The 217,726-nt window shown below is 40.4% G+C and overlaps 5 protein-coding genes, 1 long non-coding RNA gene and 3 pseudogenes across 25 annotated transcripts; 5 read left to right on the top strand and 4 right to left on the bottom strand.

Annotated features, from left to right (window-relative positions):
* Nucleotides 1–28,087: 28,087 nt before the first annotated feature.
* Nucleotides 28,088–47,204, bottom strand: PBLD (phenazine biosynthesis like protein domain containing). Of its 7 annotated transcripts, none has more exons than XM_072628799.1 (10): nt 46,586–47,204; nt 46,337–46,449; nt 39,824–39,923; nt 39,447–39,545; nt 37,700–37,809; nt 37,581–37,610; nt 37,154–37,242; nt 36,316–36,494; nt 31,290–31,352; nt 28,088–28,567 (listed from the first exon to the last, which is right to left on the bottom strand). In XM_072628799.1, the coding sequence occupies exons 2-10, from the start codon at nt 46,418–46,420 to the stop codon at nt 28,455–28,457; spliced, it is 867 nt and encodes a 288-aa protein (XP_072484900.1). In that variant the 5' UTR covers nt 46,421–46,449; nt 46,586–47,204; the 3' UTR covers nt 28,088–28,454. The 7 variants fall into 7 exon arrangements, with proteins under 7 accessions (XP_072484900.1, XP_072484898.1, XP_072484899.1 ...); XM_072628797.1 differs by having other exon boundaries at nt 46,551–46,798; XM_072628798.1 differs by having other exon boundaries at nt 46,556–46,794.
* Nucleotides 47,203–49,764, top strand: LOC140517485 (tRNA (uracil-5-)-methyltransferase homolog B pseudogene; annotated as a pseudogene).
* A 5,056-nt stretch (nt 49,765–54,820) lies between these two features.
* On the bottom strand, nt 54,821–128,425 carry RUFY2 (RUN and FYVE domain containing 2). 8 transcript variants are annotated; one of them, XM_072628791.1, is made up of 19 exons: nt 128,129–128,425; nt 120,859–121,032; nt 117,246–117,363; nt 98,105–98,206; nt 97,284–97,407; nt 96,856–96,917; nt 95,783–95,848; nt 93,493–93,562; nt 91,386–91,487; nt 89,707–89,823; nt 88,643–88,810; nt 87,605–87,702; nt 84,872–84,991; nt 75,927–76,056; nt 75,431–75,525; nt 72,331–72,379; nt 70,385–70,462; nt 70,163–70,284; nt 54,821–67,253 (listed from the first exon to the last, which is right to left on the bottom strand). In XM_072628791.1, the coding sequence occupies exons 1-19, from the start codon at nt 128,130–128,132 to the stop codon at nt 67,214–67,216; spliced, it is 1,839 nt and encodes a 612-aa protein (XP_072484892.1). In that variant the 5' UTR covers nt 128,133–128,425; the 3' UTR covers nt 54,821–67,213. The 8 variants fall into 8 exon arrangements, 5 of the variants coding, with proteins under 5 accessions (XP_072484892.1, XP_072484893.1, XP_072484890.1 ...); XM_072628792.1 differs by having other exon boundaries at nt 93,493–93,559; XM_072628789.1 differs by having other exon boundaries at nt 128,090–128,172.
* HNRNPH3 (heterogeneous nuclear ribonucleoprotein H3) lies at nt 60,932–66,080 on the top strand. Of its 2 annotated transcripts, none has more exons than XM_072628795.1 (9): nt 60,932–61,061; nt 61,595–61,733; nt 62,269–62,408; nt 62,928–63,014; nt 63,443–63,558; nt 64,316–64,451; nt 65,400–65,495; nt 65,576–65,668; nt 65,782–66,080. In XM_072628795.1, the coding sequence occupies exons 1-9, from the start codon at nt 60,947–60,949 to the stop codon at nt 65,856–65,858; spliced, it is 999 nt and encodes a 332-aa protein (XP_072484896.1). In that variant the 5' UTR covers nt 60,932–60,946; the 3' UTR covers nt 65,859–66,080. The 2 variants fall into 2 exon arrangements, with proteins under 2 accessions (XP_072484896.1, XP_072484895.1); XM_072628794.1 differs by having other exon boundaries at nt 62,269–62,453.
* LOC140517489 (uncharacterized) lies at nt 83,316–87,100 on the top strand. The gene is made up of 3 exons (XR_011971602.1): nt 83,316–83,394; nt 86,075–86,169; nt 86,698–87,100. It is a non-coding gene; the product is annotated as an uncharacterized lncRNA (long non-coding RNA).
* On the top strand, nt 98,400–112,272 carry LOC140529249 (poly(A)-specific ribonuclease PNLDC1-like; annotated as a pseudogene).
* A 477-nt stretch (nt 128,426–128,902) lies between the features above and the next one.
* Nucleotides 128,903–168,633, bottom strand: DNA2 (DNA replication helicase/nuclease 2). Of its 5 annotated transcripts, XM_072628785.1 has the most exons (23): nt 168,262–168,379; nt 167,269–167,516; nt 166,441–166,624; nt 165,129–165,308; nt 160,773–160,956; nt 159,891–160,036; nt 158,028–158,159; nt 156,775–156,994; nt 151,975–152,092; nt 151,006–151,171; nt 150,297–150,491; nt 143,082–143,312; nt 141,838–141,954; nt 141,646–141,755; nt 139,619–139,728; nt 138,753–138,977; nt 137,742–137,935; nt 137,548–137,637; nt 136,141–136,345; nt 133,738–133,827; nt 131,755–131,937; nt 131,326–131,472; nt 128,903–130,080 (listed from the first exon to the last, which is right to left on the bottom strand). In XM_072628785.1, the coding sequence occupies exons 4-23, from the start codon at nt 165,293–165,295 to the stop codon at nt 130,027–130,029; spliced, it is 3,084 nt and encodes a 1,027-aa protein (XP_072484886.1). In that variant the 5' UTR covers nt 165,296–165,308; nt 166,441–166,624; nt 167,269–167,516; nt 168,262–168,379; the 3' UTR covers nt 128,903–130,026. The 5 variants fall into 5 exon arrangements, with proteins under 5 accessions (XP_072484886.1, XP_072484888.1, XP_072484885.1 ...); XM_072628787.1 differs by lacking the exon at nt 166,441–166,624; XM_072628784.1 differs by lacking the exons at nt 166,441–166,624; nt 167,269–167,516 and having other exon boundaries at nt 168,262–168,427.
* LOC140529246 (clathrin light chain A pseudogene) lies at nt 161,069–161,765 on the top strand (annotated as a pseudogene).
* A 9,851-nt stretch (nt 168,634–178,484) lies between the features above and the next one.
* Nucleotides 178,485–207,506, bottom strand: SLC25A16 (solute carrier family 25 member 16). 2 transcript variants are annotated; one of them, XM_072628782.1, is made up of 9 exons: nt 207,217–207,506; nt 201,595–201,687; nt 197,590–197,723; nt 195,400–195,463; nt 186,541–186,662; nt 185,683–185,749; nt 183,926–184,088; nt 181,525–181,593; nt 178,485–180,269 (listed from the first exon to the last, which is right to left on the bottom strand). In XM_072628782.1, the coding sequence occupies exons 1-9, from the start codon at nt 207,338–207,340 to the stop codon at nt 180,113–180,115; spliced, it is 993 nt and encodes a 330-aa protein (XP_072484883.1). In that variant the 5' UTR covers nt 207,341–207,506; the 3' UTR covers nt 178,485–180,112. The 2 variants fall into 2 exon arrangements, with proteins under 2 accessions (XP_072484883.1, XP_072484884.1); XM_072628783.1 differs by lacking the exons at nt 195,400–195,463; nt 197,590–197,723.
* Nucleotides 207,507–217,726: the final 10,220 nt, after the last annotated feature.

Below are 217,726 nucleotides of genomic sequence, written 5' to 3'. Positions count from 1 at the left end.
TGCACTTTACTTATTTAAAGCTAGAGGGAGGATAAGAAGGAAAGGGGATGGATCCCCTTTTCTAGAGAGAGATCTTGTGTCTAGCTGAACTAGGCTGGGAGGCTTTGGAGGAAGGCAGATCTTCCCATGAGATTTTTGGGTTTGTTTTTTTGTTTTGTTTTGTTTTTTAGCCAGTCAGGGTTAAGTGACTTGCCCAGGGTCACACAGCTAGTAAGTGTCTAAAACTACATTTGAACTCAGATCCTCATAACTCCAGAACCAGAATTTCATCCACTGTACTACCTAGCTCCTCCAAGAAATGGATAGATCTATTGAGAGACAGGAATGCAAGCTGACTGAGTTTACATATTTTGAATACAAAGTATGGAAACAGGGCTGTAGACTTTCCATGACTGGAAAAGAATCTAAGCCCAAGATACTCCAAAAAAAAGAGGAGCTGGTACAACCAAGGAGTCCTCAATCAGGGAGGTGGGGCAACTAAGTTAGGGGTTGGTAGAGCCTTCAATCTTTCAGAGCACAGCAACCCTAGTGTGTGTGTGTATATATAGGAGTAACAACCCCTACCCACTGGTTTAGCCTATAAATGGTGATCTGGGGATGGGTAGGGGCAGCATCCACCAGACTAGAGGGAAATTTCCACTCATGTTCCCCTTCTCTTCCTTTATTGCCATGATTTATCTTCTGCAATGGAACCTTCTGGATCAAAGGCTAGGCTTCCCACCGAAGCTCATCAGCCCCTACACCATGAGTATTGCCCTCTTCACCTAGAATGTTACTAAGCTCATTACCTATCTCCCTGCCTTTGAGGCTCAATCCTTAACAAAGCAAAAATGAATTCAAAGACAATTTTCATTTTCTTCATGCTGCCAATCCAGGTCATCCCTAAGAGACAGGAGGTACTAGATTTTGCCCTCTTTTTCCTCTCCTTCTAAAGTTTCTTAAGTGCTCACTGAGCTAATTCTATGAGGTTAGTAGGGCTACCTCCTTGTTACATTGAGAGGGTGCCCCATTTATGGATAGAAGAACAACATGCTAGAGCAGGGGTGGGAAACCCTCAGTCTTGAGGCTACATATGGCCTTCTAGGTCCTCAACTGTAGCCCCTTTGAGTCCAAACTTCAAAGAACAAATCCCCTTAATAAAAGAATTTGTTCTGTAACACTTGGACTCAGTCAAAAGGCCACACTTGAGGACCTAGAAAGCCACATGTAGCCTCAAGGCTGAGGGTTCCACACTCCTACTTAGAGTGTGACAGAGTTGAGGATCTAGCAATCCAAATACCCAGCACTCCCCTTTCCCCATATCACCCTATCTCACTTCAACCATGAGAATTATGACATCATTAGTGATCCAATCCTGCCCCATATCTGGGCCCAGCCTAACTCAGGTAAATCCAGTAATCCAGGCTCAGGACTGCAGTAAAATGAAATATTCATGGACCATAAAAATAGAATGAAAATTGTTTATAAAAGATGAAAAGAATGCAATTTCTAAAAACAGACATTGTTCTCCTCAACCTCTGCATTCAGAAAGGCAGCCATGCTGGGTCAGAAAGACGTTGCATGGGGCCTCAGGAACACCAACTCCCCACAGACTGTGATCCTTTGGGCCAGTCACATCTTGAGGATGACCTCTTTAAACAATCACTCGGTCAATCAGTGAACATTATTAAGTTTTTGCTTTGTGCCATACACTGAACTAAATGCTGGAGATACAAAGAGTGACAAATGACAATCCCTCCCCTCAAGGAGTTGGAAAAGGAGCTGACCAGCATGGGGAGGAGAGGAAGAGTGAAGGTGGTGGTTGGTCCTGGACCGATGAACCCTTCCCTGGAGACAGTACGTGTCTAAGGCCAAAACTGAGGTCAACTGAGGAGTTTTAATTGATTTCAGAGCACCAGAGAATTGCATTTTCCCTAGATTCAAGAAGGTCTGGGTTCAAATCCTTCCTCTGACATTAGGTAGTGACTACTTTTCCTTTCTGAGTCACACTTTCCTCATCTGCAATATGGAGATGATAATACCTCTTGTACCCACCTCAAAGGCAAAGCATGGTAGACAAAGAATAGGGTCAGAATAAAACTCTGTTCAGTACATCCTGGTGTAGGATTCTCACCAGGAGTTGACTATAATCAACTCATGGGTCCAGCACAAAATCAAGGTGCACAGATGAGTTTGTATTTGATATTAGAAGCTAGACTAGAGAGGACAGTCAGTGCATTAGGTAGAACACTGGGTTTGGAGTCAGGAAGACCTGAATTCAAATCTGCCCTCAGATATTTACTAGCTGGACAAGTTATTTAACTGTTTACCTCAGTTTCCTTACCTGTAAAATGAGCTGGAGAAGAAAAAAACAAACTTCTCCAGTATCTTTGTCAAGAAAACCCCAAATGGGGGCAGGAAGAGTTGGGTGAGACTGAAAAACAACAATGAAAAGAAAGCAGAGACCTATTCTGAGTCGGTCAAATTGCTTGCCCTCTTATTTTAAAACTGGCCCCGGGATAGGTTAGTTAAACTGTGGTGCTGAGGTTAGACACCTCTTTTCTGGAGTAGGGGAAGACTTGAGGAAGAAGACTACTCCCACTCAACAGTTTTCCTTCCTGACTTTCCTTCCCTTCCCCCTTTCTGATCACAGTACTCTTTGCGGAGGAGAGATAAATTCTGGAAGCAGAAACAACTTATGCTGTCCCTGTTTCTCTGCTCAAACTGTAGTGTCTGCTATTTCCCGGAGAGCAGGTGGGTAACTTCTCTAAAAAGTGGCTCTCATTAAACGCCAGGTTTCTGGAGATCCCTGACTCAGCTCAGAGGCAAAGCCCAGAGGAGGACGAAGTCCCAGCCAGCCTGTGGCTATCGCCCTCTGCCTCAGGGAGGGCAGCTGTCTGTTTACTTTGTTCTTACTGCTTGGTAATTGGGATTTTTCCTCTCCTGCAGTTTCAGGGGCTCAGGCTAGCCACCACTGCCAAGAGGGCAGAGTCTGAGGCTCCCTCACACTTTGATAGCTCTCTCTCCACCCCCATATTCCTGAAGACTTGCTCTCCTTGCTGATGTGGGCCTCTGTTCTAATTCAAGTGACTCCAAAAGATTGATGCCAGCAGCAGACTCAGAGACCTGGATCCTGGAGCCATCTCTAGATGGAATCCCAAAGGGAATGTAGAACACCTTGTCTAGAACTGTTGACTCAGCTTTGGCTGGGACCTTATGACATCTCACTCGAATTCCGATGTTAAACACTTAGTTCTTTCAAGTTATTACCTTCTCAAAGGTTTTACTCATAGAGGCAGGCAGTTCGGTGGTGAGTCCAAGGTTATGGTGGGCAGTGTACATGGAGATCTAGAAGTATAGAACCAGAGGTATGGGGAGATTTGAGCTGTCAGGGTAGATAGAGAAACATTGCAATCTAATCCAACAAACATTGATTAAGTACCCACTGTTTCTATCTTCACAATGTGTCTTGAATGTGCCCTTCTCACTGACAGTGACACCGCTTGGGCACAGGCACTCCTCTCCTCCTACCTGGATTATCAGTTTCATGCTGGGGAGGCATCTCCCTGCCTCAGTTCTCTTCCCACACCAGGCCTTTTCTCAGTCCTTCAGCTGTCAAACTGATCAACCTAAAGCTCAGATCCCATCCCGCTGCCAGCCTATTTGATGGACTCTAGTGTCTCTCAATCTCCTCCAGCATCAAGTATAAGACCTCCTGCCCTTCATCATGTTCCTTCCTACCTTCCCAGCTGTCTTACATTTTACTCTCCCTCCAAAGATTTTACAATCCAATGACACTGGCCCCCTTGCTGCTCCTCCCTCAAGACATGGGCTCCTGACTCCACGCCTTCTCACTTGCTGTCCCCCATGACTGGAACGTTCTCTTTCCTCCTGGCTTCATTGGCATCAGCTGCAATCCCACCTTTGTCTGCCATCCCCCTTCTCTCTGAGCTTACTTCCCATTCACACTGTATATATTTTATATGTACATGATATTTACATGTTGTCGTCTCATTAGAAAGTGAAATCCTTAAGGGCAGGGATTGTTTTGGGTTTGTCTCTAGTGACAGGCATTCAGCATCTGCATAAGACCATCTCCAGACTTCTCATCTGGTCAATGACTGTGCCCTTCCTGGAATGCCCTGCCTCCTCCCTCAGCCTCCTGGACTCCTTCAAGACTGCTCAAATTTTACCTGCTTCCAGATGCCTTTCCCGCCCCAGACAGCCCTGCCCCACCCGCCTCCATTGCTGGTGAAGTGCACATCTCTGCCCATTGGAATGTGATCACCAGTGACCACCACAAGCATAGAAGCTCACTTTCTCTCTCTCTCTCTCTCTCTCTCTCTCTCTCTCTCTCTCTCTCTCTCTCTCTCTCTCAACATTGAATACAGTGCCTGACCTTGCATAGCAGGTACTTAAAAGTTTATTGACTGAATGACATACAGAAGAAAATAAATGATCACAGTTTTCAGGAGGGAAAGAGCACTGGTGACTTGGGTGGGGAGAGAAGAGTGTATCAAGGTGCGTCCTCTCTTGAAGGTGCTGCCTCAGCTATGCTTGGAAGGAATCTTGCAATTCTAGGAGGAGATGGGGAGAGTGAATTCCAGCCACAGACCCCAGTCCTGTGCAGAGGTGCAAGAATGTTGCTTATGGGAAAGAGCTATCAACCAGATTGACTAGGATGGGAAGGACACGAAGGGGAATGATAAGAAGTGAGACCAAAAAGGTAGGTGTGAGCTAGAGTGCTGAAGTCTTTTAAGCGTTAGGCTGAGGACTCGGTGTTTTTGAAGATTTTTGAATTGGAAGGTAGAGGCAGGGGTGGGGATGTGTGACGTGGTTAGACCTGGTTGGTTTGGAGGCTTGGTTTTATTTTTAGCAATATCAATAATATTCATCTGGAGCTAACACTAGACAAAGCTTCACTGGTGCCATGTGTTGGTTTGATGTGACTTTCTTGCTGAGGTTTCAGGGGCATCCTGTCCTGGTGAAAGGACACGGAGGATCAGGAAAGGACTCTCTTTCTGCTGACCCAGAATTCTACATAAGGCAATGATGGATGACTAGGGAGCTTGTGCTTTTGTTTTGCAAACAAATTAATCTGGTGTTTTTGTTTCTTTTACTTGTGTGTTTATTATGTCTAGATCTAGTATGAATGTAGAGTAAATGGGTATTGGGTGTGGGTTGGAAAGGTCCTTGAGGGGAACGAGCTGCTTTGTGAATCTATTCCGCACAACCTTGCCTTGGAGCACCTTGTTTTTAATAGGTTCTCAAGGAGTACTAGTGGGTTTACTAATTGAGTATGGTCTGGAGATCCTGGTCCATGATGTCTATGACTCCAAAGCAGTGGGAACAACATTTCCAAGCCAAAGGCACCAGCATCTTAGCCAGGAGAAGTCAGCTGAGATCAAAATGGGCACTGGGAGTTGGGACTGGGACAAAGGAGTAGCTGGTGCTGATGGCAGAGCTCAGGAGAGAAGGGACGCCTCAGCCACCTCCTCCAGCTGAGTCAGCACATTTGGTGTTGTGTTCTCCAGCTGCTAGATGCCTCAGTTTGATGGGAGAGGTTGGTCATTTAATCTTCCTTAGCAAATATGCTTTGCTGATTTTGCATGTCCATTCACCAGTGAGCTGGAGCCCTAGTATCATTGGCTTTGTACCTTGGCATTCTCTTGTAAAATGGGAAATTCATACAGAAAGGAGACCTGAAAACCACAGATTGATAAAATGCTCCTAGACCATTTAATGGAGTTAATGTCATCCTTACCCAGTTTGAATTCTCCAGACATTTAACAATAGTTATAGGATAGAATTTCTCTTTCAGAATATTTACATAAGGATGTAGCATGGTAACTAAGAATTCAGGCTCCCAGGAATTTCCTTGGAGGGGGAAGGAGAGATAGAGACCCTGAGGCTACTTCCAGGGAGACAGACATCCCCATCCATCCCAGATAGCCTGGGTGGGTGCAGAGACACAGAGACAAGACCCACTGCTACTATTGCTGTTCAAACTTCCCTGCACTGTCCTGATTGGTGAAAAGTCCCCTTTCCCCAACCATGCTTCACCCCAGAGGTCTTCCTGACATGACAGTGCACCCAAAACCTCCCTGCCCTTTCCACCTCTTCCTCTTGGCACAGTAATCAAGGCAGTAATGCCATTGCTTCTGGGAAAGGGAAGACATTCAACTGCTCTCTGGCTCCCTCACTTTTCTGCAGCTCCTTGGACCAAAACCTCCCACTTCCCTGGTTACTACTTTCCACTCCGCCATATATATCGTCTCTCCCTATTGGAATGTAAACTAATATAGGATAGAAACGATCTCTCTTGTGTGTCTCTCCTAGTGGGAAGGGATTATTTCATTCCTGACATTTGTATTTCCAGGTATGGGATGTTCAGGGATGACTAGTACCTCTAGTGTGAGGGCTGCCTAGTCAGTTTCAGGGCTGCTTGTCCACCTTTGGTGTTCACTTTCACTCAAATCTCACCTCTGGCTCCAAGAAGCTGTAGCATGCACATCAGCCACATCGCGGTAAACCTTCTCAGCAACCAGATTGAAAGCAGTTGACAGGCCTCAAACCCACTGGGGATTTAGGGGGATGTTTGCCCCAAGCATGTGAAGACTTCTCCTGGTAGAATAGATGGATGAGAACGATTTATTCCAATGGGCCATGAAAGAGGCTGAAGCAGATGATGTGAGCTCTCAGAACTTGGCTAGACTTTGAAGACTCCAAGGTCATCCATTGCATCCCAGGGCACCTTTGGTCATCCTGACTTTTGTCCTGCCACTGGATTTGGATGACCCTGGAAGAGAAAATGAGGCTGATGACTTAGTGTACCTCTGCCTCCTCTAAATCCAACTCATCCACAAATCAAGAGGTCACCCTGGGATGTCACTAGTTCTCTTCAAACCCAAAGGACAAACAACATCCTGGGGCAGTGTCCACAAGTGATTGATACTTAATAAATGTTTGTTGATTGACTGCTTCATCTCCCTAGGGATAAGCTCCATGCCTGGCACATTTTGTTCATTAAGAAATGGGTAATCTGTCCTGGTCAACTGTAGGCTATCATCATGACAAACTCCTGAGAGGAGGAACTGATTCATGATGGTGGCCATGGTTCAAGGAGGAATTGAAAGGGAGATAGGACAGTCATTGAGTGACATGGGAAGGATGAACATGAGCCCAGAAGCACACTTGCAAGGAGAAAGGATGCTCCTTTCCCCCTAGGCATAGAACTTTGTCTTCCAGAGTCAAAGAAGTGACTTGCCCAAGGTCACCTAGGTAGTAAGTGCCCAGCTGGGTATAGAACCCAAGGGCCCAGACTCCAAAGTCAGCAGCTTGATGGGCACCACATCTTCCATAAAGCCTATTGTAGTTGTCCCAGAGATCTGTTTCTCCTTCTCTAAAGTTGACCCCTTAGCCTGTATGAGGCACCTGTAAAAGTGTACTCTTCTCACTGACACTTTTCCTGTGAGTTGTATCTCCCCATTTAGACTGCCTGTAAACGTTAGAGTAGGGAACTGAGTTTGATGCTTCTCCTAGAGCCTCAGTGATTAATGTCCAAATTCAGCTCATGCAGTATAGTAGGAAGTATCTGAAGACCTAGATTTGAGTTTTGCCTCTGGTACTTACTACCTGTGAAACTTTGGGCAGATCTCTTTGCCTCCTTGGTCCCAGTTTCCTCACTTGCAAAACGAAAGGTTGGTTTCTGAGGTCCCTCTCAGTTCTTGGTCCATGATGCGAAGATACCTAAGGCATCTCACAGCTTCCAAGATGAGATCTCATGCAGCAAAGGATGCATTTCTGGGTAAGGGAAGGTCTGAGGCCTCAGAACATTGCTTTCAAAATCAGAAATGATCAGCAGGTGGAACTTAGTACCTGGAAACCACACTTGTCTAGCAAGTCTGGGGAATTGGACCCTAAAAAATAGGAAACTTGGGAGTCTGGGTGTAGTATGATTCATGCCAGGCTAGTGTCTCCTTGGATTTTAAGATGCTTCACTTTGTCCACAAAAGCAGCCTTACCTGCCCTCATGGATGGAGTCCTGCACTCAGAGTTGGGAAGACCTGAGCTTGAATACTGCCTTGGACACTTAATGGTGGGTTTATAGACAAATCTCTTAACCTTTGAGAGCCTCAGTTTCCCCATCTGTAAAATGAGGACAATAATACTTGTAGCACCTACCTTTCAGGGTTGGTGTTAGAGAATGACTGACTGAATGAAAAGACATGTATTAAACACCTACTATATTTAAGCACTAGGTTTACAAATAGACAAGTGAGACAGTCCCTGCTCTCCAGGAGCTCGTGTTTTAGCTAGAGAGCCAATACCCATAGGAGGATTCGGCTGCAAGGCAGATGGAAAGGGTCAGAGATCTTTGGGGTGCTATGGAAGGGCAAATATAAGATTCAGTGATCCTTAAGTTGTAACAATAATGCAAATGGAACAAATGAAGGTAGGGAAAATAAGCATTTATTAAGCACTTACAGTGAGCCAAGCATTTTACAAATATCATGTCCTTTGATGAACAGTGAGATGATGCATACGCAAGCCATTGCAAGTTTTGTGGAGGTATTTAAATGTGATGCACTTTAAGATAAGAGATTTAGCTGTCTGACCTACCCAATAAAACTGACATACTTCAGGAACCCTCAATTTCCTCAGCGTGGCCACTCTTCCCACCAAGAAATTGCAACCTGGCCACTACTAAGTAATTGGTCTTTGAGAGTAGCTGTGGCCAAAAAATGTCCACCTCTGCAGGAGTTGTGCCACCCTGCTGCCATGCTTCTCTGACTGTGACTGGGCTGATCTGGTAGAAAGAATACTGAGTTCAAATTTTGACTTTATCACTCAACCTCCATGAAACTCAGTTTTCTCATCTGTAAACTGGGGAGGGGCACTGGACCACCAGCTTCAGAGGCTTATGATTCCATGATCCTCAGAGGAGAGATGCACAATCTGAGACCACATTTAAAGCCATTACAATTTGGTAGAACCCACCTTGGACTCCCCTGGTAGAATCTTTTCATCCCCAGGGTGTTTTCCATATTAGGACAAAGTATTGGAGGAGGGCATCAGGAAGCTGCCCTTGGTCAGTCAATAAGCTTTGTTTAGTACTAGTCTGTCCCAGGCCCTGGATTAAATGCCAGGGAAATAAAGAAAGGCAAAGGGCAGACCCTTCCCTCAAGGGGGGCACAGTCTATCGAAGCTCACAGACAAATGACATACAGATAGTTTCAAACAAGATCTAGTTACTATAACGGAAACAATTTAAATTCCATTTCCTTTCTGGGTCTGTCTTCCCAGCATCCATCCTCTTGATCACCCAGAGCAAATCCTTGTTGACTTGGATTGCTGTTGGATGATCTAATTTTGGCCCAGTGTCCAACTTACAGAACTGAGCAGAAGAGGGAAGTGTGTAGAGGCAGCCATGGTACCAGTAGGCTTGTTGGTGTACTATAACTTGAGCACCCCTAGACTGCTGATAGCCAAATGAGATTTCCAGTCAATAGAGTCCAGCATCTAAGAGAGCCAGGAAAAGGCCTCTCACACATCCCTTGTATGTAGACGGTTCAATACAACTTATTGACAAATGAGAAACATCAAGGTCAGGGGAACAGTGCTGGGAGCAGGGTCCGAGCTTTGCTATGTCTCACCCATTATATTTCTGTGCACGGAAGCATAAAATCACACCCATGCCCTGCGGCGTCCCATTGATTTCCAATCAACCCAGCTTGCCAGATGCTGTTTGGCCTAAGTACAGCCTTGACCTCTACCAGGGATGACGCTGGTCTTCCCAGCCCTTTGTGGCAGGTTATTTTCCCAGCAGGGAAGTTCCACTCCCCCAACATTGGCTGTTATAACCTTGGCTGGAGGCTTGAAGGGTTTCCCATATGTCATGGGTGGAGAGGCCAACCAAGCCTGGCATTAACTCCAACCAAGCGTCTAGTACCAGCTAGGCCATGGCCTGCTCCCAGGAGATTACAAGTGGTCCCCACCCCCAACTAATTAAGGATGTGGCCTCCTGCTGATAAAAGGGAATCGGGAAGTGGGGGGAAAGGATGCCTGATTTAACTAGGGTGGGTAAGGAGTTTCTCAGAGATAGTCCCTAAACCACTGAGGCATTCCTTAAAGCCTTCTGATGGGCCCCGAGCACAGCCATGCCTGGGATGGGGGTGGGTGTTTGCTTTATTCCATCTCCTGGAGGGCTGAGAACCCAGTGATACAAACCTGTGTGTTTTACAGCTTCCCACAGGATTCCAGGGAACTGGATTTTGTTCATGATTCATGTTGTCCTGAGAGCTGGCCCAAGTAAGTGAGGAGATAGGTTTTAGTTCAGAAGGATATTAAGGACATCACGTTAGAAGTTATTTGGGTGTAGCAGAAAAAAAGCGTTGAATTCAGAGTCAGTGAACAATCCTGGTTCAGGTCCCTGCTCTGTCGATTACTTCTGGTGTAGTCCAGGGGAAGTATCTTCTCCTGAGCCTATAAAATGGGGTGAGGAAGGTACATAGTGCAGGGGTGTCAGATTCAAATGGTTTGGGGGCTGCTAATCCCTACAGGAGGATCCCGTATTGAATCAGTTCTAAGATTCAATATTAACTAGGTTTTATTTATTTTTAGTTATCTCATTAAATATTTCTCAGTGACACTTTAATCTGGTTTGGGCTGCACTGGAGAGGGTTGGGAGCATTTTTTGCCCACCTCTGGTGTGGGAAACAGAATGCCACACTCAGGTCAGGAAGATATGAGTTCAAATCATACCAATTGTAAGACCTTGGACAGCTAGCTCACTTAAACCTTTCTGTGCATTAGCTTCCTCGTCCATAAAATGGGTCATGTAAGCCCTAGTGAGACTTCAGTAACAGTGCTCCAATAATAATAGCAACTATCTTGTGGGATTTTATGTGAGATAATAAATGTAAAGTGCTATATAGATGTCAGAAATTATTATTATTTGGATTAATTATTACTATTACTGATTATTATTAATATACATAATTATAAATTAATTATATACCAATACTATTATTGTTGCTGCTGTTATTATTATAGCAACAAAGATCCCTTTCCCCTCTAAATCTACAGTTGTAGGATCCCATATTTTTCTCCTGAAGAAACGTGATCATGTTTATGGTCACACTCTGCTGCTCCTCAGGCTTGCTGGAGAGTGGAAGCTGCGGGTCCACAGCCCCAATTAATTGAGCAATAGTCTCCTTCTGGATTAAAGCCAAAAGCAGCTGCTAAAGTTAGCTGTGTTAGGTCAATGTCCATATGGCTCAGTTGCTTGGTCAAGTTCTATCTAATCCTGGAGGTGAAGAGGAAACATTTGAGCAAGTTCTTTAGATCGTGGAATCGAGAGCTGAAAGAAATCCTGGGGTCAATTGGTCCCATTCCCTCATTTTATGGAGAGGGAAACTAAGTCCCAGTGGGGTTGCTTGCTCAAGGTGCAACAGGCAGGAAGCAGATACACAATTAGAACCTGAGGTCACTCTCTTTCTGCCCTGCCTTCATACTCTGCCTCCACTTTTGCAGGGAATTACTATATCAGAGAGAGGACTTGGGAGGAAAAGGAGGAAAAGAGATGTAAACCACAGGACATTGAGCCAAATTAAAATGATACTAAGTCATTTCACAACTCCAGAACCAGCTCTTGACATCCTAATTAAGCTAAATGGTGATGCAAATATAGGCATTCAAGCCAGATCTTTAGAGCCCAGCTCCTGCAATGGGTGAGAGTTAGTGTCCTCAGTAATTAGAGTCCTGCCAAAAATCAATCGTGAGGACCCCCTCCCCCAACCCTGGGCACTCATTTGTGCCCAGCTGCTCTTTTGTCCTGTTAAACAACAGGAGGCCACCCATTTTCCCATCAGGGTAACAAGATGGGACACCTCGGATGCACTCAAGCAAAGGCTGAGGTAAAGCTGGGCGCTGGCCAAGATCCCAGCTCTCCCCTGTCCCACTTCTCACCAGCACTGCTCGCTTAGCCCAGGGATCCCATAGATGTCCTTCTATCCAGCCTGCATAAAACCACAGATTTAGAGCCAGAAGGGACCTCAGAGCCACCTAGCCCAACCGCTTCATTTAAAAAATGAGGAACTAAGGCTCAGGAGGTTAAATGACTTGCCCAAAGTCACATGGGGAATAAGTGTCAGAGGCAGGATTTGGACCCAGTCTCTCTGACTCCCTGGGCTGTGTTTATACCACACTGCTTCAAAAACTTTACAGACCTTATTTCATTTATTCCTACTACAAGCCTAAAACATACCATTGGTAAAGAAAAGATGATCATTCTCATCTTTTTTATCAGAATTGGGAGCTCTCAGTTACCAACAAAGGTCTTAGTTCCCCAAATACTGCCAGTGATTTGTCTGGCATCGCAGAACTAATACTTCTTCATACAAGTGGGAGGTTCGGTTCATTGAACAGATTTTCAGACTTTTTTAATGTAGCAATCAGTTTTGCTGATTTCTTTTTCTCTTTTTATTTTCTTTAAAAAATATCTCTGGTAGGGCAAAGAGGAAGGGTTACTAGGAGAAATGTTAGTGATGTAAAAAAAAAAGCAAGCATTATCAATAAAAATTCATTGAAAAAAAAAGCCTCTCTGTCTCAGTTTCTTCATCTTCGACAAATTTATATAGCACCTACTATGCGCCAGATACTGTGCTCAGGGCTTTATAATTATTATCTCATTTTGTCCTCACAACAACCCAGAGCAGAGGGTAGGTGTTATTACTATCCCTATTTTACAGATGACTAAACTGAGGCAATGGTTAAATCACTTGTCTAAGGTCACACAGTCAGTGTCTGGGGACATATTTGAACTCAGGTCCTCCTGACTTCAGACCTAACATTCTATCGACTATGGGACCAGCTACCTCTATACAAAAATTTGAATTTAGAAGCAATATTGAGAAGTGGAAAGAATGCCACCTTTGGAGAATTTTTATCCCAGGTTAGCTGCTTACCAGTTTTGTAACTTCAGGCAGGTTACCTAAGCTTTTGAGCCTCAGTTTCTGTATCCATAAAATGGAAAGAATAATTCCTGCAGTACTAATTGTTGCGAGAATCAAGTAAGAGAATATATGTGAAAAGCACTTTGAAAAGTATAAAATACAAATAGTGACCCAGAACCAAAATTCTGGTTTTATGTGGACCATGATCAATGTAGAGGACTCCTCGCTATTCATATTCTTTGACTGGTGTCCCCTGCCAGTGCCAAGAGTCTGGATCCTGCACAAGTCTCTATAATTTAATTGATTTCAGCAAAGGCTCATTAAGGTCCTACTATGTGTAAGACAAAAATGAGATATTCCCTGACCTCCCAGAGCTTTGACTCTGAGTTCAATGGGGGTGGGGAAAAACATATAAGTCATATAAGGTCACTTGAAGAAAGAGATCAGAGAAGATTGATTTGAGCAGCTGAGGAAAGATCTAGATTCTGCTACACAGAGATCAGGAGTGAGTGCATTCTAGGCATGGGGGACACAGCCAGTACAAAGGTGTAGAGATGGGAGAGGGAGTATCATGTGTGAGGAATTGAAAGAAAGCCAGTATGGCATAGATTATGTGGAGAGAAGTAATACATAATAGAGTTGGAAAAGTAGGACATGGTCAGGGTATGAAGGGCTTCAAATACCCCAAAAAGACATTATCTCTATCTCAAAGTTGAGAAGCCATTGAGTAGGAAAATGACATTGTCAGACCTGAGCATTAGAAAGGTGGAAGAGTCACCTTCCTAATGAATTGTAGGGAGGAGAGACTGGAGGCAGGGAGACCAGTGAGGCACTGTTTGTTGTGGTGCAGGGGAGGGGTGACGAGACTGTGGTCTAGAGTGGAAAGGAGATACAGAGAAGACATGACAAGATTTCTATTCTGAACTCCATTCCCATATCACCCACTACCTGCCAGACATTTCCAACTGGATGTCCCATCAGCATCTCGAATTCAAGATATCTAAAACAAAACAAATTATCTTTCACCTTACACCCCACCTCCTCTCTCTCTCTCTCTCTCTCTCTCTCTCTCTCTCTCTCTCTCTCTCTCTCTCTCTCTGTCTCTCTCTCTGTCTCTCTGTCTCTCTGTCTCTCTCTCTCTGTCCCTCTCTCTCTCTCTCTCTCTCTCTCTGTCTCTCTCTCTCTGTCTCTCTCTCTCTGTCTCTCTCTCTGTCTCTCTGTCTCTCTCTCTCTGTCCCTCTCTCTCTCTCTCTGTCTCTCTCTCTCTCTGTCTCTCTCTCTCTGTCTCTCTCTCTCTCTGTCTCTCTCTCTCTGTCTCTCTGTCTCTCTCTCTCTGTCTCTCTCTCTCTCTCTGTCTCTCTCTCTCTCTGTCTCTCTCTGTCTCTCTCTCTGTCTGTCTCTCTCTCTCTGTCCCTCTCTCTCTCTCTCTCTCTCTGTCTCTCTCTCTGTCTCTCTCTCTTTCTCTCTCTCTCTGTCTCTGTCTATCTCTGTCTCTGTGTGTGTCTCTTTCTCTTTCCCTCCCTCCATTTCTCTCCATATCTCTCTCCCTCTCCCTGTGTCTCTCTCTCTCTCTCTCTCTCTCTCTCTCTCTCTCTCTCTCTCTCTCTCTCTCTCCCAAGCAATCCCCTTTGCTTTCCCCCCCCAAACCTAGCCTAGTGCTTTACATATAACAGATGATTGCATATAACAGATCCAACTGTTCATGAATGGGATTACTCAGGGGCAGATCCTAGAATTCATAGCATCATAGTACTTAAAACTAGAAAGGACATTAGAAATTCTCTCTTCCAACATCCTCAGTATACATATGAAAAAACTGAGGCTCAAAGAGACTGTGACTTACCCTGGGTCCCAGTAGAGCTGGGTCCTCTGATGCTGCAACCAGTCAAAATGGCAACCACAATTCACAACCCTGTAGCTGGAGGTTTTCTTCTTTCAGGAATTGTGTTAGGGTTGGCTTTGGGCCAACAAGATCATGGCCCCTTTGTACAATACAATGTTGTTTTTTAGCTGATGTCTAGGGTGACAATAATTAATGAGCTTGTAAAAAATCTCCCCCGCTCCTGATGGCCCATGCGCAGTATTTACCAATTTTGTTTGAAAAGCCTGAAAGAACCAGCGTGTGTTAATTAATTGGTCTTCAGGTAGTAACTAATTCAAAGGTGTCTTGTGGTGTCCTGGGAAGCAGGCTACTTGGCTTTTCTGAGAATCAATCAGCCCAAGATTGATGAAGGGCTGGGAAGGTCAGATTTGCAAACACAGAACCATCTGCACCCTCTCCTGGGCTGTTACCTTCCGTAGAGCAATTTTAGAAAAACAGGTGTTCACTTTTAATCTAGTTCCCTTCTTTGATTTTCTGCTGAAATGCTTTTTTAGGGTGAGTTGGTGGTGTTCTTTTTTCTAGAAAGAGCTTCCCAGTTAGTTGGGGAAAATCTGATTCAGCCTCTCTTTACTTTCAAGATCCTGGCCGGAGGCCTTCCCTAGTCATGACCTTGTGGGCAGAGATGGCGGGCTTGTGTCTAAGAGTGGAAAGTATCTTTGGACCCCTCAATTCTCCCAGGAGAAGCTTAAAGTCCTATGTAGGACACTTACTATCTGTGGAACCTTGGGCAAGTCATTTAACTTCCTTAAGCCTCAGTCTCCTTGATGGGGAAGATCATGTCTCTGGAAGTCTCCCAATTTCTCAGTAGGTCCCTATTCTGTGAGAAAATTTTCTCTTGTTGCAGAACACATTCTCTTATCTGGACAGAGGCGTGCCTGGCCCAAGGATTTTTGTCCCTGGCTAGCTCATGGATTCTCCCTCCCGCCAGATCCCCAAGGTCCATGCCTCTGACAACTCCCTCAACATCTAGTATACTCCCTATACTTTCCCATCCATAGCTCCCAAAGACACATGGACCCCTAGATTACCTAATTAGCATCCCTGACATTCCTTTCCCATGCCCCTCTTCCACATAAACCCCAGCACCATCTTCAGTTTCTCGACGGTTCACTTTCACTAAGGTGCTACAATAAACTTTTTGCCAGTTGACTAAGAGAAAGTTTGAACATGTGCGTTCATTCCAGGCAACCCTACCTTGGCATTCTTGGGGTCCCAGCACTGCCAAACTGCGGATCAAAGAGCTTGCTCTAGGTAGGCCCCTTCCAGCCCCCTTGCATCATGGTCCTACATGGGAGTTCTGGGGAGATGGAATTGAAACCCAGTTCTTCTGTCTCTTTTCCCTTATCATTCTGATGATTCATCAATGTTTTCCTCTTTCTTTTGATGAAAAAAAATCTCTCATAAAGGTATAATTTACCTCTATACAGGTCCCCCAACAGCCTCCAGGGTCTCAAAGGAATGGTTCAATTCCCTTTAATACTATCAGAACACCTGGTCAGAATTGAGAAGAATGGATGCCAAGCTAGAAGGAACCTGAGAGATCAGGACCAGGGACTCTTTATCTTTTTTGCAGCATAGATGCCTTCTCACAATTGTTTCTAGATACAGAAAATAAAGTATGTAGGATTACAAAGAAAACCAATTATAAGTAATAAAAAACAGATGCAATTTTTTTTCCATCCAAGTCCATGAATCTTCAAAATCTATGATGGATGGTTTTTGGATCCCAGCTCCCCAAGTCTCAGCCCCCTTATGCCACAGATGAAACTGAAACCCTGCAAGAGGAAATGACTTACCCAAAGCCACACAGACAACATAAGTGAAAGAATCCACATTCAGACACAGGTCCTTTGGCTCCAATTTTGATCTTAACGTTTTTATTTTGTCTTCTGTCCAGCCCATTCTCTTTATACAATTTCTTTTTATATACATTGTTTTATTTGCTTATTTGTGCATATGTTGTGTTCCTCCCTACAGTTGAATGTAAACTCCTTGAAGGCTGCAACTGTTTCTCTTTCCGTCTTTTTATCTCCAGCACAGGGGTCATGGAAGGTGCTTAATGAATGCTTTTTGACCGACTCCCTGCCAGGCACACAGTGGGCCCTTCATAAGACATTGCTTTTGTTTTGTTTTTTTTCAGTTCCTAAGAAAACCCTTCCCCCTAAGCTCCACCCAAAGGCAGCAATTTTCGAAGCTCATCTACCTTACTCTCTGGAAGGAGGATGCATCCTCTGATTCACTTTCTCTTCATTAATTCAACTTTTCTTAATGAGTTACCTTTTCCCGAATTCTTGTGAAGGCATTTCTCTTCAGTGAATACCTAGACCCTTGGACAGGGTAGCTAGGTGGTGCAGTGGATAGAGCACCATTGCAGGAGTCAGGATGATCTGAGTTCAAATCTCACCTCAGACACTTGACACTCACTAGCTGTGTAACCTTGGGCAAGTCACTTAACCTCAACTGCCTCATCCTGGGTCATCTCCAGTCATCCTGATGAATATCTGGTCCCTGGATTCAGATGGCTCTGGAGAAGAAGTGAGGCTGGTGACCTGCACAGCCCTCCCTCACTCAAAACAAAATCAAGTGCAAGTCATGTCATTATTTCTCTGATGGCATGGTCTTCTTTGGCAACAAAGGACGAACACACTATGTGGACCTTTGGGCAGCAGAAGACACTGGATGACTTCTCAATCAGTCAACATGCCCTTATTAAATGCCTACTGTGTGCCAGGTACTTTGCTATAGCACTTAAAAGCTTATAGCGCTTATAAGCACTGAGGATACAAATAAAGGCACAAGACAGGCCCTACCCTCAGAGAGCTCATTGGCTAACTGGGAGACAATTTACAAACAACCAGGTACCAACCAGGTACAGACGGGATAAACTAGAGGTAATCAGTGCAAGGAAGGGACTCGATTAAGGGCCAGAGTCCTCAAAAGGCTTTAATTGTCAGCTTTAGTAAATGTCATCTTCAATTGCCCTTTTTTCTGGGCTTGATATAATGTTTCTTCTTATAGTGTAGAACTGACCTACCTGAGGTACATGCTTGTTATGTACAGTGAGGGGGCCTCGGGAGGGAGGGAGGTGTTCATCTGGGGCTCCTGATGACCCCCCCTCCAAAAATAATCCACGTAAGATGGGGCAGCTAAAGGGAGCCATAGTGCACAGACATGGAGTTAGAAAGACCCATCTTCCTATCTCAAGTCTGGCCTCAAATGCTTACCAGCAAGTCAGTTCAACCTCTTTGCCTCAATTTCCTCATCTCTAAAATGAGCTGGAGAAGGAAGTGGCCAGCCATGCCAAGAAAACCCCAAATGGGGTCATGAAGAGTCAAACCCGAATGAAAGGAAGCAACAATCCATGCATGCAGTTCCACAAACACAACGCTACATGTCCCACCTCTGTTTTAGGTTGGTTTTTGTTTTATTTTTTCTAGAAAGATCTTCCAGTGAGTTGGGGAGAAGGAGATAGAACCTCTGGTTACTTTGTCCTCTTTGCCTTGAATGTTCTACCTCTCACCTCTACCTAGTAGTTTCCCTGACATCCTTCAAGACTCTCACCTCCCTCTGGAGACCTTCCCTGTATTCCCCCCACCCCCAGCTGCTAATGTGGCTTTCACTTTACCTATGTATATCTTGTATCATTGACCTTGGGTCTTCCTCAAATCGTTGTAGGTTCCTTGGTGGGGGAGATGGGGAGGGGGGGGGCGCTGCGGGGTGGTGGTGGTGGAGTATTGCTTCGATTTTCACCTTACATAGCACATAGCAAATGCCTTATCAATGTTTTATTGACTTACTGACTGAAGAAGCAGTCAGCTTTTCGGACTTAGAATGACTTCATTTGCATAATGAAAAGTGCTGTTAAAATCAGACCCAGGGGTCTCAGTGACAGCCCCTTTCAGGTTTTTAGTGCCCTAATCTGTAGTTTGTAAAGAGTGTAAGACTGAGTCTCCCTGACTTCCCTTGTTGCAAATGAAAGAGTCAGGAAAGTCAGCTGAAGATTGGCTGAGATAGAGGCTGCTAGAAGAACCAAGTCAGTCATCCTGGATCCATCATCACTGGATAAAAGACTGCTAAGCGCTGGCTCTTCACTTCTCCCCTCCTGCCTCTGGGAGAGTGAAGCAAGGGATCATGGGATCATAGACGTTTGAGCTAGAAGTGACCTCTGACTTTACCAAATCTCCTTCTTCCCATTTTTCAGCTAAGAAAACTGAGGCCCAGAAAGGTAATGTGACTTGCCCAGAGTCATACTTACAGATAAAATCCAGGTCTTTCTAACTCCAAATTCAGCACTCTATCACTAAATCATAGTACTTCTCAAGTGCCCGGGGCGACTCCCGGGCCTTCGCCTTCTACTTACCTATCCCCGGTCTTCGGACGTCTCCGGTACCTCTCCCGGTTGGGGGAGGGCAATAAACAGGCAGAGCACCCGAAAGGAGTTGCAGTCAGCAAGCTTTATTGCGTTTCCTCTCCTCCAGCTCTCGTGGTCATCCCCTTTTATTATCCCCTGTCTCCTCCCCCCCTCCCCCCCTGTACCTCCCATGGGCGGGCGAGCTCCTCCCAAGTGCCTCCCCATGGGTGGAGCCAGCCTGTTACCAGGGCCATCCCAGTACCCCACAAGGGGGCAGGTTCGGACCCTCAGGGGTCTCACGGTCCTCACGGGGGACCCCTGTCCAGAGCTGTCCTTCAACACTCAAGAATCATCTCTCCCTCTGCCCCTTTGGCAATGATATCTTGCAGCAGGAACATATGGCTATAGAAGACATAAGGAGATTCTTAAACCTGAGAGGCAAATTCAGGGAAATTTCTTCCTGAATCTCAACCTTCTTTGAAAAGAGAAGATGGAAGAGAAAAAGCCTAACCATTGGAGCAGGAGTCTGTTGAATCTGTTGAAATGAAAAGTCTCTAGATTATGGCACCAGAGCTTGGGACTCTGCTCAAAAGATGGCAGCCCCTAGAGTCCTGCTTGTGCTAGCGCATAGGTTCTCATTTTTTCCCCAAAAGAATATAACAGTACCCTAGATCATGATCTCTACTGAGCCCAAATCTGGAAAGAGTTAAGACTACAGCTAAGAATCAGAGACATGTACCCAGGTTAGGAGCTGGACAAAAGGCTCAGTGGCCAATTACCCAAGAGAGGTGCCTTGGCCCCTGAATAACAGCCCATGGACATCACAAGAAGCTGGGATGAGTAGGGAGGGGGTCTGCAGGTTACTTGTGTGACTTTCCCTTTGTGTGTTAGCTCCTCCCAGTGACTCTGGGAAATGGCAGCCCAGGTTGACAAAGGGATGTTTTTTTATTCCTGTTCTCACTACACCATCTCAGTAAATGCCTTTGCTTCGAGCTTTTCTTTGTCCTCTGAACAACACTTAAAGGTAAACATATGGGGAAGGGGGAAGGGGGAAGGGGCTCATGAACCATGGTTTTAGGAGTGTTTCTTGAACTTGGAGTAGTGGTAAATGGGGTGGGGGTGGGGGATAAATACACTTCATTTTTCCTTCTTGTATTTCTTCCTCTTTAAAATGAGGAGACTGAACTAAGTGCTCTCCGAGGTCCTGGCCAGTTTTAACATTCCCTGATTTCATACCATGAACAACCAGTTTTCCTTAAAATCCCAAGTGGCACATTCCAGGTGTATTAGGCTCCATAGGATGTATTATTTCTCATTCTCAATTTCCTCTAATTTCCTTCTTCTCCATTTTTATTTCTTCCAGTTTGACTTCATTTGTTCATCACTTACTTTCTGAGTCTTGGAATTAATTCTTGAGATGAAAAGTTCAGGGGTCCTCTAGCCCACCCCTTAGCTCAGCCTCTACAGTAGAGCCAACAAGCCTTTACTTGCATTTACTTTACTTGAAGATCTCTAATGAATGGGAGGGAACATCCCACTGCCCCAGGTGAGCCATTCCATTTGTAGATGGGCCATGTTTCCTAAGATTGATCCTAAATTTCTCTTTTGTAAATAATTCTGGTTCATTTATCTTTCCTTTCACTGTTGTTCAGTCATTTTCTGTCAAGTCTGACTTTTCTTGATCCCATACTAAAGTTCCAAGAACAGTGAGGAACAGACAGACTAGGATAACTCGGCAGTGGCTCTGGGCTCAGGGATGGCATTTTGGGGCAGTGGGAACCCCTGGCCTTGGCATCAGGAAGACCCCGGTTTGAATCCCACCTCTAATAGTTACTCACAGTGTGACAGCCTCAGTGTCCTCATCTGTAATTAGGGTAATTTTATCCCTAAGTACCAAGTTCATTGGGTTTTTGTGAGGCTCAGAGAAGCCATGCCTGCAAGGAGCTTTGCAAAATTTCAAAAGCAATATAAATGAAATGTCAGCTATGATGATGAATCAGAAACCTTTTCCAGGTTTGGAGCCCACAAACCTGGGGTCATTGGCCTCACCCCATGCTGCCTTTGCCTAATTCATAGGCTGCTTTTATGGAGGACTGAGTCTCAAAGATATGGGTCTGATTCTCACCTTTGCTTTTTTTTTTTTTACTTGTGTGACCTTGAGAGTCACTCTTGACCTCTGGGCCTCCTTCCTGATCTGGAATATGAGGAGTTTGGGTGAATGACCTCTTTTAGCTTTTACTCTATGATCCTGTGGCCTAATCACAGTACTTGACACATAGTTGGTGCTTAATAAATGTTTATTGATTAATCAAATCTTGGATCTGTCAATAATGTCAGTTACTAATTGTGTGGCCTTGGATAAGTCACTTAACTTCTAGGCTTTGGTTTTACTCAAGGGATTAAAATATCTCAAAGGTTATTTAAAACTCTTACTTCTATAATCTAATCAGTCACCCAGTTAATAAGCATTTATTAAGCACCTATTATGTGCCACAAACTCTGCTAAGTCCTGGGGATATAAATAAAGGCAAAGGACAGTCCTTGCTCTCGAGCCTCCAGTCTAATGAGGGTCCCTCCAGGGAGGATGCAGTTTTCCCTATTGACCCTTGCTTTCTCTGGCTGGGCTCACAGTGCCATACTCCCCACAGCATAGCTGCTGCCATCAATAGATTAAGTTCTTGTCCTCCTGCCCAGTTTATATCATAGGAAAGGCCCATGGGCCAGCCAGAGACTTCAGGGAAAACAATCCCTTCATGAGTTTGGGTTCTGAGAATAACATGTAAAACAGCAGGAGTCAGCTCAATGCAAAGCTTTATTGCAAGCAATAGGGAAGAGGGGGAAGGGAAAAGGAAAAGGGGATCGGACATACAACTCAGGTATATGGACTAACATAGAGCATAGCTCACATAAAGTTAGCTCTGCACTGAGAAACACAGAAACGTGGGTTCATTCAGCAGAGAGAGAGTGCTCCAAAGTGCCCTTCTGAGAGTGGGGTTCTTGTTCTCCAATTTTGGGTAACCCCCTTGGAGCTGGCTGAATTGTATATCACGAGTCAGGGCAAAATATCATTTTGGGGGGTTTGTTATCATGGGGAAAAAACAAGCTGGAGGTGCACAAAATATTATTTGAGGGATACAACTGTACAAAACCTTTGGGGCAGCTAGGTGGTGCAGTGAATAGAGCATCTGCCCTGGAGTCAGGAGAACTTGAGTTCAAATTTGACCTCAGACATTTGACACTTACTAGCTATGTGACCTTGGGCAAGTCACTTAACCCCGATTGCCTTGCCTTCTCCCCTCCAAAAAAAAAGAAAAATGTTATTGTCAATATTTTTCCATGAGTATGTTCTACAAGCTTATAGCCTTACTTAAAGGGAGACTGTCATGGTGGCCTCTAGAGCATCAGGCTTAATCTTATAACAATGGTTTCCATATATAGATTCTATAAGGTACAACCTCCCTTAAGGGGAACCTGTCATGGTGGTCTCAAGACCATCAGATCTAATCTTAATAATGAGGAGACAACATGCATACAACTATGTACAGACAAGTTTTTTATAGGATTAATTGGAGATTAATTAATTAATTAGAGGCAGAGAGAAGGTGCTAGCCTTAAGGGGAACTGAGAAAAAAATTATTGGAGGGGAGATTTTAGCTGGGGCTTGAAGGAAGTCAGGAGGTGAAATCAAGAAAAGATAATGAGCTCAGTTATGGACATGTTGAGCTTAGGATGTTTATGAGACATCTGCTTCAAGATATCCAACTGGCAATTGGAGGTATGAGATTGGAGATCAAGAGAGAGGTTAGGATTGTTCAGTTAGACCTGAGAATAATCTTCATAGGGATAATGGTTGAATCCATGGAAACCGATGAGATCACCGAGTGAAGTACTATCAGGGGAGAAGACCCAGGATAGAGCTTTGGGGGGACCACTCAGATGAAGATCCTGCAAAGACAGACTGAGGAGCAAGAATCAGGAGATAGAACCAAAGAAAAGAAAGGTGATCGACAGCATCAAAGCCTGCAAAGAGATTTTTAAAAGGGGATTGAGGAAAGACCCTTAGATTTGGCAGCTAAGAGCTGGTAACTGGGGAGAGAAGAGAACAATCCAAGATCCATCATCCTCATTATGTAATATTTACCAAATGCCTACTCACAAGTTGATAGCAGTTAAGCTGTGGTCACAGACAAGGAATACAGTGCTTCTCATAGTGCTGGTTACTCCCTTTCTGAGCAGCTAATCTGATGTTAAGTGTGCCTAGCCAGGTTGACAGAAACAAGAGGGATCAGGGGCAGGATTTGAACACAGAGCTTTCCTCCTCTTCATGCAATGCGAGATGCCCTACTGTACAAGACTGCCTTTTATTGTCTCCTAAATCATGACTTCCCTTTTATCTTCATCCTGAGCGGGAGGGTGACTTTTTTTCAGTTATTTAGCTATTCATATATTTTATGGAATCATAGAAGTCATCCTCAGCTTTAGACCTGAAAGGTTCCTTAGAAATCATGTGGTCCAATCCCCTCATTTAATAGATGAGGAAATTGAAGCCAGAGGATAAGAAATGACTTGACCAAGGTTACACTGGCTATAGCAAAGCAGAATTTGTCACCAGACCCTTGAACTCCAAATTTAGTAGTCTTTCCACTGTACTACATGTCCTCCTTCCTTCAAGGTCATTTTCCTTATTTTACAGATATGGAAACTCCACACTGGAGAAATGAAATGATGTGCCTAAGGTCTCTCAGCAACTAAAGGGTAAAAACTAAGATACTATGGAGCAACGACAAGCCTAATATGTGCTGACCTTTAGTGCAGTGCCTGTGACAAAGTAGGTGCTTAATAAATGCTAGTTATCTCACGGTGTAGTGGAAAAAAGGCAACTGGAATCAACTCAATGGTAATCTCCCAGAGGGCAGGCAATGAGTTTTTTTAATGGCTCTGTACCTCCTCCACCATGTAGCACAGTGCCTGGTACACAGCCACTCTCCATTCATTTCTGTGATCCCATGAACTGAAGCCCTGGTCCTCAGTCTGCATTTGCTTGCATTCCATGGCATGATGCCCAATCCCCTGCCCCAACAGTCCCATTGCATGGATGCTTCATTTGTGATTCTTTTCCTCACATCTGTAACACTCTGAGGCAACCTTGTGGAGTAAATCTGGAGAACAGATTTAACTTTTAATTGAATTAATTAAATTTTTAATTTAGTTCTAATATTTGATTTCATTTCTGACCTCCCAAGAAAGCAGAAAATTGGGTAGCCAGGGTGTGGAGGAACCCATGCCACATGGGTTCCCGGGGAGCCCAATCCCTGCCTACTGTTCTGTGTAATCTAGGGATAAAGCCCAACTTGTAACGATGGAATATATCACCTATTCCCTGTGAGGAATTTGAATCTCCAAGCTGGCCACCTAATAGTTCATTAAAAATGAAAGTTTCTCATGGCTCTTCAGGAAATGAAGAGTCCTGTTTCTTGCAGGTCTCAGCAGCCTGACTTATTTTGCATAGGGCTGCATCCTTAATTAGTGGTCCTTCTGTAAGTGTCTGCAATTAACGCAGTGATGATTAATAAAATAACTCCTTTGAAGCTCCATTTAGCCAGCAGAAGTGCACAATCAGGTATAATTAGTTCATCATTAATAAATCATGCCTGATTAACTAATCCTTTGATTGCAAACACAGTTATGGGAACAGCCTCTCCACCTGAGCACGGCTCATTTTTCTAAGCTGAACAAAATCTGGAGGTTAACCGGACAAAAAAAAAAAAAGTTCTCCCCAAATTGCATTAAGTAGCAAATGGATTGGGATGGGCTGGGGCACTTAAAGATGATGCCCACTTACAAGTCACTGAGCTGTATGAGCACCTGTCACTTAGGAGGGAAGGAGACTCGCAATTAGATCTGAGTAGATTCTACCCCACTCCCCTTCAAAGACTCCGGGGGACTGTTTTTATGGTTCTTATAATTGTTTCCAAATTCTCTGTTTGAAGTTTAAGAAAGGGAAATAAAATGGTGGAACTGGAAAATGGATGGAGGAAGAAACTCTAGATGGAACGCAGACACAACTCAAGCATTCTCACTTCCACACCTTTGCTCAGGCTATTCCATCATCTGGAATGCCCTCCCTTACTCCTCTTCATCTATCTGAAGGCCACCCCTCAACACTCAACTCAGGGCCTCTCTTTTGCAAGGGTTTCCCTAAATGTCTCAGCTCACAGAGACCTCTGTGCACACCTAATTGTTGGTTCCATTTGTTTGCCATCTACGATGTCTGACCTTATCTGTGTGTCTGTCTCTTGTATCCTCAGTTACAATGTAAACTCTTCATGGGTCCGTGCAAGCCCAGAATCCTATACTCCTTTGTGTTCTTTGCTGTGCCTTATCCATAATTAACACATAACGGATGTATGGGATTGATTTTTTGAGCTGATGTCAGTGGAAAAGATGACAGATCTCACCTGTGGGCTCCAAGTTTTGGTCACAATTCCTAGAACAGGGTAAGTGACTAATAAATGCTTATTTGACTGATTGACAGTTCTACTTGTGACCTGTTGAATGACCTTGAGCGGCAAGAGGTGCAAATTAAAATTCAGGATGTATAATAAAAAAATCCTCTCCCTTCATCTGAAAACCAGGCTAGAGTCTTACCATCACACAATACCAGAGATATATCTCTAGGCAACTTGCTTAACCTTTATGGACCTCAGTTTCCTCATCTGTAAAATGAATCCATTACACTAGATGATCCTTCCAGTTTTAAATCTGTGATCTTACGATCCTTGACCTCAAAGTCATTCTTGACTCCTCCCCTCCTCCATGTATTCTGTCATCTTATCATTTCCAGCTCTACAAATTTTCTCACATCTGTTCCCTTATTTCAACTCATGTGGCCACCACCATCCTGGTTCAGGATCTTATTACCTCTTTTTTTGGAGGGGAGGTAAAAAAAATCAATAAGCATTTATTAAGCACCTTCTATGTGCCAAGAACAAGAAGTCTTTTTCTACTTTCTTTTTCTTGTTTTCTCTTTCTCTCTCTGCTTCTTATTTGATTTCTTTGCTTCCTGATTCCTGCTATTACCCTCCCACTCTCTTCCCACTGTAAAAAAACAAAGCCCTTATAATATACATGGTTAAGCATAATAAATTCCCACATTGTGTGTGAAAATGTACCTCTTCACCTCTTACCTGACTACTGCTTATCGGTCTCCCTCCTCAGGTCTCTCCCCTCTCTGATCCATCCTCCCCCTCGGAGCTGCCAAAGTGATTTTCCTAAAGCACAGATAATTACCATACTCATCAAACTCTGGCTTTCCATTGCCTCTACGATCAATGAAAGTCTTTGCTTTCATGTTTAATGTCCTTCAATTCCTGGTCCCATTCTATTTTCCAGTCTTATTATACATTACTCTGCTTCATGAGCTCCATGGTCCAGCCAGATGGGTCTTATTTTTCCTTATCTCTCATCTCTCTGAGTCTTTGCTCTGGCTGTCCCCATGTCTGGAATGCATTCCCTCCTCACCTCCACCTCTTAAAATGCCTTGTTTCCTTCAAAACTCTGCTCAAGCATTATTTCTACATAATGCCTTTTCTGATCCTCCCCCCAATTATCTTGTATTGATTTTGTGTGTGGGTGTCACACACTCACACACACACACACACACACACACACACACACACACACACACATATACCTTTCCTGGTGGAAAGTAAGCTCCTTAAACCTGGGAGTTTCATTTTCTGTTTGTATTCCTGGTACCTGGCACATAGTAGATACTTAATCCATGTTTGTTGATTGAGTGAAGTCACTTAACCTCTTGATGACTCAGTTTCCTCATCTGTAAAATGGAGATGCCAATGCCATTATCACTCTGACCCCTTCCCTCCTCGCCACTCCTGGGCTAGTGTAAAGATCAATTGAATTGAGAACATCCATAGAAAATGCTTCCTAAACTTTAAACTACTAAAGAATCAACTGCTGATCATGTTATCAGGTCAAAGCCAGACAGATCCAGAGGATCCATGAAGCCCCTTTCCCTCCATTGTCATCTCCCCTCCCCTCCCTTATCCTCTCCTCTCCTCTCCACTCTCCCCTGACAGGATGAGCCTCCCCCTCTCAGCTGACTTTTCTACCCCTGCTGCTGTTCTTGCTGCTGCTGTTGCATCAGTCCCATAGTCTCGACCCTGTGACTCAGGCATCCTAGAAGTGGAAGCTGCCCATTGCCTCTCTAGATCTCACAATGGCTTGTACCAGAGAGAAGAAGCCACCAGAGAAGACAGCCCTCTTTCAGGCACAGGTTTGCTAGGAAGCCGTGGGCTCATAACAGGCAGAGGAAGGTACATCCCTCCATCCACCCCACTGGAGCTCTGAGGTGTCCGAGCCAGGGGACTGCCTGTTTAGTAGATCCAGAGTTCCTACTCAGCACCCAATGAAAGGAATCATCCTAGCTGACAGCAAGGGGTCAGAGAATCTCCACCCCTGCTATGAAAGGGGACAAGGACTCCCTACCACACACCCCAAAGGACTGCTATACAATGAATTACATACCCTCCTATAGCATCCACACAAAATTATTCATAAAAAGCACAAATGTAACTGAAATCATAGATCTGAGCTGGAAGGGATGTCATGTAGTCAGAGGAGAAAATGGAGACCAAGAGAAGTCGTGACTTTCCCCGAGGTTATAAAGATACTAAATGGCTGAGTCAGGATTTGAACTCTGATCTTTTGATCCAAATTCAGTTCTCTTTGCGCTGAATCCCAGCACTTCTAAGCATCCTAGCACCACACCTGTTCTAAGCGTGTAAGGCCAGGACTTGCTGAGTTTTCTGACTTTGTCACCATGAGAAGGACTATCTAGGACAGGGCGTTGGATGCCGCTCATGTCCTCATGGATTGATGGCATAGGCTGCACATGGGTTGAGATTTTACTCAATCAATAACATTTATTAAATGTCTACTCGGTGCCAGGCACAGCACTAGGGATACAAAAAGAGGTAAAAGACACTTCCTGCCCTCAAGGAGTTTACAATGTAATCTGCCTTCAACATACCTTAACTGAGGTTCAGCCTTTACATTCATTTCAAGTCACCACATTGGCCATGGCAACCTTTTCTGGCACTCTCACACTTTCCACATGATTTTTAAATTTACACTAAAATATCTTTTATCTTACAATTTTCAAATGTGCTCATTGCATAACAGGATCATCAATTCTGTATATAATCTGTATTTAGCAACTACAGAAAAGTAATCAGAAGTCATGTAAATCTTGGCACGGTGACTTTCAAATGGTCAAATTCCCTTCCAAAACAAAGGCTGTTTGACCAGTGATGTCAACTCTTCCATCATCCCGCATCAAAATCGTCATTCCTCCCCCACGGCAGGAACACTGAAAAGCTACACAGAAAATAAAATAAGTCAGGGCATTACCCACTTTTTAATTCATTGGTCATTGCTAGGATGTCATACTTTAGCCCTTATGACCCTGCACCAAGGGTCATAACCTCTTTTGTGTTATGAATCCCTTTGGCAATCTGGTGAAGTCTATGGATCCCTCCTGAGAATGATATTTTAAAAATTCCTAACTGAAAGAAATGCTGTATTTCAGTTAGAGATTAATGAAAATAAAGGATTTTTTTCCTTCCAAGTTCATGGACTCCCTTGAAATCTATCCCTAGATCCTTCGACCAAGAAGCTCTATCCTACAAGGTCAATTTCAATCATGCATCTATCTGGAGTGTTCCCTCTCCCCAACGCTCTGCTCTCCTCTCACAAACAGAAGATGCTATACTTGTACCCCCCACTCCCTCCCATAATCCTCAACCCCAAAGCTTCTCACTGGGTACTTGGATAAGGATCATAAGACTTAGAGCTAGAAAGGACCTTGGAGATCATGTGGTTCAACCCCACCTTCTCTCCCATTTGACAGGTGAAGAAATTGAGATTGTAGAGGGGTTGTGACTTGCTTAAAGTCATAGGTTTCAACCTTAGTTCTTCTGGCTCAAAATCTCCCCCTTTCCCCACATTGTACCACACTGCCTCTCAGGGAGTATACTTATAAGCAGGGCCATAACAAGGGTACGGTGAACTGGGCTTATCCTGGGGAGCTAAAATTTAGAAGGGTCCCAATAATCCTTTCAGTCTTTCAGTAGAATAGAAGCAAAAATGTTTTAGCACCTAATTATCAAGAATAATTCAACTAGGAAGTTGCCCTTGGTAGTTTCCTCCCTCAATCCAGCTGATAACTAAATTGAAGGCATGTTGCAAGCCACTCACACTGAGCTTGCTTTATGTTTCTTGTTGCATGGGCAAAAAATGTCTGTTTTGCTTAGCTGTTCTCAGCAATACAACTATCCAAGACAACTCTGGAGAGCTTATGATGAAAGATGCTGTCCATCCCCGGAGAAAGAGCCGACGGTGTCTGACTATACGATGAAGCACACTTTTTTTTAAACTTTCTTCATTTTTCTTTAGGGATTTTTTGTCTATATTTTCTTTCACAACACAACTATTATGGACATTTTTTCATGACTACATATGTATAACCTATATCAAACTGTTGCCTTCTGAATGGGGGGGAGGGAAGAAGGGAGAGAATTTGAAATTGAAAATTTTTAAAATGAATGTTAAAAATTGTTTTTAAAACTGTAACTGGGGAAATTTTAAAAAAAAATACATTGTTTTAAAAATATCTGTTCTGATCACAGTCTAGAAGTCTGCAGAACAAAGAAAGGATGGTTTTGGACCCTCATTCCACCCAGGCCAAATTTCTATCTCCGTCATTCATATTTGGCTCTGCTGACCAGAAGAGATAAAAGGCAAAGATAATTAAAGCAAGGGTGGAGAGTTGGTTAACATTGGCCCTGGGTGCTTCATGTTCCTGCCTCAGTTGGAGCTGCCCTCCTCCCTTCTTAAAGAAACTGGAAACAGGACAGACCTCACTCATCTCAGCTGGACGGACTATTCTAGAAAATGATATTCATCCCGTCATCCCCAGAGCAGGGGCGCAGCTGAAGTCAGCATGACAGCTCATACAGGTTTTCTGACCTTTGGTGGCCGGATCCAGCTGGGAGAATGAGGCAGACTCAGCCTGCCAACCTGTGTGATTGTGGCTACTGGTTCTCTCCCTCCTGAACACTGTAGCTCAAGAAATGTGTTTGTTTAAATGCTACAATCCTCAACATCAATGAGGCTGTCCGCACCCCCCTCCCCCCCCCCCCCCCCCCCCCGCCCCGGCTCTAGGATGTCACTAACAAGGAATCATGGGCTCAAAGGGATGATGTGATTTGGTCAAAGTCACATGGGTGAGCATGTGACTAGAGCAGAGACTAGAATCCAGTTTCCAGGACTCTTGGTTCCAGAGTCTTTTTTATGAACCTGTGCTGTCTCTCAGGAGTAATTCTGAGCCTTCCAGGAAGATGCTTGGCCCTGGTTACAACATGGATTCTGTTTAATCCACTGAATAACCTTAAAACAAAAGCCTCTGTAATACAAGGTCTGTTATTTCATCCTCTACCCAAAACCACTCTAGACTCTTTACTATCTCATGTCTGTGATTCCTCCCCAGTTGCTCATGCCCTCCTCCCCCAAAAAAACTTATTATGTATTTATTTTGTTCAATAATAACACAGCTAATATTTATATAGCACTTACCACGTGCCAGACACTATAGTAATCACTTTACCATTTGCTAAGCACAATACAATTTACAATCCATTTGATCCTCACAACCACCCCAAGAGGCAGGTGTTATTATTATCCTCATTTTAAGTGACTTGCTCAGGGTCACACAACTAAGTAAGTGTCTGAAGCCACATTTGAACTCAGAGGTTCCTGATTCCAAGTCCCAGGCTATATATATTTACTGCCTTCTCTAGTAGAGAAGTTCCTTGAGGGCAGGAACGATCTCGTTTTGGCCTTGAGAACAGCAGATGACTCATAGAACTTACTAAAAGACTAATCATGATTGCTGACTGACCCATAGTGATAGGTAACTAAACATGGAATTAACTGTAAAACTGGAGAGAAATAGGTATCCTTTATGCTAGAATGTTAACATTGTAGACCTCCGGGTGAAGATAAAGTTAGAGAAATTACAAAAGAAGGAGACCTTTCTTACCCCGCATCTCCTTCTTCCCCAGCTGCTGGGACCAGTAGCTACTGAGAATGGCATGGGCAGATCCTTGACAGAAACAAAGACACATCACAATTCTGAAGAGAGCAGCTGGGTTCCACAGTAAATGTGTTAACGGTGAAAGCAATTCTCCCAGGATGAAACCTTAGATGATATCAAAGTGTATCCTCTCCCCACCCCCATCCCTATCCCAAAGTGAGCACAGATCAGGACGCAGTGGATGCTTAGGGTTGCTGAATAATCGTCGCTAAGATTTCTATTGAGTACTTTTCTATAGGCAAATGAGTTAATGAATGTGATCCAAGAAAATACAATGGTGCTGAATATACCAAGAGCTGTGAGATTCGAAAGGGCAGACAATATGGCCCCATTCACCAAAACTGGGACCCAAGAAATCTAAAGAATTCCCCATCTGGCCTCTGTTGGGTCAGACTTTAGGTCAGAGTTGTAATAAATGCCAAAGAGTCCTCAATCCTGCCTGTCTCCATGAAATAACCTCCTCATTGTTTCCCTGTCCCAGGTGTCTCGACCCATTCCAAACCATTCTGCCTCCATGCCAGGTGCCAAAGCCCAATTGCTAAAGCACAAGTTTTACCACATCACCCTTTTGCTCAAAAAGAGCTTCCTATTGCCTCTAGGCCTGGGATTTCATTGTTATTAGGGAACTCCCAAGTGAGGAAATTCCCTCTGCCCATGCAAGTTAGCACCCTCTCTACAATAAGAGAGTAGTCTAAAACACTGAACAGGGTAGGGCAGGGGTGGGACTTCAATAGCCTCTTCCTGACTTGGAGGCCAGGCCCCTATCCACTATGGCACACTACCTTCACAAAATCTAGGATGAAATACTTATTCTTTTGTTTGATTTTTAAAGCCTACCTTTCCAGGCCGATTGCACTTCATACACTTTATTCTCCATCAAAATTGGCCTATTTGCTACTTCCTGCAAATGACTTTCCATCTCCTGCTCTCAAATCTTTATACTTCTCTGCCTCTTAGAATCTCTAGGTCCCTTTAAAGCTCGGCTCCAAGGCCTTCTCCTACCTAAGGCCTGCTGGTGCTTTCCTCCCCCCAATCTCTTTGGTATATATTTTGTATTATGTATGAGGGCGAAGATTATTTCATTTTTGTCTGTATCCCCAGTACCTTGTACATAGGAGGCACTTAATAAATGCTTGTAGGCTGACTGATTGAACCAGGCTTTCTATACGCTGAAAATAAGCAGATAGTAGCCCCAGGTAAATGGGTAACTACTTCCAAAGCTTCTCTGGTTTCCTATAAAAGTGGAAAGTCTTCCTTTAGACAGAATGCCTCATGAAACTAGGCAGGCAGAGTTGAAATGAACTCATCTAGTCCAAATACCTCATTTTACAATGGAGGGACAGCTCAGCACAGGAAAAAGTGAAATGACTTGTCCAAGGTTACACAGATAGTAAGTGGGTAGAGTCAGGCCTAGAACCCAAGTTTTCTGACTCCTGGCTCAGGGCTCCTTTCTCTCTGGTACTGCTTCTTGGGAAGGGAGCAGATGGCCTTCAGTTTATATTACATTGTCTGTAATCACCGGATAAAATATTTTTCAGAGACCAACTGTTTATAGAGGACCTCAACTTTGCTGAATACCAGTTTGGCCCAAGGATGGGTGTTACAAGGCAGCAATACAAGTTATTTAACAAGACCTGTCAATTCTCCCTCCATAGTAACTGTCAAATCCATCTATCAGCTTGGCTCAAGTCCTCCTTACCTTTTGCCTGCACCATCACAACTAGTTTGTATTTGGTCTTCCTGCTTCCCATCTCTCCCTTTGCTAATCCATGACCTCTATAACTGCTAAAGTGATGTTCCTAAAACACAGCTCTGGCTGTATCTCTTTCCTGCTCAAGAAACTTCTGTGGTTCCCTATTACCTCTAGGGTAAAACATATACATGTCTGTTTGGCAGTTGAAGCCCATCACAGCCTATCTATAAACTACCTTTCCAACTTTACTATACGTCTTTCACATATGAACATTTTATTTGCTGAAAAGGGCTAAAAAAAGAATCTTTGTGTGAAAAAAGTAGCTTGAGTTGGTTTGAGGAACTGACAGAAAACTGCCCTTCAGATAAATGTGTTAAGATGCATGGTATAGACTGATCTCTAAATAAAATCACTGGCATCCAGGCCTGCAGTCTGGAGTCATGGGTTGTCATGGGCACATGAATTACCTTACTCATGTCCCTGCCTAATTCTGCTAAATGTGTGTCCACTAACCCCCCATGAATACTTTGTGCATTGGTGGGAGAGACTGACCAGATTTATGGGTAGCTGATTATGCTATTACCGTGATTCTGCCTCCTACTGAATAAATATTATCATTACGATTGCTGCTTTTATCTTAATGTTTAGTAGACGTTTCATATTTAAGAGGCGATGTGTTATTGTGATTTTGTGTAGCTAGAAATCCCACCAGCGGGGGCTCAGGAGTTGTAGTGGAGAGTAGTAAAAATGCATCTTCCCCACACAAGGGTCATCCCTAGGTCTTTGACAGTTGACTTGTAATCATGTGGCTGCCCCTCACGCTAGTGTCCAGTGAAACTGGCCATCTTGCTGCTCTTCCCATGGCCCTGCATCTCATCCTATCATGCCTTGCTTGTCTCACAGGCCTAGAAGACCCTCCTTTCTTCCTCTGCTTTTTACAAGCTCTACTTTCCTTTCAGGCTCAGCTTCGGGGTCCCCTTCTATGTGAGGCACTTGCTGATTCTCTCCCTTCCCAAAGTTCTGAGGGTTTTCCTACCCCTAATTATTGTGCATTTATTCTGCACATGTCTTGTATATGTGTTTATCTCTATATATTTGTGTGTATGTCTATAAATACATATATGTACATATGCATGTAGACACACATGTTGTCTCCCTCAGAAAATAACGTAGGTTCCTCAAGTGCAGGGACTATTCCATTTTTGGTCTCTGGATCTCTAGTACTTTGCACAGGGTCTGGCACATGGTAGGTGTTTAAAAATGCTTATTTACTGATACTTCCTCTGTGACCTTATGCAAGTTATAGAGCTGCTCTGGGCCTCAGTTTCCTCATCTGTAAAATGAAGGCATTGGAATGGAAGACACCTGAGAGACCTTCCAACTCTATCTGAGACCCTATGATCACTACATTGATGGATGAATTAAAAGAGCAGATTTTTAAGTATTAGGGTAAGCAGAGCCATTGCCAGCTAGAAAGGGCTGCTGTGGCAATCCCTTTCCCTTTGTGTGGGTCTGATGGCTGATGGCTCTCCAGCCAGCTCAGCAGCTGTGAGCCCCAGCAGAGCTGCCCTTCACCAGGGATGGCTCTGTTGTTACTCTGAGTATTTCCCTGAGTCCTTCAAATTACTTAATTGCTGAGCTCCACCTTATGGAGCAAATGCTGCCTTCGTGTGTTTTGTTCCTGGGGGAGTAGAAAGGTCCTGCTGCCCATCAGGCCTCTGCCACCTGCCACCGGCCTCCGACTCCCAGCCTGCTGTAAGCCAGGCCAGGGCCGGCCCCTCACTTGCCTCATAGCTTCACATGCATCTGCTCCTGGGCTCATTCTTCTAAAGTGGGAGGGGGATGTGGACAAGCAGCCCAGTATGATTGCCCCGCTTCCAGAGCAGTGAGAGGGGCTCCCAAGGCCCTTTGATTTCCAAAAGGTGAAGGAGGAGAAGTGACTTTAAGAATCAATTCTTCTAACCTGCTCACTTTACACAGGAGGAAACCAGGCTGGAGAGGGGGATCAATTCACTTCTATTCAATAAGTATTTATGAATGCTCACATTGTATTGGGAGCAGACAAGTAAATACAAAGCAAATACAATGTAGATACAGACTAATTTGGGGAGAGACAGTATTAATTGGGGAGAGGATCAGGAAAGGCCTGAGGAAGGCCAGGGCACTGGGCTGAGCGGTGGAGAATGCCAGGGAGGCTGAAGAGTGACTGGCAATGAGGCTATTGGAAGGGGGGACTGCATATCATGGATAGAACACATCAAGTCAGCCCATCTGACAGAAGCCGAGGACGCGAGGGAATAGCTGTAATTAGCCTGACAGAGTAATCTGAGCCCCAAACTGGGGGGTTCTGACCTGGAAGACAACAAGGAGGCATTAAAGTTTCTTGAGGGGAGATCTGTGCTTTAGGCACATCCATTTACAAGTAGGTGGAGGATGGATTACAGCAGGGAGTGGTCATCAGTCCAAGACTGGTGAGGGGCAGAACCCAGGGCCTGCTGTACAAGCAAGCAGAAGGGTCAAAGAGAGGGCTAGCCACCCCTGTTCTTTGTCCTGCCCTGACCCCGCCTGAGCTCTGATCCTTAAATTCTTCCTCTCTGCTCCAAGAAACGTACCCTGGGCAAGAAGTCTAGAACTGATTCATGCAGGGTGAAGAGGGACTTCAGTTCATCCAGTAAACATCTATCAAAGTGCCTACCGTGGGCAAGGTGAAGATGGACTTCAGGTCATTCCACAAATATCTATTAAAGTCCCTACTATGGGCAAGGTGAAGATGACCATCAGGTCATTCCACAAACATCTATTAAAGCCCCTATTATGGGCAAGGTAAAGATGGCCTTCAGGTCATTCCACAAACATCTATTAAAGCCCCTACTGTGGACAAGGTGAAGATGGCCTTCAGGTCATTCCACAAACATCTATCAAAGCACCTATATGGTGAGGGCAAAGTGAGCATAGACTTAGGAAAGGAATGGAGAGAAGATCTGGGGATGTCAGCATCTGAAAGTTTTCAGAAAGACGGTCCAATTTGAAGCCTTTTATCTGGTGCACAAGTGAATTACTTGGGGCCTGCTGGGCATGTGGACTGAGGGAAGGGCCTCGTGGTGCTCACTCAGTCCAAAATGTCCACTTAGTGACACTCTGGCCTTCCTCTTGGTCCCCAATATTTAGCACTGCCACGGAGAAGCTCAGAAAGTGTTTGGTCACCTTGACCTGTCAGGGGCCCATTAATGGGGGTGCTCTCACTGATGACTCCCCACCTCCAAGCACAAAATAACTCACCTGTGACTGGGTCTTCCGCTACACCAAGCCAGGGGCCAAAAAACCTGGAGTAGAAGTCATAGCCTTGGATCTTTCTGCTTCCCTCACCTTTCACAGTGAGCATGAACCCCATCACCTTCCCTGTGTTTTCAATCTCTGTCATATTCCTTGTATTCACTTCCAGGTTCTCTAGGAAGGCCCTTGTAGAAGGATGGAGGGGCATCAGCATATATTTCACATCCCTTGTCAATCCCCAAGACTATTAAACAGGCATAATTCTGTACAGGGGCCCATCTATAACCCCCTTGCTTGTTATACTCCCCATCAGAGAGAGGGAAAAGAGAAGGACTAAATGAAACCAAGTCTCTACTTAACAAAGAATCTCTAGTGGTCAAAGGGATGGTCAGTCTCACTGTGTGCACCACAAAGAGGCAAAGATAGAGGAAAAATCTCTGGAAACCAAGCAGTCCAAAATGTGCTTACGTTCTTAGAAATGCACTTGTGGCAATAAATCATGCCAACTTTTCACAAGTCATGGGTCACTTAGGCAAAGGACAATGCAAGGAAACGGTGACTGTGAGCAGCCCAGGGCATATGGCCAATAATGACTTAGATGAAGTGACATCAAATTCAAACACTACCCAAAAATGGGATACAATCCCAAAATACGGCACCAGTAACCAGAAAGCACTAAAAACAAAACAAAACAGAAACGCTGGAGGCATGCTTATAGCATGTTAGTTGTATCCATGGGGGAATTTACAAAGGAAGCCAGAAATCACCTAGGAGGAGAAGGCACAGAGGGCCTGAAATTAGCACCCAGGCAGGCAGACTCACGCAGGGAAGCCTCACAGTTTACCTTCCATAAGAGTCGTCAATCCGAACAAAGAGGTACTTGGTGTCTGGACAATAACGGACATCCTGAATCACTACGTTGCCTACTGCCGACTGGTGAAGAGAGGTGAGATAAAAGGCTTCTCAGGATGGAGTCACTGGTCACCTCATGGGCTGTAAAAGCCCCTAGGAGCCCCTGGGACCAGTAACACCAGTGGGACAAAGACCACCAAAACCCTTTTCTGCTGTCCTCTTGCTCACATGGCTAACCTGATTCGTACCTGAACTTGGTCCAGGGATCCAGGTTTTTAGACCTTTCCACAGTCTGGTGAAGTGTATGGACTTCATCTCAGAATTTGTACTGAGATTCTATCAATCCTTACCAAGCCTGCACTTAACCAGCAATAAGAAATACTCATCCCCCGAACTCACAGCTTGAGTTGAGAACCAACCTTGATTAAGTCCTGGACTTCCTTAACATCCTAGATTCAAAAACAAAAACAAAATCCATTTAAAACGTGCCAGCTACATGTAGCACACAAATGATAATAATAGCCAACTGACAGCCGACCTGGGGTAGGGTGGGACAAAGAGGCAGATCCATGATGATCCCATCTTCTGCTCGTCTGGCTTTGAATTCCCCAGTTAGAGTTAAAAAGGTTAAAGTTGGATTCACATTTTCTGCCAAAATAAAATAGTATTTTTAATTTAAAAAAATCAAAAGGTAAGAAAAAATTATTTTGTTCTTTTGTCATTAGAGACTGTCTTTTTAGTTTTTCTTAATCTTTGATCTGTAGTCAGGTATCTACCTAAGCAAGCTGGTGGCTTCATGGGGAGAGCTGGGCTTGGAGTCAGGAGACCTGATGTCAAAGCCTGCCTCAGTTTCTTCATCTGGGAAATAGGCATAAAAATAGCTCCTACCTCACAGGCTCGTTGTGAGGATCTAAAGAGCATAATTTAAAGAGTTCAGCACAGTGTGTAGCACCTAGCAGTTGCTATATAAAAGCTAGCTCTAACTCGTTCTGTTCACCATTGCACTCTCCTGTTTCTTCCCTACCTTTGCTCATATTTCCCCTTCTGTTTTCTCTCCTCCTCCTCCCAAGTTCCCCCTAATTCTTACTCAGCCTTCAAACCTCAGTTCTTTCATGAAGATTTCCCTCACTGACCAGCCAGGGGACACACCTCCCTTCTCCAAACTCCCATAGCCCTTGATCTGCCACTAGAAATACAGGACTTAGGTATGGAAGAGACCTTAGGGTTAGTTCAACTAGTCAAATCCCTTCATTTCACAGATAAGGAAACTGAGGCCCAGAAAGGTCTAGGGACATCATCATCATCCTTGGGGCAGCTAACATTTATATAGCTCCTAAGGTTTACAAAAAGTGTCTTAGAAATTTCATCTCAGTTGATTCTCCACAGTCCTACTGTTGTGCAATTTTAGTTCTGTCCAACTGTTCAAAACCCAATTTAAGGTTTTCTTGGCAAAGACACTGGAGTGGTTTGCCATTTTCATTTTACAGACGAGGAAATGGAGGCAAACAGGATTAAGTGACTTGCCCAGGATCACATAGCTAGTGACTTGAGGTTGGATTTGAACCCAGGAAGAGGAGTCTTCCTGACTCCAGGCCTGGCATTCTGTGCACTATGGTGCCACCTAGCTGCCCTAGAAACCCTGTGAGATAGGAGCTATTATCACCATTTTAAAGATGAGGAAACTGAAGCAGAAAGAGGTTAGGTGACTTGGCCCAGGATCACCTGGCCAATAATTGTCCAATTCAGGTCTTCCTGACTCCAAGTCCAGGATTGCCCTATGCAGACTTGGCCAGAGTCTCCTAGAAAGCTTTCTTAAATTTTCTCATCCCAAGGATCTGAGCATGTAACAGTTCTCTGAGTTAGTTGATGAGGGGAAGGAGTGGGCTGAAACCTCCTTTACTTTGACTCTACATACTTATCTCCCCACTAGAATGGAATGTCATTATGAGAAGGGATTATTTTGTCCTTTGTATTTGGGTCCCCTGAGCCCATTGGAGCCTGGGCCAAAGTAGGCAGTGAATAAATTCTTAATTGAGCCTCAGGTGGCTAGAAAGAAGTCCATGTGTTCTTGGGAGCACATAGTAGTGAGCTTCCCACCCTGGAGGACCTGACTAAATCTCAGTTGTAGGAATGAAGGAAGGATTAGTGTGATTTGTTGCTAGTCAAAGATCCTTAGGTGTTTTGAAGAGAGAGGGAGAGAAGGAGAGAGGGAGAGAGAGAGAGAGAGAGAGAGAGAGAGAGAGAGAGAGAGAGAGAGAGAGAGAGAGAACGAGAACAAACATTACTTATTTTGTAAAATAACACAGCTGAGGAAGCCAATGTAGCATGACCACAGAAAGGAACTTCAGCTGCAGGGGTGAACCACCTTAGCCCGAAGCGGGAACCTTTGTAGAAAAAGAAAGAGAAGGTGAGTGATTCTGTGAATTCCATTTGAAGTCTGTCCATTTCTTAGAGCTTAAGAGACTCACAGTACATATGAGACTGAGGAACACCTAGGGCATATGACAAACTGTCAGGATGATTCCCCAGCAGATGAGCTTAATAGAAATTCTTCCATTTTGACAATTCAATACCCACACAAAAAACCAAAAACCTCTTTCTCTTCCAGATCCTAGGTCCTCTCAAAAGTAAAGTCACTCCAAGGATGCAAAAATTTGCTCACTTTGGGTAAAGCTGTCTGTCGGGTGGAGTTTCTGAATAAAAGCTGTCTCAGAATGGTTCATTTCTCTTGCGATTTTTTGGCGTACTTTGTCATCCAATTCCTAAATTGAGAAGGAAGGTCCAGAAAATACCCATCAGGCTTCCTCAGTATTGGAGACAAAACACAACAATATCACACCTTAATAAGAAATGGTGAATCAGGGAAAATATATAGATAAAAATTCTTTAATCTGTTACCAGATGAAAGAGCAGGCTGTGATCTATACTGGGGTCAGGAGGGGGAGGATGGGGGAAAGAATACACCTTAAAAGAGTATAGACCCACCGAAAACTTGAAAGATTATATGGAAATTATTGCTAAGGAATTCAAGACACTTGTAGAAATTCTACAACATAAATGCACACTCACAGAAAATCTTTCCTAATCAATCAGTTAATTAACCAGGATTCATTATTTGCTATTTACGATGTGACAGGGTTGTGACAGTGGATGTCTCTTTCCCCTCACACCTTCGGACCAAGCATGCTGCTTGGGAATCCACCATGATTGGCCAACATCCCTCTCATCTTCAAATACTCCCTGGTCAGTAGCTCCTTCCCCAATGCCTACAGACATATTCAGGTCTACCCCATCCTTAAGAAACTTTCAGCCAACCCTGTCGAATGTTGTTTTCTACTCTCTTGCTCTATCTCTACTTTCTTACCACTCACTCTCTTTTCATGCTCACACAGTCTGTCTTCTAACACCTCTCCCCAGCTCCTGAAACTGTTCTCTCCAGAGTTATCGATGGATGGTTATTTAACTGTTCAATCTGATGACCTTTCGTCAGTCACCATCCCTTTGGATCTCTTAATAGAATCTGACATTACTGATCACAACTTTCCCTTGGTTCACCCCCCAGTCTTCCTGAACATTGCTTCAAAGTCTCCATGGCTGGTTCTTAATCCATGCCCTACATCTCAGGATTCGGTTGTGGGTATTTTTCTCTTCTTTCTCCATGCTCCAGCAGGATCCTGACTGTGGGCCCTGCGGGACCCTAACTTCCCAGACTGGACCCTTAACTCTTTGGGCATCTTTCTTAACTGAACTCCCTGGCTTGTTGTCTGCTGGGTGCAGTGTCTCCTAAGGCACTTTGGCTGGGGTCACTACCATCTTCTCCCTGTCTTTGCTGGTCTCTGGAAGAGGTGCCAAGGAAAAGGAGAACAACTTCCTTTCCCAAAGGTCACTGGGAGAGCTGAGAGCTGATCACTGCCCCCCTACCCCCCTGCCCTGGGCACAGCCGATCCTGCAGCCAATCATAGAAGAGTTCTGTGATGTGGTACCAGTTGTGTTCATCCACTGCCCAACACATAAAGTCAACTGAGGGATTCCTTTCCACTTTGCTGTCCAACAGAAGAAAAGCATCTCCTTCTTGCCTTGCCAAAATGTGTCAACATTTCAATTTAACAGCCCACAGAAGCTGTCCAGACCCTTTTTCCTTCTCTCTCTTCCCAACTGAGCCCCCTGTACTTGCTCAGGCCCACTCACCCTCTGAGATTCTTGTCTGGCTTTCTAATCATGGAGGACTTCTGAAAGCAGCTCACTGCCTACCAAGCTCTACTCTTTGTAGCCTGAGTGTCTAGCACAGTGCCCAGCGCACAGGAAGCACTTAATAACTGCTTGTTGACTCAATGGAAGAATGAATGTACCTGATGCCACATCCTTTTTGTTGGTATAAGGCCCTGATTCTTTGTTCCCATGTCTCCTAGCCTGGTTTCCTGATCTCTCTCAAAGTAAGTCGTCCTGGACTTGACCCTTTGTCTGCCTGGACCTTCCCTGCCCATTCTGCCTTGTCAAACTCTTGGTCTTTATCCCATTTGGGCAGTTCTTTCTGGGCATGAAAATAATCCTTAATGGCTTTCCAAACAGTGCCAGTTTGCCCCCCATCTGCACACAGACCTATTTGCAGACAGATCATACCAGTGGGGGCAGTGGTGTTAAACTCAAATAGAAACTGATCATCCCTGCAAGCAGCATATTGACTTAGAAAACCACAAATTAACACTATCTGTGTTGTACTGTATTTTTAAAAATTCTGTTAAACATTTCTCAATTACATTTTCATCTAGCTTGGGTTTTTTCCATTTTTTCCCCTACACCTTAGACCATTCTACCTTGTATAATGTACCTGTCAGTCTGAATCTGTCCCCTATTAGATTGAAAACTTTCCATGTGCTTGGAGGAGGCTTAGGGGGTAGGAGCTGTCGTTCCCAGTCCCATAGCGAAATCCTACATGCAAGTCAGCACTAGTATAGATGAAAGAAGGCTGGGCTCAAGAATCAGGAAATCGGAGTTTAAATTCTGCGTCTGACACTTAGTTGTGTGACCTTGAACATCCCAGAGCCTCAGTCTCCTCTTCTATAAAACACCAGAATATCAGATGAACTCCCCTGGTGTATTTATGGAAGGACATGGACAAAGGTAAGAGAGGAGGGTTAAATTACCCTTATCAATGAGATCCGTAATCCACTAGAGATTTCTTTCTCACACCCCAGGATTGTTGTGAGAATCAAATGGGATAATGCATGAAAAAAGTACTACGTAAAACTTCACTGATTTCTCTGTTTGTTTCAAGCCCTTTATCTTCCCTTCCCACCAGTTCTCACTAAATAAACAAACAAAAAATAAACAATAAACAAACCAAAGCCCTCCTAACCAATACACAGAGTACAGCCAAACACACTCCCACAATACCTCTCCAGCAGTGGGCAAGCAGTGGTGTGCTGGTCAATATTTAACTACAAAACTGAACCTCAAAGGACAGCCACACCTTTAAGGTGAATCTGCATTGTCGACATTTTGGCCATCTTAAATCTGAGTCAGGGGTGGGGAACCACATTTGGCCCTCTAGGTCCTCAAGTGCAGCCCTTTGACTGAATCCAAACTGTGGCCTTGAGGCTGCAGGTTCCCCATCTCTGGTCTGGGCAATCAACAAAAAAAGAGATCAAGCCCTGGCTTGTAACCCTTGCCTATTTCTCAGGTGTGAATGCTTATAATGAACATTGTCTACTGTTCCACTCTCCAGTGGGTAGGAGCTGACCCTGCTGGAGATGGGTGGTGGGCTGCATCGTCAGTCCTTCAGACTTGGGGTTTGTCGCTGCACTGACATGATCTCTATGATGTTGTCATTGTACAAATTGTTCCCTGAGTTCTGCTCACTTGGATCTGCATCAGTTCACACATCATTTCTTATGGCACAATAACATTCTTTTACTTCATATACCATAAGGCTTAGCCCTATTCCGCGGGCGATGGGGAGACAGCTCCTTGGTTTCTATCTTTTGGCTAGTATGAAAAGAGCTGCTATAAATATTTTGTACCCTTAGATCCTTTTCCTTTGATCTCATTGGGGCACAGTAATCTAATAGTGGTATAGCTGGGTCAGAGGTCATACAAGTTTTGGGGGGCTTTGTAAGACTTAAAGCTCTGACATTTTTTAATTAATTTTATTTATGTTCAGTGTTCCACAATCACTACCATATGAAGCTCTGACATTTATAACTATCAGTTCTCCAAGGTAAATAAAGAGATAAAGGGGGGGGAGGGACTCTAATTGTCAGGGGGAGAATTAAATTTTAAGAGCTGATGATGACTTAAGAAATTTGTATTAAGCACCTACTACGGGCCAGGTACTGGAGATAAAAAGAAAAAACAAATGATTCCTGTCCTTAAGGAGTGTATACTCCATTGGGGGGAAAGAATTACACATTTATGTATTAGCATAAAACACACACAAAGTAAAAAGATGTTGGATGGATAGGTGGGAATTATTCATTCAAAGCAACTATCTACAGTAATTACATCCAACATGTGAAAATCTCTGGTGCCAGGAAGGATTCAGGATGTGGGATCACAAGACCTGGGTTCAAATCCCAGTTCTTTACACTTATGACCTGTATGACTTGAGGAAATCACTTTCTTGCTACCTCACCTACCTCATCTATAACTCAACGACCTCTATGCTTCCTTCCATGTCTCTGATCTAATAAATGATTTTTCGAATGGAATCTTCCTCCATGGCAATGGATGGAAACTGTGACTGACAACCAAGTTGGACTTGGAGGGACAAAAGCAGGGGAACGTTCGTTTTCATAGGCTCCCATTTATTAATCACTCTGAATCCATCACCATGGGAGGGGTCAACCGCCCAGGCCCAAAGCGTATCACTCAAACACAGAGGAAGGTTTGAAAATGCTGCCATCTGGTGTTGGTTTGGAAATACAACCCTCCTAAAAGTAAGGGATGTAAGTGGTCCTGCCCCCTTAGAGATTAATGAAGTAAGAAGAGAGGTTGTTGGAAAAGGTTGTCAGGGTCTCAGACATTGTGACTTCACTAGTTAGCTCCTCTCCCCTTTCCTTTCCTCCCCTCCCTTCCCCTCCCCTCTCTTCTCCTCTCCTCTCCTTTCCTTTCCTTTCCTTTCCCAAAACCTTAAACCTATTGCACTCTGAAGCCCATAGATTGGACAACACTAGGCCCCTGCCCAAGCTCCATTTAAGGGCTGTTTTCTGGACCCTCCTGGCTTAAGAGTGATTATCAATAGTAACTGTTGCTGTTTCCCTCACAGTCTGATTTAGTTATTTTTTTTTAATTTTTTTTTCTTGCCTCATTAAAGGGACCATCCCCTGACTACTTCTTAAAAGGCCTATTCACTGAATGGGCACTACCTCACCTTAAGCGAGTATCGATTAGGCCTTGGCCTACAGGGGCCAAGGTCTCCCGTTGCCTCCTGGTCCATCTCCAGTCATTTTGATGAATATCTGATGGTCACTGGACCCAGATGGTTCCAGGGAAGAAGTGAGGCTGGTCACCTTGCACAGCCATCCCTCACTCAACCCAAAGTCAAGTACAAATCATGTCATTATTTCTCTGATGTCATAGTCTTCTTTGGTAGGGCAGGACAAACACAACAGGTAGTACTTAATTACAGATGGTGCTGCATGATTCTCTAATGGTTGTGTTAAATCTAGTCTCCCCAGTCAGATCATTAACTCCTTACACATCTTAGCCTTTGCTGGTCTGCCCCACAATGTGAAGTGTATAATAGGTATTCAGTAAATATTTGTTGGGGACAGCTGGGTGGTTCAGTGGATACAACACTGACCTAGAGTCAAGATAGAGTTGATTTCAAATCCAGCCTGAGACACTTACTAGCTGAGTGACCCTGAACAAGTCACTTAACCTCTGTTTGCTTTACTCCACTGGAGAAGGACATTACAAACTACTCTAGTATTTTTGCCAAGAAAATCCCATGGACAATAGGGTCCAAAGGATCATGAAGAGTTGGACATGACTGAACAACAATAACTACTATTTATTAATCAAGTCTTCAAGGTTTCACCACAATTTTAATGGCTAAAACTGTCATTTCTACTTCCTTCTTCCCTGTCCTATTAGCCTTACTCCAGAGCTTTAGTCATAATATTCTTTTAAATGTTCTGAAAACCTTCCTCCACTTCTGCTTCCAAAGGTCATTCTTTCATTCCACAAACATGTATTAAGTACCTACTTTGTGCTCAACAAAGCCCATACCTTACTGTTTTCAAAAAACTCACAACGTAATGAGAGTATATGTTTCAGCCTCAATAGGCTTTTTATAAAATGCTTAGCATAGTGTTGGTACTGGACATACAAAAATAAAAATCAAAGGGGAGAAAAAAATAGGTATACCAAAAGTCAAGGCAATAAATATTTTTTAGTGGGAGGATACTACAAATAACTGGAGGAATCAGAAAAGGCTTCTTTAGGAGAATTTTTTGAGCTGATCCTTGAAGGGAGCCCAGATTCCAAGAAGCAGGAGAAGGGACTGGGGTCTGGTAGGGGAGATGGCAGTTATGAAGCCACCATATGCCACCTATGGGAAACAGCAAACAGACTATTCTCACAGAATAGGTGGTCCAGTGACCCACCAAGCCACCACCCACCGAGACTAGATTCCAGAATTGTTGTATGGTCTTCCATCTGTGGGCTGGTCCGGAAACCGCTCTGGCCCCAGAGAACGACTGATAGTTTGTAACCCACCTTCCCACAGGATTTATGTATATACTCTCAGCCTTCACTTCTGCGAGGTAGAATTCGGATCGGGAGAATTCCCCATTTGCAAGTTTGTTTCTCATTATGAAACTAATTAACCTTGGACCTGACTACTGAACCAGTTTCGGGTCTGCTGTTTTGTCATTCTCAGGTTAGAGGCTGGCTCAGCAAAATCCTATTAGCATTAACTTGAAAGAATATTCCACTATATTTACATGCAACAATTTGATCAGCTTTTTCGTCTAGTTACCTATTACGGACATTTTCCTCGGATCTAGCCTAGCTCTGAGCATTCTTTATAAAACTGGATCAAAACAAGCATTCAGACACTAAAAATAATGAACAGGACAGGCACCCAGGAAGGTGTATTTTTCTAGGGAGGAGAGAAAGTGTTGGGAAAATTGTTCTATTAGAAAAAACAAAACAGAAAAACAAAACAACTTACATTTTCTAGGAGACAAACAGCGGCAGGGTTCCCCCGGAACGCTTCCCCTGTAAAAGCATCTACTACAAAAACAGGGAGCCGCATCTTCCTGCTTCTTTATAAAACTGTCAAACCTGCGGAGTGAGGAGGGTGTTTATAAAACCAAAATGTTAACGATTTACTGGTGGCACGAGAGGGACCTTGGCCCAGAGACTGAAGGACAGAGAACATTTACATAACTTAGCCGTCCAGAACAGTTTTCTTTTTCACCTCTAAGGCAGGCTGCCTGCGCTACACGACAGTTTTCTCCCAGACACCCACAGTCTCACGTCTGAACGGCCTTTAAGGGAGGGAGCAGACAATCCCAGGGGCAGCGGAGGCTTTGGGGGCGGGCACCGCCGCAGAGCCCGGGGCTGCGGGGGAGGGGTGAGAGGTCTCCCGGATCGCGGGTCAGGTTCGGCAGCGCGCAGCTCCACGTGGTTTCAGCCGAGGACGGGGGGCGTGGCTCCGACTTTCTCCGACGCGGCTCCTCGGTACATCCCCCGTTTCTTGCCTGCAGCTCTTGTCGCTATGGGAGGTTTGCTTCGCAGTACCGAACTGAGACCCAAGCGAGGAATTTCCATAGCAAATCGTAAACAACGAACGGAGGAATGAAGCATTGATTAACGTGCAAAGGGCTGCGCTCTCTGAGTGCAATATAATGAGCCAGTACAAACGTTTCGAGAGGCTTGCCTGATATGTCTCTGCGTGGACAACAGGCAGACTGGCTGGGACGAGTCTTCCTTTGCCTTTACTCGGGCCCGCTCCCTTTCGCCTTTTGCTTTGGGAGAAAGTGAAAGAGGCGGGGAACCCATGGCAACAAGGACTCCATGTGGGCAAGAGAGAAGACTACATTTCCCATGAAACCCTAGCGGAGATTGGAGAATTCCCAGAGGGCGCTGCTGTCGGAAGCTGGTCTCTGATTGGCGAATAGAACTAGAGAGAGGCTCTGATTGGTGGGGAGAGCGGCGGGGACCGGGCTTGCGGTGAGAGATGCAGCGTGGAGGAAGTGACTTCCCGGCACGCCGGCGCTCTTGAGCCAGTAGTGCCGGGGCCGCCGGCTCCGGTGCAGTCCTCGGCCGAGGGTGGCTTCCTGCCCGGGTCATGAGGTACCTCGGCCCCTGCCTGCCTCGGACTGCGCTGCTGTCGCGCGGCCGGCCGCTTCCCTGGAGCTCCCCGCGGGCCTGGCTGGGCGCCGCGTGCCCAGAGAAGGCGGCTGCTGCGCCGGCGGCGCCTGCGCCTGCGCCGGAGGACTGGGGTCCGGAGCCGGGCTCGTGGCCTGAGCGGCTCGCGGACCTGGTGACTCCGCTGTGGCGGCTGGACTACGAGCAGCAGCTTCGGGTGAAGGCGGAGACTCTGCGCGGCCTCCTGGAGCGCCTCGAGGCTCGCCTGCGTTCGCTTGGGAGCCCGGACGCCGAGGCCGGGAGCCTTTGCTCGCGTCTGCAGCCCTTCCGGCCGTCCCCGGTCATCGACGGCTACCGAAACAAGTGCAACTTCGCCATCCGCCAGGGCCCCGACGGCCGGCCCCGGACCGTGGGCTACGTGCTGGGCTCTCGGCGGGAGCAGCAGCTGGTGTGCGTGCAGCCCGGGCACCTGAAGCACATCCCCGACAAGCACCAACGCGTGGCCCGCTGCTACCAGGCCTTCCTGGAGCAGAGCCCGCTCGAGCCCTACCTGGAGCCACACGGCAGCGGACACTGGCACGAGCTCACGGTCCGGAGCACCGGCCGCGGCCACACCATGGCGATCATCGCCTTCCATCCGCAGCAGCTGCGGCCCGACCAGCTCCGGCCTCACCAGGAGCAGGTCAAGGAGTTTTTCACCCACGGCCCCGGGGCCGCTTGTGACTTGACCTCCCTTTACTTCCAGGAGAATGTCCAGGGCGGCCAGCAGCCGCCCCGCTACCAGCTCCTGGCTGGAGAGCCTCACATTTTCGAAGACCTCCCGGGCCTGAAATTCCGAATCTCTCCCGGTGCTTTTTTCCAGATTAATTCGGCTGCTGTCGAGGTTCTCTACAGGGTGGTGGGAGAGCTGAGCGGGGTGGACCCCAATACTCTTCTCCTTGACCTTAGCCAAGGAACTGGGGCCACCAGCCTCTCCCTGGCCCAGCGCACAGCTCAGGTCCTGAGCACGGGGTTGGTGGGGCAGGCGGTAGAGGATGCCAGATGGACCGCAGCATTTAATGGAATCACCAACTGGGAATTCCATGCTGACCAGGTCGAGAATATAGTGCCGCAGCTTTTAAAATCACAGGAGACTGGTCAGTCGCTTGTGGCCATGGTGGACCCTTCCCGGACTGGACTGAACAGCCAGGTGGTCCAGGCTATTCGGAATTGCAGAGCCATCAAGACGCTGATTTTTGTTTCCTGCTACCCCAGTGGGAAGGCCAAAAGAAACTTCCTTGAGTTGTGCTGTCCCCCAGACCCTAACAAGGATCTCCAGGGTGAGCCTTTTGTCTTGAGACAAGCAGTGCCAGTGGACATGTTCCCACACACTGTGCACTATGAGTTGGTGCTCCTCTTCACTAGGTGACTGACTGACCTCCGGAGCCCCCAATGTCGGGACTCTGCACGCTCTCTCCTTTAAGGACTGAGTATTAAATGGTGCCTGGTGTGCCAGACCCTGGACTGACCATTTCAGAAGCTAGGTATGGATCAGCTTCTGTTCCATCCATAGTTGAAGGGACTTCCTGGCTGAATTTCCAAGTCCTCCTAGCTTGCATAAATCAATGCACTGCTTTGTGCAAAGCAGGCCTTTCATATGTTGTGATGGTTGACTGAGAGAAAAGAAAGATTTGAAATGAGGGAGAAACCCACCACTGCAGTGGTGGGTTCTGGGAACCAGAGAGTAGTGGCAGCAAGAGTTTGGGCCTGTTGAGCAAACTGCTGTTAAATCTGGAGTCAAGTGGAGCCAGGGAAGGAGACAGCTTAACAGCTGTAGAGCTGTAGCCACTAGCAGAACCCTGCCCTGAGTTCAAGGTGCCTTCGCTGAAGTTTCCATTCCCCTATTCTTGGCTGTAGAAAAATAATAGCCTAAGCTTACCAGGTTGTTTTTGTTCAGTTGTTTCAAACTCTACCCCATTTGGGGTTTTCTTGGTAAAGATACTGGAGGGGTTTGCCATTTCCTTCTCCAGCTCATTTTACAGATGAGGAACTGAGGCAGACAGGTCACACAGCTAGTAAGGGTTTAAGCTGGATCTGAACTCGGGAAGAGGAGTCTTCATGACTTCAGGCCCAGCACCACTAGCTGCCCCTTACTAAATAGAACTGAGTTCAAGCCATGAAGATGTTCAGTACTTAAACTTCTCTGAGAGGGGAAAAGAAATGGCAGTACTTACAAAGAACATTGGTTGTGATTCAGTTCTGTTACTTTATTTTTATTCTTGCCCTTAATAAAAATTATATTGTTTCCATTGTTTTCTTATTCAGTAAGCATTGAGGATCTGCCATATGCTGAACACCACCCAATTTGGGGAATACAGAACAATTCAAAGGACTTTACATTCCATTGTGGCACAACCATGTGTACACATTGGGAAATGCAAGATGTATATGAGTAATTTCTGGGGGAAAGGACACTTAACAGTTAGAGGTGATGAAGACAGGGTTCATGGAGAAGGTGGTACTTGAGCCCAACTTTGAAAGGACCTTTAAGGGGGACAGCCTTTGCAGAGAGAACATGAGGAGGTCAGTTTGGATGGAATGTGTGAAGGAGAATCACCTATAATAATGTTGGAAAGGTTATCTAGAACCAGCTGGGAAGAGCTTGGAAGGCCAAATAAGTGTTTTATCCTAGAATGAATTTTTGGGAAAGCATTTTTTAAGCACATATGATGTGCCAAGCCATTGTGCTATTGATAATGGAGGCACAGGGAAACTTCTTGGTTGGTCAGACCCATAGTTTACGAATAGTCTTTTCACACATGGAAGATTGAAGTGGAAAGATATTTGAGGTAGGGTGACTAATGAAGTTATTGTTGTGTAAGCGAGAGGTAACAGGGATCTGAATGATTAGAGGGTAATGAAACAAGGTTATAGGTTTAGGTTTCTTATAGGAGAACTAAGTACTATATTAGAGTGAGTGAAGACCATTGATGTTGGAGGCTCATAAAAATTTCAAGGAAAAAATGTCAAAAATATCTACGTATATATAAGAATAGAAATGTTAAATACTATATTTCTATAGAAATATGCTATATATCACTATAGAAATGTTAAAAGAAAAAATTTTAACTTTTCATAATTTCCATGTTAACCATCCTCTGTCCATTTTAATAAGCTCCTTTTCAAGGTGTGGAAGGCACTGTTCTAAAAATCCTTCCTTAGGCACCTCAGCAATGGAGAGCTTAACCCTGAATATGGTCATTTTAAAAAGGTTTTCTGTGCAGCAAAAATAGCTAAATGCCACTCTCTCATTCATGCTTCAAAAATGCATAGGTTCTATTTTTACTTTGAAAGGAAACTTCCATAAAATTCAATTTTAAAATTATATTTGATGTGAAAATTTCAGTAAAATTCTAACTCCATAAATTTTCTATGCACCTTTTTTTCCTTAAAGGCATAATAACATTTTATTGTAATTTCTGCTGCTGAGTTAGAACTAAGGAAAGAAGCAGTTTTTACTTTTCCATAATCAAATAATATTTTAGTTCTGCACAACATATTGTCAAATTATGTTTTAACACAGGAAAAAAATTACTCAGCTGCTTTTTTTCTCCAATGTTTATCTCAATGTATGGTAATATTACTGAAATTTTATTCTAACATTTCTCCCTGCAAATTTAAAATTTTTTTCTGATCACTTAGTTGGAAATTTCATTCACTCTGAAAATGTCTGAACAGATGATTTTCCATCTATCACCTAGAGGTGATAAACAGCTACTGGAGTTGATTGAATGGGAAGTGGTGTGGTCAGAGCTGTGCTTTAAAAGGTTCAGTTTGACAGCTGAGTGATAGGTAGACTAGAATGAAGAGGGATTTGAGACAAAGAGACCAGTCATTCTGAACATAAACTCTTGATACAGTGCTAATTCTGTAATAATATTTAGCTTGGATTGAAAATTGCTCAGGTACATTCTGCAATGCTCAATGAAGCTTGTCATCACATGTATATACAATATTTAAATTATGCTTTTGAATCAAGTTATTCTGTTGATGAATACCATTGTCCATCCTTTTCAAAACATGGGTGGATTTTTCCTGTGATATGAAATCGACATGAAAAAAGTAAGTAATACCAACAGATGTCTACTGGAATTTATAGGATCGGAGAATGAGAGTTGGAATTTAGAGGTCATCTAATGCAACTAATTTCACAAATGAGAAAACAGGACTAGAAAAATTCAAGAATATCTTTATTCCACCTGACTAGATGGATTAGAATTTAATGGCCAGAACAATTGTGAAAAGAAGTGTTTTTTTAACAGTGTTGCACTATGACTTTATGAATAAGGAAACCAAATAATATTCCCTCGTAAGGCTTCATTTTGCTACTAGCATATTTGTGGTCCAAAAGATTCTTGAACTCATCACTATCCTGAAGGTGAAGTTTTAATGTCAATCAAAAGGACAGCTTGGAGCAGGTCACCACAAAGACAGATTTTTCACTCCCCGAATTCAAGACAAGGCCAAGGTACAGAAAGTTTGCCTTCAAGGTTCCCAGCTGCTACTTTTTCATTCTTTTTTCACTGAGGTGTGGCCCCTAATGTGTTTCTCCCCCCCCCCCCCCCCATCAGGACCTACCCTCAGCAATGAATATCTGTTAATAATCAAGGTCAATTCTGGAGTGCTTATTCATGATGAAACATTTCCTTCATCTTAGCAGGGAAACCATAGGTGCAGAATGGTGTATATACTCTACTAAATCTGTGCATCTGTGATTTCAATAAAACGTACTTAAGAAATGCAATAGAAAACATGACCATTGTGTGCACTGATGATGATACTGTATACCATAAGATTCTTTAGAGAAGTATCAGTCAGCCAGCATTAATTTATGCCAGGCACAGTGCTAAGCACTGAGGATACATATATGAGGAATGAAAAGTCCTACTTAAAGGATTCTAACTGGGCAAATATATACAAAATCAATATGAAGAGAACATAAATAAAGAGTAATTAAATATAAGGTAGTTAGGGAGGGAGGGTTCAGTGTACATTGGAGGTGGTACTCAAGTAGGGCTTGAAGGAAGAGGGGGAAGTCCATACTAAAGGGAGTGGCACCAAATTGATGAGAATGCAGAATCATGTGCATTAATTTGGGAAATAGGAAGAAACTGTATAAGACCAATAAGGAAAACCTCACAAGATAAACACTTCAGTATTAGATAATAAAGTCTAAAGGTATCAACTAGAAGGGGCCACATTTTATTGATACTAAGATTGCTCCCCATCCTTATATCAGTGTACCGTGTATAGTCAGTGCTTATAAATATTTGATGAGTGAGGGGGAAAGATTCTTTGCCCAGGATGTTTTCTCGAGATTAAAATGGAAGTCAGATGGCCCAGTAGATAGAGGCTGGCTTGGAGTCAGGTAGACCTGATTTCAAATTTGGCCTCAGACATTCCCTAGCTGTGGAATCCTGGTGAAGTCACTTAACCTCTGCCTCAGTTTCCTCAACTGTAAAATGGGGATAATAATACCTACTTCCCAGGGTTGTTGTGAGGATCAAATGAGATATTTGTAAAGCACTTAGTACATAGCAGGTGCTTCATAAATGCTTGTTCCCTCAACCCCTACGTAATTGGTATTCTTTGTAATGACATGTATTCTATTTTATGCATTTGAAATTATTATTTTTAGAAGTGTGGTCATAGGACACTAGATGGCCAAAGGGATCCAGGCTTAGTGAAGAACCAGAGAGCCCTTTACATCAAAGGAGTGTCAGTGGAACATGCCACCTATCCCTTTATTGTCTATCACAGTCATGAGCTACCTAGCCCAGCTGGTCCTACATCACTCTGATGACATCCTTTGCTCTGTTGCTGTAGCCACCCCCTAAGTGGTCAAATTGTATGGTGATCAGAAGGCATCACAACCCATGTAACTCAGCACAGGTGTGAACTACCAGAATTCAAAGGAGATTGAGCCTTCAGATGTTCACAATTTAGCCTGAGCCTGGGAAACAACTCCAAAAAGAAAAAGACAACAAAAAAATCCCACCTTGCTTGTGCTTAGAGTATCCTTTTCCTGTCCCCTTTGTCAGAGTTGGAGGGCAATTGTGCAAAATTCTGCAGGAATAAGCATGTAAAACACAAAACAGTCCCTACACTCCAACCACATGGGTAGGGTTAATGGGTAAGATAAGCAATTGTTCACTACCTCCAAGTTGTTAGAACACATCCCTCTCCCGCATCACCTATATCCCATCAATTTTGGAGTCATTTCAGTTCTACTTCCCTGTCTCCTAAATCTTTTTTCCAACTACAGTATGACTACATTGTTTCAGGACGCCACAGCAATCACCTACCAATTAGCCTCTGCTTCCAATCTCACCCCTCTCCAATCTATCCTCCTCAGCTGCCAAAATAGTTAGTCACAAATCTTTTCACATCACTCTCCTTATCAGAAACATTTGGTGGATTCCTACTGTGTCCTGTCCAGGGTAGTAACAGCTAACTTTTATATAGCGCTTACTATTGTATCAGGCACTATGCTAATCATCAGGCATACAAAAAGAGGTGAAAGACAGCCCTGGCTCTCAAGAAGGAATTTATAATCTAATGGAGATGACATGCAAGCAAATACATAGAAAAGTAAATAGGAAATAATCAACAGAGGGAAGGCACGAGCTAAAAGGAGTTGGAGAAGGTTTTCAGTAGAAGGTGGGATTTTAGTTGGGAATTAGAGGAAGTTAGCAATCACAGTGGAGGAGGGAGCGCATTCCAGGCCTGAGGAACAAGTCACAGATAATACCCTGAGTTATGAGATGGAATGTGTTGTGAAATAGCCAGGAGGCCAGTGTCCCTGGGTTGAACAGTACATGTTATGGAGTATACTGTAAGAAGCCTGGAAAGGAAGGAGGGAGCTAGGTTATGAAAAGCTTTGAATGCCAAAGAGAGCCTTTTGCATTTGTTCCTCGAAGTTCCATGAGTAGGGGATAGATTGGAGTAGGAAGAGACTTGAGGCAAACAGGACTCCACCCCCCACCATCAATTGCAATAGTCCAGGTGTGAGGCGTTGAGGGCTTGCGCTTCAGATTTTAGTATTTTTTTTCTTACTTTGGATCTAATCAACAAACATTTTAAATAAACAAAGAAAAAGGAGGATTGTATATGATTTCAGTGAATTCCTGTTTCATGCTGATTAAGTGTATGTTCAATTTTAACAAAGTTGCTGTTTGTGTGTCCCCTTCCCAACTTTATTCTATTTTAAATGTTTTATTGATGCCTCCCTTTTTTGTATATCCACCCCAAACTAACACAGCCTTTCCTCTTTAACAAAAAAATTAATTACACAAATTACTACTTTCCTATCTTGAAAATGGCACTCATGCTCATTTAATTGGATTCTGTATACAGTTTTAAAAAGCACTTGAGTTCTGCCAATGCTGGAATCATACAAATAGTATCTGTCCGTTTTCTCCCTCTTTATCCTCAAATTGCATTTCCCACACAAATACATGGGATTTTCTTCCTCCGGAGGTCCCTTTCTCTGCCAAGATCTCCTTCATGTCTTTCTTCCTTCCTCCTCCGGGTGGCAGTGTGGGTGACTCTCTTGGCCCTTTTCTCTCTTCTCCTTCAGGCCTCTGACAAGCTCCCCTCCAGGGCCCCTCGGGTCTCTACGCTAATACAAAGGTACCATAGAGACATTAGGAGAAGCAAAGAGAAAAGATCCCGTGAGGAGCCGGGAGGCCCCAGAGCTGCACCCACGTCTAAGGAAACCATTCCAGGGACAGAACTGGGAACAATCCCACAGACGGCAGCAACCTTTGACGTGCTCCTCTCGCCAGGCCACAGTGACACGATCCGACACGGAAAAGGAAACGTGGGATGGAGAGAGTCGTTAGGGAAAGGGTTTTAGGCTCCACTCTTCCGAGCCGAGCTTTTCCTCGTGAAAAGAAACCACGTCAAAACTCGGAGCGTGTACAAATACTATCTCCAGGCGAGCGGCAGTTCTCGCGGTACAGCTGAGAGAAAGGAGCAGGCGTTCCCACCTATTCCTTTCAACTGCCCGCGAAGGCCGCAGGGGCTCCCCGGCAGCGCCCCCCGACACCCGCCCCTGCAGCCTGCGGCGATCCTCCAGCGCCCTCGCCCGTCTGTGGCAGCTGCGCTTTTCCGTCAATTCCACCAATGGGTATTTTGGGGTGCAGGGCCACAAGGCGGGAATCCCCGCTGCCCCAGCCCGACGGGAGGGAACCCCGGGCCTTGGGGGCGCGATGCCACCTTCCACGTGGACACGGCCCCTCAAGAAGGTGGGGCTAGACGCCTCCCCTTCCCAGGTTCCTCAGAGGAGCAGAGAGCCCTGGAGCCCAAACCCCGACGGGAGGAAACTGGCCCCAGGTCCGCCTCGCCTTCCTCTCTCTGGGCCTCATTTTGCCTCTCAGTTACACGGGCCAATTTGTTTCCTGTTCCCTCCTCCAGCGATCCGAGCGGAGGCTGCTGGGCCCCTGCGGACCCCGTTCCCCACCCCCCCAAGCCAAGCCTCTGGAGAGGAGGGGAAACACCACAACAGCTTTCTCCCGCCCGCAAGGGCCTCCGCCAACGCTACACCCGGCCGAAGGACGGCCCCCGATCCCGGGAATGAGCGGTTTCGACCGGGGCGGGCGCGGGCTCGAGGCTGAGCGGGAGCGAGCGGCAGAAGCCACGCCCACCTGCTCCGCGCTCCCCGCCTCAACGGACCGCGCACGCGCACCACCCCCGCGCTGTCCCGGGCCTGCCTCGCGAGCCTGCGCCCGAAGTTCCCGCGAGAGTCGCGCGCACGCCTGAGGGGGGGTGGGGGGTTTCGTTGGTGCCGCTTCCCCAGCCCCCTACTCGTCTTCCTCCCCCCGCCGCTGCCGGTTCAGCTGCGCAGCTTCTCTCAGTCGCCGCCGGAGCCGCCGCCGGAAAACGGTTGAAGGAGCCGTTTGTGGAGGGCGCAGGCAGCGCGAGACGAGCGGCCGCCCCCGACCTCGCGCCTCCCGCCGCCGGAGCCCGCCAGCCCGGGTGTCTGAGGTACGACGGAGCTACCAGGCCGGGGGGGTGGGGGGGAGTGTGAGGGCCGGAGCGGGAGAAGGACGGACGGGGAGGAAGGGAGGGAGGCCCGGGGAAGGGTGGGCGGGACGGGCCTCGGAGCGGGACCCGCGGCTAACGGAGGCCCCGCCGCCGCCATCTTGAGCGCGTTGGCGCGCCTGGGCCCGGCTCGGCTCGGCCCGCCCCTCCGCTCTCCGCCGCCTCGGGCCTCGGGCCCCGCCCGGGCTGAGCGCTGTCCAGCGGACGGCGGGAGCGTGGGGACCTGCCCAGAGTTGGCGCCGGAACGGACCTGCTCTCCTCCGTGGTGCCCGGGCCCGGGCCCGGCCTGACCGCCTTGGCGCGGGACAAAGGAGGCGGCTTCCTTTGTAATCCCGGGCCCCCGCCCCCCGGCTCCGGGAGGCCGCGCCTTCCCCGGGGAGGGCCCTGCGCCCCACCACCCCACACTTAGAGCGACTTTGGGGGAAGAAGGGACGGGGGGCGCTTTGTTGGGACGGGAGCGGCCGGGTCATCCGAGGGTGGATTCCGAGGTTCGGAGCGCCGGTGCCCGAGGCGGCAGGAAGTAAGGTTTAGGGGCAGCAGACGCGGGGCGCGTCTTGGAACTCTGTAGGATGTTTGCGTGAAAAGCGTGACTTTTTAAGAGTTTTAGCTACACAGAAATTATGTTTGAAAATCGGCACCGCTCCTCCTCAGTCCAGCTCAGGAGGGAGCCAGCCTTCCCAATAGAATAGCATGCTGGAGCTCAACCCAGCCAGATGATTTCTGCTTTTTTATTGGGGAAAATAAGGATCAATATAGTTGAAAAAAGAAGGGCTTTTGAGAAAACAAAAGGTGCCATCCAGAAAGTTAATGTTTCAGAATTTTTCAGCTACAGTGCATGTGCCCTTCCTATTCACCTTATGAAAGGTTTTTAATGTTTGTGTTAAATTGTAATGAAAAATCTTTAAACAAGAACTGAATGGGAAAAGAAAGCAGTCCAAGATGGTGATTATGGCTTAATTTAATAATTTCCATACTTTATATGTCATTTTCCTTTGAAAAAAAGGATTATTTCTTCTCTATATCTCAATCCAGTGGTCATTTAATTGCTGTTTCTTTCCATTAGTTGTGGAAATTTCCTTGAGGAACTTGACGCATTACAGTCTCAGGACTGGTTATTTTAATGATAAAATAATATTTAACAATAATATAAGTATTAAAATAATAATAAAATTTTAACAATAAAAATGCATACCACTGGTGGAGTTGTGCAGAAGATCGAAATTAGCAGTCAGTACTATTCTACTGGACAGTTAAGCTGTGTTTAATACTACCTTATGTGGATAATCTTGTCAAATCTGTAAGTAAATTAACCCCAATAGCACGTGATAGGTGATGAAATAATCAGTTTCTATAAAGTTGTGGGTGTCTGGGACAATACTAGCGTGTTTGCCTTTAAAAAACAAACAAACATGATGTGACCCTTTCTTCCAAAAAAGCAACTATGCTTATTTTCAAAGTGTTTATGGCTTCTTGAATTTCTGACATTTGATGTACTCAGGTATTCCAGTGAGAAAATTACAGATAGTAATCTTAAATATAAAGTAGAAGTGTTCCTGCCAAGTCACATGAATGAAGAAGTTGTAGAAGACTTAGCTTTTCCAGTTTTATTTGTACAGAATCTTAATTTGCGATTAGAATCTCAGTCATAAAAACATTTTTTTTGCTATCCAAGGGAATCTACCATGAGATATTCAGGCAAAGACTATTATTTTGCCTGTTTTTGTTGTATTGTTTGTTTTCTGTTCCATACTTGATTCATAACTGGTCTTTATTGAAAAAAGCCCCAGATTTTTAAGATGTGTAAACTAGTTTGTGCTGAAAATTAGTAGTTTAGGTATTTTAGTGTACAGGTACTCTAGTTATCCTCTCTCTGTCTCCTCTGGCATTCTTTCCTTTCTGTCCGTCTATAATTGGGAGTAGCTGCATATCCAGGAGACTGGCACAGAGATCTTCTGTCATTTTTCTGGTCGGAGCTCAGGCATAGTTGTTCCTTTAATAATGGAGAGCTTTGGAACTTTTTGTACCTCATTTGCTTTTATTAAGCCATTTTCCCCATAAGTGGTGGCTTATGTGGGATTTTAAAAAATCCCTTAGTTTACTTTTGTATCCCTAGGAAAGTGGTGTGATTCTGTTTTCTTTGCTATTTTTTTTTTTTTGACCAGTCTCATGCTTTGTTGGAGTTCAGATGTTACTTAGTGACAGGACACCTTTCCTCCCCTCTCCTCCTTCCCAGGAAATGAAATCATCTAGACTGACTTTAGAGATAACTCTTGAGCCACATCTCTTTGGCCTTAACTTTTTACCTTTGTTTAGTTCTTCTGTTTTGCACTTATTTGCTTTATTCTGAGACACCAGCTTGAAGAAAAATTTAAACAAAAAGGAATGCGAAAGAACTCATGTGTCTTTATAACCAATTACTTGGCTCTGATTTGTGATCTTTGATTCTAGATAGTTTATAAGAAAAGCTTTAAAAATCAACATGGGGCATATAATGAGGGGAAAAAATGTTGGATTTTAGAGAAGGAATTGACTGTTTATTTCTGTATTCACTAGCACTTTTTTCCAAATGCTGCTGAGAATTGCTTTTTTCTTATTTGAGGGAGTTATTTTTATGGTGTTCAGGCACTACATTTGGAATCTGAGGGGATCTGGGTTCAAATTTACCTTTCCTAGTTATCATGTTGGTTACCTTGAGGAAGTCACTCTGAATTGAGGAGATTGAACTAGATCAGAGATGTTAAACAGTGGGACCTTCTACAATCACTCCCTAAGGTGGCCTGAACCAGATTAATTGTAATTGAAAAATATTGAACAAAATAAGTAAAAAATGCAATAAAACAAATTATTTTAATATGTATGTGGTTTTCTTTCTAAGACAGTTTGTTACTTGCAAGGATCTTTATGTATGGTTTAGTGGCCAGTTAGTATTTGAGTTTGACATCACTGAGCTAGATGATGATTTCAACTTTAATTTTCAACTTTAAATTGTATATTTCCCAACTATGAGGCCTGTGTTAGAGGTCCTTTTATAACATGCCTGTGAATTCTGTTTTCATCTGTTGTTAATGTCATTTGAATGATAGTATTAAGTATTGTGGCATTATCAATGTTTGATAGTGTAAGTATTCCTAAACACAGCAAGTGAGTAAGAAAAGTTTGTAATGTTTAGGTGTATAGGATTTCTGTGGCTGGATAATAAAATTAGTAATGTGTAAAGTTACTATAGCTAGGAGACTTTAGGTATCAACTATGAAAATTCCTAACCTAGCCTGCAATTGCTAAGCAAGTTGGGGTAGGGGTTTAAAAGCTGGGGTAAGGCCAAGTCTGCCATATAACAAAAGCAGAGCAGGGAGTGAAGGAAATTGCCTTCTATTTGGTTACTATGTACTGTCTCCATCAGCTTTTGAACTGGTTTCTTTGTAGAACATCGGGTCCTTTTTCTTAGGTGTTTTCAGAGACAGAAAATATTCATGTTTTTAATGTCCAAAAAACTGTCATTTGTAATCTTTTAAATTTTTTTATTGATATTAGAATTGCTTACAATAGTCTTAGGCAGAAATAACATCCTGTTTTTTGGAAGGGTCTGGGAAAGTGTGGAGGCAGTATTGTTTTTATCAGTGCCACTCCAGTTTTGATTTTCAGGTATTTGGGATTATTAAACCTTTTTCTGAATTTCATATTGTGGTCTTCAGTGGTGTAGACTGGCTTTTATTACTTTCAAGATTTGTTATTTATATATTTGGAAATGTGATTTCTACACCTGCAAATTTGGATAGTGTGGACAATGTGAAGAAAATAGGCTTTTAAAAATGAATTTACTTAATAGAATCCATCTAGCTATATAATAGTAATAGATTGGAGGAAGGCATAGGTAGAAAAGAAACTTAAAATACAAAGGTTGTTATTTCTTTTGTTCTGATCCATTGCTTTACTAAGCTGTTAATAATTAAGTGAAATGAATAAAAAAATTGAGAGGAGCAAAATTTGGTTTGTTGGGAAGACCATGGTCTTAATAATGGATAATAGAAGGCTGTGACTGAGGGCTTGTATGTTTTTTAAAAATTGACCATATTTCAATACTTGAGAATTTTATTTTCAGTTTTTCACTCCCATTTGTGAATTTTCCCTGGAGAGGGTGGGAATGGTAATAACTGATGGAGTCTAAAGGAGATTGAATACCCATTCTCCTTTTGTCCTGTTGCAGGTATGTTTTACTCTCAAGTTAGGGTGATGAACTTCCAATTATGACAGGACTTTACTGTTGGAATCTTAACTAATCAGTAGTAGTGATTGGGTGTACAGATAAGTTCTGGGATTTTTTAAAGTATATTTTGACTTTTATATCTTGTTTTCTCTTATAGTATTTAAATCAAACGGTTTTGAGATGGATTGGGTTATGAAACATAATGGTCCAAATGATGCAGCTAGTGATGGAACAGTGCGACTTCGTGGACTCCCATTTGGCTGCAGCAAAGAGGAAATAGTTCAGTTCTTTACAGGTACCTCTAGTATTAGTCTAAGTTTAGCAGTAATTGAATTTTTATATTTGTATTGCATTATCAGTTTTTAATTTATCCATTTCTGTGGGAAAATTCTAATTTTGAAACTATAATATTTTAATTTGTGTATTAAAAATATGAAGTATGCTCCAGTTAATATTTCAATACAGAATATATGGAATTTGTGAGACCTATTATCTAGCAAATTAGTTGAGGGTAATTTTGTGTGTTGAAATGAACCATGAGTTAGAGTATGGAGCATAATAAATTGATTAGTAGCCATAGCTTTTTTCATGTAATATAGGTGGGCTTAACTGTGTGTAATTTTTTTAAAGCACACTGGTAGAAAAAAACCATTATTAAACCCATAATATTTGAACGCTCTTCAGTTTATAATATTGGGTTATGGGGAAACTAAGTTTTTTTTTTTTGTTTGTTTTCTTTAGTCTTGTTTTAAGTATTTGATTCAGATGGGAATGTTTCAGCCTTTAACACTGTTCCCCTTGATGGGGTTATTTGTCCTTGGGTTAAAGGGTTGGAAATCGTGCCAAATGGGATAACATTGACGATGGACTACCAGGGGAGAAGCACAGGGGAGGCCTTCGTGCAGTTTGCTTCAAAGGAGATAGCAGAAAATGCTCTGGGGAAACACAAGGAAAGAATAGGGCACAGGTGGGGATGGAGAGCTTGGGATGGTGTTAAATTTTTATTTTTGGGGGTTGTGGGTCACTAATGCTTATATGGGGGGGACAATAACATTTTCTGGGTTAGTTTAAAGAATTTATAATTACCCTAAGTTTAACTTGGAAAATACAGATTTGGGTGGGGAATTAATGCATTAGTTTGCTAAATTAAAATCAGATTGTTTCCATTATACATAGGGTGTTCTGTGATAATACTATTATATCATCACCCAGTTTTCTTTAAAATACCTAATTTGTACTAAAGGAAACAAGTTTTATAATTTAAAATATTTACATTTTATGGTTTGTTTTCAAATACTAATTTTTTCATGTAAACTTTGTACACTTAATTATTTTGAGGCTTGTAGGTGAAAAAAACACATTTAAGTTGTGGTATATCTAGGCATTTTAAATTGGGTTATGCATCTAGTTATAGAAAGAACTGTAACTGAATTTTGCCCAATATCTCACCTACAAATACATTTATGCTGAAACCTGTATCTTAAATAATCTTTTTTGTGTAGGTATATTGAGATCTTCAAAAGTAGCAGAAGTGAAATCAAAGGATTTTATGACCCACCGAGAAGATTGCTGGGACAGCGACCTGGACCATATGATAGACCATTAGGAGGAAGAGGGGGTTATTATGGAGCTGGGCGTGGAAGTATGTATGACAGAATGCGGCGAGGAGGTGATGGATATGATGGTGGTATGTGTATCTAATGAACAAAAGGTTCTGTTGTCATTTTCTTAATGTTCCTGACATTTTGTCAAGAAATATAGAAATGGCAGTAACTTCAGTACCTACTAAGTTTGAAAATCCATTCATGAAAAGATGGATTCCCATGGCCAGCTGTGGGACTTGATACGAGTGTTGGCACCAGGATGATTAAAAATAAATAAAGAAGCTAAAAGGAAGATACATTTGCAGATTTTTGACACCTCCTGTTTGGGGCCAGGATGAAATTTAATTTACATGTCTGAATATAACCTGTTGGAGAATTTGAATTTCCACCTAGTGTTGAAACATCCGTATTTCGTGAGCACTAAGTGGGGATTGCAAACTTCTAATTACCAAGAGGTTACTTGGACAGTTACTACAAAGTAAGTTTTTGTAAACTATATTGTAAAATTTTATCATCCTTGGAAATATATTCATTTATATCTCTTTTAAATTGTACAGGTTATGGTGGTTTTGATGATTATGGTGGCTATAACAATTATGGCTACGGAAATGAAGGATTTGATGACAGAATGAGAGATGGCCGAGGTGAAAACAAATGTTAGGTGGTCCTTTTATTTTTAAATGGGTGCACATCAGTATCACTTTTAGTAAACACTGATAAATTATATTAAAGGGTGTATTGATTCATCCTTAAGTGGATAAAAGAAAGTATTTGTAGGAGTTCTTTGCTGGAGTCTATAAATTTGTTTTTTTAATTGGTAACCATTTCAGCATGATAGATTTCCTTTGTAATCTGTTATATTTTGTTTAAAATCATTCTGAGAAGGGGTAAAGGGGCCTTACAGGTTCAGTAGACTGCCAAAAATGATCCATGACAAAAATGGTTTAGAATCTGACTAGGGGAACCGAAAATTTTGAAAAGAAATGTGTCTGTGTGTATATGTGTAATTAAGGAGAACTAATTGCTTTACTTGTGTAATTGTTGCTGTTCATTTGAAAATTTGTCTTTCTAGGCATGGGAGGACACGGATATGGTGGTGCTGGTGATGCAAGTTCAGGTTTTCATGGTGGCCATTTTGTTCACATGAGAGGGTTGCCTTTTCGGGCAACTGAAAACGATATTGCTAATGTAAGTATTTATAGTGAAATATTTCTTTGCTATAGTTTTCTAAATTGAGGTTCTTTATGTCATTTTTTAGATTTTTACACCCAACTTAAAAATGTGATTATCAGTGAAGGGATTTTTACTTTTTTTTTTTTTGCTTTGTCTCTTCAAACACGTAAACATTTTGAGGGTTCATTTATGTGCTCACTAAACAAAATGTTACATGAGGCTACAAAAGGAAAAGTTTTGTTCCACAGACAAACAAGAAGTCCGTTTTTATACAAACTTTAGGAGCTTGCAGGACAATGAAGGAACAATCTAAGTGAAAATGGTGTTTTAATTCAGACTTAGATTTCCTAGACTGCTGTCAATTAATATAGTATGTGCAGGTCAGTCTAAGAGGCAAGAGGTTTCACAATGAAGAAGTAGTTGATGGCATATATGAAGAAAGCGATTTCTATATATAACTTATAAATTTCAAGAAAAGGATTATCTTCATTTTATTAATGAAGTTTGAAACAGTAAGAGAAATAAGGTAAAGAAAACTAGGTGTGAAAGTAGGAAAAGACAATACATACCGGTACTAATGGGGAAATTTCAAATGCAGATAGTTAAGCATGTCATTAAGTTCCAAGTTTTGTTATAATGTGGGTCATGTGCATGGATTTTTTTTCCCCTCTGGACTTGTATTAGAATTTATTGTTGCAACTTAAAAGTAAGATACTTATTTTAAGGTTATTGAAAGTACTTCATTATTTTCTAAAATTTGGTTTTGTTGTAGTTTTTCTCACCACTAAACCCAATTCGAGTTCATATTGACATCGGAGCAGATGGCAGAGCAACAGGAGAAGCAGATGTGGAATTTGTGACGCACGAAGATGCTTTAGCTGCCATGTCTAAAGATAAAAATAACATGCGTAAGTGTCGTCCAGTGTGCCTCTTTTAGCTTCGGTGGGGTGTCCTAGGTTTTCAGCATAGTACACTTAACCTAACGTTTCTTTACACGGATTACCAATTTTCAGTATGATTTCATATCAGTATGAGTTAGGGAAGCACACTAGAACTTGAAAAGCACCATGGTGGTAATGTACTGGCAATTCTTGAAAAGGCAGTTGGCAGAATACCAGAATTTTACTCCATACGTTTGGGTGAAACTTGGACTTTAAAGTTCAATTAAAAAAACAAAAAAACAGCATCCTTGGACTCCTGTAGAGTTCTGGGAATCTTGGTGTTTTAGTAATTATTGGATCCCCTCAATACAAGGTTATTGTCAGTCATCGAATTTCATAAATGTTTTAGAGAACAGGTTATATAGTTTATTAGTCTTGTTAATGTTAGTTGGTACTCTTCACTTTATTGATAGCTACATAGAGCTTCTTAAAATTCTTATCTTCAGCTTGAATATTTTGGTGATAACCTTTGAAAAGGGAACAAGGTATTTGGGAGTTTTCCTCTTAGAGATTTTACTTTGTTGATCAAAAAGCCTTGGACTGTTAACCCACTGTCAACTCCTTTTAAGTTAGTCGCTTAAGTTTTTCCAGTTTTCTGTTCTGACTCCAGGGTCAGAGATGACCATAATACACACCTTTCCAACCATCATTCTTTTTCTTTCTACTTTATGGCTTTTCAGGTGGTAAATTTAGGAATGGCTTCTGTGAGTGATATAAGTATCCATCTTTCCTGATGTTAACTTGGCCATTTTGGGGTAGATTTTTTAGACCTTGGGAAATGTTAGAACTGGAAAGGATATAACCATTCAGATGATATCTAGTCACACCTCCTTTTATAGGGAAGCAAATTAGGTTCATTTAAGTGGCTTGGATAATACTAAAACATTTATTTTCCTTCCTGCTTTTTATTAAAAGAACATAGATACATTGAACTGTTCCTGAATTCTGTTGCTGGAGGAGGTTCTGGAATAAGTGCTTCTGGAATGGGAGGCTATGGCAGAGATGGAATGGGTAAGTGTTGTTTTAAATTAAGTGAAATTTTAAATGTAGAAACTTGCTCTCAAATGCTTTACTAAATCATCTTTTTTCAGATAATCAAGGAGGTTATGGATCTGTTGGAAGAATGGGAATGGGTAGCAGTTACAGTGGAGGCTATGGTACACCTGATGGTTTGGGAGGTTATGGTAAGTCAGTCTTTGGTTGTTCTCACTGTTAAATTTTTTTGAACATACTATGTTAAACAACTAATTTTCATAGTCTAATGTCTCTGTACCTCCACTCCCATTTTCTTTTTAAGGTCGAGGAGGTGGAGGCAGTGGAGGATACTATGGGCAAGGAGGTATGAGTGGAGGTGGATGGCGTGGGATGTACTAAAGAGTTAACCCTTCTACAACACATCCTGGCAAACCACATCATCGGTCTACTAGACTTTCTTACAGATTTAATTTCTTTTGTATTTTAAGAACTTTATAATGACTGAAGGAATGTGTTTTCAAAATATTATTTGGTAAGCAACAGATTGTGATGGGAAAATCTGTTACTGTAGGTTTTATTTGTTGCATACTTTGACTTAAATAAATTTTTATATTCAAACCACTGATGTTGATACTTTTTATACTAGTTACTCCTAAGGATGTACTGCATACACAAGAATTTGGTTGATGTCTTATTTACTACTGGTTTTAATAAAAAAGGTGGTTGTAATGTACTCTTTTTTCAACATTTAGTTCCCCATAAATATACTGTCTTAAAATGATGAAACAGTACTTTTAAAAAAGGCTAATTAGTTTACTTTTGGTAACTTTTACCCTTGTTTTGCTTTGAAGATAGAAAATTCCAAATACTTAAATTTGAGGTGATATCAGAGAGCAAGAAGAGACAACTAGTTGCGAATTGATTTCTTTTCCCAGTATTGTCAGTCAAGCACAGCCATTTTCTAATATTCCTAATGTAATTGGTGGTGTTTGGACTTGTTAAGGAAAAAATGTGTTACAGATGAATTCTAATCTCCGGATTACCAGGAAAACAAAAAGCAATCTTATGTTTTAGTACAGATTTCATTTCCTGTCCCTTACGAGACAACTGAACTTATAATTAGTGCGTAATTAACGTTTAACTACCCAAGTCATATCCAATATATTTAGAAGAGTGAGTTAGAAAAGTGGTAGATCAAGAAGTTTGTGCTACATAATGGGTGAAAATCCCAAGTGAACCAATAACATTGTCACTGCACAGGCATTTTTCCTGGAGTGTCGCCTTCCTTTGTGTGACTTTTCCTGATTGTTTCCTGCCCTTGGCTGAAAGCAAACTTGCATTTAATTTTTCTGTGCAAAGTATTTATCAAAAGGAAACAAATGTTAAGATTATTTCATGTCCTGGTGTTAATGAAAACAAAACAGTTCTTGAGTTATGTTTTGGTTTTGCATCTGACATGTCTGAGATGTTAGACGCCTTTGTGAATACACTGTGTGGTAGAGAAAGGTGCTTTTTTACCTTTGTTCCCTTTAGTCAATGTGGATTTTTCCTCAAAATTTAATAACTTCTCAGATTTTACCCAATACTGTCGACTGTGAACTCAGTTATTGAATTTTGTCACCTGTTTTGCTAGTAATGTTATATTTATGTAATAAATGTCAACGTGGGAGATAATGATGTTGCAGTCTGTTCTACAAGGATGTTTGTGTCGCTTACTGACTGAATCATAAATATAGGTTACATTAGTACATACCTTAAGTCAAAAACTGAAGAGAAGCCACTGATGTATTAAACCTTAAATATAGAGATGAAGAACAGATAACAATAAAATTAAACTTTTTCTTCAATTTGTACAAAATTGGAACAATACCAAGTGTGTTATAGGGTAACTCATATGCCATTGGGTGGAGGGGGGAGTGATAACCCCCACCTTCTCAGTTACCAATAAGTTTCCCAACACCTAAATTATAATTAATTAGTTCTACCTCATCAAAGAAAAGATGTTTTACTGCCACAGATAAAAATCCCTGGGGGTCATTCTGGCGAAGAAAATTTTACATAATAAAGTAATGTCAGATTTTTTTGGACTGGAAAAGAAAAAAAATTTCTGTTTTTAAAAAAAATTTTTAAAAAAATTGTTTGTTAAGGATTATGATTTTTTTTCAAGGCCTGAACTGCTTGACTTTAAACAAACCCTAAAACTGCCGCTTAATCTATATTCTATTTGATCTTACAACTTTTTTTGGATATAAAAGGTTACAAAAGTTCCCCAATACCCAGTGACAGTAAAGGTTTCATTAGAGCAAACTATTTGTATTATTCTTTATTTACATTTACCCAAAAAAGTCACATTAAAAAACACTAAAGTTGGAACAATTGTAGATTCAAAGTCTTCATGGTCGTTAGTGTGACATTTGTGTTTGCCACAGCAATGATTTTATCTAGTGAGGGAAGACCAAGCAATTTGCCTAAAATACATAATCTTATATTTTGTTCATTTCACATCAAGGGAGACTTTTAAAGCACAATACAAATGTATGTAAAACCAAAACCTATAACTGGGTCAGAATGATACATGCAATAATGAAGAGCTAATAATTAGTTGCCTGACTTATGAACTATGTAAACTTGAATAGATGAATACTATAGCAGTTCTGCTGGAAGATACCAAAAATCCTGTCAAAGTCTGGCAAATTACAGCATGTCACAATGTGACAATCACAATAATTCAAGGTTCACTTGCTGAACCTGGAGCGACTTCCTGTGTAAGTAACATTTTGAGATGTTACTGACCTCAAAAGCACAAACAACTTCATTAAAAATGCCCTTTGAGACTAGACTAGATTGTGGGACTTTTTTCATGGTAATTGAGTAACTCCCCAGCTCCCATTTCAGGTCAAGAAAAGTAGAAACCCTTTGCTACTGCAGGACTTCTAAACTGAATTGGTCCTTTTGAGTTCACACTACTGATTTCTCAATAGCGTTCCCAATAATGTCAAAGTAAATTCATTGTGATCCATAATAAAGTCACAGCAAGTGGAAATATAAAGTGCTCTACAAACTTTAAAAAATACTAGGTCAGCTCTAATGAACTAAGCTACATAAAAGTAACAGTCCGGAATGTAAAAACTTCAAGAAAAAGATGGTTACATTAGAAAACTTTCCCATTTCTTACATAATTTTATTAAGATAATTTAAAACCGTCCTTAGAAATACTGATTCTCTCTTAACTGCAGCAATTTAAATGATTCTACTGTTTCTTTAATGCTTAAAGTACAAGTGGATTAGTGTATATACTCAATTTTCAATTTAAAGTATTTTGACATGAAATGGTTCAAGCATAAGTTTTGTGATAAACAGTTTGCTTAGTATTCAACGATTACAATAGTTGTATGGGTATTAAAAATACCTAAAGTGTTATTTAACATAATACTGCTAACATTTTTAGGGTTTACCTCAATACTTGTATAAATTAACCCCTGAACACCCCAACAGAGGAGAGGAGAAATGGTGCTCTAGAGAACCTTCTATGAGTTTTGGTTCTATGTCAAGCTAGGCTTGTTGTTTACAGAAGTGGCAACTGAGTTTTTACACCCATCAGTGGCAAAGTTAGTTGGAATTCAGATTCCCTTAACGTTATCCTCCTTTCATAATAACTTAAACAGATTGGAAACTTTCTTATGTTCATATAAAAAGGTAGTGGTGACTGGCAAATCAAAGAAAGTTGCACACTTGACACTTTTGGCTGGGGAAAGAATTGCCTCCAAGTCCTAGGAAGGGAGGGAGGGAGGGAATGAAAAAAAGTGAAACTGGGGGTTAACTTCCAACAAGTCTAGTGCAACAACTCCCTCCCCCTGGACAAAAAAGCTGTTGGCAGTAGCAGCTATTGTTAAAAGGTAGGCAGAAGAAGAAAACTTGAAACTAAGTATGTTTTGGAGGAATGAGAACTTGGCAAGTAAACATGATAAGTAATTGCCCTAATATGCTATTATAATCATAACTCACAATTGTTCACAACCAGTATGTATTGTGATGAAAAAAATATATACCAGTTCTTGGTATAATTGGTCTGTAAAATAGAAACACTTGTAAAATTGATTTTTTCTTATGCACAGTATTTTTCTGAGAACTATGAAGCTTATAAAGTGCATTTAAAAAGAATTGCAGGCACCATCAAAAAATAGCAATTCTTTTGAATCAATTAGAATATAACAAGCCCAGTATTTTGGAAAGGTCTGAGATAAGGCAAAAATCTTGTTACTGTGTATATCTATGTGGCCTTTAAAAGACCTCCATTTTCTTGATTATTAAATTTGTTACCCTATCAGCTCATTATGAATTACATTGTTATTTTCACTGTTACTTAAATTAACATTAAAAGAAATGTGCCTAGCTTGTTGAAAATTTGATGTTTGCAAGGATAATTAAAAGGAATTTACAAAGGCATTTTACTTAGAAATTAAGAGCACTGGAAAATAAAAAGTAAACTTTTAAATCTCCATCAGAATTTCTGTAGTGTTTGAGTTAATAGGGTACAACTTTTGGTCTGTGAGCATGTACATTATGAAGCATATCAAGGATGAGCCAGAAGTTACTGAAACTCTGGTGAAGACGGCTTAAAACAGGCTTATGTCCAGTATGCACACTCTGAACCACCCAGTCAGCATGGACTTTAAAGGTCTTAGGGCACATTCGATGAGCACCTCTGAATCAGCAAAGCATGACAGGAATCACAGACTCGAACAGGCTTCGGTGATGAAGGCAAAGGCAGTTCGTTGTCAGAGCAGGCATTACAAAAAATTTCCCCACAATTTCTACAATGGTGCTTTTAAAAAATAAGAAAAAAAAATTTTATAAATTCCAAATCAAGACTTGCTCCCTCTCCTCCCCATTTATCAGAATATAATTTTCCCCTCCTAGCTTACCTTTCTTTTAGAAAGTGAGAATTCTGTTTCACATAATTTACAGTGTGTGGCTTCTTCATCTTTCAGCCAAACCTGACCCTAGAAGGAAGAGAAGGGAGAGTCACCATCCTTCCAAACCCATTCATGTTGATTAGCAATCCTGCTCCTATGTACATGTAGACCTGAAGGTGGTAAGGGCAGGGACTACTGATCTTGCACCATTTTAGTGGGTGCTTAGATGCTGGATGAACTTGGGGGGAAAACAGCCCTCAAAACGTTATCTAAACCATAAAACAGGCAGGAGGCCTCAGATATTAACTTCACTGTTACATACTTTGAGGAAAGAACTCCGACATGGGTTTCTAGACTGTAAGGAAAAAAACTATTAAAGCGAAGGAATACATTCCCTCTTCCCTTTCTGTACTGATCCACACAACAAAACTAGCCCAGTGTAGTGAAATGAAGTCAACAAAGCATTTGTGAAGTGCCTTCGTGCCACACACTGTGCTAACCACTGAGGATACAAAGAAAGGACAAAACAGTCCCTGCCAGTCGAGTGGGCCAACAGTTTGGCACCATAAATGTTCAAGGACATAACAGGCAATGGGTGGAAATAAAGCACCAAGTGAATGACTAAAAACACTTGGGTTGGAAAGGTATCAGTAGTCCCTCTAGTCCAGCAAATTGGAGCAGGCCCTCCTGTCATGACCTCCATGACCCGCGCTCAGCTTCCATTCAGTGAAGGTGCCATACTACTTCCCTAGGCCCTTTCTGTTAGTTTTGTCTTCTACAGGGCAAGTCTGCTGTTTTGACTTACTTTAAATGCACTTTCTGTTCCAGTTAAATTGGCCCAATGGTCCCCAACTATCATACCTTTTCCAACTTCTATGCTTTTGCTTAGGCTGTCCCCTATGCCTGGAAGACTCTCTCCCTCACCAGTGCCTCTCGAAATCTCTATCTCCATCAAATCCTTTCCTGATTCCCCATGCTTTGAAATTGCTCTGTGTTGTTTATATATTATATATGTACTTATCTGTGTGCATGTAAAGTGTCAAGTTTTCTGAGTAAAGGAACTTTTATTTCTAAACTTGCATCTCCAGCATCTGGCTGTTGTTTCAGTTGTTTAGTTGTCTCAGTCATGTCTGATTTTTTGTGACCCCATCTGGTGTTTTCTTGGCAAAGATACTGGAGTAGTTTGCCACTTCCTTCTCCAGCTCATTTTACAGATGAAGAAACTGAGGCAAACAGGGTGAAGTGACTTGCCCAAGGTCACACAGCTAGCAAGTGTAAGAGGCCACACTGGAACTCAGGTCCTCCTGACTCCAAGGCTCCATCTACTATGCCACCTCTTTGCCCCTTTTCTTCTCTTAAAAACTGCTTTAAAAAAAACTGTCACTGCCACAATGGTTCCCTTCTTTCCCTCCCAGCTTTTCACCATAGATGTAAGTTCTGTGGGCTCAACTCCCTGAGTGGCTGATCCGCAGGATCATCATAATTTTAGGAAACAAGATCCTTCGAATTGATACTTTTTCATCCCAAGCACTGGTAGGTTCAAAATACTAAGTATTAACTTAAATGGGTGGAAGGCGTTGCTTTGTTTTAAATGTTTCACTGATTCGTTTTATTCTTTATACCATAATCATTTTTTAGTGTCCAACATCCACAGTAACCTTCCTTAATATGAGACAAAAAACCCCACTCAAGCGTAGCTGTCTTAACACTTAACATGTGACCATGACTGACCCAAGGGTATAGAATATTTCATACCTATAGCTCACACTCTAGAGAAAGAAAGGGAATGCAGCATTATTCATGTGGAACCAACACTGGTCGTGGCATAGAATCTGAACTGTTCTTTCTGAACTGTTGTTTTTTGATGAATATTTTTTTCTTTGTGTACCTGGGCTTCATATTTTATGCACACATTAATCTACATCAATATCTGGATGGAAGAGATTTCTACTGACCTGTAGTGCCTTGTTGGCTTCTTTTATGTCTTCTATTTTAAGTTTCGACCTAAAAGAGATTAGAAAGAGGACAGCATTGGTTTCAGATGCTTAATGATAAGATTCCCCTAGAAAGTGACTGGGCCTCTAGAGCATCTCCTTTTATAGAGGAAGAAAAGGAGGTACCAGGGGCTCACCCTTGTGGTCCTGATCAGAGGCAGGCCTGGGGACAAGGCCCTCCAGCCCCAAGGCTGGTCCTCTTAATAGTACTGGTAGTACCTACTTCATGAGGACACTGTAATAATCAAAGAGCATTTATGTACCACACTTTGTAAACTACAAAACGTTTCTCATTCACCCCTACTACGTCTCATCTTCTACAGCAGACCATCCCACAGCAGAGTTTCTAGTCTCCTTGCTGTTCCAGTCACCATCCTTCTTTACTTCTTCCAGGTTATCAGAATTTCAGAATTGGAAGAAGCCTCAGAGGTGATCTGTTCAACCTTTGGCAGTATAGTTTTCACCCTTTCTACAATATCACTGACAAGGTTTCTGGCTGCTGGCATTTCTTGCCTCTCCACCTCCTGCACGCAGACTAGAAGACATGGACATACACATCAGTGCTCCCTCCAACACTTTTCTATCTCCCAATTTCTCAAGTCACACATTTCCGATGATCTACATCCCACCACAGTGATACAAAGAGATGGTCACACTGGAGCTTACTTCCATGTTCACGAGCTCCAAAATTCCTTTATCTGATTCCACCTCTCTCTCTGCCTCATGACCCCCTGCCCATTCTTTATCCTCCTGATGACCTCAGTCCTTTCTTTCCCAACCATTACCCCTGCATGAGTGATGTTCTCTCCCCCAACCCCATCCTGATGTAAGCCCAACCCTAAGACATGTTCTTCTCTAGGACCCCCTGTCTCCTTATCCCAGAGATTTTCCTTCTCCTCACTTGTTGCTGAATGAAGATAGAGAATATCACAAAAGTATGCTGAATGGGGTCCGCTACAAGTTTGTTACATAATTTCAGCTGGGCCCCAACTATGGCCAGGCAGTCCTTCTGTACTTCCCTAACTAAATCCCTATCCCACTTACCACAGTGGCTTTTCCAAACCTCACCTCTCCCCCAGCCTCACCCAAAGTCATTCACAAAGATACACAGATGCCTTCTGCCACTATTTCCTACTTCACCCCTAATTCACATGACCAGGTGGACTTAGTCCTTGTTGGGCAAACCCTTCTAAAAGCACAAGTGGGTACACTGTCCCCGTCTTATCGTTCCTTATTCTCTCTTGGTTTCTCCTTATATAGTGGCTGCTTCCCTACTGCCTACAAACAGGCCCATGTCCCCCATCCTCAAAACTACCCTCATTGAATCCATGTACCTCCACTCCCTCTCATTCCTTCTCTCTCTTTGCTCTTGAGAAAGATGTCTACAGCAGGCATTTCTGCCACTTTTCACTCTCTTCCTAACTCTACATTCTGCTCTCCAGTTATCAATGATCTTGCAGCTGCCAAACTGAAAAGCCTTTTCTCCATCCTCACCCTTCTTGACCTCTCCACAACTTTGATTTGTATGTCTCACTCAGACAGCTTGCTGACCACCCTTATCTCCTTGGCATCACCTCCAAAGCTTTCAAGACACTGCTGTCTTGTGTTTCTCCTCCTGAAAGTTGGCCCCTCCTCCCCAGTCTCCTTTCCTGGCTCCAGGTCACACTTGCTTGCCATGAGTGTCCGTGGGGGCACTTGGTCCTGGGTCCTCTTCACTATCCTATTTCACTTGGTGATCTCATTAGCTCCCATGGCTTCAGTTAACATCTCTATGCCAGATAACTCTCAGATCTACTCATCAGTCACCTCCAACTGTTTTTTAAACATCCTAACTGGACTCCCTGTAGATGCTGTAAATTCACCACATCCAAACTAAACTTTCCACACAAACTCTTCTTTCCCTCTTCCTAACTTCCTGATTATTGCCAAAGGTACCACCATCCTTCTGAGTGTGAAGGTAGATGTCTGTCTCAACTTTTCACTCAGTCACCCCTCTCCATAGCCAATCAGTGATCAGACCCACTCCTTTTTGCCTTTATAATATCTTCCATATTATGTCCTCTTCTTTCCTCTGATAACACAACCACCCTGGTGGAGGTCCTCATCATTTCATGCCAAGGCCATTACAACAGCCTGCTGCTTAGTCTCCCTGCCTCCAATCTTTTCCCACTCCAATCAACTGTCCATTTAACTGTCAAATGGATCTTCTAAAACACAAGTTCTGACTATATCATTTCCCATACTCAATAAATTCCAATGGTTCCCTGTTACTTCCTGGATCAAATATAAGATCCTGTTTGCCAAAGCCCTTTCTCACCTGGCCTCTCCCCACCTTTCTAGTCTTCTTACACCTTACACTCCCTATATACTCAGCAATCGAGTGACACCCGCCTCCCTGCTGTCCCCTGGCCCTGGACAAACTCCCTCCTCACTCCGGCCTTCTGGCTTCTCTGGCTTCATTCACATTTCGGCTCAAGTTCCACCCTTGGAAAGAAGCCTTTCCCAATCTTCTTTCATTCTGGTGCCTTTCCTCTACTCCAATTTCTTCTGTCCAGAGCTCCTTTGTACAAAGCTGTTGGCAGGCTGCCTCCCCCAGTAGACTCTGAGCTCCCTGACAATAGGAACTCTGCTCTTTGCCTTTTTTTGTATTCCCAGTTCTTAGCACAGCACATGGCACATAGTAGGTGCTTATTAAATGGTAGTGACCAACTAGTCACTGAACCTTTTCTAGAAGCTCTCCAGAGAAGAAGAAAATGTCCCTAAAACATGGCACTCCAAACCAGACACAATCCTCAAGATGTGTTCTCTCTAAGGGGAAAACAGATTTGAAGGAGAATCCTGATGAAGTTATGTACCTGCCTAATTTACAGCTTTCCTCTAAAAACTAAAAACTCGATTCGTTCAACATAGTTTACCTTACCCTAGAATTCACTTTTAGGTGTTACATTATGTTTAAATAGTTGAGATACCTCTTCCCCCACAATCTGTTCTGCGTTGGTTCTGACCAGGTACATACTTTTAAAAGTTAACTATTTATAGAAAGTAAAAAAAGAAAAGTTACTCGCTAAGTTTGTTGCCAAGTTCTTGAAGGGCTTGTTCCTGGTCCTGATATATTTTTTTCAACTGTTGATTTTCATTCTGGAGACTCAGAAACTCCTTCAGAAACAATTTTTAAAAAGATGTCTTAAAATAAAGAAAACATTGCATTGTCTACATTCCATTATTCAGCAACACATTCTAAGTTTTTAAGTAAAAAAGGACTATCCCCAGGTGGTACAACCACTTTATAATGAGTATATTCTACCTACAGCTTTCTTTTCATTTCAGTAAAATATTTACACAAATAACATTTCATATGCCCAACTATAATGGGTCTATTCTATCTACTGCTTTCTGTTCATTTTAGCACAATATTTGTTCCACTAACACTTCATATGCCTAATACATTCTGTTACCATGGCTGGCTATGAAAATGACTGTTTCTAATTTTTCCTGAAAATATACCTCCTTCTAAACAGAACAGTTAAAATAAATTTTAACATTTTACCACGATTTACTTTTTTAAGACTAATGATTTGTTGCGTCTCATTTCTCAGATGAGACAGAGCATCGTTCTCCTTCTGAAGATCTTCTTGCAAAGTTTGTCTCCATTCCTTTTCAATCTTCAAATCTGTTTCTAACTGAGCCCTATAGTCACAAACAGAAATAAAAATCAAGGGTCAGGACAGTTAGTGACACTGATTTAGAACTTGTTTATACTGTTTTAAATTTAACCCACTTAAAAAGTAAATCTGTGCAGATGTTTATTTTCGTATAAATCCTTTTCTCTGTTCTTTGCTTATGTTTTTAAAATTCACAATTAAAATAATAATGATAATTAGCATTTTAAGGTTTGAAAAGCTCTTCCTAAATGGTCAGTGCCATTTCCTCCAGAAGTTATCTGTGTAGAGCATATTGTTTCTATAAGATATTTATGTGCAAAGAAAAAGCAAATATCGTGGTTTGTAGGACCACAAATTTAGAGTTGGAAGAAACAACCGAGGTGCCCTAGGAAAAGAAGGCCCTAAATGTCCCACACTCATTAAGGAGCAGAGGGAGGATTTGAAATCACGGCACCTGAGCAGGCCCATCTTTGAGCCTGGCCACATCTCTTCTAAGTCTCAGATGCCCTTGTGGAAGCTCTGGTTTTTATTGAGGCACCTACTGTATGAGGCAACTCCTGATTCTCTCAGTTGCTGAGAATCTCCCCCCTTGCAAAGTAATCTGAATTTAGTTTTTATATATTTATTTACTTATCTACTTTTCATGTTTCCCTCAGTAGAGCTTAAGCTCCTCCAGGGACCTTATTTTCTGTATCTCCCGTGCCAAACACAGGCTTGCACAAGTAGAACCCTACAGTTAACTCTCCAACGTTATGCCTCCTTCTTGCCTGGTTCCTGCTGCTCTCACCTTGAAAAACTCCATTCCTGGCTCACTCCCACTATCGACTGCATCCATTCCTACTCACCTGCAGCTGAACACTCAAGAAGAGGTCATAGAACCTTGGGGGCTACCCACTGTTAGCAAATCTCAACTAGACCTTGCCAACAAAGCAAGCTTTCGTTCCTCCCCAAGTGATTCCCAATCTGCCTCTTCTCTGTAGTTCTGAGCCTACTCTTGCTTCATGAAGGCTCCCCCAGCATCCCTCCCTCTATCACACTTTACTGAAAGATGAGCAACTATTTGTCATGCAATTGTTCTTCTCTCCTCAACATTCTCTGACATCCTTAGCTGCTCTCTCTGCTTATTCCAGCAGTTTCTAATGAAGAGGCAGCCCTTGTTGCCAGGACCAACCCTTGTACATGAACCCTTCACCCCTTCTTCTTCCTCCATCTCTCTCAACAGCTACTTTACAATCATCTCACCTACTTTAATCTTTTTCTATCTAGTGATTTCTTCTGCCTAAAAACATGCCTAGAGCTCTCCCCATGCTTAAAACTTTGGCCCTACCATCCCCATGAGCTATCATTCTTTTTCTCTCCCCTCCAGAACAGCCAAAAAAAGCTATATCACATATTGCCCCCACGTCCCTCCTTTTGATTCTCTGCCCTTGGTAATCTAGTTTCCAGCCTCGTTACTCAAATGAAACTGCTCTCTTCAACCTTACCAATAATCTCTTAATTGCCAAGTCTGATGGCTTTCATTAATTCTCCTCCTTCTTGACCTCAACATTTACTAAGTGTCTACTATGTGTGAAGCATTGCTGACAAGACTTCTCCTCTCTTGGTTTTCACAATACTGCTTTCTCCTGACATCCCCTCAGCTGTCTGAGCATTTGTTGCATCTCTTTTACTGGTTCCTCACTGATATTCCATCCCCTAAGTGTAGGTATACCTCAAAGCTTTTTCATTTGTTTTGTCTTCTCTCCCTATACTGTCTCAATGACCTCCTCAGCTCTTATGAGTAATTGTCACTTCTGGGCACAATTGACAGTCAGACCTCTACATCAAACCCTAGTTCCTTTCCTGAGTTCCAGTCACACATCATCAACTAAATTGCCTATGACATTTCAAACCATATCCCATAGGCAACTCAAACATGTCCAAACTCATTATCTCTACTCTGGCCCACCCCCACCCCCTGCAAAACCTACTCCCCTTCTCAACTGTCTTCTTTCTGTTGTGGGCTGCACCATCTTTCCAGTAGCCCAGGTGCACAACCTTGGCATTATCCCTAACTCTTTACTCTTCTACGCAGCCAGTCAGTGACCCAATCTTGTCAAATCTTTCACTACATATGTCCCTTTTCCTCCACTCTCATGGCCTCCTTATTTAAATTCTCATCACCTCTAACCCAGAGAGTGAGTCTCTTCCTTCCTTAGGTCTCTCCCTTCTACAAACCACTTCCCACACAGTTGCTCAAGTGATGTCCCTAAAGCAGATACCTAATCATATCATTTCCTACTGTATCTGGCTCCTTATGACCTTGAGAGTTAAATACAAGCATCCCTCTGGCTGCCCCTCACCCTTGGAGTACACTCTTTCATCACTTGGGCCTCTGAAATGCTCAGGTGCTGCTTCTACTTGGAGCCTTTTCTCATCTCCTTTGCCTCCCCTGCCCCTTCAGTACCTTTCCTCCCAAATCACCTCCTATTTATTTCGGGTATACTTCTGTATGTATGTGCTCTCTCCTCTATCAGAGTATAAGCTCCCTAAGGACAGGCAGTGTTTCATTTTTGTCTTTGTCTCTTCTCCTGGAATAGAGAGCTTAATAAACATTTGTTGGTAGATCGATTGTTAAATAAATGTTTGTTAAAACTCTGAGGTACCATCTCACATCTATCAGGTTGGCTAATATGACAAAAAAGGAAAATGATGGACGTTGGAGAGGATACAGGAAAACTGGGACTCTAATGCACTGTTGGTGGAGCTGTGAGCTGGAGAGCAATTTGGAACTATTCCCAAAAGGCTATAAAAAAAATGTGCATTTGAATTCAGCAATACCACTGCTAGGTCTATATCCCAAAAACAAAAAAAGGGAGGTACAGGGGAAGGACCTATTTGGACACAATCTAGGTATAAAGGCTGATACTATAAAACAAACTAGGGGAGCAAGGAATAGTTTCTTTGTCAGATTTATGGAGAATGGAGGAATTTATGACCAAATAAGAGACAGAGAATATTATGAAATGCAAAATGGATAACTTTGATTACATTAAATTGAAAAGTTTTGCACAAAGCCAATGGAAGCAAGATTAGGAGTGACACAGAAAACTGGGAAAGAATTTTTACAACTAGTGTGTCTGACAAAGGCCTCATTTCTAAAATACATAGAGAACTGAGTCAAATTTACAAGAATACATGCCACTCCCCAACTGATAAATGGTCAAAGGATATAAACAGGCAGTTTTCAGAGGAAGAAATTAAAATTATCTACAGTCATATGAAAAAATGCTCTAAATCACTATTAATTACAGAGATGCAAATCAAAACAACTCTGAGATACCACATCACACCTATCAGATTGGCTAACACGAAAAAAACAGGAAGATGATAAAAGCTGGAGAAGATGTGGGAGAGTTGGAACACTAATTCATTGTTGGTGGAGCTCTGAGCTGCTCCAACCATCTGGAGAACAATTTGGAACTATGCCCAAAGGGCTACAAAAATGTGCACACCCTTTGACCCAGCAATATTGCTTCTAAGACTGTATCCCAAGAAATCATAAAAATTGGAAAGGGTCCCACATGTACAAAAATATTTATAACAGCTCTTCTTATGGTGGCGAAAACTGGGAAATTGAGAGGATGCCCATCAATTGGGCAATGGCTGAACAAATTGTGGTACATGAATGTAATGGAATACTATTGTGCTATAAGAAATGATGAACAGGAAGACTTCAGAGAGGCCTGGAAGGACTTACGTGAACTGATGCTGAGTGAAGTGGGCAGAGTCAAGAGAACATTTACACACAGTAGCAGCCACAGTGTGTGAGGACTGTTTTTGGTACTTAGCCCTTCACAGCAATGCAAGGCCCTAAAACATTCCCAAAGGACTCATGATGCCAATTGCCATCCACATCCAGAGAAACAACTGGAGTTGGAATGCAGAATGAAGCAGACTATTTTCTCCTTTGTTATGTTTTGTTTTTCTCATGGTTTCTCCCATGTGTTTTAATTCTTCTTTGCAACATGACTAATGTGAAAATGGGTTTAATAGGAATGTATGTGTAGAACCCATATAAGATTGCATGCTGTCTCAGGGAGGGCAGGGGAGGGAGGGAGGGAGAGATAATTTGGAACTTAAGGAAGTGATTGTTGAAATGTGAAAACAAATTAATAAATTTTGGGGAAAAAAACCTAAATGTTTAAAGAAAACTGTTTCAACATATAATTGGGGGGAAAATAAAATAATTTCAAAAAAAAATAAATGCTTGTTAAAGGAATGACTATAAAAAGAATAACAGGTATCCCTCACATAACACCAATTAATTATTTTTTATTTTAATCACCACCAGGTTCCACCTTATCCTTTAAGTTACAGAAATTTGGAGGTACCATGTGACTGCCTACTAGTCTGCACAAATCAAAATGCCCAGCATCTTTATTATCTAACTGCAATCAAATTTAAAAAGCCATAAATCTGAAATATCTACAAAGGAGCCTAGCTATTAATTAAGTCCATCACCACAGTGCACACAGAACCAGCAAGCAGTACTTCTGCCCAACATTTTTACATAAAAGCTCACTTCAGAACACCCACAGAAGGTGAACCAATATAGCAGAGTAAGGACTGGATAGTCAGTCAAGCTGAATGTGCTCTCTCCTTGCATCCAAGGACATAGCAAACAAAGCAGATATGATGGGAAAAGGACAGTAAATCTGAGTGACAGAAAAAGTATAAAAAGAAAGAAAAAGTATTAGCTCAGAAAATTAGAAGAATAAAGGTAGATTGGCAATTGCCCATAACAATTATTGAAACTTTATACACTGCTACAATACCTCTACATGGTAAACAATACAGATCCAAGACTTAGCACGAGACAGAACCTCAGATGCCATCTGATCCATGCTTCACATTTTAAAGATAAAGAAACTGAGGCACAGAGTAACCAAGTGGGGTGCCATGACCAAAGAATATCTATCGAAGGCAGAATTTGACCCCAGGTCTTCCTGACTCCAGGGCTATTACTCTAGCATTTATGGAATTCTACAAGGTTTGTAGAGTGCTTTATAAACATTATCCAGTTTTACACAATAACTCTATGGAATGAGTATTCTAGATGAATCTCATAGACATTAAGAGACTTGTTCAGGATCTCACACCTAGTAACTGAGGCAAGAATCAAACTAAGGGAGAGTTTCCTAACTTCAAGCCCAATAGTCTCTTTACTATGCTGGGCTGTTTCCCACATTTCAAAAGCATGACAATTTTATCACTTGTTTAACATCCTGTGATTTAGAACTGGAAGGGATCTGAATGATCACTTAATCTGGGGGTTCTTAACCTGGGGTCCAAGACCCCCTGAATAGGTTTCAAGAGGCCCATGAAGTTGGAAGGGGAAAATATATTCATTTTCACCAATTTCAATGACTAATTTTAAAAGAAAACAACATGATTTTGAGAAGGGTTCACAGGTTTCACCAGTGACTGCTAAAGGGGTCTATGTTTCAATAAAGCTTAAGAACTCCAGATGTAATCCAATGTCCTTATTTTAGAGATGAGGAAACTAAAGCCCAGAAACGTTAACTGATTTGTAAGAAGTCACACAGACATGTAGTAGTAGAACCAGGATTCAAATTCAGATCTTCTGACTTCAAATCCAGTACCTTTTCGCTCTAGGACTCTCCCTCCTTACTGAGTAGCTACTATGCAAGGTTCTAAAACCAGTATAAACCCGAACAAGATAGACCTTAAATCAAGCAGCTTACAGCCTAGTAAGGGGATAAGTTAGTTACTCAGTAAAGTGCCTACTGTGTGCAGCACAATGTGCTCAGTATTGCAAGACAGACAAAATTTAAGGAAGATACTTCTGCCCCTGGGAAGATTCTGGTCTCATAAGACATATCCAATGCATGTAATACAAGGCAGGAAGTGCTAAGACAGGAGATATGCTTGTCACATGACTGAATTCAATTTATAAAGGTTAAGTAACTTGCCTACCTAATCTCAACTGAGTTCTTACTGAGGCACTTGCTTACCTGACTCCCAAAGGCATCCCCCACAGCATGTTTCAAATCACAACCCTTCCTCTGAGCAGGGACCTTGGCTCACATTTTACTGAAACATTGAGGCTATTGTCAAGCACTTCCTCTCTGTCCCATTTCTAGTGCTTGAATTTACTCAACATTCTCTCCCATTCTCTACTCGGTCCCAGCTGCAGAAGATAGGGTCCTTTTTGAAGATGGCACCTATCAATACCACATCCTCAAGGAGTTTTGCTTATCCCTCCTTTCCACGCCCCCGCTGCTTACAAACACACCCAAACTGCCCTGCCCTTTGGTAACCTTCCCTGGAGCCCACCACTTCAGCTGCTGTTTCCTCTCCTCCTCCTTTCACAACCTTCCACCTAAGAATGGCTCTGCTGCCTTTAATTCCTCCCATCCCATTCACAATCTGGCCTCTGACCACTGACTCCACCACTTGGTCTCTCCAAAATTGCCAATAATCTCTTCATTGCTAAATCTAGAGGGTTTTCTCCATTTTTACCCTTCTGGATGTCTCCATAGCATCTGAAACTTATGAGCAGCCCCTCCTGCTGAATTTCTGTGATGATGTTCTCTTCCTGGTTTTCCTCCTACCCATCTGGCTGCTCCAGCCCCTCCACCCTAGCCACATGTCCCATAATATGTGCCCTGGATATCCCAAGACTCTGTCCCAGGTCCTCTTCCCTTCTTTCTAGACAGATGATTCAAAAAGTTACATATTTGGCCCCAGTCTCTCTCCAAAATTGCATTCCCACACCCCCAAAGACTCCTGCCCACCTGTACCTCAAACACCTCATGTCCACAATGGGACTCCTCTCTTCCCTGCCTCCCAAACCCAACCTCTTCTCTAGTTTCTTCTGTCAAGGTCATCACCCTCCTGGTGTGCTTTCCTCTTCGCTTCCTGCCCCCATATCCAATCAATAATCAAGTGTTAGGGCCTCTGCCTGCCCATGTGGCCCCTCCCTGCTCCTAAGTGTCAATGGTTCCCCATTTCCCCTAAGAAAAACTACAAACTCCTCTGTTTGATACTTAAAGCTCTTTAAAATATGGTTCCTCACCTTCCTCTTCTTTTTAGCTTTAGGAATGCTTTTTGCTTTTGCATAACATTCATCTCAAAATATATCTCTCTCCTACTCATCAAGCTTTCCCTTTTAAGAAATTTTTGTTACAAGCTCAATAAAACCAACCAAAACATGATGTCACAAAGGACATCTTTATTATTCTATCCAATTCATAATAATAATAACAACAGCCCACATTTATATAGTGCCTCCTCTATGCCAGGCCCTGTGGTAAGCTACATTATCTATCCCATTTCATCCTAACAACAACTCTGGGAGGTAGGTGCTATTATTATCCCCATTTTACAAATGAGAAAACTGAGACAAAGTGCAGTTAAACACATTTCAGGGTCACGCAACTAATAAGTGTCTGAGGTCAGACTTGAAGGAGGGATTGACCCATCCTATCTTTTCAGACTGATTTGACATCACTCCCCCTAACATAGCTTACTTGAATTTTCTCATCCATGACCATTCTCTCTTTGGTCTCCATACTTTTTGCACAGGCCTTCTCTTCAGTCAGAATCCCTAGCTCCCCACGAGGCTCGGCTCAAGTTAGTATCTCCCACCCAAGGCATTTCCCATGACCTCCCTCAGTTGTCAGTGCCCTCTCCCACCCCCTGAAATAACTCTGCATTTATTTTGTCTATATTTGTGTTTATCTGAGCCTGTGTAGGGCACTGGGTACATGACTGGCAGAATGTAAGCTCCCTCAAGGCAGCAGCATTTTGTGTGGGTCTTTCTCGTCTTCACAGCTCCAGAAATGAGCAGGATGTTACTAAACAGTAAAAACATGCTCATTGAATTGAAGTCTGTTAAAAGGGAATACATTTGGGCACCATAGTAAATTACTGTTCCTGTTTTGAATATTAGTCCCAGTGTTTCTGCAAAGTTAGCACTTCATTTTTAAATAATATGTATTTCCATTCAATTTCAGTATATTCCCTAGTGGAATGAACCTAGATTTCATAAGGGTAGCCAATGCAACTCAGACAAGCTCTATTTGAATACTATACCATAGGGAAGAGGTAATCCTGGGAATCTGAAGATTCTAGGATTCTCAATGGAGAACAAGCTTTGGCAAATCCTCCAGGACAGAAACAGTCTGAGTATAGTTTTGGCAAAAGATTAATTCTTTTTTCCATAGACTAACCTACCTGACTATCATAAAGTGAATTTGTTGGCCTTGGCAATCCATGAAACAAAGAAAGGTACAAAAACAGCCCTCAATCTTGGGGGACTTCCTTCTCCGCTGGCATACGTATATGGCATTAAGTAACAACACCACCAATGTACTGACAGTAAAACAATTCCAAGAACATTAGCTCACAGACAGTCATATATGAAATAATGGCAGAATCAGGTGACACCTATGGCCACAATCAACAAGTGTGTTTTTTAAAAGACACTGGTAATACCAAACAATCCACAAAGGCACTGTACAGGACACTGGGGAAATAAGGACAAGAACAACTCAGTCCTTTCCTTATTACATTCTAATGGGAGAAATCCCACCACCACACAAAAGGGAACACAAGATGAAGTGATGATGGGGGACTTACCCCATCATCAAATGGGGACATCAGAACAAGCCTCGATTATAAGATAAAGATAAGGAAATACTGGTATATTCTTTCCGGCATGGGAATGTATTGAGACAAATGCACATAAGAACACCCACACCCACCCACCCACACACACACACACCCATACCTTTCTACATACTTCTTTGGACAAAAGGGAAGAGGATACTTACAGCTGTGTCTCCTTTCGGGATATCTGTTTCTGCAGGCTGTCAGACTGACTCAGACACTCTTGTTCAAATTTCTCATCCTCATTCTTGGCTTCCATTTGAGCCTTCTCTGCTTGCTGCAATCTGGTGTAATTCAAATCAACTTTGGGTAAAACTGAGGCTAGAACTAGGGTGTAAAAGGGTGAAGAAGACAAATAAAAGAAAAATGGGGAAATAGAAACATTTCTAAACAAAAACAAAGTCTGGGGGAAACTTACAAACTCAAATGAGAAAGAGCCACACAATGCCTAAAAATGGCTTCCATGATTTCCAATATGCCGTATAATACACCCAGGACACGGTCTTCAGATTTATTTTATTTCTTGTTTATGATTAACAATGCAAAGCAGTACAATTTTTATCACTTACATGGAGTTTAGTCTAGATTACAAAGTAAGTATGTGCATTACTGCCTTTTAAAAAACTGCCAAGTACAGCCCCTCCATTATTGGCACTAATTAAGCAAAGAAGTTGTGATGGGCTACATGTTGTATGAGAATACAGGAGCCTTTATGTTACTGTGTAATAAGGCCAAGAGCAGAGAACCATGCCCACCCCCAACAACAGCACATGCTTTAACATCCTCCCTGTCCTTACTAAATGACCATAGTGCTGTTGGGTTTGTGTTGGGTAAGAAAATTTCTCTGGTAGTTGGCACCATGGCTCCCTAGACCACACACTCCCACCACCAAATGAATTAAAAGTGACTAGCTAAAAACATTGTGTTTGTTATGCTTTCCTACTTTAGAGTCTTATCTTTTTCACAACCTGTGCTTATTTTTTTTTTGCTCTGTTCCCCCTCTGTTCTCCCTGCTATGAGAAATTTTTAAAAATTTGATTTTACAGGTTTGAAGCTGTTTATTCTTAAAATAACAGCTCTCCAAAATAATCCTGAAAAATGTGACTCTAACTGCAAGATGCAATAGCAATTGATGTTTCATGAGTCATATTCCAGCTGGTCAATTTCCTTTCACAATTGCAACTTGAGTCACAGAAATAGGTATTTCCCTTAGGCTTCTGTAGAAGTTGCTATTTCCCCAGGTGAATAAGGAAGGGAAACCACCATTGAATTTATGTCTTTGAAGGCTAAAACAAAATACAAATTCAGCAACTTGTAAACTCCCCATAGCTTTCCTATAAGGTTTAAGGGGATTTTTGTTTTGTCAGGCCCAGTAAGGCAAGACTTAATGTTGTGCTACTGTCCAAGAAGGCTTAAGAGAAGTGGCAAACAAGAAAGATACTCAAGCACAAAGATGGCCAAGGTAAAAAACTGATGTTTAAAATGCTGTAAAAATCAGGGTACAGCCACAAGGGAAAGAGAGTGCCAAAGGAAAAAGAAATCTGTGTCAGTGCAATATGGAAACAAAGGTTAACTTGATCTTAAACAATTTTATACTTTACATTAAAAAGTAGCTGGAAGATAAGAAGACTGTGTTTGATAACCCTGACCTGCAATGGCTCAATACTCAGAATTATTCCGAGTGCAGTGAAGTTGGGGGGGAATCCAAATCCACTTGCTCACTTGATGGCAGTGTATTACCACAACAAAGAAAGTCCAGGGGCCTCCTAATACCCTTTTGTAGTATTTTATCACATCGTTTTCTTTTATGTTTAACAAGCTGTACAAATGCGAAACCCTTTTAAAATTTTTAGATGCAACAGGCATGAGGCGGCTTCAGAAAGATATATCTTTGACCAGTTTGTACTGGGGTTGAGTGTCACTGCTGGCACACTTCACAAATGACATTGCAATAGTCCTAGTTTGAGTTAATAAATCTTTATCACTTCAGGATGGGATGGACAGAAATCAAAGGCAAGAGAGAAGTAATAAAAATGTCCAAAATGTAAAAATTGGGATAAAATAAACAAAAGAAAAGAGAAAAGAAAAAAAGAAGAAAGAAAAGAGGATGTCAATAAAAGAATATTCATGTCAATAAAGCTTTAAATAGTTATGTTTTTCATTGGTAGATTCAAAGAAAGCAATGGTAAGACATATGTTGACACCAATATGACAGAGTAATGGAGGGCTAATACATTTTCCAACAATAAAAATGAAAAATCTCTCCTAAAAATGATTAAATCTAAACAAACTTCTGCTACACTTGACCTAGATGGACACTGTTTTCACATCTTTAAGCTTCTTCTTCTCTAAGTGTTTGTATATCAGATGTTAAATATGTCAAATGGTTTTACATACTTGGATGCAAAACCTGGCATACCTGTAGGCCAAATATATCTCACAATCAACTCCCTAGCAGCTGAGAAATAATTAATGCCATTCTGCTGTGGCCAGTGTGAAAGGTGACAGATAACAGGCTACTGGAGCTTAAAGGTACTCAAGACGCTGTCTGATCCAAATCTCCCATTTCATAGATGAGGGAACAAGCAAGAAGAAACACGCCTTAAAGGCCCACTCTGAATGCCTGTTTCTAGACAGGTACATGAAAAGAGACAGTGGAAATGACAATCAAGATGCACTCAAGGCAAAGAGAGCTTATTTTACCCTTGGTTTTTTCCCCTACAAGGCAACTATCTCCAAACAACAAAAACCAATGGTAAAATCCTGCCAGTTTCTTCCAAACAGGTCATCAACCTCAAACTTTGCTAGAAAGGCAGCTTTGGTGGCAGGTGGGAGGGTGCAGTCAGGGGAAACGAGTGAAAGGGATGAATAAGAAGCAAATGCTGTGGATGCCCTACCTTTGCTCCAGTTGCTTCATGGCAGCAGTGATTTTATTGGTCTTATCCTCCAGTCGACCAATTATTTCATTCTTTTCTTTCATGCCTTCTTCTGAGCCCTAATTGAAAACATTAAAGCTGCAGTGATTTGTGGATCGCTAAATCCTAACATTTAACATACATGTTTTTTTACCAGACTATTCATTAATAGAGTAAATTAACTTGAATTTTTAGTAATATTACTCTCTATAACACAAAGCAGTATTATTAATCATTTAATATACTGATGGACCAAAAAAAGAAAAACAAAAACAACTCAAGTGGTATATTATTTTCCTTCAGGGTTGTCTCAAGGTAACAGTGTGCATCCTCTTAAAAGGCATCATTTTTGCCTCTGAGTTAGTTTTTCAATTGCACTGGCATGCAAGTCTTCTGGAGTACAGTGGCATTTAATGCAAAGGGTCAATAAAAGTTGCAGAGAATCATCTGTGACAGGTTGTAGTATCATAGGAACCAAAGAAACCACTCTACTGGTTTGGATTCAGATTTCATTTGTATGGTTTTAGTTTTAACCATTCTGGTCTTCCTTAATGCAGAGTAAGTAGAAGTCATTAATGCCTAAAAAAGGATTCCTTTATCATTGCCACATCGCTAAAAATCACATTTCTTTTTCATTGTAATAATGATAGCTAGTGTTTACATAGTGCATTTATACAGTACATTTGCAAAGTGCTTTATCTGTGTTGTTACAACCCTGTGCAATAGGTCCTATTATTATCATTCCCATTGTACAGGTGAGGAAATGGAAGCCAACAGAGGCCAGTACCTTGCCCCGAGTCACAGAACTGGGAAAGTTCTGAGGCTGGTGTTGAACTCAGGCCTTACTGAGCCCAGGCCCAGCACTCAGTGCTCTCTGTCGCCCTCTGGTGGCAGTTAGTTTGTGCAGTGGTCCATATGTGAAGGTGACTGCCTGCACATTGATGCCTCTGCCTGCTGGAGGACTCCCAATCCCCTAACCTCATACTGACTCTTCCTCAACTTGTGAGGATGTTTCTTTACCTGCAGCTTCTGATACATCTCTATGTTAATTGCTTTAACATCCTCCAGTTGTTGTCGAAGGCCTATAAGGGTATCTTGCTTCTCGTGGATGTCTTTCTCCAGTAACTTCATGGCAAGCTCGATTTCATGTTTCATGCTAACTTGCACCATAAGCTCATTCTCCACATCCTGAAATTTGAGCATGCACACAATTTACAGGGTCAACTCAGAGAATGATAGAGTGCAAAGGTGAATGGGGCTTTGGAAACTATCCCAGTTCAATGCCCTTATTTTACCACTGGGCAAATAGAGGCCCAAAGAGCTTCAGTGACTAGCCCAAGGTTACAGGGGTAATAGCAAGGAGGACAGATGGGATATGAACCAGGCCTTGGGCCTTCAAATCCATCACTCTTTGGATTATATCCTCTTGCCACAGATTTGCATTTTTCTTATGTACTCATCATGTTCTTTTCTTATATACTTATAATATATATTATTTACATATTTCCTACAACCTATCCCCATACTATGTAAGTTCAATGAGGGTAGGGCCATGTTTTATTTAATCTTTTTATCTTTTCTAAAACCTGCCCTACTACACACAGTAAGTGCTTATGAAGTTTTCTGTTGCAATTTTTTTTTAAGGCAAAGATGAATAGAAGACAGTTGTTTTTTAGTATTAAATCTTCAAACAAGGTTAATTTTCAATGAAAACAAATGAAGTCACATACAGGGAAAAGGACAGAACAAATCTTCATCCCAAAAGATGGATAATAATCATGGTGTTCCTGATAATAATAACTGACATTTCTGTGACTTCTTTAGGCTACAAAGTGCTTTATACATATCATTCATTTTATCCTGGGTCATACGTCCTTCCCTTTGGTAGAAATGTAGAACAGGCACACTGTCAGACACTCATTATCCACATTAATACTGGCTGATTGTTTTTGTTACAAGGCAGGGCTCTAGGAGAGGGGAAAATATCAGAAAATGATCACGCTGAAAAACGTATTAGTGTTCGAGGGGTGCTCAAGTCCTTCTCTATCCAATATCTCTCCTAATCTAATGTCAGTGGTGCTCACCTGACGTAACTGGGATTCTTCTCGGAGCTGTCTACGGGCTTCGTTGTACATCTCATCCAAGCCCTGACGAGACTGCTTGTATGTCTGAAGCTCAGTCTCCACATCTACTCTGGTAACCTAGGAAGATGATCAAAGTGTACAATTCCACATCCCTTACCATGAGAACGCAGAGAAATTCATTCTGATATAAGACAGGCCCAGAAATACAAGACAACAAATCCATGGCAATTTCACATACAAGATTTCAAACTATATTCCAGAACTGTGATTGTCAAAACAATTTGATCCTGGCTAAGAAATAGATAGATTCATCAGAGGAACAATATATGGGAAGCAAATAAGCATAGCAGCCTGATGTTTAATAAACCTAAAGATTCCTGCAATTTGGGGAACAATTTACTATTTGACAAAAACTATTGGGAAAAATGCAAAGTAGTCTGGATGAAACTAGGTATAGACCAACATCTCATATCATATTTAAGATAAGCTCCAAACGGGTACATGATATAGACATAAAGGGGTGACATAAAAAATTTAAAGGAGCATGGAAGAAATTACCTGTTTGATCTATGGACAGAAGTATGTATGATCAACCAAGAGACAGAGACAGAGAGAGAGAGACAGAGAGAGAGAGAGAGAGAGAGAGAGAGAGAGAGAAAGACAGAGAGACAGAGAGAAAGGTTCACAGGAGGTAAAATGGACAACTGTGATTACATGAAATTAAAGGTTTTGCACAAACAAAACCAATAAAGCTCAAGTTATAAGAAAAGCAGGAAATTGGGGGAGACGGAATCTTTGCAGTAAGTTTCTCTGATAAAGCTCTCATTTCTGAGTTAGATAGCAAACTGAGGCAAACTTATAAAAATAAGATTCATTCCTTAATTGCCAAATGGTCCAAGATATGCATAGGAAGTTTTGATTGTTTCTACATCATTGCTGTTGGTTAGACTAGGTTGAAAAAAAAGGAAAATGACAAAAGCTAGTGGGGATGTGGGAAAACAAGTACATTAATGCATTACAGGTGGGGCTGTGAAGTGGTCTAGCTATTTTAAAAGCAATTTGGAAATATGCCCCCAAGGCTATTAAAACATGCACACCCTTTGACCCAGTGATAAGTTTTCCAGGCCTATATTCTGGGTCAAAGAAAGAGGACAGGGACCCCACGAACAAAAATATTTACAGCAGCAGTTTTCCCAGTGGCAAAAAACTGGAATGAGAAGATGCTCATCAACTGGGGAAGGGCTGGACAATTTATGAATATGATGAATGCTACTGTGCTGTAGGAAATGATGAAGGGATGGTTTCAGAGAAACCTTAGAATTGATGCAGAATAAAGTGAGTAGAACCAGGAAAATAATTTACACAGTAGCAACAACATTGTACAGACAAACAACTCTGAAACTCTGATCAATGCAACGAAAATCCTTATTTCAGAGAACTCTTGATGAAACATGGTAAAATGTTCCAGATGAAGACGTGGTGGATTCAGAGTGCATTTTGATGTATGTTTTTTTGGACATGGAATGTTTTGGCAGGAATGTTTTGCCTGACTATCTGTATGTGTAACAGGCTTTGCTTTTCTTGTTTTCTCAATTGGGGAAAGGTGGATATTCGAGGGAGAGAACTCAAAGCTGAACATAAAATTGAATTTCAAAAAAAATAAAGTATTTTATACACACCTCTAAATGTTGTTGTGTTTTCATTAAAATCAGTTTATTTTCACTTCGTAACTGATGATTTTCTTCTTGGAGTTTAATAATGTTGTTCTTCGCTATTGCTAACTAAATACGAAAAGAAAGGGACAAGGAGAACATGGAACAGCTTTTTTATGAATAATTAGTCATTTAAAATCATTATTAAAATATTTTTAATTGTTTTACTTGTTCCCCCTGATTTATCCATGTGCTCTATGCATCTCTCCCTACCCCCAAAACACTTATGTTCAGAAAGATAAGCTAGGGAAAAATACAATTCTCAAATAAGGGTTTTATAGTTCTATATAGAAACTCATAGCATTAAAGATCATCTAGTCTAGTTCTCTTTTTACAGATAAGGCCACTGAGGCTCAGAAAGTCACTTGGGTAACAAGGTTTATAAGCCCCCAAATTTAGTTCTGGCAGGGACCCCAGACACCATCGAGTCCAACCACCACAATTCTACAGCTGAAGAAAGGGAGGCCCAGAGGGAGGATGTGACTTCCCAAAGTCATTCTGGCAGTAAATGGCCAAACCAGGATTCAAACTCTGGTCCTTTGCACACTGTCACTCCCAGTATGCCCCTCAAAGGCACCTGCCTCCCTTGTAGCCCTCTCTGCATTTGCCTCACTCTCCACCCTTGGAACTTTCTACCCTGGTGTTTGAAGAGGCATGAAGGAGCTGCTGCCACTGCCAATCTAATAAAAAGGTGTCTCCTACTCTTAAATTAAATTCAAACTAAAGGAGTGATCTTAAACAATTACTCTTTTCTTTTAGAGATCCTTATATACACATTTAGCTAACAGTATAGGATAAACAGCAAAATGTCTGATAAATACACAAAGGCTACTTTGATAAACATCAGGTCTTGAAAGTCATTTTGAATGTTTAGTCCTTTAGCAGGTTCGTTTTTAAACATTTTTATTAGTGAGATGACTCCTTATTCAAAAACTCAATACTCAAAATTTAAAGGGAGGAACAAGAGACACAGAACAAATATGAGGCCTGTCGATCCATTGATTTTTATGAGGCAGCTCCCACTGGTATCAGTGATGAATGGGAGTCTGTATGGCAAGTGTTTTTGTTTCCACACTATAGATAGGAGCTCAAAAAATTGAGTCTCTCCAATCAAGAGTTCTTTATTGAGTAATTAAATTTATGAAAATTTCATTGGAGGAAACATAAGCTGAAATTTCTCAAGAGGCCCAAGAGTCAGAAATATTAGGGATTATTATTAGTAGCAGTATTAGTATTATTACATTAAATAGTTCATTTTTCTCTGATGTTACTTCCTCAGGGATTTACCAATGAAAGTACAATTAGGATGAACACGAACACAATCAGTTAAATTATCTTGGGCTCACTAATCTAAGGCCTGAAAAATCTAGACCAACTCAAAAAAATTAGGTTCCATGTAAGAATAGATTTTAACTAGAAAACAAGTTCTATGGCACTAAGTATACTTCTTTCCATCTCTACTATTCCTATGACCTCAATAATTGTAGGTATAGGACCATTTTGTTGGCTAATGGGTTTTTCTTCAAACTACTGATAACGTTTCCTGAACAGGGAATGAATCGGAGACCTGGGTTCAATTCATTTTGCCTCTAATCAGCCTAGAACACCCACTAACACAAAATATCGCATGGGGTCATTCTGGTAACAATAGGGGGAAGTAACTGCATAATAATGCTTGTGAACAAAGTCTTTTGGCTACACTAAGATGGACAAATCTATTTTGTTAGGACAACATGATTATAAGCAAACAACAAGTTGTAGCTAAAGTGGCATTTAAGTACTAATTGCACATAAGCTAAAGGTTGGAGGTTTAATGCTTTATTTACAATGCCCCAAAGTTTCCTCCGGAGGACCTAATTCCCCAGAGCTGACCTACTAAAGCCCATCAGTCAAGCAGGTCTAACCAGGAACATGGTTACTTTTTTCCAAAGGATTAACAGTTATCTCTTTCATAGATATCACATATTGCAGCTTTTATTAGGGTTTACATAAAGTTTATACTTATAATCAGAAGGATCATATTATTCACCAGGCCTATGATATATTCAAGTTACGCGTTACTGGATGTCAATACCTCTTCAATCAGTCTAGTGTTTGACTTTTCTAATGAATCAACTCTTGAATGGAGGCTGCTGACTGTGCTGCTGAAAGTAATAAAGAAATAAATTATCATTTAAAATCATAACAAACTCAATGAAGTAAATCCACGTATTATGACAAACCCAATGCTGGTTGGCATGAGCCAACTTCCCAGCCCAGACTGTAGTTTGGGAGACGTTTTATTTACTTGGATCCTGATTTCATTTCTTGCTTCAGTGGGGGAGCAATAACTCTACAGCCAAAGCTTTTCTATACTTCACGTTACAATCCTGTTTAGGAGTTCTTATTGCTTCATGACTATCCCTCTTTTTAGGTGACATTATCTGATATCAATGTAAAGTTGTATTCTATAAATTCTGAATAGGGCAAATTTAGATATTATTAAATGCTATTAAAACACAAAAAAAGGTTTATATTTGAGTAAAAATGGTCGGACCATAGAAGATGGATCTGGAAGGAACCTAAGATATTATTTAATTCATCGGCCCCCTCTTTTTATTACTGAAGAAACTGAGTCAGATGACTTGCCCAAAGACATAGTAGCAGAACTATCAAAATACTCTGGCAAGAATTTGCATTTCTACTCTATAACTCTAAACAGGGGTTCCATGGAAGGTAATCTTAAATTCTATGCCTGCTGTGGTTCCTCTCTGTATCTTTTTAAACACTCAGAGAAGCCTTCCAAAGTAACCCTGGGATTGAGAAATATGGATGTAAAGTATGCTGAAATCTCTAAGCATCAGGAACCCAGCTGGTCTGTAGAAGGTGAGAGGTGGATTATGGGCCCAGAAAATGTTAACAGAACTCACTTGTACTTTTCTTAATCTGTACTTAAAAGCTTGAAACACTGTGGCTTTTATTTTCAATGTTTAGCTTCACACCTTTTTGCTGAGATTCCAACTTACCTCTAATGAAATGCTACATAGTTTCTGTTTACAGAAGGAGTTCATTTTAGAAGATAGAGCAAACCTTACTACTAAAAGAAGAAAAGCTTCAGGTCCTAGTCACCCCAAACTAAGGTCCCATCAATTCTTGTTCAACAGATCCTAGGTAAGAATTCACAACAGCATCTGGACTATAATACTGCCCTTTGACCAGAAGCAATGCTCTACTGAGTATTCAAGGGCCTACACAACTGGGCAGGACTCTTTCTGGCTTTCTCCCGTATCAATGCCACTGTTCTATGCCAGGACACAATGAAGTATTCTTTGTTCCTCAGACATGCTGCTTTCACTGCCTCCACCTCCCTAGCTTTGCTTGCACCGTTGCTTAGCCTCCAAAAATGCTCTTGAAAGGGGGAATCTTGTTATCATGTAAAGTCCAAATCAAATGCCACCTCTTCTAGGATGTCTTCCCTGATCTCTCTAGGGTCATTAAAGACCATTTCCTCCTGAACACAGACATGTTGTCATACATTTCTCAAAGGCATTGTCATGTAATATACTACAACTACCTATGTGCAGGTCACATTCTCCTCCTCCACGGTAAGCTCCAGGAGGCCACAAATTGTGCTCTCTTACCAGGGTGTCTACACTAATGTCTGCCACAGTGTTCTGCACAAAGCAGGTGCCTTAATATTTGTGGAATAAACCATGTACATAAATATAAAGGATATATTTGGAAACAGTTCTGCATGTTTATAATGTCAACAGTAAAAATGCATCTTATTACATCTGTCATCTGTTTCTTAAAATACTTAAAGAAGTAAAGAGCCCTTGTCAGACAGATTCTTCTCTGCCAACTCCATTTGAAGGAGAGCCACTGCTTCTCCTCCTGTCAAGTCATTATCTTAGGATTATGTCTGACAAGACTATTACCATGCAAATCTCAGAATCCCAGATCTGGTCTTCTCCAGCACAGCTCCCATCCACAAGTTGCTAGGAGTGAATAAAGGTTCTGAGGTAGAAGGTGATCCTAGGTGATGTCCCTCATTTGAGCATGAACTATATAGTTTTGAGATTTAGAGCCAGGGGAAAAATTACTTTCTGAATTACCAAAATTTTATCAATAATTCCCCAAGTTCCTCTGCTTGTCTCAGAATTTAAAGGAAAACATATAGAGTTCTTTTTTAAAAAAAACAAAACTCTGGTATTCCCTTCCTATTCTCTGCTGAAAACGAATCTGGTCCAGTAATTTCATTGTACTTTAAACCATATGACATTTCCTTTTACCGAGGAAGAGATGAAGGGAATAGGGCCAAGCTGACCTGAAAGAAATCTAGAGTAATATTTTAAAAATCTATTTAAGTATCCATAAATACTTACTTCAGTTGTCTATTTAATTCTTCAACATAATTCTTCTGATCCAAAATGGCAGCAATTTGAACATTCCTAAAACACAGAAGGAGTTACCTTAGTGCTCTTATGGAAGCGTGTGCACAGAGATACAGACTACGCCTTCCAGAAAGAACTATGCAAACATTTTTTGTAAATTCTGTGACAAGAACACAGCATTCTTCTATAAATATCAAAAGCCAACAATCCTGTAATCATATGATAATGAGCTGAACAGATAAATATTAAAATTATAAACATATGTGTGCATACACAAACATGTATAAATATATAATGTATTAAAATGAGTTGTAATATTGCTGGTTTGGGTGTTTCACTGAATGATGCTGATTACAATCCATCCATGCCTATCAAAATGCTGTGACTTCTGTCCATATCTGCCTATCAATTCACTTTAGGAGGTGCATCCAAAGTGTTTACGTTGCCTTTCTTGCATTCTCCTGACCAACAGAGCACTCAAGTTGTCCCACTGACAGTCCCCTAACTCTTGCTACAATGATACACTGCCCTAATCCATTTCATAACAATCAATTACCAACCATTTTACCAGTAATGCTTTTTACTACTGTGCTGAGTGCTAAAGGACAGTAATCTTAGTTAACAAATGGATTGCTGCACCAGCTATAAGGAAAAACACCACCACTGGTTGATGTGTAAGCAAATATACTCTTCAACATAAGCTTTTAAAATGTTCCATAGGACTGTACTGTCAAACTGAAGGTACTCCAGTAGAGTACTTCTGTGGATAATTTCTCTCTAATGCATCACTTTTCAGAGAGGTTTGGGTATACAAAAACACATTATTGGAAGAAATGAAAAGCAGGCCTTTCTTTAAACTGATCTTTCCCATTTGGCTTCATAAAATTTATTTTAAAAAGGGAAAATGAAAAATAGCAGGAAATCTATTAACACTAAACCCTCATTATTAATACATATGGCTGAATTAACACAGATTTACACAGAATTTATACTAATTTACACACGGATCTGTGATTTACCACAGAATAAACCAATAAATATGAAACCACTTACAAAGATCATACCTTTCTTTATTTCCAATATCCTCTTCATTCTTTAAATACACAGAAAAATCGATTACCCCAACCTGGAGTAAATGAATTTTTTTTACTTAAATAGGAAGAATGATAAAATCTTTAAAATAATAAGCAATTTTTATCAGAAAGCTTTACTAACATGCACTCAATTCTGTCCTTAAAAAACTTAAAATGACACAATAATGACTGACATTTATATGGTGCTTTAAAGTTCATAAATAACTCTGCACATGTCCTCATTGAAGCCCTACAAACACCTCTGTGGGGTAGATATCAACATCTTTATTTCTATAAACGAGGAAACTGAAGTACACAGACAGGATTTGAACCAGGTCTTCTTAACTCTAAAGTCATCACTATCAGCTGTTTCATTCTGCGTGCCCCTTACCCAGTTCTGAATATTCTTTTCCACTTACTTGTGAGTCCAAGTCTTCTCCCTTCACACACAGATTAGCATCGATCACATTCAGGCCTACCAGAAGCCCAACAATAACTGCTCCTTCTTCTTCCATCATGAGGGCATGATATTCATAGAATTCACTGTCAAATTCAATAAAAATCCAATCACAAATTCATTTCAAGCAATGAATTTTAAAATCTGTCCAACTCATGTTCAATATTAGACAAATCAGAAAAACACATTTTTAGACTCTGACACAAAATAAGTAACTTTTGAAAAAATTAAAAATTACTTTTCAAGTGAAAGACTTATGAAGGGCTGAAAATGGAAATTATCAAGGCAGCTCGTCAATGCAAGATGAAAATAAAAACTCTGCCCACTGCCTTTCCCAATAAGGCCAAATGTTTTATTCAATTATCAGATTTTTAACTAATCCTCAAACCATCCTTATGAAATGATACTTACTTATAAGTGTCATCCCAATTAAAAGAGAGGAAAATCAAGATTCGATGACTTGTCTGTGATCACACAATGACAGAGGCAATCAAAACCCCAAACCAAAGTCTAGTTTTCCTGATTTTCTCCTCAAAAGGAGAGGAACAAATGGAATTTTATCTAATACTCCTTCTAGCTTTTCTATTTGACTTTATATTCATGTTTAAAATTTTTTATTCAGAATGTAAAAGAAAGAACCTATGTTTAGCTGGGTATTACTAGAAAAGGAAAGAACTGTAGTATTAAAGTTAATATTCTAATATAAATGGTTACTTAGAAAAATAATTGATTCAAGAAAATAGAATTAGATTTAAAATATTACGAAAATTGATATTTACTAACCTTAGGAGATCTCTTTGAATTATCAAGCAGCGCAAATAATCAGCCATTTTCTTTTGCATGAGGGCCAATCGTAACCATGCTCTGGCACGACCCAGGGGTGTCCTAGGAAAGTCAAACAAACAGACAAAAAGGCAACTTCAGTAACCTAAAGTCATTAACCACAGAACTAATCTGTCAAGAGACACATTTATGGGGGAAAAAAACCAACAAACCCAGGCAATTAATTTATACTTTGGGGCCAGTTTCTACAGTGCATGAAATCCCTAAAATCCCTGGGAGTCATTTGTTTGCATCTATGAAGAGAATTTCTCAAGGACACCAAAAGGTGAGTGCTTTCAAGAATAGAGAATCTTCTTTCTGTTTAGCACAGAGCTGGGGTGATCTATAGGTGCTAAATGTTATGTATACTATTAGATGTGGTTTTCTTTGGCTTTACTACTTATTGATCTTGGGGCCCTGGGCAGATCACTTTTCCTTTGGGCCTCAGTCTCAGGCTCCATAAAATGAGGGTCAAGAACAATGTCATTTCTATGGTCTTTCCATATTTCAGTTTGTTGACCCTATTTTAAGAAAATTTGCCTAATTAGAATAATTTTGTCAGTAGATGAGACCCTCAAAAATAAAAATGTCATCATAAAAATGCACTTAGCCAACTGCCTGCCATGTAGTGTTTAATGAATGCTTATTCATTCAAACTGAAATTATTACTGACTGCAATAATTTTCCAGAGCAATGTAGATGTACTAAGAAAAATTCAGACCATATATGAATAGAAAACATGAAGAGGCTCAGTGTATGCCACACTGAATTAAATTCATTTTGAGAAATTCAATTTAATAAAATAGTGACTGCTATATATAAGGTACTATGCTAAGAACTGGAGGTAGCTTTACTTAAAAAGAAATATTCACAAATATTTCAACTAGATCTGTTGATTGTTAGAGCTGAAAGGAAGCTAAAAGACTTAAAAATACCTCAACTTTACAGAATAAGAAAATGAAGTCCCTTCATTTCCAAGATATAGAAGGAACTGATTAAAAAATATATAAGATTAAAAATCATTCCCCAAATAATAAATGATCAAAGGAGATGAATAAGATGTTTTCAGAGGAAGAAGTCACAGGAATAAATGCTCTAAAAATTTCTTAAAAATCAACAAACAAACCTAAAATAACCACGAAAGAAAACATACTAAAAATCTTAATGCAAATAGATGTATTGAAAACAAAAAGAAATCAAGGAAATGACAAATAAAACTAAAAGTTGGTTCTCTGAAAAGTCTGTTAAAATTGATAAATGCTAAGCTAAGCTGATAAAAAAAGGAATAAGGTAGAAAATATAATCATAAAATAGTTTTTAAAAAAACAAGGTGAGAAAAAGGTCCTTTGCACCGCGGACTGGGCTCCGGGACTAGGAGCTGACTACAGCCCTGCCGCGGCCACCGCACCAAGAGGAAAAGATCCGAGCAGGCTTCAGGGACAGGATCTCCAGCGGCCACGCGGGTCCCTCCACCCACAGGTGACAGGGGTTGGTGAGAGGGTCTCTTTGGCGGGTCAAGAGGGGAGTGGGGTGCCCCCATAACTCAGGCCCCCTCGGGAAGCAACAGCGGAGATGGGAGCAGACCACAGCTCCCCAAGCAGGCAGGAGCCTGGATCCATTGTTGAAGGTCTCTGCATAAACCCCCTGAGGGAACTGAGCCCGTGAGGCAGCCCTGCCCTGACCTGAGCACCTGAACTTAATCTCACACTGAATAGCAGCCCTGCCCCCGCCCAAAGCACTGAGGCTGGGAAGCAGCATTTAATTCTCAGACCCCAAGCGCAGGCTGGGAGGATCCGGAGGTGAGGTGGGTGTGAGGAGAATATTCAGAGCTCAAGTCACTGGCTGGGAAAATGCCCAGAAAAGGGAAAAAAACTAAGAATATTGAGGGTTACTTTCTTGGTGAGCAGGTTTCTCCTGCCCTCCCTTATGAGGAAGAGCGGTGCTCACCATCAGGGGAAGACACGGAAGTCAGTGCTTCTACATCCCAGCCCACTCAATGGGATCAGTTCTGGGAAAAGGTCTTAAAGAGCCCAAACAATTTTCAAAATCATGATAGAGAGGTGGAGGAAAAACTGGGAAGAGTAATAAAAGACTTGCAAGCAAAGTATGAACAACAAATCAACACCTTGCTAAAGGAGACCCAAAAAAATGCAGAAGAAAATAACATCCTGAAAAATAGGCTAACTCAATTGGCAAAGGAGGTTCAAGAAGCCAAGGAGAAGAATGCTTTCAAAAGAAGAATTAGCCAAATGGAAAAGGAGATTCAAAAGCTCACTGAAGAAAATAATTCTTTCAAAATTAGAATGGAACAGATGGAGGCTAATGACTTTATGAGAAACCAAGAAACCACAAAACAAAACCAAAAGAATGAAAAAATGGAAGATAATGTGAAATATCTCATTGGAAAAACAACTGACCTGGAGAATAGACCCAGGAGAGACAAGTTCAAAATTATGGGCCTACCTGAAAGCCAGGATCAAAAAAAGAGCCTAGACATCATCTTTCATGAAATTATCAAGGAAAACTGCCCTGAGATTCTAGAACCTCGAGGGCAAAATAAGTATTCAAAGAATCCACAGATCACCACCTGTAAGAGATCCAAAAAGAGAAACTCCTAGGAACATTGTGGCCAAATTCCAGAGTTCCCAGATCAAGGAGAAAATATTGCAAGCAGCTAGAAAGAAACAATTCAAGTATTGTGGAAATACAATCAGGATAACACAAGATCTAGCAGCTTCCACATTAAGGGATCGAAAGGCGTGGAAGAGGATATTCCAGAAGTCAAAGGAACTAGGACTAAAACCAAGAATCACCTACCCAGCAAAACTGAATATAATACTTCAGGGGAAAAATTGGTCTTTCAATGAAATAGAGGGCTTTCAAGCATTCTTGATGAAAAGACCAGAGCTGAAAAGAAAATTTGACTTTCAAACACAAGAATGAAGAGAAGCAAGAAAAAGTAAATAGCAAAGAGAAGTCATAAGGGACTTTACAAAAGTTGAACTGTTTACATTCCTACATGGAAAAACAATATTTGTAACTCTTGAAACTATTCAGCATCTGGGTACAGGGTGGGATAACACACACACACATGCACATGCACACGCACACACACATAGAGACAGAGTGCACAGAGGGAACTGAAGAGGAGGGGATCATATCTTAAAAAAAAAAATGAAATCAAGCAGTGAGAGAGAAATATATTGGGAGGAGAAAGGGAGAAATGGAATGGGGCAAATTATCGCTCATAAAAGAGGCAAGCAAAAGACTTTTTAGTGAAGGGAAAAAGAGGGGAGGTGAGAGAAAAACATGAAGTTTACTCTCATCACATTCCACTAAAGGAAGGAATAAAATGCACAGTCATTTTGGTATGAAAACCTATCTTACAATACAGGAAAGTGGGGGATGAGGGGATAAGCAGGGTGGGGGAGATGATGGAAGGGAGGGCATGGGGAGGAGGGAGCAATCTGAGGTCTACACTCATGGGGAGGGACAGGATCAAAAGAGAGAACAGAAGCAATGGGGGACAGGATAGGATGGAGGGAAATAAAATTAGTTCTTACACAACACTACTATTGTGGAAGTCATTTGCAAAACTACACAGATCTGGCCTATATTGAATTGCTTGCCTTCCAAAGGGAAGGGGTGGGGAGGGAGGGAGGGCAGATTGGCAGACAGGGGCAATTAGAACATTCAGTGTTTTGGGGTGGGGGGAGGGGACAAAAGGGGAGAAAATGTGGAACCCAAAATTTTGTGAAAATGAATGTTAAAAGTTAAATAAATTAATAAAAAAAAAAGAAATAAAAAAATAATAATAATAAAAAAAACAAAAAAAAACAAGGTGAAATCACAGCAAAACTAGAAGAGATAAAGAGAATAATCAGAAAATATTATGCTAATGAAACTAAGAACACAAAAGTAATTGGGGAATACCTTAAAAAATATGTAATACCCAAACACAGGATCAGAGAGAGATCTTAAATTACCCTAACTAGACCCGATAAATGCTATCAAACTATTAATGAAAGTTAGTATCCACACTTCACAATTATTCTCAAAAACTGAGAAAGAAAGCAGTCTATCAGCACCCTCTAAGGAGACAAATATAGGCCTAATACCTAAACCAGAGAAACATAAAAGCTAGACAGAAAACTATAGACCAATATCATCAATGAATAGTGGCTCAAAAATTTTACACAAAATCCTATCCAACAGATTTCAGTGATTTATCTAAGAAATCACTCATTATGAACAAGTGGAATTTATATCACAGATGCTAGCATGGTTGAACATTAGGAAAACAATCAATACAATTAATTACATTAAAAACCAAGACATCCAAGACCACACAATCACCTCAATATATGCAGAAAAAACCTTTGATAGGCTTAGAGGGGGGAGGAGCCAAGATGGCGGAGTGAAAGCAACGACTCACCTAAGCTCCTGGACAAACTCCTCTGGATATCTCTGAAAGGAGAATCTGAGCAGACTTTGGAGGTGTAGAATCCAGTGGGTGACAGACTTTGCCAGATTCGGAGCCCAGGTTAGACTGGAAGGTCCACGGGAAGGATCTGTTCCGCAGGGGTGAGCCCCCAGCGCACAGCCCAGGGCGGTCAGCGCAGCAGGGCGGAAGGGACCTGAGAAGCCCAAGAGTGGTGGGCGAAACCAGCGGAGCAGGAGACAAGCCAAACCGAGCCGGTGAGAGCCACTGAGCGCCAGATATCAGCGCAGCAGCCCTTGAAACCTTCAGCCTGAAGACTAAACTTCGGTAAGTCCCCTACTTGAACTTCCGGGAGCTAGGATGGCGGAGTGATCAGTAAATGCTCTCTCCTCCCCCCGATGACCGTGAAAGAACCATAAAATATTTCCCCAGAAAAATCCTGGATCAGCGGGAACAGCAGAAGGGGGCATATAGTCTCATAACACCAGAGGCTAGGAAAATAGCAAAGGGGGATTCTTCCTACTGTGGCGGAGGCGATCTGGAAGGACAGACGACCCAGGGCAGAGAAAATTCGCACTGAGACCCAGGCAAACCTCAGCGCCGGGAGACGAGCCCCAGGAGACGAGCCCCAGGAGGGGTGGGAACATGCATTAGCATCTAGGGGAGCCTCAGCCCTCCAGGGGAAAAGGGAAGACAATAGGGAAGCTGGGATCACCATCCCCTGGCCTTGCCTTTGCCTCAGGTCAGCTGAAGAGATCTCCTGTGACCAGACCACTCCTCCCACACACCTAATAAACTAACCTCAGGGTTGATCTGGGAAACAAAAAACAAAAACCTGCTTTTAGCTTCTTCACACATCAGCTCAACACAAAGTTCTGTACCTTCTGACTGAAAGAACGAGAAGCTACAACACTCAGTCAACATCATGAATCGGAAAAAGCAGACGAAAAGTGAAAAAACCATAGAATCTTTCTATGGGGATAAGGACCAAAACACGAACACCAAAGAGGTCAGAGCTGAGACTGTACTTCCATCTGAAACTTCAGAAGGGACTATGAATTTCTCGCAAGCACAACTAGCTTTCCTGGAACAGGTGAAGAAGGAAATAAAAGAAAAACTGGCCAATGATTTTAAAATTATAAAAAAAGAATTCACTGATGAGAACATCACTCTGAAAAGGAAAATTGAACAAATGGAAAAGGAAGTTCAAAAATTAACTGGAGAAAATAATTCCCTAAAAGGAAGAGTTAATCAAACGGAAAAGGAAACCCAAAACCTAATTGGGAAAATTGATCAAATGGAAAAGGAAACACAAAACCTAACTGGGAAAACTGGTCGAATGGAAAAAGAAGTACAAAAATTAAATGGAGAAAATAGCTCCTGAAAGGGAAAAATTGGTCAGATGGAAAAGGAGATGCAAAAGTTAACTGAAGAAAACAATACAATGAAGATTAGAATTGGGCAAGCAGAAACTAATGACTCAATGAGGCAACAAGAATCAGTCAAACAAAATCTAAAGAATGAAAAGATAGAAGAAAATGTAAAATATTTAATTGGAAAAACAACTGACCTGGAAAATAGATTCAGGAGAGAAAATTTAAGAATTATTGGCCTGCCAGAAACCCATGATGAAGAAAAGAGTCTGGACAATATCTTCCAGGAAATCATCAAGGAAAACTGCCCAGAAGTACTAGACTCAGAGGGCAAAATAGTCATCAAAAGAATCCACCGTTCTCCTCCCAAAAGGGATCCCAAACTCAAAACCCCAAGAAATATCGTTGCCAAATTCCAGAGCTATCAAGTGAAGGAGAAAATACTACAAGCAGCCAGAAAGAAACAATTCAAATATCAAGGACATACAGTCAGGATCACACAGGACCTTGCAGTGTCTACATTAAAAGATCGAAAGAATTGGAACCCAATATTCCGTAAGGCAAAGGACTTGGGACTTCAACCAAGGATCAACTACCCAGCAAAGTTCAGCATAACATTTCAGGCAAGGAGAAAGTCATTCAACGAAATAAGGGATTTCCAGAGCTTCCTGACCAAAACACCAGAACTCAATAGACAATTTGATCTTCACATGCAGGTCTCAAGAGAATCATAAAAAGGTAAACAGGGGGGAAAAAACAAAAACAAAAACTTGTTACTCAATTAGGGCAAACTGTTTACCTCCCTATAAGGAAAGATGATACCTGTTAATCTTGAGAACTATGCAGCTATTACGATAAAAGGGATATACATAGAGGGAATGGGTATAAAGTAAATGATGTCATGTCAAAAATATGATTTAAGTATGAGAAGGGATTGTAATAGGAGGTGTGAAAAGGAGGAAGCAGAAAATGGCAAATTACATCACAGGAAGAAGTACAAAACTATAGTAGAGGGAAGGAGGGGAGGGAGATGAGAATTGTTTGAGAGGTACTCTCATCTGATTTGTTTAAAGGAGGGAACAATAATCTTAAATAGATAATCCTAACTAGCTCTATAGGTAGTAGGAGGGGAAGGGGGAAGAAAGGGGAGGGAGGCTAAAAGGGAGGGAAGAAGCAATAAGAGTAAAGGGGAGTAAAAGGGAGGGGGGCTAAAAGAAGGAGGGGAAGGCTGCAGGAGGAGGGGGAGAAAAGTGAATACTATTGAGGAGGGGAAGGGAGACGGGAGAGCTAAAAGCACAAATGGTGGGAAAGAGGATGGAGGGAAATACACAGATTGTAATCATAACTGTGAATGTGAATGGAATGAACTCTCCCATAAAACAGAGACGGATAGCAGAATGGATTAAAAGCCATAATCCAACAATATGCTGCTTACAAGAAACACATTTGAAACGGGGGGATACACATAGGATAAAGGTCAAAGGATGGAGCAGAATATATTGTGCTTCAGCTCATGTAAGAAAGGCAGGAGTAGCAATCCTAATCTCAGACACAGCGAAAGCAGAAATAGATCTAATCAAAAGGGATAAGGATGGAAACTATATCCTGCTAAAAGGCACCATAGACAATGAAGCAATATCATTACTAAACATGTATGCTCCAAGCGGAATAGCATCCAGATTCTTAGAGGAGAGGTTGGGGGAGTTGAAGGAAGAAATTGACAGCAAAACTATACTGGTGGGGGACCTCAACCTCCCCCTCTCTGAACTCGATAAATCCAATCTCAAAATAAACAAGAAAGAGGTTAAGGAGGTAAATAAAACTCTGGATAAGGTAGATATGATAGATCTTTGGAGAAAATTAAATGGGAATAGAAAGGAATATACCTTTTTCTCAGCGGTACATGGAACATTTACAAAAATTGACCATGTACTAGGACATAAAAATCTCACAATCCAGTGCAGAAAGGTAGAGATAATCAATGCATCCTTCTCAGATCATAATGCATTAAAAATTACATGTAATAAAAGGCCATGGAAAGATAAACCAAAAATCAATTGGAAACTAAATAATCTAATTCTAAAGAAGGGTTGGGTTAAAGAAGAAATCATAGAAACAATCAACAATTTCATTCAAGAGAATGACAATAGTGAGACAACATACCAAATCTTATGGGATACTGCAAAAGCAGTTATTAGAGGAAGTTTTGTATCTTTGAATGCTTACATAAATAAAATAAAGAGGAGATCAATGACTTGGGCTTGCAGTTGAAAAAGCTAGAAAAAGAACAAATTGAAAATCCCCAAGTAAATACCAAATTAGAAGTACTGAAAACCAAAGGAGAGATTAATAAAACTGAAATTAAGAAAACTATTGAATTAATAAATAAAACCAATAGTTGGTTTTATGAAAAAACTAATAAAACTGATAAACCTTTGGTCAATCTGATTAAAAAAAAGAAAGAAGAAAATCAAATTACTAATATTAAAAATGAAAGGGGTGAACTCACCTCCAATGAGGAGGAAATTAAAACAATAATTAGAAACTACTTTGCCCAACTTTATGCCCACAAATTCGATAATCTAAACGAGATGGATGAATATTTTAAAAAATAGAAATTGCCCAGATTAACAGAAGAGGAAGCTGAATACTTAAACAACCCCATCTCAGAAAAAGAAATTGAACAAGCCACCAATGAACTCCCTAGGAAAAAATCTCCAGGGCCAGATGGATTCACAAGTGAATTCTATCAAACATTTAAAGAACAGTTAATTCCAATATTATATAGACTATTTCTGAAAATTGGGGAAGGAGTCCTCCCAAATTCTTTCTATGATACAAATATGGTTTTGATACCCAAACCAGGAAGAGACAAAACAGAGAAAGAAAATTATAGACCAATTTCCCTAATGAATATATATAGATGCAAAAATTTTAAATAAGATTTTAGCAAAACGAATACAACATCTTATCACGAGATTAATACATTATGATCAGGTAGGATTCATACCAGGATTACAGGGCTGGTTCAATATTAGGAAAACTATTAGCATTATCGATCACATCAACAACAAAGCTAACAAAAACCACATGATTATCTCAATAGATGCAGAAAAAGCTTTTGACAAAATACAACACCCATTCCTACTAAAAACACTGGAGAACATAGGAATAAAGGGAACTTTCCATAAAATAATAAGCAGTATCTATCTAAAACCTTCAGCAAGCATTATATGCAATGGGGATAAGCTAGATGCATTCCCAATAAGATCAGGGGTGAAACAAGGATGTCCATTATCACCACTATTATTCAATATGGTACTAGAAATGTTAGCTGTAGCAATTAGACAAGATAAAGATATTCAAGGAATAAGAATAGCCAAAGAAGAAACTAAGTTATCACTCTTTGCAGATGATATGATGATCTACTTAGAGAATCCCAGAGATTCAAGTAAAAAATTACTTGAAATAATAAACAACTTTGGCAAAGTTGCAGGTTACAAAATAAACCCACACAAATCTTCTGCATTCCTATATATTAGCAACAAAGTCCAACAGCAAGAGATAGAAAGAGAAATCCCATTTAAAGCTAGGGTAGACAGTATAAAATACTTAGGAGTTTACCTGCCAAAACAAACCCAGGGATTATATGAACACAATTACAAGACACTTTTTGCACAAATAAAGTCAGATTTAAGTAAGTGGAAAAACATTAGTTGCTCATGGGTAGGCCGTGCTAATATAATAAAAATGACAATTCTACCTAAATTAATTTACTTATTTAGTGCCATACCAATTAAACTATCAGACAATTATTTTCTAGAGCTGGATAAAATAATATCAAAATTCATTTGGAAAAACAAAAGGTCCAGAATATCAAAGGGACTAATGAAAAGAAATGCTTGGGAAGGTGGCCTAGCGCTACCAGACCTCAAACTGTACTATAAGGCAGCAATTATCAAAACCACTTGGTATTGGCTAAGAAACAGAGAGGTAGACAAGTGGAATAGACTTGGCACTCAAGACGCAGTAGGCAAGGAATATAGCAACCTTCTGTTTGATAAACCCCAGCTTCTGGGATAAGAACTCACTGTTTGACAAAAACTGCTGGGAAAACTGGATAACAGTGTGGTGGAAATTAGGCATAGACCCATACCTGACACCGTACACAAGAATAAAGTCCAAATGGGTACATGATTTAGGTATAAAGATTGATACCATGAATAAACTGGAGAAGCAAGGAATAGTGTATTTATCAGATTTATGGAGAAGGGAAGAATTTTTTACTAAAGAAGAGATAGAAAGCATTATGAAATGCAAAATGGATAACTTTGATTACATTAAACTGAGAAGTTTTTGCACAACCAAACCCAATGCAACCAAAATCCGGAGGGATGTAGTAAATTGGGAAAGAATTTTTACAGCTAAGCTCGGGGATAAAGGCCTCATTTCTAGAATATATAGAGAACTGACTCAAAAGTATAATCATACAAGTCATTCCCCAATTGATAAATGGTCAAAGGATATGAACAGGCAATTTTCAGAAGAAGAAATTAAAGATATCTATAATCATATGAAAAAAATGCTCTAAATCACTATTGATTAGAGAGATGCAAATCAAAACAACTCTGAGGTACCACATCACACCTATAAGATTGGCAAACATGACAGAACAAGAAAATGATAAATGCTGGAGAGGATGTGGGAGAGTTGGAACACTAATTCATTGTTGGTGGAGCTGCGAGAGCATCCAACCATTCTGGAGAGCAATTTGGAACTATGCCCAAAGGGCTACAAAAATGTGCATACCCTTTGACCCAGCAATATCGCTACTAGGACTGTATCCCCAAGAGATCATAAAAATGGGAAAGGGTCCCACATGTACAAAAATATTTATAGCAGCACTCTTTGTAGTTGCCAAAAACTGGAAGTCAAGGGGATGTCCATCAATTGGGGAATGGCTGAATAAATTATGGTATATGAATGTAATGGAGTACTATTGTTCCATAAGAAATGATGAACAAGAAGACTTCAGAGAGGCCTGGAAGGACTTATATGACCTGATGCTGAGTGAAAGGAGCAGAACCAGGAGAACTTTGTGCACAGCAACGACCACAGTGTGCGAGAGTTTTTTCTGGTAGACTTGAAATTTCGTAATAACGCAAGAACTTCTTAAGAAAAAAAAATCCCAAAGGTGGTTCTCAAGGCAAAATGCATTCCACACTCAGAGAAAGAAATATGGAAGTCATTCGCAAAATGTAGCAGATCATGTTTGTGTATGTGTATGTTTTTGTGTATCATGTTTTGATTTGTTATATGATTTCTTTCATTTATTTTAGTCTGACTACATAGCATGACTATAGTGAAAATATACTTAATAGGAAAGTATATGTAGAACCTATACAGAATTATATGCAGTCGTGGGGAGGGAGGGGGGTAGTGGGGGGTAGGTGTGGGGGGGATAAAATCTCAATTGTATGGCAGTGATTGTTAAACATTAAAAAATAAAAAAAAGGAAAAAGAAAAAAGAAAAAACCTTTGATAAAGGATGCTATTTTATACCAAGAAATCCTAGAAAGTATAGGCATGAAGGGCCCTTTTTTTAATATCATAAAAAGTATCTATCTAAAACCAAAAGCAAAGATCCTATGCAATGGGAATACACTAGAACTTTTCCTGAAAGATATGGAAGTGAAGCAAGGATGACCATTCTCTCCACTACTGCTTAACATAGTTCTGAAAATGTTAGCAATAGCAATAAGACAAGAAGAAGGAGTTTAAAGAATAAAGAAAGTAAAAGACAAGATAAAACTCTCCCTATTTGCTGATGATATGATAAGTTTACTTGGAAATCCCCAGAGAATTGGCAAAGCTACTAAATGAAACAAAAGCTTCAGCAAAGTTGCAGGCTACAAAACAAATCCTCAAAATCCAATTGCATTTCTATCTAATAATAATAAAACATGAGAAGCAATAGAAAAGGAAATCTCATTCCAAATAACCACAAAATGCATAAAATATCTGGAGATCATCCTTTCAAAGCACACAAAAGATCTGTATAGATTCAATTACAAAATGCTCCTTACAGAATGAAAGAACATATATATAGCAGTGCTCATGGCTAGGCTATGTCAATACAATAAAAATAACAACACTATCGAAATTAATTTAAACTTTTAACACTACACCAATTGAATTACGAAGAGGATATTTTACAAAGCTTGATAAAATAATAATAAAATTCATTTGGAAAAACAAAAGGGAAATGATTTTAAAAAGTAAGATTAAAGGGAAATAAGCACTTCTAGACCTCAAACTTTATCATAAAGCAACTGTCAACAAAACCATCTGATGTTAATTAAAATAAAGAGAGATAGAACAAGGCAACAGACTAGATAAGGGAGACTCAGAAACAATAGAACTCCATAACCTAATGTTTAATAAAGTAGAAAATGTTATAGATATCTCTTGCATCATCCCCTCCTCCTCCCTTTTCCCCCTTTTTTCTTCCCCCTTTGTCCTCTCTCCCTTCTCCTTGTTCTTTTCCTCTTCCTGCTCTTCCTCTTCCCCCCTCCTTCTAGCTTTCAATCTCCCCCTCCTCCTCTGAGCCCCACTCCTTGCTGCTTTCCCCTCCCCCTTTCCCGTTGCCCCACATGCCCCTCCAGTGTCCTGCAGGTGGAGCCGGTATACTTCTGGGGTGGGGGTGAGGGCCCCGAGGGTCTCTGGCCTGGCCTCATGGTTCGGCCAAGGAGGTGGGTGCCAATGCCTTTGAGCAGAAGCTGCCCATGCTGGAGGAGCTCACTCTGGGCTTTGACTTTCTGGGTTTGGACATAGAATTTACAGGCTTGAGGTTCACCTTTCCAAAAGGCTAGCAAACAAGTCTCTTTGACTCACCAGCAGAGTAGTATCCAAAGACCAAGCAAAGCACTCAGCAGTTTATAGCATGTCAAATTGGATTGTCAATGTTAAAAGTCAAACAAGTATAAAGCCCATTCAAATACCTTCTTCCTCTTCCCTATAATACTTGGGATTATGGATTCAGAATTCTCCTTCCAGGTCTCTAGTATTCTATTTTTGAATCAAAATGGTTTTGATTATAATAATTTCCTCAAAAATGGGATCCCATATATGAATGAGGAAAAGAAAATTAAGCAAGACCTTCTGACAGGGAATTGGAAAGTTCATAGTACATTGGACAAAGACCAAATGAAGGTGGTGATTGATGAGGTAACTTGGTGGTTGGAGACGGCATAAGAAGATTGGATGACTCTTCCTGATATAACTGGGTTCGAGGCTTCTGAGGTACAGCTGGTACTGAGGCAGGCTCTCCCCACAGCTGGGACCCACAGCCTGATGAAAGACAAAGGGGTGCTAGTACAGAAAGTGAGCAGGTGATATGCTGGTGTCTACAGAACTCTTCTCATGACCATGATGACTATAGAAAGGAGAAGATTCTCTTCTCAGCCTGGGGTTTTGCTGTCTTTTTCCAGATGCTGGTAAAAGCCAGGAAGCCTTTGATAGGACATAACATGATTATGGATCTTCTGCACCTTCATGAAAAGTTCTACAGACCTCTCCCAGAATCCTATGAGCAGTTTAAGCTGAACCTCCATGGCTTCTTTCCTGTACTCATAGATACCAAGAATATGACAAAAGAGATTTGGAAGGAACTAAGTTTCCTGAGAGCTTCAAATCTTTTGGAAGTTTATGAAGTAGTAAACAATGACCTGACTCCTAACAAGAATTCTTGTTCAGTGATCATCCATGCAAGTGAGTATATCAAATATGTTGAGACCAAATACCCTCATGAAGCAGCTTATGATGCTTTCCTTTGTAGATCAGTTCTCTAGAAGGTAGCACACTTACTACATAGATCAACTGGTGGCCTCACATTCCCTCAATATCTTGATGTGCTGGTTCCATATGTGAACCAGGTGAATCTTATCCAAGCATGTCTCTCTAAAATCAATTTCTCTGGCCCAGATTTCCCCAGCAGTTGGCCACCCACCCTTACCCTCAAAGTCAGAAGGTGGCCTGTGGTAGATGAAGAGCAGATCTATTATGAATTCAAAGACCTCTGCAAATTCGATGTTCGGCAATACACCCAAAACGAGTTTCTGCTTATGACCAACAAGTTCAAGGATGCCAGGATTATGTTGCAAAAATACAGGTACCACCCTGACCTTCAAGTGACCCTGTAGCAATACTGGAGGCATTCACCTAATATCAACTGCATAATACAAATCTGGGGTGTTGCTACTGCTTGGGCCTTTCTGGCTTTTATTCCTGGAGGATCTCCATCACATATACAGTGAAGTCTTCAGGAACCGTTGGCCCATCTCAGCTTTGCCCTTGGAATGCCATTCACCATGACTTATCTCTTAAGGGTACTTTAAAATGGGCTTGTGAAATCTTTCCTAGGTTTCTTTTCCTACCCCAAATCTCTTGAGCATGTCCTTCTCCAGAGTTCTGGTGCCACAAAATTGTGAGTTCAGTAGCACTGGCTTATAGGAGAAAATTCCTTTCCAGAAGAAAATGGGAAGAAAGTACTATTGGGACAAAAGCCCAAATCATTTCAATGACTATTTGTCAGAGAAAATATTTTAATCAGATTCCAGGGAGGCTGGTAAAAATATCTTGTGAGACAAGATACAAGTTGCATAGATAAAAGACTATGCTAACTTTTTTTTTTTTTTTAACACTTTTCAACATCATGAGAAGAGTAAATGACTGATGAATACAGGGTAATTTTGGTTCTGTTGAAGACTACTTTTCTAAGTAGATTTAATAAAGGAAAAGTTTAATTGCAATGAAAAAAATATGCTACATAGGACAGAGTGCTTATTTGGTAAAAACTGCTGGAAAAATTGAAAAGCAGTCTGGAAGAAATTAGTCCCAGATCAATACTTTAAAATACATTTCCCGATACATTTTAAATGGATACAAAACCTTAATACTGATATTAGTTATTAATATTAATGTTCATTTCAGTCTAAGTCCAGCACTCTACTGAGCTACCTACCTGCCCATTAACAATCATGCTATAAAAAATAACTAAAACTATGGGTAAGAGACGTATATATTCTTAACTAAATAAGAGATAGAGGCAATTACAAAAGATAAAATTATGCAGAAGAAGAAGGCAAGTGATTTCAAACAGGAAAAAAATCTTTGTATCCATTCTCTCTGATGAGGATTTGGTATCAAAGATATATAAACAATTAATAAATATATATAAGACTACTAACCATTCCCCAATACATAAATGGTCTAAAGGGATAAACAAACAGTTCTCAAAACACCTGCAGTGTATTCATAACCACATGAAAAAATACTTCAGATCACTAATGAAAAGAGAAATGCAAATCAAAACAACTCTGAGGTTTCACTTCACATGCTACAAATTGATAAAAATGACAAAAAATGTCAACAGTCTATGCTGGAAGGGTTATGGGAAATTAATCACACTAAAATATTGTTGATGGAGCTGTGAAATGGTACAACTATTTTGTAAAGCAATCTGGAATTGTGCAAATAAAATGACTAAAATGTCCATATCATTTGAACCAAAGATTTCTGAACTTATGCCCCAAGGAGGCCATTCATAAGAAAAAAGTACCCATATACTCCAAGATATTTGTAGCAGTGCTTTTTGGAATAGCTAAGAATTGGAAACAAAGATGCCCATCAATTGGGGAATAGCTAAACAAATTGTGATACATGAATGTAACAGAACACTACTGTGTTATAAGAAACATGTGTCTGATGAACAGAGAGAGAAGCATGAATACATTATATGAATTGATGCAAAATAAAGTAAGCAGAGTCAAGAAAATAATACACACAACAATTACAACAATGTAAATGGAAAAAACAACTACACACCAAAAAATCAAAAGTAAATACAGCAAAATAATAAAAACCAAGTGGGACTCAAAGAAAGAGACAGGGAAACCCCCAACCTACCTGTCTGGGGAGGTGAGAGAAGCCCACAACCACGCACTGCACACACTTCAGACTCTCTCAATTTATCAACTAGTTATGCTGACTTTTCTTCCCCCTCTCCAAACAAATTCTATTTGTTAAATGGGATGACTCTTGGGGAACAGAAAGGAAAGGGATACATGGGATACTATGGTGATGTAAGAAGCAGAAAATATCAATCAAATATTTTAAGAAATAAACGTTCTAAATCACTAATAATTAAAGAAATTAAAACTATTCCATGGTTCTACATCACACCAATCAATTTGGCTAAGTGGATAAGTCAAGGAAAATGACAAATGTTGGAAGAGCTGTGGCAAAAAATACGTTAATGCACTATTTGGTAACCAGAGCTGTGAACTAGTCTAAGCCAATTTTGAAAGCAATATTGAAATATATCCCAAAAGCTATTAAAACATGCATATGCTTTGACTCAGTAATAACTCTACTAGGCCTATACCACAAAGAGATCAGAGTAAGAGGACACCTATGAACAAAAATATTTATAGCAGGTCTTTTCATGGACTCAAAAGAATTGGAAACTGAAACTGAGGAATGCCATATGAATGTAAAGGAATACTATTATGTTGTAAGAAATGATAGAAGGGTCTAGTTTCAGAGAAATCTGGGAAGAGTTGCACAAATTGATGCAGAACGAAGTGAGCAAAACCAGGAGAGTTATTTATATAATAACAACAATATTGTAAAGGCAAGTAACTTTGAAAGACCTAGGAGTTGTGATCAACACAACGAACAATGCTAAAACACACTACTCACCACCAGACAGAGAAGTTGATAGTATTAGGGAATGTGACTAATGCAGGAATTTGGAGGAGTAGTAAGCATTTACATAAAGGACTTAAATATATCTTGGGGGGGGGGGGGGGGACAGACTCTAGATTTGTAATTTCCTAACAGTTATCAGCAATTAAGTCTGTAACTTATAAGCTTAGAGAGTTTTTTTCTTTTTTTAACTTTTATTTTTTCAATTAACAAGTATTTCTTTTCTCTCCCTCCTATTCCTCCCCCTTCCCTGTTAGAAGAAAAATAAGGAAAACATAACCCTTGCAACAAATATGCAAAGTCAAGCAAAACAGATTTCACATTTACACTGGCTGTATACAAAAATACTGGCTTGGGCTGCACCTTTTAGGAGGTGGGCCCCTACGGTTCACTTTCTGTCCTCTCGAACTGCATATGATCAGTCACTGCAAAGAGAGATCAGAGTTCTGAAGTCTTTTAAAGTTGTTTGTCTTTGTATTTATTGCAGAAAGTAGCCTGGAACCCTGTAAGATTCAGAATGTCCTAGCTATAGTATATCAGGCAGAGCCTAAACCTGAGTCTTCCTACCTAGAAAGTCTGCTGCCTCTCTGGTATTTCTCATAACTGCCCATTTAAAATTTCTTTTTACTTCATTCTCTCCTAAAGGTAATTAAAGAGTGCCCCTATAATTAACCATTCCAGAGGCACTCTTGTATAATGGATAGAGGACTAGGGCTCAGATCCAGGAAGGCCTGAGTTAGAGATCACTCCTGATAGAAATGGGCCCTGGGACTTGGAGTAAGCCACTGAACCTTGCAAAGCCTGAGGCAGGAACTTGTTTTGCTTGATTATATATGTTTATAACAGGTTTTTTTTGTGCATGTGTGTGTGTGTGTGCGTGCTTTTGTGTGGTGAGGTAACAGATGTAGGTAGAAAAGGTAAATTTTCATTGTTTGGAAAAAAAAAGGAAAATGAGGTCCAGGAATTTAGGTCCTTTCTCCAAATACATACAGTAAGTTTGGAGGCAAATGTCTCCTGAATGCCAGCCTAATGATCTTCCCACCCTGTTTACTGCCTCATTCTGCATTCTGAATCCATCACTTCTCTGGAGATGAGTAGCAAGTTTCATCTCATCTATTCACCTCTAAAGATTGTCATTTTGTTCTTCTAACAATCATAATATCCCATTTTTTCCTGGTTCTTCCTCCTTTGCTAATAAGTATACCAGATTCCAAAATAAAATCACCACCACCACCTGGGACATCACCTAAAACAATCTCAATTTACAAAAAATAAAATTTTGATAAGCTAAGTGGTACTATTTCCTCCATACAACATATGAAGTTAAATATTAAGATTATCAAAAGCAAAGAAAATTGATGATAAAAAAATATTAAGCATAAAAAAATAGATTTACATGTGATAAAATAATCTAGTAGAGGTTCCCCAATTTATTTGGCCTACTACCCCCTTTAAAAAAATTACTCAGCACTCCTCTGGAGTTAGGTTGAGTTAACCCTTATTTTTATTCAGTGCTCCCCAACTGTATTGGAGACTACTATTGCCCCCTCGGATCATTCCAGCTCCCCCCAGCAGGCAGGTATCACCCACTTTGGGAACCTATGAAAGGAGAGTACTTAAATTTTAATCATATTTCTTCAGAGCCTGAGAGTTTAGCATTAAATAGCACTTTATATCCGCAAAGTAATTTTCAATCATTTCCCATTATTCAGCATCTTGTTTTTAGAGACATGGTTCATTTACCTTTCTTGTGAAGGAGATGGGTCCCAGTTATGATAAATCCCAGAGAAAAAACATATTTAGACAAGTGATTATAGGGCATTAAAAAGTTGTTTAGGATTAGAACTCAAGTCATCTGAGCTTCAAGCCCTCTGTTTAATTCATTAAAGAATCACAACTAATATGATCACTGAAAAACTGATGAAAAATAACTTTTGTGACCTATGAAAATAAGCTTTTAAATTAACCACCACTCATTTAAAGCTATTTCCCTTTTGCGTTTCTGACAGTGATATAATCTAATAACTTATACCAAACCAACATCCTTGATAACATACAAGCATTAGTCAATCTAAGGCAAGCCAACATTTTTTACCACCTGTTACTATAGACTACTATATTCTGTAATTGTCATATTTCTTTACCTGTATTTTTTCTCGTACCTTCTCATTTAATCCTCCCAGCTATTACTCGAGTCTTTATTTTCCACCTACTAGAATATGTATCCTTACATCTTTCTCTAAAAGGAAACCACACATTAATAGGGCATGGTTGTATTTAGGGGAAAACTCCATTTGTTGGAGAAGCCATAAAATCTAAATAATCTCCTCTCTCCCACCAATGCTCCAGCAATTGAATGTATTCCTTCCTAACCCATCAAATCAATTCTAGAATCCCACCAGATGCTAATTATAAAATAGTATTTTCCCTCAAAGGGGGTTAAAGGTTACCCACACATATTTTTTCTTTAGTGTCTACTCCTGACCAATTATTTGGGTCTTTAAAAACAAAAAAGACTTACTTAAGGCCAGGCAAATCTCTGACACTAGCTGCTATCTCCTCCGCTTCTGGGTATAGCTTCTCCACCAGCTCCAAGGGCCCCCAGATTGTTTTGTTATAACTCAGAAAAGATTTTCTTACTAAAAAAGAGAAAACATAGTCTTTCAATTAATATTTTTTTAAGAAAATCAACATATAATGCTTTCCTTTCATAGAGTGACCTGGTTTTAGGAATAACTGGGGTAAAAGTGCTTCAGTGAACTACAAAGAAAATCAGTTAAAAGAACATGTAGGGCCTATCTGTAAGTTCTTCAAAGGAAAAGTCTGCCTCACTCTTGCACCAGTTTCTCCAGTACATACCACAGGACCTGGAAGATAGTAGGTTCTTAACAAAAGTTTATTGATTGCTAATACATGCCATACTGTACATAAGCCAAGTTTCTAAAATCAGATACATTTGTGAAAATAATATAATTTCCCTATTTTCCCAAGACACATGGACCTTTTTTAGACAATTAAGTTAAGAAATAACAAGGGGTTCCTCCTTTTCCTTTGATCTTGGCCCCAACAAGAAAGGGTTACTAGATAAAGCAGGTCAAGCTCTATAACCTTTATAAAATAAGTGAGAAACAAAACCAATTAACTTTTACATGTGAAGAGCTAGTGATGTTAGCCACCTCTAAGTGGTAAAGAAAAAATGAACTCTCTGAAATCCTTTCTTTATAGTGAGTTGGCCTCATGATGAGAATTTGCATAGCATAGATCTCTACGAACAATCTCCAAGGCCTTTAGGAATAGTCTATGCTGATAAAACTAATCAGTACAAAGTACTTTACATGGTGGAAACTTTATGTTGTTTCATCAGGCTGAAAGTGTAACTGACACCTGGTATGGGTTGGCTACTAAAATTGCAATGTTTTGTTTAAAAAGTTGAAATTTACAATGCAACACCCCACCCCACCCCAAAAAACAAGTGAGAGTTCAAAATTCGAGTATTCTGGAAATCATCTTGCAAAGTCTATGCATTTTCCAAGGTCTAGTGAACACATACATAACATTACTACTATTACGGGGAAAAAAATCACTAAAAATGTGTTTTTAACAGTAAATTAAAAGACTGAGAGTGGCTTTCTAATGTTATATAAACATAAAAATTAATGAGTTTATGACCCCATGTTGTGATGTCCAAACTCTGCCACCACAAGTTGCTCCTGGGATTTTGGATTTTTTGTTTGTTTGTTCTTTAACTACCTTACAAATCCTTCTGGGCTTTTATACTTGTTTTTCTTACCTTCATACTCAATAGTAAAAATTTCTCTACTTCCTGTTATTCTCATGCTTTTAATATAAACCAATAGCTGCTCTTTTTCTATTTAAGATATTCTCTCTAAACCCTACTTTTATCTATACATCCTCCACCTTAGTTTATAATTATATAAACTAGAAAAGATACATTATAAATCCAAGACTGCCAGTTAAGTGCAACACTGTATGAAATACAAATAATTCTTTGTAATAGGTCCACTGACATTTTCCTCCAATGTCTCACTGGGAAACAGAGGATGACTCTGAACAATTAAAGGCAGGGTCAGCTGAGTACAAACTCTGACAAAGCCAGCCAAGCTATAAGGGCTCTGCCAGGCAATGGTCTATAATATATCTGTCTGCTGAATGCCAGAGTAACTCAGTTAGCTCTCAAAGGGCCAGAGCTAGATGAATTTTTTAGCAACAGGAAGTCTCAAAGAAATCCTACCAAGTCACAGATGGCTACAATGGTGAGCTGGTGGAAAAACAACTATACTAACAAAACAGTGACTCGACTGCTGAATGCTAAATTGTATTAATAGAAAATGGAATCTATATGGCAACTCTGTAATAAAACCCAACTGAGGTATCTTAACGTTATGAGACGTGTAACTATTCTAGTTATGATCACAATGCTATCACGTGTCGGCAACAATCCAAAAGGAGTTCTCCACATCTGCTAACAGCAGTAGGTTATCTCTATCCTGACAAAGAGCATCCTTACGACCTTGCTCAATGGGGCCCACGATGACAAGAACTGATACTATATTTATAAGTTACAAAAGTTTTTTAAATATTACAATAAAATGTACAAGTAAGTAAAACATGTCTGTAAAGTTGTCATCTATTAGCATGAGGACAATAATCAATAAAGAATGAGATCAAATGAGAAAATGTATGTAAAACACTTTGTAAACCTTTAAGTTCTTTAAAAATCTCAGCTACTCATCAATACCTTTCACTAGCAAGGTGAGAGACTATGGTGTAGAATATTCCATGTGCTATCGGACATAGCCATCGTGTTGGCTCATCTTACTTAACTGTTTTTCTTTGTTGCGAGGTAGGGTTCAACAGGAGTAGCGGGCACACTTATGAGGAGATAGCTACAGAATCAATAAGAGCTAACCCTGATATAATACTTTAATTAAGGTCTGCAAAGTGCTTCACACACTAACTTGATCCTCACAACAACAATAAATGGGAATATTGTCACCGTTTTATATCTGAGGAAACTGAAACTGGCAGGAGTTAAGAAACAGTTGAATAATTAGTAATTGTCTTAGGCAGGATTCAAATGCAAGAATTCCTGACTCCATATGTATGATGCCTTATCCATTACACCTCCAAGCTGCTTGAAACAAAAGGCATTTATATATTTTTAAAGGATGACCAAAAAATTTCATCAGTAATAACAATGACAAACAAAACTTGCATTTTATAGAAAATAAATCAAAGATTTTGTTCTAACCTTAAAGTTGGTAAGGTCATACGTTACGAACTGGAAAGAATCTTACAGAGGATCTACTCTTAAGCCTCTTTTTACAAAGAAGGAAACTGAGGACCAAGACTACACAGGTAGTAAGTAGAGGAGCCAAGGTTCAAAATCAAGTCCCTCTGACTCCAGATCCAGTATTTGTCCTATGACACCACTCTACAGATTTTAACCAAAAAGGTCTTCTTTCCTAACATGTTAACAAAGCATTTTTATAGTCATAAAGTGTTCCTAAAACCAGACCTAACTGAAAACTCACTATTCTATAATTAACCTAAAGAAAATTATCTTGGTCTCAAAGAGCAATATATTCAATAATACCAATAATTTAACCAAAATTTAAAAATAAAATAATAATCACAATTCCAAAAAAGGGCTGATAAGACTGTCAGGTAAGAATTCTTTCAATAAGACGTAATGTTCTCTGATTAATTATTTGTGGGAAAGGTCAGAAAAATATATCTTTTGGATGAATTTTTGGAAAGTATATCTTTGAATATCTGTTGATAATCCAAATAAATTACTCAGGGGTTTGCTAAGAGATGGCTGGAAGAAATTAAGAATAAACATTCCAAATAAGAATGAGTGGATATGTCATCAACTTTAATAGATGACAAATAATGAAAAAAGGTACAGTCAATGAATTGATTGTTCTGTTGAACTTTAATTTCTTCTCCCATATTATTTCCAACTAAGGCAAGACATCAAATATATAACTGAGTGTGATTTGATTTTGAAACTTATCTGAGCCATATAAATAACTCACAAAATTATTTTGTTTTGTGAATAAAATTCACACAGCTGTCTGGGAAAAACCAGGTTAATGAGGCATATTCACCTTTCAGTCCATGCTTCAGGCAATGTTCCATGACCACAAAGAACTGCTGCAAAGGAGGGTAGTCCGAGTCCAAGGTGCGACCAAAGCTCAGAGCCGACTCGATCAGCCCTTTGATACTGAGTTTAGCCATGTTTAGCAAGTTGGCTCTCTCCACAGCCGTGGGGTCCTTTACAGCTAAAAATAAGAGGGAAACCAAGAATGCATTTCAATGAGTAATAGCAAAGTATCACACTGAAAAAATTTCATTTTCTTCAGTGGGAAAACTTGATTTTATCTGCAGAGGCTTACCTGTGGGGAATATCTATCAACTTCACTCAGACTACCTCAAGAAAAATGTGGAAAAAAGGTAAAAACGGCCACTCCCAACACAGGCCTGGCTGATACTACTCTCATCACAACCAGTTTATGTATGTATACAGATCTATGAAAATACACCCATGTCCATTCATAAAGTGTGAGTAAAAATGTTGATTAAATTTGTTATGACTAACAAAGATAAATGAAAGCACCACTACACATGGGCTGAGATCTGTACTAGCAGAGGGAATAACTACACTGACAGACCCACTGGAATAGTGAGGGGCTAGGGATGGCTACTTGATGGGTTTAGGGAGCTTTAGAGGGAGCAGCTTTTCCCCAAGTAAGCTCGTACTTTACGGAGCTGCCTTGAACCCTGTGTGATTTGGTGGCTTACTCCAAATCCCAGGGCCCATTTGTATCGGGAGTGGTTTCTAACACATGCTGTCCTGGATCTGAGCCCAGTTCTCTATCCATTATATAAGAGCGGTAAATTACGGGGGGTGGGGGGCGGGGAGGAAAGCAAGTTTCACTCTTTAGTTATTACCTTTAAGAGAGAATGAAGTAAAAACAGAAATGAGCAATTATAAGAAATACTACAGAGGCAACACAGTCAGGTCTTTCAGGGAGGAAGACTGGGGGGTTCAAGTTCTGCCGGATACTCTATAACTAGGACATTCTGAACCTCACAGGGCTCCAGGCCACTCTCTGCTGTAAAGACAAACAACTTTAAAATACTTCAGTACTCTGACTGATCCATGCAGTGACAATCAAATGCAATTCTAGAGGACAGAGAGCGAACCTCCTAAGAGGTGCAGCCCAAGGCATTATTTTTGGATACAGCCAATGCGGAAATCTGTTTTGCTTGACTCTGCACATTTGTTGCAAGGGACATGTTTTATTTTTTTTTTTTCCAACAGGGAAGGGGGAAGAATAGAAGGGAGAGAAAAGAAATACCTGTCAATTGAAAAAATAAAAGTTAAAAAAAGAAAAACTCTCTAAGGTTATAAGTTACAGACTTAATTGCTGATAGCTCTAGACTCTGGGCCCCTCCCCCAAGATATGTTTAAGTCCTTTATGTAAATACTCTCTACTCTTTCAAGCAACTTAGATGCCAGAATTCTAAGGACAACGGCTCACCATCAACACAGCAAAAAAAACAGTAACAACTTTAAGGTTATAATACATTTAACTCAAATCTAGATCTTTTGTATATGTAAAAAAATCCTCATTTATCATCAAAGTACCTTTGACAAAATTAGAATGTACAGACAAATTAAGGGGATATTTTTAAAAACCATATGATTTGGAGTGAGGAAGGGTTTTAAAAATCATCTAATTGGTCCACCTGATTTTACAGGGGAGGAAACTAATGTCCAGAGAATTGAAATGTCTAGCCCCAGTCAGGTAGGTTAATAAAAGGACCAGAATTCTAGCCAATATTTCCATTACATCGTGCAACATTTTAGCAGCTATGAAAAACCATGATTTTAACTTTTCCTTCCTTCATGATTTCCAAAGACTTATGTATTATAGCATCTTTTAATGCTATTGATACATTAAATATGCCTATTCCAAACGGTATTTTTTCTTAATTTGTTGTTGTCATTCAATTGTATCCAGTTCTTCACGAACCTGTGGACCACAGCACACCAATACTGTCCATGGGGTTTTCTAGGCAAAGATACTGGAGTGGTTTGACATTTCCTCTTCCAGTAGATTAGGCAAACAGAGGTTAAGTGACTTGCCCAGGGTCACATAGTTAGTAAATGTCTGACGCTGAATTTAAACTCAGGTCTTCCTGACTCTAGGCCCAGCACTCTATCCACTAAGCTATCTAGTTTCCTCCTTTTCCTTAACAAAGGAGTACAATTACCTGAAAATATGCATATAAGTACTAAATTTTATGATCTCTTTATTTTTCCACCCTACAAAATGCTTATAATAAGGTGGTTTTCCGTCTTACAGCTTCCATTCACTGTCCATACAGATCACACCATGTTTAATTTCTAAGAAGACAGGCATATTTAAATAAAATTTAATTTATAATAGTTTTCATTTTTGGTCTTTCTTCCCTCCCTTTTTCAGTCAAACTCCTGGAAACAGCTGTCTGCCCTTATTGCCTTCATTATCTCTTCTGTCTTCTCAATCCTTCCCAATGTGGGCTCTGCCAATCAGCAATCAATTTAAACTGCTCTCTCAAGTTACCTATAATTCTGGTCTTTTCTCAGTCCTCATCCTTCTCCATCTCTCTTTGACATGTGACAATGATGACCAATCTCTCCTCCTAGATCCTCCCCCTCTGGGTTTTCATGGCAATGCTCTCTTGCTTCTCTTACCTAAGAGCATTCTTTTCAGTCTCCTTTGCTAAACAATCATATGTATTGTGCTCCCTAACTGTGGGCATAAATTAAGGCTCTATCCTCAGTCCCTTTCACTTCTAAACTCTCTCATTGAACAATGAACATTTCAAACTAAATGTCCTGTGGATTGACCAAACTCAAAATATCTGAAAGTGAATTCTCCTTTGTCTCTCAACCTATACCTCTTCTGAAATTCCTTATTACTGCTGAGAATATCACCAGCCTCTAAGTCACTCTAGACAAACACTCAGTTGCCAAATCTTGTTATTTCTACTCACAACAATTCAGACCCCATTGCACCTTGCCTGAAGTAGTAGGAGAGCTTACTGACTTGGTCTCTTTGCCCCAACTCTCTCCCCACTCCAAACCATTTTCCATACTGTGGCCAAAATGATTTTCCTAAAGCACAGGCTTAACTATGTCACCCCTCTATTCAGAAAACTCCAGTGGTTCCTTCCTACTCCTATGATCTATAAATACAAACACCTCTGTGTAGCACTTAAGGCCTTTCACAGCTGGGTCTTCAAACCTAGCTCTCCAGTCTTCTTACATGTTACTCCTTTTGAAAAGTCCAAACTGGCCTTCTGTTTGTGATTACTGAATGTTATAGTTATATCAGTAGCACACCTAACAAGGAGTCATTTAGGCTAAGTGGTCCTAATGCCCATAAAAGCACAAAGGCAAAGACAGTTTGTACTCTTCTGCTGTTCTGACCCATGTTAAGTGCTAGGTGGATGAGACTAACAGGTTTTGATTGGATGAAACCCTTGATTTGCTTGCAGGGGTCTTGAGTCGTTCTTTCTGCTGCTTTAGAAAGCTATCTTGATTTATGGTCCCCATAAAGAAACTCCCCCAAAGTCTTACTCAAGCCTGGTATTAAGCAATGAGTGCCCCCTAGAAATTTTCTTCTGTGTTTGAATCTGACTAGGAATTCCCCCCTCCTAAATCTGACACTGATGACCTGTTCTCAACCATGCTCATTCTCAGGGTATATACCTCCTATACACCAACTGTGAGTGTATTCCCTCCCCAACACATCGGCCTTCTCTGTCTGTTTATACTGCCATACAGCATGTGTATATGTGCTTTTGTTTGCTTGCTTGCTTTGTTGCATAATAAACTCTTGTTTGTATCAGATTCCTGAGTACCAATTTCTTGAAATTCCTGTACCCAAGTCTTTGCTTTAACTGGAGCTAAGGAGAAATAAAGGACTATTCCTCATAAATGATATACTCTTGCCATATCTTTGCAATAATTGTGCCCTGTGCCTCCTTTCCTTCAAGGCTTAGGCACCACCTGCTACATGAAACCTTTCCTGCTCCCCATAGGTGCTAGTGCTTTCCCCCCAAATCGCAATATATCTAGCAAGTATATACCTGTAGATATTCACGTTGTCTCCAACATGCTACACTAGGAGAGACCTGAGAGCATGTTTTTTGTCTTGTATCCCTCTGCCTAGCATAGTGTATGGCACCCAACAAGCACTTCATACTGGCTGACTGGTTTCTTTTCGACTATATTTAATTTTCAACATTTTAAGATCTTCTTAAAAACTTGCAAGTCCTTGCCCAGAGTTCATGTCAATTTTCACAGCTATTACATAAAGGCTGGCAGTATATATTGCAAACTAAAGAGAAAACAGAGAAGCAAGGAAAAGTGAATGATTGTGTCAAAAAATAATTTAATTCACAGAATTGGTATTACTGCTTGGGTTGCCCAATTTTCAGACTGGCAGTCAAAAAAACAGGGTAATATTATTTTTTCCCATTAGACAGTTCAGGGTTCAAAAATGCCCACCATCCAGTACAGTGATCTCTGCTATCTTTCCTACTTTAGAAGGATGCTTCCAAACCTGCAGTAACTTTGGACACTGACAGCTAGAAATGATTAGCTATCAAACTGGTAAAACAAAAAAGGTATTCACCCATAACATTAATAAAATTGCACATAATAATAACTCATGCAATTTCTTAAAATTTCCTGGAGAACAAAAGTACACTAGTATATTCCCAACAATGACTTGCACAGAGGAAGTGGTAATAAAAGATATCCAAAAAAGTATGTTCAAGAAAAGGAAGTGGGTTGGGCACGATAACAAATAGACTGTCTACGTGCTCCAATTGATACCCAAAGAATGGTTAAAAAGTAGATTAAGCTGGTTGGAGAATTTATGGGAGGACAGAGGCAAGAACCACAGAAGATGGTATGAGTAGATTAAGATCAGCACCAGAGGAAGGATTACCCAGATCAATGATTAATGGCTACAATCTTGGAAATGTTTTTGCAGTAAGTGACTAGGCATTTAAGATAATTATATATTACAAAACACAGAACGTGACTGCTTTATTGTCCATCACACGACTCCCGTGGGGTAAGACAATCAGGACAAAGGAATGGTTTTTGTACAACCAGCTTAACCAGTGTTGAAAGATTTCTTTTCTCCTTTTTATGCTAGGATTTAAACTTGGCGGAGACCTCACACCCCTCTTAATTCTACACATGAGAAAATGGAGAAGCATTTCAAATCACAAGTAGAGCTATTATCCTACCCATAACAGTATCAGAAGAATTCATATATTCCAAGGTGCTGTTCCTCTGTAAAATGAAGGACTTGTACTAAAAGATGATCTCTTTAAAGTACTTTCCAGCTGTGACACGCTGGCATTCCATTACTATGAGTTTGTAACCTCAATTCTGCCACTGGACAGGATGATATTAGGGAAAGAGCCAGAGTTTTTGTCAGAAGGCCTAGATACCCAAACATCTTAAACACGAGTTCAAAAGAACTCACTATTTTCTCCCTCACAAACCTATCCTGCTTCTCCCATTCCTTATTTCTGTTGAGGGGGCTGCCACCTTCCTCTCAGTCACTGAAGTTTTCAGCTTCCATGTCATTCTGGATAACTCCTTGCTCTGACTTACCCCACATATCCGCTCAGTACCTAAATACTAGTGTTTCTAAATGCAGAATGAAGATACTGTTTTCTCCTTTGTTATGTTTTGCTTTTCTCATGGTTTCTCCCATTCATTTTAACTCTTCTATGCAACAAGACGAATATGAAAATGTGTTTAATAGGAATGTATGTGTAGAATCCACATAAGATTGCATGTCATCTTGGGGAGGGAGGAGGAATGGAGGGGGAGGAAAACAAATAAATTAATAAATTTGGTGGAAAAATAGACACAGAGAGAAATTAGCGGCCTTCTGAATAGCTTTCAAAAAAATACTATTGTTTCTACCACATCTTTCCAATGTATTCCTTTTGCTTCATTCACACAGTCATCACCTGGTTTAGGCTTCGTTGCCCCTCATCTGGATTATTTTCATAGTCTCCTGGTAGAAATCTTTACTCTAGATCTTTCCTCACTCCAACCCATCCTCAGCACAGCTCCTAAAGAGATTTTCCTCAAGATCAACTCTGATCATGCCATCCTCCAACCCCCAATAAACTCTTTTGCTGTTACCTCTAAAATCAAGTATAAATTCCTGTTACACATGTATATAGCCCTACTCACCCTGATCCCAATCTACCTTTCCCGTACTATATGTTACTCCTTTTCGTGTGTACTATAGTCCAGCTGAACTACCCTTCTTATTACCATTCCTCAAACCTAAGACTAGCTTCTGCCTTTATATTCTTTTTGCACTGGCTATCATCAAATATCTTAGAATCCTCTCCTTTCATCCATTGATCAGCCCAGGCCCCACTTTCTAGATGAAGCATTTCTTGCTTCCCCAGCTTCAAGTGCCTTCCTCTAAAATTATCCTGGACATATTTTATGTATATGTATGTATGTGTGTACACGTATGTACGTATATATCAATGTTCATTTGCAATCTCCCCAACCTCCCACAAGACTAAACTCCCGAAGGGGTGGGAATTGGCTTTTGTCTTTGTTATCTCAAGAGCTTCTGGCACACAGTAGGTACTTAATCAATGCTTAGACAATGCCTGGACCTCGGAGATCACCCAGTGCAGACCATCATTTCAGAGACAGGAACTGGAGGTCTACAGGTTAAGTAACCTGCCTGCGACCACCCATGGACAGCCAGGAATCCAACCCAATCTTTCCTGGCAGACGGTCTCCGACACCGCCCAGGGCAGGCTCACCCGCCCCCGCCCCAGCCCCGCCCCGGGCAGCTCCTGCTTACACACACGCGTGCACGTGTACATGCCAAGACACGTATGGCGGGGCATGCCCCGTACACAGCTCCCACGGGTCCGGGGGAGTCCCTTTGTTTCCACGGGCCCAGCCCTTAGGCCAATGCCCGTCCCACAGGGGGTGCCGGGGCTCCAGGCCGCCGTGCCCCGCAGCCAGACTGGGAGTGCCCGGTCCGGGCCCCCTGGCTCCCCGGGTGGGCCCTCTCTGGGCTTCGGTTTCCTCTTCTGTCCTAGGGGAGAGCGGGTCTTCAAGGTCTCCTGCAGCTCTCGGACGAGGACCCCGCCGACCCGTCATCTCACCCCGCCCGCCCCGAGACCCTGGGCCGCCCAAGCCCCGCTCCCTCTCCTCCTCTCCCCCACGGCGGCCCCCGCGTTGCCATGACGACCCAGCCCGGGGGCTCGGCTCACCCTTTTCAGACGCACCCCGCGACCCCGGCCCCTCCTTACCCATGGCGGCGGCGGCGGCGGCGGCGGCAGCAGCTCCACTTCGGGTTCTGGGAGCCGCTGGTCTCGCTTCCCGGCCCACAGCCACGGCCGCCGCCGCCACAGCGTCCCTGGGCGGGCGTGACGCAGGCGGGCCACAGCGCCACCCTGCGGCCGGAGGAGCGCAGCGAGCCGGGACCGGGGCACGGGGCTAGGACGCGGAGCGGAGGGAGGACGGCGAGGCGGCGGCCGGCTGAGGCTGGGAGTGACAGGAGCGACCGCGCCAAGGGAGGCGCCAAGAAAGAGAAGGAGGCGGTCCCCGAGCTAGGGGGCGGGGCGACGCCAGGACTCATCCCGCCATCCTTAGCACGAGACGAGGGGGCGGGGCGACGGAAGACGCCGAGGGAAAAACCTGGCTCCAATACTGGATGGGGGGACGGGGCAACAGAGACACGCTGTGGGCGGAGCCATGCCTGAGAGGGGCTGAAGAGGCGGGGCGAGGGAGCGGCCCGCAGGCCGAGCTGCGATTGGACCTGGGGCGTGACTGGCGTCTCAAGCTCCCGGCTTGGCCCCGCCCTCCGCTCCTTGGTGCCCCCCCCAGCCTCCCGCCTCCTACCTTCGGCCAAGCTCTGTGTGGGCTGGGAGACTCCTGGCTGCGGTGGAGAAGGACCTCGGGAGTGTGACGGCCTCCCTTCCTACGCTCCCTCCCTCCTCCCTCTGCTCCTTCTCTCCCTCCCACCCTCCTTTCCTTTCGTTATTAATAAATTCTAGAATCACAAATGCCGCATTAAGGCCAGAGAAGTGGAAAACAAGAATTTATTTGGCACATTCTAACAAAAACATGAAGTAGAGGCACCATTTTTACACACAAACGAATCTGTTAAAAATGCCTTCCAAGTAAATGTACATCGAAGACATTCAAATTTAAGTTAAACCATATGGATCAAATAAATAACAAAAAACCAAACGTGAAACAATTCCGATTTTCACTACATTTTTACATAAAGGACACAGTACCTAGTTTACCTAAATAAGGCAAGAAATATGTAAACATAAACAGAATAAAACATGTAGAGGGTTTTTATACTTGGTCCAAGCAATAAGTTTAACTTTGAAAATAAGAGTAAATCTAATATTCTGTTTCGTATTAAAATTCATTGGAAACAAACTTAAATCCTGTAAAGCAGCTAAGGTGTAAAAACCCAAAACAAGAGCAAAATGTCTGGGACTAGCACAATGAGACCACTCCCCTCCAAAAAACCAAATAACAAAAATCAGCACTCTGGAAAGACTGCCATCCTTTATGGAATGAAGGATTAGGATGGGAGATTTATAAAAAGAACCAAAAACATGGTTTTAACCACCACAGGAGTATCAAAATTATGGTAAGAATAAAACTAATTCCCAAAATAGTCTTTTAAAAAAAAACAAACCATTTTTTTCTCATAAATAACCAGGTATTAAATCTACAAGGCCAATGTAGGTCCTAAAATTCTTAACTTTTCAGAAATGCATCTATTTTCAAAGCTAAGGAGGGGGATGGAGGGTGGGGGAATAATCAATCCTCCTTTTCTAATACCTTATTTTTAAAAGTTCACTTAAACTACAAATTTGTAATACTTCCCAGTTCTAGGGCTCACAACAAGAATTCTTATACTAAAATCTTTTTTAAGTTTACAACAAAGTTATAAAGGGGAAAATCCTAGATAGGTATTTAGTGCCCTATAAGTCAAATTTCATTTAGTGTATTAATTAGTTTGGATGCTTATGGAGAGGTAGAAAGGCCAACACTTCACTTTAGAAAATCCACATAAAATGACTAATCATAGGCACTTGGGCATCTAAATGTTAAAATAAAGAGTGTAAAGAGGTACTCAAGTCTTAAAGAAGCAGCTGAGATGATGTTTTCACCTTTGAAGTCATCAGATGTTATACTGACAAATATTTTCAAGCGCTCCCAAAGGAAGATCGAAAATGTAAAGCTGTTAAAGAACATACAATTCATACCACATGTCCCCCCAGGCAGTGTGTGACTGGACATTTTTTATGACATTATACTTTAACGGTTTATTGTACAAATCCATGTGCAATACTACTGAAACAAGAGCTTTTGGAAAAGGTCATCTCCTGTCATAAAAACCACCACTTAGCCCTGCACCATCCTCTAGTATATAGAAAGCCAGGTCCCAGAATGAACAAAGCTGTGGTTTGTAGCATGAATAAGAAAGGAGGGGAGAGCAACCAGCTTAGGTAAGAAATAATGTCCTACATTTCTTACCTTATCAACCATTCCTTAGGGGCAGCTACGTGGTGCAATGCATGGGGCCTGGAATCAGAAAGTCCTGGGTTCAAACTCAGCCTCAGACATCTTTTACTAGCTGTGAAAAACTGAGCAAGTCACTTAAGGTTCTGTTTGCTTCAATCTCTTCATCTGTAAAATGGGGATAATAACACCTACCTCCCAGGGCTATTGTGAGAATCAAATCATGTCATATTTGCAAAGTGCTTAGCACAGGCCCTACCACAAAGTAAGTGCTACATGTTAGCTATCATTATTATTAATATTATTACTTATTCCTGGCCTCCTCCTTTCCTCCCCTATCTTTTGTATATTCACTTCTTTTAATGCACTAATCACAAAACAGGACAGCTGCAATGCCCAGGAGCTTGGGGATGTGAAAAGGTCATCAAACATAAGACCTACCTTTGAGGCTCAGTCCCAACCTTTCATCAGTCTAGTGTGCAACCTTGAGTAAATCCCAAGCCTTAAGTTCCTCACTAATAAAGATCATAAGCCTTGCACCATACTCTCCCAATTGCTATTAGAATCGGAGAAGTATACATCAAGGGCTTGGTAAATATATATATAAATGGGAGGCCTGATGCTCAGGAAGCAGGGTAGGGTAGTAAAAAGAGACCTGGCCTAGGAGGGAAACGGGTCTGTTGGGTCTGGGCTCTGATACTGCCTGGGGGACCATGGACAAATAAGCCCCCTCCATCTACCTGAACCTTAGCTCCTTTACCTGCTAAATGGGAAAACCACCTCTCCTAAGTATTCATGGAGTATCTGTGAGAAAGGCTTGGTTTTTTCTTCATTGGTAAAAACGGGCTATTGTAAGGAGGGAAATTTAGTTAAATAATACATTGTACCCATGTCAAGAAAATCATATCACTTCAAGTGAAGGCTCTTTTATGAGCAATCACACACAGAAAAAGGATATTTTGTTTTCTGACTTTAGGTAACAGAGCAGCTTCTCCACAGGAGGATAGAGGCTCAGGGACGGCACGCAGCCCAGCAACACCAGCTTGTGTTTGGCTCTTGTGATGGCAACATTAAGGCGCCTCCAATCCTTTAAAAGCTCGCCAAGCTGTAACAACAAAGAAGATTACAAATTTTGTCTTACGTTTTTGGAATTCAGTTAAATTTAGAGTTTAAAAAAGAGCAATTAATACATGAGCCACAACTGGACTATACTACAAACATGACAATTATATAGGGGAAAGGATGCCCTGCACATAATTTTCAAATATGGGTAGTGCCAAATAAAATAAAAACTTAAGAAATAATGTGCACAACTGATTTCCTAGTCATCAACATTAACAATTTAAGGCCTCTCAAAGACAAATTAGAACAAACAAAATTCACTCACAATTCCATCTTTATTACTTCTAACAAAAGATACTAGAATGATGCTTTTGTCTCTTCCTTGATATTTGTCCACAGTGTTAACTTCTACTGCACTGACAGAAGAATGAGTCAGCAGACTGGTGATGGTCTTTAGCTGCTGCCTATACGGAGCAATGACACCAATATCCGCCGGATTGCAACCTGCCTAAAGGAAAAGAACGTACCACAATCTGAAAATCACGACTTTTCCTCAGTCATTTGACTAAACCATTCACAAATTCCAAGACTTTCATGGCATCCTGCCCTAAAGGAATAAACAACCCTGTTTTTCTCAAGAAGTGAGCAGCACACTGACCTCCCATTTGTTCCAAAAGAAGACCACTATTTCCCATGAGACAATAGTCTTCACAAGCAGGCTGTTCTTCAATCCATGGCAAAATCATAAATTGGTTTTTTAAACATCTTTACTAAATACAACATTATAACTGTCTATTATTTCTGCATCAAAGGCTTCTAGATATATCCCTCCTAACCCTCCACTATGAGTGCTCCCTTACAAAGAAAAAACTGAAGCAAAACCAACCACAGTGACTTACACAGCAGATGGGACATTCTGTCCCCACAGTTTCTGCGCCCCCACACCCCTCCACTGGCAGATGCACTTCTCTAAGGAAAGGGGAAAGATATGTTTCATGCTCTCTTCTCCAAGACCACCACTGGTCATGACCATCACTCTAATTTGGGCTTCCTTTTAGCATTCTTTTTTAGATTGCTGTAGTCATCGTATCTCTGAAATATATTATTAAAAGAATGCTTTGTGGCCACTTAGAAAGAGAAGCAGTAGTCCTTCTAAGCCTGCATGGGTTCTCAACAATTTACACCACAGTAACTACATACCTTTTCTGAAAGAGTTATTAGCTTGACAATCAGGGGAACACTAAATTAATAACAGACTGAGATTTCAGCAAGACATGCATGGGATAAAATCTCTCCCTCTATCCCTGCGAGTAAGATGAAAAGACACAAGCTAAATGACAGTATGTAGTTAGGTGGATTCAGAGCTAATTAAACACCTGAATCCAAAGGGTGGAGATCAATGAACCAATATGATTCTAGAAGGACATCTCTAGTGAAGTGCACAGGACTGTATTCTTGGTCCTGTTCCATTCAACAATTTTAATCAACAACTTCAATGAAGGCAAAAATGGCATGCATACATCCCCACACTGGTACATATTACAGATAAAATATTAGTCCTCTTGCAAAGCCTCATTAAAAATGCACTTTATTTTTTTGAAATCAGGGCTACCTTAGGAAAATTCAAGGTCTATAGTAAGCAGAGTAAGGAGACTTTGGTTTGAATCCAAGATCTGCCTTAATTATTCTGATGACATCAGGCAAGTACTCCATCCTCTCTGGTTCACACTTTTTTCTGTTTATAAAATGAGGGGCTTTGATTAGAATAAAGGTTAACCTTTGTTATGTCCAAGATCCCTCTGGCAGTCCACTGAAACCTATGTACCCCTTTTCAGAATAATGTTTTTAAATGCATAAAATAAAATACAGAGGAAACTAATTATATTAAAATAGCTACTGAAATATTTTTAATATTGTATAATGGTATGATACCAACACTAACACATGATATCATATATTATATCTTAATGTTAATATAATAATATTCTGTAACATAAAACATCTAAAAATAAATATAAACTAAAAAGAATATTTTATTTTTAAAAAGTTCACTGACCTCAGAGTAAGGAAGCCCTGAAAAGGTGAGATCTAAAGTTTCTCCAAGATCCAAAATTTTATGAATCTGTGAAATTTCCAAGCAGTACTGACTACACCTGGCAGTAGCAATGTAACTTAACCTTATTTCTCAACTATAGATGACTATACTTAGTGCAAAATAGAAATATTTTAGGTAAATTGTGTTAAAGTAAAACAAAACCTGCTATAAGGATATTTTTAACATTAGCAAACAAAATACATTTCAAAATACCTTTATAAAAACCGAGGCCAGGAAAACTATGAACTTGGCTTCTGTTATGTTACTCACACCACCCTTTTCAGCCTGCTCTGGTGCTGGAACCTAATAAAGAAAAGCAAACAACCAAAAATATGTAAAAAAAAAAATAACCTCAAGAGGGAATTCAACAATGTACTATAAAATTACCTACAGAGAGGCCAAGGCATTGTGGGCTACTGCACAGCAATCATTCCCCACAGCTGCCCCACAATTCTTTGGCCATTCTGCCATGCTCATCAGGACAATTGTGTTTCCAAGGTACCCTGACAACCAGATATTGGTACTCCAGGCACTGAAAAGGAATATTCCTCAATGTGAATTGATAATTTGGCATTTGGTTTACAAACATGCCTCTTACCAATTTTATTAAGCTGAAAAAATTACTCAGAGTCTGGTATCCTCTCAGTGACTGTTAAGATAAATTGAAACAACTGGGAATAATTGGGAGAGAAAAGAGAAAACTCAGGGTGGACATAATAAGCTGTCTTTAGGTAATAATAATAATTATTATTATAATAACAATAGCTAACATTTAGATAGCACTTACCTTGTGCCAGGCACAGGTTAAACACTTCACAATTATTACCTCATGTAGTCCTCACAACAATCTTTGGATGTAAGTACTGTTATTATCCCCATTTTACAGACAAGGGAGCTGAGACTAACAGAGATTAAGTGACTTACCCAGGGTCACAAAGCTAGTATGTAAATGAAGCTAGATTTGAACTCAGGCCTTCCTGAGGTCAAGCCCAGTATTCTATCCACTATGGCACCTAGCTGCACATATTACCTATATATCTGATGGCCTTTGAAATGGAAGAGTAAGGAGATTTATTCTGCTTGGTCCCAGAAAGAAGAATCAGGAGTAATGGTGGGGAAGGTGCAGAGAAGATATCTATATATCTTAATAAATATATAGAAAAACTTGCTATCAGGGAATGACAAGCATTGTGGTGAACGGAAAGATCACTGGGTTTGAAGTCAAAAAAACTAGATTCAAATTCCACCTCTGCTATGTGCTACCTGTGAGACCTTAAGTCAGTCACTTTCCTCTCTGGGTCTCAGTTTCCATCTTTTTTTTTCCCCTCAAATTTATTAACCTATTTGTTTTCAGTTTTCAGTAATCACTTCCGTAAGCTCTTGCTTCATTCTCGGTTCCAATTCCATAGTTCTATCTCAGGATGTGGATATGCATCATGAGTCCTTTGGAAATGTTTTAGGTCCTTGCATTGCTGTGAAGGTTAAGTCTATCAAAATCAGTCCTCACACACTGTGGCTGTTACTGTGTACAATGTTCTCCTGGTTCTGCTCCTTTCACTCAGCACTGGTTCATATAAGGCTTTTCTGAATTTTCTGAAGTCGTCCTGTTTGTCATTTCTTAGAGCACAACAGTATTCCATTACATTCATACACCACAACTTGCTCAGCCATTCCCCAATTGATAGGCATCCCCTAGATTTCCAGTTCTTGTCTACCACAAAAAGGGCTGCTATAAATATTTTTATACATGTAGATCCTTTTCTCATTTTTATGATCTCTTTGGGATACAGCCCTAGAAGCAGTATTGCTGGGTCAAAGGGTATGCACATTTTTATAGCCCTTTGGGCATAATTCCAAATTGCTCTCTAGCAATTTCCATCTTTAAAATGAGGGGCTAGGACAAGATGACTTTTGAGATTCTTTCCAGCTCTAAATCTCTGCTTCTCTAATGAGAGCTTTCCAAGAGTGGAACAGGCTATTCTAAGTTGCAGCAGGTTCCTCCTCCCAAACTTGATGACCACTTGGCAGGTATATTGTGTAAGAAATTCTGATTCAAGGGTGGGTTGGACTATAGGGTTTCTGAAATCTTTTCCTTCCAGTTCTGATATTCTGTGGAATCAAAATCCTGAAAACTAAAGCTGAGAATCAAAAAATGAACCTTGACAAATCCACCACAAATTGTATGTTTCATGAGATCCTGCAAGTGAATTAGTTAGCCCTACTCATCAGAATTATAACAGATGATTTCTGAGTCAGGAAAAATTACTTTAAAGCTAAACAAACAGAAATAATGGTCATCTACGCTAACACCTGACCTTGTCCAAGATTAGTGTGGTCACCATTCCTACTATGTTACAATCTTTCTAAAGAGCATAATAGGTTACTCATTTCCACAGACATATATGAACTCTCTAAAAAGGCAACTTCAAAATTACCTTGAAAGAAATCAAAGAAGAAATGAATTCATAGAGGCAGGATTTCCAGCACATGATTAGGTTGAACAGATAGAGCAAAAATACTGACATTTCTCAAATGAATTTATAGAGATTTAAATAATATAACCTAACATATCTGGAGAGATGCAATTTATCAAAAAGATGACACTATGATATTCACCTTTTCTGTGTTAAGAAAACAGACAGGATTGTTTGGTTCAAACGCCCCTTTCAGCCAAGAAGTTTCAGAACAACTTCGGTGAGCCTGGAGGTCCAACATCACTTCTTTCAGGCGGGGTAGGCTAACTGTGGCATTGGCTACTTTATCTGATCCACACTCAAGTTTTCCTTCATACACTAACTTATTACTTAAGGACATAACTGCACTAAAAGGATTAGAAACAACATTATTAATTTTGGTAAATAAAACTTCATGGAAAAAATCAAGTATAATTAACACTGTTAGCATTCATTAATTCAGTAAACACATTGAAGACTTACTTTATCAAGAGCACAGTACAAGGAATAAGGGGAGATCCAAAGTTCAAATTAGATGCAGTCACTCTCCTCATGCAGTTTTAAAGTATAGGAGAAGGATAAGACAGCAGGGCCCCAAACTAGAATATGCAGTGTTGTGTTATAGGCAGATTAAAAAAGGGCAGACCTCAGTTCTGTGATGTTATTATCCACCCAGGGCACTAACTGAGGAGGTAGTACTTGAACTAGGATTTTAAAGAGGGCCAAAAATTCAACTGGTGAAAAGGAAAAGGCGAGGCCATTCCATATTCCAAGTCAAGTCATGAAAAAGGGAGAAAGCTGAGTAAAGAGTAAGCTAGGTTAGCTAGAACAGAGAAGACGTAAAGGCTAGGTGTGAACTCAAGTGAAACCAGAAAGCAAGAGACAGAGTGAGAAAATGATGCTGAGCAAGGCACAAGAGGTCAAGACGAGGATGTCTTCATAGGCTTAGTGTGAAGGAAAAAGTCGGAGAGGTAGAGATATAGGAAGTTATTGCTGGAGAGTTTAATCTCAAAATTACAGATTTGGGAGATAATGTAATTCTCAAAAATAGCCAAATCTGAGGTATGGCCATTATACAGGAGAGAAAGTGGTTGGGTTAAAGAAGGTAACATGAACATTAATGTCAAAAAGGACTGTGGCAGAAAACTGAGTAAAGAAAAAACAGCAACTAAAGCCCAAAAGTCTGTGAGGAAATGGATGAGCAACCTGGAAGGTAAGAACAAAGATGGGAAGACAGATGCTGCTACACAAAAGACTGAATGGACCACAGAAAAAGAAGAGTTATTCAGCTGTCCTGGTACAAGAATGGCCTATAAATGGCAGTGGAGAGCAAGACAGAAGCCCAGCTCTCCTCCTGACCCTGTGGTCAGGGGAAGTCAGAGGAGGAGCTTCTGGGGATAAAGAGATCTTGAAAATCTCTTGAGTATTAGTTTAAAGGTTCATGGACAGAGAGGAGTTTCTTGAGACTACAGCCAGGATCTAAAGGGCATAATGGAATGGGCTAAGATGGGAGAGCAGGGGTAAAGCAGAGCTCATTACAATAGGGATCATGATTCAGAGAGAGAAATACCTGTTCATCCTATACTGCACAGTCAACTGAACAACTGCATTTTGTTTCTGCTCCAGCCTCTTGAATAAGCTTTCACTCATACCAAGACCTCTATTATCAAATCAAATATATAAATTAGTGCACTGAATACTAAATTCCATGTTGGAAATTACACTTAGTGAAAATCCAGTTGTCCCTGGCCATACATTTCTTACCTTGCTTCACTATTCAGCACAAGAGGAGGAAGCTGTAGATGGTCTCCTACCAGTACAAACCGAGATGAAAAGAAGAGCGGGCCCAGACATGCTGGCTGGCTGATCTGGGAAGCTTCATCCACGATGCAAAAATCAAATCGTCTTCGGGAAAATATTGGGTGGTTTATTCCCATACATGTTGTTGCAACTATAGGCTAAAAATACACAAGAAAGGAATTATTTTAAAATACAGTCTAATGGTCATTTGTCTGCATTTGGCTCCAAAAACCCTAAATGCAAAGCAACAAGATTTTCTTTGTTATTTAATAACAAAAGTCCTGAGACAGCACTCTAAATGCCACTTAGCTTCTAACATAAACCTGAAAACATTATCAAGGAGGGACAAAATCAAATATTTTCTCTAGACAACACCAACACTGGTAAATAAAGCATTTGCTGAACCTCTGAGTTGGGAAAGGTTTGAAAAGCCTTCAAGTGCAACGTTCTCTTTCTACAGATGAATGAAGTGAGGCCTAAGAAGGTGAAGTCACCCACTCAAGCTAGGTAACACAGAGCCGAGACCAGGCCTGGGACCCGTGATTCTCTGGCTAGAGCTCTGTCACCACCCTGTCTCCCATATCGAAATCAGAAACCTCCACAGAATGTTAATCCAAATGGGGTTAAGAAATTACTAAATCTAAAAAGAGTAACATATCATAACTCAGTCATTTTAGTATTCAATCAGACTGTTAAGGGAATTGGTTGCAAGTGCCTAAATTATCTCTTAGTACAAAGAGGACATGCTACTTAAGAAAACAAACAAACAAACCTCTTCCCCAAATTTTATAAAATGTCAAGTAATGAATCCCTAGAAGATTTTTGAAAATCTCTTTTCTCTGTGGCAGCAGTGAGCACAAAAACAGAGGCAAGTAATACACGGTGTTGGGCGTGACTGTTATACACTCCAACTTGCTCCCTCATCACGATGCCACACAAGCAGATGAGACAACATCGCACCAACACTTGGCTTACTTGGCTGCTGTAGAGCTCTTCCAGAGCAGTTAAGGATTTAATAGCTCTTTCTCTGCAGATTTCTTCCTCTGTAAATTTCTGAATGCTGGGATGAACCTTCTGAGTTTGGCCCAAACGCAAAAATCCTACTTTAAATTTCATTAACTTCAAAAGAATGTTATCAACAGCTGAGTGAGTGTAACTGGTCAACAAAACACTGAAGCCACATGCATAGAGGATTCTTACCTAAGAATGAGATACAGGAAAAGTTTTTTTAAAAAGCTACTTTAAATTTCAGATAATTCTTAACACATATTCAATGCTACATACAGATATACTAGAAAACCTAAAATAAAACATCACAAAGAGGGAAGGAAAAGTTTTCCACTAGAAAGCCAGACCGTTGAACAAAAATGATACGATATTAACAAAACTGATAATATGCTCTTAAACTGTGTTAAAACTTTAATTTTCTATACTATTACTTTAAAAGTTTTTCCACACAAGTAAAATCTAAGAAAAACTTATAGTATCCAGCATCTAGCCCTCAGTACAATTCATCACTCGTATAGGGAAGAGGAACAAATAAAATATACTCAAACCACAATGAAATAAAAAATAAAACAAATTTATCATATGATGGCAATCATTTTCTCAATTCAGGATTATAATGATGCTATCTCAAAAGTGAGAGAATAAGCCATTTCATAAAGATATTTTTAATTCTTATTATGCTTCTCTGAGTGCATCCTTTGAATTGAAAAGATGCTGATAAAAAATATATATTATATGTAATACATATATGTGTGTATATATATACACACACAAAAAAAACATATGTATATTTGTACACACACACACACACACACACAAATATAGATCCTCACAAGGGCACATATTGTTGTAGTTTTCCCAGTCCCAGGCATTCCGACAATAAGTGTGTAGTCTTTTGAAAGAAGTACTTTTTTCATTGCTTGCCTCTGGGGTTTATTCAAACCTATATTTTAAAATATTTTAGAAGAAAGAAAAAGATGGATTTTAAACAATAAATGAAGTACTATTAGAACAATATTTTAGTTCTGATTTCTCACAAACTAGGATGTGGCTTCTTCTACCTAGAAGCAACCACAGACTCTTAAAGGCCATGCCACAGCAGCACAAGGGCTCACTGAGTCTCCCCTGCTGAAAGCCTTTCCAGGTACCTCCCACAACAGACTAAGGAGCAGCGAGTGAAAAACAGAGAGGCTTAGCACCACTAGGCCAGCCACAGGGCCATGAATCCTTTGGTCATAACCACTTAGGAAACAGACAAATCCAAGAGGGCCTGCAGTCCCCTGCCCCCTCTGCTTCTGTAGTGCTGGTGGCACAACAGCAGAAAAGGAGACAGAGGGTGCCAAGAATCACAGGGTTTAAGCACCAGGTCAGCTGCTGGTGACCTGACTGAGATCCCGCCTCAGTGATTGACAAGTAGCCATACTATGGGAGGAGGTGGAGTTGGGTCATGGCCCTCTCCTAACTGCAGTCAGACCACATTAAGAAGGGGCAGCTAAGTAAGAGGACCACTCACTGGTTTTCCTCAAGAATAGTCTACCTAGTGTGCCTTGATTAAAGGATGAGAGAAAAAAGGCAGGCTCTGGCCAATCAGCCACAGAAAGTGAAGATATAATACCCCACAGGCTAATTGTTTGACCACAGAGAGGCACTTGATTTGGAGGAGCAAAATACAGCCATCAAGGCTTTCCTCCTATGTGATCTTTTATGAGGATTCCTTGAGGGAGATTACAACAGGAATAACTTCATTCAATAATCATTTGATTAATAAAATCTGTGGAGGCATAAAGGTGCTAATCAAAGGTGTTCACCACGACCACAGGGGATTTCTAGAGCAAAATCTAAATCAAAGGGACTATGCCTAGAGGGGTCCCTCCAGGAACTTCTAACTTAGAAAGGTATCGGTTGATTGTATCAAGCCCAGAAACACTCTTGGAACCTCCCAAACAAGACTCATCATCACTCAGAAGGAAGGCCCTAACTACCCACAAAAGGAAAAACCAAGTGAATGAAGAATGCTGACACAGTCATCCAATAGGCACTATTCAGATGGGTGGGTAACCCTTAGAGGTGGTCCACAAGGACATTCATGTTGGAAAAATGCTGCAGATGAACAAAGAAATGAGCCTACATAAGGTGAGGAGGAAGAAAACAGGCTGGACAAAATTTGGGAAATGAGATAATGTTTTCAATTAACCCTAATTCCTCTTTGAAACAAAAACTCATCTCTATGTTGAATAGCTATGTACTACAGAATACTAGAATCTCTGAATAACCAAAGAAATCTATGCATGGAACAGGGAACTGGCTGATCATACAGCACCAAAGAAGGACAACTGGTGGACAAAGCACAAGCTTCAACAGTATTCACACAATAGCAATAGATGTAGAGGGATAGCTAAGTAGCCAAAATTTATATAGCACTTCTTAAGTGTCAGGCACTGTGCTGACCACTTTAAAGTTATTATCTCATTTGATCATCATAACAACCTTGTGAAAGAGGTACTACCATTACCCCCATTTTACAGGTGAGAAAACTGAAGCAAACAGAAGAAGTTAAGTGACTTGCCCAAGTCACACAGCTAATAAGTGCTGGAAGCTGAATCAGCATGCAGATCTTCCTGACTCCAAGCCTGGCGCTCTATCCACTGCACCACCTAGCTGCTTCTCTGTCCCCAAACCCTTCCGATAGATTTAAGGAAGGTCATGACTTGCAAAAGATGAGAAGGCATGAGTGTGACCTGCTCTACAGGTGGGAGCACTGTCAATCCCACTGAAGTAGGACCAGAGACCAGCTTGCAGTTTTAATACTAAGTAGAAAAACAGAAGCAAATAAAAAAATAACACCAATTACAGCTCCTACCTTTTAAAATGTTGGCAACTCTGTCCTTTGCTTCATGTGGAAGCACAGAACTCAGATACTGTACGAACTGTGGTTCACGGAAGTCAACAATTAAATCTCGAAGTTTTTCACTGGGGAGAAAAAAACGTTGTTTTACTACCACGGTGCCCTCAAAAAGCCTACTGAAATGCTGAGTTACTTCTTCCTACCAACCTCGTAGGGGTGTTCTCCATCAACTTAGAAAGGTTTCCTAGGGGAGTTTCAATGCCACCAATTCTTTCTTCATAATCTAATCTAAACAAAGTTGACTCAGGTAATTTTGACAAATTCCTGAAACAAAATAAAATGCACACATAGAAAAACACTTTTCATTTAGAAAATTCCAATTTAAGAAACATAGGAAGTAAACAACTAGTTAAAAAGATGAATTCTGAACATGGAATTTAGATTAATTAACCATTGTTTAAAATGCAGGAAAGATAGGTTCCTGGGGGCAGCTAACAAAGGGAGTAACAAAGGGTATTTGCTGGTAGTCTTAAAAATCGAATCAAAGGGCCTTCACCTGGAAAAGAAGAGAGGAAGAAAACTGCCCCTACATTTTCCTCAAGTTACATCCCATCCAGAATAGCTATAATGTAGGAACAACATTAATAGAAGCACTCAGAAGGTCACAGGAGACAAAATTCAAAAAAGCCCTCAATCCCAGTCTGAGGCCTCAGCCGTCCACTCAAAAGGCAGAACTGAGCAGGAAGAAACAAGAGTCTATCAAAACAACCTATCTATCACTGGAGGGGCAGTAGGCTGTAATGGATGGCACCTAGGTTCAAGGCTGGCAAAGCCTGCCAAGTCCAGGTAGGGTGACCCTAAAAAGGCCCTGTCAAGGTCCCCAGCCACTCTCTCCCCAGAGCAGCAGCTTTTCTGTGTCCAGAGAGGGAGGATGCTCACCAAGAGCTTCCAACATCGATGAAGCTACAGGAGCTAACTTTTTAATAAGTTGATTGCTAGAGCGGAAACGATGGGAACTTTGGGAGGATATGACAACTTCTTAGATTCTGTGATAGAATAGGAAGGGGAAACTGAGAACAGTTCATTATGCAGCCTTTATTTTGGAAAAGCAGATTTCAAAGGGTTCAGAGAAAGTATAGATAGAACACCCACTACTCAGTTAGGGTCACAATCTGGTCAGTGCAGGTACATCCCTCCATGCCTTCCTAACTTGTCTCTTCCTTATACAAGGGCTCCTGTACATCTTCCAATGAGGATCTAATCAAGGCAACAGAGGCCTTTCTTTTCTCTTTTTAATTATCTATTCAACTAATTATCTATTCAACTCCTCAATCTTGACATTCATGTTTAACCAAGAGAGTCTAGGTTGCAAAACAACTTTTTAAAACTTCTCTACTCCCATTACTTAAATATTTTTACTGATTTTTCAGAAACAGGAGAAATGGATTCACCTGTCTAGTAAACAGGTGACCGTGGTCATGCTGATCTCTTTCACATATCCACTACTTAAAGCAAGCAACCTTCTTTCTTCTCCACTTAGAATGACTCTGTCTCCCGTCATGAGATTTGTATTAGGTATAGCACCATGTTTATGTTGGAAAGTGTATAAATATCGTCCACTACGAATAGTCTGGACATCTTTGATCCTAATCAGATTTCCAATGCAGTCACCATGCTTCTCCCTATAACATGAAAAGACATACAAAGAAACCTCTTATTAATATCATCACATTTGTGTCTTCTCACCATTGCATCTTTTTTTTTTCCTCCTGGACCCATGAGACTTATGCTCAAGTACCAAATTCATCAAATTTCCATCGCATTTCCCACTATCTACACTCATGTTTCATAAGTATTTGTTAAACATCTACATTTTTTGTTATGAAACCAACCCCAGTGAGAGGGTCCAAGACACATATAACCTGAAGAGGTCTGTCTGGTGACAGCAAGAATCAAGCCCTCTCTTCTCTTTCCCCACAAGAAAGATCCAAGTGCAAAGTCCTGAAAATCTGAAAGCTAGAACCTTGAAAGAAAGATGCAGTGGGCCCAACATGTAGGAGATCCCAGGTCACTAGCACTCTGTTCTAAGACACCAAAAAGGGCCTTGAAGATCCAGTGTTCCTAAATTGGAGGCATGCTTCATCTAGGAACAACTGAGTTAACACAGGAAGCCAGTGGCTCAGACTAAGACCAAGAAGTGCTGACCACCCCAGACAAAAGCATAGCAGAGAATGGCTCTGTCGTAGAACAATTCAGGTACCAAAACTGGAGAGACGAGTCAAAGATAGTGACCAGTATAAAAAATTACTGTAGATCTGGAGATTTCTCAGAAGAAGAGAAAACTCAAGAGATTCAAAGAAAAAAAATGGTTTTTGCACAAGGACTACAAAAACGAAGCAGAAGATAAAAAAGAAAATAAAACCCTGGAAGAAAAAATTAGAAGAATAAATAACTCAGAAATCAAAAAAACCTTTCCCAAGTAATGTACCCACTGAAAACTAGAAGAGACCAGAAAGAAATTATGACTTTATAAGATAACAAGAAATATCACAACAAAATCAAAAGATCAAAAAAAAAAACCGAAGAAAAAGGTATTTGATATCAAAAAACTTTAGTTGTCATGAAGAGAACTTAATAATTACTGGATTTCCTGAAAAGTATATCTTTTTTTTTGCAAAGCACAGACACTGTATTTCAAAATATCATCGATGAAAAATGGTCAAATCTTTCAGAGTCAGAGGGCAAAATGAAGACAGAATCTACCTATAACATCCTGGAAAAAAACCTCACATCCCAAGGAATGTTACAGCCCAAATCCAGAGCTCACATAAAGGAAAAACACTGAAAGCAGCTAGAACAAAGCAGAGTAAGTGTCAAAGAATCACAGCCAGAATCACTAGAGACCTTGTGTCTTCTATTATAAAGGTAGAGATCTTAGAACACAATATTCCTAAAGGGAAAAGATACAGGCTGACAACCACGAATAATTTACTATGCAAAGCTGAGCATAAGTCTCCAGGAAAAAAACGGACCTTTCATAAAACAAAGGACTTGGAAGTATTTCAGCTGAAAAGACCTGAGCTGTGTAGCATTTTCCAAGGACAAGAACAACAGAGGCCCTGGGAGAAGATCAAATGGTTCTGTCCTGAGGGATGGAAGAGAAGAAAGAAAAGGAGGAAGACACAATGTCACAGAAAAGAGAAAAAGTAGGAAAAGTAGGTGGTGTGGGGAGGGTGGAGAGCTCCCTACTTGTCTTAACTGGGTTACTGAGAAAAAGAGTGTGTAAACCTGAAGGAAAGAATGGGGGAGAGGGCAGCAGGTGAACCTCCCTCTTCTCTGAACTAGACAAAGGAGTGTCAAACACGAACACACACACGCATGCACGCACACACACACGAATTCAATAGGGACAGGAAGAAGAATAATGATGGGGAATTGCAAGCAAAATAAACTTTCTGATCTAGAAGGGGAATTAAAAAGATAAAAAACCTAGCATCCCAAGGGGGGCCCAACAACTGAGGAATGGCTGAACAAATTATGTGCAAGGTAGCACAGTAAGAAACAAGGGAAGAGAAGATTTCAGAGAATTCTGGGCCTTACAAAAAGAGGCAGAGTAAGACGGGAGAACAATTTATACCAAGACAACATGGTAAAGAAACACAGCTTCAAATGTCTTAAGCCCTAGCATCAGTTCAATGACCAAACATGTCTTTGATGAAGCACATGCTCCACACTTCCGAACACAGACGTAGTGGACTTGAGCGTTTAGAGACAAGTGTTTTGGACACAAACATGGTGGATCTGTTTTGCTTGATCATGCTTCTTCATTACAAGGGTTTTTTTTTCTCTTGATTTTTTAAGGAGTGATGAGTGGGAGACCCAAAGAGAGCCATGAGAACAGAAGGAAGTTCAAAAGGAAACACAGACAAACAAGATAATTCTGAAAGCAACGTGCTGGGGCCAACGAGGGAATTTATTTTCCCTGACTACTTTCTCAAAATGGGAGAGAGGAGAAGTAGGAAGCAGAGAAGATGAAACTTTTTTGGAAAAGAAGTATTTTACAAAGTGACATGATGAATTTATCATACACTACCTAAAAAAAGCAAGGAAAGTAAGAAGAATGAAACAGAAATATGTGGCATCATATACAGTCCTCTATTCTGCTGCATGATATGGAAACAGACTTTTTGATGTTAAAGAAATATTAATTTTAAAAAATTTAAAAAAAGTCACCAACCCTAAAGAGTAACCACATTAGGCCATTTTACCTCCTTTTAGTTCTAGAAGAGAGACCTTAGAAATCTTTCAGCAAAAGCCTATGGACAAGAGTACCTATGAAAAGTACATTAAAATAAACAAATAAAACATTTATTTTATAAAATAATTATATTATATATTATATATAACAAAAATATAAAATTTATACATATTTTATACATATATAAATATATATTATTTAAAATTTTATTTTATAAAATAAATTAAAATATTTAATGCCTGAAAAGAGATCTTCTGGGCCCATGACAAAAGTGAGAAGGCAGTAGTTATCATCTGGTTTTCTCAAGAAGCTATACTGCCTCTGAAAGATTTAAGAATTATGAAAAATAACCAACTACTACTCCAGAGGCCCAATACCAAAGCACATTAATCACTCTCCTCCTGACAAAGCTGGCGCTCTCAAAGCTATGCTCACTTCCAGGACTGAGAATAAAATCTTCTGTCTGACAGTCAAAAGTCCTTCCCAACCTGCTCCCCTTTCACAATTCCAGTCTTCTCACCCCTGCCCTCCATGTCCTCTGATCTGATGTCACCAGCCTCTTTGCTACGCTGCATCTCCCCTCACACCAGAGCATCTTCCCCGGTCCTCTGCAATGCTCTTCTGCCTCATCTTCACCTCCAGGTTTCCCTAGCTTCCTGCAAGTCTTAGTTAAAGCCCCACCTTTATTTAGTTTAACATGTTTGACAGTCCCCAGTTTCCTCAGAAGGTACACCAACAGCATTTCAAGTCATTTATAAAGAGTGAGTCTTAGGGAAAAGGATAAACACCAAAATGCAACTTTAGAAAACAGGCCATCATAAACAACTGGCAAAGTTGCAGGTTACTAAATAAACCCAGATATATCATCTGCATTTCTATATATTACTAACAAAGCCCAACAGCAAAAGATAGAAAGAGAAATCCCATTTAAAGCTACCATAGATGCTATGAAATGTCTGGGAGTTCACCTGCCAAGACAAACCCAGGGACTATATGAACACAATTATAAAACACTTTTCACACAAAGTCAGATCTAAGTTAAGTGGAAAAACATCAGTTGCTCATGGGTAGGCCGAGCTAATATAATAAAAATAACAATTCTACTTAAATTAATATACCTATTTAGTGCCATACCAATCAAACTACCAGATAATTATTTTCTGCAGCTAGAAAAAATAATATCAAAATTCATCTGGAAGAAAAAAAGGTCCAGAATATCAAGGGAACTAATGAAAAGAAATGCTAGGGAAAGTGGTCTAGCCCTAACAGATCTCAAATTGTATTACAAAAAGCAGCAATCATCAAAACCACTTGGTACTGGCTAAGAAACAGATGGGTAGATCTGTAGAATAAGTTAGGTACTCAAGACACAGGAGTTAATGAATATACCAATCTACTGTTTGATAATCCCAAGGACCCCAGCTTCTGGGATAGGAACTCACTGTTTGACAAAAAATTGCTGGGAAAACTAGATAACAGTGTGGCGGAAATTGCGCATAGACCAATGCCTGACACTGTACATAAGAATAAAGTCCAAATGGGTACATGATCTAGCTATAAAGATTGATACTATAAACAAATTAGGGGAGCAAGGAAAAGTGCATTTATCAGATTTATGGAGAAGGGAAGAATTTTTGACCAAACAAGAGAGAAACAACATTATGAAGTGCAAAATGGCTCATTTTGATTACATTAAATTGAAAAGTTTTTGCACAACCAAATCCAATGCAACCAAGATTAGGAGGGAAGCAGAAAACTGGGAAAGAATTTTTGCAACTAGTACCTATGACAAAAAAATCTATAGAGATCTGAGTCAAATGTACAAGAATACAAGTCATTCCCCAATTGAAAAATGGTCAAAGGATATGAACAGGCAGTTTTCAGAGGAAGAAATTAAAGCTATCTAAAGTAATATGAAAAAATGCTCTAAATCACTATTGATTAGAGTGATGCAAATCAAAACAACTCTGAGATATCACATCACACTTATCAGATTGGCTAATATGACAAAACAGGAAGATGATAAATGTTGGAGAAGATGTGGGAGAGTTTGAACTAATTCATTGTTGGTGGAGCTGTGACCTGATCCAACCTGGATGAAATTTGGAGAGGAATTTGGAACTATGCCCAAAGGGCTACAAAAATGTGTATACCCTTTGACCCAGCAATACCCCTTCTAGGACTGTATTCCCAAGAAATCATAAAAATGGGAAAGGGTCCCACATGTACAAAAATATTTATAGCAACTCTCTTTGTGGTTGCCAGAAACTGGAAATCAAGGGGATGCCCATCAGCTGGGGAAAGACTGAATAAATTGTGCTATATGAATGTAATGGAATACTATTGTGCTATAAGAAATGATGAACAGGAGGACTTCAGAGAAGCCTGGAAAGACATATATGACCTGATGCTGAGTGAAAGGAGCAGAACCAGGAGAACGTTGTACACAGCAACAATCATAGTGTGCCAGGAATTGTTCTGGTAGACTTAGTACTTCATTGCAATGCTAAGACTTAAAAAATCCCAATGGTCTTTGGAAGCAAAATGCCTTTCACATCCAGAGAAAGAACTATGGAACTGGATCGCAGACAGAAGCAGACCATTTTCTTTTGTATTATGTGTTCTTTTGTTTTGTTTTATGGTTTCTCCCATTCATTTTAATTCTTCTATGCAACATATATTTAATAGGAATGTATGTGTAGAACCTATATAACATTGTATGCCATCTCAGGGAGGGACGGGGGAAGAAGGAGGGAATAAAAGGGAGGGAGAAGAAAAAAATCTAAGATATATGGAACTGATTGTTGAACACTGAAAACAAATAAAATAATTTAATTTAAAAAAGAAAAAAGAAAACAGGCCATCCAGTAAACAGGAAAGTGAGGTGACACCCGTGAACTAGGGGAAGGATGAACAAGTTGGGGCATATGATTGATGGAATACTACTGTGCTATGAGAAATGATGAGCAGAGTGGCTTCAGAAAAAACCTGGGAAGATGTATATGAACTGATACAAAGTGAGAGAAGCAGAAGCAGAATGTTGTACTCGGTAAAAACAGTATTGTAACAATCATCTGTGGAAGTCCTAGCTGTTCTGATCAATACAATTCAAGACAATTCCAAAAGATCCATGATGAAAAATGCTGTCTACCTCCAAAGACAGAACTGATGGATGAACTGAGTGCAGAGTGAAACACATTTTTTTTTAACTTTATTTTTCTTGGGATTTTTTTCGGTGTGTGTTTTCCTTTGTATCTTGGCTAATAGGGAAATATGTTTTACATGACTTCACACATATTGCTTGCCTTCTCAATAGGTGGGGGAGAGGCTAAATGGAGAGAATTTAAAACTCAGAATTTTCATAAATGAATGTCAGTTTTTTTACATGTAATTGGGAGATACTTTACAAAATAAATTTTGAAAATTTAAAAGAAAATAGGCCATCAAATATATCAAAAGAATCTTAGCAGTATTCCTTTTCATAGTAGTCAAAACTGGAAACAAAATGCATGCCTTTCAAAGAGGGAATGGCTGAGCAAATTGTGACATTGGAATATAATAGAATATTATTGTTCCATAGGAAATGAATAAGAAGTAGTCAGAGAAACTTAGGAAGACTTGTAAATGTATAAAATAAAATGCATAGGATTACAAAGGGAACCAACAGTATTGAGACACAGCAATGAAAATATTAAAAAATCAAGTTCACGGATTCTAATCAAGAGCCCTGCACTGGTCCCATTGCATTTCCTTGGTATCAGTGCAGTGGCTGGACTTGACCCTCTGTTTCCCCAAGCTCTCACTATAGAGTGTGCCTAAGCAGGCCACTGTTAGATATGTGCTACAACTTATTATGTTTACTATTGCCTTAATGAAAACCTTGATTATTCAAAAAAGTTTGGCCACATTAGAAAATGGCCACATTAGAAAAACTGAATGCTTGCAAAATATCTCCTATCCAGATGTGCTGCTGGGTGATCAGTTCACTGAGCCCATATTAGCATCTATTTCTAGTTTTGGGACTGCAGATTAACAATGAGCAACAGCCAGAGTTAAAAAGAAGCAATAGAAGGGATCTAGATTATATTTCATAAAATATGGCTATGATCCCAAGCTGCAGCTTGATCCAAGAGACCATCTTTCTATCACCAGTGTTCACCTGGCAATAATGTGTGTAATGCTAGTCTTCAAATGATCTGTAATTAATGCTTTATTTCAATTCTGAAAGGACTACCAAGAACCTTGGAGATTAACTACTAAACTCCCCCATTCTCCATACAAGGCTACACAGATATCATAAATAAATGGCAGAGCCAGAATTTAATCCAGGCTCTGAATTCAAATGCAGGGTTCCTTCCATTAGATGCCAGGGTCTACACAACCTAACAGAGCAAAACATTCTACTTACCTTTCCCAGAGTGACATTAACCATATATTTTTGTGGCTCCTCCTGTTATCCTTTGACTGGGACTCCAGGGTTAACATTAGATACCAAAGGCTGAAGTACTGAAGATGGGAATGCTTTAAGTGCTGTGTAGCCTTTTCGATTTTAGGCAGCATGGCGAGAGGAATGAAGCTCTTGTCCATTTGTTGTTCGACTGCTCTAAATCAAAATTCAGTGTCAAAAAGGTACTGGAAACAAGTCAGGTTATGACATTAACTATCTCTGAAGTAAACAGAGATCTAGGGTTAGTAGTATAAATCACTCTTCTCCTACTTTAGATATTATTCAGCATTTTAAGTAGACTCAGAGGACTTTTGAAATATAAAACACATAAGAAACTAATCCATATTGAATGGAAGTAGTCTGCAGTGATGGCAGGAGACCTCATATCTATGAGATCATAGATTTGAAACAAATGGGGAAGGAGGCAGCATTTTAATAACCATAATAAATCCATGAAGGTTAATTCCATCACCACTATTAAGCTGAACTCAATCTGCTACAAATTTGTGATAGTTCTCTGTATAGAGGAGGGCGGGATCTGTACTGACACATAGAAAGAGAGACAGTTAGATGCAGATATAGATAGACATAAAGGTAATATAAAAACAGATGTTATCAATATAATTTTTAAGAACTATAACCTAAATTTAAACAATTTGAAACTCATTACCTGCTATAAAGAGCACAGTTGTACATTTGGGAGCAATATTTACAGGCATAACTATCATTAATGATTGGTGGCAAGTGTGCCAGCTGTGTTTGCTCCTTTCCCGCTGTGGATTTTGTGACACCATGGGACAAGTAGAATGCCATCTGGTTTCTTAGCTTTAATAACTCTATTTTTTTAAAGAAAAAAATATTAAATTCAGTTTAATTTGATTTGACCATCACACAAACTTTGTGTCAACCAAGTATTATCTGTAAGCATAAATATTATTATAAAGCAGCCAAGTGGTGCAGTAAATAGAGTACTGAACCTGAAGTCAGAAAGACCTGAGTTCAAATTCAGCCTCCAACACTTAGCTGCATGTCCCCAGGCAAGTCGTTTAACCTGTTTGCCTCAATTTTCTCATTTGTAAAATGGGGATAATGATAGCACCTACCTCACAGGGTTGTTGTGAGGAACAAACGAGATATTTGTTAAGTGTTTAGCTTAGTGTCTGGCCCATAATAGGTGGTTAATAAATGCTTATTTCCTTCCTATCTACATTTTAGTGGCTACTATTTGAAAGCCAAAAAAAAAAATCACAGAATCATAGATTTAGAGCTTGAAGGGACCTCAGAGTCAAATCACCTCATTTTACAGATCAGGAAACTGAGGCCTGAGGACGTCAAATGACTTACTTAAGATCAAACAGTAAGGCATTCTCTAGGGTTGGTTTTGAACCCAGGCATTCCTTACTCAGGAACAGAACTCTAAAAGGTTAAGGTTAATGTTTTCTAAAATCTAAATACAAGATTAAAAAAAAAGTTTTGCCTGGCTTTTAACATTTTTAACCCCAAACGAGAGATGAGATTTTTCACTATGCCCTGCAACAGTCCTGAGATAGTTTTCCAAGTAGACTATGTCAACGAAGGCTGAGAAAGTTTTATAATGTTAACAGTGAAAAGAACAAGGATAAATCAGGGTGTCCCTTACCTCTCCTATCAAGACGGCTGGCAGACACAGGGTACATGGTACCAGTCCGAAGGTAGAGAAGCAATCCAGCTTCTGGATCAGCCCTTTTTTCCTGGCTTAGTAATGTATACAGAACAACCTACAAGTCATTTTAAAATTTCATAAAATAATAGAAACAAATACTGATGAGAGTAAATGGGACTTCCTCGTAGGAATGATCTTCTTCCTAGTCAAACATCAATATCTCTCTCAATTTTGCTTCTACCTTGAAGAAACATCTAAATTGCCAACCACTTAAAAGCCAATATATAGAATTCTCCTGGTTTTTACAGTTTTATAAAGAGTTTATGAAGCCAGAATTTGTCAGGGGCTTATTTTTCCTCAACAGACTAGTGTTATATGCATTTAAAGTTACATTATGGGATATTAGTCAGGATTAGCATGCAGAACAAATAGTCAGTCCCTAATTCAGGAACAGGTTCTACCATCAAAGTTCATTTGTAAACTTCTTATATGAAATCAGAAAAGCATTTTGCCACAGAAGCAAAATCTAAGTATTGCTTCCATGTGGTACAGAAGTTCCTAATTTGATTGATAATGCATTTGTAGTATCAAGTTAACAGAACCAGAGAACTTAAGCACAGTGGGTTTCTACTGGAAAGAGGCTTCAGAATTCCAAGCTGGGACTCACAGGAGATCCCTCTAACTGGGCTAAATCAGAATCGGAATTCCCACTCGTCTACTCTGGCCCCCTTCCCCCCCTTCCAGGAGATGAGGAGTGCCCCTGCTCAAGGCTTTTAGTAGAAGTGTTGACCACAGCAAGGGGGCCAGCACGGTGGGTGCTTTGGGTTCTTGTTAGCATAACCCCCAGGGTCATATCTTCCTCCTGGCCAGAAGCTTTTCAATGCATTTCCTTCCTGATTCAGGCCTTCAGTGTTAGTCAGCCCATCTGTTTCCTGTCCTGATGCTACAACCTGTTTCTTCTGACCAAGGTTTCTCCCCCTGGGTGCCTGAATGGAAGAATGCAATCTCACTTTTTACAGCTAGTAAACAAGCAGACAGGACAAGTTAATGGCTCTTGTGTCTCACCCTCATCTTCACTTTCTCTTTTTGACTCAAATTCCATGAAGAAAGTGAATCATTGAAATAACACACTCAGCCTACCCAGATCATTCCATCACAGGAGGTACTGCCAGGAGCAAAGACAAGTCTGGGATAGAGTTTCTGGTAGGAACAGTATGCAAATGGGGCAGGGTTTGGAGATGCCACCCCTGAGACTTGGACTAGACCAAGGGGACCCGATGATAGGTGGGGAAAAAGGGGAAGGAGAGACAGTAAGCAACTCCTTCCTCCCTCTACTTTCCTCTTGCCACAGGAGAAATCATCCTGTATCAGTCCTAAACAAGATTTGAACTGGGTCAAAGAGGTGGAAGATTCCAGCCCACCCCTCGGAGTTGTGATTTGCCCTTCGTTTTCAAAGAGAATCATAACATCAGGGAAATGATGACATGACTTGCAGTTGACTTTGAAATGAATAAGGGAGGGCTGTACAAGGTCATCAGCCTCATTTTCTCCTCCAGAGCCATCTGGGTCCAGTGGCCAGATATAAATCAGGACCACTGGAGATGTCCCAGAATGCAGGGCAAGACCCTTGGCCCTTTTAAACGAAGGTCTTTTCAGGTTCTCTTAAAGAAGCCTATTAACTAAATGGGCATTACCTCACTCAAAGTGAGAACCTGAAACGACCTTAGCTTAAAAGGTCTAGGGTCTCCCACTGCATCCTAGGCCAGTCCCCAGTCATCCTGACTGCTATCTGGCCACTGGAATCGGATGGCTCCAGAGAAAGTGAGGCTAGTGACCTTGCACAGCCCCCTCTCACTCGCTTCAAAGTCAGTTGCAAGTCATGTCATCATCTCCCTGATGTCAAGGTCCTCTTCAAGAATGAAGGACTGAATGGGGACCCAGCTGCTCGGTTCCAGTTGGGCAACTCGGCTTATTCTCTCCTGTCCCTTCCCCTTCCCTGAGCGTGTTCTGCCCAAAGAAAGGTACGTTTTGATGGCCAAAAGCTACTTAGTTAACTTGGGGTTTACTGACTAGGCCTCTTTCTCAAAGATCAAGCCTTAAAACCAATTCACTCTGGATCTCATGGATTGGACAACAAAAAGCACCTGCCCAAGCACCACCTGGTGGAAGACAACAGGAAAAAAGGGAAAAGGAAGAGTTGCTGAGGTTGCTGGCCATTTCTGAGTGACTGTAGAGAGATCAGCCTGGAGGATGGCACCAATGTCTATCAACATAGGCCTAATTCTACAGTGAGTGTGCTAACGCTTCTGCTAGGAATTATTTCTCAGAATACCAGGCATCAATCATTTCAATGGGCCAATTTAATATTCCTAATGACAGCTAAGTCATAGTAAATCAATTTTAGTTTGAGAAAGCTGTGAGGGACAAAATTAAGGAATTCAGAGCCACTTATTTTCTAAGTAGCTCCCTAACACAAACCAATGCTAAATAAAAACTCTCCTCAAAATGATCTTAATCTAATTTCATTAGTTGTAGAACCTCCATTTAAATATATAAATGCAAATGCATAAATATTATAGGTCAAATGGAAAACTATTAATTACCTTTCATTTAAAGCATGATGAAGATTGTTAATTTATAAAAGATCCATATTAAATGTAATATATAAATTACATTTGCAAACTGCTCTGTTGGCTGAATGCTAACAGTAGGTTTTGAAAAACAAATATAAAGTTATATTTTACTTAAAAATTGCTATCCCACCAGATTAAAAAGTTTCCTCTGTGCCCAGTGTAAATTCAATTCAGCTAAGAAACAAAAGATTTCTAAAATTGAGAGAGAAAGAGGATCCCAGAGATAAAGACTCTCCAAAGAAAATGTTAGTTCCAAGAGCCTTGCTATTTAAATCATTTCCAGGAATACTTAGGGTAATTTAGCTGCCAAGATAGTAAGGAATGGAAAAAATTAGTATTGGAAAAAATAATATTCACACAGAGTTTGGTGTCTGAGCTTGATAAATTAAATTCATCTGAACATGGCAGACTTAAGTTATTAAATAAATTAAATGTGAAACATTTGGTTGTGTTGATTACTGAATGCTTTAACACAACTTTGGAGTGATCCACATATAGATATAAACATGTATATATCCATAAATAACTACTTACGTCCCATTCCACCACAATTCCCCCACCAGCCTTCCCACCCAAACTGCCAGTCAGCCAACTCCCAATGGCTGACAGATGGGGATTGCTAAATATGAGTCTGGAGGGCTACTTAACTTAACCACCAATTATAATATTGTTTCTGTGTAGAAAATGGGTTGCAAGTTCCAATTAATCAATTTAGAAATGGACTTTTGGCATGAAATTCATTTGTAAATCAGGAACCACTTGCTAATTAAAATAAGGAAGTCCCAAAGTAAGGAGTTACCTATAGTACACCTATAATACACATTTTTATTTTCTGCACATTAAGTAAATAGAGTTCTCACTATGAACTTGTTCCAGAAAACGGAAACTTGGCCCCTGCAACAAAAGTACTGTCTTGTTATACGATACATGTCCTACTATTGCATATCATTCACCATCTTGCATAAAAGTTGAACTGAACAAAATGGAATAATTCACCTTGGGGCCACTGCAATTGAGCCAATTTTAGAATCCTAAGTATTTTTGCACAGCTCAGCAGGCCCAAGTGATTTCAACCTGTCTGCGAAAACCAAGTGGAAAGTTTGAAGGTCCCCATGACACTCCAAGCACACAGCTTCAAATCTTTATAACTTTATAAAGGATTAACTGCTTCTCTTCAAATCTGGCTTGGCTTGCTTCACTCCCGAGGACCACAACTGGATCATATTTCAAAGCTCTAACTTCAGTCCAAGTTACATAATTATCCAAGTACAAAACTAAAGTCTTTGGAGGAGGAAAATCGTTTCTCCCTTCTACAACCCTCAACATTTGTAAAGTCAGAAGCAGAAAAAATATAACCAGAAACTACTTTGGGCTTGAATCTAAAACTTAAAACTTTCATTTCAAAAAGGCTGTTATCCAGAACACTATTAGCAGCTGCAAAGAAAGTCTTAATAATGGAAAGTTCCTTTAGCTAAATTTCAACTATAAAACTCAGCCTGTACTAGAAACATGTTTTATGTAACATCTTTTTTAAAGTTTTAAAATATGAAAATGGAATGCCTTCCTCTCCATAATACAAATTTATATATAAGACATATAATCTTTTCATTACCAGTCTACAACAGATGGTAATATTATTATCATTAGGTTATAATTAAGGTTTCCTGATATATACAAGTGATAACATGGTTTTAACTTACTATTACTGTAATGATTTTGATTTTATTTCCTTCCCTCAAAACTAGTCAGAAGTATTTAGTTTTAACGTCTATGTTTCATGAGTGCTTAGGTTTTCATCTCATTCAAAAGTCTGGGAGCATCTCAAATCATAGGGACATTTAATATAGCAGTAATATACAGTTCTCTTACTTAATCCTAGATGAAAATCATTATAGGTCAGGAAAAAGAGGGAGGAAATTGAAAGGGTAAGTTTACAACTTTGCTACTACAATTATTTTTTCCAAAGAAAAATTTCTGGCCCAACAGTATACATTTCTAAGCTATATTTCCTTATAATGGATTGGCAGGAAACATTTCCCAAACTGAAAGCCACAATCTGAAATTAAAATAGTAAAGGGACATTATTGCATTTTAAAGATAGATGAATTAGAATGTGCTCTTGGATAGATTAACTATCTCCCATCTTAAGAATTTTCATCTGTACCTGGCTTCTGTGCTCTATAGAGTTAGATTCCTTGCCAGTTTTAAGCTCCAATGGCATTATTCCATACGTAGCTTTAGACCCACGATGTATTTTCACGTTGACTGTGACATCAATCTTTCCCTTCAGGCCAAATCTTGGAGACCAAATGTTCTCTTCAATATCTAGAGCTTTTGTTACTTGAATCCTACAAGATGATTCATCCTTTTCTCTGTCACATAATCTGGAAAAAAATGCATATTTCTTCTGAAGAAAATGAGAACAAAAGATGACTGTGCATGCAAAACAAACAGTAGGTGAAAAGTGCAAGTAGAGGACAGGATGTCAGTCTTCCTAAAAAGACTCAGCACAGTCTGGTGCAAAGACCACTGTCCTAGAAGTCAAGAGATGTGGGGTTATGTCCCCACCAGGTGACCTGGGTAAGTCACTAGAAGCAGGATGACCTGCAGTCAAATCCTGCATCAGAAGCTTACTTAACTGTGCGACCCTGAGCAAGTCAAGCAGGCACTCTCAGCCTCAGTTTCCACATACATAAAATCGATCTTGCCATGAGCAACGAACATTTCTCTCATTTTTAAGGTTTCTCTATTACTAAGGGGAAGCTAGGTGGCCCCATAGTGCACAGAGTGCTGGGCCTGGAGTCAGGAAGATTCATTTTCCTAGGTTCAAATCCAGCCTCAGACACTTACTAGCTGTGTGACCCTGAACAAGTCACTTAACCTTATTAGCCTCAGTTTCCTCATCTGTAAAAGAAGTTGGAGAAAGAAATGGCAACCCACTCTAGTATCTTTCCCAAGAAAACCCTAAATTGGGTCATAAAGAGTTGGATACAACTGAAACAACTGAAAAACAACAAATTTCTGTTACAGTCTTATAGCTATATTTAGCTAACTCCTATATGTCTTGATAGATGGACTAATATTTTTTACACCCTCTAGCTATTTTTGAATGAAAATTTTTAACCTCATCTTGCTGAGTTTTATTCCTAATAAAGGGAAATAGTCATTATTTATGAGGTTTTATTTCATATATTACAACTTTGAAGTTATTAACTGTTCCCAATTAATTTTTTAGTTGATTCTTTTGGGTTCTCTAGATAGACCATCATATCATCTGCATTTTATTTTCTCAGAAATTTTTAATTCTTTGAAAAGACTGACTACTCCACCTTCAAAAGATATGATTCAACATTGCTAAAACACTAGCGAATCCTAACCAAAGAGACAAAAAAGGTCAGATTAGAATGGCTTTCTTACGAAATGAGGGGTGTCTTGGGGACATCCACTGAAGTGGGCTTGTGCATGAAATCTTCAGCCCATTTAGAAAACGATGGAAGATAATCTTCTATTTCTTGTTTAAATTCATCTTGTTTCAGGTTCAAGTGATACCTTTAAAAATGAGCAAGGATATACTCAATGAAGGAAAAAAAATGACACGAACAAAGACCGTGGAGAAGCCAATAGAGGCAATGCAACCCCAAGTGTAAGATCACACAAACACCTCGATTCTTGGAGTAAGACCCCAGTGACATCTTACAGTGAAGAGGTTCGCTCCACAGAGCTCCTTCCATGGAAACCTAGAAGCAAATGTTCTGTACCATGATGACCATACCTGTACATAAGAACATCGCATGAGAAGGAGCCAGCAGGGGCTCAGGACTGTGTCCTGACCACAGAACATTTCCCCCAGTGCCTTCTATATTTTCTGGACTTCCAATCCATCTCCTTGTCATATATGACTTGTTTGCCTCTCGTCTCTGACTATAGCGAACAGTGTCTGCCTTTGACAATATAAAGACATTCACTTTCTCACACCAAAATCCAGATTCAATAAAAAATAAATAAAATGAGAATTCTAAGATGTTTTAAATACATAAAATACCTTTAAATTCACTGCCTATATAAAATGCTAAAGAGTCCTCTGCAGGGCCAGTGTATATAAGGACAAGAAAAACAGTCACAGTCCTGGTCCTTTGTGGCCTTGAGATGACCCCCCTCAAGCCTCCCTGGGCCTCATGTTCCTCATCTGTAAAATGGTGACTGGAACAGTTCATCTCCTGATGACCCAAGACCGTGAGAGGCCGAAATGAGAGGACCAAGTGTTTGTAACAATAAAGCACTTAACAAATGCCAATGACTATCTCAGCTCTGAATAAGAATCAGCGTTGACTATGGGTGATTAGCCAATCAGAGCCTTAATTGCTTCATCTATAAAATGGGGATAATGATGCTGACCTCACAGTGCCATCTTGTTGAGAGCCCTTTGCACATGTGTGCCAGCATGATGCCAGATGAATAAAAACAGTCACCTTTGTCCAGGCTGCCCTGGTCCTAAGGAGACAGTAGATGGCTGCAGAGTCATTATGCGTACTTGGAAAGTAAAGAGGACTGAGCATGTGCAGCTCCCTGGCTACCTTCACCAGATCAAGATCACTGACCTATCTGGGTCTCAGTTTCCTCCTCTGTAAAAAGAGGAGATTGAACTAGAAGACATCTATAACTTCTCTAGTTCTACAACTGATGAAAAGCTATCACCAATGTAACAACTGAATGAGCAAAGGCAGGAGTCTTGGAAAAGGAGCCAACCTGGACCCCAGGGGACCCCAGCATTTTGGCACCAAGTCACCTGGGTGTTCAAAGCTATTTTTCGAGGATGCTGTGCTCAAATTTACTGCACATTTCCAAATTTCCTGCCATCACTGGAACCTGCCTCGGGGCTCCTGAAAGCCTACAGCGCAGCCCTGCCTGTCTGTGTTTTGGGGCCTTGTATTCCCTAGCTGGAGACCATCACTCTTCACAGCTCTCTAGGCACTCGCCCCCACAAGCTCTGCCCTCTTCCCACTGCTGAACAAACCTCTGTCGAGGGCCTGCAGCCAAAGAACACCTAATGGGGCTCTCCTCTATGGGCACACCTTTGATGAGCCTACTCCAGCTGCTCTAGAACTTTATTTTATTTTCTGATGCTTTTCCCAGTATTTTAGACCAGTGGGATGTACAGGCATTTATTGGGGAGGGGCAAAAAGGAAGACAAAAAACCCAGCGTAACCCAAACATTTTGGAGATTCCAGGAAATCTGTTTCCATAATCACATTTTAGCCTAGTTCTGACTGTGTTACTTACATTTCCTTCAGATGTTTTATATCTTGAACAGCCTGTACAGCAAGTTCCTGGAGTTTCTCTTGGTCAAAGCTGTCAGTTATCGCTTTCTGAAATATTTCGTGTAGGACTGTGCCAACCAGCATTTGGTGGGAATTGGGGTCACAGCTCTATAAGAACATGGCAAATGTATTTCTGATGTGCTACAAGTTAAGACTTTATTTTTTTAATACATAGTTACTTAAGAAAAAGACATTTCTCTAATATTAAGCAGCCAAGAGAAGAGAATACGAAATATTTTGCTCTATCTACTTTTCCTTCATCTCTTAACTGTTCAATAAATTCTCATGGATCTAGAATGTCTAAAGTACTAATCTTCAAAAAAATTAATTTTACAGGAAAAGACATAATTAGGAATGTTTAATATTCCCAATGAAGGAATGTTTAATATATATATTCAAAAACATGAGAAAAGATAATTTTATAACTATCAATAGAAATCTTACTAAAAAACTAAGTTTTCCTTTCTCAGAAATGCTGGTTAAGCCCTATATTAGTTATCTATTCATTTTTCTCTACAGAATGATCAAACAGGAAATACATCCAACACTAATTTCCAAAACATGTTATTACTTTGCTGCTTATAAAACTGCTGTGCTTCTCTAAGAGAAGAAGGCTAAAAGAATCCTCTGGCCACAGGAAATAAACTTCAGGACACAGCAACAATTAGCATCAGGTCTTGTAAGTTTATTTAATTAAGAATCCTAAAGCAGATAGGGATTTGTAAGATGCCCTCAAACCAAAACCCATCATTAGAATGAATTTTTTTAAGGCCAGAATTCCTTTGTTCAGGATCACACATGATGAATTTGGCTCAGCCATAATAACATTTTCTAACATACTTACCCTGAAATTTTCACTCAGAACCGCTCTTCTCATACAACGAATGCTATTTGCTACACTTGTGCCAGAAATCAGCATGTCTGGGTAGAGAGTCAAATATCCAAAATCTTTATCTATTATCCAAGCATCTGCTTTGTATTCTCCTTCCAAATGAATGATGTCTCCTGGTTCTATTGAAAGGTCATCCCTGCAAATAAAGATACATGACATGGAGAGGCTTTGTTTAAAATGCACAAAAAAAGACTGCCTTCCCTCCCTCAAGTCCTGCTCCCTGCCCACCCGCTCCAGCCCTGTGCACCATGGCTGAGGTAGACCCATTTGGTGCGGCCGCCGCTCTGGCCTCTGCCCTGGGGGGTCCCATAGTGGGTAATGGGGTGGTGAGCAGGAGCAGCAGCGAAAAAGGTCCAGCCGCGGCCTTCCTAGCCCAGCAGGAGAGCAAGATCAAGAACGCCAAAGCCTTCAGCATCCTTGACAGCAGCAGTGTGCCCACCTTCCTGCAAGGAGAGCCTCCCAGGGGCCCGGATGCTATTGATGGAGTGATGAATGGAGAACACTACCAGGAGAGAAATGGTCCAACTGACAGCTATGCAGCTATTTCACAAGTGGATAGATTACAGTCAGAACCAGAGAGCATCCGTAAACAGACAGAACAAATGAAACGTCTGGAAGCCCTTGATGCGAATTCTCAGAAGCAGGAAGCAGAAGGGAAAGAAAAAGCAATGAAAGAGTTGGAAGAATGGTACGCGAGACAAGATGAACAGCTACAAAAAACAAAAGTAAGTAACAGGGCAGCTGAGAAGCTTTTGTGAATGATGTTGAAGAGACTTCTCCTGGTGCTGAGTGGGAACACGTGGCTCGACTGTGTGACTTTAACCCCAAGTCTACAAGCAGGCCAAGGATGCGTCCCACATGCACTTGGTCCTCACCTCCCTGAAGCACGCCCCCTGGTTCACTGAAGGGAAGCCCAATGGCAACGTTACAATCCCAACAGCTTAATCTTACTCAGCAAAGCTGTTCACAGTCATTGGATCGATTATGTTGGGTTCTTTTGGACCAAACCTCTCATCTTTAGAGTTGATTGGTGTTTGTGATTGCATGTTTTCTTCAACTGTTTTCTCCCTGGCATTCTGAGCAGGAGGAAAGTGGGACCCTCCAGGGCAGTAGCCTCTTGTGCATGTCCATTGTCATTTTCAACTGTACTGATAATAAAATTCTCTTTCAAATTAAAAAATAAAATAAAATGCACATAGAAAGAGGTACAATTAAAGCTTCACCTGTGGAACCCGGAATATTGCGCATTCAGAGGATTTAGAACAGGAAAAAAAATTTGCAGATCACTTAGTTTAAGCCTCTTATGTGATAAGAAAAGTAAAGCCCAAAGAAATTAAATGAATTATTTAAGGTCACTCAGGGAGGAGGAGAAAGAGAAAAAGAATCAGATTTGAACCCAAGTTCTCTGGATGTACAAATAGGCGGTGCAGTGGACAGAGTGCTGGGCCTAGAGTCAGAAAGACTTATCTTCCTGAGCTCAAACACTTACTAGCTAGGTGACTCTGGGCAAGTCAGTTAGCCCTGTCTCAGTTTCCTCATATGTAAAATGAGCTAGAGAAGGAAATGGCAAACCACTGCAGTGTCTTTGCCAAGAAAGGCTCAAATGGTGTCACAAAGAGTCAGACAGGACTGAATCAACTGAACATCATCTCCAGACCCAAAGCCAGGGTTCTGGTCACTGCATACAGTAACCTCTTTCTGAAGTTATTTCTGTAGAACCAGATACCAATCAATATCAAGTTTTTTATAAAAGTTTTACCTGCCTCCAACTTTAAAACAAGCACAAATATACTCATGGATTCCCTTCAAACAGAAAGAAGTTAACTGCTTAGGCCCCAGAAATTATTACAGAACTGGCCACCTTTACATAATATAATCTCAAAGGACCGAGAATTTCAGTCCTTATTATTTATTCTTCCATTCTTAAACGTTCCATCATTCCTGTGCCTTAGAAATGGCAAGCCTAATGTAACAAGAATGAAATATAAAGGCTTTTTTTTAGTTCCATCTTGAAACCTGGGCACAAATCCAAGATCAGTCTGCCCTATGGCCTTGTGTAGCAAGTATGAAAACAAGGGTTAAAGAATTTTAGGCAGACAAAATGAAAAGGAAAGCAGAACACTGGAGGGAAAAGGTTTTACTGCAAGTTTCTTTGATAAAGGCCTCATTTCTCTAACATACAGGAAACTGAGCCAAATTTATAAAAATAAGAGTCATTCCTCAATCAATAAATAATCAAAGGATATGAACAGGAAGTTTTCAGAAGAAATCAAAGCTATCAATGGTCATTGAAAAAAATGCCTAAATCACCACTTATCAGAGAAATGCAAATTCAAACAACTCTGAGGTACCACTTCACACCTATCAGATTGGCTAACATAATAGAAAAGAAAAAGGACAAATGCTGGAGGGGATGTGGAAAAATAGAGACACTAATTAATGCACTGTTTGTCAAGAAGTGAATTGGTCCAACCCTTCTGGATAACAATTTAGAACAAAAAGGAGGGGCTATAAAATTATGCATACCCACCCTTTGACCCAGCAATATCGCTACTAGGACTATATCCCCAAGAGATCATAAAAATGGGAAAGGGTCCCACATGTACAAAAATATTTATAGCAGCACTCTATGTAGTTGCCAAAAACTGGAAGTCAAGGGGATGTCCATCAATTGGGGAATGGCTGAATAAATTATGGTATATGAATGTAATGGAGTACTATTGTGCCATAAGAAATGATGAACAAGAAGACTTCAGAGAGGCCTGGAAGGACTTATATGACCTGATGCTGAGTGAAAGGAGCAGAACCAGGAGAACTTTATGCACAGCAACAACCACAGTGTGTGAGAGTTTTTTCTGGTAGACTTAGATTTTTGTAATAACACAAGAACTTCTTACCAAAAAAAAAAAAAAAATCCCAATGGAGGATCTCAAGGCAAAATGCCTGCCACACTCAGAGAGAGAAATATGGAAGTCACTCATATATTGTAGCAGATCATGTTTGTGTATGTGTATGTGTTTGTGTATCATGTTCTGATTTGTTATACGATTTCTTTCATTTATCTTAGTCTGACTACATAGCATGACTATAGTGAAAATATACTCAATAGGAAAGTATATGTAGAATCTATACAGAATTGTATGCAGTCGTGGGGAGGGAGGGGGGGAGTGGGGGGTAGGTGGGGGGGATAAAATCACAATTGTATGGCAGTGATTGTTAAACATTATAAAATAAAAAAATAAAAAAATAAAAAAAAAAAATTATGCATACCCTTTGATCCAGCAATACCACTACTAGGTCTGTATTCCAAAGGGATCAAAGAAAAGGGAAAAAAGACCTACTTGTACAAAAAATATTTAGAGAAGCTCTCTTTGCTGTGGCAAAGAGTTAGAAATTAAAGTATCTATCCATTAACTGGGGAATGACTAAACAGTTACGGTACATTATGGTGATGGAATACTCTAAGATAATCCTATAAGAAATGACGAATGGGACAGTTTTAGAAAAATCTGGGAAGAGTATATGAATTGATGCAAAGTGAAGCCGAAACAAAACACTGTACACAGTACGGACAATACTGTAAGGATGATCAATGACCAATACAATACCCAACAATACTCAAGGACCCATGATGACAAATGCTTTCCACCTCCAGAGAGAGCGTACACTGAAGCAGACTTTTCCATTTTTTCTTCTTTTGCATCACGGCCAATATGGAAATGTTTTCACATGTATAATCACATGCGACTTCACATGTATAATTGAAATAATATTGCTTGCCTTCTCAATAGGGAGGGGACAGAATTCAGAACTCAAAAATGTTTTTAGAAAAAGAATGTTAAAAAAATAGAATTTTTTTTAAAAAAGAATTTTGGCTAAATGTCATTTGACTCTTCTTAAAAATTAACTTAAATTTCAAGCTGCAATTGAACAGAATGAAGGTCTAGGTGGAAGAAGGAATAGTCATGACTACAACAATGTTCTTTTTCTTCACTCTACCTCTACCAGCTATGTGACTGTGGACTAACTAACCTCTCTGAGCCTCAGTTTCCTCATCTCTAAAATAAAGATAAAAATACTTGCACTAACATTTTGTTTAATCACCACAAAGTTTGAGTTATTCATTTTATTTCCTCAAATGGTTTTGGAAAGAGAGACCCGAAAAGCTGAGTACAAAATAAATGCAAAATAATACATGTTCAAAACCCTGCCCATTTCTAGTCAAAGATTAATTCCCAGTATTCTGCTAGACTTGAAGAAGATATCTCCAGAACGTCAGATCAATTAGCACATGTACATATCAATTACCACTCATTCCTAAGGATGCATAGCTCTCGATCTTCCAAGGACTGAGAAGCAGTTATAATCAGATGTTTCTCTGGGTTTCCTTCATTCTGTACAACAGTGACCCCCAACACCAGGTATCGATTATCTACTCCCCGTCTCAGGATTGTATCAGGAAAGGTAGTTGTCATTTTCTTCAGAAATCTTTAGAAAAAGAGACAATGGATTAGCACAACCAAGGAACAAGAGAACATCCTCCCTGTCTTTTTTCATCTACAAACCAAACCAACCCCTCCTAGAGATCCCTTTCCATATTTAACTCTTTTGAGAAGCTAATGCTAAAAATTTTCCTGTGGTAAAAATACATAAAAACCACAGAAGGGCAGACAAATGGACTTTGTCTAAAATAATTCTGAGTTCCCCCTTGCTGAAAAACTCAGGTTAGGAAAAGCACTTGGAAGAGACTCGGCTCTTGCAAAGGTCAGGATGTTGGTAGAATATCCATCTCTGCTGGCAGAGACAAGGGAGGAAGGATTCTTTCGAATGGAATCTTGCAGGAATAACAAGAGGAGTTTTAGCTTGGGTTTAGAGAGCAAGTGCTTTACAAGACATGATCCCATTTGATCTGGCATCTGCACCTGGAAGCTTTTTCCTCACATAAACCAACTCCAGGGAGAGGTCCCACGTGAGACCTTCATGAACAGATGCTAAGAAGAGGCTTCGGGACACAGAGCTGAAAAAGCTCTCAGACGTCACCTAGTTCAACCCGAAAAATATCTCAGATGCCACCCAGTCCAACCTTCTCATTCTCCAGATGAGGAAACCGATGCCCAGACAGCTGAGGTAACCTGACCAACTGTGCAGGGAGTGACTGTTAAAGACGCTTTCAAAAGATTCAAAAAGAGGTCCTGGGACTCCCAGACTTTCTCTCTTCCTATTATATCCTGCTGCTGCACCCTGGGCGCTCACCTTTCAGAGGGAACAGGGGAGGATTCCCTCTGGCCTTCAAACAAGAGAGAACGGGGAGCCAGGTTGGCATGTCACCTCATCACTCTGGGCTAGACTATACATTTCCAAAGTCCCCTGCAACTCTGAGAAGTCTACAAAATAAAGCCCACCTAAACCTCCAGAGGAAAAATTGGTGATGGCATCTCCCACTGGATGAACTTTGTATCGGCTGCCTTCGTAACACCCCAGTGCCTAGAACAGAACAGGCATGCTGCAGTCTGTTAATAAGTGCTTGACTGAAGCTGTGGTATGTGATTGTGACGGAATACTATTAAGCTATAAGAAATGACAATGCAGGGGGACTTCAGAAAAACCTGAAAAGACTTACATGAACTGATGCAAAATGAAGTGAAACAGAACCAGGAGAATGTTGTACACAGTAACAGCAATACTGCACACGGATGATCCGCTGTGAAGACTTAGCTCTTCTCAGCAATACAATGAACCAAGTCAATCCCAAAGGAGTCATGATGAAACACGCTATCTGCCTCCGGAGAAAGAACTGACGCTGTCTGGATACAGACAGAAACATGCGATCTTTCACTTTCTTTCTTTGAGTCTTCTTGTACAAAATGACCAATATGAAAATGTCTTATGATTGTACATGTATAACCTATATATTATTGTTCACTATCTCAGAAGGGGGAAGGGGAAGGGAAGGAGGGACGAATAGATTTTGGAACTCAAAACTTTAAAAAATGTTAAAAAAAGTTTTAACATGTACTTAGGAGGAAATTATTTGTGTGTGTGTGTAATTTTAAAAAACCACCAAAAAAAAAATTCTTGACTGATGGAGAGCTGGTAATAGCTCTCATTGGAGTATACACCCTTGCCCATAAACACACAGAAATGTAACCTCTTCTGCCAAGACCTAAGCTTTGGGAGGCATCATCTTCCAGAAGGCTTCTGGGGGGAGGAGCATAGGAACATCTAGGTCTGCTAGTATAGCTCTCACAGCACGCTGCTTGTTAGTTGGTAAAGAGAAAAAGAGATTTTATAAAAAATTGCTAAAGCTGAAGCAGCTACAGATATGTGCCTGCAGGCGCAGATACTAAATTACAGGACATGCCAAAAGACGTGCAGGAGGATGTCTGGCCCATGGAACACTGAAGGACGGGAAGGGCCACAGGAAGAAACGTCATTTTCATCAGCTCACCAGAACTAGATCCAGAAGCGGGGAGCTCCACTTGTCCAACCTCCTTATTTAAAGAGGCAAAGGCTGAGGCCCAGAATGGAGAAGGGACTTCGGGAAGGTCAGAGGCAAGTCAGGGAAAAACTACTGGATTTGAAGTCAGGAAACTTAATGAAAACGAGCTGCATCTAGAATCCGAGATGGTTCAAGTCTCTGCTGCCCCTTGGACTTCAGTTCAGTCCCTTAACTTCTGGAGGCCTCAGTTTCCTCAACTGTAGAATGAGGACAATATAGGACTGAACTCGGAGGGTTGGCAAGGATCCACTGTGACATGCTTGGCACGGAGCCCGGGGCACCACGGGCCCTCCAGAACGCCCCCCGCCTTTGCCCACCCATGGGTTGCCTGTATAACCAGCCCTCCGTTTTCCCTTAGTGACAGCGCCTGGTCTCCAGTCCACGAGCTTCTGGAGGGCGGGTATTTTCGCTCCTTTTTTTCACAGCACTTTGCACACTGCTTGGTACACAGAAGGTGCTTAATAAACGCTTGGCTTCATTAAAAACTGTATTCCGAGGGCTCCGTTCAAAGCCCCGACCTATCAGGGAGGAGCCTGGGACAAGGAAGCCCCGCCCCCCTCAGTCTGGGGTCGGCCTTCCAAGCCCCTCACACTCACCCCGCCCTCACCCCATAGGCCCACCTTTCCAGGCTCCTTCCACCCCGCTGTCAGGCTCCGGCCTGCCAGCCCTTCCCCCGACCGGAGACCCCCGGGAGCTGGGCCCCTCCCTCCGGAGCCGTCTCCCCCGGACCCGGGCGCCGAGCGGAGCGGCCCCCCCGCACTCGTGCACTCGTTCATTCATTCATTCATTCATTCATTCACTCGTTCGTTCGTCCGTCCGTCCGTTCTGGCAGCCCGCAGGAAGCCCGCTCCCAGCCGCGCCCCGGCTCCAGCCCGCGCCGCCCGCGCCCGCTCCCGCGTCCTCCATTCAAATCTCCCGCTCCCTCCCAGGCCCGCGGCTCACCGGTCGGCGGGCGGCGGCGCCCCCTCCGCGAGCGCCTTCCCCTTCGGCAGCTCCAGCTTGTCCAGCTCCAGCGCCAGCTCCATCGCTCGGCCTGCCCGGGACCCCCGGCTGAGTCCCTCCGGACCGGCGGCGCACGCGGAGCCTGGCGGGGCGGGCGGCGCGGCTGCGCATGCGCCCAGAGTCTCCTCCCCCCAGCTACGCGGGCTGAGCCCGGGTCCGAGCCCCCTGCTGGGAGGCGGGGGCGGTTCCAGCTGCCTTTTTAGTCGGCTTCTAAGGAACCTTCTCGGATGAACGAGCCGCTGCTTTCTCTCCCCCACCCCCTCAGGACAAAGAGGACAAACCACCCCCAACGGACGGTCGCAGGGGGTCCGGAGCTGGAGAGTGGCTCCCCGCCCCCGGCGAGCGCGTGTCCCTGCGCCTTTCGGGGTGCTGGCCGCTTGTCCTGGGCACCTGGTCAGCACCGCAGCCGTCCCAGCCACTGCCACTGCCATCGCCCCTGGAGGTTTCAGGGGCTCTGCCCTCACAGCACACCTGGGAGCTGTTGTCAGCTCATTTCACAGAGGGGTAAACTGAGGCAGAGGGGGGAGGAGACTGGGCCAGGGCCGCTCAGCTGGATGTGCCCGCGTGGTTCACTCCCAAAACCCGTCCTCCACTCGCGTGGAGGTGCGTGGGGATCCCACTTCCCCACCCCGGTCCGAGGTGTGCCGCCTGTCCGGATAGGAGCTTATCATGCCCCCCCCCCCCGCAGGGGGTAAGAACCCCGTCTTCACTGGCTGTTACTCAAACCGCACGACTTTGCCCGACCCCAATGGGGTTTTTTGGCAAAGACACCGAAGCGATTTGCCAGCTCATTTTACAGACAAGGAAACTGAGGCAAACAGGGTTAGGGGACTTGCCCAAGGTTGTATTTCACCAGCAGGGCAGCCGAGGGGTGCAGTGGATAGAGCCCCAGTGCAGGAGTCCGGAGCATCTGCGTTCAGATCTCACCTCAGATACTTAACTCACTAGCTGTGTGACCTTGGGCAAGTCACTTCCCCCCAACTGCCTCATCCGGATGAGGCTGGTGACCTGCACTGCCCTCCCTCACCCAAAACAGTCAAGTGCAAGTCATGGCATGGGCAAACACACAGGCCATGATTCCACCAGCACAATGTAAATTCAAGGTCAAAGACTGTTTCTTTTTTATCTCAGGGACTTCCATGGCCCTGACCATGGTCCATGCTTAATACTTCCTGAAAGAGTAAAAACATTTATTAAAAGGCTACCATGTACACAGGTATCATGGAATCCTAAGATTTAGAGCCAGAGGAGATCTGAGAAGCCTGACTTTCTCATTTTGCAGAGAAAGGAAGTAAGGCTCCAAGAGATCAAGTGAATTGTCCAAGACCACACACTCAGTAGGCGACAAAGCCCAAGTCCTCTGGACTCCAATTTAAGTGTTATTTTCCTTTATTTAGTTAGGATTTTTTTTAAATTTTTCCCAGATATATGTAAACACAATTTTTAACACTAGTTTTTAAAACTCTGAGTTCCAAATTCTCTCCCTTCCTCCCTCCCCACACCTCACTGAGAAGACAAACAATTCGATATAGGTTATATACATGCAAAACATTTCCATAATAGTCATGTTGTGAAAGCAAATGTAGATCAAAAAAAGCAAAAAAAAACTTCAGAAAAATAAAAGTAAAAAAAGTATGCTTCAATCTGTATTCAGACACCATCAGTTCTTTCTCTGGGAATGGACAGCATTTGAACGTAAGTTGTTTAGAGTTGTCTTAGATCACTGTATTGCTGAAAATAAGTCATTCATAGCTGATCATCTTACAATATTATTTTGTAAACAGTACATTTCACTTTATATAAGCTCATGTAAGTCACTCCAGGTTTTTCTGAAAGCATTCTGCGAATCAGTTCTTGTAGCACAATGGTATTCCATCACAATTACATAACCACAATTTGTTCAGGCATTCCTCAACTGATGGACATCCCCTCAATTTCCAATTCTTTACCCCAAGAAAATAGCTGTTTTTGTGCATATAGGTCCTTTTCCTGTTTGCTTCTTATTTCTTTTGGTACACAGATCTAGTAGTGGTTTTGCTAGGTCTAAAGGTATGCATGGTTTTATAGCCCTTTGAACATAGTTCCAAATTGCTCTACAGAATGGTTGAATCAGTTCACAACTCCAACAGTGCATTAATGTCTCATTTTCCCAGGGATCTCCTTCAATATTTGTCATTTTCCTTTTCTGTCCTATTAGTCAATCTAATAGGTACAAGGTAGTACCTCAGAATTGTTTTAATTTGCATTTCTCCTATCAGTAGTTGTCAGCATTTTTATATGACTATAGATAGCTTCGATTACTTCATCTGAAAACTTCATATCTTCTGATCATTTATCAATTGAGGAATGGCTTAAAGTGCTATTTTTGATACCAACAACATTTAACATGCAGTAAAAATAAACAGTTTAATGGTAATATATTCAAATGAAAGTATTTTCAAGCGGGGGTGGGGAGCTATGGTGAGCTTTGAGATTTCAAGCATGATGACCCTGTAATACATAAATGTGGCCTTATGGATAGAACATGCTTCAAAATTACCTCTAAACCTATCTCTGATATACATTTTGGGAAAAGGGTTCATTTCAGATAGTCTGTATGGTACCATTTCAGGTTTATCTCTTATATAGTGTGAGATGTTGGTCTATACCTAGCTGCTGCCAGATTGCTTTCCAGTTTTCCCAGGACCTTTTGATGAATAGCGAATTCTTATCCCAGTTGTAGCCAGATGGTGCAGTAGATAGAATTCAGGGCTTTGAGTTAGGAAGATTCCTCTTCAGGAGTTCAAATCTAGCCTCAGATACTTACTAGCTGTGTGACCTGGGCAAGTCACTTAACCCTATTTGCCTCAGTTTCCTCATCTGTAAAATAAGCTGGAGAAGGAAATGGCAAACCACTCCAGTATCTCTGCCAAGAAAACCCCAAATAGGGTCACAAAGAATCAGATACAACTGAACAACCCCAGAAGCTTCAGTCTTTGGTTTTATCAAACATTAGACCACTGTTCTCATTTGTTCCTGTATGTTGTGTACCTGATCTGTTTCATTGATCAACTTCTCTATTTCTGTTGCTAAACTTTAAAACAAAATAAGTCTTAATAGACATGTTGAAATTTAAGGATTGTTTACCACTGGATTAATTGGATGCTAGTTAATAGGTATAAAGAACCACTCTCTACTTTAAGCTCTTGTGTTTCAATATTAATGAATCCTAATGCTGAATTCAGTAGCTAATCCTAATATCTAACATTTATATAGCTGTCTAAAGTTTGTAAAGAGCTTTACACATATCTCATTTGATCCTCATGTCAGCTTTGTGAAATAGGTTATCTCCATTCTACAGATGAGGAAACCAAGGCTGAAAGATTAAAGTGACTTGCCCAGAACCGCACAGTTAGTGTGTCTGAGGAAGAATTCAAACTCAAGTCTTCCTGATTCAAAGGCCAGCATTCTGTCCATTATACCCTCTAGCAGCCTCTACTACAGGTTAATATACAAGGGAAATCCCCTTCCCTGGACAAATTGCTTAATTATAATCATCAGAGGAAGGATAGATCTGAGGAACCAATTTCATTAGGATTTGGGAAAATACAATTTCCTTGATACAATTTCCATCCGACATGCAGATGGCAGCCCAGTCAGCCATCCCCATCCTGTTCGACCCTTGTCCATGTTGTTCTGTCAATCTACCACAAGCAGGAATCTTCTTCTAGGTCTCTTGATGTTAACCAAAGATGCGTGCAGTCCTCATGTAGCAGGGCATATCATCTCTCCTTTTTTGCTCCATGACTGGTCAATTGTTTCTTGTCCCACTTCCCCAGGGACATTCTTTATATGTTAGCTCTTGTTATTCTAAATGTGTGATTCCCCTCCAATGACCAAATGAGTGGTCATTCTACTGAATCAATGGGATCCTATCAATCATAAGCAACTATAAGCAAAACCCAAATGGATTGATGCCCCAGAATGCAAAAACTCCTATCAGCAATAATTTAGATTATAATCTTGGGAGTACTATGATGTCTCCTGCTTCACTGTTCACTCCGATTCAGTTGTTTCACCATGTTATAAGTAATGGAAGTGATCTCTTTGCTTATCACTCAGACACTGATGATATCACTGCACATTTTTATTTTAACTAAATTTTAGGATCTCAGTTCCAAACCCCCAACTCTAATCCTCTTTTGAAATATGCCTGGAAAATGAATCGTACACAGCATGAGCTGGAAAGCTATTTCGCAGGCAGAGAAACCTGCCAAGGGATTCAACATTGCAGACCAGCATCCTGAGCATCCCAAGGGGTGTTAAGTGTTGCCATGGCATATCACCAACTTCCAATACAAAGTGAAAGCAGCAACTCTGGAAAAGGTTGCTGAGAAATGAATCTATTTTGAATTGAATTTTGTTAGTTACAGTTAATATTCATAGATTGGCCTCCTGCTGGCAAGAGGTTTGGCAAGATCTACCTGCCCAGAGGTTTTTACTTTGGGTTTCTGCAACAGTAGATAAGTGTTCAATTGGACATAAGCCACACAGTCATAAAAAGAAACAAACATTTCTTTGAAAATGACATTTAATAAATATCTGCCGTACAAAGTGAGGGGGATACAAAGACAGAACACAAGATCAGAAGGCAGGAGGATCTCCCATTCAAATCCAGCCTTTATAAGTCATTTAATTTTAGTTTAGCTCAGTTTCCTCAACTGTAAAATATAATATACATAAATGTAATAAATAATAAATATTATATATAATAAAATATGTGTGTAAACATAACCTATAACACCAGCATCTACATCACAGGGTTGTTGTGAGGATCCTAGAAGATAACATTTGTAAAGTGCTTAACAGGGCCCAACACATAGTAGGCACTTTATAAATATGTATTCACTTCTCTCCTATTTTATTTGCTAGGTGCTGGGGATAAAAAGTAAAAAACAAATATCTCTGCCCAAAAAGAGCTTACGTACTACTGAAGAGAAACCATGGACCCAGATAAGACAACACAAAATATAAACCATGTAAATATGAAGTGATTTCATGGAGGGGGGAAAAGCATTAGCAACTGTGGGGATGAGAAACAGCCTCCCGTAGGACCTGGTGAATTTGAGTAGAAGGGAGCTAGGGACTCCAAGGCACAGAGGTGACAGGAGACTTCCTCCCACCTATTCCAGTGGGATGGAATTGCATGTGAAGGTGTGGCCAGAGGACTAATTATACAGAACATTATCTCCCATAGTGTCCTGCACAAAGTAGGATCCTAAATATTGCCAGAGTGATCAAATTAATATTCAGCAGCCCAGAAACAAGGAGGAAAACATCCCAGTTCATTGGTACCTGAGTAGAGAGATGCCAAAATCCTATTCCAGGATCTCATGAAGGCAGGGAGATGACGATCCACTTCTAAAGGCTATACTAGTGTAACTCAAGGTTTGGCAGGTTCCACCAAGCTGGAAAAAGGCTGGGAATAACAGGTCTAGCTCAAGGTCAGCCTACCTGGCAGAACCTGGAGAGGCTCATTACAGGGAGGTTTATGATCTGTGCCAATTCAGGGAAAAGCTTAACTAAAATCCTGAATGCATGGAGAAGCTGAGAGGTGACTTGTTCAACATTTCCAAGTAACTGTTGGTAAATCTTGGAATGGGACCTAAGTTTCATGACCTGTTTGAGACTAGAGGTCAATTCAACAATTGATAGGGCACCCACACTGAATCTCTAAATGCCACTTAGTGGGAGGAAGGGAAAAGCCGAGGAAGGGAATGAGCATTTCTATGGCACCTACTGTGTGCCATACACTGTGCAAGCACTTTACAAATTGTTTCATTTGAAACTAATTTGAACTAATAATTGCTGTATTCTCCTAGAAGACAGAGGAATAGGTAGGAAAGGAAAAAGGAAGCAGAAAATATAATCAAACATTTATTTTGAAACTGGGAATTTGTTCCAAAGAAGTTGATACATAATGGGAATTTTGTATTGCCTTACGCACAATTTTATCTTTAAGAAACAGTAAGAGAATACATAAAATGGCTCCATTTCACAATAACTCACAAGGAGCAAACCTTCCAAGACCCAACCAGCAACACTCAGGAAGCCTTTTTTAGGTAAAATGCCATGTTTATGGTTCATCTTCTGTTGCAGTACAACCTGTGAGCTAAGGAAAGCTGGTCTGCCTATACACCTCTCCCACCTTCCACCAGGACCATGTCCCTGAAATTGCAGCCCATAGAGGCTACCCTTTGACCTGCTGTGCTAGAACTGAGCAGCAACCCAAGGTCACATTGTTATTATTTATTGTAGTATTTCTGTATTTCCTAACCATTTACTACGTATTAATCTGTGCTACCATTTTTATTAGGTTGCTATACAGGGCAGGGGGAGGATGGAGAGCTAGGTGGTGCTGTGGATAGAGCACTAGACCTAGGGTCAGAAAGACTCCAAATCTGGCTTTTGATACTGGCTGTATGATCCCAGGCCAATCACTTCACCCTGTTTGCCTCAGTTTCCTCATATGTAAAATGAGCTGGAGAAAGAAATGGTAAACCACTCCAGCATCTTTGCCACATGAAGAAGAGTCAGATACAACTGAATGATACCTTTTTTTTTTTTGGTCACTGATGATGTTTTTGAGTGTTGTGCCTCTAATCCCATTTTCCTCATTAAGTCATAATTTTGCATAATCTGATGGCTTTTAGGAATACGTTATATCCCATTATATCCAAACTGAGTATAGGTATATCCCAGTATCAGTCGTCATCTCTATGCAGAGAACTTCTGGAGCCATATATGTCCAGGCCTAAATTCCCCATATCACTTCAGTCCTGTAGGGCTTCCATCCATGGGAAAGCTCAGGCTTTCTTCATTCCCTCCAATCCAGTTCTTGGCTTCTGGTCCTTTGAGGTTCTCAGCTTTGGACTTTTCCACAACCACCTTCTCAACCTGGAACACACAAAACACACACACACACACAACACATGCACACACAAACTCCTCCCACTGGTGAGTTCCTCCTAGGGCTCCCATTTTATGTAACAGCCCAAAAGGGCCTGGATACTTTGCCATGCCCTTTTCCTCAGCCTCCTCACTCATTTTCACTGCTCACCTTTTTGAGTTCCATTTTATCTGTTGTCTTACTATATTAACATGGAGCAGCTAGAGGGCAGGGTTTTTCTTTTTGCTTATGCTTAGGACAGTGCCTAGTCCTTACTAAATGCTTGTTTCATTCCTTCCCAAGCTGCCTATTAGACATTTCTAACTGGATGTCCATAAACGTCCCAAATTCAACATGCCCAGAACAAAATGACTATTTCCCTCAGAAACTCCCCTGACCTTCCTATTCTGTGGAGGTCACAACTCAGTTCACCCAAACTCACCAACTCAGTCATCCTTGAGACCCTACTCTTTCTTGCAGCCAATCAGTCACCAGGCTATGTCAATTCTACTTCCACCAAGATTCTCATCTCCTGACACAGCCATTTCCCTAGTTAGATCTTCATCACCTCTTGGGGATTACTTCAGTAGTCTTGTAATTGGAATTCCTCTCCACTTCACTGCTATATTAACTCCCGTGGCTCCCCATTGACTTCTTTTCACTATTTAAAGCCCTTCATAACTTAGTCCCTGCTACCTGTCCAGTTTTCTTATATTGTCCTCTCCTCCACGGACTTCCAGCAATTTCTCATTGGCTGTCTCCATGGTGGGACGTTCTGCCTCCCCCACATTCACCTCTTGGTTTTCTTCCTAGGATTCTTCTCAATGGTCCCCCTCGCTCCTGAATACCTTCCCTCCAAGACCCCCTTAGTCATATATATACATAGTGCTTCTTCCTATATAGTTTCCTCCATTGATATGTAACTTTCTTGAGTGTAAGAATATTTTGGCCTCTGATTCCTAAGCACTTGGCAGAGTACCTAGAACACAGGGAGTACTTAATGGATAGTTGTTAACTGAGTGGTATACCAATAACCTCATCCCCCAAATCCAAGAGGTTAGCTTGGGATGACTTACCTTAAATGAGCCCATCTTATTTCCTAAGGATCACTGCATTTTCCTTTCTGAATACTCAAAACTGTCAACTTAATAATTCAGTCTAGATATTTACAGGGACAGGTGTCCAACTCAGTTTTCTAATTCACAAAATGACTACTTTCTTTTTGGAAAAGCAAACTATTTGCCTATCTTTAGTGTTCTAGCACTTAGTTATTCCCTTTCCATAGTTCCTCAAAGACTTGAAGAGTTGTCCTACAACCAAGTTATTTCAATAACCTGGAATGTGAAACCTGAACTTATCTCAAGCACCTGGCTACACTTTTCTTACCTTCCTGGGGTGTATTGGGTCTTCGAGGATCCCTTTTCAGGGCTGCTCATCCACCTTCAACGTCCACCCAACTCTCCTCTGTGGCTCCAAGAAACTGTAGTGTGCATAAAGACCACACTGAGTAAACCATCTCAGCAGACGGGTTGAACCCGCTTAGTTTCACATAAACCTGCTATGATTAGAATTATGAACTCCAGCAAGGATTCATATCCAGGCCAAAACTAGACCACTCCCTTGATAGTGACTTAGCAATCTGTTATTGTGGGACTCCCATGACAATACCAGAAAGATTTGATAGAAAGATATTGGGACAACTGCACAAGGTTAAATGTTTAGCAGTTCTACTTTATACATGATTAAAATCACTATGCCACAAAAACCACTGATTATGAATAAAGCACAAAAAGATTTATAAGAATTGATGCAAAGTACAGAGGACCATTCAAACAGTCTAGACCAATGACAATAATGTTGTACGCATATAGCTAAGTTTCACTCTGAAGAAAAGGGGAGAGGGAAATAAATATCTACTATGTGCAAGGTACTGTGTTAAGCACATTACAAGTGTCTCACCTTTGGGAAGTAAAATGTTATTATCCCCATTTTACAGTTGAGGAAACTAAGGTAGAGTAACTTGTTAAGTAACTTGTCCAAGATCACAAATCTGAAAGTATCTGAGGCTGGAAATGAACTCAGGTCTTCCTGACTCCGAGCCTAGCATGGTAACCACTGTACCACCAGACTGCCTAAGAAAAAGCACCACCCTCCTATCTTTCCAGAAGTGGGGCACAATGAGTATAGAACAACTGTGTATACTGCCAAACTCAATTGTTATCTCATCTTAATCAAGGTTGCTGAATTGCATTTTCCCCATTTCTTTTATTACAGGAAATGGTCCAACAGGGAAGAAAAGGAATATTACCTGGAGATGAAAGTGATATAAAAATCAAAAGCCATAAACATATATTTTTTAAACAGAACAAACAGCATTAGATAGACAATAACAATATGTTTGTGGAATTTAGACCTGAAAGGGACCTTGTGGATTTGCTCATCAAATTCAACCTCTTCATTCTACAGTTGATGAAAATGTGGTTCAGAGAGAAGTGATTTGCCTAAGGTTATCTGGATGGTATAGTCAAGATTGAAACCTGGCTCTCAATCCAGTACTCACCTTTCCCAGACTCAGAGGTCCTATGGCCCACAGTATCAGAGTGGCCCAGGCTCAATGAAATCAGAAAGCCCCTACTCCTTGCCAAAACTGCCATTTGCATGTTTCAGTTCTCTTTGTTGTTGTTCAATCATTTTCAGTTGTATCATGACCCCATTTGGGGTTTTCTTGGCAGAGATACTATCATGGTTTGCCATTTCCTTCTCCAATTCATTTTATAGATGAGGAAAGTAAGACAAACAGGATTCAGTGAATTGTCCAGGGTCACAGTCATACATAGCTAGTAAATATCTGAGAACGGATTTGAACTCAGATCTTCCTAACTCTAGGCCTGGCACTCTATCCACTGTACCACCTCTCTGCCCAGTTCTCTAAGAAGACTTTGACTCAATGTTAAAGGGTTAAGAACTTACAAAGGCTCAACTCTTTAAAATGAATTTGTACCACCCTTCAGAATACAACACAGTTATTATTCTTTTACACAATAATCATTTCCCAATAGAACCCTTCCTTATTTTAAAAATTCAGGAAAACTGAGTTTTTAATATTCTTTTGATACGCAGTCAAGGTAACAAAGGGAGGATGACTGCTTTTTTTAATTCTAATTTCCTTCTGTAAAGGCCTTTACTGTAGTAAATGAAACCTATGATTTATAAATGAAGGAAATAAATTTCAAAATATGACTCAAATGTATTTATTATTAAATTATTGAACATATTCCAGAAATGGCACAGAATGCAAGTTTTCCTTCAGTAAGACATTTGTAGTTTCCTTTCAGGGAATAACAGAAGATATTTGTTTTAGTGATTTAATTCCTCAGGGTTGCTTGATAATATTTAGTTATAGCATAACCCAGAAAGGGAAACATACACAGCTCTAGGAACACATGCAGTTCCATCAACTGGTAGGTATATAAATCAAACAAATATTTATGTGATGAGATGTCAAAACAAAATTAACACAATTCATCCCATTTTTTCCAAAAAACTCATTAATTTACAAAGGCCATACCAGAAATGCTCATTCTCTTAACCTAAAACATAAATGGAAGTACATAATGATTTCAACTAATTTTCTAATGACTCACCTCATGGCAATGATTCTACACATCATGTCCTCTGAAATTATATTTACAACAATAAATAAAAATGATACTACGTAAGTGCTGACAAAGAATGAATGCTGGCATTTTTAACTTGTTTGTTTTTAAACAACAGGAGATCACTAGAAATTATATTCAATATCTCCATTAAGTAAATTTACACAACAGAAGAAGTCTCTCTCATGGAAGAACATTTTGATACAGTAATATATTAATGCACATATCACTCTACTTATATACAAGCACAGTAAATACCATTTGATCCATACGTTGAAAATAATGGGAATGCTTTCAGTCTACCTGTATACATCTTGTGTAACAGAAGTCATAAACCAACCCACTTCTACAAATAAAATCTCTCAAGGCTGGTCTGTTGTTTTAACTCACATTCCTTCTACCTGCCTTTTAGGAATAGGTTGTCTTTTATAGAAAATTATGTAAAATATCCTGTAGTATCAGAGAACTTGTTTTATTATAACACCTAGAAGTAAGCCTACTTAGCTTCTGAATCATGTCATCTCTTATGTCACGTTTATATTTTTTAAAATAACAGTTTTATCCCATGGTACACTGTATTATTTTAACAAGAAACCAGTCACCACTACCCACAAAATATCACCCTTTCAGTGCTGGCTTGTACAATATACTTATCCCACTGGGCAAGATAATGTATACAATATACATTCTTGCTACAATAATCACAAATTGTTAAATCTAATTAAAAAAAAATGAACCCAGTTCATTTTAAAATCCAGCATAGTTTTTCATTAAATCTGGGATTTCATAAGGCTGGGATTTTTTTCTTGCCATGATTACTAAAGAAAGCTTGGAAGAACATGATAAAGCTAAGAGTAAATCTCAGAAAACCTGTAATGGACACCAATGAATCTTTCATCGGTTTCTCGGAACTTTTAGTTATTTTAATGAAACAACTTAATAAAACATCCAGAGTCGGCCTAAGGATGTGTTCCCTATCAGGAAACCACAAATTATGGCATCAAAAAATGACAGGAAGCACTTCTGGTTTCTGGCTTTAAAAAAAAAGTGCCAAGGCTTGCAGCGACAGAGTGATTTTCCACTTCACTTAATCCACACACACCACCCCCCTCCCCTCCACTGCCAATAGTAACGTAAAACATAAATGTTTATATAACAGAAATATATGTGTCTAGCCCTGGACACTTTCTTAGGGAAAAATGTGACTTCAGTTGAGGTGCAAAAACTGTTTCATAAGCTCGTAGGTTGTGAACGCCACGGCCTGGGAGGGAACGCAGCGAATGTAGTTAAGAGACAGGCCCCGATAGAGTCCTCTGCGGATGCCGTGGTGTCCATAGACGTACTTCAGTGTCTTCAACATGGTACTGAAATATAACAGAGGACATGTCTTTATAAGGAAGAGAAAAAAGGGAAGGCAAGCACTGATGGCCTTTTTCAAACAGCTAAAATGGTGATTTAAATGACAAATGCGGTTTTAACAGATTTGACCACCCTGGAGCTGTCATATTCTGGTGGACAGGCACACTGAAGAGAGGGGAGAGCAATTTTACTGATACATTCATTTGGTAAATATTTATTAAGAAAATCTTTGAAAGGCATGGTGCTAAGGCTTTGGACCCACAAAAATATATCTGATACCTATCTTGTTCTTTATTTTAATAAGTTTTTTGGATGGGATGAATTGTGCTAATTTTGATATCTTATCAGTTAATTATTATTTTTTTTATTTATAAACCTACCAGTTGATTGAACCGCATGTGTCCCTAGAGCTGCGTATGTTTCCCCTTCTGGGTTATAATATAACTAAATATTGTCAAGCAACCTTGAGGTGATTTAAATAGCTAAAACAAATATCTTCTATTGTCCTCTGAAAGGAAACTACAAGTTTTCTTATGGGGGGGATGACACTTTAAAAATAACAAAAATGAGACATCTGAGGGAGATATCACTTTTGTCAGTACTGTCGGAAGAGTCCAATGGCAGCCTTTTCAAAATATACATTTAACAGCTATAGTTTTTCCCTTTCCCTCTCAAATTAGAATGGTAAGCAGGAGGCCATGAAAATATAAAGGAAATAAAATTCATTTAAAAAGTTTTTGCAAATCCCAGAGTTAGCAATAAAAACTGTTCCCTCCCCATACTGTCCAACTGCCTGTCTTCCTAATCTATAGGACTTGGGAGTTCCCTTTTCTTTTTCTTTTCATCCGTGGTCATGACAGAGGGCTTTATAAGAAAAGTCCTAAAAAATATGTTTTGCAAGCTTGCATGTATAACCTATATCAAGTTGTTTACCACCACAGGGAGGGTAGCAAAGCCCTAACCAAACACTGTCAACTCTCCCCCAAGCACTGTACAATACATTGGAATCCTGTTTGCTATTAACAAAGTACATGATGAAATGACTGAGACCCATTAAGAACTGATGATGACCTGCAGTCATCCTGGACTCTATCACTGCTCCATTACATGACTTTAAAGAAGTCAGTCTCTGAGCTGTTTTATAAATGAAAGGTGGGACAAAATGATTTCAAAAATAAAATTCTGTGGTTCTATTCCTACTTGTTTTAAATGTGAAGCATTTCTATTTCTAATGATAACAAAAAGGTATGTAGAACTTACAGGCACTTCTCAGAATCGGGAAGAACGGTCCCTAATTGCATTCGACGACGGGTTACATCAAGTGGATAACTAAAGGAAAAAAAAAGACAAAATAAAGGACATTCACTTTTTTTTAACATTCAATTCAATAAGCAATTAGAGTCACTTCTGTGTGCAAGTCTCTGAGAAAAGAGAAGGGTAAGACACAGTTTCAAGCTTCCAGGAGCTTATAACTGAGCTACCCATGTGTGAAAATTTGCACAATACAAGGCAGTTCAGTACATAGTTTCATGGACAAGAATTGTAGGAGGCCAGAGATAGGAACAACTAGCTCAATTTGAAGAATGTAGGAAGTTTGGGGCCTTAAACAATAAGCATGACTGGGGAGAGGGCAAGGAATTTTTAGGTGAGGTAAACATCATGAACAGAGGCCAAAGATATATTCAGAAGACAGAAGAGAGCAGACTGGCTGAAGTAGGAAGTTCACACTGGAGTAGTATGAAAAAAACTGGGACAGGAAGTTTGAGGTGTGTGGCCTGAGAGCAACGAGATGAGAACGGCATTATGGATCTAGAGCCAGAAGGGACCCCACAGGTCACTGAGTCCAGATTCTGCCAAATAAAGTTAGAATAAAAAGGACTTAATGACTTAAGGTCTAAAAGGACTCCAGGGTGTTCACACATAATAGATAGGTGATACAATAACCAAACAATACTGGGATCGTGAGGCTCTCTGTCACCTCTAGGATCTGGTAGAAACTCCTGTCTGGATCTTTCATGACTAGGCAGTCTTCTTTGTGATTACTATCCTCCATACACCCCACAGGTCAGTCATACTAACTTTCTGCTGTTGATAACACAAATGCTTCAATTCCCACCCCCATGTCTGGAACACACTCTCCCTTCCTCTCAGAATCCTTCCCATACCACCTTTGCCTAGAGACCTTTCCTGATCTCCCTCACCTTCTAGACCCTGGTGCTCAGCCCATTCCCAAAACCATCTTGAATTCACCATGAATCTGTTCTGTCTGTCTGCACATCCCTACAGTCTCTCTTACTAGGATGTAGGCTCTCGAAAGGCAGGGTCTGTCTGATGTTTGTTCTTATACCCTTAGCTCAGGATAGTGCCAAACACACTAGCTTAATCAATGCTTATTGATAGATTGACTGAGGGACAGCTTCATTAGGAGAATGTGAAACTGAAGGATAAGTAGATTTGAGGTGATAGTTGAACAAAAATTTCTTCAGGAAGGTTGAAAATGTGTGACTGTGGCTTAGTTATGGACTGGAGACAGAGATACGATTGAAGCACCTGAACAAAAAAGATAACTGAATAACTGACAAATGGAAGGTTGGATAAGCTTTCCTAGGGACCAAATGTTGAAAAAAAGTAGGGATATTCACGGACTGAATCTTAAGGAAATGTCAAGAAAAGAATAAGAAAAGAAAGTAGAATCAATCAAAAAGAACCAGAAAGGGATACTCAGAGAGACTGGAGGAAAGCCAGGAAAGAACAGTCACAGAGGGAAGACAACAGGATTAAGCATTACCTAAAGGTATATGAGTACTATAGGGAAAAAAAGGTCTTCTCAGCTTAGCAAAAAAGGCCTTCATTCAACAATGTAGTTTTGGGTGAGAGAGTGGGAATGGAAGATATGTTATGGAAATCAGAGATGGTAAAGAAGGAGAGGCAGGGGGAGAAGTTGACAGAACTTGGAATTCTATCAGTGGAAGGGAGAAAAGCAGTAAGATAGTAGCTACAAACTATTATGGTCAAAAGGGCTAGAGCCTAGAAAGACAACAAAAACTATCATTCTAGTAGAATCCATAGAAAAAAGTGTAGTTGAAGATACTAAAAGGAAGGTGGGAAGAGAAGTTATGAGTATATGAATTCAAAATGCCTAACAGAACAGACCATAGAAAAAGGTGAAGGGGTTAGTTAGCAGTGCAAAGATACTAGGAGGAAAGACAGTAAGACTTACCATAAAAACAAAAGGCAAGGGTAAGCAAGAAAGCTCATGCTAGATTAATTTTCTGAAATTTCACAGATTCTTGTGGATAAAAAAAAAAAGTATAGAAGGACTGGAAAAGAGAAAATTCTTGGTTTTTTTTTAAAGGATCAATCTTAAAGATTATTGACTGAAATAAAGATAGGCCAAACTACTTTCCTCCACAGAAATACAAGAGGAACATTACTTGAAACCAGCAAAACAACTTAAAATGTGGGTGCCACCCTGGAGGTTTTCACAATTAATAAGCTAATACTTAATCTTTATAGTAAGTTATCTTAGTTATGAATGACTTATTAAGACATAAAAAGCTTAATTAATGCTGAAAATGAGTTATGTAAGAGTTTAGTGTCCTATACATACACAATGCAATTTCAAGTTATTTTCCTAAATTAAGCTAGTTAGGAAACTTACGATATTGTCTGTGCTATTGCTCCAGCAACACCACCACAAAGCAAGTTTATATGTGTTTTCAAAACTAAGACATTAGGGTTGTCTGATGAAGGTCTTCCAAGCAAGGTAGGAGCATGGGAGAGACCAACACTCTTTAAGGTACCAAAAGTAAAAAATGAAACCCCTAAAAAACAAAATGTAAATTTACTATAATATTTAGCAAAAGAGTAGAAAAACAATACATTGTATTATTTCAAGTTAATTCAAGTACATAATAATGTTTCTTCTTTCTTGACTATCACATTTTGCCCCATACACAATTTTTACCACTAAAACTGCTAACACTACTAATTGGTTAAAGGAAACCAATAGAAGTCATATAGATCCACACAAAATAAGCAACCTTCACCAAAGAGACTATTATATACTATAGTCTCAATCATGCAAAATTACAAAGAAATGTTTATAAAGTAAGTTAAGGAGAAAAAAATAATTCCTAACTTGTAAAACAAAATCTAACTGGCTTTTGACTTCTATATTTTAGTGGCTATATTAGAATAGTGGAGATGACAAGACACATTTCCATTAAAAGCATGCTTCCTTCCATAAAATCACAGATTTAGAATGAAGCTTGGGGATCATCAGGGTCAAGGGTTCATAACTTCTTTGGCCCTTTGGCAACATGGTAAAAGCCTATGGACCCATACTCAGAATGATGTTTTTAAAGACATTAAACAAAATACATACAATTACAAAGGAAACCAATTATACTGAAAGTTGTAATTTTTTTAAGTTCAGAGGTCCCAGGTTAAAAAACCCTCAATCTCATTCAATCAGCTCATTTTACATACGAAAATTAAGGTCCAGAGAGAGTCCTCTAGGATATTACCTCAGATTCAAGCAGTCTTTCCATTAGACTCCACTGTCTACAGATTAATACTGAACTCAAAAAAAATCAGACATTATAAAGAATTGCCTTTTAACCTGATGCCCCTTTTGAGTCTTCAAAGTCAGGGCTGCCAGCATGAGAAAAACCCAGTTTTGGGAGAAGGGGAGAACCAGATGTGCATGTGTACCTTCCACATAAATTATAACAGGCACTTGATCTCTACTTTGCACCACTTGAGATTAAAAACTATATGGCATATACAATGTTACTAATCCTTGTGGAATGTTATCTTAGTTCTTATTAAAAAGAAAAAGACTGAATTAACATAAAATATTAGCTTTGAGAATTGCTATTAATTTGTCCAATATTCAAAATACCTTTATGCTTTCTAAATTTATAAAACATACTTTCTACCACAAAATCCTTGTGATTTAAGAAAATAAGATTTTTTCTTATCAATTAAACTGCTAATAATAAACAATCTATATTAATAATTAATAGCTAATCCTTGAGTCATTTCTTATTTATGTTTATACAACACTATATAGTATTATTGGTCAGTTAGAGCCTTATACTAGTGTGACTAAAGTTCTAATCTCTTCCCATAAGACCCAGTTAGCCTTTATATAAAGACAGCTATGGACAATACTCTTTCCTAGATGAGGTAAGAGTAAAGGGCAATTCAACTAGAAAGACAACACCAAAATGGATATCCAATTTTTGGTAGGCCAAAAGGCCATCTTAAAACATGAAGGGCAGCACAGTTTAATATGTTCAGAGTGAATCTAACTTTCTGCAATTTCTTAAAACAAAGATTTTCCTCTAACTTATACTGTCAAACTCAAGTTGTATCTGAAAAGTTTTAAGAAATCCAAATTGTGATCCATACCTGCATAGGGAGCCATGCCTACAATGGTAGGCATCAGTCCTCTGTAAAATCCACGAAAGCCACCTTCCTTTTAAAGGAAAAAGTAAATGAGTTGTGCTTGTTAAGATACACTTAAAGAACATAACAACAAAAACATTTTCTGTGGCACAGACGAGAACGCAAAAGTTCTAGACAAGTTGCTTAAAAACTTCTGGTAAAGCAGAAATTCACTACCATAGTCAAACTTGTCCTCCTTGCAATGTTCCCCTTTGCCCTCTGGGGCCCAGAAGCAGTCTAAGAGCTTTTCCACAGGAGAGTCTTTCAAACACTTGCAAACAGCCACCCTGATCCTACTAAGAGCTCTCCAGGCTATACACTCCTTATTCCTTCAAAGGATTTTCACATGGCACAAGCTCTTTTACCAGCTGCCCTGTTCTAAACACTGAGGCATTTGATGTGTGCCCAGACCTGAGTATGATGCTCTGGTAGGTTTGGTCTGAGTATGGAAAAGCACAGTAGTCCTTTCCTCTCTCCGTTTCTCAAACAGGACATCTGTCAACTCAGTCACCTACTGAAAAGATTTTAATAGCTGTTTTTGGTCCAGAATTGTGATTTCATAGATGTGGAAGAACTCTGTGATAGGGAAACTTTCACTACTGATGCAGATTGGCAATGAATCTGTAATTTACAGTCTCAGTACTGCTGGCAGTGGTGAGAAGTTAAGCAACTTGATAGTAGACACGGATGGTCTCGTGTCTGAGGCAGGATCTGAACGGAGGCCTACCTAATTCCAAGGCCAAGCTAAAATTTGTCTCATGATGCTTTTTATAAAATGTGAAAGGAAGATTTACACAAAGGAAGGAAAGAAAAATGAAATACCTTTGCATAAATTGTTTTGAATGCATGAACAATTCCTGTGTACGTGTGTTCTCCTTTCACCTGGAATGCCAGGCGAACTCTAACCATGTCAAGTGGGTAAGTACAAATGACTGCTGTCATACCTGAAGAGAAAAAAGAAACCTCTCATAAACAGTTCTATTAATAAGACACAAGCCATCATAGCTCAATGAAATCAAAGATGACATTGCTAGCAAGTACACATTCTGAGTCTCATAACTCCACAATTCATATGCAGATATCCCAAAAATCTTTTCTCATTCTTCTCCAACTGAAAGGCTGCAGCTGATGAGAGCTGTCATGATGAGCCTGAATACAGTCTTATTAAGATGGTGGTGCAAATACCTATGTCTATATAACTCAAGAGACTACAATGAGAAAACAGTACAACAGATCTAAAAACACTTGAAAGAAAATAAAGCTCTTAGCTATCCTAACATCACATATTAGCAATGCAGTAACATTATTATTCCTTTATTTTTATAATGATACGCTGCCACCTCAGGTTTCAGAGCTAGAAGAAGCTTAGAAACCCTAAGGGTATATATCTATATATGTATATCTATAAATACAAATGTAGCAGGGCAAGGATCTGAACTCCAGTCTTCTGAGTCCACATTTCTGCTTCATCTTGCTGAAGACAACATATCTACTTCCCAAATATGTCTGTATTTGCAACAGAGTCATGGTCAAGACCACCTCAATTTATGGCTGGAACCCAACTCCCTTGAGGACACTGTAAATGTCTAAAAGTATATGATCACTTGAATTGTTACTAAAAGGCCAAAGCCTGCTGCTCCCCAGGGGAATTCCTCTGGTACACAGGGCCAGCCCCAGCTGCTGAGACCCTAGATTTTATTTGGATGATCTTGTTTTCTACACTTGCTTTGACAGATACTTGTTACTGTTAGGTTTTATTGGCTTTGTTGGCAAGTAACAGTGTGCCTAGATTTTATGACAGAATTTGTTGGCATTTTATTATGACCAAGAAGATCACATTAGTCATGACTGACATTGGCGAATGCCCGGTTCTCTTGGTTTAGTCTCAAGTTATGGTAATGTCATTTAGCTTTTTACAAAACTTATTTCAGAGGCATACTGTCTCTTTTCCGTCAGTTATAGTCCCACAATGGCACCGCAATGAATTGGGGAAGTAGCATTGTGAGTCTTCTTTTGTTTTTTTTTATTTTTCCACTTTCTAAGTTCCAACTCTTCAGTGAGCTGCCTAAAAATCTAAACCTGTCAATCCTACAATTCACTCAGGGGACAGAGAAGTGGATGTCAAACCAATGAAAAAGAACACCCAAGTACATTTGTTTCCTCACCTGTGTGTCTTCTGAGCAGAGAAGAGTACACATAAAACTTATGTTTTACATAATAAACTTCAGTTTACAGACTAAAACATTTATTTCCCCCAGAATACCTTATACAAATGGGTAGCAATAAATATGAACTTGGTTTGGACACCACTGAACATCCCCTCTGGGGTCTATCACCTCCCCTGGCTTCCATGATACTCCTCTATCTTCCTTTTCTTCATACCTTGGCCAGACCACTCTCTCACCCACTGAGTTGTAGGTAGCTCCACCTTGGGCCCTCTATTTTTTCTACCTTTTTTCCCCTGATGATTTCATAAGTTCTCATAGGTTCACTAATATTTATGAAGATAATCTTATTTGGCCTACTGCTCCCTTTAAAAAATTACTTAGAGCCCCCCTCGAAAATCTACTTTCTTTAACCCTTTATTGCTTTGGGTTTTTGGGGAAATTTGTGTCATTTAAAAAATACCCCTCCAGATGGTTCCAGTGCCCCCCAGGGGCCAGTATCACCCACTTTGGGAACATATGCTCTAAACCAACCTCCACAAGGCTGAGAACTTTTAAGTCCTCAAATACAAAACATTACTCCCCTACTCAAAATCTCCTCTCTGTGGGTCTTTATTACACTTTACAACCCAACTCCCTAGGCATACTCCTGAGTACTTGTGCTTCAAGTGTACCACATTACATGTTAACTCAGCATCCCATGTATTTCCTCCATAGTTGCCCACCCCTATATCCTCACCCCTTTTCACCTATCATTAGCAGAGTCCTAACATGTTACAAAGTCACTTTTCCTGATTTCTCTCTGCCAGGGATAAGCACTCTATGGCTCTTTAAATTCATCCACCATCCTTTGCCTGTCCTACCCTCCCTGGCAGAATGGAGGCTCCTTAAAGGCAGGGAGTGCTGAGGTTTTGGCTTGCTAGATCTTGGGGTTTAACATAGTGACGCACATGTGTTAAGTGTTTATTGAGTATTTAATTTTGTTGATTTGAAATTTAGCTAGCATTTAAGGAGGACAATAAAGTCTATTTCAATAGAAGGGTCAATTTAAATAAGTGATATTAGAATGATTAAATACTTTATAAGTAAAAGTTTCATTAATTTCAAGTACATTCAACAACTTTGAGAAAATATCACTGGGCCTGTATGCCACAGACCATTGGTCATCAGCATTAACTGTTTAGATATAAATGGTCCTTTTAACATTCTTAAGAACCTTATTTTTGTAATTCCTTGTTTAGTTAGCAAATATTTTATATTCAATAAAAAAAAGTAAACCAATCTATTCCTGTCTAAATTACCAAATGCCTAGCAATTTGGGTTCAAATCAATGAGGTTTTACTAAATAGTTCTTACTCAATAGAGGATATTTAATAACTTAATTAAAGTGATTTTTTTTTTATGCTATTAACCAAACAAAGTGCTTTTCTGGGGTTTTTGTAGTAAATCTTATGTTAAATCTAAATTAAGACAAGACAGCCTTGCTTGAAGCAAAGGTAATCTAAATGAAGTTATAGAGTTACAGCATTTTTCTTTCTTTTTTTGCTTAATCAGAGCTGAATTCTCTGTAGTGATAGTTAAATTCATACTATTTCAATATTCCAAGTTTTGAAGACTGGCAATGAGAGAAATGAAAACGAATTTTGTCCTTTGTTATAAATGTCTTAAGGTAATCTTGACTTGACTGCAGGGTTGCCAAAAAGGCTAGTGAGGTGAGACTGGTTATGAGCTCTTCTTTCATACTCATGCGTCTATCACACTTTTGCTTCAATTCACCCATTTACCTATATTTTTCTCCTTTATCCCCACTCTTATTTTAAAGAAAAATTTATGGTAAATGTTTGTAAATGTTTTCAACATCCTAATTTCTAAGATGTGTTTGTGGGTGTATATGTATATAATTTTATGCCCCTCATAACTATCTTGTCCTTCATCCATTTCTCCCATCTATTCCTATTAGACTTTGTCTCCTGTTTTTCCCTCCTTTATTCCATTTTTCCATAGGTCATCATTTACTACCTTTTTGCCTTTACATCACTGTCTCCCTTCTCTGCTCCTCATCCTCCATTACCTGTGTTCCCCTTTCTTTTCTCTCACCCTTCAATAACTTTCAAATATCCTGCTTTCTTCATCAATCCACCAATGCAAAGTACAGATCCATCACTGAAGGCTCAGTCGAGGGATGGTTTCTAATACAAGAGATGTAATAAGGCTGAGAATACCATCAGCTTCTGCTTTTTACCAGTGTATAAACTGGATAAATCCATACAAACCTACATACAAATCTACTAAGTGATTCTTAACTATGACCCTTAAATCCACTAGACTCATAGCAATTTCCAGAACTCAGAAAAGTACATTTTTTTGGCAATGCTTCAAGTACTTCAACTTGACTTACATATTTTGATTTAAGCTAAGATTCTTCTCTGAAGGTAGTACTCAAAATCCCTTTAGCAGCCTATGAATAAAACCTCTATATTGCTTGAGTTCCTAATAAAATAACTGTATAGTCTATTTCTGAGCTATATCTTGCCAGTGACCTGAAGAGAGGAAGTGTGTACCTTCTACCCAACTGATAAAGAAGTCCAACAGAAACCAGATTCTGAAAGAACCAGCAGTTGCCCATTGAACCTGCTCCACAGGTGAGCTGTGGCCTTTAATCCCTTAGTATCTGGTTTCATGCTAGGTGGGTAAAGCAATAAAAGGTGTCCATGAATAAACAAGAAAAATCTAAAGCTACTTACCAGAAATACTGGTGATGACAGCCTTCCTCTTCCCCCATCTTATAACTACAATCCAATACAAAGAGCAGTATGTCTTCACCTACCAGGAAGCAACAAGACCTTCAATCAAGCTGAGATGAGTTTCTGTTTCTGGGTGTGAAATTTACCTCTCCTCAGTCAAGAAGTGTAGAATGTAATGAAGAAACCATCTGTCTAAGCAGAGTTTAAGCGATGAATGGGAAAAGAAGACATCCTCCTCCCCAGTCTTCCTTCCAGCCTTACAAACTTACAGGGTAGTTATTACCCAGCATTCAGTTCTACAAAGCTTTAAATACAGGCTGGGCCAGATATCTAAGCACTAGCCTTGCTGAACACAGGAATGGTCATCACCAGCAAGGTGAACACTGGGAGATAAAATGACTAAGACAAATACCCAAAGTAAACAGACAAATGAAAAGAATGAGGTTTCTTCAAAAAAAAAATCAGAAAACCCAATTATTTACCAAGCTTCAAATGGATCTACCTCATTGTATGTGTAATTTCCAGGTTTAAAAAGAATTTCAAAACTTTCCATGTTTCAAAGAATGTTTCTAAAAATCTTTCCAATGCTAACATTAATTCTCTGGTGTTAAAATCTATCACAGAATATGAATATTCTGAAACTGACAATGGTACACAGGACTTCCTGATAAAGGAATTAACTGCAAGGAAAAAACAAGACAGCTACACCAAATACAGCCTTGAAATTGGTGTGTAGGGCTGGATCTATGGCACTCATTGGTGAATCAGAAAGCAGTGGCATAGTGTGCCATCACCATGATAGCAGGGTTCTGACCTCCCGTAAGGAAGCCTTGTTCAGAAGGGTGTAGGATTTCTTTCCTGTACATTCCATCTCAGGTAAGACTGACTACTGGGTCAGATTGCTATACATTTCGATCCCCCAAATTTGCTATACAGCAAATCTATACAGATCACAATTCAGAAAAGTGGGTTATTTTTGTGCTGGATGAGAGGTGTGGTACATATAGAACATGTCAGTTTAAATAAGAGACAGAGAAGGCCTACTGAGATATTGTAGCCAGGCACACCAAGCAGGAGCTCCAGGACTAGAAATCAGAGATCCCAAAGAGTAACAGGTGGCACAAAAATCATCATTTGGGGCTTACAAGCTGCACTCTGGATAGTCAGAGCATAACCATGAATGATATTAATGTATCTTTAAAATTTGACCATCAGTTCTTATAATTAAAAATAGTAGAAATATTGGTTCTTGTCCTTCGTTCTTAAAGAGGACCAAAATGACATCACAATGCTAGGTCAAGTTTCAGTTTGTCCATCTGTGGCTGATCAGACCAACAGGAGCTTGGAATGCTCTACCACAGATGGGGCACAAATAGTCCACGTGAACAAACTCCCATGGGCTGGCCACACTGTTTGAATGCAAAATGGACACTTGCCAAAAAGACTATTTTATGGAAAACTCACACAGGGGAAGCATTTACATGGTGGTGAGAAGAAGCAATACAAGGACACTCTCAAGGTCTCTCTTAAAAACTCAGGAAATGATTGTGACATTTTGAAACAACATGATGTACCTATATCAGGGTAATAGGCTCTATGAGCAAAGCAGGACTGAAATAGCTCAAAAAGCCCAGCAAGATGAGCAAATTTAAAGAAGAAATAAAAGCACCTAGACATAGGCTAGCACTCTTGGCGGGGAGGTTGCAAAGAGATGCACATAAGAATTTGCTTCTTAATTGTGAAGCAAGATTAAAGGGGCAAAGGGATGAAACATGAACAGCATTGGGGCAGAGGACTTGCCTTTCTAACACTGTATCAAACCTTCCTGACCTTCCATGAATGAATAAAAACATTTAGCATAACAGTGTTTTCATCCCTTTGTAGAGAATAAATAAATAAAGAAAAATGATTCAGATGACCTGTCTAAAAACATGCATTCAGTCAATGGCATGGTTAGTTTATTAACAAACTTCTGTTTAGTGCTTTATCTTTTCAAAGGGCTTTCACATGTTATCATGAATCTATAAGACAGGTTTTGTTATGCTCATTTTATATGCAAGGAAATTGAGTCCTAGAAATATACAACATACAACACAGTGAGGCAGTGGGAGACCAAAGCTAGTACCCCATACACATGACTCCAGCCTTCCACTACTTACCAACATAATGCCCATTGGCCTACTCTTCAAGTTGTCCCCAAAATTGGAACAACCAAGAGACAAACAACAGGCAAGTCTGTTCATCCATCTGCTTACTTATCTCTGATACCTTATTTTCTGCCTCATACTGATCATGTTTTGTTTGGTTTGGTTTTTAAGGGTGAATGGGAACTGGTAGAAGGAAAGAAAAGGAATGTTTTTCAGGGAGAAGAGGAACACACAGAAAATGAGAGGAAGACTCACTCTTTGAAAACAGAAACCTTGACTCTGTTTCTGTGCCTTCTTGGAAGACTCAAGACATATTGGATTGTAGTTGTAGGATGAGGGAAGGAAAAGGATGATGAAATTCCTTAGAGTTTTAAGAGACACATGAAACTTACAAAGCTTTCATGAAACACATTTTTTTTAAACTTCTACAAATACATAAACTTTAAATGACTGCGTGACCTACAGAAATTTAGCTAAAATCATCTCTAAGAGGCCACAGAGGTTTCAACAGAAAGAAGATAGAAAAACACATTTCCACTTTAATCAGGTCATCCTTTAATTCATGAAAACAAAAATGTGTGTTGTATCTAATTACATGCAATGACCAAAGTCTCTGCTTCTCCTCTGCTGGTACTAAACACGAAACAATCCTATCAGCTTAGGGCTGCCAGAGTCCTAAGTGTGATTTCTGGAGGATCCAAAGATTTCTTTAATAGACTCTGGTTTTAAACTTCAAATGTGGCATTCTTAGTATGTTGCCCTGCCTCACCCGGATCTGAAATTATTTTCATCATAAAATCCTTTAACACGAATGTGAACACACTAACCACAAAGTAAACTCAAGCTTTGCTTTTGTGAAGTGGGCACGTCCTTGAAAGAGCAGACAGTGCCCAATAACTAAAAGGCAGGACACCAAAGGACTTACATTAAGCCACAAAAGCCCAAAGTCTTTTTGGATTTAACTCCTATTAAATGTCATCCTGCAGCTTTCCTGCAAACTCCCCAGAAGCTACTTGGTACAATGAGTTAAAAGTAAAAGCCTGTAATAAAGTACAATATTGTAGTCCTTCTCCTCCCTTACTGTGGAATCCCAACCCTCCTTTTAAACCCAACTCAAATTTTACTTTCTGAGGTCTCCTTTTGGCCTCCAGTAAAGAAATTCTCCCTCAACCCTCACACATCACTGCCTCTCTTACATTTTATGTGGTACTTTGTATTGAAATTATGAGATGGTCTACATTCCACCATTCCCAAGTCCTCCAAGGAGAGACTATATCTCATCTACACTTTTTTTTACTCCTCTCATCCTTTAATACCTGTAGGTGCATAATAAATAGAAAACTGAAAATGTTTATGTGAAAGTTATATTAAAACACAATGCCAGGGCATAGCAATAAGAGAAGATGTTTCCTGAGTATATTCTTTCTACATTTTAACTAGGGAAAAGACTGTCATGACTGTCATATCTGCTATTATTTTAGTGTCCCTGGGCCACTCAGCTAGTATAGTCTGCAAATTATCAGGAGTAAAGCACCATGAGTTTGAATAAATTACTGAACTTTACTTGCAGGAAAGAATTAGTTGGTGAATTACAGGATGCTTAAAATTTACATCAAATCTGTGAGCAATACACAGGTTAAAAAAACACAAAGCAGCTACTTTAATAGAAAGTGATCAGATACACTAGGAATAATGCTAGCATTATTATTAATAGCCCACACTTTACAATTTACAAAACACTTTGCTTTGAAAAAAGACAACCTGGGAAATAGAGCAACTATTGTTATTTCATTTTTACAGATTAAGAAACTGAGGCTTAGTGAGGTTAAGTGATTTATTCAACATCATATTGCAATTCTGTAGCCAAGGTGGGATTTAAACTCAAGTCTTCTGAATCCAATGCCAACATTCTTTCTAGGCTACCACTCTACCTCTTTAGAACATCTTCAGAATTTTAGTACCAATCTTCATCATTTTTGTAAAATAACACCACCATGAGTTTCAAATCACTAGTGGTGTTAGACAAGGCAGGGAACTAGACTAGGCAAGAGGTAAGGTCTAGTCCAAGAAATCTCTAAGAAGGCCTAAGAACAAAACCAAAGGATCCCCAAGAGAGCTCCCCTGATAATGGCATCGAGGAAGCAGAGAACCACAACAGGGTTTCTGGTGCTTTTTAAGCCAGAATGGGCCTCCTTACTTAATGTAGCCTTGACTTGCCACACCAGGGCCTTAGAGAGGTACTGCTTATCATCTGGCATGGAACTTGTCTCAGACCACACAAGAACCCAGAGAGAGAGACAAACAAGACAAGCACTTAGGCCCAAGCACCTCTCCTCATCCGTGTCTTAGTGAATTGACTACTAAAAGGTCTCATAAAGGAACTATTTGTTTTTCCCATTAGACTGTTGCTCAGTTGTTTTTCGGTTATGTCCGACTATTTGTGACTCTACTTGGGGTTGTCTTGGCAAACATGATGTAGTGGTTTGCATTTCCTTCTCTCCCTATGAAGTAGCCAGTCTTAAAGATAAGGATGTGGATATGGTAAATAATACAGGAATACTGGAAGCATTTTTGTAGAAGATGTAACAACATATTACTATGGAACTAAAATATACCCATTCCTACCTGCCATGGAGCCAGCCATTAGCCGGTGTATATGTCCAGAAATCCCAAGTTTTGTGGTAATTAACTATAAGATAAATAGTAAATTCAATAAAATGGATTAAAAAAGGATCATTTTCATCCTAAAGATCTCATAAAATTATAGATTAGTAAGTGCGGCAACAACAAAAATACTACAAGTCTCTGTAGGATGCAACTACAATATTCCAAGTTATGAAACCAAGGTAGAGGGGTAAAAGAGCTTATATGGTATCTACTATGTGACAGGCCCTTTACATATATAAAACAAAAAGCAATGAAAGGACATGGATTAAATGCTTACTCTGAAGCTTCTGTACCTCAGAAAGCCATCAGGAAGCTGCCTAGTAGCTAGTGTGGTAAGTAAGCTGAGTTGCCTTTTTTTGTGTCTTCTCCGAACAAGTCAGTATACTAGGATTGACAAAGTTGGCCTTGAAGCCAAGAGGACCTGTGTTCAAGTCAGACTGATAGATACCAGCTGACAAGTGAGTGGAGCTCTCAGCAACTGAGACAATTCTATAACTAAGGCAGAAAAGTAGAAGAGGGCCAGTGCACATGGTCACTGCAGATACCATGGACTACCTGACTTTCACAGAGTCAGATCATTCATCCACCCGAACTTGATGGATAAATTAATAGCAAAAAAGTAAAAAATCTATCTTATTCTGGTTATGTCAGTTATGTTTGACTAATGATGTCCTCTTATATTCAACCATGGGTCACCAAAAATTTCACTACTACAAGTTTCTAGTACTTAGCATGTCTGGCACATAGCAGGCACTTAACAAATGTTTGCTTGATTTACTGATTAGTGTTTGCTTGCTGACTTCACCATTAGACTGTGAAAAACTTGAGGGCAGGGATTATCTTTTGCCTTTCTTTGTATCCACAGGGTTTAGAACTGTGCCTGACACACAATAGGCACTTAATCTCTTTGTGTCTTTTTTTTAAAAATAGTATTTTACTTTTTCCAATTACACACAAAGATAGCTTTTCAACATTCTTTTTATAAGATTTTGAGTTGCAATTTTTCTCCCTCCTACCCCTCCCCAAGCCAGCAAGCAATCAGATATATGTTATACATATGCAATCACGTTAAACATATTCCTACATTAGTCATGTTGTGAAAGAATCAGAATAAAAGGGAAAAAGCAAGAGAAAGAAAAACAAAAAACAAACAAACAAAAATGAAAATAGTATGCTTCCATCTACATTCAGACTCCATAGTTCTTTCTGTGGATGTGGACAGCATTTTTTATCATGAGTCTTTTGGAATTGTCTTGCTGAGAAGAGTTAAGTCAATCATAGTTGATCATCACACAATGTTGTTGTTACTGTGGAAAATGTTCTCTTGGTTCTGCTGACTTCACTTACCATCAGTCCACATGTTAGTCTTTCCATGTTTTTCGGAAACATCTACCTGCTCATCATTTTTCATCATAAAATAGTATTCTACAAACATTCATGTACCATATCTTGTTCAATCATTTCCCAACTGATGGGCCTCCCCTCAATTTCCAATTCTTTGCCACCACAAAAAGAGCTACTATAAATATTTTTGTACATGTGGATCCTTTCCCTTTTTTATGATCTCTTTGGAATACAGACCTAGTAGTAGTATTGCTGGATCAAAGTTTTATAGCCCTTTAGGCATAGTGGATCAGTTCACAACTAAGTATGTCTTTATCGCATGACTTCAGTATTTTATTGAAAGTAACTATTCAAACATTAACTACAGCCACATTCAGCCATAATTCAGTTCTTCAGACACTTGTTAGGTGCTTCTGTCTACAGTGCTGGGTGTTGAGGACATATAGATTAAAGTATCTGCTATCTCCGGTCTTATATTCTATGACATGTTCAATTCCATATAATAAAAAGCAGATTGCTGCAGAGGCAAATGCCCAACAGAATGACTTTTGCCCTTGCTCAGACTGAGTAATGCTTCCATCCTGTTTCCTAAGCAGGAATAATGAAGAGCTGACTAGCTTTGATTCTAAACTATTAAGTTCCAAAAGAAGTTAACTTAAAAACAAGTCACAGACTTGTGTGTTCCTACAACATCATTATGGGTACTTAACCAGATTACTTTAAAGGTTTATTTATAGCAAAAGTATTGCCAGTACAGGTCATATTCAAATACTAAGTAGGGAAATAAGACAACAGTTAAATTACCTTTTTATAATGGTCAAAGGACATAAACTGAATTGCACCATAGGGAAAGATTCTAATCATCATTGCTCCATTTCCTTTATACAACCCAAGATAGCCTTCCTTTTTGGGGACAGCACACAATGCAGAAAATACTCCTGTTTTGCAGAAGAGATTTTCAAATTCAAAATGGAAAAACCATTAATATTTAACACAACACTATAAAGATTAAAATGTTTCATAATCATTTTATTCATAGAAATTATACAAAAGGTATTAAGTTATGTAACTTATATTTATTATAAAATGAAAGCAATCATCCTATCTACTCAAGAGAAAGCCATAAATTCAAGCAAATACTTATTTTTAAGCATTTGGTAACAGAAATGTGTACAATAGGTAGAAAAATGTTGAGTTAAATTTATACCCTATCCCAAATGTTAAAGATTTAAAATGTTTTGTTAAAGCATTCTGATTTTATATCATATTCATTTCATAATAATCCTCCCCATCTAACTTCTGATAATTTCACACAAGCCTTCATTAAAACATTTGAAATTAATATGAGAACTAGGTTATCTCTGAGAAACTATAGCTTTTTTTGTAACCCCTGCTATGTCACAGAAATTAAGACCCATCTATTAACCCCAATACTCTTCTGGTGATATGCTGCAACTCATAGAACACCCCAGTCTCCAAAGAGCTAAAGACAAGGTTCACCAAAAGAGTATGGGAGAGGCAAAAGCAAGTTGTATAGTTTTCTATTACTATAAAGTACATGACACAGGAGGAATTGTCTGAGAGAAGCTGTTTAAAGGATGCCAGAGACCAGGCTGGAACATTACTGTGCCAAAAGCAAGGAAAAATATTAATTCAGAAAAACATGCTAAGACTTTATTGAAGAGGACTTGTTTGAAGTGATGCAGATGCAAAACAATATCTAGGAGAACAACATCCACACTAATAATACAATTAAAAACAACACTAAAGCTGTAAGAATTCAGATGAAAGACACCTAATCTTGGCTGCAGAGACCTGGTGCAGAGATGAAACATTTATGTTAGTAGAGAAGTGAACCACAGGGATGGACCTTGCATATGCTGTTAGCCGTAACTGAAATGTGGGGTTTTTGTTTCACCACTTTCCACTGAAGTGTTAGTTTTAGGTAATAGCATATTGGTCTTAAAAAAAAAAACAAAACCAAAAAAATCCTAGCATTCTAGTCTCCTGTTGCTTACGTATGTTATTCTTTGTTACCAGTAGGAAAGACACTTGCCATGAAATTTTGTTAATCTTTTCTTTTCCCTGTGCCATTCAGACAGATGCTCTCAAGCACAGATTATTAATTAGGCAAAATTTTCTGACATTCTTTTTTTTTTCTATTTTCTCCAATGGCTTTTTCCCTATTTGTATATTCTTTCCCACCTTTACTCCTCACTTTCTCCCCTTCTTTTCTGTGTATGGGTTATTCCTTCCAAGGTACCACAGTATCAATAGACTAAGGAAGTCACTGATCATCACCTTAAGCATCAGTTATAAATATTCACTAACCAATAATTAGGCTTCCTTTCACAAATACAGTTACTACTTCCTATTGACAGGCTCAAAGAGTTAGAGCTGGAAGGAGCTTCTGGGATCATCTAGTAAAATTCCTTGTTTTAAAGAAGTTTTAGGAAATCTAAGTGATTTGCCTCGGGTCACATAGATATTAAGTGCCAGAGATGGGATTTGAACCTATCATGAATTGTAGGAAGCCACTGAGCCCAACCTCCTCAGTTTTTCAAATTGCCTTTTATCATCTTCCCATTGAACTGTTTTAAATATGGCATTAAAAAATGTTGGCCCTCCCTTGACTCACACCATCAAGCTTCTTTTAAATGATTCAATGAACCTTTCAACTCCACACCCAAATAATGAAAATTATAGTTCTCTTACTTTACACTGGGGGGAGAAGGGGCCTGCTTAGGTAGGGGGTGGTCAAGAAAATACCAACTTCACCATTTTATAGATGAGGAACAGAATTCAGAAATCCTAGACTGGAACAGCTCATGCCAGGCTGAGATACGAACCCAGACCAGCCCTCTCCATTTCTGCAGAGATTACAAGTAAAATTTCATGTAAACTGAATCACATCTAAAATCCTTTGAAGGGCCTTGCTACTTATCATAATCTTGTTAGGAATTTATATGTACTAATGACTCTATATGTGAATTAGGCAGGGCTGTCTTACCACTTTAGTAAGATAGCCCAGAATGAACAGTTTTTAACAGAACTTGAGAACTCTGCTCATTTAATTTCTAGAGAGTAAAGTGAGACCTCAAGAATCTTGAGAATCCAACTCACAAAGGTATAAAGTCAATCTGGGACTTCAACTTGAGTCTCCCAACTTAGCGCTCTTTCAACTATATCATGACCTAAATCCTAAAACCTTCCAAATAATATGAGAAAAATATTTTAGGTGGAAGTTTCTCATGTTTATTCTTATCTAGGGCAAAGTTTTTGGGGGTGAAGGAGATGAGGACAAAGGCATTTTAATTTCATTCCATTTGGGCAACTGGAAAAAAACCCTACTTAAATTCAAATGAAGAGCTAACCACCCTTTTAAAATGAAAGGTATATAAACCAATTCTGTACATTTAAAATAACAGCTATGTTAAAGTCAATAATTTATCTTATCTTTATCAACTCTCCTATTGTGGCCAGATGTGACTTTGGTCTTAGGACGCCATTATATAATGAATGGCCTTTGTGTTCATGCGTCTATTTTTGGTTTTGTTTTTTTAGAAGACAGGCTACATATTAGATTTCAACTATTTATTCTTTAGAATCTTCATTACAAATTTTCTAGGTCTTGTGGAACAGGGTGTACAATTCAGCTGGCCCCCAGGGATCATAAATTCTAAGTACAATCTAAAGACTGAAGATCAACAAACAAAATAACACCCATCAATCACTGAGTGCTGGTTAAAGAAAACAAGTCAGATAAAGGAAGTTACGTGTAATACCAGTATAATATAATCAATCATATTTTTCTTTTCCACATTTCACCTCTTTTGAAAACACTAATAGAAAACAAAATTTAATCCCCAAATACCATAATACATTGAAGTTATAGGCATAAGACAAAAAATAATTCAAAACTGCTATGTATAGCACAATAACTTAAACCACATTACACACATATTCAGACAATCTGGATGCTACGGTGAAGTTCCTAAACTAAAAGCCTTTTACTTTGGTCTGTGTTCCTTCTAGTTAGTTGGTATGATGGTTAGAGCTTTGAACTTAAGAGTTTGAGTCTACCTCATATATTTACTAGCTGTTTGACAATGTCATACATTTTAAAGCAATTATTTTGTGTTATTTCATAATATTACATCTAGTCCAAAAATGAATTCAGTTATTTATTTTATTAGCCAAAGCTAAGAAATCAGCTATTTCTAACATCACAGAAATAAATGACTTTATGGGGAGTAAATTATTTAAAATTCAACAGATTAACCAAACATTCATTATTTGATTATTAATTTACCAGAACCAGTTTATACAGGTTTTTAACAACATCTCATTTTTGCCCAAAATAATGAGCTATTTCATTTCTTTAAAGAAATAGAGTAAAATCTCAAATACTAAAAACTTCCACTATGCAGATCCTTTCTTTAAACTTTTTTCTCTTTTATATTTTTTCTCTTTCTCAAATTCTCCCTCCCTCATATTCTCTCTTTCTCCTCCTTCCTGGCAAAAAACTCCAAAGCCCTAAAAACAAAAACAGTAACAAATTGGTACCAGTCAGCACAGTTAACTCAATTCACCTTCACCTTCTGCACAATGTAATGACGAAGCCCATACAGGTCTTGAGTCATGCAAGAAACATGCTTCCACTTTTTTACTTCTGAGTTACCAAACTTTTAAGGCAGAGAAACTTCTCATTTTGGAATCATTAACTAGTGCTTTTCATTTTTCAATCAATCAACAAGAATATTAAGTACTTATTACCCTGGGCCCAGTAAAAGCAATCACTCAACTCACCTAAATGTTTGTAATGGTGATTATGTGCCTGTAATAATATCTTCACTCGATCCAAAGGTGCGATGGTGGTTTTGGCACAACATCCTGCAATACCTGCGGATTAAAAACAAGACAAAGGAAAGCTAAATATTTATTACAGACCTTCACACAAGTGGTACAGTGGATTCTTTAATATTTTATGAGAAAAATCTCACTTAACACTTTAAACACAACATAAAAACATGCTCATTAAACAGTTCATCTCCATATGGGACTTGATGCCTTTTAAAGCAGTGGATCCTCCTAGGAATCCTGGGAGGCAGACAACACAGACGAGGTAACTCATTCTCAGGAGGTTAAGGGCCTTGCCCAAGGTAATTCAGTAAGTCAGTGACAAAGCCCTGCAAACTCACTTCTTCTAACTCCTAGAGGCTGGTTGCTTTTCAACTAGGCTATATATTCCCTCCTTAAAAATCCCTGTCAAAACTTCACTAAGATTCATATTTTTAAGACAAAGAGAAGCCTAACATAAATACACTGAGCTTTTTACAGAACTACTTTAAACATTCTGTTGAAAATTAACCTGCATTCCTAAAAATACCTGAGCTTGAACATCAAATGACCACACAAAATAAAAGAAATGAGGTATTGCCTTTCACATGTGAAAACACTGGCCTCACTATTCACTCCTTTTCTGTTTGTTTTTGAACAGTGGAGGGCTAGGAGGCTACCATCTGGGCAACAAATATCTTGATATTTAATTAGCTGTGTGTCCATAGGCAAATAATGCTGCCTCAGTTTCTTCATCTGCAAAATGTGGACAATGCTGATAATGTTATTTGTATATAATGCCTTTCTCACAAAGATATTCAAATAAAACAACACAGGGTGTCCCAAAAGTCTTAGTATAGTTTTAAGCTACTAAGCTTTACTAACTTAAAATTCTACCAAGACTTTTGGGATGTCCTATATATAGCACTTTGCTAACTTGAAAACTCTGTATAAATGTCAAAAAACCCATATTCAAGGTTATAATGACTTTCCAACTTCCGTAGGATTGCAGACAACAGGGCTGTAGTAGCATAAAACATAGCCAAGGTCTAGAGAAGTTATACATTTTAATAAAAATAGATTTATAGAAATTTTTTTTTAAAAGACATTCAAATTCTGCCTGACATTCACTAACATTTATATAGTCTAGCATTTATATAAGTCTACAATGTGCTGGGCACTGAGCTAAGCTCTTTACAATTTTCTCATTTTATCCTTACAACAACTCTGCGAGATAGCTGCCTTAATTAATAGTGTCTTACATTTGAGGAAACTTTGGGAAACTGAGGAAGTGACTTGCCCAGGTTACACAGGGTAGTGAGTCTCTGAAGATGGATTTGAACTCAAGTTTTCCAGACTCTAGGTCAGGTACTCTTATCTTCTGTACCACCTAGCTGCCCTAGAGAGTTTAGTTTTGAATACAGCAGACAGATATAAACAAATGTTCTTAGGAGGATGGGTTCCTTGATAATTTTTAGTAAAGGAGTTCAGAAACCAAAAAGTTTTGAGAGTCATTGAAATAAATGTTACATCAAATAACGGAGGGGCATGGGTCAACTATGCCAGTTTAGGCATTTAAAGGCAGAAATTACTTATCAGATTGATGTTAAATTAAATTGTTTCTGGAAACCTTGTACCTAAAACACAGATCATGGTATTAATATCTTTTCCAATAGTATTACCCAACTTCACTGGGTTGTTGTGCAAGTTTTAAGTGACCATTTACATGGTGCTCCAGGATGATTATTACCTCCTTACTCCAAATTCCAAGCCTCTGCAATGACCCACAATGCCTCTATGGGAGCTGCTTCTAACACTGCTGTTTCAAACAGCTGATAATGAACACTCTGGAATATTTGAACTCAAGGAAGAGGAGCAGTCGTGGAATGGGGGTAGTTTTTTTAAAGTCCATAGATTCAGAGAACTAACACAGTATATTTGAGCTGAACATCGGCAATCATCTATTCTAGTTTCCTTACAGATAAATGAGGAAACAGAGGCCCAGAAACTTACTTAGTATGCAATTTTACAAAGTTTTGTGTCAAACCCAAAATCAAAACTCCAAACCAGTAGTCCTGTGTTCTTTCCACTGTCTCAACACTGTCAAAACACTACTATCACAACATACCATTAGGTTAATCACCAAGTAAGTCCAATAAGAAGCAGCAATAAAAACATTATCTTATATTTATATTATCCCACATTAAGACATTATTGGTTGTGAAATGATCCAATCATTCCGGAAAGCAATTTGGAACTATACCTAAAGGCCAATCAAATTTTGCATACCCTTTTATCCAGCAATACCACTACTAGGTTTGTATACCAAAGATCAAAAAAAGGGAAAAGTACCCACATATACAAAACTATTTATAGTAGCTCTTTTGAGGGTGGCAAAGAATTGGGAATTTAGGGGATGTCCATCAAGTGGGAAATGGATGAGCATGTTACTGAATATGATTGTATACTCATCCCTTCCATATGTAAGGAGTTAGGGGCACACTGCCCTCCTCCATCTGGAAAATCTGCATAAAATTTCTTGGCCCTTCCTTTGTTATCAGAGAAGAAGTTTTAAATTTTTTCTTTTTCTTTTATGGGGTGTTTAAAGTACCTTATTGTAAAACTTGGATTAAGTATTTAGTTACAGGCTATATATAGGTCAATGTTAAGTAAAAATGCTGTATGAAAAATAACATTTTCTGTAGATCCTATATAGAATTGTATGGCATCTTGGGGAGGGAGGGGGGTCGTGGAGGGTAGGTGGGGGGGTAAAAAAATATAAGTTTTTTGGTTGTGATTGTAGAACATTAAAAAATAAATAAATAAAAGAGGAAAAAAAATAACTTTTTCTCCGTCATCTTCTGGCTTTCCTGTGTCATCTATGGCATCTACAGAACTTCCAAAAAAAATTCCATTGAATTTCTTATGCCAACCTTCGATATACTAACACTGCAACAGGGAAAGTCTTGATGTAGAAGGGATAACTGTAATGGAATGCTACTGTATTTCAGAAAACCCTGGGAAGACTTCTGTGAACTGATACAAAGTGAAGTGAGCAAAACCAGGAAAACTACACAGTGACAGCAAATAAGACAAATGCCTTACCCATTCTTAGCAATACACTGATCTAAGACAATTCCAAAGGACTCATGATGGAAGATGCTATCCATCTTCAGAAAAAGAACTGATGGAATTTGAATGCAGATCATAGAATACTATCTTTCACTTTATTTTTTTTTTGGCTGTGTCTTCTTTCACAACATGACTAATAAGGAAATATCTTTTGCATGATTGCACTTGTATAACCTACATCACATTGTCTCTGGAATGGAGGAAGGGAAGTGGAGAATTTGGAAGTCAAATTTTTAAAAAAATGAATGTTAAAAACTGTTTCTACATGTAGTTGGGAAAAAATAAAATATTTATATCATCCCTACTTTATTTCATTTGATCTTCAAAATTTTACCTTCTTCACAGAAGAAACTGAAGCTCAGAAGACAACAGTGTTGGACTAGAAAACCCACGTCTTCTGACTCTCAGGCCAGGTAAGGCATGGGCACTGAGGGTTAAGAACCAGTTTGGGGTTAGGAATTTTCTGTGGTTGATTCCTAAGATAACTGACTGTATGGAAATAGGACCTTTACAAATGGGTGTGCTTTCTACATTGCCCGATTCTACTGACAAAATAAATATAAAAATGCTAAGAGGCAGAACAGCATAATGGCTAGAAAGCTAGCTTCAAAGTACAATGGGGGAAAGGAAGAAGCATTTATTAAGTGCATACTATGTGTCCGGTGCTTTACAAATATCATCTCATTTGATCCAGGAGGGGGGAACTGATGTTATTACCCCATTTTACAGACTAACAAAACTGAGGCAAACAAAGGTGAAGTAACTTGCCCGGGGTCACAAAGCTAGAAAATAGTCCTGACACCAGCCCCAGACGGGCCCACCTTGCTGCCACTAGGTTCAAGCCTGGTCTCTGAAACCTACTGGCCATGTGACCCTGGGCAACAGCACTTCAACCAACTCTCTGTAAAATGCAGAGGAGGGGACCACCTGCACTAGTAGGGAAACTGTCCTCACCTGAGAGTTCTATACACTAACAAAATCAAAGGTTCAGTCCTGTCCTTGTCCTATAAAATTGCTATGGTTACAAAAAAGTTTTTTGTCCGAGACGTTCAATTATCATGCCTAAATCCCCAAAGTCTTCTCAAATTTATTAAGCAGAAAAAAAAAGAAAAATTAAAGACGGCCCTTGGAGGTTGGGATGAAAAGAGAGCAGATTTACAAAGAAGAGCAGAGGGAATCCCTAAGGCAGGTCATGACCATTTTATGCCGTAAGCTCTCTAGAATAGAGATTTAAAACGGTACAGCCCCGAGAGTGCTCCTGGCAGTTTGGTGCCCATAAGGCTAAAGTCAGCTTGGCATAACTTCACTGTCACTGCCATTCTCATCCAAGGCATTCAATCAGCTTCTCTTTAGAAATAGGACTCAGTGGTTCCTTAGAGTTTCCTGCTGTTTCTCCCATTAAATCGTAGACTCCTTTAGGGCCAGGATGGTCTTTCTTTTTATTAATTGTAACCCGAGCACTTAGCACCGTATCTGCCACAGAAAAGGGACTTAAAAACGTTTATTGGATTGGATAAAGGCAGAGAGGATGGAAAAGAGTGAGAAGTGGCTTAAAAACACTTGAAGCAGCCTGGTACAACGGACCGAGCTGGGCAGACACTCTACACATAGGGGAACCCAAAGGAAAGGTCCAGTGGCTTGCCAAGTTGGTACACATACACACGGGGAACGCAAGCCCACATTCTTCAGTAAACACTGATTAAGCTCCTCCTGCACTGAGATAAGGTCTTCTTCTGGCTCCGAGTGCTACGACTCAATAAGGGTATGCTAGTACACATCACACCTTACGGTTTGCCAAGCGCTCCATGGTACCTCCTTCCAACCAACCAAGTCTCCCAGGGAAGCAGGTCCCATTATCTCCGCTTTACAGACGAGTAAACTGAGGCTGAACGGAGGGACTTCCTGACTCAGCCTTTGGTCTCAGGCCCCTCCGAGGCCAGCCCTAGCACCTTTCGCTGCCCCACGCGGGCTCCCCTCCGGCCCTCGGAGGGGCCAGAGGCAGACACTGGGATGCCAGGCTGACAAGGCAGGGAAAGGGCGCGAGGGCAAACAGCAGGCTGGCGGAAGCGTGCCCAGGGCCGGAGAGGCGAGCGCTCTGGACCCAGAGGAATTACTCCGGGGGCAGTGGATGCCGCGGCACGTTCCGATCCTGGGGGCCCCTGGGGATGGAGGCCCCCCCTCCGAACAGCCCGGCCAGGCTCAGAGCCCCGGGACCCCCAGGCTGCGCCCCTCCCTCCGGCCGGGGAAGCCCCCAAACTGCCCTCTCGGCACCTCCCACCCCGGCAGAAAGTCATCTTCGGCGAGATGACACCCGTCATCCCGCCCCTCCTCCGGCGTCGTCTCTCCCGGTACACGGTCACCTCCTCGGGGGCAGGGCCTCTCAGCGCTAAGACAGCGCCTGGCATACAGCTGGCGTTTCATAAATGCTTACTGCCTCGGCCCCGCCGCCCCCGTTCTCACCTCCCGCCACGAAGGAGCGCAGCCAGTAGAAGTCCCGGCGAGCGGACGCCGCCGGCGGCGGGCTCGAGCTCCCGGCTCCCGCTCCTCCGGCCCCTGGGGCCGCCGATGCCGACACCGCGGCCATGGGGCTGCCTGGGCTCCGGCGGCGTAGTCAGAGACCCAGGGCCGCCCGCGTCCGGCTCATGACGGAAGATGACGAGACCAGGCCGGTAGCGCGCGACGGGGTAGCCCCGGAGGCCGGCGGCCGATCTTCCATGAGAGCCGCCGGGGCGGCGCCGAGTGATGACGTAGAGCTCGCGCAGCAGGGGGGAGGGCAAAGAGGCGGGGCCTTCGCTCGTCCCGCGGGAGAAGGGGAGAGAAGGGAGTGGGGAGAGGGAAGGGGCTAGGGGAGCGAGAAAAGGAGGCGGCCTAAGGCTGGCGCAGGCCGCGAACCCCAAGACTGTGCCCTCCTTCAGGGCCCCAGGAGCCCCAAAGCGCACTGTTCCCTGGGCCCTCGGGGGGGCCCTGGAGCCTGGGTCCCCCCTCCTTTTGCTGGGTCCTTAGGGCCTCTGGAGCCCCTACTGAGCCTGAACCCCCAGACTCCGCCAGACTTCCAAGACCTCTGGAGGTTAAAAAAAGTGTCTGCTTCCCTCCAAGGCCGTGCTGCCCCCTAAGCTTCGGCCAGTCTCAGCCCCCCGAAGTCCTGGTCAGTTCCTGCCATCTCCTCAGACTCCCCTGAACCCCAGCATCGGGGCATAAGCTGAATACAGCTCCTGGCACCACACATCACTGGCCTCTCCTCCCTTTAGACTCCCTCGCCCCTTCCAACCGTGCAGGAGCCCACTCGTGCCTGTGCTGCAGCCTCTGTCCCCCCACCACGCGTGTCTGATTCCTTCATCTCGGGTCTCCTCATTCTGTCATCTTAGACAATTAAAAACATTAATAAGCATTTGCTTTGTGCAGAGCCGACGTGTGAAATGCAGCCCCTGGGGCAGGACCAGGTCCCTGCCATGTAGAGCTTTCATTCTCATGGAAGACCTGACACAGAGAAGTCGCTGATGCGCAATGATGCCAAATAAATTCATCAGAGACAAAGGAAAACTTTATTATAAGACCTAAGAGGAAGGTTTAAGGAATTAACCGAGTTGGGGGGAGTGCATTTAAGCAAGGACTTAAAGGATGGACAAGAATTCAAAAGGGATTAAGGGGGGGGGAAGAATTTATCAGATATAGGAAACAGCTTGAAAAAAGGCACAAAGGCGGACAGGGACCTTGATCCCCTGGCAAAAGAGTCTGAATTTTGTTCATCAATCTCAAAAAGTGACGATATCAAGGTCTGTCCAAAGGCTTTTGCAATGAGGAGGCAGGTGGTAAAGAGAACCAGTACTAAGATGATCAGTCTGAATTTTGTTTTCTTTCTGTGCCCACAAGCTCCACATGCTTTGATTCTATCTACCATATTCTTCCAATTTTCATGTACTATAATCTATAGGTTTTTATTAACCACTATTCATGTTACAGAAAAATTTGTCCCAAATTCACCATCAGGCACCATGCTTGTGCATTCTCACTACAACCTGTAATGTTTGGAAAACACTTTCCATTAACTATGAAAAAATCCCAGTTCCCATGAATTTTCTTTCCTGTGCCCTTCTCTCTATCTGATGTCAGTCTTTTGTATCTCTTTATGATTTCATCTTCCCTGTAGCTTATACATGATTGAGACTATATTCGAAAGCCCTCCAACTTGGTAAGACCTATGAGAGATCGGTCCAATTGGCATTGTTTATAAGAACATAGGATCTCCACATCCACAGGAGGCAGATAAAGATTTTAGATAAGGTTATAACACTAAAAAGAATGACCAACATATTTAAATTGTTTAAAAAATAGAGTTAAGGGAAGTTCGGAGAACAGCAGTTATAATAAATAAGGGGTGAATAGATGGGGGAATTCAAAATTGAGAAAAAAGCTAATCTGAGGAAATTTGTTGATTTGATAGTATATTATACAATTATATCATCTTTGAATAGGAAGCACAAAGTGCTTCAAAGTATAGTATATATATTATTGACATGTATAATATATGTTAATATATTATGTAATAGTATGATATACTATTCAAAGTAAGTATAATTTTTGCAAAATATTCAGATTTCTCTGTTTTCATGAGGAACTGAAATACCAAGAGAGAAGAATAGTTCATTCTGTTACAAATGGGGTTCAATAACTGTAATGGAAAAGAATTAAGAAAATACTCCTTTAGGATAAGTAACAGAAAAGAAAGCTTGCTGACAATGAAAACTATTAATGCAATAAACATTCAAAATCTTTCTTTTCCTTTAGGTGTCTCCTCTATATATATATATAGCCTTTCCTCATTCTTACAGTTAAAAGTACCCTCTTCCTCAAATTTTTCTACAACCTGTCTGAATCTCTTTTGTACCCCCATCACTCCTTATTATGTATTACATTTATCTTTTATATATGAAGAATTTAATATGATGCCCTGTCCCATTAGGATAGAAGTTTGCTCAGGTCAAAGACTATATATCTATATCTACAGAGCCCAATATATAGCCCAACCTTGCTCATACTAGGTGCTTTGTAAATGTTTGGTGATTTGATAGCATATTATACAACTGCATCATCTTTGAATAAGAAACACAAATTTATGTTGATGTGAATTGTATTTTTTCTCCTTCTTGATTATGTGAATATAACACACTTTTTGACATTTTTGTGTGGTTTCGGGTAGCCTGCACTGCCATCTTTGCTCTGAACTTTCTCCTCCCCCTATTTTATCTGAGAGGTAATCCAGTTTAATTGTATTGTGGTATAAACCTTTCTTTGTTGAAACTCCCAGGGGAAAAACCAAAAACAAATAAACCAGAAACTGAACCTCATTTCTTAAGGTGGTTAAAATGGTATATATCAATGAAGTAAAGAGAATATTTACAAAATTTTAATTAGAGTGGGGCACAGCAGATCATTATATAATGTTGCTGTTATTGTACCTAGTGTTCTGATTCTGCTCACTTCACTCTGTATCAGCTCATGTAAGTCTTTCCAGGTTTTTCTAAGAACATCTTACTTGTCATTTCTTATAACACAATAGTATTTCATTATAATCATATACCACAACTTGTTCAGTCATTCCTCACTTGATGGACATCCCCTCAATTCCAATTCTTTGCCATCACAAAAAGAGCTACTATGTAAATTTTCGTACAAATTCCCTTTTTAAAAAAAAATTTCCTTGGGATACTAATCTAGCAATGGTCAAAAGGTATGCACAATTTTATAGGCCTTTGAACATAGTTCCAAATTACTCCGCAGAATGACTGGATTAGTTCATAGCTTCACCAATAGTCTTGGTCCTCTTTGAGAATGGACAGCAGCAGAGATTGTTATGGAAAGAATTTGACCAGAATGGTGCAGAATAAGAAGGCATGAATGCAGTTCCTACAGTGATGAGATCATGGATCCATGAAAACATCAAAGTAATGCAGTGGATCATATTCTCTAACTGAAACTTCCTTTTTCAAACTTGCATTAATTTCTAACAATATTTTAGAGGAGCTCCTTTTTCATAATTTGCTAACCATAGTAAGTCATTGAACCTAATTTTTCACCTATGCTTCATCCTTGGTCTGCTTTTCATAATTTATATATTTTCTATTTTTATTAGCATAAATGTGTCTAACTATAAGCAGGTTTTCCTCTGTGTTTCCATTAAATTGATTAATTACAACACCAAATAGAATCAAGAAGTAGATTCCTGCCTTTTTAAAAAATAGTATTGTGTGAGTATGGTAAATAAGAAGAAAAAATGTATTTTCCAAATTATAAAGGCATATATCACTTCTGTTTTTTAATGGGGATAGTATTTGAAAGAACAAGGGAGTCCTTCTAGGAGTCAAGGCTGGAAAGTTTAACTATAGTAAAAATAAAGATTCTGCTGCTATAAACGCTGCAAATTCCAGTAGATCTTTAGAACTGGAAGGGACCTGAAAGATGATTTAGTCCAGAATCATCATATCCAAAACCATAAGGAACTGAGGATCAGAGAAGTAAAGTGATTTTGGTTAGAAATCATCAGAGATCATCTAGCTACAACTCCTTGTAAGGAAGCAAGATCCCTAAAGGTAAAGTTCAAACTCTAAATAAAGTGGCAGAACCAGAATGTGAATACAGATCTCACAAATCGAAGTCCATTGATCATTTTCACTGTCACAGTGGCAGCAGCCATACTCACATCAAGCTTCCAGATTTCTAGTCCAGTGATCCTTATGCTAGGTTTCATTGCCTCTCAGGAGAGACACAATTCTATACACATTAGTTTAGCTATATGCAGAAAGGGAATAAAAGATAGATTAGATAGATAGATAGATATAAAGAAAGATGATAGATGTATTGTAAAAGCTCTTTGACATACAAGAATGAAAGACATTGTTAATTTAAGCTAACAAAACAATTGCTATTGTTATTTCTAGAATCATTACTAGATTTTTTTTTTCTCAATACCACCAGTAGGCAGAAATCTAAGTTGCTTTCTGAACCTTGTTGCAAAATATTTCTGGTATTTATTTGATGAATTCTGTTCCTTCCTATCCATCTTCTATCCACAGTATGTGTATTGTGAAAGTTCTGCTTTTCAGAAGTGATGCAGCTACACTAAAAATGAGGAAACAGAATTACATCATGTTTCTATAAGAACAGGTGGTTTAGTGGAAAGAGTACTGGATGGTGAAGCTACAAGAGGGATTTTGGAAGGAAGAAATGCCATCTTGGCAGGGAATAAGAATAGAAAAGGCCAGGTGTAATCCCAGATGTACTCTAGACCTTGAAAAAAGAAAACTCCTAGAATGTATAACCTTGTTTCTGACACTGCATGGACTTGGATACACTTTTGCTGGAGTTTCCAGGCCAATCTCTCTAACTCATTTCCCCTCCTCCCTCTAGCCTGGTGCTGGGAATGTCAGTCCCTAGATCAGAATAAGACCATTTCAGAGCTGGAATGAATCTCAGAGCCAACTGGTCCATGCCATGCAATACCAGGAATGACACAGGTAAGGTCACCCAGTCTTTGTTTAATGACCTCCAATAAGGGGAAACATATCTGCAAAAGTTTTCTCATTGCTCTAATGGATAGGAAATTTTTCCATACATTAAACCTAAGTTTATCTCTTTGCAACTTCCCTTGAAAGAACTGGGGAAATTTGCCCTGAGAAGAAAAGAATGCCTTCAAGCATTTGAAGGGATATTGTTCAGAAGAGGCCTAAGGCCGGCATCCTGTTAGTTCAATTTTGGACAAAATAGGTCACTTGAAAGGCACTGAACAGTTAACAAAAGGAGGTTTGCTTGCTCTAACCCTGCAAGAATATGCAAGGATATAGTGGCCCCTAACTTCTCTGGAATTCTGTATAGTAGGGCAGGTAACGTTAGTGGTCTTCAGATATCCACTAAGTCATAGTGAGTGCCCTTCAGTGACCAGGAAGCTGTGTTAATGGAGGAAGGGACCAATCAAGTTCCAGGAATAACTTTGTTACCTTTTAGAGAAAATCAATTTCTATTGCAAGGAAATGGGGAACCCTGGTCCTATCATATGCTATCTCCATGATGACAAGGTCTTAAGGATCTTTTAGACTCTCTTGCACAATTAAGAAACTTTCATAGCTTTTCTAGACAATTGTGCTGGCAGAGGCAGTACTAAGGGGAAAAGAAAAAGAAGGAAAAAAGAAAACTTATAACCCTTTCTCCCAAAGAGTTATATCTTTGCAGTCCACAGTGGGTTTCCTAATTCAAGGTGGTAACCCTAAGATGATAACCCAGGACAGCATTAGAAATATCAAGGACACAGTACAGATCATGACCTCTGTAGCAATTCTTCATAACATATTAGGGTCTTTTGTAGGAAAGTGCCTAAGAGCCTTTTGTGATGCAACCTGTTAGTCAATCAGTAAGTATTTATTATCTTTCTCTGTTATGTTTCAAAATCAGTATCTTCCCCCCTAAACCCACCTCGGAACTCTAGCCTTCCCTATAACTGCTCTGGGCAACATCCTCCCAGTCCCTGAGGCTTACAACCTAGGAGCTTTCCTCAACTCCTCACTATCTCTCTATAGTTATAGTAGGGAAAGGGGAGGATGATGAATTTAGAAAACAAAAGAGAAGAGTATCAATGAAAATCTTAAAATGGACAGAGGAGAGAACAGGGGAAGTTCAGTGGAAGACATAAACAACAGAACAATTTTGGAACTACTATATTGAATTTATTATATATTCTTTATACCCCAGCCAGGCTCCCATTATTGCTTAATGGTGAATGCATAACAATATTTCATTATAAGTATATAATTAGGAAGGTCATTTGAGGCAACTAGGTGACACAGTGCTTAGAGTGTTCATCTTGGAATCAGGAAGTCCTGAGTGGAAATCAAGCATCAGACCCTGTGTGACTCAAAGCAAGTCACTGAAATGCTATCTGTCTCAGTTTCCTCACTTGTAAAATGGGGATAATAATCCCAGGGTTGTTGTGAGGATAAAATGAGATAATATCTTTGGGGTGGTATATAAAGTATATGTCTGACAATATGCAATGTTTTCTTCCAGTAGAGCCGGGTCCCAATTAATGTGAATAAGGAATCCCACAAAGCAGTTGCATTATTTGAATTCACATAGCATATTTCCATTGGGGTGGAATTAATGACCATATTTTACATGATTGTTACTTTGAATAGTGGAAATTTGAATTTATGGATAGCTTTAGGCCACTCGTTATTCACACTAATCATTACCTTGCTGTATGGAGTATCCTGCTTCCCAGCCAAGGGCAGGGAAAGTGTGTTTTATTATTTGTTCTCTGGGGCCTCTGTTGCTTTGTCACTTACATAAAATTTAGCTTCCTCTTGGTGGTCTTTCTATTTGCATCACTGTAGTCACTGTATATATTGTACTGGTTCTATTTATTTCACTCTCCATTAGTTCATACAAATGTTCCTTTGTGTCTGAACTTATTATATTGGTTGTTTTTGGCTATGCAATAATATTCCATTTTATATCTACAGTGCGGCTTGTTTACACATTTTCTAATAGATGAACACTCACTTTGTTGCCACAAAAAATGTTGTTGGAATATTTTGGTGCGTGTTGGACCTTTCTGTTTTTTTCATCTTTGTAATATATACTCAGATTGCTAGGTCAAAGAATACAAACAGTATAGTCACATTTTTCACATATTTTCATAGCTTTCCACAATGAAAATCATTAGTACATTATTGTGTCTATGTTTCCACAACCCCTCCACACTCAGTTTTCATTTTCTATTCTTTTCCCCGGTATACAGAGGTAAAGTAAAACCTCAGAGTCGTTTTAAATTGTGTTTCTCTTATTATGAGTGATTTGGCATGTTTTGAGATGCTCTTGGATAGTTTACAATTCTTCATATCAAAAGGATAGAAATTCAACATTGTCAGTTGTTACAAAGCAAATGAGATCTGACGAGAAAATGGCAAATGAATTTTGAAATCAGTATAGTTTCAATAAAGTAGGAATGGAAGCCAAGTTGCAGGAATTTAAGAAGTTAGTGAGTAGTAAGGAAATAGCATCAGATGCAGACCACTTATTCAAAATGGAAGTGAAAAAGGAGTAGGTTTGTACCTAGAGGAGTTTGGTAAGCCCTTCCTCTCTTGTGCACTGGGGACTCCTGACACAGATGCATGGAATGGATCTGCTTCTACATAAGATGTGTAATATAGGCTAATAGCTGGAGACACAGATGGATGGTGAGCTCACCACAAAGACCTGGAAACAATGGCAGGCCAGATGAGTCAGAGATGCTGAAATACATGTGGACTTGGAAAGAAGCCTATGCTACATCTGTGTAGCCCCAAGAGGGAAGCCTCAGCAACTGAGAGACAGACACTAAGCTCTACACATGAACATGGAAAGAGACACATTCTGAAAGGAGTTACTTCCCATCCACCCCTAGAGAAGCAGCCAGAGTCCAAAGCCAAACTAACAGCAGAGGAGGGGTCAAAACCAAGGAGCAATGAGACATAGCACAATGACATGTATTAGTAAATCTGGCTTGTTACTTCTATGGTCCTGTGAGACATGAGGACTGCATAATTCCACATTGGAAGTGGGAAGATTTTCTTAAATATCTGTGTGTTTAGTGTGAGTCCTTTCTAGCTTTTTTGTTATATAAATGAGACTTTTTTTTTTCTATTTTCAGTGTCTTGTTAGTCTGAGCACCTGCAGAGGAGCTAAAAGCTCTTTCTGGGAGGCAAAATAAACTCAGGAGTTCCCTGAGTGGGGACACAGGCTAGAGGGATTTTTTGAGAGATATCTCCAAAATTTTGTCCAGACTTTATGTGTCAGGAGGACAGGTGAGTTGGTTTTTACAATCTTTTTTCCAAAATATGGGATGACTTTCACATATTTACAGGCAGAGGGATGATGCCAATGGAAATTACACAGAGAGAAGGAGAAATAGAAGGAAAAGAACAGAGGAACTAATTAAGAGGACCAAGTCAATATTTAACATTCATTTAATAAATATTTATTAACATCTTACTATGTATAACACACTGTTCTAAATTCCAGGGTAGATGCAAAGATAAATAAAATGGCTCCTGCCCTCTGGGTATTACAATCTTACAGGTGATAAAGTGAACACAAATAAATATGTAACAATTACTATGATCTTACTCTTCCAGATTAAGGAAGGCTACATCTCCCTCTCAGAGTTTAGGGATACTACTGAGGGTTTGGAGTATCTTTCTCTAAAGCTATTGGTTAGAGCCCCCATCTTTGTGTGTTTCCCACTGCCATACAAACAATAGTAACTAACTTCCTAGTTCCATTTAACTAATTAACATTGCTTAACTTTGACAAAGGAATATGTACTTCAAAGATTTAGTCAGAATCAAAACACAAACGTTTCACTCCAAAAGCTGGGAGTATACTCTCTCATATTCAACTTCAGTGTCTAAAAAGAGAAGGATCAGACTTACCTCAATTTTTGGACCACTAGCATTTGTCCAAGTGAGTTGACATCTCAAATACTGATGGGTTACATCTCTGGATCTTAACCTGACACTGGATTGGATGACCACAAAAACCAGCATGGATTTTACTGCCAGACTTCCTAGTGGCCTGTTTTCTTGACCTTTTGAAGCTCACTTGTTCATAGCCATCTCTAATCAACTTCATCTAGACAGAGGAAGGAAGGAAAAACAAGAAGAGCAATTACAGGGCCATGGGCTCACTTTGTGGCAACCCTGGTGGAAAGAAAAAAAGGATTATGGTCTCTCTTCCCCACCGAGCCAGGCAGAAGCCCATTCAAATGACAAGTCTTGTTTCACTAGTGCTTTTTTAATCTACCCCAGTTCTAACTCTATAATCATCAAAAAGGCTCCTCTTTACCACATCATTAATGGCTCAGAACTAATTAAGGAATATCTGGTTATACTCCAAAGTCCACATGGGGATCGCATTGAACAAGTACCCTGTGCATGTTCATAAGGATTAAGCTCACTGACTAGTGCCCCTTTATACTCATAAAGACAAAACGAAGTAGAGCCATAAGAGAATTACTAAGTGTTATAAGGTTAGATGAAGGAAAAATCATTTCCAACTGGAGAAATCATCAAAGATATCAGGAAGATAATGGCATTTGGTCTAGGCCTTGAATGTTGTATAGGAATTCAACAGGCATGACACTTAAACAGAGATGAAGGGAGGGCCTTTTAAGGTTCCCTAGGAATTGACAACAAAAGATAGCATACAAGATAAAGCACATCTGTGAGAAGGTGGGAGGTTATCTTGTCTTTTCAGAAAAATGTATGGAGGAATCAATTGAATCAATCTATCAAATCATCCCACCACAACTTGAAGTAACTGACAAGATACTACATATCAGATACCATTGTCAGGTGAGAACACCTCATATATCATAACAGGGGGGAACCTCCCTTAGCTTAGTTTGATTCCAGGCATCAGTCATGTCTTCATGAGTCATATCTGATGGCCAGTCATGTAGTCACAGGGCATTAAAAGCAAGGTTCAGGATTAACCAAGCGGGGAATTTTTCTGTACAGAAAAGAAATAGTACAATGAGGAAATAGAGTCAGAAGGATCCTACCTTGGCCATGCCAAGGTTATCCTCAGAACTTTTCCCAGGTACAGACATCCACCTTTAGCAGTCCTCAGAATGCAGCACATGCCATTTTCTACCATTGGCTTCATAACAATTCAGACAACTATCCCTGCAATCAAAACTCAAAACAATAGTAATTATAGTCCCAAGCATTTTTACCTTAAATGGCAAAATTTCACTAACCACAACTTAAGGCTTAAATATCTTTCCTGATGTTTCCCTAATAGTTTCATTTATCCTTTACGTATAAATAAAAGCTATCCATATTCTGGGACTTCAGACATAGAGCAAATACGTTTCATTTGACTCATCATTAATATATTGAAGCTACATCTTCAAAACCACTATATATATATATATATATAT

The sequence above is a fragment of the Notamacropus eugenii genome, chromosome 1, assembly GCF_028372415.1.
Source record: "Notamacropus eugenii isolate mMacEug1 chromosome 1, mMacEug1.pri_v2, whole genome shotgun sequence".
NCBI classification, from domain to species: Eukaryota; Metazoa; Chordata; class Mammalia; order Diprotodontia; family Macropodidae; genus Notamacropus; species Notamacropus eugenii.
This window is presented reverse-complemented; position numbering and strand designations above follow the sequence as displayed.

Coding starts and splice junctions, on each gene's coding strand:
- DNA2 (XM_072628784.1), bottom strand. CDS start 168,344: ATGGAGCTGGCGCTGGAGCTGGACAAGCTGGAGCTGCCGAAGGGGAAG. Junction 158,160..159,890: donor ATAAAACATCTGAAGGAAAT/GTAAGTAACACA, acceptor TCATTTTTAAAG/GTATCACTTGAACCTGAAAC. Junction 131,938..133,737: donor TGGCCTCGGTTTTTATAAAG/GTATTTTGAAAT, acceptor CTTTTCCTTTAG/GCAGGTTGCAATCCGGCGGA.
- HNRNPH3 (XM_072628794.1), top strand. CDS start 60,947: ATGGATTGGGTTATGAAACATAATGGTCCAAATGATGCAGCTAGTGAT. Junction 63,015..63,442: donor CAGAATGAGAGATGGCCGAG/GTGAAAACAAAT, acceptor TTGTCTTTCTAG/GCATGGGAGGACACGGATAT. Junction 65,496..65,575: donor CTATGGCAGAGATGGAATGG/GTAAGTGTTGTT, acceptor ATCTTTTTTCAG/ATAATCAAGGAGGTTATGGA.
- RUFY2 (XM_072628789.1), bottom strand. CDS start 128,132: ATGGGTAAGGAGGGGCCGGGGTCGCGGGGTGCGTCTGAAAAGG. Junction 121,033..128,089: donor GCGGGGTGCGTCTGAAAAGG/GTGAGCCGAGCC, acceptor TCTTATTTTTAG/CTGTAAAGGACCCCACGGCT. Junction 95,849..96,855: donor GATATTGGAAATAAAGAAAG/GTATGATCTTTG, acceptor TCTGTGTTTTAG/GAATGTTCAAATTGCTGCCA.
- PBLD (XM_072628796.1), bottom strand. CDS start 46,420: ATGCGGCTCCCTGTTTTTGTAGTAGATGCTTTTACAGGGGAAGCGTTC. Junction 37,243..37,580: donor AAGTCCAGGACTTAATCAAG/GTTGGTTCTCAA, acceptor TCTCTTCACCAG/TCGGCAGTAGGCAACGTAGT. Junction 31,353..36,315: donor AGCGGAAGACCCAGTCACAG/GTGAGTTATTTT, acceptor GTTTCTGTCAAG/GATCTGCCCATGCCATTCTC.
- SLC25A16 (XM_072628782.1), bottom strand. CDS start 207,340: ATGGCCGCGGTGTCGGCATCGGCGGCCCCAGGGGCCGGAGGAGCGGGA. Junction 197,724..201,594: donor TCACCATTACAAACATTTAG/GTGAGTTGAGTG, acceptor TCTGCAAAACAG/GAGTATTTTCTGCATTGTGT. Junction 185,750..186,540: donor TCAAAACAATTTATGCAAAG/GTATTTCATTTT, acceptor TTCCTTTAAAAG/GAAGGTGGCTTTCGTGGATT.